This window comes from Homalodisca vitripennis, chromosome 4 (genome assembly GCF_021130785.1).
Source record: "Homalodisca vitripennis isolate AUS2020 chromosome 4, UT_GWSS_2.1, whole genome shotgun sequence".
Taxonomy (NCBI): Eukaryota; Metazoa; Arthropoda; class Insecta; order Hemiptera; family Cicadellidae; genus Homalodisca; species Homalodisca vitripennis.
In genome coordinates, this window is record NC_060210.1 from 77,182,541 (window position 1) to 77,406,149 (window position 223,609).

The 223,609-nt window shown below is 33.5% G+C and overlaps 5 protein-coding genes across 11 annotated transcripts; 2 read left to right on the forward strand and 3 right to left on the reverse strand.

Moving 5' to 3' along the window:
* Positions 1 to 5,818: 5,818 nt before the first annotated feature.
* Positions 5,819 to 6,589, reverse strand: LOC124359563 (yrdC domain-containing protein, mitochondrial-like). Its single transcript, XM_046812418.1, has one exon. It carries the CDS (start codon positions 6,584 to 6,586, stop codon positions 5,825 to 5,827), a length of 762 nt encoding a protein of 253 aa, XP_046668374.1. The 5' UTR covers positions 6,587 to 6,589; the 3' UTR covers positions 5,819 to 5,824.
* On the reverse strand, positions 6,589 to 12,729 carry LOC124359562 (DNA-directed RNA polymerase III subunit RPC10). Its single transcript, XM_046812417.1, has 2 exons — positions 12,495 to 12,729; positions 6,589 to 6,775 (listed from the first exon to the last, which is right to left on the reverse strand). The coding sequence occupies exons 1-2, from the start codon at positions 12,636 to 12,638 to the stop codon at positions 6,590 to 6,592; spliced, it is 330 nt and encodes a 109-aa protein (XP_046668373.1). The 5' UTR covers positions 12,639 to 12,729; the 3' UTR covers position 6,589.
* A 12,810-nt stretch (positions 12,730 to 25,539) lies between these two features.
* On the reverse strand, positions 25,540 to 41,881 carry LOC124359564 (oocyte zinc finger protein XlCOF19-like). Of its 4 annotated transcripts, none has more exons than XM_046812420.1 (6): positions 41,767 to 41,881; positions 37,990 to 38,073; positions 33,527 to 33,620; positions 29,837 to 29,927; positions 28,576 to 28,972; positions 25,540 to 26,625 (listed from the first exon to the last, which is right to left on the reverse strand). In XM_046812420.1, the coding sequence occupies exons 2-6, from the start codon at positions 38,067 to 38,069 to the stop codon at positions 26,277 to 26,279; spliced, it is 1,011 nt and encodes a 336-aa protein (XP_046668376.1). In that variant the 5' UTR covers positions 38,070 to 38,073; positions 41,767 to 41,881; the 3' UTR covers positions 25,540 to 26,276. The 4 variants fall into 4 exon arrangements, with proteins under 4 accessions (XP_046668376.1, XP_046668375.1, XP_046668377.1 ...); XM_046812419.1 differs by lacking the exon at positions 41,767 to 41,881 and adding an exon at positions 41,614 to 41,746; XM_046812421.1 differs by lacking the exon at positions 41,767 to 41,881 and adding an exon at positions 39,802 to 40,550.
* A 4,739-nt stretch (positions 41,882 to 46,620) lies between these two features.
* LOC124359566 (FERM, ARHGEF and pleckstrin domain-containing protein 1-like) lies at positions 46,621 to 218,251 on the forward strand. Of its 4 annotated transcripts, none has more exons than XM_046812425.1 (23): positions 46,621 to 46,765; positions 103,206 to 103,390; positions 123,573 to 123,786; positions 142,557 to 142,884; positions 143,388 to 143,511; positions 144,334 to 144,421; positions 145,619 to 145,774; positions 147,286 to 147,291; positions 152,185 to 152,345; positions 157,304 to 157,378; positions 163,168 to 163,274; positions 177,217 to 177,375; positions 200,853 to 201,027; positions 203,851 to 203,950; positions 204,839 to 204,928; positions 205,176 to 205,557; positions 207,491 to 207,600; positions 209,517 to 209,660; positions 212,664 to 212,803; positions 213,537 to 213,667; positions 215,264 to 215,508; positions 215,732 to 215,883; positions 216,404 to 218,251. In XM_046812425.1, the coding sequence occupies exons 3-23, from the start codon at positions 123,586 to 123,588 to the stop codon at positions 216,486 to 216,488; spliced, it is 3,159 nt and encodes a 1,052-aa protein (XP_046668381.1). In that variant the 5' UTR covers positions 46,621 to 46,765; positions 103,206 to 103,390; positions 123,573 to 123,585; the 3' UTR covers positions 216,489 to 218,251. The 4 variants fall into 4 exon arrangements, with proteins under 4 accessions (XP_046668381.1, XP_046668383.1, XP_046668384.1 ...); XM_046812426.1 differs by lacking the exon at positions 46,621 to 46,765 and adding an exon at positions 79,732 to 79,885; XM_046812427.1 differs by lacking the exon at positions 147,286 to 147,291.
* LOC124359565 lies at positions 177,382 to 195,337 on the forward strand. The gene has a single exon (XM_046812424.1). It carries the CDS (start codon positions 177,627 to 177,629, stop codon positions 182,952 to 182,954), a length of 5,328 nt encoding a protein of 1,775 aa, XP_046668380.1. The 5' UTR covers positions 177,382 to 177,626; the 3' UTR covers positions 182,955 to 195,337.
* Positions 218,252 to 223,609: the final 5,358 nt, after the last annotated feature.

Sequence of the window (223,609 nt, forward strand, 5' to 3'; positions counted from 1 at the left end):
ATACTTTAATATAATACTTGTTTTAAAAGTATAGAATTGGATGTTTAGAAAATGAGGGCCAAAACTGAGGGTTTAATGAATTTGATTCAATAATAAGTGTTTCCTCTAAAGTTATGCCTTCCTCACAATTTACTGTTTTGAATAACACACTTTGTACATTCTAGATGCTGTAAGTCCCTTCTATCTTCTATGTAGTGATTAATAATATTAAATAAACATTTACTTACCTTATCTTATGTGCCTTATGGTGTCCCCAAGGGATCAATACTTGGACCAGTCCTTTTCCTGATATACGTTAACAGGTTGAATTCATCAATCCAATATGGAAAAGTGATTCAAGATGTTGACGACACAACTCTCTGCATCAGATCAAAATCAAAACACGATATTGAACTTTCTATATCATCGATATTCTATCATCGAACTTAATTCATGTATCGAGTATTTTTCCAGAACCATTTTGAAAACAAACAGTTTAAAATCAAATGTCATGAACTTCTGTGTTAGGCAGCATGACGACCAAGAGCTCCGCCCTGCAGTGATGGTGGACAATGTTCTTCTGGATGAAGCTGAATCCACCAAGTTCCTTGGAATGTACCTTGACCGAGGGCTGACATGGAACACCCATGTTGAGAGCGTTGGCTCTAAGGTTGCCTCGGGCATTTATGTCCTGCGCAACCTTGCAAATTGTTGTTCTTTGGGTGTTTTAAAACTGGCCTACTTTGGTCTTATACATCCATATATGTCTTACGGCTTGATATTGTGGGGCAGTTGTTCCAAAAACATGTAGATCTCAAAAGAAAGCCGTTAGAATTTTGTTAAAGTTGAACCCCAGAGAGTCGTGCAGAGATGCCTTCAGGAGTCTTGGATTACTGACTTTACCCTGTCTCTTTATTTTAGAGGTTATCCTGTACTGTCGACTCAAATGTGAGTTGGAATGGGGCAGTGATGTCCACCAGTACGGGACTAGAGGCATGGACAACTTCCGGCTCGATCAGCACAGAACGACGGCTTATGGACGCTTACCGTCCCAATTTGGTGTCAGGCTAATCAACAGGCTCCCTGAGGGTATTAAAAATTTAAACAATCCCAATGAATTTAAAGATCGACTAAAACACTTCCTGGAGTCAAAGGCATTTTACTCTGTTGATGAATTCATAATGGGCCGCTGGGATGAAAACATTAGAAATTAATGAAGTTATTCAAGAGTATAAACACATAACCCGGTTCTGATATAGATAAATAAAGACCGAATTACATCTTTATGACATACTGTGTTTATAAAAAATAGGCCTAATAATAATTTATTATGGTTTTATTTTAAAGTTACAACTTAAATTCCATTTTATGACGCATACAATGCAATTGTAACTATTGTTAATGCAATAAAGAGTATTATTATTATTATGTATCATAATCCTCTTAGAAATATCTCCAAATAGATTTCCATCAGTAATAAAATTCCCTAAATGAAAGCGCAAAAGATATAGTGCCCAGTTAGGCAATGTATAAGGTAACATTTTTTTAACGTCTATTTTTATATCTGTGGTATATGTGCAAACATTTTTCTGATAAAAGTTAATTCTTTGAGTAACAAGTAGTTATCTTACATCTCTTGATGATGACTCTTATAGACTGCACACTTTCCCAATAGGGTTAAAGAATTTCTGAATAAATAATTAAATGTATGAGTATAAATTATAACTCGGCTTCGGCTTTATTGAATTTTCATGTTTTATTCAAAGTTTTGACTTTAAGGGCATTTTTGGCCAAACCGTTAGAGATACAAGAAAAAGTGACTGGACCTTTCTTGTCGAAAATTTAATTTTCTCATTTAGGCAGTACAGAGCTTAGGACAAAAGACTGCACTGGGCAGTTTAAAAATATCACGTAAAACTTAAAAAATCAATACTTTAAAACGTGTTATGCGGCCAAACCGTTGAGGATACGGCAAAATGTTACTGAACATTTTTTGTAGATCACGCAATTTCATAAATCCTTTTAAAAATTTGTTTTGAGCTACGACCAAACAGTTTAGCCGCTATCGAGCCCGAAAGGTAAATTTTTAGGCGAAAATTTCCAAATATTTTCACTTAATCGTGTTTTGCGGCCAAACCAATAGAGATAGAGTAAAAAGTCACTAAACCTTTTATGTAGAGCACTTCATTTCCTAAATCCAACTTTTGTTTTATGTTGACTTCCGACCAATGGTTTCCCTGCTAATTACTCCAAAATCTAAATTTCCACGTAAAAATTACAAAAAAATTGCACATAATCACGTTTTTCGGCCAAACCATTGGAGATAGGGCAAAAAGTCACTGAACCTTTTCTGTAGATCACGTAATTTGCTAATTTGATGGGTCAATCATATTTGAAGGGGTCAGAAGCCAAGGGGTACAAGTGACTTTATGGTTTTTTCTGAGTTAACTGCAGAAGCCATATCCTGAGTGTATTAAAAATGTTTGTGGCCAACAGGTATAAGTAAAACTCTGTTAAATGCTGAGATCTAGCGGCAAAATGAAAAACTACTTTCAGCATCAGCTGTTTTAGTTAGAGGCCAAGGGGTACAAGCACTTGTATCCCTTGGCCTCTAACAGCTACAGACATTTTGTTCTGGAATGTGTTCTGTTTACTGCATTGTTCAACAAGCGAATTACTAATGTTGCTTCTAAGAAACACATATCTGAAACAGGTATTCCACCTCGAGACAAAAGAGGGCGTAAAGTTCCTACCAACAAAATTGTGCAGGAAAAAACTGACTTGGTCAAGGAGCATATTGCAATGTTTCCAAGATACTCCAGTCACTATTCTCGACATCAAAATCCAAACAGGAAATATCTTGACAGTAACCTTAACATAAAAAAGATGTATGAATGTTACAAGCTTTTCTGTGAAGATCGGGGCGTGGAACCTACTACTGTATCTTATTACAGACACATTTTTAACACCTGTTTCAACCTTACTTTCCATCGACCACACACAGACACTTCCAATACGTGTGATAAGTTGCAAAACACCATCGAACACGGAGATGAAGAAGCAAAGGTAGCTGCTACTACAGGTAAATAATTTCACCTCCGTCAAGCTGAGAGTGCTAAAACTGAAATGGAACATGCGAAAAAGGAGATAAAAGATGACCCAACCCATGTTGCGATATGTTTTGACCTCCAAAAAATGTTGCCAACCCCAATACTAACTTGTACTAGAATTTACTAATCTCGTCAACTTTGGACCTATAATTTCAACGTCCATGATATCTGTACAGGTAATGCGTTCATGTTCATGTGGCATGAAGCACAAGCTTCTAGAGGGTGCGAAGAAATTGTCTCTTGTTTGTTGCAGTATATAAAATCATTTCCTCCAACTGTAACCCACTTGACAGCTTTTAGCGACAATTGTGGGGGCCAGAACAAGAGTCACATCACAGTAAAGTTCTGGTTTCACGTTGTTAATACAACTAACATTGAGACCATTGATTTGAAGTTTCTGCTTACTGGGCACTCTTACAACCACTGTGACAGGGACTTTGAGAAGATTGAAAATATGAAGAGGAACACGAAGAGGGGGGTTTATGTTCCTGACGATTGGATGGAGATTATTGCCGGAGCAAATAAAAATTTCATGGTAAAAAAGATGTCAGATGAAGATTGTGTTTCCCTGGAAGCCATTCACAAGGTTCTATGTTAAATCTGTTAAGGGTATCAGTAAGATGCAGTGGTTACAATTTAGAAAAAACATCCTTGGACTTTGTTCTACAAAACTACTTTCAATAAAGACTTACCGTTTTCAGAATATAGCATGATCGCTAAGAACCCAGGAAGGATTCCGACCCAACTGCCACCTTTGCCTCCAAAAACAAACAAAAAGAAAATAAAGGCATATAAGTAAAAGAATCTTCTTAATCTGCTGCAATTTGTACCTCCGGTTCACCACAGATTTTACAGATCTCTAGACTATCAAGGGAATACTTTAACAAGACAGGGCCAATCAAGAGAAGATCAACCTTGTGAGGAACACCCTCATCATGAAGAAGTCAACATTGAATTGGAAAACTTTTTTGACAGTGATTCTGACTAAATATTTAAGATAGGAGCTTACTCTTTGTAATAAAATGTGGTTTTTATTTGACATAAAAGCCTGTGTTCTTAATTTTTTCCTAACTCCACTTGGAAGCCAAGGGATACAGTTCTTAATTTTTTCCTAACTCCACTTGGAAGCCAAGGGATACAAGTGGCACCTCTTATCAGATAGTAGCCCATATCATAAAGAGGAAAATTCAAACCAATATAAAAAAAGGTATTTTAGCATTTTGAAATACCAGTAAAAAATAATGTGCTAAATTTACTAAACATATTTGTACCTGGATTTGATTATATAACTTAAACTTTAAACCTTGTTTTCTCAAAACTCAAAAAGAGTCACTTGTACCCCTTGGCTTCTGACCCCTTCATTTGAGCTACGACCAACGGTTCGGCCGCTATCGGGCTCGAAACATTATTTTTAGCGAAAAAAATCTCTGGAATGTCAAATATTAGAGCGTTTTGTCACTTAACCATGGAAGATAGAGCAAAAAGTCACTGGACCTTTTTTGTAGTTCCCTTCATTCCTCACCATGAAATTTTCGTCAGATCCGAGCTAGCTCGAATGGTTCGCCCGCTAACGGGCTTACAAAAAATGCCTGCACGGGTGGAAAAATGCGCAATTATTTGGAAATTTTTTTGAGGGGTTTAAAAGTAAAAAAGTCCGGTTTTCAAACTTTTCCTCCGGGTCATATTGTGAAAGGTACCTGCGTGCCAAATTTCACGTTTCCAGCACTTCTAGAAGTATGTTAGAATTTGTATCTATATATCAGTGAGTCAGTCAGTCAGTTTCACATGCGGCTGTATAAATAGTATATTAGATACTCTGATATTGCTTCTATGTATACACATCACATAATTTGAAACACAGTCCTGTGTTTCACTGAACCTATTGCAGCTGCGTCATGGGATTTTGTCATTGCTTTAGGATTGGTTACAAATGTAAATCCATAACCATTTACATATATTTCAGTTTGATAAGTAATACTACTAGTACAGTTATGACCATACAAAAGAATGTTGTATTTCCACAGGATTTGAAATGAAACCTGATCCCTGGGTTATCCACTAAAACACCACTGAAATCAATAATATCTGTTAGGTGTAGCAGTTCCTATATCTCCTAACTACAGTTAAATCATGTATTGCAATAATTCTCTTTGCCCGTCACAAACCAAAATTTACGTCATAATTCATTCAATAATACAAAATATTATTATTATTAAGATAATGGAATAGACAAAATGCAATCTACTAGTAACACATTTATAACCACATTCTTACAAAACAAAAACATATCATGTATTTAAGTATTCAAAAGATTTTGTAAAAAACTACTTGTAGCATATAAAAGTATGCTTTTCTGTGTAAAAACTCATGTACATGTATGTATGTATGTATGTATCAACTGATGATGACCTTGTCAGATTGAACAGCTCTTATAATAAATCACAGATTACTATCAAATGTATTACTTAGTGTAAGACTAAAATAAAAATTAAACTACAGCACCAAATAAGTTTCCATTACTGAGTACATATAGTAGATTACTAACTGATTCTTCCATTCCTTTAGTTATAAACCAATGGAAGTTATATTAATCACAAGTATTGTGGAAATTAAAACTCCTTTCAATTTACAAAATGTAATCATACTTTATTAAAACATAACTTGACTGAACTATAAGTTTTTAACTTATAAATTAACAAATTTTTAATTATTCTCATTTAATCTTTTGAAAATATTTACACATTCTCCACGAGTCCATATTTTTTTAATATTTCTAGGGTTTGAATATAAGCAATGCCCCGTCTTGTTATAGTAAAGTTACCCACAACACTTAAATCCACAATGGTGGAACCTTCTCTAGATTTGTTGGTCTCCTCTAACTGTTTTACACTGGTAACAAACACTGCTCCTAACTTAGGCCAGAGAACTCTAAACTCTTCTGGATAGATGCAATTGGGTTCATTACTCAAGTTAGCACTGGTGAGTGCTAGAGGACGTCCCAAAGCTGCTGTCACTAAGTGGATGAATGGATACGTCATTCCGGGTACACGGATTCCAACTTTCTTCACTCCTGGATTCAAATCAGGATTCAGTCTCTCCTTTCTATTCAGTAAAACGGTTACAGGTCCTGGAAGAAGACTCTTTAACAGTCCTGATGGCAGATCTTTTGTAACTCCCCACTTTTCAATCTCACTCACATTTTTAACGCAAATAGCCAAAGGCTTACTGATGTCCCTCTCCTTCACACTGTATAGTGAAGCTACAGCAGATGAGTTGGAAGCATCAACAGCTAGTCCATAAACAGTGTCGGTTGGAATGGCGATGATATTACCATTCTTCAGACAATCTATTGCTAGAGACACAGCCTTACTGTCATTCCCATTCAGCTGGACAACGTTTCCCGCAAACATTTTGTCAGGTAAATTGAACAACAGAGACATCCAGTTACATGATACTAACTTCTTTGATAATTCATTTTTCACGAGTCTTGACCACATTTTCTAATCTCGCCAACGATGTCCACAAGTGGAGCTACAGCATTTGTAGAAGGTTGTCATGGGTTCATCAGCTGAACGAGTCTGAATTTGCAGAAAATATGCTCGAGGATGCCAACATACAGGACATCGCTCATCCGTCGAATCTACGTTTTCCCACGCAGCAGATCCACCTAATACGTCATCAATTTCCTGAAAATAGCATGTTTTGTTAAACTCATTTTTTATATAAGTAATCAAAGAGCATGTTACTAAATATAAACTAATCGAAAATAAGAAACACGAAAATTAAGTGTTGGAAAGCATCGTTGACATTGCTGAGTGACAAGAAGGTTCAGGAGTTGACACATTATCACCCACATACAAAACACTATCAAATCAGTCTTGCGTGATGACATGTCTGTTTTGACACATTATTGACAGGTAAAGTGTAAATTTATCCTTAGCTCATTAAATTAATAGGTATATTGAAATTGAAGCACTAATATGGTCTGAGCTCAAGTTTCAGTAGTCTTTCAAGGGATGCTTTTCTTCTTCTAACAGCAGTGCGGGCATAATATAAAAAACATTTCTATAGATAATATCTTAAAATAAAGCTTAGCTTAGCCTACATAAGTTCCTCAACCACTCATTAGGTTGGACAAGATAAATGGCTTTCCAAAATTTAATTTTCATGTTTCTTGCTTTCATCCATTACCTGATCACTATCACTAAAATATGAAAGAAATTGAAATTGACCCAAGAACTGCTTAGAATTACCCATTAACTTGCTTAAATCACAATCACAATTTTACAACTAAAGTTTCTTTATAAGAGCTATAAATCCAGCATATTTTTATGGTTATTCGTTTTGAAGCAGACTCTATTTCTCTCCAATCACATTAATTTGTAGTAAAGTTATAAATCATTTATTAGTCCTAACTCAAATTAGGGAGTACTCTAGTAATTCTTTGCTAAATTATTATACTGCAGCATAGACAATACTTTTTCACATCACAGTTAATACAAACTTGCACCTTTAAAAAATTGTGTCCAATGTGCTTTTGGAGAGAAATAACGTAAAGTTTTAGGATGTGGAAATCATAAACAACGATAAATTTTTAATATTGGAAATAAAAATGTTATTTTGTTATTCTATTAATTTGTGTACTGTGTTTCTCAGTGTAATCTGTGGTTGATAGGTTTATCTGAGTGTTCCATTGAATGTTCAGTACTGCTACTGCATCAACCAGTGTCTTGTGCACGTCAGTGCTTTCTCAACACAGCATACTTTTTTTCTAGAAGCCCTCAAAGATGGGAATACTTAGAAAAACATATAGGATGTTCCCTGCTTAGTATTTCACAAACGAGATGGTCGGCCCGAGTAGATAGTATTCGACCTTTTGAGAAACATTTGCCACTCATTATGCATGCCCTGAATGACTGTAAGAAGCTTAATTTAACAGCAGAGAGACAGATTTAAAAGGGCTAATGAAATACCTAAGATCGTTTGAGTGCATCATGATGTCAACAATTGCTTGTTGCAATTGATAAAAAAAGTGTTAGTTTCCAGCCTGATCAGCAACACTTGACATAGACCCAAAGAACATCAGTGACCTAATGGAGGAACAAAAAGTTCTGCGAGACTAATGGAGTAATCTCTAGACTGAGGCTAAGCTAGTGGCAACAAACATGGCTGAAAGTGTAGAATGTGAAACGGATTTCAAGGAGGAAAGACTGAAGAAAACATTTCCATGACAAAACCAGAGATGCTTCATCAACAAGATGTGTAACGGAACATTCTGTAAAACATGAAGAGGACAATTTCAGAAACAAAGTTTTCTATAAGCTTCTTGACTCAGTCTTAGTGGGTCTTAATCAAAGATTTGAATTTTCTGGAAAAATCAGTAACCTCTTTCAATGTCTTTGGACATATATTGAGGAAGAAGACGTAATTGAAAAGCAATGTTCGAGTTTGCCAGACGTATAAAGAAGACATAGACATTGAAATTTTCAACAAAATAAAACACTTGAAAACAATCTATAAGACCAACTTAGGAGACAAATCTCTTCAACCCTCACAACTTCTGAATGCTGTAAGTAAGACTAAACTGGATAGTTTGTTCCCGAAAATCACTATAGCAATCAGGTTATTCTGCTGCATCCCTGTATCTTTAAGTCAAGGAGAGAGAAGTTACAGTTTGATGAAAATGATAAAAAGTGCTAATCGATCAACAGTGAACAAAGCAAGGATGAATGATCTCAGCATTCTGGCAATAGAATCTGATTTGGCAAAGAGTTTGAAATATGATGATATCATTGATGACTTTGCAAGGAGGAGGGGTAGGCGAGTTGTATTTTCATTATGTGTGATGTTAAAATGAGTAACATGAGCCTAATGTTTCACTACTGACTTTAATACGAGGTTCAATTGAGTTTTTTTGTTTGATAAAACCTATACTGTTTATATAATAAAAATGTCATCGTTAAACCTTATTTTTTTTGTATTTTCCGTTTATGTACTAATATTTATTGACATACAAATAAATACATAAAAAAAGTAAAGATCATGGCTTTGGCATATTTATTCTGGAGGAAAGTAAATCAGTTAAGTAACAACAAGGTAAGTTAGACAACAGTTTAGTAAGCTTGGGTTTAAAATATTACTTGCAATGTTAACATAAAGCCAATATGTGGTTTTTTTGTGTTGAAGGGAAGTGAATTGTCAAGGTAAGTACGTTGGTTGCCTGAATCTAGGGGCCCGGATTTCTTAATTGCACAGGAGCCCAAGAATCCCTGTTGTCAGGCCTAGCCAAGAGCATAAAATTTTGACGATCTATCAGTTGACATTAATTTATTGCAGAAAAATGTAATATTATACATAATTTTTTGTATAATTCAAGGGCTTTCACGTAGTATAAATGAATAATAAATATAAAATTAATGCATATGTATAAGTTGGAATAAAACTCAAAATGTAGGAATTTTTTTTAAATTTTGTATTAACACAAGATATTAAAAAATATATTGTATTTTATTTTTACTGAAAAATAATATGTTCTAGCTTATATTCTTCATTTGATTGCCAAACACAAAATAATAATTATGAAAATTTTTTAAGTGGTTACTGAACCATTTTTTTCTGAGAACCTTGCAAATACACATGACTCTAATTGTATTAAAACTAATCATTATTATATTTTTTAAGGTATTTTATAATAATTATATAACATATTGCAATTAAGATGACGTAACAGTTTATAATATTACCCTATATTTTCTAAAAATTTGCAGTTGTAATTTTTAGATAATTTGCAGTGTTCAATTATGATATTCTTTGAATTACAAGTTAATTTTATACTAATGTTCACACAAAAAACATAAACAAAGAAAAATGTTTGGTTAACATAAGATTTGTTCATTATTTTCCCAACAGTAATTTCCACAAGCACAGCCAAAAAGATAAGACGCAACCATTGGCGTTCAAATTCATGCACACTAGTGGGTTAAACCTTACATTATTTTGTTCACAAGGATAAGGACAAATATCCTACGAGGTATAATACATATAAAATAATTATTATGCTGCTCCGGGGCTACAGTATAGTAAGCGGCCACCAACCCAATTGGATGATTATCAATTTTAAATATGAATACTATCAAATACGACATTTGACCTATATATATTCAAAATTAATCAATGCCAACTTTTTTTATTTAGACTAGTGACATCATTACCAGCTGTTGTTATTTTGTTTATGTAGGAGAAGGTTAGTGACTATGACAAGAACATTAGTGATGAATATGCAAATATTGGCTCAAAATGTCGGCTGCAAGAAAAGGAACTGGTTCATTTAAATAGGAGGTGTCTGATTAAAATGTAATGGTAATGGAGATTCCGAAATATAATGAGGAGATAAAAATCAGGATTAAAGGTGTGAATCAGATAGTGTTTTGCCATAAGAAAAGCCAACACTAACATGATGTGTTAGTTTTGGATAAAACTTTTTGAAGTTACAAAGTTTGGTATTGTTAGCATAATTAAAATCGTACACTATTTTAGTTGAAAACAAACTTATTTATGACTGTTTAGTAAATTAATGTAGTCTAAACGGTATCAGTACATTCAGAAATACGATTTCAGATTGGCCCTCTTATTGTAGAGAAGTTTGTTTTGTTTGGTTGGATGACAGATTTGAAAAAGAAGAATTATTACGTGGCGAGAGAGTGGTAGTTACAATTGGCGAAGCAAAGATTGGTAAAAGAAAATATAATTGTGGAAGCTGGTCTCAGAAGTGAAATCATTGCCGATCTCTTGCAAATATACTTATTGACGAGAAATTATAATTACTGGTGGTAAACCATACAAGCATTTTTTAAATGCTATCAAACATGTCTACCCTGTCAAATAATAATACTACGAAGAGTACTTTAAATACATTTTAGTTATTTTATACAATTAAAAAAACAAATTAATTTCTTGTACCGTACATATAAAAGTATAGCTTCTCTACATTAGCATTTTAAAAGCCTACAACTTAACCTTTTTAGCACCAAGAGCCTATATATAGGCTCAACCTGTTAAGCCATAAAACGCCAAGAGCCTTTATTTAGGCTCCAAAAATTTCATGCAGTACACAACCATTTGTTGACTAATATCAATAAAATTAGTACTGATTTATGCATTTTATGTAAAATGTACTATAGCAATAGCACTGCATAGACATTCATATAATATTGAAACAAAATAACAATATACACTAAAATGTTTTATGTGATGACACATGCGTTTCCATGACAAAAGTTAGTTTTGTACTTTGTTTACTAATAAATCTGTAAATTGATAGTATTATTTTAACAAATTTTCACAGGTCTTTCTCAATTAAATATATTACACTGTAATACAAAGTTTTGTTGAGTAAATATTTTTTCAGGCATTTATTGATCTCTTAATTTACTTACAAAAAGTGAACAAAGTATCTAACTTCTACAGTTATACAATTTTAACAGATCAACATTTTATAAATTCCATTACATGGCATTGTTCTCCTATTAATAACAAAAAGTGATACCACAATCATTAAGTTTAATTTATCATAAAATTTAGCGAAATGACAACGATTTATTCCTTTGTGTCATAATTCGTAAAATTGCCCTGGTGCCACTGCGATATACCCGGCGGCTATGCCGCGGAGCCCAATGGGACAATCCACACCAGTAACTCTGGCGTTCTGTGACACGACCTGCCCAATATACTTGTCGCTAAAAGGGTTAATTAATTCGACAGCATCTGTCAAAATCTATTCAAAGTAAAAACATGTTTGGAAATATATTCTCAATTAAATTCATTTATTTTGTTATTGACTATTGGCGGCAAGAACAGTGACGTACGTGTCTTCTTTGTTTTACAAGCAATCACGTTTATCCTTGAAAATAAAAAAGGCAACTAAATTTTATTGTTTTGTTGTAATAATATATTATATTTTAATTTGTTAATTATAGTAATATTTACACATTGATTTCTAAGATTGAAAACTAGCCAAACCATAGGCCTATTGTTCTTTAAAATATCTATTACGTTATTTGGTCCGACATTTCGCTTTCAGTCCTTCAGATGGTCATGAATATCGATAATTCCATATCATTCAATAATCACCATCTGATTGTGTTTGTGATGGTTCATTATACTCCATCCTCTCCAGGAAATAATTTCAAAATAACCGTGTGTAAAATATCAGTGAAATAAAAAAATATGTACCATTAGTACTTATTTTTAACTAATTTACAACATTCACATGGCAATTATAACATCCATCCTAACATAGTGCAATCAGTAAGGCAGAAGAAAGTTAGATATTAAAGAACAATAAGCAACTTAATAGTCTAGATAGGCCTAGGTCCACATTTACACTGACTGAAAACATAACCTTACCTTAAGCTTCGGGTAAGTGCGATTGCTAATACGTTGAGTTATGTTAAAACTATAAGGACAGGTGCGGCACTTAAATCTTAAATGACCGAGATGTTCTTCTACAGCAAGGACATTAGCACAAGAAGGGCAAAATATCGATGACATTTTAAGTTAATTCAAAACGCCCCAACACGTGAACAAGCCTTCCAACAGTGCCATCTTGATATTGTCATTAGTCATTGGCAAATGAGATGATGAGAGCATGCTAGTGAATAGTGATTGCCGAATCCGATGGGATAATCGAAAGTAAAATAAACGATTACTTCAAATTTGTTTCGATTATTTGCTTCAACTAGTCGAAACATTTTAAATTGTCCTTTTACTTCTTTGGCCTAATATAATATTATTTCAGAGAACTTTGAATTATAACCTTACCAGTGATTAAATATTGCAGTAGGGTAAATTATACAGTAATTGGCACTATACGAGTGTTTTCTTTATAACAAGTCTTAGGTTGGCAACACTGAAGCTGAACATCATCATTAGCTATTCCCTAGAGTTCTTGCCGGTTTGTTTTTGGATGTTTGCAGACAAGTTGTTGGCTACTTGGTCTCTGGGAGAAATATTTTAATTAACGGTAAGAATTTTCTACGGCTCTCGTAAAACTTTTAAAGTTTTTCCTTTGGAGTGTGTTACTTTCCCTTAAGAAAGATGGAAACTTGCAAGAAAGACAACAATATTCTTAATGTAGCTTGTGGCATGTGACCGCCACTGTGATCGGGTCGGTCAGTGGATAGGATGTACTTGGCCGACCTTTGACCGAGGATAGAGACGGGGCACAATCACACCGTTTGATCGGTGGACGGGTTTAGGTCAGAACTCCCTATACGTGCACTCTAACCGACGCGACGCCGGTGACTAGACGGGTATCCGTGAGTTAAGTTATCATTTTAATTTGATATACAGGTATATCATTTTGTTCTACTTTTGAGCCCAATAAATTATATCAAGCTAAGCAGGTTAAACAGGGGATTACAGGGTTGTGGGGAACGGGGAATACGGGCGTCAGGAAAGTCTCGGCGTGCAACAACGTTTTAGTACGATTTGTTTATTTCAACCTAGTTTGTAATTATGTATTAGGTTAGTTATTTACCTGAAGAAGAGATCAGATTCCAGATCTCGAAAGATAGTGTTACTGATTTTTTTTCACTGAACGATGGCAAATGTCCGGAAAAATCCTGTTCCCTTTACAATCCTTCCATCGTCAAAAATAAACTTCAAACAAAGAATTTTTAAAATACTAAAAATAAAAATCCTAGCCAAAAAGAGTGCATTTATTTTTAACAAACAGTATTTTCCTTCGTTCTACCTGTATATGTACCGGGCTACATATTGTCAATAGTAACATCTTGGGAAAAAAGGCAAATAATTGTGACGGGCCATGTAACAGATGGTTTTAGATTGATTGTGTCAAGATGCCATCTGCGGATTATGCAAGACTTGCAGGAAATAAAAATTGTTTTGGTACTGTAATAGCACTGAATGTTAGAAGAACAGTGGTGCCCTTAATTGATAAGCTGAATTCTCAGGTTGCAGAAATTGCTGGGGAAATTGATCATTTGATCTCGAAGGTAAGTTGCTTTAAGATGGATGATATTGCTTCTCTGAAAGAGATATTAAATCTTTAAATTCGCCATTATTCTTTAGAATCTATCCTCGAGAACACATAAATGAAATCGATGCTGTAGAACAAAATATGAAGGAAAGCTTCAAGGAAGCCCGCTGTTGGACCGGGTCCAGAAACAATTATTGGTGAACTGAATGATCGATCTCAACGTGCTTCAAACGTTATAGTTTATAATATACAGGAGTCTACGTATACTAGCCTTAACGTAAAAGGTAGACAGTATCACGACTTGCAAACCATGTATCTAACATAGTCATGGCCTTGAACCTCAATTTTTACTTCTTGAAAAAGGGAAAACATACAGAATGAGCAAATCAGGTCGTGACAAAAGCCGCCCTCTCGAGGCGCAGCCGTCAACTGATACAAGGACATTTATCAACAATTTCTTCTGGAGTTTGCCTCCGAAGTAAATGTCGACCATACTGATCTTTTATGAAGCAGAAATCGTACTCTTAATGAACGTCAGTATTTAGTGAAGACTAGAAAGAAATTGGAACGAAAAGAGACAGATGAGACATCTTTATCGATCAAATACTTACATGGAGTCTTTACTATTGTTAAAGTCCCAGAAACAAACGATTAAATATTAAAGACCAGACCAAATTACATATTAGTTCCAAAATTCAATGGTTTTAGAAACAAATTGAATGCATTTAAGCTTCCCATAGCTATTAGCAATTTTGATATAATAGTTTTAGTAGACTAACCTAATTCCTGAAATATATGATGCAAAACTTGGCTTTGCCAATTTTCAGACATTACGTTGTGATTATTCGGATGAAATCAAGTGAAAAAAGTGGTGGAAGCGTTTTTGTAGCAATCAGTAATAAATCTTTTTCAAGAAATTCTACCTACTGCCCTGTGAAATGTGTTTTGGAACTGGCCAAATTCACTAGTTTCCCTACTCTTCAGTACTGTCTATACGTTCCACTCAATAAACCACCCAGAAAATAATATATGGACTTCAGCTCTATCTGTGAAGATACGTTGCTATTTAATCATTTAACTGGGCCCTGTCCTCATAGTTGTAGACTCCAACTTACCCAACAGACTCTTGAAATCATATACCACTTCCATGGAAACTACTGCACAGAATCCATCCTTTCAATCTGTCATAAATCTTCTTGACGTTTTCCAGTTGCGACAATTTAATTCAGTTATGAATGACAGAGGAGTTTTATTAGGCCTTGTTTTCTCGTCAGTAAACAAGGTGACTGTTGTTATGGCTCTGGATCCTTTAGTGTCTGCTGAATCTCAACATCCTGCCTTAGATATTGAATTAATATGCTGTAGTCGACTTAAAACAAGAAATTCAGTCTAAAATATCACTTCAACAAGATTAATAAGGTTGCAATATTTTGTAATTTACAGCTCTGGCAGTATTCGATTTTGGTTGGACACAATGACATTGAAGTGTCATTTACGGAAAATCTTACTTTCCATGCTGGTTCTCTTGAGACATGAAGAGGCTGGTACTGTTTGCTTTAATTGGCAAAAACTTGTCAGTATAAGGCTTATTCAAATATGTGTTTCAATTTTGAATTTTGTCATGTAAGGGTGCAGTACAGAGAACTTGCTACACAGTGCTACCAACAGTACATTGACCAGCTATAAAATGCTATGAAGTGTAATACTCATATGTTCTGGGGCCACATAAACCATACCAAACATTTCACCAAGACTAATCCTTTAATGAGTATTAATGGGAAGACTGCAAATAATCCCCAAGACACCTGTGGGCATTTTGCAAATTATTTTTCTTTAGTTTTTAGGCCTTCTAAATAGCCCCTCCTATGAGACCAGTTGGCAAGCAGTTATTTCATAGAATTTTCGGTTTTATGCAAGAAAGTAGAAAACATTCTTTCCACTCTGGATGTTAATAAAGGTCCAGGACTGATGATATACTACCTATATTAACGTACTAAAGCTGCATTCTCACTCCACTCTTGACTGGGTACCTAAACTGGGATTTGTATTTGGATATCTTTCCCCATTGTCTGGACAAGTTATGTAACACAAATTGTCAAGAAGGAAATAGCTCTTATGTAATAAATTATATACCAATATTAGTTCAACCAACCTTGGTCAAGTGTTTATATTGTTGATTCTCATTAGATTATCTGTTTTCATAAGGAACCAAATATCAACGGTCCAGCATGGTTTCTATAAGTTACATCAAACCTTGTCATTTATTGGGACAATATTATCTCAGCCTTCAGTAGAAGCCATCTGGTTGATAGTACATATTTAGATCTATAGAAGACTTTTGACAGACAGAGCCATGAGCATCTGCTAGCCAAACTTTACATTTTGGGTGTCGATGGGCCTATGGTGCGGGGTTCCGAAGTTATGGGAATGGTCACCACCAAGTGGTCAGATACAATGGATCAGTTTGCCTGGCATTTCTGTACTTTTTAGAGTTGCCCAGGGTTCCTTCTTGGGCACTGTGCTCTTCTCAGCATTTATAAATGATTCAGTTTCGGTTGTTGAGCTCTCAAAGATATTACTTTTTACTGATTGTGTTTAAAATATACAATGAGATCATTTGGAGCTAAACTTCAGGGAGCTCCAAGCTGATTTGAATAGCCTTATTGTGGTGTTCTAAAGTGAAATGGAGTAAACACATCCAAATGTAGAGTAATATCCTTTTCTCATCTGGCAAACACGTTAATGTAAAAAAGGGAGAAAAGCCACTTACCAGATCCTCTATGGCACATAACCTGGGCGTGACTATAACATCATCATTAAGTCCTGATGCACACTTGAATGTCATTAATAAAAATTCATTATCAATGAGTGATGATTTGAACAGGAAACAGGATTACGGTCATTTGTATTTTAAGTGTTATAATAAGATAAATACAATGTTTCTAAGATTGTAATATGTCATTTTCATCAGGTGTCTAATACTAAAACATGAGCTTAAGCATTCCAAAAAAGTACACTAATCAACACGATGAATAGACCAAATTAAAAGGTAAGAACAATAAAATATGAAGATTCTTGGAGAAATTCGAAAAATTTGGGTCTGCTCAAGTATTAGTTAATACTTGAAGTAAATACTTACTAAATAGTTAATACTATAAAGTAAATGGACAGTTGTCCATTTACTTTATAGTTATATATAAAATACACCAGATAACTATCAACTTAACTGGTTGTGGTTAAAGATTTGTTGGTCGGTACACAAGTTCTTCTTCAGTTGGCTTAGAAATAAACAACTAGTGGATACTTTTTAAGTGAGGACCAGAGTCAAGCTATACAGGGGTTGTTCCTATCATAAAAAAACAATAACACTCTAAAATTAGATCAGATGAATGGCCAAAAACCGCTATAAACTACACAAGACATGAACATGTGCTATAATTGGCATCTACTATCACTTCAGCGGATAGAAAAATGTCATTTCTGTTTTTCAATCTGTCCACCTGATACTTCGAAAATGAACTGACCTACAGACTTGAAATTTTGAATTTCAGTTTAATTTCTATATAGACAACACTGAGTTCGATGATGGTACATGTCTCTCCATGGGATTTGGCTAAGCATTAGCAAATATTTTTACATTGGTCGTATAGGCAACTTAATGGCAACAAGGAAATAGCAGAATAAATAAATCTGTAAACAAACAAACTGAGTAGAACCATAACAGTTTTTGTCATGTGACAATTTTATTCACAGAGTAGACAAAAATAACAGAGTGAGTGAAATGTCAATGTTAAAAGTCAGTGACAAGATTTAATTTCAGCAATACCTTCCCTTAGTTCACTGGAACTTTTATTTGAACACAGCTGTGAAATCTAACAATAAACAATAATGTGAATGCAACATGTCTGGCAAGATAAATTTTACATGACAATTCATTTTTACATAGACAAGAATGTGTTTTATGATGGTTCTGTCCATCCATAGAATTTGCCAGTGTCATTGAAGCCATCACTCAGTTGGGAAGATGTAAAGATTTCTTAAGTATACAATTGTCTGTGTGTCTATTTGTCCACAAGATATCTTGAGAATGAAATAAGATTTGAAGTTTTTTATTCAACCCCAGCAAAGCCAGTTAAGCCTCACGTGGTGTGACATACTCCTATCTTGTCTTATATACTATCCAAAAGTTTATAAATTATTTTTGTCTTATGTGAATTCTAACAACACATTCATTACCATGAAAAATAAAAACAAACATCTCTCTTTCTTAAATTGTACTACTGATCAATTAATTAGAATTTATTTAATAAGGTGTAATAAGATGACAACTGGTATATATGGGATGAAGAGCTTTTAACATTTTACCAACACATAGTACCAAAATAAAAAGTTAGAAAGGAAAAAATAACTGTCTGCACAATTAATTATAAAACACTTTATTGTATTTTTATGTAATAAAGTCATACACGTTACTTTTAGCACTAAACAGTATCTTTGTACATCAAACAGTCAGTTTAGTTTACCTAACTAAATATTATCTGTATTTACTAATGATGTAGAGTACACTAATGATGGACAACACAAAATATTATTAGTATTGTGAGTTGAATAGATGCATGTATTGATTAATATCGCATTAAACTAATTTTCTTATTTCTACTTCTATGTTATTATGACTATAGCCCTTACAAACTTATACTACTGCACTATTAAATTAAATTGGAAAAAGTAAAAAGTTTGTAGTATTTATTCAATGTGTTTTAAACCATTACAATATTCATACAAATTAAATTTCAATACTTTTGTTAATAGGTCTTGAAAATTTCTAGAAAAATATATTGGACCATTTAGCATGTTTTGACAATCAAACCAATGAAACCAATATAACTGGAATGGAGATGAATAAACCAGGAAACTTCCCTATCTAAAGATCTAATTTCCTGATTACATCCTGATGCAGTTACAGTTCTTAATTTGTACTTTAAACTCAGTCATAAGCAAAGGAAATATGATTTCTAGCTCTCTTTGAAGCTAGAAATCATTGCATGAACTGTACTTCCTGCATTTCCATGCATGCAAGACCTCAACATCTATTAAATTGATTTAAAAACATTATTATTGTAGCTTATTGCAGTTTTTGACAATATATTTATCTGGTAAAGGGCTAAGAATTTAAGTTATTTGATGAATATTGGAAAAACATAATTATTTATTAAGTACTATGCAAAGTATACAAGAATATATATTTTATTTGTTGTCATGGTTTGTTTAAAGTTTTAACAAATTATTAGTTATTGCTAATTATGTATGTAGAAGGGCATTAAAAGTTAAGGTTATGTTTGGATCTAATTTTAAACAATATATATGCAATGACCTTTTTTATAATATTATTTAGCAGATTTTAGTACAGGAATTGCCTAATGTTAAACTAAAAAACCTTTGAGTTTAAAAACTGATTGGAATGTTTAGTATATTTTCAACAAGTTCTCTCACATTCATAAATGAAGTGTGTTACCTTATATAATCAAACATGGAAAAATAATCTGTCCTGTAACAAATATGTTCAAAGAATTGAAAACATTAATGGCAAATTAAGTATGTGACTGACATTTCTTAACAAAAATTAAAAATATATAATAAACAATTTACCACAGCAAATGACTAGTCTGTGAAAATAACAACCTCTAATGACTGTATTGAAGTTGTTTTAATACCTACAATATTTATATATCTATATCACAACAGAAACTAATATTTAAATCCTCAATTAAAATACATAAGCTACAAGGATATAATAATGGTAACAGAATAAGAAATCAAATTTTATACAATAGAGTGATACAAAAAAGACATTCCTTGTCTTATCTGAAAACCATTTCCGGTGACATTACTGATTTTTATTTCCACTTGAATGTCGCCTCCATGTGCATCATCATCAATTTGACAAAAGTACAGGTAATTCACAGTTATTACTCAACTTGTCAATCTAGTTATCTAGCTTTGCCAAAGGTCTTTCCAACTTGATATTCATAAAAATTGCAAATAATATATTTTTCCAATTGTGAAATTGTATGAAAGTTTTGAGGCCTCTGTGAGCACCCGATGACACTGACGCAGTTTGTTATTCTGAATCATGAACGTAATTTTCTATTGGTGATTTTTGTTTCTTTTATAACTGTTAGATAATTTGATTTCATTTACAATTACTACTAATAGTTACTATTAGTCCTACTTCATTTCTATTTTTAAGTAGAGTATGGTAGGCTAAGTTTGTTGTAGTTAAAAAAAATTCAAATCTCCGGATAATTAATATATTACTCCTTGAGTTGTTTTTTTTTTTTTTTTTTACTTTTATTACATTTTGGCAACTCTTAATAGGCTTATGGACTCTAAGAAGTTATTAATACAAGGGCTATCCATTTTCATATCAGGGTGTTATCTGTTCAGTAGCTACCCAGCTGTGCTAATGATAGGTTACTGCCGTTCCTTGTTGTTTTACAATAGCAGTTTAAAATGGTGACACAATAGAAAATCCTGTGAGTTGTGAACTGCAGTCGGTAATACGGCTTTTGTTGTCCAAGCACAATAAACCAATTGAGATTTATCGCCAACTCTGTGAAGTTTATGGGAATTATGTGATTACTGAAGGTGGAGTGCGTCAGTGGTGCATTAGTTTTAAAAATGGACGAACTAATGTGTATGATGACGAACAAATTGGATGACCAAGCATTGTGACGAATGAAAATGTCTCAAAAGTTGATGAGAAGATTAAACAAGATTTCCGATTCAATATAACAGAACTTTTACTTAGTTTTCCTTAAATTTCAAGAAATTTGTTACACAAAATTGTTACACAGAAGTTACGTTACCATACACGGAAAATCAGATTAGAGAACTCTTGGATGCTCTTAAGTGGCAGGTGTTTCCACATCCGCCTTACAGTCTGGACCTTGCACCCAGCGACTACCACCTGTTTCCAGCAATGAAGGAAGACCTGGCTTGCGACATAGTGCTTTGATGATTACGTGGAACTGTGGGAGGGTATGACTACCTAGTTGAAGTCTCAGGCGGCAGAATTTTATAACACTGGAATTTCAAAACTAATTCATTGCTACGATATGTGCCTAAATTTGTATGGTGACTGTATTTAAAAATAGATTTTTACTGTCACATTAAAATGTATATAATATAATATTTTTCTTGTACTTTGTTTTATGTTTATATCAAAACGTAATCTACTCTCTGGATAGCCCTCGTACATTAAGACCAACAAATCACCTAAAATAACAAATTGTGTAATTTTAAAATATTTCTTTTGCATGTTATAATATGTTACTTACGCTATGTCAGTCAAGAATAAAAAACCTTATCTAATAACAACATAAGATTCCAAAATATTCAATTACGAGGCATATTTAGAAAGTAAGTGAACTGAGGCTCTCACAGCCAGAGGGATTTTTTCTGCATGTTGGCTACACTACCATGTAGCCTGATTCCTCCCCTATGCAATTAAATTGGTTAGAGGTCAGTACGTTGAGAACTGTCCATGCGACAATGACTTTGTGAAAAAGTTATCTCATTTAGAAGGGAAAAATTCCGGTTGAGGCTTACAAAAAGCTAAAAACTGCAAATTGTGATAAAGCTATGAAGTTGTACATCTGTGCATGATGATCAGAGAAACTGAAGACCTTCAATTGTGACTGACAAAATTCTAGACAAAATTGAAAATTCGCTCTGTAACGAAACTACAGAAATCCTCAGATATCGGAAGCTGTAAGGTAGGTTCCATCTGAGGCCATCGTTTTTGAGACGCTACAAACACCACGGAGATTTTCTTCGCTCCATCATGGAGGGCAAATGTTTTAAGAGCCCATTATTTCACAGTTATGGAAGTTCACATGTTATTGCCAAGAGTGGACACTGCCAGATCTGGATATACTCATTCGTTTGTTCACATTCGATTCAACTGCCTCCAACAAAATATATGCACAAGAGGAAGTGACAATTGTATGTCCAATGAAGAGCCGGTTGTCATGTACCACTGACCACTGACTCAGACTGACACTCACTGAACTCATACAGTCACACCACATGATTACCTGGGCCTCAGATAGTTCAAAATAAAGATTAAATTAACTATCTAATAATTATGTAAATATGCATAAATCAAATTTATAGCATGGTACATTAGATTCTCTATTATTTTCAGCAGTTATTGATTTATTTTTCCATGGAATCAGATTACATATTTGATTTAGTAAAAAAGATTATACTGCCTCTTCTTGAGAACATTAAATTATGGGAATTACAGTTTAGATTCTAAAGTACAAAGAAAATTGTTCTACAACACAATTTGAAACAGGTTTTGTGATTTTTGAACAAAGCGGTTTAGTGATTTTCTTTTTTACATAAGCAACATACTACTAGTTCCTTATTATGTGTGAATAACCTTTAATAAAAATATTAATATTATATACACCCTGAGAATGCAAGTTATTAATCTACAATATCTTATAAAGTATTTGTATAACCCCTAGTGTGGACTACAGAACCTAAACAGACTTTCTCTTATCTACAGTTAGTCAATGAAGACTGTTTGAATTATTAATCTTTGAGAAAATATACAGGGTGGGTCTCAGAAATAGGCATAATTTATTAGAATTAGATAGCACTGTTTCAGGCTGGCACAGAACTAGACACAGAACAATGTGATGGGTAAGTACATTCTCCTAGGATACCATTTCCATAGTTAGTTGCCAACATACTTCTGTAACGAAGAAACAACACAATATTTACTTACTAACACCTACAGTATCCTCATAATTTTTTTAAATACAAAATTGTACTTGTAATTCTTCTTCTTCTATGGGGCGGCCTACTGCCATGCACTTAATCCTCAAGGGCCTTTTGCACACCCCGAAAGCTCACCATGAGGCCACCAGTCTATGATTTCAGCAGTTCCACAAACCGCGAAAACAACCTATCAGGTCCTCCTGGGGAAATTCACCACCCTTGTCCAAACTACTAAAGATGGCATACCGCTCCCTTGCTATTGTAGGACAATCAAAGAGCAAATTACAGAGAGAAGACATCGATATACTTAGTGAGAGAAGGTCAGATACCACTCTGGAGGAAGGCGACTGTAGTACCATCCTGCTCATTCTCATACCCGGATGCAACCTCCACCTTCTCTCATGTTCACCGCGAACCCATTTCAAGACAGCCCCAAAGGATTCACACCTTAGAATACCACAAAACGGTTAAGGGCCTGTCATAATTGACGCTGAGCCCCGGTTGGCCAGGGCATCAGCTCTTTCATTCCCAGGGATCCCCTTATGACCAGGAACCCAACAAACAGTCACATTGTTGATTATCGCAAGGGAAGAAACAACTTGGTAGCAATCCCAGACAAGTTTGGATTTGAACACACAAGAGTCCAGCACCATCAGTGCTGCCTGACTATCCGTGAAAATATTGATCGTCTTACTCCTATAACACAGACGAAGATTCTCACGAGCACATTCCATGGCACATTTCCATTTTTCATGGCTGCGACCTCCGCCTGAAAAACTGTAGGATAAGGACCTATAGGGACCACCAGCTCCCTGCATGGTCTCACTAACACAGTTCCAGCGCCTGTGCCATCTGTATTTGTTTTAGAGCCGTCTGTAAACCATTCAAGCTCCGCTGGTGGAAGAGGTTTCCTTCCCTCCAACCAATCGTCCCTAGGAGGTATCGCAATCCTAAACGGTTTGCCAAAGGAAAACTTTTGTGGCATCTGATCAACGATCATGTGTAGAGCATCCCCCTGAATCAGGATGCTAATTCTACAGTGCCCACCACTGCAGCCTGACCAGAGTCCCGCTTGCTGAAGACTACTTGTAATTAATATTTAAAGTTTCTTTGCAGTAAAACATTTAGCTAAACATATCCACACGTAATTAAAATATATCCTCTCCAAATTCAGAATAACAAAATTGTTAGAAATTGGATCATAAACATACACACACACATTGTGTAAATAATTACACTAACATATGATCGGAAAACCTAATACTTGGCAAATAACTTTTTACATTAATTAAATTTCTATAAACAGCAATAACATCATATAATTTTCAATAAAGATTTTACATATGTGTGCGTGTGTGTGTGTGTGTAGTGTTATTAAATTCTGTAATTAAATGTACAACATGTTTTGTTAATATAGAAAAGGGATATAATTGGAAACTTTAAACTGATTGCAATTACTAAGCATTACATTATACCTACAAATAGAAGCTACACTGGATACAGCAAAGAAAACCGATGTTACTTGGCAATCCAATAGTTGTCCAGGAGTGGGGATCCCATGAATCTTAAAGATTTTAGTAAGCCTAAACATAAGTGAAAATCCACACCTGCCCATTTGGACTTGATAGAAACTGGAACAGGGAAAGCCTTTTCTTCCATTGATATAATACAGAGTGAAAAAAGAATGCATGTATTTTAAAAACATATAAGTAAGTATATTTTAATCACACAACAATTTTATTAAGACCAAAACAATCAGCAAATACCCCAATTTGAGAATTAGGCATTAAGAATTCCAAAGCTCTTAATTATTCTTTTTTCAAATTACATTGAAAAGGTGGGGTTTTTCTGCGTTAATACATATTAAGTCTCTCTTCAAAGTTCACTATAACTTTCGTCAAAGTGTCCTGTGATACAACAGCAATTTCTTCATGTATTGCTGTCTTCAAATCTTTGAGGGAAGAAAATTTACTTCAACTTTTCAAGCAATTTTAAGCAACCCCATAAGGACTCGCACCGTGATAGATTTGGCGAGCATGCAGGCCAATGGAGATCACCGAAATGTGAAATCACATGATCAGGAAACGTTTCTCTACCGGTTTCCATACATGCTCTTGTGTGGGCTGTGACTCCATCCTGTTGAAACCATATTTCTGTTGTATCAATTCCCAAACCTTCACGTTGTGGCTACAACAATGTGCGTAGAATGTGGGGGACCGCATAACGTTGAGAATTAACTGTGACAGTTACATTGCCCTCTTCAAAAACATAAGGTCCAATCCTTTCTCCACGGTCGGAGTACGCCACCTAGTCGAGCAATAAGGCCTTTCAAGAACTAGGCTCTGACTCAACTTTTTGTGAAGTTAGCACCATAAGAGGACGACCAGTCAATTTATTCCTTGTAACTGATCCTGTTGCCACAGAATGAATTTATCCAATACAGTATCATGCTGCGATCAGATATTGAATCAATAAGCTCGACATTAAACCCTCTACGAAAGTTGTATTAAACAGTGATAACAGACTCGTTTGATTTTAAATACTGTTCAACAGCAAACACACGATGATCCACGATTCACTGTGCCATTGTTACTAATCTACAAAATGGCGTTCCTCAGTGGTCATTAACAGGTCCCATCCACTGATACTACGCTACTCAAATCCATGTGTTCTTTATGCGCCACCCTGTACCTTTATAGTAGTTCTCATGGTGGCTATACCATAGATCTCGGCAGGAGGTGGCCCCAATCCCTTAGTTTTATCCGTTCTGAATTTCCTGTCTCTTAGGAGGCTGTGCATGTACTACAGATTTAACACATTCACTCTTGGAGCTCAGACAAGCTAACAACACTATTCAGACCAATACTAGAAATTGTGCCACTTGGTAGCAAGTTGTGTGTTAGAGATTCCTCTGATTTCACGATCCGCTAGTGAACAAAAATTAAAAAGAAGTACACTAAGAAAATGACATTAACACCTCAGTGATACTATTTGCTCCTCCCCCACTCCCACCAAAAGATGTTATAATTTCAAAAAGTTTTAGCTAAACCCTATTCTTTATTTATAGAAACAAAAGTTTTTGTTTAATCCACAAAATCAACTTTACTGTGACCCACTCTGTACATATATTTGTCATTTTAATGATCATGAAATAAAATACTTCACATGCTTTCGGAAATAAAAGCAATCCTGTTCATATTTCTACTGTTTGCACAGTAATATAACATTAGAAAAGTAACTAACGTGTAGAACTAAAAACTATTGTTGTTCTACTAGACCAATGAGAAAGTCAGTTTAACTCTCTTGTCAACGCTCTATGTTAACAATGGAAAACTTGTGGCATTGAACTGTACGGTACAACCTGAGTGGAGTGGTACTTATACTACGTGAAGATATTAGTCATCAGGATCAACATCGGAGGATTCTTGCTTGTCCGATTTGGCTTGTTCGTGCTTAGCGACATGGTTAACCAACAATTTCTTGCGATTAGTGCCGTAGCTGCAGTGCTCACAGTTAAACTGCTTGGCCTTGGTGTGACTGAAGAGGTGAGACTTGAGGTTACCTGACTGTGAGAACGTGTCACCACAGATGATACACTTGAATGGCTTCTCCTTGGTGTGGGTGCGCATATGGTTGACCAGTGCACTACTCACCGTGAACCTCTGATTACACAATGTGCACGGGTACGGCTTGTGTCCTGAATGCTTACGCATATGGATCCCCAAGTCACCCTTCTGGGAACACCTGTGGATGCAGTAAACACATTAAACTTCAACCCATTGAGGAAGTGTTTACTGAGCACAAATATGTAAGACATTGGTTAAAGGTTTCTAAAACAAAATCCATAAAAGATAAAGCAATAATTTTTTAACCGCTCTTTTTACATTAAAATCTTTATTTAATATTCTAAATACTATATCTGTAATAAAATTATTCATTAAAAAATGTTAATTTTGTAAATATTCTTATGTATTTAAATATATACATTTTTGAAAATATTTTTTAGTTACTTTCTAACTAATTTAACATATTTTACCTAAAATATGACAGTTTTACATAAATAAAAATTTTCATCAATTTCATAAATCTAAAATAATAAGCTAAAAAAATCAAATAAAGAAAAATATTATAAGTAATGTTTGTATTATTTTGCTGAATATTTACTTAAACTTATTGTTTTATATAAAATATAGATAATTTTACTGTACACAAAATTGCTTTACAAATAATAAAACATAATGTACAATTGTAAAATAAACCAAATAACCTTAATCTTGACGTTCAAGTTCTTGGTCCTTGCACAGACCGTGAATCAGCAAATGGTTTTGAGCACGGGAAACATTTATTTATTCTGCACTTCATCACTATTACTGATATCAGAATTGCAATCATAATCGCTGTCTAGTAATAAAAGCTTTTTACAACCATTACAATCAAGCTCACATCTAAACAAAGGCAAACAACACACCTAACCTTGTATGTAATAGCTGACAATCGAAAACAATGACAAAGGACTCAAACAACAAAAAGGTGTTCAATTCAGTGCTGCCAGTAACAAAACAAAATTAAATGCATTTTTTCTCTTAGTTAAAGAAGGCCATAGCAACGATACCTAGCGGGTATTTTCAAAACTAGAACAGCCCATAACAATAAAGAATAACAAACGTAGACGACGAGACCAGCTAACTGCTTGGTATTCATCCCAGACTGCTCGGTACAAAAACAGCTCGTCTGTCTTCCCCAATGGGTTTAAACTCAGATATATGGTCTAAAACAATATAAATAGTTCTTCCGGATCAGCCGGAAGAAGTACGTACATTTTGTAACAGCTTAAGTATTATTTTTATGGAATTTAATGTACCTTTAAAACTATTAATACAATTGTTAATTACGAAATAATTAACAATAAATGTTATAAGCTTTCCAAAACATTACGAATTTTTATTCATATTCATAAATAATGGAGTTATGAATATTACAAAAATCTTGAATTGCTGCTAAATGGAATGAAATGGTGTACCAAGCTGGCCAATGAACTTAGCCAAAATATTTACAAGATAAATTTTTTAGCAAGTCTCAACTTGTTTGGCCTTTATTGGAACAGTTATAATTTCTAAAGGCTACAGCACCCACACACACGCACGCACGCGCACACACACACACACACACACATTATGGTTTTGAGCTTTGGGGTTTTTATAAAGTTGTGTAGAAATGTTCTTAAGTTCTACTATGAGGACAATTGCAATTTTACAAAAACATAAAACACAAAAATAGAAATGAGTTAAATTGTTCCTGTTTTGGATATTTAATTCAATAGCTAGGAATCAAACAGTTTAACTAATCTCCTTTTGCAAGAATAAATAAATCATTAAATTTAATAACTCTCACATTCTTTAAAAATAAAAATAAAATACATTTACCAAAAGTTCTTTAAAAAACAAGTTTATTTTTCTAAGGTGTAGGCATAAGAAAATTCTAATTATAGTGGAAAGGTGCCATACACTCTAGGCATAAATACAAATTATATGTTTTTATTAAAATCGTAAACATACAAAAATAACATATTGATAAACACTGTCTAAACAATTGAATGCATGCAGTTATCCATTTTAAAATTTTTAATTATACAGATAAATACAATAAGTAAATAATACAAAAAGTTTAATACAATATCAGGACAATACTACAAACCTGTAGTCACATTTGGTGCAGAAATAGGGTTTCTCTCCAGTATGTTTCCTCATATGAGCCCGAAGAGTGCTGGTGTAGGGACTGCGGTAGTCGCAGTAGGTACACTTGTAGGGTCGCTCACCTGTGTGCCGCCGCACATGACTCTTTATGCTGCCCCGATCCGCCGCTTTATAGTCACAGTAAGGACAAAGGTACGGTTTCTCTCCTGTATGCCTGCGAACATGCTTCGCCAAGTTGCCAGGACTCCGACATTTGTACTCGCAGTATTCACAAAGGTAGAATTTCACACCGTTTTCATCCTTGATATATCGGACAGCTCGAGGACCTCTTGTCCTTCTGACGATAGACTTCACGTCTACAGGAAAGTTCCCAATCAGCTGAGAGGGATTTAGCAAATCTGAAATATCACTCATTAAAGTTTAAATCCCAAAGTCATTACTAACAAAAAAAAAAAAACATAACACACACATATAACACAACACACACAAACATATAACACATATAAACATATTTTTCACTGATTGGGTGAAAAATATCTTTGACGTAACAATGAAATTTTTTTATATTTTTAATATATTTACTGTATGATAAAAAAAATAATATGAACATTTTTAACGTTCTTCTAAAAAACTAATGCTACTTTGGAAAACTTTGTTTTCAAGACACTTAGTAACATTTCTGGTTATATAAAAGTTATTAATTCACATTTTTCAAAACAGCTTATTATAACTAATCATTTCATAATCAGATTATATTTAATGTTTTATAATACCTACCTGTTCCTATCATACAATAACCTACACCTTCGATATGTAGTTTAACCAAATACCAAAATCTACTACAGTGGCATCTTTGTAAAAAGCAACATTTTATTCTTTTATACATTTTTCAAATGTAAATGAACCAATATTAAATGTTATTGTTGTATGTATTGAATATATGTTTATTCAAACATCTCAAAGGTACATATATGTGCAAACTTTTTACATTATTGTTAATTTTCTACTTTCTCCCCCATATTTACACACAAATCTAAGTTTGTTTGGCTTTATGAATAGGAGTTGTTACTGTCAACCACATTATATATTTACTTTTGATGCAAAAAATACACACAAAATGGAAATTATTACCCGGAAACAATGAATTTTGAACCATCTTTCAAACCTTTGGAGTATTCACACATTCTCATCTTTATCACACGTTCTCAATATAGACCTGCAGAAGAAACAAATGGCTAAAGAGCACTCAGCTGATAGCTTACCTATGGCAGTGGTAGGCAGTCCTAGGATCTCTCTACTGGCCATGTACTCGGCGAGGACATCATCTTGAGGGCTGACCGCCGGACACCAGTCCTTCACAATATATCACAACATTATCATGAAAACCATACCACATACTAAGAATTTAGTAAAAACATATACCATATCTCGTTCAACAAGCTGAATATAAATATTCTGTGATTTACTATCATATATATAAATATCTTTATTCAACTACACAACCAGAGTGTGGAAAACTCCGTTTAGCGCCCGATGTAGGGTTAAACACATATGTGAAAGAAACGGCCAAATACAAAATAATTGAATCGTAAAAAGTGAGAGCTCTGTGGTGTAATGGTAGCATATTCACCCGACAAGTAAGTGATCCGGGTTCGAGTCCCGGCGGAGCAAGTACTTTTTGCGATTCAATGTTTATTGAAATTATATATATATATATACATATATACACATGTCTATTGTGGATTTTTTTAATATTTAAGGAACTTTCAGGCAAAAGATTGGATCATAAAAGTGTAATCTAGCTTAGGAAATTTAACCCTAAAAAGCTAAGGTTCGTAAAAAACACGTTAAGCTAAACATTCGTCAGGGAGACTAGCGTTAATAAAAACATTTTTATTTTACATAAAAAGGGTTTTAATGAGAAAAAAGTAATATAAAAGCTTACTTACATCAAATATAATAGTTTTTTTCAATTGAAAACTTAACAAGTGCAGTCCACACACCACTTCCCTTGGTGTTCACCACACATTGCCTTTGAGCAGCGCCGGCAGAAATGGGAGGTCATTCGTCGTTTTTTTGAAGGACAAAATGCACAAATTTTTCTTCCCTGGACAAGTTGAGGATTTATTTGGGCAGCAGGAATATCAACTTCCAGGATGCTGGCGATAGATTCGCGTAGACGCTTTGGCAAAGTTGTGATGCGATTTCGATGTTGAAGCCAAGGCTTGACAAGTTCACAGTGCAATTTTTTTGCAAAATCACGTCTCGAAACTGGCTTTGAGCCCTGAGCAACCATGTTATGTGCGTAAATTGTGTAGCAATTGACTAACATTATGTTAATCATACCATAAAAAACGCACAATGGCCATCTTCTAGTTTTTCGGCTGCACGACATGTTATTGCACATCTGGTCAAGACTGTTAACGGCGCCTTCGGTTGCATTGTAACATTCGATAATCTCTGGCTTCTTGCTCCTTGGGTTGATGGATGGTTACTCATGATTAGTTGAGAGCAACAACACAACTTTATGTCCGTCAAAACAAAACATTGAAGACCCAACCGGTTGATCTCCAGCTTCTTTCATCTCTGGAGGTATTTCAGGTTTGTTCTGACGTAGAGTCCAAACTAAAGTCATATTTATTGGTGGATTTAGAAGTTGTGTTGCTAATGAGATCGAAGTGAACCAGTTGTCCATGGTGAGGTTCCTATTTGAACCGTAGACGCATTGTGTCAGCTCCTTTACGAAGAACTCGGCTTGTGGTATATTTCTGGGAGTGGTTCCTTTACCCAAATATGGCATCGCATTTATCATGTATTTAGAACCTGTATCACAAACCATCACAATCTTGATTCCATACTTTGCTGGTTTGTTAGGGATATACATACGAAATTTACAACGACCTCTGAATGCCAACAGCTGTTCATCAATTGTCAAGTATGATCCTGGTTTGTAATTGTCTCTACAAGACGCCACAAACATCTCCCAGACTTCCCTTATTGGAGCGAAGCGATCTTGCCTACGTCTCTCATTCCTTGTTTCATATCCATCAAATCGAAGGGCCTCCACTAAAAAATCAAATCGCGCACAGCTCATTGTAGCCAGATAACAGTTACCGCAAAATTCTACATTGAATAGTTCATTAGAGGGCATGTGATTATCTTTTTGACTTGCCATCAAAATCAGGACACCTAAAAATGCATCAAACTCCTCTCTAGTAATTTCTGAAATTGTACTTGTAAAGTTGGTGTAATTTACTTGTTTTCTTCTTATTGCAGATTTAGTGTGACTTATAATACTGTCTTTCAAATTATCTGTACAAAATAATGAAAACACATCCAAATGGTTTGTTTTGTCTCTTGCATTAACAGTTGGACCTGGCTGAATATGTACTATATTTCTTGCAGATGCTCTGGTATTTGTTGGTCGTGATGGAATGTTACTCCACAAGTGTCCGTTCCTCCCCCGCATACGCTGATTAGGACATATAAAGTGATGTAGATCACGAGGAACTGGTGGTGGTCCATGAGCTACAGTTGGTGGTGAAGCAGGACGAGCTACGGCTGCTTGAGGTACAGGCACTAGTGATGAAGCAGGACAAGCCACAGCTGCTTGAGGTCTAGGCACTGGTGGTGAAGCGGGACGAGCTAAAGCTTCCTGAAGTCTAGACATTGGTGGTGAAGCAGGACGAGCTAAAGCTGCCTGAGGTCTAGCCACTTGTGATGAAGCAGGACGAGCTAAAGGTGCATTTCCTACCTGAGAAATGTCTGTCGGTGGAGGATGACCATGGCAATAAGCTGTAATAACAGCATTGATAGTTTCATCTATAGTATCCATAACTATCTCTCGTGTAGAAATTTTAGCTGTAGGTATTTCCAGTAAGTCTTCATTATCACTAGCAGAACTAGTACCTGATGGTGAATAGTCCGGGTCAGCGTCTGTATCATCACTGTCGTCTATACCGGAGTAATGTCTTTGCTCAGTGGTTTCTTCTTCTTCAGACATAAAGTCATCAGATAAACTTTCATTCAAACATTGTAGAATACGTTGTTCCTGATCCGTATCCACTTTGAGAGTTCACCAATAACTATATTACATAAATATTTACAAATTTATCACATACAAAAACACATAGAAACACTAAACTTTCGTACATATGACGAGCACGTAAAACACTAAACTATCGTCGGCAAGACGACACAATGCTGTTGTAAAAACAACGTACAAGCTAACGTTTCGTCTCCACGACTACGCATTCGATATATTGCATAAACTATAAGAGAGAGATAGCTGCCAAACTACTCATGGACCCGGCGGAGGGTTGACTGACCTTACGTGGAGGGGGGGCGCGTTCAAACAATAACTTAGCGCGGCACACTCGAAAAACTGTATCACGTCTTCACAGTGACGACGCCTTATCTTTCTAGGGTTAAACAAACTTTTATGAATATATGAAAAATGTGACACTAAAAAACAAAGTACTTGAACACATTATAACTTCAACTGGTTTACCATTGACAAATAAAAATAAATATTTCCTTTAAAAATCTAGACTAAACTTAGACTAAACATTTAATATTTTGTGTAATAAATATTACTTAAGATAATGAATGAATATTTAACAATGTACCCGTATGAGCCTTGTATTATTAATGGTTATATAGTCCATATATTATTCCATATAGTCACTCTGAAAACAGAGTGACTATATGGAACATTTTTAACATTGTACAGATCTAGGGTTAGTTATCCTTGTCTGACACTTTACGTCAACAACAACGGCTAGGCATCTTGATAGTGCTTGGACACTCGACTGTTATTGCATCAACAAAGAGTAGAGCTTGTTTATAGTTTGAAATCAAAACAAAATTAGGTTTACTTCTTATTATGAAACAAACTGAAAAGTAAAACCTTAATTGTTGTATCACAAATATATTAACAAAACCAAATCTACCTCTTTCACTGTGATTTCGACCTCTGGTTCAAACAAATTTTGTGAAATCATGCTTGTTTCATCACAGTACTGCTTCTTTAGAACCACATCAAGCCTGTAACAAATAAAACTATATAATCACATCTGAAAGCTAAACCATATCCAGAAGACCAATACTAGGATGTACTACCCACTGGAATTGTCAATTTACAGATTTGTCTTGTTATTGAGTTACTAAATAAGAAACACACTGTTTTTTAATCCTAAAATTGCAAGCGTAGAACACCAAATACTCTAGGCTAGGAAGGTAAGGTGTATTGACTCTCTGGTACGTACTAGACAGTACACCAACTCAGCTAATTCTTTTCTTTTTTTTTAAATATTCATTTAAGTATGCAGAAGGTTTATATGGAGTATGGAGAGAAGGATCAGAAAAGTTTTTCCAAATAATTTAGAATTGGCAAAAATAATAATATTTATGTTTCATAATCCAAATTTAACTGACATTAAACAGCTGTTGGTATTTTCAGCTGTAGATCATATAAGAGACTGAAATATTTGTTAACTATACAAGAACTAGACAAGAAGTTCTGGATATAACCTTATCTAAAGGACTCAAAAATATAAACATAGTAAGGTGGCATGTTTTACAGGAGTCCTCACTTTCGGACCACTGCCCCATTAGAGGTGGGAATTGATGTGAACGTGACCCACAGGGTTCATAAATCCACCAACTGGAGGGGATACCGAGTGTCCCTGGCTGAAGAGTTAGAGGAAATAGAACACTACAAGAAAGATGAATTTGATTTAGAAAGGTCTGCTCAACTAGTTGAACAAGCTATCATTAAGGCCTACAGTATAAGAAAAACTGTCCTCTCAGACAAAACAGGCTAAAGAAAGATGTGCCTTGGTGGACTGGGAGGTTAGAAATACTTGAAAACAAAACTATTAAATTATTAAAATGAGCAAAAAGGACAGATGACTGGATCCCTTATTTTCATTCCCTAAATAAATATAAAACAGAAATTAGGGAAAATAAAAGAAGAACCCGAAGGAAGTTTTGCAAAAACATTAATAGCCTACCAGAGGCTGTCAGGCTTCAAAACACTCTCCAATCTGATCACTCTAATCCAATGGGGTTCCTAGCTAAGGCCAATGGTGACCTTACAGTGAACAGGAAGGAGACTTTAGAGCTGCTTAGAAACGCAGTCCGGGTGGTTACTTGACTCGGAATGAGGATTCTTATTCTCTAGTTCGGGAGAGATCTGGTCGGGAATAAGAATATTCACATCTGAAAGAATTAAATGGGCAATAAGATCCTTATTGCTTTCAACCGAGTAGCACATCAATCCATGGAGGAAGCTACGGAATGGTTTGGAGTTCCCTCGGATGCTGTTAAGTGAATTGTAACCTTCCTAAAAAGCAGACAAGTTAAAGCAAAGATCGAGGACAAATCGGTCACCATCATGGCCCGAAAAGGCTGCCCCCAGGGAGGGGTTCTATCTCCCCTCCTGTGGGCAATGGTGGTTGATGACCTTCTAACTACAGCAGAGATGAGGGGAATAAGTCTACTATGCTATACTGACCTGACGACCTAGTGCTTATGGTCAAAGGGAAAAACAAAGGCATGCTGCAACACCTAATTCAAGAAGAATTAAATTTTATAAGCAACTGGTGTCATGGGGAAGGTCTTCGGATTAACCCATCACAAACAACCTTTACCTTACAAACAACATTTCATGCCTATTTGATTATTATTTATACCTTGAATCACACTAGAAGACCTAGATTTAACATACTATTGTGAATATGGTACATTTAGCCTAGTAAATAGTATATTGTATTATTTGGTACTTTTAATTTCTGTACTGATTCTTTTAAATAACGTTATTGTAAACATTTTATTAATGTTTTATTTGTATGCTCTTGTGTTTCATTTCAATTTTTTTACTTTCACACAAAATATGGACCATCCTTACATGTCAAATATCTTTTCTATCTCTCAGAATGACCTTGCCATCTATATTCTTAAAAACACACATCTTTTGGTGCCTTAGAATTCACTTCACTGTTACAATACTAAGCACAAGAACAATAGAATTTCACAAACTAAGTAAAGCTCAAAACTGTCACACTTTACTATATTATATCATTAAAAGATGACAACCATTTAAGCCACTTGATCAAACTGTATGAAATTAAAAACTAAACTATATAATTAATTGGCTTCTTTGTACCCCCTTTTACACAATTGAAGAATTTTTAGAATTGAAAATATTACCTTTTTAGTATTTTTATTCCTTGCCAGTCCATATCTGTGTGGGATCTCATATTGCTGCATTTACTACTGCAATTCTTTAGTGTATCATTATAAATATTGTTACTATTTCTGAATATTGTTGTTATTTAGTTTTTAGTCTATAGCCTCTTCTACTATTGTTCTGTTTTTCAATGTCTTCAAATTTAATTAATTAATTGATTAGTATTATTTACTAATTTGCTATCATGTTAGAACCTTTTATAGTGTGGATAAACCATACAAGACATTAACCCTTTTAGGACCGCGCGTTTTCAGATTTTCTATGCCTAAAAGACCGCCTTGTATTTTTAAAAAGTGTAAGGGTTTGGGGAAAAAATTGTATATTCTGAAGTAGTGGAGATAGGTATTTCAATAATTTTTTCAACAATTTTTTCTGCATGAAGTGACTAACAATAAGAAAATAGGTTTTACTTTGTGCAAATCAAAAAAAGGTTTGTTAACACCTATAAATAAAAAAAGTTGTTTGAAAAAAAATTTTTTTTTTGTTTACAGGAATTTTGTGTAATCTAAAAAAAAATAGAACAGTCCACACATATAGATACATGTATTTACAAGTTATTGCTTAGGAGATTGCAACTTATTTCAATACTTATCTTCAATAAATGGCTGAGATACGAGGAAAAATAATAATAATGGTAAAAATTAGAAAATAGATAGAAGCAGAAAAAGATAACTTAACAACAGAGAACAGGCCAATTAAGCAGTAATGAAAAAATATTTTGTCTCTAACTCAGTTATTTCATGGTCTTATTAAGTTTAAAGTTCATAAGAACTATTTTAAAACTTACTCATACTAAAAAACTAAAAATAAATTATTTTGCACACAGAAGAAATGTTACAGAACTGCTGACAAGTCTAACAAACATGTTTGGTGAGGCACACTCCATGTAAGCCTTTATTGCATTTGACACAGGCAGTTCTGGATCTCTTCATTTTACCACCACTTTGAAGACTAATTTTACTGCATACAGCACAACATTTTTCTTGTTTCCCTGGTAACTTGAATATTCCATAAGTTTGAGTAGAAGAGCTGGCAGCCGGCTGGTTGTCTGGAGCATCACCGCCACCACCAGTACCACTGGGAGTCTTCAGTTAGCCGTTCCGTAGCCATTCCTCAGTTATGTCTCTAATAATTGACACAACAAACTGATATCTAGTCATAGGCTTACCTAAACAATTTAGTTTATACAGAATATACGAATTTAGAACCATTCGTCCAAAAACGTTGAATACTTTTTTCCAGAATTTGACTGTACTCCTCTCATCCAGATAAGCATACAGAATCATGTCGTTTGTATCAATTCCACCCATATATCTGCATGATACAAGCACGATAATCGTCTAAACACAATGAACAAAACGTAAACAAACTCGGCAGGCCACGTCAGTCAGCTGGCGCTGGCGATCGCGTGTTGGTCGCGGCTGAGAGCTAGCGCTACCAACTGCGCAATTTATCACTTCCCACTCCTCCGTGGATTACAATTTTACTAAATTCAAAGACGATTGTGAATGTAGAAACTATCAATAGATGTGGAGTCAAAATTTGGTTGAATCAGTTATTAATTATTTTCTTATACCCATAAAACCAAACTACTGATAAACCGTTAGTTGGTATTTTTAGCCTAAAAGACAAACTAACGATATATCGTTAGTTGGTCCTAAAAGGATTAAGTAAAATGGTGTGCTATTTTCAGACATTGATATAATCATGCAGCCACTTTTCATTCATAATGTTTAAATTTGCCATTATTTCTTGTTAGAGCTCTGGGCTTGTTTTAATTCCATTTTGTGATATTTAGTTATTTGTAATATTGATTTATTTATTTAGTAATTTTATCTAAGTTTGGAATCTAATTTAATTATTTAGTTATAAGTATTTTGATTTGGATATTGAGCTGCATTGTGACTTTGTCAATGTTTATGTAAATTATACAACAATACAATTTTGTATTTGTAATAATATGTAACAATGAATTTGAAAACACGCTACATACAAACAATACAATTACATTTCATAATACATTTTATATGTAAAATTAAATATTTTGTTTTATTCCAAACTTACCACTTTAACATTTTTTTAATAGTTTGTGATAAGATTTCAATTAGTATAAAAATTTAAAGCTGCTCTTATTTACTAAATTAACATGCAGTGATAACTGACCCGTGGAAGTCAACAGCATTTCCATCTGGAGGACTAATCTTGTGAACTGTGATTTCACTGCCAAACGCATTGTACATCATAACTCTGTAAAATAAGTTTAATTACTATAAAAAATTGCACTGACTTGGTCACAAACATGATAGTTATTACAATAAGTATTACAGATAGGTTCCATTACTTATTACCAACACTTAACATTTATCCCAATCTGCTCTCAAATCTGTCTGTTACATATAAGTACTATCTCAAGGGATGTTTTTCATGTGTTGCCACCAGTACTTTTTAATCACATCCGAACAAACAAAAGACATTTTGTTCTTGGTTCGCATTTACATTTCTATAATTAAAGTAAAAATGTAAAAGGGAAAGTAAGTTTTGGAATCGGATAAACGAATTTAATCTTATTTATGATCAACTGAATGGTCAATATTAATCAAAACACCTCAGATTAGTATTATTATTACAGTATTATTACAATGGAATTTTCTGAGGTTTTCATAGAGAAAATATTTGCTCACTAGAGTTAACGTAGGCAAATAAGAGTTTTAAAATTTTTAATCATGACCAACAAAATTATAACAATATGATAAGAAGTGTTACCATATTTCTATATAATTTTGCTTTCTATCATGTGTTGACAATAAGTTGCGATCGAGAATAACTAAACATTATGTTTATTTAACTCCCTCCATTTATTACTAAAATAGCAAACTGGGTTTGTGGGAAAATTTATTGGTCACTGGTGGAATCAAAACCAAAGTATTTACAAAATTAGAGACACCTCTTAGACTTTCTTTACATAAAATCAAAATTTCCATATTTTGTCATATTTCTAATAAAGGACATACAAATATAGTATCGTAAAAAGCAAATTGTTAAAATATGCCATGGCATTTTGTTGCAGTGTTTAAAACTGTTTTTAGTTTTCTGAAGAAAATGTGTTACATCCTTGTCAGAGATTACATCCGACTAAAATTATATAACTTTGTTTAACTTAAATAAGCTCGTTCTACCTTGATTACTACAGTCTAGTTTACCAATTATTCTTCTACAAAAAGTATTCGGATCTAAAGGGTCCATAAGATTAAATCTGGAAATACACGAGCTAAAACCCATATTTTCAGGAAGACCCAACACTACAGCTGTTACAAACTATATTAGGCATATAACTAATAGTTTAGAAGATGGAAGGGCATATCAGCTATTCTACTTGATTATAATAAAGCCTTTGACTGCTTAGATTGACCTTAACCTAAGGTAACTCAGCACTAGCACAGTAACTCTTTACAAAAATCTTTTGATTATTGAGGTTCTAAATATTTTAATAACAGTGCCATTTTTTAATGTAAAAACCAATATTCCAATATTCCAGAACCAATTTTGGAGGCTATAGTAATGAAGAACTTCAGACTTATTTATTAGTATTATTGGAATCTTCTTGAAACACCAATGCTATAAATAAATGCTACAGGACAAATATTTTTGCTCAAAGTCTGAAGAGCTTGTAGCATTTTTGCTAAGAAAATTTTCATCTCAGCTTAAACCCTGATTGTCCCTACAATAGCATAAATTACATATATGCATCAAATTGTGTTAAATTTATAAAGAATTAAATATTTGTTACTTTGAATTTACATTTAATTTGTTATTTTTCTAACCAAAGAATTCAGGAAATTGTAACCAATACTCAGTACACTAAGAGATAGCCCTTAAAATCAGTAATGTCTGGATAAAGTTTTGACTTATATATAATTTTTACTCTGAACATGTTCTAACTTAAGAGCTTTAAGTACTCATTTTTATCTATCTTACCTTACTAAATAAAGGTATTTATTCAATTTTGAGACACCTATTTTTGTGCCAAAAACTGTTGATGACTCTTTCTATAGTAGATAGGATAATAATGTAATAAAAGCATCATTCAACGTGAGGAAAGCTGAAATGGAAGTTATGGCAGTAGGTGGTCTGCCCTCAGGTATGTCCTATAGTTAGAAGGTTAGGTGAGTCTTCAGTAGTTTACCTCAAAAATGACACTTAAATTATAAACAATGCTCTCGGTTAGAATGGTTGGCCTTGGGTAGATTCAATAGTCAGCAACTACGTTAATTAAGTTTTCATTCGTTCACCTCAATTGAAAAGTGTTAAATTATAAACAATTTATCTTTCGTGTAGGGCCAATGTTGTACCTATGATTTTGTCAAACTGGCAGCCCTCTCAAGTCGGTTACTCCTATTATCCCCTCCATCTCCTACCATATTTGTTTGGTAGTTTTAACCTGGATATTTAAATTATTAGAGTTAAGCAATTTGTTTGTTACGTGGGATACCATTAATTTACCTCAAATAACAACAGTCAAATTACAAACAATACTCTTGGATAGACCAGTTTGCCTCAGACAGGTAACTGATCCTCGGATAGAGCATTAAAGTATACATAATTGTATATTTATTCACTACATTTTAGTATAAATATGTGTACTTGAATGTGTCTTTGTACTTGAAATCAGTACCTTTCTCATTACAAACCATAAAAGAAACGTGAAAAATGAAAATTTTATAAGAGAACCTTTGAAAATCTGTAAAGTATTTTATGAGAAAATAAAAAATATTTAAAGCATGCCATAAATGGTTTTTATGCAAAAGAATTAAAGTAATTTCCACTATACAAAAAACTAATTTTGAAAAATAATTATACTTGTATTGGCTCAATCACCTGCATGATGAAAATTATGTAAAAGCAGAGTTGTAAATAGTAATGAAAACACACTTAGTTCTAGACAAAACTTCCTAGCAAATTTTGTAATTAAAGTTTTGGTATATCACAAAAACACTAAAAATGTTGAATTCCTTTACAGGAAAGAAAAAGTAGCGACAAGTCACTAGTCATTTACCATGGGTGAAACAGCACAATGTTTACACAGAAATTCATATATTGGCCATGCAGAATACTAGTTGAATATTTGAAATAAGAGTATTAGAAAAAATATCCTATAGCCTATAAATGTAATTTCCGACAAAAGTAAAACTTCTTTATTCTTATGTTCTTTTGATGTGGACAAGTAGTATTAGCGATCCAACATTTGAATCGTAATTTTATATATTTGTGACATAGATAGGCCTATTAGGACAGTCTACTAATTATTATTCAATAAAAACATGAAGTTAAACATCCTGATTTATCTGATAAAATATTTTACCCATTTACATGAAGTTTTTTATAGAAAATTTCGATTGAAAAGATAATGGAAAAACCAACTTGAAACTAGTCACTTGCCATAGGGGCACTGTCTTAAAATTACTAAATATTAATCCTCTTTAAATATTTAGTAATAATGTTACATTGTCAGAAATATGTTAAAGATATTGTTTTAATAGGTGTCCTAAAACTCTTTTATTTTAATATAAAAATAATATATGATAAAATAATGATTGATATGAACAAATTTTATTATTGTAGCTTCATTTGTTAAAAATTTAATTTACAACAATTTGCAACGACACCTATGCCAGCAAGTACTGAAGTTTACTAGTTAAATTCATAACCTCAAAAATTAATAATCTAAAACTTTTTAATTACTTATAAATATAACAATGAACTGATGGAAATATTGATCAACAAAATAACCTGTAAACTGTGGTCATAATTTTCGATAATTAACATTCAACTATTATATGCTTTTGTACAAACATTCAACTTTCTTATATGGCTACTATGTTAAATTTAAAAAATGTATTGGTGAATACTAAAGATTACAATAAATTAACAAATACACCTTACTTTTAATATTAGGAAACGAACTAATCTATAAAATTAATTAGTGACTAGATTATTTTTGTGAAAAAAAAGAAAAGGAAAGTGAAAAGCAATTAAACAAAAATAAAATGAAAAGAAAAGAAGCTCATTATTGACAAATGTCAGCTGTCAGATTGAGAGGGTTTCTTGATTTCAAGTTTGTTCAAACTCAGAAGATATGTAACAGATGCTAGACCGTACCAGAGTCCTTTGCATTAAAATTCAAAATACTATATAGCAATGTTTTGTGTAACTATACGCAGTCACCGTATAGTAATCACACAAAGATTCCACTCGTAAATTCTACGCAACGCATCAAGCTCCTTGTTATATTAACATCCGAAATATCAAAAACAAAATTACATATTTCAACAGCAAATATATGTAAGAACTAAACAATTACCTTAACTACCTTGCTTTTTAAACTTACTTGACAGAATTGACTGTGATTAAATAGATATAATGCACTTAATTTACTACTAATACTTATTTGAGTATTTGCTAAGCAAGATTCATGTTAGTTGCGCCATTGAACTACAACAGAACCATGCTTTTTTATTAACCCACATATTTATTTATTGTTCACTTGCTTTGAATAGAGTTTAAATAATAAATAGTTTGAAAAATTAATATTTGAACATCGGAAGCCATGTAGTTTTAAGTTTTTAAAATCCACAAATGGCACATCTATAGTGTGGTATTATATTCGACGTTAATGAAAAATCTTCACTTATTCTAAAGAATTTTAGAAGGTAATTAATACTTAAAGGACTAACACCAGCCCTTATATTTACAAATTTATCTTGCTTGTTCAGTTAATTTTTTGTCAACAAGTATATCAAGAAATACACGATAATTCTTGAGGCTTATTTTGTTATTATTGTAAAATACATTAACATCAAGTAAAAAGAACTTGAAAACAGACAAAGCTGATTTTTCTGATATTATTAATTTTTACTAGCCCACAATAAGAAAATAGTTAAAGTTTCATTAGGACCGCTTTCACAAATTTCCAATGACTCATAATTATTATATACCACTAAATCATTTGTAAACTGAAGTAATGTAATTTTACGGTCAAAAACCATTGAAAGTTCAGCGCTATATAAAGTATAGAGAACTGGACTCAGCACAGGAACCTAGAAAATTCTTTACTACCAAACTATTGGTTTGGTTTTATTGGATTTAACAATGAATCGTTATATTGTACCTGAATTATTCTTTCATTAAACATCAAAGTAATAAAATTGATCATTTTAGGAGGGGTTCCAATATAAAAAACATTGTCGTCAGAACATTTATTTGGTAAAATAGTTTTGTAAATTAATTGTTAAATGTCAAAGGATTAAGAATAAATGCCTGAGCACCATATGTATTGTAGTAATGAGTGTGTTGAACTAAACAAAAATATTTTCATAATATTAACATTGGAACTTTGGAATTTCATAGTGCAGTGCCCTATTGTCAGATGTATTTCAAATGCACAAAACCACATCTATAGTATATGAGCTTTCGAATAATACCAAATATATACCGTATAATAGTTGTATATAACTAAGATTGCTGTACAATTAATATCGAGAATTCTTTTCATTATTATATTGCGAAACACTACATACCGAAGGCTTTGACTTTCCAGAGCTAGTTCTATTATTTAAATGACAAAGGTGCTACCCTTGACTACGATTCCTTCTGAGAAGATATATCATCCATATGGGACGGTTGTAAACAGCCAGTGTACGCGGTTTTATGAGATTCGCGTACCTGCCACTAGAGTCGCAACCAACTCTTCACCCATCAGCCCCTCCCAACCTTACCCCTCGGCTACCCCCAAATGTTCTGGGCTTGTCGGTGGTAGTCGGAACTGCTTGGCTCTGTCTACCTGCTCTTTCGCTACGAGCTGTTGCGCGTTTCAAGCCTCTCAATATTCTAAGGCCCCTTGCAAATTACTCGATTCTGTCCGTACGGGGTAAAAGCGTACGGTTCCTAATCGTGGACTGTTGATTTTCACACTGCGCAGTTCCGCCGGGAAAAAGACAATAGGACAAATCGAAAACAACATTTCAGTTTTGTTGAAGGAGCGGCCTTGTTAATATGGATCGTGAGCAAGTTATTGCATTATGACTATTGTATCGTCGGCGGAAAAGAAAAAGGTGTAATCGATTCTGGTTTCGTCTAATTAATTAGAGCACGAGGATGTCGTGACATTCTAGGTATTATTTAAAGACCTGAGAAATGATGACCGATAGGTATTTTTTACTTCATACGTATTTTAGTGGCCTCTTTTGATGAATTGCATTGGAAACTGAAGAATGTTTTTGAACGACAAAACACGCAATTGAGAAATTTTATACAACCTATTGAAATGCTTGCCATGGCTTTGAGGTAAGTAGTTTTAGTAGCATTTTTTATTACAGTTCTTTGTTTAACTGTTGTCACTACTTAAGTTTTGTATAGCTTTAGCCGTTAGCCTTGTTTTATTCTAACGAAGCCTTATTGTGTAGCGTGCGGTTGAAATAACAAAAATTAAATGAAGTGTGAATGCATAACCTTTTACTAGTAAGTAAATTTAATCGTAATATAGGAATTGCAAACAATTTTATAATGCACAGAATGTTTATATATTTTACTGCAAACAAAGCGAAAAGCTCTTGCATTTTTATTTTTACTCAGTAGTTTATTATTTTTTATCAAAACCTTTACTTTTAGCAACCTAGTGTTTAATACTGTACGCGAAAGTGAAACATAAGAACTTTACGACACGTTTTAGATAAACTTATTGCTATATATTACAAAATTGCACAATGTTGTGTGTTTTCCACGAAACAAATAACTACGAAGGAAGTAGGTCTTAACACTAAAAAGAGTTTATTGGAAATCGTGTACTTGGAGTATACTGGGTTATATCAACTTCAAAGACGAAGACATTTTCTGATATTTGCTTCTGGTGCAATTCAAAAAAGCACGCTGTGCCGATTATTTTCTCTGCCATCGCCTCCGGGAGCAAAGCGTTCTACCAACAGATGCAAAAGGCATCTGGATGAAGAAATTCTAAAATCACCTTGGAACCAGAAACTAATAAAAAAAAAAAACTTAAAGTAGCCGAGGAGAAAGTAATGATATGCAAAAAAGGCAAGCAAAGCACAAATTAAAAGTCGATTATCGAAATAAGTAACTGTTTTGGAAGTTACTTTGAATGCTCTAAAGACAAGCTCCAAATTCCAAAAGAGACAGACTATCAGTTGTGTGGTATATCTACGACCACGGAATGTTTGGTTAACAGAGCTCATACGAAAGCCAATAACCCAAACCTAAGTAAATCCTATGATGGAAGTCTAAAGACATTTATAATTACCTTGCATTTTTTACCAAAGGTGGGTTGTTTCAAACGGAATATTTTCGACACGGCGTTGCTACACCCGCGAACGCTAAGGAAGTGATACATTCGAGGGAGCCGGGCTTTTCTCAAGAAGTTTTAAAGGCTCTCAGCTAAAATTGAACTTCCATCAGCGTGTTCGCTTTGATGGACTGTATGCCTATAAAAATGCTTATCTTGAAATGGTAAACAGTTACAAGGAACTGTAAATTTAGTATCAACATTAAACGATTATTTTACTTTTCTAGCTTCCGAAGTGTTGTCGTTTCACTTAGTATTCATCAATTCTGCATAGAAAATCCCAGTCGGCTGATTGTTTGTTACTAAAATAAAGTGGTAAACTGGAAAATCAAATAGTAAAGCAGCGCCTGTGTGTTTATGTACTAATGTAACGTATGTAGTCTTTTAGCTGCATATGTTGAAATCAATAGCTATAACAGTTGTCAATTGTTCTGAATTAAGTGCCATTTCATCTTTTTTTAAATTGTTTAGTTACACCATTATTAATTTAAATCGTCATAACTATTATTGTTTAATTATAAATTATTGTTATTATTATTATTCTGGAAAGTGGAAAATCTTATAATTTATCTACGAGATTACATTTCGTGGAAATTTATAGACAGAGGTTTAATTTAATGGCACAATACAGGGCTCACAACCTAGCCCTGTATTGTGCCAACGCGCCTTAGATTGCGGTGTTCTTCACCGCGACTCCGAAAAAACCATCTCAAAAAATATAAATATTATTTTAATAAAATACGTTTTGTCATCTTAATGTTTCTTCCTGATAAAACTCACATGACCAATAACCAAGACAAGTAGTATCCAGCTAACTTGTTCACATAAATAATGTAAATGTAAATTTTCTGATTGGTTTTATATTTTTCTATCAAGACATTAAAAACTATACGTTTTTGTTTAATATCATCGTCGTGGTAATAATATGATGTTTAATAGTACAATGAATCCGAATTTAATTGCGTGTTGTAACGGTGTTAAAATCACGCGGTGAATTAACAATTGTGTCGACAGCGGACATAGTTGTCGCGCACGTGACCTATGAGTGGGTGTGAAACGGCATCTATTCTAATAACGTCTTATTTATAGGGATTGACAGTCTACAGTATTCCTAGATTGCTGGTCCACATATGTATATAACTGGTACATAATCAAGGGGGAAGGGTAAAATACAAATCTAGATGGTTAAAATTTCTTGCCAAATGAAAAGAAATATTTAACTCTTTGGTTGCATTCAAATAAAATGAGATAACTCTTTGCTGAGGTGGCTGTTACTTTTAAGTGTTGATACCCCCAAATTCTAAATAATAATTAAGTATTTTAATGAATACAAATCATTATTACTTTACAATTATAATTATTATTGTTTATTTTAAAAGCTTTGGGACTTATTAATATTATGTTTGTAAAAAATGAAATCTATGTAGGGGAGTGTGTGCGTATACTGGAACAGCCACACTGGTTCTGCTTCTGCAGTAAATTTCAATCTCAATAGCCAATGGGTTGGGTGTGTAATGTCTGTGAGTTTGTGTTTGTTTACGTTTGTGAAAGAGTGTCAGATACTTCAGATGCAATAGTGAATTTTAGGTAAGTGTGTCATTTATTTTCTTTAGTTCAATTGTTAAATATTACGATATTTATGAACAAGATTTTACTGATAGAGTACTAGAAGAATTCTGCTTTCTTAGTGGTTTCGCCTTCATTTTCTTTGTAGAGTAGAGTAGTAAACTTAGAACTACTGAAAAATTATTTCAAATATTGTAAAAGAAAACAAACAATAATTAATGGGAGCTTGTTATTCAAATTTTTGTATTGGATGTTTTGAAATTAAAAAACATCTTATCGTTATAGCCTACTCCACCCTATTTCAATACCTAAGTAGAAATGGTCTGTTCAAATCAGTTTAAAGATATATCTTTGCTAGTTTTGATATACAAAAATATGGGATCATATAATGAGGCATCGGTACCAACCAATATGACTAGTTAAGAGAAACATATCAGAAACAATGTTCTTGAATTATCAGTAGGAATTGGGAGTTCATTCAACAATGAGTTTGCCCAAATGATTTATAAATTGATTATGAAGTGTATATTTAATCAATTATAAATATAAAATCTAACAATTTTATGTTTTAAGCAAGATGATTCTGTATTAGTGGCATCACCTAGTTTTTTTCAGTTGATGTTACACATACCCAATATAAAACCTATTATAGTAGGCATTTCAACACAATCACAATGATCATTTACCAGTCAATTCACAACTAGGCTAGTTGCTGATTCAACTGATAGTATAGTAAATGGTCACTACTACATTGGAATCAGGGTACCAGATTATCGATTAGAACCATCTGAACTAGGGTAGACTTTAATAAGCGGCCTACGCTTGTTATTCAGTTGTTTTATTGAATGGTTCAATGTTTTTATCCAAAGGAATAATTCAATCTAACAATTTATTTAACTTAGCATATGATTCCAACTTATTAGTTATAGTAATTTTAATGTAAATAATAAGCAGGAAGAAGTAACTAGTATTTTGAGACTTTGAAAATGATTAAAATATGTGAGATATTTCTCTCAAGTGACGAGATTTGTTTAAGTGGCTTCAACATGTGGGATTGGCTTCTGTTAACCTATGGGGAGAATTCTTACCTCCATTTCACTAAAGCGGTTACCCATTGATATTAAGCTGGGCATGTTATAAATATTGTAAGGTGTCTTTGATATCTAAGTCTAGGCCGTAGTTGGTTTTGTTATGTCAGTGTAAAATCTATTTTTTTAAAATTGTAATGTACAAGATTCTTCTTGTTAGGGTTATTTATTAAAACTCTTATTGTGTACGATTTTTACATATAGAAGTTGGATAAAATATAAAATTGTTCAATAAAAGCAACCGAATAACGAGTGTAGACCACTTATTAAAGTCTCCTCCTAAACTATCATATACAAAAACATTCTAACTGTAGTTATTTATATTGATTATTGCCGTTTTTTATGTATTGAAATAATAATATAGTTCTGAATTAATTCAAAGAAAGTACAATCATTTAGCCTATACAGAATTTGAGTAATGACTGCTAGTACAATGGCATTGGATATGTGTTAATTGTGTCTCAAACTGTCAGATAAGTTCATCCTTCAAAATAGGAAAAAGTAACTAAATTTTACACTGTTTTAGATGTTACATTTGATAAATACTATCATATTTTTTTAGATATAAAATCTTAAAAATCCTGTAATTTAAACCTAGAATTGGCAATCAATATCATGTCGATCTGAAACGATTCTCAAGTGGCAATCGATATTATAATGTCGATCTGACTCGCATTTGTTTTGACAGTTCATATAGTACTTCAACACTACCATCACTAATTATATACTATTTCAGATGGAAAAATTGCTAAATTCAATTGTGAAATTGGTTTTGCTGTTTTGGTAACAGTGATGTCACAGTGACGTCAAACTTGCCAAAACAAGCAGGTGTCTGTCTGTTTTGGTCTTTAGATTTAGTCATAACGCGAGATAGAGTTGATCACTTACAAACGAGTTTATATGGATAAAAAAAAATTTGTATGTAGTGTTTTTTTTTTGTTTTGGTAATTTTATGGTTGTGTATGTGATATGTTGTAATTTGTAAGTCTACGTCAATCAACAAACTCTCTATAATTTTGATATTTTACTGATAAGAACTTTCTCTCATTCATTGCTCTCAGGAATGGTTTAATGATGGCTAGGATCGTTACCATCAACTTACAGTTCCTTTTAAAAACGTAATTAAAAAAATGTGGTCTTCATAACTTTTATATTTATAAAAATAATATATTTATATTATAATTATTTTCACTTTCTATCTTGGGTTGTTATACAGTAGTTTTATAATTAGTTACACAATTAGTTGATGAAAGATATAACTGTTTTTAACCTATTCACATGATAACCTTTTTTTTCTAAAAGCAATTAGGAATGTTGCAACTTCGTTGAATGGGCTGATGGTAATCATTGTGAGCTACAGTGACGATTAACCCTCCAAGTGGCAAGCGACGTCTGAGACGTTCTATTTACGCCGCCGTGTTACGTGACGTCTTAGAAGTCGCTTCACATTGCCACTTATTGCTAGGCAACCGATAATTATTTTTACGCCTAGTTTGCACAGTTGCGTTCTTCACTAAATTTCAAATACATTTCATATAGTATCATCAACATCACGATGAAATAATCAATGGTACTAACTGAAATAATCCTAAGTTTTCCCTCGTGGTCTGTGGCAAAACTAGCTGAGTAGGCCTATGTGACTGTTTCGTTTCTCTTGGCTTGTACATATAGCTATATATTTTCTTTATTATTATAACATTGTCTATCTTTTTGGTTTGTAATAAATTTGGCATTGTTTTTACGATCCTTTGTTAGTTTGTTTATTCACTGTTTCCTGGTACCAAATTTCATTTTCAAGTTTGATCACAAACAAAAAACTAAAAATAATAATTTACTGTAGTAAACTGATCTGGTAGATCTGTAGAAAAACTCTTTCTCTTCAAAATAAAATATAGTATGCAAAGATTCTACAGCATTTAGGTTGTTTTTTACCAGTTTCAACAAAACAACTTTTTTTGCTATTTTGCAAAAAAATTTATTTTTTATTTTTTCATTTATTTTATTTACTTTTTTATAATTTTCAAACTTTTTCCTTTGGTATTTGTAGGTAATTATTGTTTCTACCTTTTGTATATAATGGATTTTCTGTAACTATGTTTTTATTATTTTTTACAAAGTGTCAAAGTTACAATTTTAGTTCGGTCAATCAACATTTTTTGGTTTTTCACATGATAAGTCCAATTCAGGTTTCAAGAAATCATTTTATTTTGTCATAATATGAACATTCAACTCTTTCTGAAGAATTCAGTATGCAACATGACTAGGTTAGAGTAAAAAATATATTTTTGGTGAATTTCTAAAAAATACTCTGCAAAGTGGCCAAAAAGAGCTTGCCACTGTGGAAGTGTGGAAGCATTGCCACTTCTAGGGTTAAAAACATTCCTTGAGAAAGTACCCATCAGTATAGTATCAAAATTCCAGAGGACTAGATCACTATTGTTAGAGAACTAAAAAAATAATAAAACCTAAGCCAAGATCTAGACAAACCTGATTGTAGAGATTAGCTCGACAGCAGACTTTGACATTGCGATAAATATTGATAATGTTGATTATCTAGAAATAACTTGACTTTCCGACAGTCTTTCAGGTTTCTTTACCTTTAGAAATCCATTGTGGTGACAAGTGAATTGTATATAATTACTGAGAAAATAAAATGAATTACAGTAGAGTCCCGTTAATCCGACCTAATTGGGACCGAGCCCTATTCGGATTATGTGATTGTTCGGATTAGCCAGAATTACAGAAAAATACGGTTTTAAACTTGAGAATGGGTATATTTTGTCATAGAATTATCAACATTGTTTATTAAAACATGTTTTCTGACTGTTGCATTGTATTTCTTGACAAATAAACGTGTTTGCGAATGCTAAGCACATTTATCGTATTTAGTGTGAGAGTTCTATTGTTAAGCAATGTGAGCGTACTGGATATTGTACGGGTCCATGCGTTCAATAGTTGTACGAAACTACGCGTCATCCAATAGACTCTCTTTAATTCGACAGAAGACAATAACTGAATTTATGTCTTTTAACAATATTAATATTGTACTCAATAATAATATCAGTACTGTACGTCCAATTTTTGTTTGATTTCATTTCTTAATACAGTAATTTAACTCATACTTAACCTATAAGTTTCAATTTGGTACTGTATTTAACTTCATTATTTATGTACTGTACCGTACACAATTTGTCTTAATAAAATACTGTATGTCTATTTAATTAAAGTTTTCTTTGTTTATGTACGAAATGATGCACCCATTTTCATTTTTTATGTAATTAGTTCCTATAACTGTTCATTATCGTTATAAATAATTCCTCCTGGACCTGTTCGGATTACACGTGTTCGGATTAGCGGGACTCCACTGTACCAGTGTTTTAAAAGATAATTATGATAAACTGTGTTTTTATGACATCAGTATGTTGGACTTTGGCATACAGAACAGAAGTTTTTACTTAGAGAGAACTATTTCCACTTTTTGAAACCTCAGAGCCCCACCCTACTATGAAAATCATGATTAAGGTTTCATTTACTATGAGAAAACCTTTTAGAAGCTGTGAATTTCATTCTTACTACCTTTGAATAAATTGATCAATATTCATTGCAAGTGCCACTATATCATCAGACAGTCTTAGTGAACAGCAAACAATCGACAATCAAAGTATGGTATAAAGTAATATGCAATCAGATTGACTAGTTTGATTGGTGCAGTGCTAGACATTAAGCGACCAATAAAGTTTAAAACAATTGAAGGAAATAATGGGCTGTTTGGAGATGGTTTTCTGGCATAAATCATGTATTGTTTGCCTGTTGCCAGGTCCCAGGTCTTTTAATGCGCAGTTGTAAACAAGGCTGTGCTTGAGCCAGGCGTAAAGCGTAGCTTTCTTCTCTGTGATTTTACGAGAGATTAGAGCACATTTTAATTACTTGTTTAAAATCAAAGCTTGTCTTATTGGAGTTTTATTATTAATATTAGGTATAGAGCCTTTTTTTAATTTTCTTAAAATTTAAAAAGTGTACAAATAGCTTATCTGGTGGTAGGATATTCCTTATTTTATTTCAATTTTAATGTAAAAAATGCTATTGTGTCTTGTTTATTGCGTGACTATTAATACAACAAAATGATTACACAAAATATTAACTTGTGACAGAAAATAAATTGAGTTAATTTAAGGATTTAATAATGGAATGGAGTTGTATCTACATGACACATCAATTATGTAACGAGAACTTTTTAGGCCTACATTATTAATTCTGTACTAAAATTCCTTCTACCTAAGAGAAAGTTTTATTTAACTATTTTAATGTATCTTTTTATTTAAACTGTCCTGATATATATCTTCTTTATTAATAATGACTGTATTATGATTCCTAAGCTACATGCATATTACAAGTGTTTTCTATACACTTTTAATGTTTAAATGGTGAATGTGTTCTTAAATGATATTGTGTATTAATAATTGAAATATCAGAAGACAGATGTAGTAAAACTTTTTCACCCCTCCAAGTGGTAGCTTTGCTGTCACTCAGTAAAAGCAATACACATATTCAACTTAAACCCAATAGTGTTATACAGTGTGTTCTAAATGTTATGCACCCTGAAGGAATCCATGAAACTATAAGAGATACAGAAAAGATTAAATGCAAGAAGTTGTGCATAATAACAAGACTAACAAATCAATGTGGTGGACCTAATTATTAGTTGCGTCGTTTATTCGCTGTGCTTGAAACATCGTTTTTTATCAAAATTTTCAAACCGATTTCAAACAAATTTCTTACTGATTTCAAAATGGTTGTATACATTACACTTCCCTTGGGGTTTTTGTGAAATCACTACATAGTAGTATAAAACAAAGTCGCTTTCTCTGTCCCTATGTCCCTTTGTATGCCCTTAAATCTTTAAAACTACGCAATGGATTTTGAAGCGGTTTTTTTTAACAGATAGAGTGGTTCAAGAGGAAGGTTTATATGAAGTAAAGTATAAGTAAAGTTACCTGAAATATTTTGAAATTCAGAAAAAATGTACTTTAAACGTTTCATAATCCAAATTAAACTGGCACTAAACAGCTGTTCACACCTTCAGTTTTATGTCGACTGGCTGAAACATCTGTTTACATTTAAATTCAATCAAATATTAAGTAAACAGTGCTTGATCAGTTGTGTAATGCAGATAGTAAATAAAAGGTTAATATCAAAATTTTACTCCAGATTGCGCCAGTGATGAATTAAATCATCTAATGCATTTTATATATTATTTAAACACTGTTATAAAATCAACCTTAATGAACAAAGTTATGAATGTTTTCACATACCTTGCTTTAAACTGGTAGGCTTCCTTGACATTGTGATATGGCATTTTAACAGTGGCTTATGGGAAAACAGAGAAATTAATACTAACATGCCTCAACGTAACAAAAAAATTATTTTTGAATGTTGCGTAACCCTAATAAGGATTTCTCCCTTATACCAAAAGTACATAGGAAATGGGTAGGACTTCTCCCTAGGCCGTAATAGGTCCTACGTATATGTGTATATTTTCTTCATCAGGACAACAACACAAAAAACTATGTCCCTGGAAATATTTTAAACTGAAAATAGACTACAGAAGCCGATAGTAGATGATTTTGAAAAAAAGTAGATTTCGGAGAACTGAATAATCAAACTATCTAGAATTTGATCGAGGAAATATTGAAAGCTGAAATGTGACATAGTAAGTGAATCAAAACGATCTGAAGTAGGCGCTTTTTAACCGAAGTAGGCTTCTCGGTCCTACGTAAGTATATATTTTTTCTTCGTCAGGACAAGGCAAACTCTACTATGATACTGGAAATATCTTAGACCTGAAATATGTGATAAAGGCTAGAAATTAGACGCTTTTTGACCAAAGTAGGTTTCCGCGACCTGTGTATTTGTATTTTATTGATCAAAATAATAATGCATGCTCAGCTGTGACATATCAAATATAATTAATTAATTTGAACCAGAAATGCTCTTCCATGTGCAAAACATGATACATTAATTAAATTAAACTCTGATAATATTCACCATGAACTTAAATAATATCTACTTGATGTATCCCTATTACCATCATTTTACATCATAAGTGCTTTTACTAAGTAATATAAGGACTTCGGTTCTAAAGATTGCGTGCGAAGCTGCGGGTAACAGCTAGTAATAAAAACAAGTTTTTTAATGGTTTTTTAAAGGTTTTTTTTTACTATACTATTCTGATGGTTGGTAAATCTGACTAATATTTTAATGCACATAGTGTTGGGAATTAGCTGTTTAAGTGAAACACATAAATTGTGTGACAAGGTCAGTCTAAAAATGAGTTCTACTGACAATGTTTTTATTATTAGCACAATGGTTTGATAGTTTCAAATTGTATTATATTTTATAATTGTATAAAACATGAAAATAAAAATCATCATATACAAATAATTAAACAACGTAATAAAATGTTAAATACAACTTATTTTACTGTAATTGTAACTGTGCTTACAAACCTTACTAATTTTGAGAAAAATAAGATTCTGATAAAATTACGATTCTGAGAAATCCAATTGCTTGGTGACTTATATAGAGTTATAAAAAAGTATTATGTTTGATGCAATTAAACCGATATTACTAATAATATATAATTTAACTAAGGGACAGCGGGAAAACGGATGATTAATATTTTTTATTACTGTTGTCAAAAATATAAATAAAATGGAAACATCAAGTTGGTTTTAAAATTAAATATAACCTATTATAAATAAAAAGAGAAATCCAAGCTTTGAGGAGTTATATTTGTGATAGAATAAAAACTAACAAACACAAACTATTAGGCCTACTTGTCATATTTATTGTAGCTTTTAATAATTAATTATAAAGTGTCTTGTAATATGACAAATGCCCAATGATTTGTAATTGAAATTACAACCAAAAGTCTAAGAGTGTGTACATATATAAAAAGTATAGACTACAAATTTATTTACAAATAATAAATTTTTAAATTTAATTTCATTAATATTATTGTGTTATTTAATTATTAATACTAATGGTTTGTCAACACAATTATTGATTTTTAGCATATTTTAAAATTAAAACTTGACAGACAGCTATTTAATACGGGATTGAGATAAAAACCTCTGTTTGAGACATTGTCCTTCTTTTACAAGGGTCTTCAAAATCACTAGATAGAGGTTTACATTTTAAAATTCTAACTCGACCCACCAATCCTCCATTTTGGGTTGGGAACTGGTCTCATATATAAAACAAAAAATATTTATAGTAAATCCATTATATATATAATAATCCAAACATCAATATTGTTTGATATGCTAATGTTAAAAAGTTAATAGGGGTTGTTTAGGACACTTGATATAATTAGCTATCACAATAAAGTCGGATATTTTTCCAAAATTACAAGTACAGCCTACCATATTAGAGTTTACTACCAAACATTTTTCATCTAACATTTTAATAAGAAGCTATTTCTTTCTACTAAAATCTATTCACAGACAGCATTATCAAAACTTTAAAAACTTAAGTGAAATCACATTAAAAACAACATGACACTGAATAAGTGTAAAATTTATCAAAATGTGACTCTTATTTTCATATAACCAAATGCATAAACATTTTGCTGTGATGTCTCAACAAAACCTGATTTTCTACAGCTGATTATATCACAGCATTCTTATCAACAAAGACGTAAAATATACTTAAAGTTGGCTTACAATCTAACATTTCTAATGATTCTACAAATATGTCCATATGTTTATATTTCACACTATAATGAATACAAGTGTGTATAGATGTTAATTTTGTCAATTCTGTTTAATATGAAAGCCGTCTTCAGTAATAGGATATGTGGCAATTACTTATTAGAATATTATAACCTAGGTTGATTATAACTTATGGAAATTGAGTTAGACTAGTTTAGACTGTACAATGATTTTAATATTGCAAGTATTAAATTCTTGCTTGTTTCTTTGTGACAATAATGGCTTGAAATATGAAATGTACCGTTTTGAGGATTTATTTATTTTTTCATCGAGACTTTTAAAACTTTTTTTATAGTATATGTTTATTTAAATAGTGTATTTGGTTAGAATTATTAAAAAAACGTCACACCCTCTAAAACAACTTATATGTTTTTATACATTACTTAGCTTATTGTGTTTTATTCTAAGTCAAATTAAATCAGATCATATTTGCATAAATTGAGTGAGTGGCCGCGTAACGCAGAGCTTCTATTTTGGTTGCAGTTGACCAAAGATGAGGACCAGTGGCGGCCGAACCACTTCTACAGGTAGGCACAGTCCAAACAAGACAGCAATCTGAAGAAAACAGCGGACTATTTTATTTTCTAAATATATCTATACATATATACATAGTTAATATATACCGAGTTGCCTCTGTCTTTGACTTGTGAGAATGGCAAATAAGAAAGAAGGCGATTTTGACTCGAGGTCAGATGATGATGATGAGGACACTGATGTGAAAATGCGTTTGCAAAGACCTTCAGGTGAAGGTTCATCTCGATCTCTCAGACTACGATTGTCCAGACCTCAAAGTGAAGAAGAAGATGATGACTATGGTTATGGGGGTGAGGAAGAAGAATTGAAAAAGACAATCATGATTGGTAGTGCTTACCAAGCTGCTATTCCTGAAGGGCTGTGTAAATATGATGATGCCTTACCATATGAAAATGATGATAAACTTCTATGGAATCCTGACAAAATGACTGATAATGAAATTGAGACCTATTTGATAAAAGCACAAGAACCAATCTTCAGCAATGCGCAAGGAGTTCATGCAATACCATTAGGAGCTCACACAAGAGATGATGAACAAGCTCTTTATCTACTGCTACAATGCGGTTATAATAAAGAAGAAGCCTTACGTAGGAGAAGACTGAATGCTGTACCTCCATCAGACACTGCCAGTTTGTGGTCTGAAGAAGAGTGCCGTAACTTTGAAAACGGCCTTCGAACTTATGGCAAGGACTTTCACCAAATTCAGCAAGACAAAGTACGAACTAGATCAGTTGGTGAGCTGGTTCAATTCTACTATTTGTGGAAGAAAACTGAAAGACATGATATATTCGCAAATAAAGCAAGGCTGGAAAAAAAGAAATACACATTGCATCCAGGTATAACGGATTATATGGATAGATTTCTCGAAGAGCAAGAAAGTGGAATAACATCAGAGCAAAGAGATAGAAGTGCTTCACCTAATCATTCTCTACTTGCAGGCGATTCAAAGCGCAAACAGCAAGCAATTGAAGAGAAGAAAGAAAGTATAGTAAGTGTTAAAGATAGCACATCCAGCAGTGTGGAGATAACTGTAACCAAAACATCAACACTAAGTGAAAGCACAAGTAAGGTCACTTTTCCATGTGCAGTTACCTCACTTGCTCAGTGATATATTATGATGTATTTATGCAAATATGATTATTTAATTCTAATCATGGTACAAAATAATTATTGTTACTTATTGAATAATATAGTTAACTGTATTTGTTACTAGTTACATATAGTTAGAATATTCACTGTATAGTTAAATTTTCAACATAGGAAATTAGAATATTTTTCTTTACATACCAGTTTAGTTTTCTTATTATTTTTATTGTAATTAATATTATATGCACTTTAATGTTAAGTTATATGTAATTTAAATCAAAGTAAAATTGTTGTCATTTTATATAAATTTAAATTGAGTTAAAAATATCTCTTAGTTGGTTTATTATTAGAAAATCTGCTGGCTATAAATATTTTTAGTTAAAAAATTCTTTTAATGAGGTTAGGAATTTTTAAAAGTTTATTTATAGTTCCTCTCACAAAAATAAGATTTAACAACACAATTTTACTAATTACTAGTCATTAAATTTTGTTATTTTTGAAACTATCAATCATTAAAGATTTTAAAGAGAATTTATTTTTGTCCATCTTAAGTTACAGTTAGCCTTTAATTTATGTATGAAATTAAACATAGTTATCCAAATATATATATATATGCATGTATTAGGTTTTATATTAGAAGGCCTTATCATAAGTGTCTAATAATCCCTAGTCAAAGTAAAATCTTATTTTTTAACACAATACATATGAGCTGGGTATATAATACTAACACCACTCACTGTAACATAGGGTTTATATCATTGTGCTTAAGTTTATTTTAAATATTAATTAAAAAGATTAAAATTCTTAAGAATTAAAAACATACACCAATTGATAATGCTAAAATGAACAGTCAAGTCTGAATTCAAAAGAAATCTCGAAATAGCTCTGTAAGATACAATAATATTTTTTTAAAGACAGGCACTGTTATCCCAAACCGATAAGTACATAATGAAAATCTTTCAAAGTTATTGTACAACACAACTTAATGTATGAAAATCTAATTTAATTCATTAGATTAATCTAACTCAAAGAATAAATATTTGTATTTTTCTCTTTTTGTTCGTTTCAATTCCTGTTTTATGTTGGAGTAATCTCTGTATAGATTGAATGACTAATATTTTAATATACAGAAATGTATACTTAGGCTATTGGGGAAAATCATAAAGAAAGAAATAAATTGTATTTTAAGTTATAATTCTAAATGAGATTCATTTATAGAACCCAAGTAACTAAATCATATTTGATAGATTAGAAACCGTTTTAGTTGTAATAACATTTGAACAATTCATTTATAACACTTATAAATAAAGCTAGAAACTATTACATGAAGAGGTTTGTGTAGTTCTTAACAAACTATGGTAAAATTTAAAATTAAATATGAAATTTAATTTGTGTTCATTTAAAAGTAAATTTTAGCCATAGATAAATTTAAAAAGTAGCCTTCACTGCAGTTCTATACTAGGTGAGGCCAACTACTATCACTCTGATACTGTGCCATAAAGGCATCTGTTGCAATCAGTGTGTTAAATGATCACAGGGGAACAAGTACAAAATGTAATGAAAATAGAAAAAAATGAAAAAGGAATGGTGGTTAAAGGAAAATAAAACTACCTTTACAAATTATTAAATATCCACATTTGTATAGGAATGGTTGGAGGTTGTTTGATTAAAATGTATTTTTAGTAATTTTTAAGCCTATACGAGTATATTAACATTTTTACCAAACTCTATTTTTACGTCAGGAACAGAAATAGCTTCAATACTTGGTGAATGCTATTTATAGTCTAGTGATATTGGAGGACAGGGTGAATGCTATAGTCTAGTGATATTGGAGGACAGGGTGAGTGCTATAGTCTAGTGATATTGGAGGACAGACTATAATTGGATGATTATACAATTATTGGATTATTTAATGATCATATATTACTGTGCAATCAATGATGAATGATTAAGTTCTTTTCTCAACACGTAATGTAAGTCGGTTAATATAAAACTTAATAATTATTTGTAATTATAAAAAGTCACATAAATAAAACATGCAAAACTTAAAACTTGAAAAATACTTCTTTTTTGTATTTTATGTACACGCCCTTACCAAAAGTAACAATTTCTTTATGAGCTTAAAAATAATAAAATATTATGTAATACATTTGTTTATTTAAAATACCAATAACCACCACTTTCAAAATACAAAAAATATTGGATAAAGTTAATATTCATTTACTCATTCTTGGTTTTTTTTCTGTAATAACCAATAATAGCCATTATTAACAATTAGTCTTACTATTCATACAAACTAATTAAAACCCACCATTCATTTTGTGTAAGCTGGAGAGGTATTTCACATATTACAAGCACTTTAAGGATCATTGCAAGTCAAATCAACATACTTTAGCCAACAATTTTAAACTCACCATTCTATGTTTTGCTAAAATTTTGTTCATTCATAGTGAGTGCTAAGACTAAAAAAAATACAAAATTGTAAATTTTTATCTCAAACATTTCCCTAAATACGACTATGTGAAGTTTCCAAAATTAAACTAAAAAGAAATATGAACAGATGTTTGTGAATTGTTCTAGAAGTTCTCCTAATCCATCTAGAGGACTGGAAAAGGTATCATTAGAAGGTTTTTTTGTTCTTTCCAGTGATATGTAATATATAATGCGTTATAGTAGAAAGAATTCATAATTCATATAAAGATTTTGATTGAATTTTTAATCAAAAAGTACATGATTAAAAATTTTCCATATATACTTATAGTTGTTGAAAATAATGTAGTAAAATATTAATGGGTGAGAATGGATTCATGGTTAAAAATATATTTCTGACACTCGTTTTTCACAAGTACCCTGTTTTGACTGAATAGTAATACTTATCCAAAAAACTTGTTGAATTCAGGTTGATGTATGATGGGGAATTCTCAATTTAATCAATCCAGTGCAGGTTTTCCTTGTGCCTTTTCAAAAGGTCTAAATTCAGATTCGGAAAAAAGTCATGCTTCAATCATAACACATCTCACATAATTTAACTGAAACATAAGTTGTCAACAGTGAGGTATGTTCTTCTTGCCATAACTGTACATAAAACAAAAATAATTTTTAACTCTATACTGTTTCTCAAGGAGGTACTGTTTCATTGTTTCTCCTAATGTGCAGCCTGTTGACAAATTATCGATTTCAAGTTCCTCACACTATTGTAATATAGTAAACCATCTCATTTACATCATATGTACATACTTGGAAGTCTATAGTATCCAAAAGCTTAAACTGCCCAGTTATAATGGATTTATATTTGACATATTTATCGATGTTAAATTTTAGTTTTGTTTTTTGTCAAATGTAGTGTTTGTTGAATGCCGAAGTTTACATATTTAATTAATTTATATCACTAACTAGCTTTTTTCTTTGGTTTCACATGCAATTTTAAAAATCAAAGTCCGTAGCCTACTTAGACAAGTATAATAATGATGGCCCACTATGATATTTTCAAACATAAGTAGACATACGATCAGGTACATATTATTTCAGTGTTCATGGATAGATAATCAGAGGTTACGGTACTGTCTCTTATATCAAGTTTTTCGCGTATAGGAGCATTTCTGATTCAAATGAGTTATATTTCCGATGCCACAGCTGAGTGTGCTTTGTTGCCTCGATCAAAAAAATATATACATAGGTCTCAAAAAACTGCTTTGGTTAAAAAACTGCTTATCACCAGTTCTTGTGGTCTATTTCCGGTCTAATATCCAGTGCCATAGTTGAGTTTGCCTCCTTGTCCCGACAAAATATATTTACCTATTTTGGTTATAAAGTGTCTACTTCTGGGCGTTTAAAATCCCTTCTAGTCTAATGTATTTACGATGGCTCAGTTGAGTTCGCGTTATCACTCTATTAAGCATGTGTGTGTGTGTGTGTGTGTGTGTGTGTGTGTGTGTGTGTGTGTGTGTGTGTGTGTGTGTGTGTGTGTGTGTGTGTGTGTGTGTGTGTGTGTGTGTGTGTGTGTGTGTGTGTGTGTGTGCGCGTGTGTGCGTGCCTAGGAAACCTACTCCTGTCTAAAGCGTTGATTTCTGGGGTCTAAGATATTTCCAGTGCCATAGTAGTATTTTGTCATTGTCCTGATAAATAGAATATATGTAAACACAAAGGACTGAAAAAGCCTACTTCGACCAAAAAGCATTTTCCTCAGTCCGATTAAATTAATTTCAGATCCAAAATATTTATGGTGTCCAATTTAAATTGGATTTATTGTCTTGACTAAGAAAATATAAACCTACATATGTAGGTCTCGGAAATCTACATCTGTCAAAATAGGTCTATTGCAATCTTCTTTTGGTCTAAGACATTTCCAGTGCCATAGTTGAGTTTGCCTTGTTGTCATGATGAAGAAAGGGTAGATACCGTACTTCAGACTGAGAAGTCTATTACAGTAAAAAAATATATACTCTTGGTATAAGGGAGACATCCTTAGAAAGTTAATGTAATATTTCAATAACCATTTATGATAGGTTTTGAGATGTAGAAGTCTTGTTTTGCGAACATTAGACAGGGAAATAATGGCACATTGAAGCAAGTTAATGTACAGATGCCACATCACAACGTCATGGACGCTAACCACTCTTGAGAATCTAGACATTCTTGGAAATACACATTCACAATTATCCTCATTAAGGTGAGTCTCAACAGTTTTTTAAATTGTATTTTATTAACAAATTTTAAATCAAGCATTTCAAATTCAATGTTTTAGTTTGTCACTGGCTGAATCTGGAATTAAATTTACGGGATGTGCATTACACTACTAATCAAGGACTTATACTCTTGTATTATAACATTAAAATGTAAACAAATGTTTCAGTCTCTGTGAAGTACTCCAGCTGAAACATTAAAGAAAGTTTAAAAGTGTCAACAACTATTTAGTGTCAGTTAAATTTGGATTATAAAAAATAAATATTATCATATATATAGTGGTTAAATTGATTCAACATATACATGTGCTCTCAGAAAATAGTGTTTACACAAAATTATCATTTAAAGAATTTTATGATTTTTTTAAATGAAAAATTTTATGTTTGAAGTTTATTATTGACGATAGAAGTTTTGAAAGGATAAAAGGATTTAGGATATATCCAACCGTTATGTTATAAAAAAATTTGAATTAATACATCATTGATTTTTATTTATTACATAGTTTGTTGAACAAATTTGCGGAAATATTTTGGGATATGGTTAATAAGGAAAACAGTTCCTATAATATGGTCTATTCACGTTGTTTAGTGTCTGGCTGTGTTTTTAATAGAAAAACCTATGATTCAGAAATGGTTTAAGTCTTATAAATATGTCACAAGAAAAATGTATCGTAAATAATTCATATTGGTAGTCTTTAAAAGTTACAAATTAATGTCAAAACAAAACTTCATAAAAACCAACCAGAAAATAAAAATAGTAACAACACATAAAAGATGAGATAGCTAAAAAGATAAAATTTTTATACCTTGTTTGTTACAAATGGATGATAAATAATATTAAAATGTGTGTTTTTAGTCCGGAGCAAAATTACAACAGTGTACTTAAGTCATCAATTATTTGAACATTTATAATAGCTAGACAGACAGAATCAATACAGTGCGAAATTGATCATAGTGCAAGAGGAAGGGACAAAAGCAAGAGGGGGATTATAGACAAAAGCCTACTGAAAAATATCCAAAAATATGCCTCAACAGTTTTTGGACACTTTAAATAACAGTAATATCGAGAAGTTTAAAAGGCATGCGTGTCTACACAAGTCTCATCTTTAAATGACATATCTTCCAAAATTGCAGGGGAAAATAAATACAGCGTATGAATGGTTTATGATTATTATGGAACCAAAATCTACATGTATAACCAACAAATTCACTTGCCTGGTCATGCGTAGAATCACGAAACAGGGTTGGCCTTTCTATTAACCATAGCTTACCAGCTTTATGTGTGAAATGAGTAAACATGGTCAGCTTTTCGCGTAACCGCAGCTCATCAACCCTCAGCTCATCAACTTCATGGTTGGGGCCTAAAATATATTGGCCTTGATAGCTATTGTAACTTACTTCAGCTGCATGTGTGGAATGAGGAAACATGGCCAGCTTTTCGCGCTACCCCAGCTTATCAACCCTCAGCTCATCAACTTCATGGTTGGGGCCTAAAATATATTGGCCTTGATAGCTATTGTAACTTACTTCAGCTGGATGTGTGGAATGAGGAAACATGGTCAGCTTTATGGGCAACATAGTTTATTAGCTTTGAGTTAAAATTAGGAATACAAAAGATTTACTAGACCAGCCAGATTTAGGTTTGGTTTGTGTTGTGACACAAAACCCCTCCAAAGCTGGCCAAGCTTTTCTCGCTACCCTTGCTCATCAACTTCATGGCTGAGGGCTAAAATATATTGGCCATGATACCTATTGTAACTTCAGCTTCATGTGGGAAATGAGGAAACATGGCCAATTTTTCGCTTAACCCTACCTCATCAACTTCATGGCTGGGAGCTAAAGTATATTGGCCCTGATAGCTATTGTAACTTTCTTCAGCTTCATGTGAAGAATAAGGAAACATGGTCAGCTTTATGGGCAACATAGTTTATTAGCTTTGAGTTAAAATTAGGAATACAAAAGATTTACTAGACCAGCCAGATTTAGGTTTGGTTTGTGTTGTGACTATTCTGTCCCTTGATGAGGTTTAGAGAATTACTTTGTCTAGACACAACGCTATCTCACCAATTTCATGGGAACCTTGGTAATAAAACTTTTTGAAACCAATTTTACTTTAGGTAGAACCATAGTTTTCAAATAAAATAGAAACATAAATTGGGAACTATTTTGAGGGTTCTTAAAAAAACAGATTGAATAAATTATTTATGTCTTAATAAACTTTCTGTAATAAGTAAAAATTACTCATGGTAAAGAAAAAGTTTCAATCGTATCAGTTTGACATTAAAATACAGATTATTAAATGAATAAAATTAGGAAATAAATTATTTGCTATAGTTAGCAGAAAGAGAAATATTCCCTTTTCACTGTTTTAGAGACTTAAATCCCATATTAGTACTATTATGCTTTGGAACTAAGTATACTAAAAGAAGGAAAGATGAACAGAACTTGTGCAATAGTATCTCTTATGTGTTGTTAACGTTGTGCAACAAGTGTTACTGAAACAGCATTGTTGCTATTCTATCACAGATTCGTCCTACTTTCTCTCATCTCACTCCAGCCATGATAAACCTTGTGTAGTTTAATCTGAGTTATCTGTTAAGGATGGAGTGCTAGGCACTAGAGTGCTATATTATAGTGTATTCTTTCAAACATAAGAAGTTTCTTCTCTTCGAAACCGACGACTCATCAGGAAATATCGAAAAAATTAAATCTTACGATAAATAAGATTCGTATTACTATTTTTAAAGATGAATACGAGTGTCTTCATATGATGTCACCATAAGAATATGTCACCATATGAATGTCACCATATGACATATGTCCATATGATGGGACACCATCATATTGTGTCCCCGGATATGCAATTTTTTTCTTAGTTCGTATGATTGGTTTTTATATATTTTTGGTTATATAAAAAAACAGCTAAATGAAACAAATTTGCTCGGAAAGATCTGAATTAGTTAGTGTTTAAGCATCAGCTAAACATTATAAAGTTATTTATTAGCATTGCTCTTTTTACTCCAATGTACCATTAAATTGTTATTGAGTTGGTTAAGGACGGGAGGAGAGTTGTATTTAAACAATAACAACATGGCATTTACTCCTTGGTGGACAGCCTTCACCTGCATATTGAGCTGAAAGTGGTGTTCAAGGCTCGGCCCTGTTTAGGTGTAGAGGTCAACTGTAATAAGACAGGCGCATGGCACCATCCATCTCCAACGACACGGTCACAAGTAACGTGTGACGATCTGCATTACATAACCGGTAGGTACTCCCCACGCTTAACAGTTTGGCCTTGGTTGGGGCAGGACTACAACTGTAGCCTACTCATTACTGTTGTACAATCAATCATGAAAGTGCTTATAGCTCGTCACGGATACTTATGGAGACGACTGGGTTGTACGATCACCGCAGCACGCTGCTTAAGGAACATATCGGCGCGTACCTATTAAAAATCAGCTAAATTAAAAAAAAATTACAAAGTTAGCACCATTCAAAATGTTTTCACATCCAGCGCTCTCGAAGGTCGAGATTTTTATCTTCGTGAAGTCGCCTAATATCGGCTTCCTCTTGCAGTGTAGAAGATCGTGGCACCACCCTCGGCAGTTTGGCGGTTTGCACGTTCGAACAAGGAGGCGCCGGCCGCGGTAAGTGAACAAAACCTGTTCAATTAAATCTGTGTTTAAAACTAAACGTTTTAAATAGCGGTTTACTAAATTACATGTCAGAGATAATGGCTGAGCTTCTTAATTAAAATATTTGTTCCATTTATGTTAGTATGTTACATTTATGTTTATACTATAAAATCACTAGTACCTGCAATTCACGATCCAGTTGATGACTCAAGGGCAGGCATATAATTTAACGGTTACGGCTGCCAGTCGTGGTGGTATATCAGAGTATACAATCTTTCTTCCATTAAAGTATGTTACATTCGGAGTTTGGAAATCATGCAGACGACGGAACTTAACAAAACTGTAAAATCAGGTGTCCCTGAAAAAGTTGACGTTAAACTAACATTTCCTAACGTGGCTTTCACTTTTAGCTGCAGAAATGGTGCACAAGTTTTCCTGTTTAAATCTCTAATAGCAGTGTTATAATTTCTATTTGACACAAATGGAGCAATAAAAATGTACGCTGAAGTATACACATAAGCATTACCACGTAGCAAGACAGTTCTCAAAAACGTTAACTATACTAAATCGCGATATTGTCTACACCAGTGTTACTTTCTATAAAGTGGTTGTTCATGAAGTTCTTTTGGATTTTTCGCTCAACAATACAACAATACCAAACGTTATTTGTCAAAGTATCTGATTCATAAAAATAAGCTAATCTAACCCGACCAATTTTAGGAGATACACCAAGCTGCAATTGTGTACGAAACAAGGTTAAATATGATCCGAAGACTGTCTATCGTGTTCTGGACAATTCGTATTTTATAGGAATTGTACACTACAAATCTTTAATTTTATATAGTTTTAATTTATTAATACCAAAATAACATTTTGCTTTTGTACACTAAATATTAAAAAGTGTATGTTACATTTTAGTTCTAATTAAAAACACACACACACACACACACACACACACACACAACACACACACACACACACACACACACACACAACACACACACACACACACATATATATATATATATATATATTACTAGGCCTAACTCTAATTTTGAGGATGGCAATACAATTTTAGTATTGTTCCAAGCAACGAAGATTTATTTTAATTGAAATTGAAATTTATAAGTACATTTGTCGTACAGAAGTATTTAAATTAGAAAAGCAACAAGATTTTTTTTACAGACTAAACCCGTAAGATTGCCTACACAACACTTCCAAACCATTTCAGTGCTTTCTGGCGTTGAAATTATGCAACTTGACGTAGTATAGAAGCCATCTTCTTAAAACTTTCCTCGCCACAATCGTATTCGACAAAGAATCATTAACACCAAGGTGTCGTTCCAGGTTTACTAATGTGATCAAAGCATTGTTTACCACCACAATGAATCCTTCAACCTATACTGAGCCATTGCAGCATAAAAGTAATTTTAATGGACCACCCGTTTCAATATTTCTCTAGTTAGTTTGAATGCGGCTTGCAAGTTACGTGTAGAAATTAGCTGATTGCGCCAGCGTCAGTTTAATGCGAGTAGTTATCAACTTGGTTTAAACGAAGAGAATGCTTGTGCTTAAAAACGTTATTGTAAATATACGTATTACTACAGTAGGCTATTGTAAGTAGAATTTCTAATGTGTTCTAATTATATTTTGAAGTATAAATAACAGTTCTATTCTCAATTTAATTGAAGAAACGTACCAAAGTTCATAGGTGTTATTTCGTTAAATATTTTTATTCACATAGGTAATGCTTTTAAAATGCTGAAAATATCATTAAATAAATATACTTTTGAATTGTACCCTCAAATATCTGCAATTAAATACACGCTATTCACTTATTGTGTGCAAGTATAGAATACATACGTGCTGTAGTAATATCTCATACAAAACTATTCAAAGAATGTTAGACCCATCACTCGGTTTTACTTAGGCGTATCAAAGACCCCCTGAAGACTATAAAAAGCCTTTTTTTACTAAGTGGTTTCTTAAATAGTTTTTATTTATTCTTATTGTTAGTACATTTTATACTTTGTGGGAGTCTATTGCACAATTTTATTGTTATCCAAAGTAAAATACTTGAGTTTAAAAAGTTCGTTTAAATCTGTCCACAACAGTCTTTTTTATCTCGTGTAGTAATCATGAACAAGAACAGAAACACTTTCTTAATTTCTTAAAACGACTATCCCCATATAATCAAATGAAGGCTAACCAATTTGAGGATTCTAACTAATCGAAAATATCCTATACATCCGTCCTACTACCCGACCCCAGGTTATTGTCAGACAATTCTATTAAATGATAAGGTACTATAATTGCTACAGAATTCTAAACCATACCGGAGCCTCGATTCAAATGAGCCAATGTCCCAGTTTGAGAATATATTTAAATAAAAAAAATGGAGGAGAGGCACCTGAGGACAAAAGCAGCGGATGTTAGCTACTTAACAAGTTTGTTCACGTGAAAGTCTCGTTTCAGCAAATTTTACTAATTGGAATCAAAATGAACTTCGTGAAGTTTAGTTTGAGATAAGCAAGCCAGTGGTCATTTAGATATAATAGTGGAAATATATTTAAAATTCTTTAAGTATGGATTTCAATAATGTGGATGTGGATTTAATGAAGATTAGTGGATACAATTAGAAATGTTGTATGACGCTGTAATATAATTCTGGAAGAGAGTATCATGGCAATTGTTTAGACAAAGTAGGCATGTGTCGTCAACAAATAGTGGTACCATAATTGAATATTTATGAGATAATTCAGAAGATCATTAATATATAAAAGTTATAACAAATTTGTCAGCACAAAGCCATAAGATAATAAAAAATCTTTACAGCTTTAAAGTACGAAATTATGTGTTTTCATAATGTTTTATTTGAATGCATTTAGGCTAACTCTACCAGTAAGAAGACTAGAACCCGTTCAGCCCACGGACGCCATATTTTTCAAATTGTTCTAGGAAGAAATGATAGTCAACTAAATCAAAGGTTATCGTAAGCCAGATGAGGTTTTACAATTTGGCCTTTCTAATTATGGCTTTCCCATATTTAAAGGGGATCAGAACATTGGTTCTCTTTTACATATTGTCATAAGTATCAACCCAACTGTGACTTTGTTTTCAAATACTTTAGAGAAAATCATAGAACTGGATATTGGTCTGTATGCTAATATTGTGTGGTATTAGGTTTATGCTACTTCTACACAAAGGAGTGATTTTATTTATTTTTAAATCTGTTGGCAATATTATACTTAGGGGAACTGTCATCTTTGAAAGAATTTTAGGGTATACTACACCTCCAAGAAAAAAAGAAAAACTAATACCATATTTTAGCTTACGGTACAGGCTAATATAGTTAGTTCTCAATTAGTTATTCTCAATCGGTGCAGAAGAGGTGATTTCAATTATATGCAATTAACGACTAATCGATTACAATTCACCGGAGTCTCCTACAACAAACTCCAGCCCCTGCAAATTAAATTGTCGTCTTTGTAAAGAAAAGTCCCTTATTTTGTACTTGGTGACCTTGCCGTAGTGCTTGCGTAAGTACGACATTTCTAGACGAACATAAACTCGGTTTCGTTCAACTGGCCTATAATGTGGACGCAATAATACGAGTATACACAAACATAATAGAGTATAAAGATGACATAGAAATTTACGGATAATTGTAAAATTGCGGTCTACGCTGATGATTAAAAATTAACTGGAATGTCTCCTCTTTATTTTTTGTATTTGCTATAAGTGAATGTAATTTTCAGTATCGGCTGTGCAGGCTTGAGCAGTAAGTGATTAACAAGGTGAATGGCAGGGTAGGAACAGTGTTGATGGCATAATGAGGCCATAAACAATAATGGCGCGAGTATTGTACTCCACGGTACTCCATTCACACTATTGATCCACTCCGCCCCGCCCATTCAATCTAACCCACTCTCCTCTCCTCTCGACACGATCATGCCCCGACCTGCTTTCAAACGTTCATAAAAGATTTGCTACAAATATCCTCCCCCAATCTTTTAGAAATAGTTTGTATTAACTTTTTATTGTAAAGTATCAATTCATTTTGTGATCAAATACTTTTGTAATTCATAGCGACCACACATTAGATCAGTTATAAATTAATATTTTGTCACCTATTTGCACACGAATATTAAATTAAAATTACGTTTAAACTGAAGTAGTAATAAAATGTTATGTATTAGGTGTCCCGTATGCGCTGCTCTGTGGTCTTTATTTTATGGATGAAAATGATGAGACATTTATTACTTGAAATTTACGATGGGCTTTCTTATTACAGTAACAGTACAAAGTAGCAAGATAGTGGGATTTCCCAACAAACCGTAACTTAGGTTATTATCAAATCACCGTTCAACAGCTGTTTCTCTTTGGATAGATTGTCGCGACAAGGTGGAATTCGTAGTTTTAGTTTAAGTAATGAGAGCCTGTGGTTTACATATTACTTGATATAGGAGTTACCAAATCTGAAATTGAATCCTATCTGTCTAGTTATAACATCACCAACGTCGTCTGTGAAGAGGTTAAACCGAAGTATGACACATACAAGTCCTTCAAGATTGGTGTCTGCGAAGAGGTTTTTGAGACTGTTTTGGATCCTGAGTTTTGGGACGAAGGTGTTCTTGTGAAAAAGTATATTCCACCACGAAGATACAATAGGCCTGATCATTTTTTAGGCCAGAGGAGAGGATAGTTAATTTCTCTACAACTACCCTCACCGATGAATGCACTGTTTCATTTGGTTTTGAATGTTTGTTTCTCAATATCCAGGGACTGAGGAACAAAACACTTGTGTTCGAGGACTTTCTAAAAGACTTGTCTGGTAAGTCATCTTTTGTCTTAATTTGTATTTCCGAGCACTGGCTCAACTTGGATGAACTGGCATTGCACGTGCCTAGTGGTTACCAGATGGCAAGTGCTTTTTGTAGGAAGAACCATATCCGTGGAGGGTCAGCAATTTTTATACGTGTAAATATTGAATTTAGAATTATAGACGTAAGTGATTTATGTAGAGAGCTTATCTTTGAAGTGGCCGTTATTGCACTTGATGTTTGCAAATTAATTGTGGTTAGCCTATATCATCCACCTGGAACAGACCCCGGTGAGTTTTTAGACTTATTAGATAGGCTGTTATTGTTACTTTCTAAATGGGATGATTATACAATTGTGGTTGGAGGTGATTTAAACGCTGACTTTGATGTAAATCAATCCAACCGTAAAAGTGTCATGACCTTTTTTAATCTATTAAGACAATATAATTGCTACTGTTTAAATAATACACCAACTAGAGGAAGTGCCTGTTTGGACAATATTTTTTCCAACAATACAGATAGGATTACTGATTGTCATATTTTAAAAAACTTTGTTTTCTCAGATCACGATGGGTTAGTTGTTAAAATAAAAAATAACAGAAGCCTTGATAATACAAATGATATCCCTCATGAGGCTTGTAAAAATCCTAGGTTTGTGTTTCCTAAAAGAAATGTGCCGTTACTGGTAGATAAGCTTAATAGTGTAGATTGGAATATTATGTTGCAGCATATTTCAGATGGTTCTTTAATGTTTACTACTTTCTTTACATCTGTAACTAAGGTTATCTTGGATTTAGTTTTGTTAAAGTCAGCAGGTGGTAAAAATGTCAAGCCTAGTAAAAGTAGAAAGTGGTACACACCTGAGTTGCAGGCTATAAAAAACAAATTAATTGATATCCATTACTTGTATCGTTTGACCAATAGTCCTAGTCTTAAAAGTAAATTAGATGAGATGAAAAAGCTTTACAAACATAAAATTTCTGAGGCTAAACTTAGGTATAATAATTTGTATATTGATCAGAGTTCTAATAAATGTAAAGCGGCCTGGAGTCTAATAAAGAATGAATGTTCTTTTCATAATAGGCCTAATGTTGTGGCCAAGGTGTCCCCTACAGTTTTCAATGAATTCTGCATTGAATCTGTGAGGAATATAAAAAAAGAAATATCACCTACTAGTAAGACTGTTTTAGATTTAGTAAGAAGTGACAATGTTTGTAATACTGAATTTGAATGGAGAGTGGTGACTTCTCAGGATGTATTAAGAGCAGTTAAATCACTAAACAACTCTGATAGTCAAGATTTGTATTTTATGTCAAATAATATCATGAAACAAATAATAAGTAGCATTGTTAGTCCTTTGACTATCTGTATAAACAAATGTCTGCTAGAGGGAAATTTTCCCAAGGAACTTAAAGTCTCTCGTGTCTGTCCGGTGTTTAAGAAGGGTCCTAAAGATAAACCGGAAAGTTTTCGTCCTGTTTCAATTGTTCCCATTTTCTCTAAAGTGTTTGAAATTATTATTCATGATCAGTTAAGTAGTTTCTTTGAAGGTCATACTATTTTGTCTAAATTTCAATTTGGTTTCCGTAAAGGGAGAGCGACCATGGATGCCATAGAGGAATTGGTTTGTCAAGTGTTGCATGTGTTCGAGAACAGGCTCTTTGCTCAGGCAACTTTATGCGACCTCAGTAAGGCCTTCGACACAGTATGTCATAATGATCTATTACTGAAGCTTGAATACTATGGTATACATGGATCTGCTCTGAGCCTTCTCAAATCCTATCTTGATAGCCGCAGACAGAGAGTGTGTATCAATGGGGAGTGGTCACAGGATATTGAACTCGAGTTTGGAGTACCCCAAGGTTCAGTTCTTGGCCCTCTTCTTTTCTTAATTAGTATTAATGATCTACCTTGTAATGTCAAGACCAAAACATTTTTGTACGCTGATGACACGTCTTTTATTAGCATAAGTAATAGTATTAACGACCTTAAAAATACTGTCCATTCTGTGATGGCTGATGCATCTGTATGGTTTGAAACAAATGGCTTTTATCTTAACCAAAATAAAACTCAAAATATTGTGTTTACCTTAAGGCATTTTGATCCAACTGACAGTAATCTAATAACTGTAAATGATGTAAAATTTTTGGGTGTTGTCATAGATAATCAGCTTACCTGGGGTAGTCATATAGACCACATTGTACCCAAGTTATCTCGAGTGATCTATTTTTTAAGGCGTTTAAAGTCACTTGTTACCTTAGACTATCTTAGAGTGGTTTACTTTGCTTATTTCCAGTCTGTTATTAAGTATGGTCTGTTATTCTGGGGAAATTCAGGTCGGTTAAGTGAAATTTTAATTCTTCAAAAGAAAGCTATAAGAATCATTGCTAATGCTGAACGGCTTGACCACTGTAAACCTATTTTTAAAGAACTTAAAATTACTACTATTGTAAATCTTTATATTTTCGATCTTGTTGTATATGCTATTAACAAATCTTTTGACTGGTTGTTTAACGAGGATGTTCATGCTCATAACACGAGAAATAAAAATAATTTATCCTTTGTACACTGCAGGCTAAGTAAAACCTTGAAAAGTCATACTGTTTTGTCAAAGAAAGTTTATAATAAGTTAAGTCACCTCATTAAAATGTACAATACTCAAATCTTTAAAAATAAGTTAGTAGTGTGGTTGTTGAAGAACCCATTTTATTCTTTGAGCGAATTCTTTACATGTCAAAGTATATATTTTTAATTTTGTACAGTAGGGTATTTTTATTAACCTATACAATAAATTTTAATGTCAAATATTTTTAACTAGGCCTATTTGTTTATTTAAAAATTTTATTTGTTATCTTGTTATCTATATAAAACTTTTATAAAACTTGTTAATTTCTCTAAATTTTTTAATGAAACTTGTTATTTTTTATTGTTATTTAATTTTAATATGTTGTCTGTTACATATATTGTTTTTAACGTAAACCTAAAAAAATGTTAAATTTTTTGTTAGGCTATTTTATAATTATAGCTAAAATGTTTGAATTTTCAATTAGTTTGTAACCCAAACTAGGACTTATGCCAAGTTTGACTGCTACCAGTTTGTGATTGACAAAACCTGTTGGTAGATAATTTTGACGTTGTCAATGCATGTAACTGCCTTACGACAATAAAGAGATTTGATTTGATTTGATTTGATTTGACATATTCCATAGTAAAAGTTGTTTAATTTACATTGCCAGTTAATTGATAAGTATTTAAATTGAGCACAACCAGAGCTCGTGCCCAACCGAGTGTGCTCGTGGTTTGTTTAAATTGAAATAATCACATGTTTTCGTGCCCCTTAATCGCCACTTTGACTTCAATTTCTGAAATATAAATCGTTTCAGTTCGTTATAGCGTTGCACATTTGGCTCCATGATTTTGTATTATATTTAACAATTTATTTTTGAACTTTTTAGCGTTGTAGCTACTAGCGTTAAGGTATAATTTTCGCTATTAATTACCAATTTAAAGCATAGTCTTTAAGAAAATATAAGAAATATTGTTATAAATCAATTAGGTTATAACTATATCATTATTAATTCATCATCTAAACACAGTACAATTAGAGTTAACAGTTTAACCGTGAATTTTCATTTATAATTTAACGTATGGTGTTCATTTTAAGTTTAGGCTACTGTTAAAAGACAAAAGCTAAAAATCCAAAAATGTTTGCAGTTCCAGGACTGTTGCGTTTAATTCTCTACAACTGTTTTACTTAAGAAACAACGCATCCGAAAATATCGTTCATGGAATAAATGCGGATGTAGGTACAATAATGTACTACTTGGGTTTGTAAGTAATAACAACGACAATCACCTAAGCCAAAGTTCCTACTCGATGAAGTATTATAAGTCTGCATTTGGGCCAGCATTTTAGACGAAATATTCCCCAGTTGCCATGCCGGTATGTTTAGTAGAAGCTTGAAATCCATTTCTATTGTAACAATAACATTTTGACTTGGTAGAGAAATAATAGGAACACTGTGGTTTGTGGATTATTATTTACATTGTTAGAAATAACACGTTATTTGACGTATTGTGAAAAATTACATGCAATCATAAGAATTTTGTTTTCTGCCTCCCAAAAATAAGAGATGTCGGCGAGAAGGCCACTCTGTCCCTATCTACTAGTGATCTGAGCGAAGTTCACACTGATGGCCAGGACCTTTCTGGTTGGACAATCTGGCACGTGTTCCGAGGTCGGAAAAGTACTGATCGGAAATGCCACTGGTTATTGACCGGTTATATGCCACTGGCCACGTATAATTATATGGCGCCATCCCTCAGTTGTGGTGAAAGATATAAAAAAATCCTTCGAGATTGTGTCCAAATTGAAGCTCAGATCACGTGAGCGCTCGTAAAGATTATCTTTAACTTTGCCACGACTGGGAACATACATTTACGATAACGTAATCTAAACCTACTTATATCGCGTAATAAAAAGTAGTAGATAGGAACAGAGTGGCCTCCGCTATACAAAGTACACAGAAAAGAAATGTTTACATTCTCTCCGTAGACAAATTTCTGAAATTGTATCAGACTACTAAGTGATACGCTTCAATGACAGTCAGCTAAATTTCATGGTTAGACATGTACTATCATAAAACCCCTTGTTTATATAGACATTCATGAAAGGTTTATGCAAAATTTAAAGCGTATAAGGAATCTTTCTCGAGATATCTTGCCACATTATACATTCACATTTCTATTATGAATTAGGTTTTATAGGAGTGTTCAAATAATATAAGATCCGTTGAGCTAGGGAGGGTAATACAACGCGAGATAACACTGAAATCATATCTTGTCACCGACTTTTAACATTGACTTTCCACATATATTAGTTACTTTTGTATTCTGTGAATAAAAGTCCACACACCAATTCAACGAAAGGTGTTGAGGTAGGTAGAAACATCTGTTAATATGTCATGTATTAAATTCTCATATGTTTGTATCATACATTTACAAACAAACTCAGGTTTGTTCAGTCCTCCTCAGTAGACTAGTGGTTATAGTCTCGGCTCTCTAACCGAAAGATCACGGGTTCGAATCCCGGGGAGGTCCAAAAAAAAATGTAATAATAACAAAAAACAGTGCACTTTGAAACCGGCATAGCTGACCCTGATTCTTAAATGGGGTTAAAAAAGGTTTGTTTATAGATGTATTTTTTCTCATATTTTGTAGTTGCCGTTATGGTTACTCATGAGACTAATGTAAAAATATTCACTAAGACTCAACCAAATCCCATAGAGTGACATGCAGTAGCATCGAACTTACGTTGTAGTGTTGCCTATATAAGAGCAAAGAAAGCTTTATGACAAATTCATGGGTAAGTTATTTTTCAAGATGTCATGCGGACAGACAGACAGAAATGACATTGTTCCTGCCCTACGAGTGATAGTCTTCGCTAATGGTCAGCCAATAATTTGTCATTTCTAAGTTTTGTTTGATATCTTATACGCTGAGATGAAAATCTTGACCTTAGGAGGATGATGGACCCTCTCTGACTGAAGCACTTTTACCACATGCACTTACAGCTGTAGTGGGGCTACCAATTCCGCAATCAATGACTGTGTTCACAGAGTGCAAACTGCTGTTATATAGCGGTTTTTATTATTTATTTTGAACGGTGAATCCTAGAACTGGCTAAAGACTGGTGGCGAGTTCTTTGTGTTCCTCCGTTAGCAAATGACCTATAGCGAGTCTTGAACAAGTGATCTTAATTCATACGCGTATTTATGCCATTCAAATACAACCTATGATATAACTTATATATGATTCAATTTAGAACGATATGCTGAATATATATATTTGATATAAGATACTTGAGGCACACACAATAAACAACAACAATAAATAATGTAAACTCTTTGGTAAAAAATCGCAATCAATCAACGCTTCAGGATACATGACGAACATTTCATATAGTGCGTCATTTTCTGGTTTCGTTATTGAATTTGAATATTTTTTCTGAAGTTTTTTGTTGGTACCACTGTTTTCTACGTCCCTCGACTACAATCTAATCATCTGCTCACTACTGCAGCTGCTTTGTTGTTTGAGATACGGATTTTAGTGTACAACGTAGTTTGGCGAGTTTTTATTTTGTCAAAAGACTCGTTTATGAATCTTTGGGTTTTTGCCGTTTGTAGGAAACTTATAGCACTCTTCGAGGCATTATGGTACCTAAACTGCTCGAAATTCTACACTAAACAATGTTTCTTTTTTGTAGTTTATACTTTGTCATATATATCGTATCAAAGTAAAAATATTGTATTTTCGCTGGTGACTACACTGGCAACTGATCCTACATTTGTAGCTGTGTTGTGTTGGAGCTTTTTAGACTCTTATTGTTTACTCTTATAAATATGAGTAAGTACTATTGAGGAATCCTTATTAGTGTAGCTAACATGTTATAATTTGGAGTTTGTTTTCAAAACTTAAATTTTTCTAAAATCAAAATAATTCCTGTAGACCAACTTATTTTCTTAAAGTGTAAATCGATAAATAACGATTATAATAATAATTGATATTTTGAATTTTGCAAAAAGTTTACCATTTTTTGTGGACTAAACTTGTCATTTTAGTCCAACAATATACTTTTTTTAATTTTCATTCTACACATACAATTATAAAAGAACTTTTCTTTGAGAATAAAACGGTATGTAACATTATGGAGGAACTACGCAAAGTCTATTTTATATGCAGTTTTGTAATATATCTTGCAGACTCCAAAAATAACTTGCCAGTATAGAAGTTCACAATTGCCGCCAGTTCCACGGTTAATGATACCGATGTGAATCGTTCTACAAGTATAGTTGATTTCCCCTGTATTAGTATTATCTTTTACAGACACAGTTTACCGAAAGTGTTCTTTGTTTTTGAAAAATGGTTTGCATATAAGTAATTTTCTAGATTTTGTATAGGCGGCTACACGTACACTTGTTTGTGTGGAGCCTCTATAAAACACATTCCTGTATTTGTGTGTGTCCATTCATATACAAGATAATCTACGAATAAGTTAACTTAGAAATTCGAAATTGGGTGTGAAACTCCGCTTCCACTCCCTGTACATAAAAATAAAAAAAATGGTAAACGTCGGTAGATTGAGAGTCGCTCCCCGCACTAAGGAGCAAGTGCGGAGCCTCCCACGATGGCCCGACTGTGGCGCGCTTTTATCCTTTTTATATTGTCTTACTCACCTACAAGTCTAGAAATGGAAATATTTTACCTGTATGTAAAACTGTGACTATTCTGTAGAGCCAATAAACTACAATTTCTTCTACTTCTATTGCCTCGTACACTTTATTTTAGGTAATATATGTGAATTCCGTATAGCTCCAAATTCATGAATTTTATTAGTCAGGAGGCATTTTGCTGAGGATTAAACATGTTGTCAAATGTAGTCCTTAAATTATTTAAATATATGGCAGATCCTTAGTCGTTAGTGTTAAACTTATTTCTCTATATATGGTGGCTGAATCAGCAGGGGACCACAGACAAAGTGACTATCTAGCTAACTAGACATTTGGATCCTAAATTTTTGCTTCTATGCGTGAATAATATGCCCCCTCCTCCCACTACTATACAGATGAATGCAGTTGTAGATTTAGATGTATAAACAGAAGTAGATATAGAAATAAATTTATAATATATATAATAAGAAAGAAACTGAGGTGCAAATATGATCTCATTGATTTATATTACAATAATTGTAATACGTACTAAAACCAACTATCCATATCTATAAACCCAAAAATATAACATCAAATTAGTTCTAAACGACCTTGAACTGTTAGTTTTAATTAAACTTGAGAACAAGCCAATAAATTAAGTAAGACCATTGTTCTGATAATAATACAAACTAAAAATAGCAAAACTAATATTTCATCTACGAGTTTTTAAGAAAGAGGTTATCTTAACTATTTCGTTATTAACGTAGTTTTTTTACATTTCTTGGAGGAAATTGTGTTGAGTTTGTTTAATGGATTGATAATGAAGTATAAATGTATGCATACATGTTTCAATTCCGCATGGATAAAATAGTACTTAGTAGTTTTGTACTTTATAATGTTAGGAAGAGGAGGGTGAAAATAAATAAAAAACTACTTTAAGCTTATTTAAATTATGTTACTCATTTTATAAAAAAAAAGAAACAATGAAATGAGTTTCGAGGCAGTGCTCGTATTTTTATGAAATTACGCACCACGCTTTATATTTAGTAAAATCGATTTAATTTTTTTTTGTTTCTCAAGGGATAGAAGATAATTCGTTCCAAAAATAATACGCCAGTTCCATTGTAGGTTATCGGATTATTGTCTGAAGATGACTAGTTGCATATGTACATTTATAAATATATTTATTATTTTGACCATTGCTGTCTTAATGGCCGTTGCTAATGGGCGATCCTTGTCTTGTGGTCGTTTATCAAACCGTTAATGAGCAATTAAAGTCACCACACATGTCGCTGATTCAGTAATAGCTAATCATCTAATGAGACTCACTTGTTGAATAGGAAACGGCAATTCAATGACCTTAGTCATCGTTAATAAAACGTTGAGTCGTTGATGAAATTTAATGTTTTATTTAGTTTAGTTAATGATTTATAGGCCGAGTTGCACCAGAAGTTACGCATTTGCTAAATTAGATGTTCGAAATAATGAGAACGCCTTACAAGAACGTTGGTGTTATAACGGACCCAGACTGTATAGTTGTTACAGGGAGAGATTTAAGAACCTGAGACTTACGGGAAGAGATTAGACGTAACTTAGACTACTAATACAATTACTTATGTGCTCTCATTGAATAGGATCTTACTGGCTTTTTCGCATCCCCGTCTATTGGTTGGTTGCGTCATTAGACCAACATGACCTCTATCAGTGTATGTGCTCTCATTGAATAAGATCCCATTGACTTTTTCGCACCACGGGTTTAGACTTTATAGTTAGTTGCATAAAGCAATGGAGAGATCCCCGTCTATTGGCAGGTTGCGTCATTAGACCAACTTAGACTCCTCTATCAGTGTATGTGGTCTCATTGAATAAGGTCCCAATGACTTGTTCGCACCACGGAGCAAGGAGAGGTACCGACTACTGGTAGGCTGCCGTTATGAGACTCAGCTACCCCTACCAGTACCTACTGTAAAACGCAACACGTTGACCGCTGTCAGGTTCTGTGTTGGATGGATGTGCTCTCGTGTTTTTTTAAATGAGAAGAAAGTATAATGCCAGGTAGTGCCAGTGAGTTGGATGTGCTCTACCGGTGCGTGCCCCCACCTCGCCTAGGGGGAGAGTAGTTGCGTGGTCCGCCGGTGGTGCGCGACGGTCGCAGTGTCGGGTTATGTGTTGTAGTAGTGTGACTCGTGCCGTGCTACGGTAGTGTGTTGTTCGTTAGGTGGTACGGAATCTTCTCGTTGTGTGCAATTTTGTTCTGTGCAGTGGATCAACAGGCTGAATAATTGTTAATCAGGTTGCTTACAATCTAGCTAAAGTAAGTTCCGATTAAACAAAAGTTTATTTCTTAACATAAAATATTATATTTAATTTTAAATTAATTTTAAAATCGGAGTTTTTGTCACTGTTGTAATAAATTGTCTATAACAATGTAATATAAAGTTCCTTGAAAGATCGTGACGCTTTGGATAAGAAATTTTAAACTATTACAGTTGCCACTATTAAAAAAAGTTAATTAGAAGACAGCTACACATTTAAAGTAAACATTCAATGTTCAAATAATAACACGTATCTTTATTGTTTTTTCTTTCTTTTTTGTACTGCGTATTCAAATTTTAAAGTTGATTAGAGTATTGCCGGGTAAAACACCGACCGCATGTAACGATCAGCCATACAGGCCCTATTATGTATTATATGAATTACTCGTATACATTAACTACCAGGTCAGACGTTTGATGCTGGACATTGTTAATTGTTACTATTAATATTGAGCTCTTCATTAATTCAACCTTCAGCCTCAACTCATGGAGTCAATCAGTTGACAAATGTAATGTATATCATAGCGTTCACAAAAAGTAACGATGACGCGTAATAAAAGTATACAGTTACAGAAACTGATTGGGCTGTTTGTGATATTTGGAGTCAGGAACAAAATCCAATTTGACTGTGTGAGCAGTTACGAGACAATTTGTACAACATAATTATTGTTTTAGATAAATAAACGATAGGGCACTGTTCATGTTTGTGTTTAGCGCGGAGCTACCCTTTTTAAACGACTGAATTTTTAAATTAGCAGAAATATTTCGAGGTCCTACTAAGATTTGTTTCCAAATAAAACTTAATTTTAGTCACCGAATTGCCACACTAATTTCTTGTTACTATGAGTGTTCTTATGCATTTTAAGAGTTTTAAAATAATAGTTATAGTTTTCTTCATAGTACTATTTTAAAACATAAAATTACTGATACACACATATAAAAGTTCAAAGTATATTATTAAGTTTGTAAGGACACGAGAGAGATTGAAGAATATTTTCAATTAAAAAATAACTAATTTTAACTGACGTTACCGGTATATTATCTATTAAATTCTGTTATCAAGAAGATTTAGTGAGTTAATTTAAATGTGAGAGAGAGGAGTACAGTTACTGTTCTGGGATAATTTTCACATTCCTTGACACAGAAAAGTAGGCCTACATTGCCGTCTATCCGTATTTATCTACTTTCGCTTCATCTGTGCAGTGAGTAGCCGTTATTTCAATGTACGAAGTCCCTGATCATGACTACACCATTCACTATCTATATTTTGTCCTTTACGCCTATCTACTGATTAGTTTATCTTGAAATTGGGCAGCCGTTAAGCTAAGTTGTCAATATACTCTTTAATTGTAGCTACATAAGTGGCAACCTATATTATCATTTGTGCATATAGCAATCTATAATAAACTGATCACTTTCTCAAGGCAGAGATTAGATGCTACGCCAAGTTTAATCTTACAGTTCCGAAGTATAGGTAGTCAGGGTAAACTACGTACATTAGAACTGTCACCTATCCGAAAATATCAGCTGACCTCTCACATCTAGAATTTGGGTTCTTGTGGCCGAGTTTATTCCACTAACGAGCTACATATTTCGATTGCCGCCTACTAAACTTAGGGTATGTACTGACACTTGTTACGGGCAATTAGCGGGCTGCGTGGCTTTTTGAGAAAAACCAGTCCGCACCAAAATAGCTCGATTATATTTGAAGTGGTGGTGCCACATTCCTGCTGACCACAGGTTGTTCCCGGTATGACGTGGCTATGGTCACTAGAGAAATTCGCACAAAAATGGTCCGATGGTGGCTGGAGCGTCTACCCCCCCCCCCTACATACCACATCTACACCGTTTTAGAAGTTTTAGGAGTATGAGAATTTACTGATCCGTCTTATCATCTGTCGCGATAAACAAACACGGCCAGCTGTTATCGTAAACCAATATACGTACGTTTTATTTTATGTCTCAGTATTGTCATAGCTAGCCTTACCAAAACCGCTGGTGGGTCAGCAGCAATGTGCCTACACCGCCTCAAATGACACGGGAACAATATTAAATGTCTGTAGCTTTGCGATTACGTGTTTGCGTTAAATTTTACGAAAACTCAGCCTTCGTTGGTTATGATTTATTGTCATCTTCAAATAAAATTTGCAATTAAATTGAAATGGAAAGTTTGATTTTATGTAGGAAAATTTGTATACTTGTATACTCATTTGTATACTTGTGTTGTTTGACTGCCACAATAAAAATTAGCCGTAATGGTTATGTAAAAACAGTGAGAAGTAAGTTTTTAAATAATGTAATTTTTCACTGTGTAGAAAAGTTCACCGTCAATTATATTGTACAGTGAATGAACGATTCCCAGCAAAATCACAATTTCATTATAAAATTCCAATTTCATGTTTTATACACTCAAACTCAAGTTGCCTGGTACAGTAATTGAATCCAAGAAGTAGAATCCGATCTGTATCCTTGATAAGATGAAGGCATTATTCACAGATCGCAGGTACTATAAATCTAACTAGCACAACAGTGTCGCATGATATACTACGTAACAATACATTTGAGGAGGGTTGGGGCAGAGAAGAAGTATGGAATTTATAACACGTTTTGATTTGTAATCAAATACACAATAAATGAGTGTGTAGGGTGAATGAATCCACAGGCTAGGCGAGAACGGACGACAATTGTCCAGTTAGCCGGAGCCGGGCTTGCAACAGAAGGATGTCGGTCATTAGCTCAATCACTACGCCGAGCCGCGCCGCGCCGGCTCCTCCGCTATCACAGCTTCCTTTCTCCTAGTATTTCTGCGAATGGTGGGCGTAAACTGGCTCGTGTCATTGTTATATACCTTCAACTACTAGTTCACCATTAGTAATCGATAAACAATTATACTAAAATATAAAAAAATACGTAGAGTATGTATCACATGGCAGGTGTTGAATCGTTATGAGGCTTAATAAGTCGCGTGTTAAGGGTTTTAGTATGGTTACTTTTGGAGTGAAGCTTTGTTTCCATTAAATAGTTTTAATTATAATTTTAATGAAGAAAATAGCCAAGTAGCTTGCAAAATGAGTAACTGGTATTTATAATTCCTCAATAATAAGCATGCAATAGAGTATAATGCTTTGCATTTATTTAACAACATTTGTTACATGAACAGTTGTCACTACATAGCTTATATTGTCTATATGGCTTTAAAAAAATAACAACAAGAATTATGCTTTAAAGAAATATAATAATGCGGGTGACTATACCTCATCAGAAACTCATCTATAGAATAATAACACCTCTCAACCATAAAAACTTTGCTGTTCTCAATCGTTGCATTCACGTCCCAAGGCACCGCGTTGTTCAGAGTAGAGCGGAGTAGTGGACGTCCTTCTCTTGAAGAGTCAGTCTGTGAACAGGAAACCCCTCTTGTGACGGGTGTTGTAGGAATGTCGAGCAATGCAGTCCTGGAGCTACAGAGGATTAGTTGCAAGAAATGACCACACCTCATGGGTTTAATACTTGGAAGTGTTAAGATAATGTTTGCACCTTACTTTAGTCACGTCTCAAACCACCTTTATACATTTCTTAAAGTACTATGTTTTCATTCCCAGAAAGAATTTTTTGGTGGTCACGATCCATATTGTACAATAATTGATGATATGTTAAAAATTTTAGGCTCAAAGGACATTTGGTCTTCCGATCATATGTTAGTTTGGTTATTTAAACGCATATGTGACAGATATGGTCAAATACAATATAATTGAATCGTAAAAGGTAAGGGCTCTGTGGTGTAATGGTAGCACATTCACCCGGCAAGTGAGAGATCCGGGTTCGAGTTCCGGCGGAGCAAGTACTTTTTGTGATTCATTGTTTATTGAAATTATATATATATATACCAAATATATCAACAATTACTCATTAGTTCGCGAGGAGTAAAATATTATAACGTTATATTTTAGCATAAATCATTCATCTACATAATTCTTTCTGAGTTAAACTGAATTTTATTGTATTGCTGAGTTTTTATTACAAACCAACAACTAGCACAGTATAATGTCCTCATATAATACGTAGACTACTAAATTGTAGTTATTAATTACAAGAATAAAATGTTATAATGTTATGGCAATACGATGTAAACAGCTGTACAGTTATCGTTATAGTTGATAGTGTATGTTATGAACTTAGTTGATCACCAATCTTAAGAGATTAGTTATCATCGATTAGCATGTCAAGCATGATTGCGTTTCTCATTGTTGCGCATGACCGATTTGTATAAAATACGGTTGAAAAGTGATGTTAAAACATAGTAACTGCCTGTGGTGCGTGTGAGTAATAAAGGAAAAGAATAGAAAGGGAGGGTGCAGTGCCATTTGTGTTACTCGCCATTCCGCACTTCTTCTGTCGTGGACATGAAAGTTACAGTACTACGGGAGATAAACCTTATTCTATACCACAATATCCAACTTTATAGCTCTTATATAAAACATGACGTACATGATGTGATTGTAGTTTGTGCTGACATTGTACTCAGTCTTATCGAACTCAAACCGGGTGCGCCGAGTAGGTCACCGCCAGAACCAATCTGAATTACATCCGATCAAGAGAGTTGATACTATTTCAATTTCCTTTCCTTGTCATTAGATGTTTTTTTATCTATTTCAATGTGGAAATTTCTAAAGGATAACATTTTGTCAAATGTACACGCACTTGTACGCATTTACATTGTAATTACCACAGTAAATATGGAATAAATTTTAATTATAGGTTCTATTACCGGTGTCTGATAAGAAACAAATTGACATGTCTCTACTTTTTACGTTTTCTGTACTTAATATTTACTGCCAACGGATTGGTTTAAACTCCGACTTAATTGAAAGCTGGTTGTCAGAAACTAATTGTAAGGTTGTTAAGGCACGAGTGCATAAGTTGAAACTGGAGCAGTAGTGATAGTTGCACTGCCGAATAAGAGGGCATATATTGTAAAACAGTACTTATTATCTAAAAGTTCAAGGTTTTTGTGGATCTTCTGCTCAAAAATTACAAAAGTCGCCCACGATTGTACGAAGGAGGATCAACAAATTTTGTAAATAAGGTATAAAGAATGGCGTTAAAATATTAAACTAATTTAATTTTCTATATGATCATCCTTAGTTGAATACAATTGGTCAACCTGTTCGGAAGGCTGCGTGTGCCTTCGTAAAATTGGTTTCTTCTTGGTCTGCAAACCACTGTTCTGTAGTAGCTTTCACAGACACTGACAATGGCAGTAATTCAAATCTCCTCATATTAAGCTGTTGTTTCAAGTTAAGAAACAGGAAGTAATCACTAGGTGCCAGATCTGGACTTTAGGTGGGTGGTTGTTTATCTAATCGAAAATCTGAAAAATCCACAAGGCATCCTGTGCAACACGAGACTGATGAACTGAAGTGTTTTCGTGCAGCAGGAGAACACCTTTACTGATCATCCCTCGTCTCTTTTCCAATATGGCTTGTCTTGAATTCCGGAGTAGTTCGGCATAATGTTCCCCTGGTATTGCTCTTCTGTCGACGAGGTAATCAATCAATCTTCAGAAAATATACCCTTAGAATCCTAGACAACTGTGGCCATCACTTTTCTGACTGATTTCTTGAGTTCTGAACTTCATTTGTGGTGGAGATCCCTTACGCCAACATTACATGGACCTTTGCTTGGTTTCAGGGTCCCATCGGTAAAGCCATGTTTCGTCTCCAGTCACTTAGTCGGGCCATCAAGTCTTCTGGGTCATTTTCGTAGTGGTGCAAAAGTTCCCAAGAGGAAGTCACGCAATATTAGAGAGATTTAGAGGCACCAATATGGCTGATACCTTGCAAATGCCCAGAACATCATGAATTATCATGAGTGCACTGTCATATGATACGTTTAGTTCAATAACAACTTCAGACCTTTGTCCGCCGATTTTCCATAATGAGGGTTTCAGCACGGGTAACATGGTCTGTCAGTCGAGGTGGATGATCTCCCTGACATTGGATCGTCTTTCATGGTTTCGCATTCACGCTCAACTTCATTAAACCACCGAGTTATTGTAGAAAAAGGACGCATCGCACCATTTTTTCGTAAATTTTCTTAACGGAACCCCATCTTTACATACAAGTTTGATTGCAAATCCAGAATTTAAACAAAATTAAACTCACTAAAATCTGCCATGTTTATTTTCTGTTAATTCTGTAAACTATCTTTGTTAATTTCCGAATAAGGATGATATGTGTAGCAAAACGCTTTGTAGATGCCTGAGAACCCCTCAAAATCCATTCGGAGTTCTGGTATACTTATGTAGAGAATATTGGAGATGTTATAGCCAAAAAATTAACAATCGTAGGGTTGCCTCATACAATCGATATTTACTTATTATCAAACTCACGTCCACATTAAGGTGTGTAATCTATTATTCAGTGTCCCGTAACTCTCTGGGCAAAGGTATACCACGTTATTGCTCAGGTCAAGCCAAACATATTTCACCATATGAACATGGGTCTCCGATGCTTAGTTTCCCATCTGTCTGTCCGTATCTGTTGTTTATAAAAAAATTAATATATTGAAAACTAGAAAATTAAACTATACCAAATTCGGCTTAAATGTTTATAACAACAAGGCCAGTTACTGGAAAAATATTACGAAATTATATTTGGTATTTTCAAAATGGCGGCCATTAAAACTTAAATTTTAAATATCTTAAAACCCAGAATGTTTTCTAAAGAATTACCAGAATAACAGTTTTTAGAAAATGTTATCACATGTCTAACGACAGCAACATCATTTTAATCGATTAATAATTAACTGATTTAGAACAGATTTACTGTGACAAGACGTGGCCCACATTGAGATTCTCAGTTAATAACCAACAGTACAAAAACTGAATAAACGGCAGCTCTCAATGTGAGTTACGCTATGAGTTAATGGGAAATTGCCTCCTTGTTTCTTATCAGATTTTAATGTTTCATTTGTAACTAAAAAAAGTTATTGCGAAGGGATGCCTTTTGTTATTTTTAGCAATTTTTAATATTAGCGTTTCGCTTCACTAGATTTTGGATCTTAAATGTTATTCAAATGGTGATTGATAAAGGTTTAGATTCCCAGATGGTTTAAATGTAATATATGGTAAAATAAACGGTAACCCTTTGATAACGTAGCAATAGCTGAGACTAAATACAAACATCTGTAAAGCTAGCTGAACAGCAAAGAAGTTAATATTTATGAAACACTAGCTGTTTCCCGCGGCTTCGCACGCTTTTCGTAAGCTTCGTCCGTGTATGTGCACTTCCGGTTCAAGTGAATATATTTCCAATGCCGATGTTGAGTTTGCCTTGTTGCAACGATCAAGAAAATCTGTCAAAAGTATATGTTTATAGTACATTGTACATGTACTTTATTATAAAGCGGCCTAACACTCAAGCTTTAAGTTCAACCAGAAATGTATCTTAAAGACAAATATATATCATAACTTATCACCTTCAAATAGTGTTTGACTATTTAATATACGTAATTGTTTCGTAATTGCAGTTTAAATTGTGCAGGCGCTTTGAAAACTTTGATCTTTTGCAGTGCTACATGGTGGCTAGTTACAATAATGGGTATAGCGCATAAACCTTCTCCGTAGAAATATATATATATATATATATATATATATATATATATACACATTTTCATAATCATCGGTCAAATGGTTTACGATTCCATAAAGGACAAACACACAAACATTCATTTATATATATATATATATATATATATATATATATATATATATATATAGATTACGTAACAAACATTAGAATGTGTAATGGCGTGTAGATCAAAAGTAAAAAAGGAATGCAAGTCTTTACAAAATCTTTTGTTGTAACATATCATGATAAGCTATGTGCGTACAAGTTCATATTTTTAATCAACACAACAAGGAATCGTTTTATGTGCTAAAAAATTACCTTTTTAACAAAAAAATTCCATCTCTTCCTTTGTTTAGAGCAGTATTTTGAGCGGGGAGTACGGCTAATATCAGTACCTTGTAGACGGAGAGTGATGTATTATGTACGCATGTATTATGGCAGTACTATCAACACACGCTGACATACAACTCGTCATGGCACATTCACATTACTAGCACTTTATTGGCTGTTATAACTGTACTGAACGCCTTGGACAACTTCCTGCTTCTTATCTATCCAGACATGAAGTCATCTCCTCGCCTACCGTCTCTCTTCTCCAAGTTTATTTCAAATTATTGTCAAGTATGGCCAATAACACAGCCTGTAATAGTACTGATTATAATATAAAATTAACAGAACTTTCTCTGTAATGAAAGTCAATGTAGATTTACGTAAATTCGCTGATTCATATGAGCAGTTTAAAGATACATTACTATGAACCAGATCCTTGATTTAAAGGAAATATTATAAAACTTGAAAGAAAAAGAGACGGTAACCGGTAAAACCAAACAGTTTAGAAACATAGGACAAATTTTTTAAGAGGATTAGGAACAGATTAAATCGCGTTTGCCTGTAATTTACTTTTGGAACAAAATCTAAAGGCGTAGAAATCTGTGAGACAATAAGGAATATCTACATTCAAACATGATGATAATTCTATTCACGATCATGAATCTAAATATAACCAGTAACTCTTTAGCCATGTTTCAGATGGTTCATCAACAGCTCAAGCCAAGCAGCATAATGAAGCCCACATTTCTGCCTCTAGAATAGGTTATATTTACTAAAAAAATATTTTTTCTTGAAACTCGCGTGATAGATTTTCTAAGGAATAATGTTTAATTATTTTACTATAAAGTACGGATATCAATTTACCCATTACTACATTCTTATCAGTGGATAAATACATATACCAGTGCGTATGTAGTATGTAGCATACTGGCCGTGTCAGTTGGTGAGCACACGTATCAGTGCGTATATGGTATACTTGACGTGTCAAGGATTAAACATACATACCAGTGCGTATGTAGTGGCATACTGATCGTGTTAGGAATAAACATACATACAAGTACATATGTTGGCATACTGATCTTGTTTGGAATGAACATAAATACAAGTACGTGTGTTGGCATACTGATCTTGTTATGAATAAACATAAATACAAGTACTTATGTAGTGGTATACTGATCTTGTTAGGAATAAACATACATACAAGTACGTGTGTTGGCATACTGATCTTGTTATGAATAAACATAAATACAAGTACTTATGTAGTGGTATTCTCATCTTGTTAGGAATAAACATACATACAAGTACGTGTGTTGGCATACTGATCTTGTTATGAATAAACATAAATACAAGTACTTATGTAGTGGTATACTGATCTTGTTAGGAATAAACATACATACAAGTACGTGTGTTGGCATACTGATCTTGTTATGAATAAACATAAATACAAGTACTTATGTAGTGGTATACTGACCTTGTTAGGAGTAAACATACATACAAGTACTTATGTAGTGGTATTCTGATCTTGTTTGGAATAAACATACATACAAGTACGTGTGTTGGCATACTGATCTTGTATGGAATAAACATACATACAAGTACGTATGTAGTGGCATACTGATCTTGTTAGGAGTAAACAAAATACAAGTACTTATGTTGTGGCATACTGATCTTGTTAGGAATAAATGTATATACCAGTGCGTATGTAATGGCATACTGATCTTGTTAGGAATAAACATACATACAAGTACTTATGTAGTGGCATACTGATCTTGTTTGGAATAAACATACATACAAGTACTTATGTAGTGGCATACTGATCTTGTTTGGAATAAACATACATGCAAGTACTTATGTAGTGGCATACCGATCTTGTTAGGAATAAACATACATACAAGTACTTATGTAGTGGCATACTGATCTTGTTAGGAATCACATACATACAAGTACGTATGTAGTGACATACTGATCTTGTTATGAATAAACATACATGCAAGTACTTATGTAGTGGTATACTGACCTTGTTAGGAGTAAACATACATACAAGTACTTATGTAGTGGCATACTGATCTTGTTAGGAATAAACATACATACAAGTACGTGTGTTGGCATACTGATCTTGTTATGAATAAACATAAATACAAGTACTTATGTAGTGGTATACTGACCTTGTTAGGAGTAAACATACATACAAGTACTTATGTAGTGGCATACTGATCTTGTTTGGAATAAACATACATACAAGTACGTGTGTTGGCATACTGATCTTGTTTGGAATAAACATACATACAAGTACGTATGTAGTGGCATACTGATCTTGTTAGGAGTAAACAAAATACAAGTACTTATGTTGTGGCATACTGATCTTGTTAGGAATAAACATACATACAAGTACTTATGTAGTGGCATACTGATCTTGTTTGGAATAAACATACATACAAGTACTTATGTAGTGGCATACTGATCTTGTTAGGAATCACATACATACAAGTACGTATGTAGTGGCATACTGATCTTGTTATGAATAAACATACATGCAAGTACTTATGTAGTGGCATACCGATCTTGTTAGGAATAAACATACATACAAGTACTTATGTAGTGGCATACCGATCTTGTTAGGAATAAATGTATATACCAGTGCGTATGTAGTGGCATACTGATCTTGTTAGGAATCACATACATACAAGTACGTATGTAGTGGCATACTGATCTTGTTAGGAATAAACATACATGCAAGTACTTATGTAGTGGCATACCGATCTTGTTAGGAATAAACGTACATACCAGTGCGTATGTAGTGGCATACTGATCTTGTCAGGAATAAACATACATACAAGTACTTATGTAGTGGCATACTGATCGTGTCTGTTAGTGAGCACACATATACCAGTGTGTATATAGTGGTAGTGTTAGTTGGTGAACATACGAGTACATGCATGGCAGTGATAATGTAATCAGTTCAGTCACAATGGGTGGGTGGCATACATATAGTATTAGTCGGTAAAAACACATCAGTGAGCTTGTAATCAGGTCTATTTCAATGGGCAACAATAGTGGCGGTGTCGACTGATATTTGTTAATCTCTCTAATTGATAAACTCCAACCAAGCTATTTACCCCGTCACTCGATTAGATAGCGGGTGACGACGGTTTATTCACATTTTCGTACGTACTCTAAACAAGCACCGGTAAAGTTATATTTGTAGTATTTTCGAGAGGCCGGATAAGTTTGTTGATGCAGGATCTCCCATAAACCCGACACAATATTGACACATTGTCTACTGCGATGATAAGCATGTCATGTGGCAGCCGCTATCTTTCGATGCGCACGAGTTTTACTGCCAGACACGAAGATTGATTATCTAAGTCTCGTGTGTACACTACTGTGGGGCAACTGAATGAGACATTTGGCGTATACGATTGCTAAGCGGAAGACTTTTAGCCAGTACTAAGAAATGTAAGTCTTATACTGCTACAATGTTTGGCCAAACTATAACGGTTAACAAGAATGAATGTGGGTAAATCGCTGACGGGTTAGCCGTGAGAAACATTAAATATGAATTTGTATTTCCTCTCACTTTGAAACTATTAACACACATGATTGACAAAAGATTCAAACCCAAAACCGTACATAATTTTGTTGCAGTCTGAACTATTTATATGGTATAGTACTAGATAAAGATATACTGTACCGTAGTTTGTTTTTAAGTATAGTTACTAAAAACATTGTGAATGCTCAGTTAGATATAATCAACTTTTATATAAATCCTCTGTTATTATGTCATATTGCAAATAAATGAATAAATATAGCAAAGCTCTCATTTTCATGCTGAGGTAATTCCCATATTGTAATTAGAGGTAGTAATGAAAAATTCATTGATTTGTTAGAAGAATTTGTATTATTTTGCCCTTTTTGAAACATTTAAATGAGTTTCAGTAAAGGATAGTTTTATTTGGATTTATTTATAACCTTATAATGAATAGTACAACACAATTTTTCATGCACAAATGAAGCGGTAAAAATAAATATTTTTTTTAGCACTGAATTTTGGCTAGGAGGTAGCCAACTACTGTATTTTGTTCTTGTATTCATTATAGCTAGACATACCAAACCTGAATCATGAACAAGAGTAATAATATTATCATAAAACATGACAAGAAACCCCGCTCTTATCCTTTTACTAAGCATCTGGAACAGACTACTACACAATTTAGTAAAATATTAAGGTAAATAATAACGTACAATACAGTTATTGTACATACTGCGAGTAAATCCAAAACGCAAGTTATAAGACGAGTTTGTGAAACTAGCAGCTTGAGAGGATCGGCATTGATGGTAGGAGGAGAGGCAAGGTCTAACAGAATTGTGAACTTGTGTATTTGAAGAAATAGAGATGACAAAGTTGGTTGTCTTGTCAAGTCAAATCTCTTGTTCATCTCAAGAGGTTCTTCAACTGATCTCCATTGAGCGCTTGTTATATATAGTTGGGTGTGGCGAACAGTTGTTTTATGTGAGTATTGAACAGTTTAATGCGTTTATACGTACTTGTATATTGGTATATATAAGACAAGTTGGTAGTCTTGTCTTGTCAAATCTCTTGTTCCTCTCAAGAGGTTCTTCAACTGATCTCCATTGAGCGCTTGTTATATATAGTTGGGTGTGGCAAACAGTTGTTTTATGTGATTATTGAACAGTTTAATGCGTTTATACGTACTTGTATATTGGTATATATAAGACAAGTTGGTAGTCTTGTCTTGTCAAATCTCTTGTTCCTCTCAAGAGGTTCTTCAACTGATCTCCATTGAGCGCTTGTTATATATAGTTGGGTGTGGCGAACAGTTGTTTTATGCGATTATTGAACAGTTTAATGCGTTTATACGTACTTGTATATTGGTAGATATAAGACAAAGTTGGTAGTCTTGTCTTGTCAAATTTCTTGTTCCTCTCAAGAGGTTCTTCAACTGATCTCCATTGAGCGCTTGTTATATATAGTTGGGTGAGGCAAACAGTTGTTTTATGTGATTATTGAACAGTTTCATGCGTTTATACGTACTTGTAATTGGTAGATAGAAGACAAAGTTGGTTGTCTTGTCAAGTAAAGTCGTTGACAAGAGAGTTCATTTCAAGAGGTTGTACAATTGATCTCCGTTGAGACAATTGTTGTAGTTGGCCATTGCGAACTGTTATATTTTTTGTAAATTTTAATAAGTGTGTTTTTCAAGCGATTTGTTTATGAATTTCTACTCAAAATTCCATTAATGGCACTTATTATTATTTTGTTGTGTACGCTTCAACGATTTACCTACGACATGATGTCCAGTAATGACTGAGTTGCTCGGTACAAGAACTCGCAGCTTGAACTGGCCAGGGTCAACGGCTGTGTTATCTACATTTTTATTATGCGGGACTGCGGGTCAACCGACTTATTTACATCGGTCAACGGTCAGTTATCATGTGAATGCCGCTACAATCCTCTTCTCACCCGTCTTACAAAGGGTTTAGTTTATCACGAGATGAATTAAGAATGTCTAATTCAGTCAACATTAACTTCATACTAAATAACACAAAATAATTATTTGATACAATAATGCAATGTACGTTTTTTGAGATAGTATTGAATTAAATCACAAAAAATAGATAGAAACTGTAATATTGTTTATATGTGTTCGTGAAAAAAACGTGTGCTCGTGGAGGGTTGCAGAACCCTTCTCTCGTAGAAGAACTCTTAATTGGAAAACTTAAGGTATGTGTACGTTTTCTCTTCTCTGCAATGCAATTAAAACATATCTCCACGGAATTCCTAGAGTAAAACCATACAAATACAAGTTTGTCAATTCAAATAAAAATGCTCGGTATTTCATTGTTTTAGTCGAGTTTTGAAAAGTTGGGATACAGTCATTTGGAGGTTATACCAAGTTTAACCTATTTATATGCTAAAGATTAATACTAATGTTATTATTTCTCTAATAGCAATTGCAACAAAATTAACACGACGTTTCATCTATCGGATAGCGAGTTTCTTCATCACGTGAACGTTAAAAATAGTAACTTTATAACTAAAAATACTATATTTAAGTGGATTGGATATTAACGTTCCGAACAACATATTGAGTGTGCAACATACATGAAATACAACTACCGCGCATTATTTGCTTCTTTTACATTCACACAGCTCTATGTACGGGAGATTGGTGATGGGTGTAATATCTCACCTCATGTGTAATAACTCAAGATCTATTTATTTTTTTAATTTGTTTATTTTGATAAAAGATACTACTTGCCCAGTCTCCCAAGGTATATCATCAGTTGTATTGTTAGAACATAACATATTATTCCCCTGGCAAATCGATCTCTTCTGTATGTCAACCACGAGAGGCACTCGTATTCCCTGCTTCCTAAAGGCAGTTTTACACCGGAGGCGTAGGTTAGCATGAACAACGTCTATTGAACCGACTACGCAGCAGCGCGGTCTGAACTGTGCCATTAGATGACATTAGAAGATACGTCAGCGACGTCTTACAAATGACGTTGCTTAGACTACGCTATGCCAATGGCATTCAGTCCTATTATTGAAGCTTTAGTGTAAACTGAAGTAAGTTTTAAAATGTGTTAGCCGTTCTTGAATTGCATTAATCTATAAAAAAATCTATTAAACGTCGTCAAGCAATTATTAGCAGAACTACATGTAAATTAATGAATTGTCAGAATATGTTGCCACTGATTACCGCGAACTGTCGTCAAAGCGACTACCATATCGTGTCATCAATTATTAACAGAACTACATATGAATTAATGAATTGTCAGACTCTGTTGATACTGACTGCATCGAACTGTCGACAAGGTGACTACCATATCGTGTTACCAATTATTAGCAGAACTACATATGAATTAATGAATTGTTCGACTCTGTTGACTCTGACTGCAGCGAACTGTCGTCAAGGCGACTACCATATCGTGTTACAAATTATTAGCAGAACTACATATGAATTAATGAATTGTTCGACTCTGTTGACTCTGACTGCAGCGAACTGTCGTCAAGGCGACTACCATATCGTGTTACCAATTATTAGCAGAACTACATATGAATTAATGAATTGTCAGACTCTGTTGACACTGACTGCAGCGAACTGTCGACAAGGTGACTACCATATCGTGTTACAAATTATTAGCAGAACTACATATGAATTAATGAATTGTTCGACTCTGTTGACTCTGACTGCAGCGAACTGTCGTCAAGGCGACTACCATATCGTGTTACAAATTATTAGCAGAACTACATATGAATTAATGAATTGTCAGACTCTGTTGACACTGACTGCAGCGAACTGTCGACAAGGTGACTACCATATCGTGTCACCAATTATTAGCAGAACTACATATGAATTAATGAATTGTCAGACTCTGTTGATACTGACTGCATCGAACTGTCGACAAGGCGACTACCATATCGTGTTACCAATTATTAGCAGAACTACATATGAATTAATGAATTGTTCGACTCTGTTGACTCTGACTGCAGCGAACTGTCGTCAAGGCGACTACCATATCGTGTTACAAATTATTAGCAGAACTACATATGAATTAATGAATTGTCAGACTCTGTTGACACTGACTGCAGCGAACTGTCGACAAGGTGACTACCATATCGTGTCACCAATTATTAGCAGAACTACATATGAATTAATGAATTGTCAGACTCTGTTGATACTGACTGCAGCGAACTGTCGTCAAGGCGACTACCATATCGTGTTACCAATTATTATCAGAACTACATATGAATTAATGAATTGTCAGACTTTGTTGACACTGACTGCAGCGAACTGTCGACAAGGTGACTACCATATCGTGTCACCAATTATTATTAGCAGAACTACATATGAATTAATGAATTGTCAGACTCTGTTGATACTGACTGCAGCGAACTGTCGTCAAGGCGACTACCACATCGTGTCACCAATTATTAGCAGAACTACATATGAATTAATGAATTGTCAGACTCTGTTGACTCTGACTGCAGCGAACTGTCGTCAAGGCGACTACCATATCGTGTCACCAATTATTAGCAGAACTACATATGAATTAATGAATTGTCAGACTCTGTTGACTCTGACTGCAGCGAACTGTCGTCAAGGCGACTACCATATCGTGTCACCAATTATTAGCAGAACTACATATGAATTAATGAATTGTCAGACTCTGTTGACTCTGACTGCAGTGAACTGTCGTCAAGGCGACTATCATATCGTGTTACCAATTATTAGCAGAACTACATATGAATTAATGAATTGTCAGACTATGTTGACACTGACTGCAGTGAAGTATGTATTATACATGAAGTGATGTCACACGAACATGTGGGGCGATCCACTAACCCGGACATAAGTGTAGTGTATGGCGATAATCACGTGTAATAGCCAGCTTATCACGGAAACAAGGAGGACATAAGCACCACAATGAGTGATATGTGTCATATAGGTGAAGTGATATCACACGTACAGGTGGAGTCAGACAGGCAGAGCAGGCGGGTGTGTCGAGGTCGCTGACCTGAAGCTGAAGCGGCATGTCTCGGCATTGTCTCGATCTAGCTCCAGCAAAGACTCCAGCTCTAGTCATTCAACACGTAATGATCTCTACACGCTGATTTGTGACCCACTAAGTCTCGATATTGATACTGTCACAGCTATCACGTTACTGACATTCACACCTCTAGTCAGGTATAGGCTAATGTATTACAATACTACATGCCTACTTGCATGTGTTATCAAAGTATCGTCACCTTGCAAAACGTCTTTTACTCGCTAATTTCTGCTCTACTGAGCGTGGATATTATTACTGTTACAGCTGTCAACTCACCGTCGGTCGCCTGTAACTTAGCTACTGCCTTCATCGAATTAACAGCATGTAATTAACATTTACACACCGATCTTGTAAACCAGTCGAGACGTCATATTGATAGTGTCACAGATGTCACAGTGAATGTTACACTAGTAACATAGAACATTTAAACCCCTATTTGTTTGTATTATACAGGGTGTCCAAAAAGTCCCGGGTCGGTTAAATATGTTTCAAAATATTTAAAATAGAGCTACAAAACCTTACACAAAGTTACTGGACATAAAAATCTATTTTATCACATATTCAGTGATCCGCTACTTCCTCAGGGGGTCGGCCCGCTAGGAGTCAGAAGAAAATCTTAAATGTAAGCATAGGTTGATCAGTACATACACAGCCTATGCTGTCACGTAAATTTTGGATTTGTATGTTATCCAATCATCATTTACATAGTTGCAAATATGAGGGATAAAACTTTTATTTGCTACGTTCTCTTTTACTTTTACTGTCCTTTGTTGATCTCTTGTGTCAACTGGCTAATTCCTACTCAGTTGAGTAGAGTTACGGGTACTCACCTCTTACAGACACCCATACCACCAGTCGTCACTTACTTTCTCGCTAATTACTGCCAGCACATTCTATCTGATTATCAACACGCATTGAGCCTTTACATATGGTCCTCTATCCCATGGTGTAAAGTTACTCCTACCGGCACTGCTATCACATTACTGACACAATCTGTCATCCTCTCTTAACTTCCCTGCAACTGGCTGCTGGTCATTTTCATATTCAACTTTGTTGCTTTCTAGAATGTTTGACTGTTGGATGCGTTTGCAGGAAAAAACCGCCGTTTTGAAATTGTGTATATTAATTTTTGTTGTTGTAAATAACCATTTAATACAAGTAATCTGTATTAACCGGTTTCATAAACTCGGTATATATTTCTAAAATAAATTACATTATGGATTTGATCTACTCGTATTTACAGGTATATCGTATCTTATCGAATGAAAATGTACAACGAATAAAACATTTTATCGTGTGTTTTACTAAATTAACTTTTGATTCATTACGTACATTATATAACAAGGAGCGTAAGGACCTGATATTAAATGCATATTACCTATCAAACCTAAACTAGTTTATCGATCACTCTGCAACCACGAGGAGCTTCCGCTTGGGGAAGAGCCAATTTATGTGGGGGAGGCTAAATTGGTTTCATATTGTTCCTGAGTAATTTCGGATTAAGCCGAGTGTTATGAAAACTTATCTGTTGTTAGTGTACTTTACAATGTTTGGGTTAGGCGTTTCAACAAGGACGAAACTCCAGCGAGAACTTGTATTGACGGCGTTTGAATTTAAGTAAATCCAAACTGGTACTTGAATTTTAGATGGTGTCAGGGGTTTTTCATATTTTTGTAACGACGGTTTCAAACTGTAACCTTAAACACGCACTGTACCGTCCATGTCTGTAGTTACACTCAAGCACCTGTATTCGCACTGTACCGTCCATGTCTGTAGTTACACTCAAGCACCTGTATTCGCACTGTACCGTCCATGTCTGTAGTTACACTCAAGCACCTGTATTCGCACTGTACCGTCCATGTCTGTAGTTACACTCAAGCACCTGTATTCGCACTGTACCGTCCATGTCTGTAGTTACACTCAAGAACCTGTATTCGTACTTTACTTCCCAGGCCCGGAGCTACACTAAAGCACAAAGTAATGTATTCGACTGTACCTTCCTGGTCATGATATACAATGCATAGTACCTGTACGCGTTCTTAGTTTTGTGCTTTGACTCAATTTCTTTTAATTTGTTTTCTGTCATGTGCGTAAGTTTTCAGAATGGCAAAAATGCGTTGTGATATGGTAAATCTTGTTTGCTGGGACAAAAATGTTCTAAACAAATCTTCCTGTTGAACCCTGTTCTACTTCTGTGTCAGCGCATTTGACAAGAATTCCATGTACCCCGAAGAACATAAATTTACTGCTTTGTTAACTTAGTTATATTGGTGAGCATTGAATTTCTGGGGTGAAACATTCGGTGTAGTCGTTAAGAGTTATTAAGTATTACGATTTCTTTCAAGAAACGCCATGTTTATTTTTATTGGAACTTAGCTACAGTTCTGGAGTATTATAATAATTTTTTATTGTATTTTAAATACCAATCACAAAAAAGGAACTGAAATACATTACGCATAAATACTGCTTTAAATAGAAATAAAAACAATAATTTTCTTACTTTCTAACATGTTTCGAATGAAAATATAAAACATTACACTTTAAATGAAAATGTTAGATTTACACTATAAATACATGCCGTTTCACGTAAAAGTAATTCATAGTCCAAGAATTGTTTCCTTACTAATTGGACTTTTAGTTAGACACCACTAAATAACTGAACATAGCGCTGAACAGAATACATTAGTTTCGCTCTTATCACTCTTACACATTTTGATTACACGGTAGTGTTGTCCTCATTACTGAACTTTATGTGAACAGGTTTTACCTTTTAGTGAATGAAGGAAGTTAATCTGTTTTGAAAGAATGACAATCACGTCGGAATTTAAAACGCTAACAGATGGAGTGGTGTGAATCAATACGGGGAGGTCTTCTTGGTTTTGGGTGAGACTGTACGACTCTGGGCGGTAACAGATAGGGAACTCGGAGAATGTTTAACCCCCGTCCCGCCCCCGCTCTCGACCTCCCCTTCGCCCACAGCTAACCTTAGGCCGTGCTTTGTGAACATGTAAACCTCTTTGGGCTGAAGAGTCGAGTAATTAGAACGAAACGGAGTTGCTTAAAACAGTTGAGACAGCAGTCTGTGTCCTGTGTACGAGGCTTAATACAGTCGAGACAGCAGTCTGTGTCCTGTGTACGAGGCTTAAAACAGTTGAGACAGCAGTCTGTGTCTGTGTACGAGGCTTAAAACAGTTGAGACAGCAGTCTGTGTCCTGTGTACGAGGCTTAAAATAGTTGAAATAACAGTCTGTGTCTGTGTACGAGGCTTAAAACAGTTGAGACAGCAGTCTGTGTCGTGTGTACGAGGCTTAAAACAGTTGAGACAGCAGTCTGTGTCTGTGTACGAGGCTTAAAACAGTTGAGACAGCAGTCTGTGTCCTGTGTACGAGGCTTAAAACAGTTGAAATAACAGTCTGTGTCTGTGTAAGAGGCTTAAAACAGTTGAGACAGCAGTCTGTGTCCTGTGTACGAGGCTTAAAACAGTTGAGACAGCAGTCTGTGTCTGTGTACGAGGCTTAAAACAGTTGAGACAGCAGTCTGTGTCCTGTGTACGAGGCTTAAAATAGTTGAAATAACAGTCTGTGTCTGTGTAAGAGGCTTAAAACAGTTGAGACAGCAGTCTGTGTCCTGTGTACGAGGCTTAAAACAGTTGAGACAGCAGTCTGTGTCTGTGTACGAAGCTTAAAACAGTTGAGACAGCAGTCTGTGTAAGAGGCTTAAAACAGTTGAGACAGCAGTCTGTGTCCTGTGTAAGAGGCTTAAAACAGTTGAGACAGCAGTCTGTGTCTGTGTACGAAGCTTAAAACAGTTGAGACAGCAGTCTGTGTCTGTGTAAGAGGCTTAAAACAGTTGAGACATCAGTCTGTGTAAGAGGCTTAAAACAGTTGAGACAGCAGTCTGTGTCTGTGTACGAAGCTTAAAACAGTTGAGACAGCAGTCTGTGTCTGTGTAAGAGGCTTAAAACAGTTGAGACATCAGTCTGTGTCTGTGTAAGAGGCTTAAAACAGTTGAGACAGCAGTCTGTGTCTGTGTACGAAGCTTAAAACAGTTGAGACAGCAGTCTGTGTCTGTGTACGAAGCTTAAAACAGTTGAGACAGCAGTCTGTGTATGTGTACGAAGCTTAAAACAGTTGAGACAGCAGTCCTGCAAGTGTCCGATACTCAGTTCAGCAAGTGTTGCTGCATTAGTAATACATAAGTTTTGTCATCAGTTGGAAAATGAGAATACGAAATGCATACAATATATCTGTGATACACACCTTTCCAGTGGGCAAAGTGTCCCGGTAGTTGCAATTCTGCTTCCGGTGGAGGTTTTAATGATTGTAAGACATCCTTGGTCTACGGGTTTATCGAATTTGGTAGAACAAGAACCTGTAATATATTTACTAGTTATTGTCTTGAACATTTTGCTCTGCTGCAAAATGCTGTTATACAAAAATCTTATACGTGTAGTCAATAACGTAATGCACAGCTCTGTACAGTTTGCTATGAAGTTACATTCAGAGAAAATAAAAAGTAATTTTTCTGTATATCGCGTTGACATATTGTCGCGACGTCCGTGTGTCTGCTCTGACACAAGATGTTGGAATAAAAGTAGGTGTCCTAATCAGTTCCGATCTGTCGATCGTGTGGAATCAGCACATCAAACAGAAGTGCGAATGTAAACCGCAACCGATGTGTCGTCGACTTGACGAAAATCGTCAGACAGAGAACTGGGTCAGTGTGGCGAGGCTGTCCTGCTTTCCCCGGGCCAGACCTTCCTCCTCTCCACCGTACTGTTCGCGGTCCTCTACACATTTCTAGCTCTTGAGTCTTACCGCTTAATATTAGAGATGCGTAACATTATTAAGTTTAGCCAGTCTCGGGTTGACCAGATTGAAATTAACATGTTCATCCATCCCAACTGGCTTAGGCTTTTACATTTATTAAATTGTGTTTTCTTATTTAAATGCTAATTGTTAAGATTTACTCTTGGTGGGTGCACGTTCTGTCGTTTTCAAATGACAGAATCCGGCAAATTGACACAACTGTTAACTTGATTAAACAGTAATGCGGGTTACAGAATACATTTACATTGGGATGCAGTGAAGTATAGCTTTGTCACTACCCTTGTTTACATATTGCACTTGAAACGATTTCTGTCACAAGTGAAACCAAACTTTGCTGCAATCTCAACTAACTGAACTCATATGATTATTAAACCTCTTACCATGAAATCGTAGTCGGATCACACAGGCCAGTTGTCTCTTGCCTTCGTGTTTCTTTGCCGACTCACACCAGCGTGTTATTTACTCTTTTAACTTGAAAAGGCTGTGGAAATACGACCGGTAAGTTTCCAGCAGTTATTTGCATCGATGATGTACACTTGATGATGTGAATTGCTCGGCCTTGGCCGTGAGTAAGCAAGCCGCTTTGGCAGTATCATTACTTCTACTGCGGCTCATTATGTAATTGCATTAGTAAGGTAATGATAACGTTGTTTGTCCTCGCTATCACTTCACAAGGTACGCGGGACCTTGGTGGGCTGTAGTTGAAGTAGTCAACACACTAACATAATATTGTTCGAAATCTGTCGCACGGCCTAAGTGGAACATTTCATTGGTTAAATAAATCAGCCGTAAACGATCAGAGAGCGACAGAGACGATGTTCGGGAGTCCACTGTCCGCCGTGACGCCGGTGACGGGTTGTGAGTGGATTAATTCATTTGTTACATCCTTGGTAGGTGATGACGTCTGAGATAGTGGATTACGACGGTGAAACCAACAAACTCTTTTTATTTACACTCTGTATGCTTATAAACGTTGTGTAGTCATTCGCTGTCGTTCATGTAGTGTGCGGTGTATCGTGTTAATCCGTTACACCCCTCTGGACTTCCAATTCATGAATCCTGGCTAAAAATTACAGATGCGGATGAAATCATCTGTTGTCATAATTACTTGTTCATTCGATCGATGAAATTTAACTAGATTTATGGTAATTAATATAGTATACATTTATGTAGAATCTGTTGGCGGAATGTACTGGAGGGGATAAGTTCCGTGAGCTCGTAAAGGCAGTCTCCGGTAATACTTATTGAGAAGAGTGTCTGAAGACCAGCTTTGACTTGTGAATTTTCTTCTCAATGTTCTTCTCAATCTTAACAGTTTTCCTCTACAGCCCAGTGTAACACTCAGGCTTCAATCTTAACAGTTTTCCTCTACAGCCCAGTGTAACACTCAGGCCTCAATCTTAACAGTTTTCCTCTACAGCACAATGTAACACTCAGGCCTCAATCTTAACAGTTTTCCTCTACAGCCCAGTGTAACACTCAGGCCTCAATCTTAACAGTTTCCTCTACAGCCCAGTGTAACACTCAGGCCTCAATCTTAACAGTTTTCCTCTACAGCACAGTGTAACACTCAGGCCTCAATCTTAACAGTTTTCCTCTACAGCCCAGTGTAACACTCAGGCCTCAATCTTAACAGTTTTCCTCTACAGCACAGTGTAACACTCAGGCCTCAATCTTAACAGTTTCCCTCTACAACCCGGTGTAACACTCAGGTTATTATAACCACAAGACGTGATAATACGTGGTACCAAATGTGATTACCGATATATTTAATCGCTACTTATGTTCCCTTACAGCAGATTCTAGCCAGCAGCCACGGTTGAAAGCACAGAGACGCTACAGCGGCTCCCAAACATCTACGGAGACGGATATGAGACAACAAAAATGTTTTATTTGTTTGAACATGTTACGCCTGTGACCAATGTTTTCTGACTAGTCTGTTTTGTCCGCAGAAGGGATGGCTAGCAACAGCACACTCGACCCGAACTTCGACTCGACCCAGTCCCTGCGACTCTAGCGACCAGTGTAGTGTCACGACCCGCGAGTGTCCAGTGTAGTGCCGTCATGTGTGTTCGGACCTGACTCCACTATTATGATATTTATACGCGCTGTTTTTTGATAACTACTGATTATAAAGGTAAGTAGTAATGTTGTATTATTGTAAAAGTTCTTTAACCAAGTTTATGTTCAATATAATATAGGACGGTGAAACTGAATATTGACGATCGAATACGAGTCCGCGCCTCTGTTGTGTCATTCGGCTTGCTGCAGACATGGGAGACCATTGCTTTAAGTTCAACCATATATTTATCATAAAGACAAACATATTACTCTAACTTAGTGCCTTCAATAGTCTTTGGCAAATTAATATACGTAACTGTCTCGTAATTGCAGTTTATAATGTGCAGGCGCTTTGAAAACTTTTATATTTTGCAGCGCCACCTCGTGGTGAGTTTTATAAATAAGTATAGCATATAAACCTTCTCCGTCGAAAAGTACATATACGAGATTCAAATTTTCATAATGATCGGTCAAATAGTGTATGGTTCTATATATATTTTAGAATATAGATATATTCTATATATATATATATATATATATATATATATATATATATATATATATAATTCTATATCTCACACCCGGCAAGTGAGAGATCCGGGTTCGACTCCCGGCGGAGCAAGTACTTTTTGCGATTCAATGTTTATTGAAATTAAATAAGGCTATTGCCATTTATAAAGTTTAACGTATATATATATATATATATATATATATATATATATATATATGACAGATACGGCCAAATACAAAATAATTGAATCGGAAAAAGTAAGCGCTCTGTGGTGTAATGGTAGCACATTCACCCGGCAAGTGAGAGATCCGGGTTCGACTCCCGGCGGAGCAAGTACTTTTTGCGATTCAATGTTTATTGAAATTAAATTATATATATATATATATATATATATATATATATATATATATATATAGGAAAAATTAAAACACAACCCTGTGAGGGTGAGTCACAACCCTATATATAGATCAATGACTCACAGGGTTGTGTTTTAATTTTTCCTATATATATATATATATATATATATATATATATATATATATATATATATATAATTTAATTTCAATAAACATATATATAGGAAAAATTAAAACACAACCCTGTGAGGGTGAGTCACAACCCTATATATAGATCAATGACTCACAGGGTTGTGTTTTAATTTTTCCTCGCGCCTCATCTAGCCCTCGGTATACGTTACGTACTGTCTGTATGTCTTGTAATGTTCTTAACTCTGTAGTTGTGATATTCCATATGTTGGCCTACACACAATTCCCAGAGAAGCAGCAAATCATTGAATAACCATGGAAATATGATACTTAGACATATTTTTAATGTACGTACTTGAATGTAATTACACTAAATCTAGGTTGACTTATTTTGATCTGTTAGGTAACGTGATTCCAGTTACCTAAAATGGTCATAAAATGGTTGATTGGTCATGGACATATGATGGTTCTCACAGTGGTTGATGTAATCACGATGTTATTTACTGAAATTGATTTTCTTGAATTCTGTTTCTTGGTAGAGATTAGTTACAAAGGAGTTGTGAATCGTTAGCTCACTAAGGGTGTTATTTCAGCAGTTCAGCTACTAGGCACTACTAACCATACAAGATATCATTACATAACTAATGTATTGGATCTAACAATCAACATCCAGCATGTAACTCTACAAGAATGGTACAGGGTGATTCTGAAGTAAGGTGCAGAGCTGTGAGAAATAGCTAAGAACATAAAAAAGAAATGAATGATAAAAAATGCGTAATTTGTGTGTCTGTCTCAGTATTTTATGCACTAGACACTATTTTATGATTTAATATAGTTTCTTTTGGCAGTTACTTTGATGATGTTTAATTTCAATTTACTACTAGCTACTGTTTGGGCATAACATCTAATCGTATTCAACAAAGATTACATGTTTTTCAACAATGATTATCAGCAGTTGAGAAAGAACTGCTGATAATGATACTGGAATGCATTTTTACCTCTATTTTAATGTGTTCATTATTTCCCTTAGTTGGGCATTCTATTTTAGAATTACACTATAAATATTTAAGTATGATTGTTCATGCGGGGTGGGAACTGTCCGATAATAATGCAATTTGTATAAGTGTAAAGAATGCTACGTCGCATTTTTAGATATCAGTTTTTGGCCTAGACAATGTTTAAGTTCTTGAAAAATTTCAGTACGTAAAAAATCAGATATTTTTGGAATCATACTGAATGTATGTCTCAAATTTCATGTAAAGTCCGTTTTCTTCATAAATCACAACTTTTGAATGTTAGAGTATATTTTTCTTCACATCGAAATGTTTAGTTTCAGTGTTTCTATACAATATCCTGGAACACAAATGTAGGTAATGATGATATTTTACTTTGAATAATTATTGAATAAACTGTGGCAAGAAATTTGTTGCCAGTTCCATTCAATCCGTAAGAAGAAAATTTTCCCAATTTTAAAATTTCTGCAAAGACAAACTAATTAATTAGTAACGCCAAAACCCTGCATTATCAATAGAGTTATAAAAGGCGAGGCGGTGATAATTGGATCCTTTATGTTCACCTCTTAGCGAGCCAAACAATAACACTCAATTAACTGATACAGATCTTCTTCATTCAACAACTCAAAATAATTTTGAAGCTCTTCCAATTATGATACCGGTAGAAAGTAATTTAACGGCGCGCCGCGCCGCCACGTTTATGAAGGAGAGATTAGCCTGTCCACTGTAAGTTGTTCTGTGATTGGCAGATAACGGTTCGTGTAATTTCTGAAGCGTTTAACGGTGATACAGTGAGACAATGGTAGCAGTGGTATCGCGCCGCCACGTTTGTGAAGGAGAGATTACCCTGTCCACTGTAAGATGTACAGTGATTGGCAGATAACGGTCCGTGTAATTTCTGAAGCGTTTAATGGCGATACAGTGAGACAATGGTGGCAGTGGTATCGCGCCGCCACGTTTGTGAAGGAGAGATTACCCTTTCCACTGTAAGTTGTACTGTGATTGGCAGATAACGGTCCGTGTAATTTCTGAAGCGTTTAATGGTGATACAGTGAGACAATGGTGGGGATGTTATCGCACCGCCATATTGGTCGTCACTGTTGTGAGATACATGTCCCATCCAGGACCCACATCCCGGGACTGTAATCAGTCAATGCCAGTCCCGGTCGACATTCGTGGTGCAGAAGTGGCACGAGCATCCTTTATACGCGAATCGCTCTCAAAATGACGCGGTGAATAAACGCGCGCGGACGTGAACACGTTGAGTGCATCAAAAGTGACGCGCCATGCATCACAACTCGCATATGGATGGTATTTGTCACGATTGCGGTCGTAAAGAAACAAATCTAGTGAAAAGTCTAAAGGGTAAGAAATGGTTTTAGTAGTTAATATAGTAGTACAGGCAGTACACAACAGCCCTATTGTATACTTCTGATATTTGAAAAGCGTATCTAGTCCCACGTTCTTACTAAACTGTATATCCTCTCCGGCCAGTTAACCCAGATCTAGATTAGCTGTAGTCAAGGTCAGACTACCGTTCATGTGAAAGCTAGTCTAGTAGGAGTAATAGAGCAGGTATACTAATCTAGGACTCACCTTATCGTCTTCATCTATGACCTCATCAAAATTTTACGTTATTACAAACTACTGTGTGAGTGTCAAATTAGTACTTTGGATTGTTGTATTACTAAGAAGAACTTTGTTTGTTCTGTAACTATTATTATTATATTGTTATTTAATGTAATATAAACTGCGATTTTTAAATGTTATGGTAATAGTTTTTAATTTACAGCGATCTTAATTTTTTTTAATCTAATAACATGTTTCAACCTTCTCATTCTTGACATCGTTTAGTCCTTTGGTAATAAATAATTATAACTAATTAATAACTAATTCTATAAATAATTGCACTGAAGTGAGCTTTGTGTGTGATCTCAATTGCCCTATTTGATGTCAACGAAGACACCTTGAAATGTGAAGGTTTCACTAAAGTGCATGAATGTGACGAAACAAAGTTACAAAAAAGTAGTGATCAAGTTTTTAAACAATGTAATGTGCGCATTTGTAAAGTCGTAAGTCTTGTACGAGCGCGCACATCGGTTAACAACGATTCATTTCTATCTCGATGTAGCTAATACGCTGTTCTTATAATGGCAACTCTCACAAAAAATGCCTCAAACTTTGAATTTATAAGTTCCTTGACAACACACTTTATTCGGACCTGGATTGGGACTCACTCTTAGATCTTCTTTGTATTAGGCTGGGCAAGTCTAGCTGTTTGAGTTGACGTAAGTATATCCAGGAAATACGGCCCCATTGGTGCAGTAAAGTCCAGTTTATTAATATAAGCTGTCCTGCCGGAGCTACACTAGGCTTCAGTTTCACTCATCTAACATTCACAGTATTGACATGGATACACAAGTGGATGGGACAGTGTGAATGTATGTATAGCCGGTACAATATTTTGGCCCTACGGGTCGTAAAGATATCTTGTACCATGCAGTGCGGCTATTTGTCAATGTAACTTAACTTACAGCAACCCACACTATATTACAGTTTGACATAGCTTACTGTCAACATCTTAACTCGGAGACATAACTGGATGGGACAGCGTGGATGTATGTGTGTGACCGCTACAGTATTCAGGCTAGAGAGACCATTAGGCCAGCCTGTGAAGTGAAGTGTAGTCGTTTGTCAATATTTACTAACCTACCGCAGCTACACTATATTACATCTTGGCTAACTTACTCTCATCTTAACACGGAGACATAACTGGATGGGACAGCGTGGATGTATGTGTGTGACCGCTACAATATTCAGGCTAGAAGGACCATAAACCCAGCCTGTGAAGTGAAGTGTAGTCGTTTGTCAATATTTACTAACCTACCGCAGCTACACTATATTACATCTTGGCTAACTTACTCTCATCTTAACACGGAGACATAACTGGATGGGACAGCGTGGATGTATGTGTGTGACCGCTACAATATTCAGGCTAGAAGGACCATAAACCCAGCCTGTGAAGTGCAGTGTAGTCGTTTGTCAATATTTACTAACCTACCGCAGCTACACTGTATTACATCTTGGCTAACTTACTCTCATCTTAACACGGAGACATAACTGGATGGGACAGCGTGGATGTATGTGTGTGACCGCTACAATATTCAGGCTAGAGAGACCATTAGGCCAGCCTGTGAAGTGAAGTGTAGTCGTTTGTCAATATTTACTAACCTACCGCAGCTACACTATATTACATCTTGGCTAACTTACTGACATCTTAACTCGGAGACATAACTGGATGGGACAGCGTGGATGTATGTGTGTGACCGCTACAGTATTCAGGCTAGAGAGACCATTAGGCCAGCGTGTGAAGTGCAGTGTAGTCGTTTGTCAATATTTACTAACCTACCGCAGCTACACTATATTACATCTTGGCTAACTTACTGACATCTTAACACGGAGACATAACTGGATGGGACAGCGTGGATGTATGTGTGTGACCGCCACAATATTCAGGCTAGAAGGACCATAAAGCTAGCCTGTGAAGTGCAGTGTAGTCGTTTGTCAATATTTACTAACCTACCGCAGCTACACTATATTACACCTTGGCTAACTTACTGACATCTTAACACGGAGACATAACTGGATGGGACAGCGTGGATGTATGTGTGTGACCGCTACAGTATTCAGGCTAGAGAGACCATTAGGCCAGCGTGTGAAGTGCAGTGTAGTCATTTGTCAATATTTACTAACCTACCGCAGCTACACTATATTACATCTTGGCTAACTTACTGACATCTTAACACGGAGACATAACTGGATGGGACAGCGTGGATGTATGTGTGTGACCGCTACAGTATTCAGTCTAGAGAGACCATTAGGCCAGCCTGTGAAGTGCAGTGTAGTCGTTTGTCAATATTTACTAACCTACCGCAGCTACACTATATTACATCTTGGCTAACTTACTGACATCTTAACACGGAGACATAACTGGATGGGACAGCGTGGATGTATGTGTGTGACCGCTACAATATTCAGGCTAGAGGGGCCATAAAGTCAGATGTGCTGTGCAGTCCAGTCGTTTGTCAATATTTACTAACTTACCGCAGCTACACTCTATTAAAGTTTGACATAGCTTATTGTCAACATCTTAACACGGAGACATAACTGAGTGGGGCAGTGTGGTTATGTGTGTGACCGCTACAATATTCAGGCCAGAGGGGCCATAAAACCAGCCTGTGCTGTGCAGCGCAGCCGTTTGTCAATATACTATGCTAGCTAGCCTGTCGCAGATACACTGTACCTCATCTCCATGATGTTTATTATTAATACAGTTCATGGCAAATACCTGTGCGATGACTAGCTCATTCCTCGATGGATCATTTACAAATGTAAAATACTAAAACTATATTTAAACAGTAATTAATATAATTTAGTAGATTGTATTTGTGTAAAATACTTTTCCTAATTTAATTAGTGAATTTAGCTTTCCAGACAGGAGTTGTTCCCTCATTCCTGAAATGGCAAAATCAACTCATATTAAAAAAATATGATTCATGTTCCATCAATAACTATCGCGGCTTGTCTCCATTTAACAAGTAAGGATGCTTGGATTTCTTAATAGTCACTACTAGCTCTCGGATGACCAGTGGCGCTTCAGTAAGGGTAAATCGACGGTAGACGCAGTCGTGAATCTAGTCAAAAAAGATGTTGAGGGATTAGAAATTAGAAACCCCCACCTTAAGTGTGTTTCTCGACTTATCCAAAGAATTTGACTGTTTTAACCATAATACACTGCTTGACAAACTAGAATCGTATGGCATTTAAGGAATGCCCCTTTCGTGGCTCAGTTCATAAGCCACAGAACCCGTGGTTAAAATATCAAAATTAACTTTTAAAACCAATAGAAATGAAGTATGGTGTTCCTCAGGGCTCTATCGTCAGTCCAATTTTTTTCTAGTCTATGTCAATGATATAGGGTCATCACTATTGCACGGGTGACTTTTGCAGTATGCTGATGACACGACTCTCTGTTTCAATGGAAAATCTATGGAAAGGCTTTTGTTGACCTGAACAACTGTGTCCACAACTTTCAAAGACTCAATCTCACAACCAACTCCTCAAAATCCAGTTTTTTGAACTTCTCTTTGCGAAGTGGAGAATCCGAGTGTGGGCTTGCCATAATGTTGGCAGACTCTGTTCTAGAAGAAAAACAATCCACTAAATTCTTGGAATACATCTTGATCGAAGGTTGACATGGAATGCTCACATCGACTCAGTTTTCACCAAATTAGCCTCAGTTATTTATGTTATGAGGTCTTTAGCCAAATACTGCTCGAGTCAGGTACTGATGACGGCATATTATGGTCTCATTTACCCTCATGTTACCTACGAATTGGTGTTGTGGGGCTCTTGTACAATTTTTGAGAGCCTTCATACTTATTCGAATCATTGCTAACGTGAATTTCAGAGTGTCGTGCCGACTAGCCTTCTAAAACTTACAACTGTTATCTCTGCCCTGTCTATACATCCTTGGAACAGTTTCAATCTGTATGTCCAAATGTGCCCTGTTACAGGGCCGTGACGTGCACAGATATAAGACAAGAGACAGAGACAACTACCGATCTTGAAGATACATAATGGTAGTTTATGAATACTTGCCTTCGGAAGCAGGTGACTAATTTTATCATCAGATTGCCAGCTTCTATTAAAAATGCATCAACGCTGAAGGCGTTAAAACCCGTCTTCAACGCTTTTAGCGTCAATATCGTTTTATAATATCGACGAGTTTTTGGCATGTAACTGGGAGGCCACCCATTTTGAAAACAGACCCTGACGTCGAAGATGGTGTAAATTGGCAAGTGCCTGGAGTGAATGAGTACAACATTTGTATGTGTGAATGTGACAACGTGGTATGATTGCAAAATTGTATATTAAATGACTGAATTTTACCATATAATTTATATTGTATACGGTAATAAACAATTTGAATTGAATTGAGCGGTATAGTGCGCGTTTAAATATAAAATAAATCAAAGGCTCTTCATTGGTTTAAGGTTTCTATAATCTAGTTTGTAATATGCATTATGATTCATAGCCTACAACTAGCCTGTAACTAAAAACTAGCTTCGCTCGCAATTTACTGCTGAATAACTGAGACATACCATAAACATATGATTTATGAATAGCTCACCATATACTACTCAATCGATCATTGGGAAGATATTCCAATCTACAGATCTGTTGAATTCTAAACAATTATTTAATTATTATTATTAATTTGGAATACTGAAATAGGTAAATTAGGAGAGTGAAACAATTTTAAAAGTACCAGTTAATTCACTCATATCTCTAAACAACATTACATTGAATAGTTTCAAACAGTTTAAGTAAGTAATAAGACAACTATTTTGGGACTCTTAAAGTAAAATAAATGTAGCTTGTTTGGTAAAAGAACTTATTATGTAACATGGCGGGGTCCTATTTAGTTTTTAAACGGAAGTAGACAAATTTTTCTGTACATAAAATATATTTTAGTGTCTATGGACAAGAAATTCGAAGGTTAAGCGAATTTGCGAGTGACTCCTATTTAAGGTTTGCGCTAGTAGGAGTACTTCTAGGTTCGGTTTGACTTTACTTCTAACGTCATACGAGTAGTTGAGTTTGCCTTGTCAACAAAAGATATACATAAGCAGATCTGAGAATCATACTTTCCAATGCATTAAATGGTTTAAATTAGTCACTAGCGCAATCTGTAGGGAAGGTTTGTCAGTAAATTCGTCTTTATTATTTGCATTACATTACTAATCAAGCACTGCGTGATTAGTATTTAAAAAAAGTTGAAATAAGAAGTGGCTATATGTAACAGACATATACATAAACATATCTTTTCCAGTCGCTCAAAAAGGTAAGGGCTGGAAAAATGTTATATGTAAACAAATGTATCAATGTCTTTCGAACTCCAGCTGAATGTGACTAAAGCTGAGTAAAACACAATTTTTGGGAATACGTTTCAATTTTTCTCTATATATGAACAATACTCAAACATCAACGAATATTTAAAAAAGCAGAATTTCCCAAACTGTTCTCGAGTTTATCTCTTAGCAACAGATCTAGCGATCATTTGGTGAGGGTAAGGAAGCCTGGAGTGGCTGGAAAAATGTCTGTTTTACCTATCTATCCGCATAACTTGAAAACGTACTGTCCTATAGGCTTGAAATCTTGTGTGTAGCTTCATTGCTATGGACGACCTGTAGAAATGAAGCTACAGGTACCATCGAGTTCGATGATAATCATACCACTACGTGGGATTTGGCTGAGCGTTACCAAACACTTTTACTTTGTCTCATGGGTAATCGTGATGGCAACGAGAAAATCGCACAATAAATAATTTTGTATACACAATGTTATGTCGACACATCGAAAGACACAGGGATAAAAACTAAGAAGCTTAAAATAGGTGATAGCGATAAATCGTCACTGAATTTCTAGCATATCGCTAGCGACGAAATGCTAGAGCATTGTTAAATTTCTTGCAAATACTGCTAGTGACGATAAAACGTCATCGTTGCACTTGGCGTAAGGGTTAAATACAATACTACAGTGTAGTCTATTTGGTTTGAAAATAGATTAGATAATCGGATATTTCGATCGGGAAAACCGAGAATTTGAAAAGAGGTTCTGAGTGGCCACCCTGAGTGTTAATAATAATGTTAATCTTATTAAAGTTTTTTTGTTTAATTTAGACAGCAAAGTCGTCGCCTGTACTGATACATGCCGACTACGGGGCTCTGCCCCACGGGGTTCCGAAGTTACAATATTAATCTTTATGTGAGTATTTTTCATCTAACCGATTTAATATCACCTTATATCTGTATGATGGTTTACACTCGCGTGTAAAAAAGAAAGAATATGTAGGGCGTTTGGTCTCTTTGAAATTCACCGCACGTCCACAAGCGATACGTGGACAGTGGGTGTACGATCCAACTCGCAAAACTCCATCAACTCTAGTGGGCGTCTTTGTACAGAAAACAGTTATGAACATTGCACATACATACGTTAATATTTTACAAGGTTCAGCTTGCTAATATGAAATTATAATAATTTATTTGGTTTGTAAACGGTAGACATAAATTTTATTTATTAATAAATGCAATATTTGGAATTTTCACCACTACAAGGGAAAGCGCAGTTTGTATTCAGTCTTGAGTTCACGCGTTTTCTATTTTACAATCTCTTTCGTAGGAGCCGCTGAAAAAGCCAAGGTTTAAAAGAGCTCTTCGGATGTTTTACTGATCTCTTGTATTATTAATATTATTATTATACGAAGTTGTGTTTGATTGGTAGTCTGTTCAGTTGTAACGAAATGTAGAACTGTTCAGATAGGGCCATTACATTTAAAAGGATTTTCTGATGCAGGCTGCATTGTGGTCTTATCTAGAAAGTGTTCTGTTGTTTGTCTTCATCTTAATAATACTATTATTAAATTTGTTGTTGACCATTTCACAACTGATCCATGTCTAAGGTGGGACTCAATAAATACTGTGAATGTAGCGGTTCTAGCCACATCTCTTTTACCAATTTGTTTAGTTAGTCGTCGTCCATAGCTGAGATAAGGACTTTACTGGTTGTCAAAATTTGTGCTTGTGAGATTTCCAGTAATTCTCAGACAAGTATATTGCTATTGCTGAAGTTGTAATTACTATCTCTGTAAGTCCACTATATCGTTTAGAAATGTAAGCAGCTCTAAATTTAGTTTTTCGAGGAAGTGAAGATTAACCGTTGTGTCTTCCTAAAGTTTAATATCAGATCATTTTTATTCCGATTGCAGAGTTGCTTTGCAAATTTCAAAAACAATGTCAAGTTGTTCATTATTTTTATCAATAAGAATATGATCAGTTTCATCTGCATTTAATACAACTTTGCTGTGTTCCTGTCCCTCCAGGTATTGGCGTAAAGCTCTAGTTCAAGGATATATTCCTAGACACATTTTACTTTGTGAAGATTTCAGTAGTTCGCGGATGTGACCTATCATCTGCTAATGATTAGGGTGTCCGTTTTCCTAAGCTAGTCCTAAGCAATTCAAGGCTATATGAAAGTCGAGAAGAATTTTCTTGTAGTTCACAAATCTTCTTCCATTTTATTAATGATAGATTCAAATAGATGCAGAATTTTCGATCCTAATACTCTTGTGGACTTCCAATGAATTGCTATGTCATTGGGGTTAACGATCCATGTTTTCCTCCTAAGAATTCTTTTCAATATGTCTTGTTCAATATAAAGATCTTAGAGGAAGTGGAAACGATTGAAATGGGACCGTAGTTGTGTGGTGCATATGAACGGCCGTTTTTATATTTCTGATGTAGGTTTTAAACAGTTTCGAATATTACTTGGGAAAGAGATTCTAAATTTAGTTGAGCTTGTAAGTGGAATGGTCATCTAGTTTTGCAGTATTATATTTACTGTAGTTGGGATAATAATAATGTTTACTCTAAAGATTTATGTTTTAATGCATAATATTTGATTTACTGGATTAGAGATTGGAATTGATTGTTTGTTATTTTATGGGGGTTGTGAATGTCAAACAATCTAATATTTGTACATTTGATTATTACAATATTCTTATTAAAATGTCAACTATACCTTGTCCAAGACATTGTAGGCCCTGCAGGATTACACGTTCTCGCGCATGCGTACCCAGTCCACGGCTCTATTCCCGATGTGCATTGACCGATTTTGTTAATTTTAATCTTATTCAGTTAATTTCATTACATGTGTAATTATTATACCAAAATAAAGAATATTAGATGTACCTATAGAATAATAAAGTTAATATTTGAATTAAGTCTGGATAAAAATCATCAACCAATATTTTAACGTACCTATCACATTTATAACTCAGTGTTTATTTATTTTTGTGGGGGTCACATGTTTCATCAAACTATTCCAAAACATTAAACAATATATAACAAATTAATTTTCTAGACTCAGACCAGGCAGACAAGTAGAATTGCGGTCAGTTGTAGTGTGTGTGTGCGTGCGTGTGAGTGTAGTAATGTGTAGATTATAATCCATCACGGGCCAAGTTCCTCCAGAATGAGTATAGTTTAATGTCCATATACGAAGTGCGACACTAAAGTAACGAGACTGATGTGAAAAAATTGTGCTTATCGTTATAGTCAAGTTTAGTGTTGTGTCCTTCAAAGTAGTTACCTTCTGATTGCACACACTTTTTCCAGCGCTTCTGCCATTGATGGTAACATTTCTGGAACTCATATTCTGTAATATCCTCCAAGACCCTCGTCACAGCTTTTTGGACATCTTGTGTTGAAAATGGTTTCCCTTCACCGCCGTATTGACTTTTGAAATAGAAAAAAGTCGCACGGAGCGATATCTGGTGAATAAGGTGGCTGTGGTAGTACTGGCATTTGTTTTGAGGTTAAAAATTGCACACTATGGGATGGGGCAGTATCGTGATGCAGAGTCCAATTATCAACAATGTTAGCACTGCCACCCCTCCTCGCGGGTTAGCAATATTGTCGGCCTCGCTCAGTGGAGAAGGGCGTGAGTATTGGTAGAGCGCCAGGACAACCAAGTTCTTGCGCAGTGACAGAGGACTACTAAGATTGACGGATACCCAGATGGTTACGGTTTGCTCGGTAATAAGGGCGCCACCTTGTTGATGGGGTGTGATAGTCGCAGGTCTCCAACAAGGAACAGTTTCCTGCCCTCAGGTATGCTCAATCGAGACCACTACCATGCACGCAAGAACTATTAGGTTTACGACACTAAGCCTTAGGTACTTAAATTAGCCATAGATTTCGGTTGATTATTTTCTAATAGTAAGTTGCAAGGTCTCTAATTAAATATCAGGCAATTAGAAATTAAAACCAATATTTCACATATTTCATTCTGTATTGCCTATTTCTCTCACAGTGCTAAGGTCTTAAACTAAATAAACAAATATTTATTTAACTTAACTTAAACTTAACTCGTTGGCCAATTGAAATAAAAATACGAAAAATTATTACGGTAGGAGCGCTCCGATTACTAATACAAAATTACAGTGGCCAAAATCATGATGACCATATTCCTGAACTACAAAATTACAAAACAATAATTCACATGAATACATAATGGCTAGACATTAAATTAAAGTTGAGTCCCATTTGTCAAAGTTCGGAACTGGATCCACCCTGATGCAGTTATTCAGGCCTAGTCCGATAGGTAGAGGCTCCACAATGACATTGACGGAGTTAGTCCGACCTCCCAGGGGAGCACGATGGAATAAGTAGTGTAAAGTCTACTCACCAACTGGGCGGACCCAAAACACACACACGAGCCGTCGATTGTATCGTCCGTGCAATCCAATATTGAAACTTTAATTTCATAAAGTCAGTTTTATTCATTTTCTGCGGCTCATTGAAATCAGTAAACACTACTTATAATCAATCATGAAAACAATGTCAAACTTAACTTAAAAGAAACCAGCTGACTAAAACAGCAACATCTGTCACTATTGTTGGTGTGTCTAACATACTCGTATTTAGCTTACAGCGGCCAGTAAAATGTAAAGAAACGTTTAATGTATAAACATAAGTACATTAAAAAAGCGCAGAATCTGCCAATTACAATGATATACAATATTGGTCTTAAACACAAAGCATAATTATTCTGACACAGAAAAATTAATTACGTTTGTTCTTACTTAAACTAATTAATTACAATAATTATAGTAAAGTGTATTGAAGTATTAACATAATGCATTAATGTATGCACTTTCACGGCAATGGTAGGTATAAATTTCATGACAACTGCCTTTACATTATTCTGAGTAAAACTAAATAATATACAAACATTAGGACATAAAGTTACCGATTCAATTATTTATAGAACAGTTAACAAGTTTAGTAAGGAAATTTATGAGAGACGATGCAATTGTTACGAGATAATATCTCGGCCTAATTATGTACAATTTACAGAAACAATTTGTGGTTACAGTATTTGACACTATGAACACGTATTTACAACTATTTATCTCCGTGAACTATTAAAAGACTAGATTAGTATTAATTTATTACAGATAACGCATTAATTTCCTACGTTTATCGACAGGACTTGACAATCTTACTACGAGGCCCAAGGCTTAGTTTACCGTAGATATTTAATTCTGTAAAGACAAAATTATTATACTGAAATTTTACTAACTGACATACGCAAGCGACAAAATATCAATGGCATGGTAATGGCTCACCTTAGCCTAACTCCTTTATTTGAACAGCTGATTGGCGTCTAATCAGTGACCGTTCTGTTATTGCAGCAACAATGAATGCGCGCTTCTTCATTTGGATGTAAAATTTCGTTATGTAGAGTGATCAGTTCTACATAACAATTGCTCAGGTAAAACAGAAAAGTACACGTCGCAGCAAGGACACGGAAGAACTCTCTTACAAAGTTATTACTAGACGAACCGTTTATCGATTGATGTTCAGTTCTTCTGCGATCATTTTCACGGACAATCTTCGATCAGATCGTACGAGTTCACGTACCCTGGTCAAGTTGACATCCGCCCGTGAGGTTGATGATGGTCGTCCACTGCGGTGTTCATCTTCATAATTCGTTCTGCCTTACTAAACCTTTTATGCCAACGAAAAAACTTGACATAAACTCCTCTCCAAAAGCCTGTCTGAAGCTTGCCATAAGTTTTCATTGCGTTTTTACCCAATGTAACGCAAAAGGAAATGGCATTCCATTGCGCAATAATGTGCGGTTCTATTGTCGGGACGAGAGACACAAACATGTGTTAACTTATTACAGCGAAACTTAAAACTGAGCAGTTGTATCGATGTGCCGCTTGGACTAGAAACAGCTTATAGATCAAGGTCAAAGATATTGTACCTATGCAAGCCTGCAGGGTTGCCACGTCTTGCAAAGAAAATCGGTCTCTTTACTTTATTGTCGGACCTCGTAGGTTGGTCTATATTTTTCAATGATTTCAAATGTTTTTATTAAAACAGCTTCCGAAGAATGTAGAGATCGTAGTAAGTCTCTTTGTATAGTATGTAATGATTTTCAATTTATTCAGAATACAGCATTTTACTTGTTGGTAGACCGACAGATTGATGGGGAGGAAGTGCTGTTTGTGTGTGACTGTAAAATTGACAATGTGGTGTTGGCTGGCGTACGGTAGTGGGAGTGGTTTGATGTGATGATGGTGTGGTGGGAGGGGGGTAGGGCTGGAGTGGGTGAGGCCAGATGTTGTCTCTGATTCTGATTCACTTCGTGGTTATTGCACTGTACCACACAAACACACGCACACACACACACACACACACACACACACACACACACACACACACACACACACACACACACACACACACACACACACACACACACACACACACACACACACACACACACACACACCATGGCAGGCTTGCTGTATAACTCCTGACTTTTATAATCAACCGTAGCTACAATCTGCTGATGAGCTGGGAGTGTTAGTCTGGAAACACCATTGCAGCCTGTCCTGTTCGTTTTAATTCCTGTTATTTGCTTTCACCGTTCTCTTAAATAACTTACTTAATCACGTACAGAGTTGTGAACATTTATAAAACTCATACATAGGCAAATTATAGATTATGATACAGTGAAGTCGAATGAGGAAATCAACGCACTAATATAAAAAACAGTGATAAAACGTCCATAACATTAGTTTTGTTCAGCAATTACAAGTTGATTTATAAAATTACACTTCGTTATAACATTTTGAACTTATATCATTTACTGATGATAAAGTATTAGTAGTTACTTCTAGTTGTTACTTGTTAGGGATTTAATATGGGACATTCCATGATAAATGGTATATCATGGTTACACAACTACACAAGGCTTTATTAGTTTCCGATGTTCATGAATAATCTTCAAAGGTATGTTCTCGAATAGTTGTGAACCATCAGATTGGGATGTAATAAGGCATAATTTAATACATAAATAATTAGAAGTCATTTTCCCTATGATAATTTTGAAATTGAAGTAGGTATATTTTGAAGTATCATGTATTATTTTAGTGTTCATGCAAATGCCAAAACAATCGTACCTAGTAACTTTTGCATGATAAAAGCTTAAAAATCAAAACTGTTATATACAATTTACAATTAGGTGGAATTCCTAAAAGGTCTGCCTGCTTTGAATGTCACCCTCAATTGTGAAACCAGAATGCTACTTGGTTGTACCCTAAGTAAACCTGATATAATAGAGTGTAAGTCTTTGCTTTCCACTCTCGGTTTATTATATTAAGATACTATTTTCTTGGTGCAAAGTAGGTATTAAATCAATTATATCTCTTAATCAGTAGTGTATCCCTCATCAGTGCAAAACACTCTCACTGTCCCCTTGATGGTTATCTCAATGCACAAAACTTTCCTTTTGTGTCTGGTGCATTTTGCTATGTAATTCCATTTGGAATGGTCACTAGCTCATTGTGCTCAGGAGTTTTCTCAATTCGTAATCATAAAGTGAATTGCGGCTTGTTTGATTTATGTTACCCGTCTATTTTTTATTCCTTCAGTTACTGTAAAAACTCTGTCGCAATATCAAAGGAACCCAATTTCAAATACCTTACACACACATACTGAATGTTGTTCATTCCTATTCATAGAGAACTTATTTAGATTATTATGAATATTTAAAAACAAACAAAAAAAAACAGCCAAATTAGTCCTGCCCTTACCAAGTGCTGCGCTAACACAGTGAAGGAGCAGAAATTCATTTGTATTTGTATAAATCATGCTGATTTATGTTTTTAACATTGTAACATTTTTTATTTATGAGAAAAGAGTGTAGGGCTTTGTCCTAAAAAGTCCTTTGTGCCTCCTTGAACCCTCAAGTCTGAGGCTTCTGTGAAAGCTATTTAGATTTGTGGGCTACTGTTCTCTAATGTTCTTTGGGCTCAACAGATAGCTGGTAGTAATCTTTTCCTGATTTTTCAAATAACAGGCCAGTTCAGCCATATATGCTCTGTTAATTCTTCTATCACAGAATCATCAGTCTGGCTTAAATCCACCTTCATCAGATGTTTTCGAAGAGGACCATGTTCTTTTAGCATCCCACGTACTAGTCAAATGCCCTCTTTGCCTAAATCTGGGAATCTGGTGCAACCTTTAGTATATGGTGAGTTAAAAATGTTTGATTACCTGAGTCATGGGTTTGATCCTCTTTTCACAGGCTTTTACAAGGGTCTTAATGTAGGAGAAGATTACTCCACAGCCCGGCTCTGTCCCTACCATAAGGCTTTCATAGTCTAAACTTTCGAGTTTAAGACTAAAGTTTCAACTCTGTCAACTGGAAAATGAAGATGTTGACATTGACCGTGTAAAACTAAGAACTAAAATTGTCACATAATTTTAATGTATGGTAATGACAATGACAACTAATTTTATATTGGTAGAAACTGAGTGAAGACTTGTTCGTCCATAACTTAGTGCCTTTAATACATTTTCCCTGCATTACATTGGTAGGATAATAAAGTTTTCATTTTTCAAGTAAAATCGTACAACCAAAATTGCTGGAGTCATATAAAGAAATGATCTGTTGGGGTACAGTGCACAAAGTCAGAGATAACCTTGATGACACTGAAATGGAAATTCAGCTTTGTGATGTGAACTCGAATATTGCTTTGCCTCAGTTGTTTGATATTTATGGCACCAAAGGCCACAATACAGATGAGGGTCAGTTGACTGAGACCACTGTATAAGTGAAATTCAGACTGCCATTGTATAAAATCCTTCACTTTATAAAATATCATCACTGTAAGAAATGTTAATTCATGAATTAAGATTTGAGTGCAGGGAAATAAATATACATTAGTCACTGTAATATAATAATTTCTTCTTATTAAAGTATTTATGTAAAGCAATTTTTATATTAACCTATACAAAATGCTATTCATTGGTAATGGCATCACTTGGCAACTGCTTAACCTTGAAGTTGGAGATATATACAAATATTCTGCAGTTCCTACTGAAACAAGACAAGAGAATCAATTCTTTGTTTGAAGGTTATTTTTGACGATGGAAGGATTGTGAAGGGAACAGGACTTTTCCGGAAATTTGCCATCGTTCAGTGAAACAAGAAATCAGTAACACTACGTTTCGAGATCTGCAATCTGATCTCTTCTTCAGATATAGAACTAACCTAATACATAATTACAAACTAGGTTAACAACGCTTTGGTACGATTTGTTTATTTTAACCTAGTTTGTAATTATGTATTAGGTTAGTTCTTTACCTGAAGAAGAGATCAGATTGCAGATCTCGAAACGTAGTGTTACTGATTTCTTGTTTCACTGAACAATGGCAAATGTCCGGAAAAATCCTGTTCCCTTCACAAGACAAGAGGTTATAATTTATTGAAAATAGAAATGACAATAGTATTTATAACTTTTACTAATTATATGGTGTCTGTGATGAATTCTATTTGAACATTATTTGAAAACTATTTCTGAATATTATTTAACCTTTGTTACTAAATTAAGTTTGTGAAATGTGCATATAACATAGTTGAAATTGAGTTTCTATTTGGTATTTTGGCTTGGGATATTTCCAGTAACTGAAAGAATAGAACCAGGTGGCCAGACACTAACCAGGCTTAATGAGTCTTCATTTCTACAACTTGAGGAAATTTCCGCCCAGGGCAAGCCTGTCACAATTACAAATAAACTGAAAAAGTAATGCACAGATACAAAGTGGAATTCTATTTTTGCACTCAGAAAACCATCGATGGGGCAGCAAGTTCATTTTGCTTTCATTAGAGATATAATGCTGATTAGGTATATAAGATTGATTCAATTCCTAGACTGAACTAAGGAAGTAGAATATAGTAAATAGAGATTGAAAAGCATGGATGTACAGAGTGTTGTAACGGGTACAAGGTACTCATACTTTCCAAGAACTAAAGCCAACAGTACAAACAAGGACAGTGAGCTCGGTGGAATACAAAGCAGGTAGATGTGTCTTTTTAGGTATTTAACCTGACTAAATATTATGGAAGTGATGGTTTTGATGATTTTACTTCTATAATGTAAAACCTATTTTGTACAATTGTGTTGAAATTGTGCATGAACCTGAAGTAATATGTACTTCAAATATACCTACTTCCATTTCAGCTCTATTTATAACATAGTGCTCTCACTAAAAATGCTATGGACTTCAACTTTAGGAATTTTTCTAAGTCCCCTCTGGCCTAAAATAATTTAATTGCTATTAAAATTGATTGATCTTTTCAATAATGTTGCATAGAAATTCAAGGTATTGAATTTAAACTATTTTACTTTAAATTTCAGGGCTCTGAAACACTATCCTACACACTGTTGTTCCAATTATTATAAAGTGGATCTGGGGGAGGGAATATTTTCGAATGATTTTTGTGTCAGGAGTGCTTGGTCTACTATTTAAAAAGGCTAGCCTATGATGTCTCTGTTATTCATAGGATATTGCATGGGAAGCTGTGGGTAAGAGCTAGTAATAGTTATTAAAAGTAGAAAATATGTATTATTTATTTCTATTTCTATTGAGTTTCAAACGTACAATTTTGAATAAAAATCAATGCAAATGCTTAACTTTTATATGGTTTAAAACAACATTAAAACTTGTTGCAATAATGTGTTATATCGGGTAATATCAGTTTTAGTCACAAAGCAAACTGCAATACATTGTTTAATACAACTAGTTTGGTTAATGCATATGTTTATTAATCACTGAAAGATATTCAGAGTTTTTCTAATGGTTATTCAGGTTCTATTAGCTCCATGATTCACCTGTTAGGTTTTCCAGCCTCAGGTCTCCACTAGTGATTCCTACCAGCCTCAGTGTAACCCTTTCTTCTGCTTATCTCTTAGTATCCACAGCGACTGTCTCAGATCTCTTTGGTCTTAGGGTTCTTTTTTCTTGAAGATTGCCTCGCTTTTAGGCCTCTGTCCTCAATAAATTTCTGGTTACTGTGATAAAAAGTCATACATCTTTTTACAAAATAAAACAAGTCATAGGTTCTCATAGCCTCCAGTTTCCACCAGTCTGTGAAATTATATTGACCTGTTTCAGACTCCTCTACCGGAGAATCTCACTGACTTCTAAGCTCTTAGCTCAATTATCTCATATAGGTGCATAATATTGGACATGTGGTATTAATTTGTTCTTCATTAGGAATACCTGGGTTGTATAAAATGTAGACAACTATGTATTGTTACAGAGAGGAGGCTGTGATGATGAACGACTCCAGCCTAAGCCATTCGCGGGCGTCATCATGCTCCAAGCTACCACACTCTCACTCCACCCCAGTGGGGGTCGATGGAGGAGTGGTCGGTTGCTCCCGCACTCCCCCAACAACACCCAAGAAAGGGGGCAAGATGCTGGCTATCAGGGTGCAGATGCTGGATGATTCCATTACAATGTTCCAAGTCCAGGTCAGTACTAATTTTATGATTCAATGAAGAAAATATTATAGCAAAATGAGAAGATCAGTTAAAAATATCAAATTTCTAGACGATAATATAAAACTTGAGGATATTTATGAGCAAGAGAAAAAAAGTTCTCTTGCTTTACAAAGACTATTTTGTAGGGCAGAAATATATACATTTGGTAAGTAAAAACAACGTATTTCATTTTTTTTTTTTTTAATTTTCCAGGTTTTATAACAGATAGCAAAATGAAATTATATTGTTTTATTACACCTACAGCAGTTTCAGTCAGTGAAAGCAAAACACTGAAACCACTGACACCAAGTAAGGCTAATGAGAACATTATAATAACATTATGTAATGTCTGATTAGTAAAACTAATAGTGTTGATGAGAAATCCAGTTTTCACCCTTTCAAATGAGGCTGTGAAAAAGTAACTTTTTATCCAAAGACAGATCCAGAACTTTTGTGTAATTTAAATATTTAATTCAAGATCTTCTAAAAACCGTAATTGATTGTGTTTTCTTTGCCTAGTATGAAGTATAAAAAAAATTTATCAAATTTATATTCAGCATGTAATTATTACAATTAGGGCATTGAGATTAATATTTGCATCTTTTCAGTTGATAATAATAAAATCATGATAGAAAAAATTTGCTTCCATAGTAACATTAAATAGAAAACATAATTATTAACTATTTCCGTGGAAACCGGGTGTCTTACCTTAAAAAGACTTGAGCTGGTCAGTTGTTTTTAAGTGTCTTCTGCTTCTACAAAAAAAAGCGCCAACTTAAAGGCAACTGCAAAGAAAGGGCTTCAAATAAGTTCAGAAGACAACGTAAAGAGGGTTTCGTCTTCTCATAGTAGCACAGTCTGTCTCCAACTACCAAGAAGTTCCTTAGTGCAAGAGGAGTTTGCAACAAACCCAAGGCAACCAAGGTTTTTACAAAGTTACCTTATTTTCAGAAGTCAGTTCCTCTTCTATTCGAAGGAGGTTAATAACCCAGAGAGGAAGGCTTCGAGGACAAAACCCCTCAGACAGTTTTCTTTGGTCCAATTCCAAAAAAAAGTCCAAAAAGACCTTTCTGCCTGGAAGAAGTTACCTCTTTGGGAGGAAAGAAACTCCTAGGCTTGTTAGATTCAGATTCTTCTTCTTTGCCTCAACTCAAAAAGAAAGGCACCCTGTAAAGTTATATACAGGGTGGATTGCAGGAGGATTGTTGAAACTTTTTGAATCCTGATGATCCTGTTTAGAATCATCTGCAACCAATCAGCCACTGAATATACTTCTTCAATGTGTGGTGTTGTGTTCGATTAATAATCCAGGGAGCGGTGCTGAATCTACAAAACAGATAGGATGCTACACTACGTCGCGTTGGTCGGAGCGGCCGTATACGGGGGGGAAACACTTCGATACTCCCCCCTACCACCTACCTTTTTCTGCACCAACACTAGTGGAGACTACAGAAAATTGTGAATATTTAAGAGCACATTATATTTAAATATATTTAATTAATTAATTAAAGAATATTTAAAGCACAAATTATAAACTATAAATTGTTTATATTTTGTAGCTTCTTTACTGTAAACGGAAAGAAACATATACATGTTGACATTACAACACTTAGTTTAAAAAATGTGAACAACACTCTTGCAGCTCATTGTCCAATATAAAAATAATTTTGAATATTAACATTCTAACATAACATTTAGTCTATTTAGGAATATACATTTGGATTTTTTTTAGTTTGTCACGATTAAAATCATTTAAAATAAACTTTAGACAGTACCACTGTATCGCTTTTTTGAATCTAAAATGAGTTTAAATTATATCATATCCTCCAGGAATCCTCAGCTCATATGAAAAACAATTTCTACTTACAAAGCTAACTAATATTAGTTATTTAACAACATCAATAAATTTATACATAGTTTAATATTTTCACAACTCATCAACCACGTCTTGCTGTCAATGTTTGTTGTCTTAAATATATAAAATAGGATTAAATTTTTAACATAATAATTAAAATAAATAATTATGTAAATATTAAGATACAGTAAAAACTTTAGTATAATCATTAAGTTTTATTGTTTATTTGGGGAATAATTATGTACAATATAAAACAATGTGCAATATCTTATTTATTTTATACTTCCAATATGAACAGTTTGAGGAGCTTTGTTCGTGACTTTTAAAATTAAATATATTCCACAGGCTTTGTGTTGTGGGAGAGAGTGAGTAATTGGGTTTTACTAAGTCAGTTGCTTGAACCTCTAGGGCTCCAGTGTGCTTGAGGCCCTACAACCTGACTTTAATTCTTACTTACCTATTCTGATCCAAGCTTAATTAACTATCCCAACACCCACAGAGCTTTGGCATGTTTTGTTAAACATGTATAGTTCTGTGCAGTTAGGTATATACAGGATATTCATAAAAGGATGTCACAAAATTCTGTGGCTGATAGTACTTATATCAAACAAAAGATGTTATATAGACATAGGTCGAGAGATGTCTCGTTTAGTTGCTAGTTGCCATTAAAAAAAATTTTTTCACAAAAACTAAAATCCCTCAAACCAATAAAGCCAAAGAAAACATTTGAGATAGGTTTGAATACATAAGAGGAATATTAAAAACATTTTGTGTAATTTTCTTTAATATTAACAAAATGGCTCCTGTTGAACGTTTTTAAAATCAAATAACAAAAAAACCAGTATAGCTATAAAAGATACACAAGATACTAACTATTTAGTACCCTTTATACCAATTCCAACGGTACTTTTGCCAAAGGAACCTGTCAAAGGATAAGTGAGGACGATCATTTTATAGGTACGTCTGCACAAGCTGGGTGCAGTAAACTAGTCTTTTGATATGTTTCAGCTGTTTAAGTAAGTTATAACAAGTTTACATTAAACAAGTTACTATTAAAGAAAATGACACAATGTTTTTAATATTCCTCTTATCTATTCAATCCTACATGCCAAATTTGGTTTCTTTAGCTTAACTAGTACAAGAGATAGTAATTTTTTTTGGAATAAATAAAAGATGGCGGCTAGCGGCTAAACAAGACATTTCTTGACCTATGTTAGTATAAAACTTTTATTTGATATGATAAGTACTGTGTCACAGAAGTTTGTAACACCCTGTATATTATCAAATTATAATCTACCATAACTCTTTAAGTGAATGCACTGTTAGGACGTTCGATTTTTCCCTGAAAAATTCCTGTGTCCTTCATGTCTTAGTACCTTTAATTAGTAAATGCTGATTTTGCTTCTATAAACCATGTTTGTTGTTAAAATAGAATCTATTTGTAATAATTCATTAAAAGCATACAAAAATAGATTACCTGTGACTAGAAAAACTTAGATTAACCAGTTATATGATATTGGATTTACTAGATGTGATCATGTTTGGGATTTACACAATAAGTTGTATTCTATGTATTCTCCCAATAGAATACAGGTATTGATTTAATAAATATCAAAAATAAAATGCTTGCATACAATGTGCTAACTGAGCCCAGTGTCCTTAGTTAAAAAAGAGGCTTTAACAATGTTTTGTATGTAATGGGTTTTCATTTTGATTCATTAGTAAGTAATCTATACAGGCAATAAGTAAAATAGTAAAAAATAAAAAAAATTGTAAATGTTACAAAAAGATACCCGATACACATATTTTAAACAAAGTTAAGTCATTTAATTAATTTTTATGTTATTCCCCTCAACTTCCTGAATGGTGTAAAATAGTAAGGTCCTAGTTTAAAAACGAGTTGTGTAGAAAAACAAATCTGCAGTAATAATCATCATATTGAGGTAGCAAAAATGGCTCAGCACTGTGAAAAATTTAATCGGCACTTGGAGTGAACACTCCCAGAGTCCATTACTGATTTTTGCTAATATTTATATTTATCTACGAGTATTTACTGGCAGATGATGAAAGTGTAAGATTAGGTTTACTTTATTATATACTAGATAAGTTAAAATTGCAAACAGTTACGTTTTTCAATAATATCTAATTTTTATTTCCTTCTATACATATCTCCAATTCAGATACTCTTAATTTCACTACCTCAATATTTCTGCTGTAACTATATAGAATATTTGTATAACTTACTTGTTGAAATGTTCATTTTTCTATAGATTTTATGCATCTCTTTAAGTTTTTAAATATTTTGTTTGTTTACATTTCAAACTATAACAATATAATTAGAAAAATCAAAGCTTAATATGTAACACAAAACACATATAATTATCAAATTCAGGTATATATTACTAAGAAAGATTTAAAAAAGTATAAAGCAATGACAGATAACAAACAGGTTAGTTTAAATCATGCTTAAAAAATTATATATATATATATATATATATATATATATAAATAGAAGTATACTATATATAAAATTATATAGTATAGTGTACACACACACACACACACACACACACACACACACACACACACACACACACACACACACACACACACACACACACACACACACACACACACACACACACACGCACGCACACACACACACACACACACACACACACACACACACACACACATATATATATATATATATATATATATATATATAAAATACACATATATTCTCTACTATGTATTAGAAGTATATGTATATACATCTAAGTATTAATGTTCCAAAATAATCAGAAAGTTTCAAAAGGATATTAATAGAATGAAATAGAAAATTGATTTTCCATCCATACTGTTTTTGTCTTGTATATTGTAATGCAAGTACACGCACAGAAAAACACAATTATACATATAGGCTACACTCACTGTTTAAGGACATAATTCTCAGCATTAGTTTTTTTGTATTAAACTAAACAAAAGAATTGAAGTAGTGTACAAGTGATACAAAAGTGAAGCTGCAGAATGGTGGTGCAAGCAAAGCTCCCTCCCTCTCTCATAATCACATTAACTGTGTTTTCTCATTAGCTATAATGAACGTTATTATATACTCTTTGCACCAATTGCTCAGAATTGAAGTAAACTAAGGACAGCTACAATTTTCTTTACTTGTCTAAACTACTCATTGAATTCTTAACTAAGTACACTAATTATAATTATTCTACTTTAATTTTGGTTTCATCTTGAGAGCAATAAAATTATATCTTAATAATTGCTAAATATTGTAAACCATTTAAAATGTATTATTAAATGTATTATTTAAATATTACTACTTTCAATGTAAATTTGTTATTCTTGTTATAATAAAAAAATTGTAAATCTGTACCAGTATTAAGTACCAATCAGGATAAACATAGTTGTTCATCCATCTGTCTGTCTGTCTGTCTGTGCGATACTCTTTGTAGAAAGACCGTAGAAGATCCTACAGTCTTGAAATTTGGAACATAAATTCTTGTTGGTCTAAGGAAGAACACTATTGATTTTAAGGTCAAAAGGTCAAAGGTCAGTCTATCAGTTTGTCTGCCTGACAGTCTTGGGATAACTCGTGATAGAAAGATCCTAGAGACTTGAAACTTGGGACATTGGTTCCTCTTGGTCCAGGAAAGAGCTCTATTAATTTTAGAGTAAAAAGTAATTTGTCTCGTTTTCTGTCCATCTGTGTGCTACTTCTTTTGTTACATTCTGTCGAGAGTCTTCTTCGAGAGTCTGTTGTTTCTGTTTATTTCCTTTGAAGAAATAGGACCTAAAGATTAAATCAAATATAACTTTAAAATATAAGCCTATCTATCCTGTAGTAAAAAATTTAGATACTGAAAGAGTGATTTGGTATAGAATATATGCAAACAACTATCTGTTTTTACCACTTACTTGTAACATGAACTTTATAAATGTTGCAAACAATTTTTATTTCTCTTTTAAGTGTTTTAAAGATATGGAAAAACTATGTATTAGCTATCAAAGTAACTTTTGCTTACAAGGCAAGCATTATAAGAGATTCTTATAATGCTAGTTTAAAATATAAATCAAACTTTGAAGCACTAAGATTTTTATAAAAAAATTTCACAAAAAATAATTCAACACACTAATATGAGTAAAATATTATTCAGACAGAATTAATTAATTTTTCCAGTTAAAATTAGTATTTATATTCTTGTTTAGTAATTGTCAGTGTCATAAATAACTTAATATTTTATTTTATAACCTTCTTGCTCATTTTGCTTGTGTCACCAACTGAATTAAGTTAAATGTACTATCTCATTGTGGAGGAGAACCATTGCGTGTACAATAATGTAGTTTTTATGCTTAGGGTAAGGAAAGATTTTGTCTCTGCAGATAATGAAAATCCTTAAGTGATGAATCTAGTTCTCGTGATGAGGTGTGATAGAATTCAGCTATTAGTTTAAAATTGAAAAAAATATTGTAGTATACTTTGTGTAACAGTTTATCAAAGAATTAAAGGATTTATTAATTCAAAACATAAATTGAATACAGTAGAGTCCCGTTAATCCGACCTAATTGGGACCGAGCCCTATTCGGATTATATGATTGTTCGGATTAGCCAGAATTACAGAAAAATACGGTTGAGAATAGGTCTATTTTGTTATAGAATTATCAACATTTTTTTTAATATGTTTTCTGACTGTTGCATTGTATTTCTTGACAAATAAACGTGTTTGCGAATACTAAGCACATTTACCGTATTTAGTGTGGGAGTTATATTGTTAAGCAATGTGAGCGTACTGGATATTGTACGGGTCCACGCGTTACGGGACGACGAGAACCTGGGTGATAAAGGAGAGTTGGTGCCACACGCAGACGGTGCAGCAGCGCTTAACCTTGCACTACGATACTTAGAGCAACAGGCTACTGCTACACCTGCCGATATCATGTTTATGACACGATGGTGAAACTACGCGTCATCCAATAGACTCTCTTCAATGCGACAGAAGACAATAACTGAATTTATGTCTTTTAACAATTAATATTGTACTCAATAATAGTATCAGTACTGTACGTCCAATTTTTGTTTGATTTCACTTCTTAATACAGTAATTTAACTCATACTTAACCTATAAGTTTCAATTTGGTACTGTATTTAACTTCATTATTTATGTACTGTACCGTACACAATTTGTCTTAATAAAATATTGTATGTCTATTTAATTACAGTTTTCTTTATTTATGTACGAAATGATGCACCCATTTTCATTTTTTAAGTAATTAGTTCCTATAACTGTTCATTGTCGTTATAAATAATTCCTCCTGGACCTGTTCGGATTAACCGACGTTCGGATTACACGTGTTCGGATTAGCGGGACTCCACTGTAATTATAAAGACGTCACATGTACAATAGTCTGTAACTAAAGTAAATCTTACAGTGTAAACAACAATACTAGAAGTAAAGCGTATTGGCATTCTTTCCAGAAAAATCGTTTTTATTTTACATAGACAAGGTCTGAATTTGCATCTTTAATGTCAGTAAGTAAGACATTATAAAGTTTCACACATAAGTAATAAGGTTCTGGGGTGAATAAGGGTATGGTTCTTCTCTATAAATATGCAGCATTCATAACCCATCAAGCGCAAAAGGGTCAGAATTTTAAGCGAGTTAAAATGGGGTATCCAGGACTCATAGTGGTTGAGCTTTAAAACACCTTTATGTGCACCATTTTTGCATTATAAAAATTCTAATAAAATTCTTGCCAATGAAGTCCATTTTTTTAAATGAGTCGATGTAGAGGGTTGCATTTCGTGTGAGGCTTTACTCTTGCTATCTTTGAAGCTGGTATTGAAAATGATAAACATTGTTCCATTGGGAGTCCCAATTTCTATCTGTCAAGGAAATGACTAGATGGTTACATTGGTCCTATAGGTTATGTTGGCAATGAGGAAAACACAGAATAAACAAAGTGTATTGTGAAAGTTATTCAGATTTTTTGGTATTTTTTATCAACATACGCAATAAAGTTAGCCTAATTAATTGGGTTGGGTGGTTTCATACAAACTGCAATGCCATATTCAAAGCACATTTAAAGGGTTTTTACTGAGTTTAGTAGACCGTTATTACTAATCTAATATAGAATCAACAGTGCATGGATTTCATGTATGCTAGTTTCTATAACTGATTTTCTTATGTCTGTTAAATGTTTTAGAGATCTAACTTTGTGAAGACCTAGAGTCTTGAAGATTGAATCATAGTTTATAACTGAATAACAGTGATATAATTTGCAATTAGTTTTATTAATTGTAAAACAGGATTGTGCCAATAAAATTCATTATTACATTTAAAATTAGCCACTACAAAGTGGCTGAGAGTTTAGTGTTTCTTATGAAATGTTTGCAACAACTGCTTCAGTTTTGTTTCTTAAGTTGATAGTACATCTGATGTGATATCAGCTGATGGAGGGCATGTGGAGGCTTAACATCATGTCATAAACCAATGTATTCTCTTATGTATTTCTTTAACGCCTGACTTCTCATTCAAAGTCAATACATTTTTGTCAATATATTTTTGAAAGTATAGTAAAGCACCTTCATATTCATGGAGCATTTAAATAATTTTTTTCTAACAATCATGTTGAATTCCACTGAAGAGTTTCTTGGAGAATTTTGATAATCAACCTGTAACAACTCAATTATTTCAAAAAAAGTTGGTGGCATTGAAATAGGCCTACATTTGTTAAAACCAAATTCTATTTATATTTTAAGTAAACGATTTTTAACTGCTGCATTAAAATTATCTGGAATATCTGACTTATAACTTACAATAACTTTTGATAAAATAAAATACAATTAATTATGTGTTTGCGTAAATAATATTGTAAAACTTTACAGAATTAAACATTTTCTTCATTAACTCTCTTGTCTGTCTGTTAAGTATACATTTTGTAATCTATTTTAAGACACCTTGTGAAGACATACAAAGTTTAATTTATAAAACTTAGCTTAAAATTGAATACTATAAACTATAGAAATATAACAAATACACATATAAAAATACACTAGTATCACTAGTTATCATTAGTAGATGCAGTTTTTTCAGTTGCATAGTATTAAAACAGACACAAGTGACCTTGATTTAGTAGCTTGTATGCAAAACACAAAAATGTACAGTGGACTGTGAGGTTGTATACAACAGATATACTTGTATACAATGGATCTGATCTATTTGGTAAAGGGTAGGCATATGTTGTATTGAGTCAAACTAGATTGTTGAATAGATTAAACATAAACGTGCTTCATTATACAATACTTTCTGGGTAAGACATTGTACAATGAAGTAAAAGAGTGGAAAGAATGATCACTAAAGATGATGAATATATTTAAAATTTGCCAAATATCTGCATCTGTTAATGATTTATTGTAACAATATTTTCAAATATTTAATAATGCATTAAGTTGTAAAATTGAAGTAAATAGAAATCTTTAAAATTTAATGTTTAAGATTAAAAAGCAGAATATGAAAAGTTATTACATTGTTTTAATATATTTTTAAAACGGATTAATATGAATAATATATATCCTATATTCACAGAGTTATAATCCTATTTAGAATTGAATTTTAATGGAGATGAAAGTACTTTTTTTCTGAAATTCAAAGCTAAAAACATATAGTTGTTCATTGTTTTATTAATCAAAGTTTTTTGTATTGAATTCCAAATATACATGAACATATATATTTCAGGTCCTTCCTAGATAATTTTGTTTGGGGTGGAATTTTTGGCTTATGAGGAGTGAGGGAACAGTTCTGATTAGTGTTCAATCTCAGCATTGTCATCAGTACAGCCATGAACAAGCAAGAAGTCCCTTCGTCTGTTGTACAACGGATTACCATAAAGTTTTTAACCAATGAAGGTTAAACCTTCAGAAATTTTAACTCGTTTGCAGGCAGAGTTAGTGGACAATCTCAGCATTGTCATCAGTACAGCCATGAACAAGCAATAAGTCCCTTCGTCTGTTGTACAACGGATTACCATAAAGTTTTTAACCAATGAAGGTTAAACCTTCAGAAATTTTAACTCGTTTGCAGGCAGAGTTAGTGGACAACACACTGTCCCAGAATCGTTTGTTTACGTGAGCGAGAGAATTCTAGTGTGGACGAGAACGGGTTAGTGACTAAAGTCATGATTGATGCCCAAGGACAAGTCTTACAGATGACGATATTCGTGCCAGCCGCTCGAGAACTTATTGATCGTGATCGCCGGTTAATCACGGATGAGATTTCATCAGAAGTGTGCATCAGCTATAGAAGTGTTCAATCCATAATCAATGATCAACTCGGTTTTAGAAAAATTAGTAGTCAATGGGTTCCAAGGTTGTTGACTGAAAACCAAAAACAGGTCAGGTTGGTGATCACTGGAATGCTTCTGGAGAAAGGATGAAAGTTGTCCTGTGAAAGCCCAAACTTGTCTCTCTGCCGGAAATATCATTGCAATGATTTTTTTGGACTCTTGGACAATTTTATTAGTTAATTTTCTTCATGGTCAATGTACAGTGAATTAAACTTACTACTGACAGTTGTTATGGTTGGCGAAGAACACCTATCGAAATAAAAGATGAGAAGTGCCCATCAGAGATGTCATTCTCCTTCATGACATTGCCAGTCCTCACACCACGGCTTTGGCAGGGAATTCACTATCCCATTGGCTGGAAAGCCCTAGAAAATCCTCCTTATAGCCCTGACTTGGCTACCTGTGACTATTTTTTGTTCGTGCCTATGAAAGAATCATTGTGAGGAAAACGATTTGAGAGCATTGAAGAAGTCAAGGAGTACATGCTCAATTAGGTTACAACTCGACCTCAGACTTTTTATGACCAGGGAATACTGATATTTCCAAATTGGTGGCAAGAATGTCACGGCGGTGATCATGCAGCAGATTATATTAAAAATGTTAAAATAATAATAAGTGTATGAGGTTATCAAATAAAAATTAAAAAGAAATTACCGTTTATATTTGATTTACCTCTCGTAGAACATTTTTCACTCTTTCTATTTTATTTTAATAATTAGTTTACAAACTTTATAATTATTTTCATATATTTTAAACTGTAATGATGCTGATCATTCAAATGTTTAGTTAAAACATGATAAAATATAAAAAACTGTGTGTGGTGTCATAGCTACATCTTAAATAATCAAAATAATTTTCAAATTTAAGAAGCTTTAGCTTTACAGCTCTGATGTTGATCTTATCTCATTATGTGATCGTAAAAATTTAGTTGGAAAAGTAGTGTGTCAGGCAGAAAAGTTTAATGGCCAATAACTTTTTTTTAGCTAGTGTACACGCTTTATAACTCTGTCAGTTCCAGTATCAATGTTATATAAAGATAATTTGTCTCTACACAAAATCTTCACATTAAATAATTTTCTCAAAAATTGTACGGGTTTTTTATTTAATTTCAAATTAATCTTTCCTATTTAATTATAAATTTTCAGTTACATTAAACGGCATAAGATATTGAAATTCTATGTTTAAGAAATGCAAAATTGACACAAGTGCCTGAATGTTTTGTATATCACAAATATTTTAGCTAACGACATGAATACATGGAAACAAGAAATTATGTGAGCAGATGATTGTTGTCTGCTGGCTGCTTGTTGGGTAGCACAGGTCGTTAACTTGCTTGAATGCTACTGCTACCAACGTTTCTCTCGTACCAGTACAACTTTTATACTGTCAAGAGGCTTAGTGTTGGCACTGTTTTGATCTATGAACTTAATGAACCCATCATTAGAAGTCAAATAGATTTATTCCCAATTCCTGATTTTAGTTTAATCTGAATAAATATAATATAATATATTATAATTTATTAATATAAATTAATCTGAAGATTAATTCGTAACAATCATGTAGACTGCAACAGTTAAACATGTACTATTAGAATTTTTGCATTTAAATTCATTCCAAAGATTGTTTTCAGAATTGTTGTTCTATTTTAGGGTAATAGGTTACATTTGTTGGGTAGGGTAAAAGTTTTGGAAAGCAGATTTAAAACCTGATTTAATTGAATATTTAAAGACTATTTTTCACATTATGAAATTGAAATTCTCATGTTTGTGAAGAGGAATATATTTTAAATCCATGCTTTTCTGTACAAATACAAAATTAAACAGGATTCATTAAATAAGTTTCCACATTTCGAAATGGATTGATCTCCATCATTGTAACTGTAAAGTCAGTTAGAAGTAGTTTTGTGAAATCAGTTTTAAAAGGCTTATTGCTCACAACATGTCTGGAGAGTCACTGATGGGCTTGAAAACTACTTATGACTCACCACAACGGTCAGCTGTGTAGAGTCATGCGTCAACCACCATGCCTGGGTCGTTCCACAGTCGTGAGTTTATGATCAGGTTACTTCTGTACTGCTCGGTCTGATGCTGAAATGCAGTCTTCATGTTTTCCATCTTACTCACCTCTACAACAGTGACACTCAAAGAGTTTATACAAAAACCATTTCTCAATTCCTACTTAGTATCAAAATTAGCACAAAATGTTGTTTAAATAAGTTGTTGTACTTCTTAATATTGGAAAATATAACTGTGTACTCTGTAAATCTAACAAATAATTTAATGTAAACTGTAAATTAAATTGTGCCAACATATCTATGAAGTTTATCTCTACAGTTTTCTAGTTATATAGAGTCACTGTATTACTACTCTAGAATCGTATAAGTTATACTAAATGATAAAGTAGGAATTATCATGTAACTAAGTGGATGAATCTGGAACCATTTTGCAGTTTATAATAGAATAGAAATGCAAGAGAAACCTAGATGTTCCAAGTTTTAAGCCTCTAGGACTTTTTTTATCAAGAGTTATGGCATGGGCGGACAGACAATGATTTGTTTTTAAGAACAACCTATTGGGTTCTTAATAACAGACATTATATATACATAACATGTTCTAATGTAATTTGACAGCTAAGCATTACTAGTATTTTTTTATACTTTGTATAATCCTGTAAGCAGTTCTAAGATAATAAATTGAAATGAAATCTATCAATTTCACAGTATAAAGTATACTTTAAAAACTTTTTCACTTACATTATTGATATGATCTTTCCAACTTAATTTTGTATCAATAAAACACCCAAACAGCTTGACACATTCATTGTTGAAGTCATAATCTGAAATAAGTAATATATTTTTTGTTCCTTCCACATTGTTCAGAAGTTTATTTGAAGAAATCAATTGAGTGTATCAAATTGAGCTATTTCCATAATGGTATGTAATACAGCTACACTTTTATTGCTATTCTATAAAGTTTGAGTCATCGTCCTATATTACAGATTGTACCCCAATACATCTAGGTAAATCGTTCATCATCACAATGAAGAGAAATGACCAAGAACTGAGCCTTGAGGGACTCCCAGTGACACTTCGAGTAATGCTGGTTGCTCTATTGTTTGCGATTTACCAAATATGATTCTAAGATTTTTATTGAGTGTTTAGATATGCCATAAATTTATGTACCAAATATACTATACAGATTATTTTAAAAGTTTATTTTTTGGGTAGAATTTTTTAAACCTTTTCTATTTAAAACCAGATATACAATGTTTACGACACTTGCTGTAGATAAATAACAGCAGCTGCTTGCAATACTTATGTGTGGTGTGTAAGCTAATTTGATTGTTTTCATATTTATTTATAAAGTATTTTTAAGAAGTTTTCTTTTGTATGCTTACAATTTATTTAGAAGAATGATAAATAAAATTACAATATAAATGTGTTATGGCAGTGCCGGAGCTTATATTATAAAACAAATTATCTTTATGCTGTCAATTAATTTCTGAATATACATATAAACCTTAGAGGATCATTGGTCGCTATAGATATATTTGTTACGAATCAGCTCATTATTATTTAACAAATATTGGCTTATTGAACAAATTTGGCAATGAATTCTTAAAACTGTTTTGAGTAAATGCTCTAATTAGTCTCACCAAGCTTCCAACAATTATTGATAATTTAGCAAGTTCTTTAATTAGTAACTTCTCTTAGTGCAAATAATGAAACTCATTTCAGAAAAAATATTGTCTTTATTATAATTGGTTTTAATAAAGCTGAAACTACTACATAAATATTCTTGAAAAAAATGTAACTAAATTATTTTGGTGTAATTTGCGTTAGTTGATAAAATGTATTATATTTTACATAGATTAAGGTAGATTGATTTGTTTTATTAACTGACAAAATTTGTTTATTCCTTCAATACTCAATTTCTAATCGTTTAAACGTTATTAGATGTGACAGAAGCAAAATTAGTTTTCAAACAGTTTACCAAGAAGATATTTAAGAATTTTATTGATTTAAGCCTAACATTATGCTGTATTAGAAAGTTTGAACAACTAATTATTATTATACAGATATTGGGATGTTGTGCTAATAAAAAGAGCATTACATAAAAATTATAGTTTTTCAGTAACATGAAAATAACCAATGCTTATTTGAATTGTAAGTATTAAATTTTAGAAATTTTTTGGAAAAACAAATTTTTATTAACAATAGTGGCTTGTTTAGTTAAACATTTATATGTGAATACACATGTTGTTGTGTATTAATAGAAAATAAAACTAAAATTTGGTTAAGAAGTGAGAAGGAGAAACATTATTGTGCATCTTAAGATATAAAACAGTTTTGAAAGAATACTCTCAGTTCCCTAGCTCTGAAGATATTTATTAAGGATCTGACCTGCCTGTGTTGTCTGCCTGTGCAATAACTCCTGAGAGAAAGGTTCTAGAGATATAAAACTTGGTACATAGGTTCCTCTTAGTCCAAGGACAAAATTTATTGATTTTTGAGGAAAAAAAAGGTAAACATGAAAAGAAAAAATCAAATTCTAACAATTTTACTTATTTATGAGTAATTGTAATAACAGTGAGACAGTTAAAGAAGTAACAAATTTAAGCTGAGAATAATTATCTAACATTTTATCGTGTGACACAATAACACGTGTGAGGAAGTTACTTTGTTGGATTGGTGGGTAAAACTTTTGTTATTTTCTGTTGGGTCCTCTAATAGTTTATTGTGTCGATTTATTGACCTTCCCTGTTCAATAAGATTGTTCTCTCCCATCATAAGCACTAAAGGTACCTTAATGGGGGTTTTAATATATTAAATGTAGTCTTGTCTTGTTCTGCAAATCAAAACAGGTCTTTGCTACAGTTGAAAATGGGCGCCTTCAAATGGAAGGTGTTTAAAAAAATTACATTAAATTATTGTGGTTGTCAGTTATATATTGGTAATATAATATGACACTGTATAATATTGAAGTGATACAACAACACACCCAGGTAACTGTGTCTGTACACAAGTAACTCCAAGGTATCACTGATGACTGTCAGCTCGTAACTGTCAGTGACATCTAGAGCTGAGTTATAGCAGTCTGGATGGCTGTAATGGCTTCCTTCCACATTATTATTTGGTAGACTCCTCCTTCACGTGCAATATCATTAGGCAGTGAAAAACAAAGGTAACTCAGTACAAACATGTTCAGTAGGAAATTAGCATTTGATGAGATGAAAGTGAACAAATATTTCCTTCACAAGTATGGCTCGTGGAATCATCACTATGTCCATATTTAAACTAGTATTTTTCTATCGCTTTGAAAACCATTAGTTGATGTGAACAGTATAATGACAGTGCCATAAAGTGTTTCATGTTGAAAAATAATATTGTAATAGAGAAGAGAAGTGAGAAAGGTCAACAGAGTAGCCGAACCGAGCCCAAGCCAGTGTCAGCAATTATTCAGCTCCATCCAGCAGACAATAGGTCTCACTCACCTGCATTCTATATTCTGTTGTTGTGCCCTTTATCAACATGTTGAGTCTTCTCTGAGGCGTTTGTTCTTGTAGATGTACTCATTCCATTACATCGTTAGTTTTTAACCATAACTGTTTACTGTATATTTTTCAATTATTACATATAGATACTACTACATTTTTAGAAAGTATCTTAAGTTAAAATATAACTTAAACAAATTTTTAGACACAACAAGTCCATTTACTGTATCATGGAAAGTGTATATATATATATATATATATATATATATATATATATATACATTTTCTTATTATTTATTATTAATTATTTTTAAATGACTTTTTTTGGTATAATCACACATTAAACTTGTAAATGTGTAAAACTTTACAATCCAGTACTATTGGGATATAAACTCACAATTTTCAAAAATTTTTGTACAAAGTAACAGTGTAAAATGCATGGTATAAAACTTTATGCTAAAAAAATCGGATTAGAGTTATTAATTTTTAATAACACAGCCATTAAAATCAAACTTAACTTATCAATTTAGAGTCTCATAACAAACATTTGGACACTATTAAAAACTCTTCTTTTGCCATGTCAGGTATATTTTTTTAAACAAAAAGGCAGTCATATAAATTTTGAACATGGAATGGAATAGTAAATAAGCTGTTTAATTTTATTCATATAATTTATCAAATAACTAAACCGAATATCTATTTAGAACAAAGAGAAGTATGTGTCACAAGAAGGGGTTTTCTTACATACTTTTTTATTTCTTCTTTTGTTCTTTTCATATCCTTGTTGTTGGATTACCACGTTTTGAATTTATGGTTAGTTTTCATATTCAGATCTTGGGAAATGTTATCGTTTCATCATTTGATTTAGTAAAATTTAAAAAGTTACATATACTGAAAAACATTGAACACAAACACTATAAACAAACACAAATATTTGTCGATGAGCAAAGCCCATGAGTCAACGCCAACAACTCATATAGATTTAATGGATGTACTGAGTTATTTATCTTACCTTATCAAGCTCCCCCCCCCCCCAAAAAAAAACTGCAAAAACCTTTTTGGGACTCTCACATTTTAGACAGTATTCCTTTTTCTCTGTATCTTAATTGTTTTGTATACATTTTTTGTCATGAACCTAATTTATAATATTAAATGGCAAACTCAGTTTCAAATGTTTAAAATTTTTTTACGTCATCCAAATTTCTCAAGATTGTTTTACACTTACAAAGATGTTCAAATCAATGTAAACTGCTTATTTATGTTTTACACTTATAAAGATGTTCAAATCAATGTAAACTGCTTATTTATGTTTTACACTTATAAAGATGTTCAAATCAGATGTAAACTGCTCATTTATGTTTTACACTTATAAAGATGTTCAAATCAATGTAAACTGCTTATTTATGATCCTTCCTCCTGAGAAAGTGAATAACTTCTAGTAACACTAACAATTGATTCTTAGGTTTTAAATTATTTATAAGATGTTCAAATCAATGTAAACTGCTTATTTATGTTTTACACTTATAAAGATGTTCAAATCAATGTAAACTGCTTATTTATGTTTTACACTTATAAAGATGTTCAAATCAGATGTAAACTGCTCATTTATGTTTTACACTTATAAAGATGTTCAAATCAATGTAAACTGCTTATTTATGATCCTTCCTCCTGAGAAAGTGAATAACTTCTAATAACACTAACAATTGATTCTTAGGTTTTAAATTATTGTACTTAGTTTCATTTGTGTAAGCTGAAACATTTAAAAGTTATTAAATGTTGGTATTTTTCAGTACCTATAATCATGATGCAAGTATTTCTGTAATTCAGGAGCATCACACATAGCCTACTCTAATCAGGATTGATGGATCTAGCCTTTATAGTGAAGCTACAGGAACTGCAGTGATAATAATAAAATACATGATTGTGCATGTAACGATTAATTTTTTCAACTTAAGGTAATGGATACCTCTAGACGAAAACTGTGGTATTGCATATACAAATAGTAAGACATTAAGATAAATACTAGACAAATGTAAACAGAGACATGAGCATAGTGTAGTCTCACAAATAAATGTCCTTGTTTTATTTTTAATTTCCTACGTATTTCTTCACCAGTCATTTTGGAAAACCACTCACTCCTTCATACAATTGCTGAAAATGATCTGTGAAACAGCTTTCTGATGCTTAGAGAAACAAAATTGTGGCTGAAAGAAAAATAGTGAAAGTAAAGTATAATATTCTTCTTAGATTTTTGAAAATTTATAATGGCACAAATATAATTTAATAGAAACTAAATTTAAAAATTAATAAATATCAAGTAAATTGGACTGCAAAACAAACTTCAAACTGAACCACTTTCAAAGTGACACACTTATGATAACACCAAACAATGATTTATATGTTCTTGAAAATAAATGCTAATGTATTCGAAGAAGTGCTTTGATAACACATTTCAAATTCTCATTATTGTTAAAACCATGAGTGTATACTTGTTCATTTAAGTATCCCCATAAGTAAATATCACATAAGTTAAATAGATCACAGTGGCTAATGCAATAAATTACTTCTTTTTCCTCTGCGCTTCAAACATTATTTGCCTGTTGTAGTACTCTCCATCTCTTCCTCGGGCAATCTGTGCTATATATCCCTCTTATTATTTAGTTTTTAGAATTCTGCTGATTGTTCTACACTAAATTTATTCAATGTCTCTGCTGTATTCACATGTTATGTTTTATTCTATAAATCTAAAAGTGTTTTGTTTGTTCCACTATTGTGCTGTTTATTATTATTTTATTTCTTGATTCTTTTCTTTTGAAAGCCATTACTTTTGTTTTCTGTGTTGATATCTTTATGTTGAATGTTTTTACAGATTTGTTCCAGGTTATGCATACCAAGTGTAAGAGGTTAAATGTAAGAAAGGACCATATGGTCCTAATTTCACCTCATTAAAGTGTTTCTATTCTATACTGGTATGGTTCTATCCATTTTCCCTTATGAGTGTAAAGTTGTCAGCATACAATATTGAATTGAATTCTAAGTATTTTTGGTGTTTCAGGCAAAAGCAGTTGGTAGAGTGCTGTTTGACCAAGTCTGCAAGCAGCTTCATCTACTGGAAGCTGACTACTTTGGACTGGAATACCAGGACTCAAGCGGTACGCGCTACTGGTTGGACCTGGAGAAACCGTTGGCACGGCAAGTGGGTCTGACCTTAGTAGATCCGCTGCTGTACTTCTGTGTCAAGTTCTACACCCCGGATCCGGCCCAGCTGGAGGAGGAGTTCACCCGTTACCTGTTTTGTCTGCAAATTAAACGGGATCTATCACAGGGCCACATACAGTGTAACGAGAACACTGCAGCTCTAATGGCCTCCTACATCGTGCAAGGTGGGCAGGATAAATATGGATTTGTGTCTAAATTTTTGTTTAAGATAGATTTTAACTTTAGATACCTTCTAAAAATTATAGATTTACGTTTGGGTTAAGCAACAAAAGAACTCTAAAGACATTTTAAATTGTTTTAGTTTGTGAAAAGGAAATAAGAATATTTTACAGCAGTCAAGTTTTCAATTGGAAAACCCTTTTCGGAAGGATAAAAAATATATTTTTCCATAATGAATCCAAGTTTGTAAATATTGAGAGTTAAATTTTAGAGAAGAGTTGCTGAAGAAATCAATATGCTTACTAAATGTTAGCATGAATGACAATGCAATTGCATAATTACAATAAATTGACAATCACATGTAACAAGATATTTTTTATATGCTAAGAAATTTACGTTCACCTGTTATATACTTGCAAAATAAAAAAAAAATAATATTTTAAAGTTACACTTATAAGTGTAATAATATAAAAATAATGAAGTAAAGTTAAATTGTCATATTGTACAGCGGAGTGTGGGGACTTTGTAGCCGAAGACTATCCTGATGCATCCTACCTCTCTACATACAAGTTTGTGCCTCATCAAGATCGCGACCTGGAGAGGAGGATCATGGAGAATCACAAAAAACATGCGTAAGTTGTTTACTGGACAGATTATAATATTGATATGGGATATAATATGATAAAAATTTAATATTTTCAAAAGATAGTATTTAAAGGATTTGTATGAATAAAAGTGAAATACCATATACCGACAGTCCACCAACTCATCACTTTTATTTCAGAAACAACAATGTTCGTTAATCTGAAAAGTTGTGTGGTGTTTTCAGTCATGCTGTAGGTGTGCAATAATGCAGTTAATGCAGAGTTTTACCCTCTTCCATACAAGAGACCTGAATCTTGCTGCGAAATGCCATTTCCTGTACAAGTTGTCCGAATCTGCATCATGAAAAACTCAAAATTGTTCTTAAAAATTCCAAATGCAAACTAAAATAAGGCACTAAGTACATAATTTTGAATGTATTTGCAAACAAAATTTGAATATGTTAACCTTGTGCTTTTATGTGTTTTGACACCTGGGGGAGAGGATAGATTCCAATCCTTGAAAGACAGTGTTCTATTTTTAACTTTGACAAGGTAAATTTCTGCAAAACTAGTATCCTTTCAATTCATCCATCATCAATAATAAACTTTAAACAAAAACTCAAGTTACATGGTCTATAAATAGTACAGAAACTGTTTCTAAATCAAATTGATGTGGTTTCGTTTTACTAAATAAAGATCTTGCAATAAAAAAATAAAGCTATTTGCTGTTCAGTATTAGTAAACGGTTTGTAATCAACATATAAATTGCCATCTTAGATTAATTCCTTCTTTTAACATGAATTATGATATATTTCAATACCAGTGGTCTCCTCCTCAAAAGAGTTTGCTCATATATGTTATTAATAACAGGGGTCAGTCACCAGCAGAAGCGGATTTAAACCTGTTGGAGACTGCCCGTAGATGTGAACTATACGGGATGAAGATGCACCCTGCTAAGGTATTTTGTCTTGAAAACATTCAAAATATATTCTATAATAGTATTATTATAGTTTAAATTTCAACTTGGTAATATACCGTAGTGCTCAGTGTAATATTTAGAAAGAAACCAAGTTTGGGCAAAGAAGGTGATTTTATCATTTTCAATTAAAATAATGGTGCTGACATCTGAAATAATCCCATTGTGATTTTACTATTTGTCTATGTGATTTTGGAGATAAAGTTCTTTTTGATCCCAGCGATGTAGAATGCTTTTATGAGGCTTTAGTGTATTAAGTTACTAATAAAAAACCATTAATTAGGACTTAATTATCATACAATCATATTTGAATTGATATCACAAATGAGTGTTTATCTTAGTGGTAGAATCTACAACCTTTCCTTCACACACAGAATATATAATCTAGTATACTCCTCAACATGCCTGCACTCAGTTGAGCAGTTATACTTCTCATATATATAATCTAGTATTACAAGCAGCACCACAGAGATCTGAATGTAATTAGGCCAACACATACACTGGGGGCTTGCCTTGGCAGTCTCAATAATTAACACACAAATTCTACCTCTCCACTGTCGTACTCCTCAACATGCCTGCAACCAGTGGAGCAGTTATACTTCTCATATATAATCTAGTATACTCCTCAACATGCCTGCACTCAGTTGAGCAGTTATACTTCTCATATATAATCTAGTATTACAAGCAGCACCACAGAGATCTGAATGTAATTAGGCCAACACATACACTGGGGGCTTGCCTTGGCAGTCTCAATAATTAACACACAAATTCTACCTCTCCACTGTCGTACTCCTCAACATGCCTGCAACCAGTGGAGCAGTTATACTTCTCATATATAATCTAGTATTACAAGCAGCACCACAGAGATCTGAATGTAATTAGGCCAACACATACACTGGGGGCTTGCCTTGGCAGTCTCAATAATTAGCACACAAATTCTACCTCTCCACTGTCGTACTCCTCAACATGTCTGCACTCAGTGGAGCAGTTATACTTCTCTATCTATGGATGCTCTAATGTAAGATTTTTTGTTTGTTTAAATATAGCAATTACTTCATTATCTTGTTAATATTGTCAGGTATACATTACTAATCTTGTTTACTATCAGCCTGTTTGACTTAAATTATTCTTATGTTTATAAGGTTTATTATAATATATTTAGTTGGACTGTCTGTGTAGGATCATGAAGGGGTACCACTGAATTTGTCTGTCGCTCACATGGGTATCGTCGTCTTCCAGAATTACACTAAAATCAACACTTTCTCCTGGGCTAAGATTAGGAAAATAAGTTTTAAACGGAAACGTTTCCTTATCAAACTTCACCCAGAAGGCTATGTAAGTATTTAACTTTCAGCACTGTCTTAGCTCTTAAAAATGTATATTAAATATGTTTTAAGTATGATTTTATTCATGGTTTTTTATAAACCCTGTGCCTCTCTAATTGTAATACTCGTACTAATACTCTTATTTAGGTAAGTTGTATTTGATAAAAAATATATTGCATCTTTATTTATAAAATGAACGTAACGTTTGATGACAAGTAAATTGATTTGTCACAATAAATTATTGTGCACTTATTTTTATCATAGATATTCATCTGACATTTAAAAACAAATGGTATGTCATATAGTAATATTCTCTCTGTATAATGCGAGAAGTCCATTATGAATGTCTACAGTTTTTATATTTTTCTTTTACAAAAAACTGCAGCAAAATAGGTTTGCATTACAAACAGCAGTTGCTAAGATTTTCAGTGGCAGCGGCCATTTAGGTTTACAGTTTTGGCTCAGAAAAACAGTTTAATAACCTTCTTACAACATTTGATGACACATATAGGCGTGTTAGATCCACTTCTCCATTCTCAGGGTGGAATCAAAATTTTCTTGATTCAGGCAGCATTTATGATAGTAATAAAATTGGATTTACACTTAGGGGTCATTCATTCATCCTAAAACTTGAGTACGCCAGCCAAAAACTAGTTTTTTGCACTCCCCACCGGGTAAAAAGAGATGTTCAGTACATTCTAAATCGTTCAAGAAGTTTAGTGAAGTGCTGTAATTTACCAATGAGCTCCCTGTGAGATATCACCCGTCCTTTAACCAATGTTTCAAAGGCCTAGTGCCTTCTCCCTCGCCAGATCATTTACGATGTGCTCAGCTGTCTCCTCGTGCTGCTTGCACATCGTACACATTGGGTCTCTGGCAAAGACACCCATCCTGTGAAACCCTCAAGGCTCATTCAGATGACAGTGCCTTGTAACAAGCGCTGTTATTTATCGCAAAATACTTGGGGGTGATTTACATTTCTGATTTAACTAATACCCGTATTAAGATTAATTTGATGTCCTATTGTTTTGAATTAAATTGATGAAAAATTCTAAATACTAGTAATAAAACTGTTTATAAACATCACAAAAGAGCTGCATAGTATATATAAATTGACAAATGATGTCTGCAAAAAGCAGAATTCACAGCAACAAAAGATGAGATATAACAGTGACCAAGAATTACTTAAATTTATTTTTTTAAATAAGATCAAATAGAGCTCACACTTATACACTTCCTCAGTCCAAATGACCCTTTTTTCTGTTGAACCTTGTTATGTATATCTAGATCTAAAATTCTATAATCCTTCGTCCTTTTATACATATCCCAATTTGTTTTGTACTGATAGTAAAAATCATTAAAAATGTAATGGTCTTAACAACAGGCAGTATACAAAACACACAAGTTATGATCTGTTATTAGAGGCATTTTAGTTCTAGAATTATTATTAATTTTCTTAGATTGTCTGATACAATTTTTGAGACATTTGTTGTTGTGTTCCATGGTGTTGGTGCCCCTTAGACTGAGGTAAACGTATGTCATTGATACAAACTGTACTGTGTGTCATCTAACATTTGCTTGCATTCATTAACATTAGTTCTTCCTTTGACAAACATTGACTTATTTTCTTAGGTACTTTGTAAGATATTTTTGTGTTCCGTGTTGTTGGTAGCCTTAGATTAAGGTCAATATGTCATTGCTACATACAGTAATGTTTTTTACCTACATCGTTTAAAGCAATGATACCAAAACAACCTAAAAAAGTGAGAAAATATGTAATAACGTGAGAGGAAAGAATTGATGAAAAGAGCCTGGTATCGAAAGTACTTATCACTTTTAAAGTACTTACCTCCCAAATATGTAATTGGTGGAAGGACTATGCGACTAGGCAAAACCCCACAGCTCTGGTACTCATCCTTTTCAGTGTAGAATAATTCGATACTGCCTCGAAGAAGCAAAGAGTGAGATCCAAACTTGTGAATGAGAATCTGCACTGTACAACAACTATATATCATAAATCCGGTCCAAGTGAATATGTATGATAAAACCATGATGTTATTGGCCTGGCCATTGTATTTATGATACAATATCAATTACTGGTTATCTCTATTGCCAATGGCACACAGGATCTCCTCACCTCTTTTAAAGACAACATATGGCTTATAGCATTCTTCTCTAGTATGAAACAAAGACCCTTGTACAACTAACATCAGATAAAGCCATATCCAATAAATTGTATTTACGAGTAGTATCTTGATATTCCTACACTTGTACTCTGATCCACCACTTCTACACCCAGGTATTTATAAAATACTTAATTCTCCACCATCCCAGTTAAGGGCATTCCTAGCCCAAAAGAGGTACCCACGAATGTCATAGGTTTTTGCAGAAGTCTCAGATTTCAGGGGTAGCCAGAAATAAAGGAGGTTCAAATGTTGTTTTATGATAAAGAGCAGATCTCTCAGAAAGAGTGAGAGAAAACAAGAGCATTCTGAACTCACGTTTTCAACTCGTTTGAAATAGGAGACTTGTGTGACGATAAGGAATGTTGTTATGTAAGTTTTACAACAAGCATCTAACAAGAAATGGTAAAAACTAGAGAATGAACTGTCATACACTATTCCAGTTTGACTAAAGTACACGCCAAGCTATACCATTTCAAAAAACATACATCTGTGGAGAATAAATGCACATTCTCATAAAGTAAAAGTACCAGTAGTTGGTATTTCAGCATATAATCCTCAAAAAAATGTTCACAACAAGGCAAAGAGTATCAACAATACCATCACTCATATAATAAACTTGTGATCTTATCTCACTTGTTACTTCAAACCGTGCCATACTCCGTTCATAGAGGTTTGGTGATATTTATTCTCTAATATATTTGGCACTCCTAACTTTGTTGAATGCAAAATATTAGCAGTAGCAAAATGACTTACAGTGTGAAATGACTAGTATTTATAAAATAGATAAATAAAAATACCTTTTATTTCCAATCATTTCTTATTTTACAGGCTGTTTTTCAGAAGAACTTAGCTCAATAAATATGAATAAATAAAATTTAAAATAAGATTTAAAACTACACAAAACTAACTGAAAATTACAACTAAATTAGGGTTCCAACAAATCTTGTTATCATCAATTGAATTTGTTACTGACTAAAATCTGATTATGCATAAAATCCTTAATTCTAATTTTAAAACATTCATGATGGATTTGTTTAAAGTGGTTGGGGAGACTGTTAAACAATTAGTTGTCAAAGTAAGAGAAGCTTCTCCTCCTCAACTCCAAGTTAACCTTTGCAAAGTCAATTGAATGCACAACATGGTGGGTCCATTTTGAGAGACTTTCTCCTGGTGTGATAGTTTCCCGTTTAGATATTGTGGCTCCCCATGGGATAAAATCTTTGGATCATGGTGCAGGTCTGTATCCTGCGTGTTGTTTTCAAAAGGCTAGCATGAGATATTTGGTTGAAATGCTCCAATTTAAAAACAAAATAAATTGCAGAGCTTTGCATTTTCTGGATTTGTTCCATGTCTCTCTTTGAGATTCTATTACCGTAGGCAGGATAACAATAATAATAAAACAGAAAATACAAAAGCCTGCATTAGCTGCAACTTTGCAGACTCAGACAGCATATCTCTAAACCTTGGTAGTGTATATGACATATGACATGATTGGAGAATGTAGCATAACACAAGAGTCTTCACGCTGTCACACAGCCAAACTCTCACTTTGCCACTAGGAGCCTCCACCAAGTTTCGTGGAGAATATTAAGTAGAGTGCACTTGCCCACATTGGGTTTGAGGCGATTGTTGTCAGACCCTTGAATGACACTCGGAGAAATTGCCTCATTAATATCTTCGGTTCTAAGCTTGTCACCTAGCATGTATCTTCCAGATATGATTACACCCATCCGATTACACTTTTGCCAAATTCATAAAAATTCATCTTCACCATCAATAGCTCATGATTTATCGAATCAAATGCCTGCGAGTAATCCATCACGTCTGACAGCCAACACCTTCTGTGAATGTTTTCATTGACATGGTTCCTTCCTTAGACAGAGACTGACTAGTTTTCTTATTATAATTGCTTGTGAATAGTTGAAGATTGTTTAGAATGACTAAAATTAGGTTTCTATCCTACTACTGTCAATCAAATAAATTGTCTTGTGTTTCTACGGTGACATGTTTCATACGCTTTCCTTCATTGTCAGACCTTTGTAGTGTGATCATAAATTTAAAATACATAATAATACACATACAAATAAATAATATCACTTGAACTAACTAACATAAAACATTATTAGGTGCGATACTACATGCAGTAGATCTCAGCGCGTCAACTACAGTTTTTATTTAGACAGAGACAAACATGTTGATTCTGCTAAATACTATCGTGTGCTTTACATTGTTTTCGTTGACATGTTTTCATGTTGGTGCCCCTTAGACTGAGTTAAACTTTTGTCAATGCTACAAACTGAACTATGTCTCACCTAACATTTGCTTGCTTATATTGACATTAATTCATCTCCAGATAAAAATTTACAAGTTGGTAATGTTGTTGGTGCCCCTTAGACTGAGTTAAACTTTTGTCAATGCTACAAACTGTAATGTGTCTCATCTAACATTTGCTTGCTTATATTGACATTAATTCATCTCCAGATAAAAATTTACAAGTTAGTAATGTTGTTGGTGCCCCTTAGACTGAGTTAAACTTTTGTCAACGCTACAAACTGTAATGTGTCTCATCTAACATTTGCTTGCTTATATTGACATTAATTCATCTCCAGATAAAAATTTACAAGTTGGTAATGTTGTTGGCGCCCCTTAGACTGAGTTAAACTTTTGTCAATGCTACAAATTGTCCTGTGTGTCATCTAACATTTGCTTGCTTATATTGACATTAATTCATCTCCAGATAAAAATTTACAAGTTGGTAATGTTGTTGGTGCCCCTTAGACTGAGTTAAACTTTTGTCAATGCTACAAACTGTACTGTGTCTCATCTAACATTTGCTTGCTTATATTGACATTAATTCATCCCTAGACAAAAATGTACTAGTTTGTAATGATGTTTGTGTCCCACAGATTGAGTTAAGCTGTTGTCATTGTTAAAAACTGTATTGTATCTCACCTAACATTTTGCTTGCTTATATTGACATTAATCCACCCCTTTATAAAAATTTACTAGTTTGTGCCCCTCAGACTGAGTTAAACTTTTGTCATTGCTACAGACTGTACTGTGTCTCACCTAAAATCTGCTTGCTTCCATTGAGAGTGATTGATTGATGTTAGTTCTTTTCTTGAAAAGAACTGACTTGTTTTCTTAATATTTATGTAATTTAAGTAGATTAGATATGTAGATTTTTGTTTGATATGAGCTTTTTTTTAATAATTAAGTAAGTGTTGAAAGTTGTAGACAAATTTAGCATTTAAATAATTTCAATCTAACCTTGTCTCAACAAATTAAAAGCATTTGGAAATATGGGAAAAGTGTATGGTTTTTTTAAAGGTGAACAGCAGTATAAAAACCTTATTATCTGTGTGATGTAGCTTTTACACCATTCTAAATCAATCCCAAAACATTATTTTCACATGTTAACCGTTAATAAGTGAAATTTGGGTCCTTGGGAAGTGTCAATGAGTGTGCAAGTGTCATACCATTAGCTTATCAACTAGTCCTTAATATTCAGTACAATTTGTCAGCATGCGTATGCCATCATCTTTAAAACTGATGTAGAAGTAATACACTAACTACAGTTTTTATAAAGCTTGAGGTTTGAGTTATTCCTTGATTATATTAAGCTTGTATCTCCATATTGATTTTCCTGTAGTTACATAACTTGCTTTGACCCTACCTTTAGAATTTTTTTAATTTCACAACTAAACCTATGTAAATTAGTTAACTTAAACCTGTGTAAACTAGTTAACACTCTTAAGTATTTTTTCCAAGTTAATGTATTTTACTGAATGTTAATGACAACATATTATAAACATGTACTATAAATTTGATTAATGCGTACCATGTATTAGAATTAATTTATTTAAAGAATAAGATTTCATTAAACCCAAAACATTCTGAGAAATATAATACTCATCATGATTAGAAAATTATGAAATTTTCAGAACTCCAATAAAATGTTTATAACAGGTATTTAAAGTATGTTCATAGACAAATAATAATCAAGAAAGTACAAGTTTGTAATTAATTCTATTTTCTCATTGTTGTAAGGATAATTAGATATAAGCTATGTAATGGATTGCTATAAAAGTTCTTTAATATTAGATTATTAAATTTTTAATATTTAATTTAATAAAAAAAGTATTAATTTTTTGCTACTTTATTCTCAGCTAGGTTACATTTAACATCTTCTTATTGCTTATTTTTGTATCTTCTGATCCTAATTGTTGTCCAGGGTTACTACAAGGACACAGTAGAATTCTTCTTTGAGGGGCGCAATGAGTGTAAAAACTTTTGGAAGAAATGTGTTGAGAACCACGGTTTCTTCCGTTGTTCAACTGTCAAGAAAGTGCCAAGGCAACGAACTAGAGTGCTCAGTAGAGGATCTTCCTTCAGGTAACTGCCTTGGGTATATAATAAATATTTTTAATTTATTACGTTTAAAATATTATTTACAAAAATAAATTTTTTAATAATTTTAACAGTTTTATACTATGCTTTTTTGTAATTTTCTTAATTTTTCTTAAACAGATTTGTAGTCATAAAGGAAGTAAACTTTTGACACAAAATATGTTATCATTAATATAACTTGATTTATACATTTTTTAATAAAGTAACCAGTTTTACCTCTTGCACTATAGGGCTTGAGCATACAAATACTTGAAGTAAATAAAATGACGGTTTTTTTATGGCAGTAAAAGGTTTAATAAAACTTAATTCATTTGTTGAAAATGTACCAGCCTTTTTGTGCTTTCAATCTAGCTCTTTACATTCAATGTTGGAAAATCCCCAGTAATAACATGGCAAGCCAATAGGCTAGCCAGAATAGCTAACGCCGTCTTGGCCTTCGTTTTTGGCCACCAAACAACAGCCCCAAACATTAGTGCAGGTCTAACCATAGAGACATAAAGCCAATACAAAAGTCTCAGCTTAAGTCCACAGTACCCACCTATCACATCTGCATAGCATTAAAGGCCATTTTCCTCTGGCAAAAACCCTTTCCAAATAGGGTCCCCAGTTCAGGACCCTATCAAGGATTACACCTTGGTACTTAACCTCGGATTACTTAACTCAATGGAAGACCCTCTCAGTAACAATGGACCAATACCCTCCAACTGAAACCTCCTATTAATATATTTGACCATCAATACCACGTCTCAAGAGACCGCATTGACAATTGCTCAAGTGCCTGTATTGTCAAAAGCTCCTTCGATGTACAGAAAGACACCTATGGCTACTGCTTTTGCTGCCAGTGTTTTCTAAATCCTGCATACCAGTTGATACAGGGCTGAGTTGCATGATCTCCCTTGAGTATAAGCATGCTGATTTGGATGTAGAGGGCACTCTAGGAGAATCCAAAAAAAATCTAGAGAAATTTCAACAAAAAATCAATAGAAAACTTCAAATCAACTCTAGCCAAACAAAAATGGGATGCTGTGTACCACTCCAACAACACTGACGCAGCTTACAACATATTCCACAATATCATCCAAGCAACCCTTGACAACACCTGCCCACTGAAGACCTTCAAAAATAAACATAACAAAACCCAGACCTGGGACATTGAATGCACAAGACTTAAGGAACAGTACATCCGAGCCCTAGAAAAAGAGCAGTGCACAGGCCGAATAGAAGACAAAACAGAGACAATAGCCAGGAAAAAAGGACTACGACTTAAAGCTCAAAAAGCTCAAAAAAGAGTCGGTAGCAGCACATATAAGTAACTCCGAAAATAAGCCCAGAGCCCTATGGCAAATAATAAACAAAGAGAAGACAGCCAGACACAAAACGAACAACCAAATACACCTTCAAATCAATGGAAAAATACTTCACAACCCTGCAGAAGTAGCAGACTGTTTTAACAAATTTTTCTCCTCAATAGCACAAAGAACTCTCCAAAACAGCCACTTAAATGCCACAAATACTACAAGCCAAAATCCCCCGCCACTCACTAACAACACTTTTCAGTTCGAACCAACAACAAAAGAAGAAGTGAAGAAAACAATAGACTCCATGAAAACAAAAACCTCATCTGGCCTAGATAACATCTCATCAAAACTAGCAAAAATCTGTAAAGAAGAAATTTCTGATCCCCTAACACACATCATAAACATATCCTTACAACAAGGGATTTACCCTGAAAAACTAAAAACAGCAAAAGTATACCCGAAATACAAAAAAGGACCAACCACCGACATGACTAGCTACCGACCAATATCACTCATATCCACCTTCTCCAAAATTATTGAAAATATAGTACTGGAAAGACTTTTACAATATCTTGAGCACAATAGCCTACTAACTAAACATCAGCATGGTTTCATGAAAGGACGATCCACAACCACGGCCTTGATTCAACTTATAGAGCATGTCATAGACAAACTGGAAGAGGGCCACACTGCTACTAGTTTATTCTTAGACTTTACAAAAGCATTTGACTGCTTAAATCATAAACGCCTTCTTCAAAAACTAAAAAGCATGGGTGTAAAAGATAAAACTGCAGATTGGTTCTGGAACTACCTAAACAACAGGAAACAACTGGTGGAAATCCAATACACTAAAAACAATTTATTAGAAAAAGTTCAGTCAAAAACTGCCGACATGCAGATGGGAGTGCCACAAGGATCAGTGCTGGGCCCGGTCCTGTTCCTACTGCTTACGAACGACCTACCTGACTACCTAGAGCGCATCTGCCACACAACCATGTACGCAGATGACACTGTCATAACAATATCTAACAAAACCACGCAACACCTTGCCAGAAGTCTAAGCAGCGCCCTAATCACAACAAAACAATACTGCATCTCGAACAACTTAGTGCTAAATGACAATAAAACTGTTCAAATAAACTTCTCCACCAGGCAAAAAAATACACATCTTCCAATCACTGACCTAGAAACAAAAAACCAAACAAATCACCTTGGTATATTAATTGACAAACATATAACCTGGAAAGCACATACTGAACAGCTTTGCAAAAAATTAAGCACCAGCATATTTGTAATACGCAGAATTAAACAGATTAGCAATAAAGACGCAGCTAAAACAGCCTACTTTTCACTATTTGAGACACATCTCAGATATGGTATAGCACTATGGGGAGGAACAGCTAACTGCAACATGGAGAAGATCCTCAGGCAGCAAAAACTAGCAATAAGAGCTCTAGAAGGACTCCAATACCAAGAAAGCTGCCGGGAAGCATTTAGAAAATTGAAGATCCTCACAGTAGTAAACTTGTACATCCTAGAAGTAATTCTGCATGCGGTACACTCAAGAAAAACTAGAAACAGAGACCTTCACCAGTATCACACACGCCATGTCCTTGACTTCACACTGCCTGTACACCACCTGAGCCTCACAGCCAGGAAACCATCATATAAGGGAGCAGCCTACTTCAATAAACTTCCAGAATCCCTAAAGAATGAACCACCCAAACGTTTAAAAAAAGCATTAACTGCCTGGCTACAAGAGAGACCGTTTTACTCAGAAAGTGAATTTTTAAACTTGTAACTTAGATTAAGCTATGTAATTTTTATACAACCATGAAATCTGTACCAATGACGCATGTACTGTTCTCAACGAACATGTCAATAAAGTGTATTGCCTATTGCCTATTGCCTATTGCCTATCCCTTTCAAACAAATCTAACAATCATCTTCTCCATGGATTTGAGAAGAAAAGAGGGCAGATATATCAGCTTAAAGGACTTAGGTTGATCCATGCAGGAATGTTGCCAAATAATGGACAATGCAAATAATGTATATTGCCTCTTGGTTACCACATCTTCGAGGGCTGTTCAAAAAGTATCGGACTTTCTGTCTTCCCACTTTAACGAATAAAGTGCTAGCGGCAGGAAAAAATTCACAAGATTCAACAGGCTTTTGGGGAGTCTGCCATGAGCAGTAATGAAATAAAATATTGGTACAATTGATTAAAAAATGGTCAAACGTTAGTGGAAAGTGCGACGGGGTTAGGCAGGCCATCAAAATTTGTTCCAAAGTTGCTGACAATGGAAGCAAAAACAACCTCACCTTGAAATTGCACAAGACATGCTGGACAGTGCAAACAGTAACCCTGACTTCCTGAACACAGTGATGACTGGTGACGAATTCTGGATTTATGGATACAACTCGGAAATCAAGATGCAATCATTGCAGTGGAAACACACGCCAACTCCAAGACCCAAAAAACCACGGCAAGTTCGCAGCTAAGTCAAGATCATGTTGACAGTCTTCTTTGACTCCAGTGGAGTGGTGCATCATGAGTATGCACCACACGGCCAAACCGTCACAAAAGAATACTATCTTGAAGTTCTTCTTCGCCTATGTGATGCTGTGTGGCGCTAACGACCGAATCTGTGGGCAACAAAAACTTGGCAGCTCCATCACGACAATGCATCTGCTCACTCTGCACATCTAATTCAGAGTTTTCTCGCCAAAAATAACACACCTCTGGTTCACCAAGCTCCGTAATCCCCCCGGCATGGCTCCCTGCAACTTCTGGCTGTTTCCTAAGCTGAAAATGGCCCCGAAAGGAACTCGATTTCAAGAAAGAGAAGACATTAAACAGAGTACTATGACTGAGCTTAACAGCATTCCAAAAGATGCCTTCTAGAAATGTTTTGAACAGTGGCAGAAACGCTGGGAGAAGTGTGTGCGTCACTAAGGAGACTATTTTGGAGGGGATTAGAAATTTATAGATCTAGTTGAATAAATGCTCTTTTAATAACAAAAATCCAATACTTTTTGAACAGATCTCGTATTAAATTGAGATCTTGTTTAGTTCAAGTAATATTAGTATAGGAATTGGCGTGATACTGGAATTTAAAATTTTACGGTTTTCCATAACAATTCTGATATAAATCAAGGTGCTGGTGTTAGTACTCTAACAATATATGATAAGAAATACCATAAATATAATATGTTACGTATTTATGGTATTTCTTATCATATATTGTTTTATTCAGAAACTTGTTATTGTAAAATAATTATTAATCATAGTTTATATTAAGTTTGAATGCGTTTTTAGTTTTCTTATAATTCTTGGGAAGGAATAATAAGTTTTTCATGATACAGCATTGTATTCAATGGTCTAACTCCAAACAGGGAACTCTCATTAAATAATGAACTTCTTTTCATAATAATTGTAGAAACAAAATAATTAGTTATTAAATTTGGTAGATCTTACTACTTCTGTGTTTTAAATAAGATAAATAAGATTTATGTTTTTTGTGCTGATTTAAATTTGCATAAACAAAGATTTATCAATTACTCAGGTAATTTTTAATGGCAATTTAAATGATTTCTAATTGCAAGTGGAATTCTAAAGATAAGGCAATGATGTTTTGTTATCAGGTATAGTGGCAAGACGCAGAAGCAAATGGTGGAGTTTGTGCGAGAGAACTATGTAAAACGACAGACATTTCAGAGGTAAGAACTCAAATGACTCTATGCATGAATGATCAGATTCCCGCACAGCCGCCACACTTGACAGTGCTGCCACTACGACTATCATGTGTGGTGGCTGACTGTAGCTATCTCCTCTGTAGTGTTGGTTGGTCACCCCTCCTTACCTGTAATATTGTTGCTCTTTTATGCAGTTTTCTAACTATTATTGTGTTGTGTGTGTTGTTTTCAAAGTTATGTGATTCCTCAACTGCTCTTTTTTTTCTTCTTCTCAATGTTTAATATTTATATGGATAAATAAAACATAACATTTTTAAAACATAAATATTAACAGTTTATAAGATTTTTAACTTGAGATTATTATGTTTCATAGTTATACAAATAGGCTATAACTCAAGCTACAATATTTTAATTTCCCATTCAATATATTAAATTCAAGCGTATTTAACTATATTTGAACACAATTTTTGGTTTACTAATTTGTTGCGTTAAACATTAATTTCTTAGCAATGAAGTTAGCCATTCAAGTATTTGAAACATTTAATGATTTTAGTAACATAGACTATTCGAGTTGTAACAAACCTGAAACTGCAAAGTTTTTAATGATTTGTTAATATATTTTAAAATATGATTTTTATTTCTCATATATTCTCTTGTTGATTAATAATTTGCTACAAATCAAACAAGAATATATGCCCAAAAATGTCTCTTGTAATGAGATAGTTTTATTATTACAAACAACTTTAAATAATAACTGTGTTTTGGAGTAGCCATTACCAAATGCTGAATTTATAGATTTTGTATTTCTTGACTAAATTAAATCCTAATTGGATAAAATATTTTAGACTTTAAAAGTTTTCAAAATCTCATCTGATGATATGTATAAAAACGAGAGCGTGTTTAATATTACATATACTTAGTATACCTTATCATCTTTATTATAATAAATTTACATTCAATATATTTATCATTGACAATTAATATGTTAGTGAGGAGAGAATAGGTCAGCAACTCCACTTTTCAGTTTGAGAATATGAATCATGGAGAGATTTATTACTCATTATGATGTACTAATGTTGAAATAATAAGCTTAGTATATAATTTTGATAATTAAAAAAAGAGGTAAATCAAGGTAAATTTGTTGTATCAGGCCTTCAAAAGATTTGAGCAGCATATTTCTTTGGTTTGAACCAACATCATGCTTTATCTGTTTACTATCTGAATGCTGTCAGTCAGATAATAATTCTAAAAAAGGTAACTAACTGATAATAAGATAAACCAAGGATAAAGAGGAGCAAAATTAGATAGCAAAAGGGAAATGGACAGTTAACAATGTTGGAGTTTAATAAATAGGCATAGTATGGTCCATGGTTTTCTGTTGATTTGAGAAAATTATAATCTCACGAAGGACATAATAGAAAGAAACATAAAAATGATCTGTCTAGTAAGTGGTTTTTGCAGCTCGTAATTGGCAATATATTGAACAATATAAGTACTCAGTCAGAAATGTCGGCTCAGTTACTATATGCATCTAAATCTGATCTTGAGGAAACAACAAATTACTATAGTAACTTTGATGGGCTGGAAAGTAATTTTTTAAGTTTTTTTAGTGCACCTTAACCAATGCCAAGCATTACAGTTACTTCGCTAACGTTCATTTGTGTATTGGTAGTAACAGTGTTTTGATTGTAACATGATGCACTCAATGTTCGTCTTGAGTAACATAAATCTCTCTAAATAATTGGTGTTACAATTGCTGCATTTATACAACTCCATTAACCCTTTAGTGCCATGCCATTTTATCAATTCCTGTGCGAAAAGTACCGCACCCTTTTATTATGAAACGTGAGTTTTAGGGAAATGTCCCTGTACTGTGTTGAATATTTTGTAATTTTTAAACTGGAACACAATCTAAAAAGATAAAAACCCCAATATTTTTACTTTAATTATAATGATGTACCTTAATAGAATTTGTTGCAGTATTATTTATTGAAGATTCCATGTTGTTGTTTCTAAGCTACAATTATTTTAACACTGTGTTCTAAAATATACAAAATAAGTATGAATAATTGATTACAATATAGTAAACATTGCAATTAACTATTATTCAATGTAGTAAAAACCTACTGTTGAATACACAATTCAAAGCCTAACTTTATTGTGCATATTGTAGTAAAACAAAATGTTTTATTTGTGGAATAGCAATAAAATATTTAACACACTCGTACAAATTTGTGGTACATTGGGCACCGGTGAAAAAAATCATCGCAATAATGTAATTGGCAAAACTCAGCTATACTACCAGGCAAAGAGTAAAAATGCGAGACTGAAACATTTGTGTTCCTACTGTATTAGCCAGAACATTGAAAAATAAAGAGCAAAGACGTACTGTGACAAATTTATAGTGCATTACAATGTTTCAGTCACGATCCAAAATCACCGTCAAGCAACAGAGTTTTCTACTCGTAATGTATCAATGGTGTGAAGGATTTATTCAGTACGAATGTTGAGATCACCTCCATTTCACCTTCTGCTTAGTGCAGCGTCTGAAATCTGACTCAGTTGTGTACTTGATGAGAACATCTCTTCAACGATATTACATTTTTCTTTAGTCTACGTATCTCTGATGTCTAAATAACAATGCAAAGAGTATGTTTTGAGCTTCATCGCCACCGACTATGTGAACCTCTTCAGATGGACGTTGACTCCAGGTTGCAACAGCGTCAGATTTCTGGCCCTGTTCTAAGTGGAAGGTGAACTCAACATTTATATCGAATCAACCTTCCTATTTCAGCAATGTTATGTGCAAAAAACTCAATTAAGTATTGTCAAAGTTTTCTTGTTTTCAGCGTGTCGAAAAATTGCTTACACTATTAAATTTTTGAAATATTTTTTGGCCTTGCGGTGTAGAGCCATTATGTGATTAACAAATTTTAAACCACAGACTTAAAAAAGAGGAAAAGAGGAATTCTTGGTTGCCAATCAAACTCAAATAATGTTTGAATCTCATGATCAATGGTCAATTATTGAAACTGACTGTGTAAAATGCTTTTGGAAGTATATACCTGTTGATAAGTTTCTTTTGGATTATTCTTCTAAATGTTCTTTCCAAGTATCTTTTAGTATTTTGACTTCAATAATTTGACTCAAACCCAAATGTTACGCATTAACTCTGTGTCTTTCCCTCATGTGAGACACAGTTGTATAAACATAACATTTCAAATGTTACTTTTTACTGAGAGAATTGTGTCATAAAACACAACCTGTGGTTTCACTTGTTTCGTACATACATCAAACCACATTTTTTATTGGTTTACATGTATAGAAATACCAAACATAAATCTTTACCCTTGGCAATAAAGGATAAAAGCTCAGCCATATCTGTGACTGAGCCGAGCATTGTCATGGAGAAACACAATTCCGTTACTGAACATTCCTCTCCATTTGTTTTGAATTGACTGCCTTAGTTTTCTTAAGGTTTCACAATACATTGCCACATTAATGGTTTGGGAGAAAATCAATCAGCAAAACACCTTTCCGATCCCAAAAGGCAGTGCACATGATTTTTTTGTGCAGACATTGTCGTCTTGAATTTTTGTTCTTCGGGGATTGCGTGTGTCGCCATTGACTGCTATTTGCATTCTGGTGTGACATGACGGACCCAAGTTTCATCACCTGTCACAATTTGGTTTAAAAACTCTTCACCATCATCACTGTACCGTGTGAGAAAAGTCAAAGCACTTCTGAGTTTCTTGGTTTTGTGCAAAGTGAGCATTTTCGGAACCCACTGGAAACACCGCTTGCGATAACCTAAGTGGTCCATAAAAATTTCGTACAATAGAATGCGTGAAATTGTTCTCTTGGATTTTTTTTTTGTCAAATGCTCTTATCAGATCATCTGTGACGAGAGAAGGCCGACTGCTCCGATTCTCATCATGCACATTAGTTCGACCGCCATTAAACATCCTAACCCATATTCTCACCATTCCTTCACTCATAACGTCTTTCCCGTAAACATCCCGAAGTTGACGATACATTTCAGACGGTTTTACATTCCTTGTCTTATTACAGAACGAATCTCACAATCGGCGAGATCACTTATTGTCTGAAACATTTTAAACGTTTAGAAAAAACTGAAAACACAACATAGATCAACTAAAATGGCATGAGTCGATAGGTAGAACAAGAACGATTAATGCGCATGCGCAAAACTCCGATTGCAGCACTACAGTGGCAGTAGAATGAAACGGTACTTACTTTCTGAACACACCTCGTAATTTATTTGAATATTCTTCTATTGACATAACTTTAATGAATTACATTTAAATATTAATATTTTATTTGTATATTGGTTGTTTATTGGGTCAATTTACTCAATAAAGTGTTTAATAATTTTCTGTAATATATTCATAATTACTGTTTTTTTTATTTTAACCTTTAACATTTTTAGCATTGATGGTATGTCTTTCATAGGCTGTTATGTGAACAAACTACAGAAAATATCTCTATATTTTCTGGAAATTTATCTTTGGATTAGAATTTTTGTGAACACTCAGTTTGTTAAATTTCTAACATTACCAAAAGTTGAATTAAAATGAAATTTTATATTACAATTTTACTGAGTAGCCAATTCCTTACTGGTTTGTCTCTAGCTTTGTGTGACTCAATCAAGGGGATTCACTTGTATTATATATAATTTAATTACTTGTATTGTAAATATGAATTGGTGAGGTATTGTTAAGAGAATTTGTAATCTTCCTATCATCCAAAGTTTGTACTAACAATTACTCGTAATGTGTACATAGACGTATGTTTCACAATTAATTGGAACATTGCTAATGATATCATTATAATTATTTTAGTTTATGAAGCAAGAGAGTGAGCTAATATTTAGATTTCGTTGTATGTACATAAATAGCTTAAGTATTCATACATTCATATTAAGCACATACACTGAGGTTCAACAGGAAAACGCATTTAACCTATAAAAATGAAGTGTACTAAATTATTTAAATGTTTCACACACATTTACATTCAATCTAGTTTTGAATTTGTATTGAAAAAAAAAAAATATTCATAGTATAATTACCATTTATATATGTAATGTTGTGTTAAGGCCAATCAACAAACTGTAATGTTAAGTTTTGTTTTTTGATTTCAGAATGATATTTCATGTGTTGCTTGATGTTTTGTTGATGTCTGTATTGCACTAATAATTAAAATAGTTCTTAAAATAAAAAATAACACTAAAAATAACTCCTGTGTCCCTGGATAACTTCATGTTTACTTGAAAATTACCATTAAATCTGAACCATACTTACAGTAATACTGTAAATAACATTGAAATATATCTCGAGGATATAGTCTCAAGCTTTTTCCATTTTAATCTGTATGATAAATATATTAATAATGAAGACAAAAAATAAGTATAATAACAATAAAGTAAAGTTTATCCTATATTTATTTATTTGAATTTGTCTGTGAAATTTTAATTTAGTTTTTTATTATAAGTATGTACAAAAATGAAAATTGTTTAGTACTATTAAAAAACTCTGATATGTTATACTTGTGAATGTTAACATTTCAAGTTAGCCACAATTGGCCTACAAAATATTGGACATTTAGTTACTATTGGTACTTTTTTTTATTAATTTCTTTTATAATACAAATGTTTAATCAGTCGGAATAAAGACAATATTTCACTTCAATTCTCAGCTTGAGAAATTGACCAAATGAATCCCTTAAAAGACTATAAAACAACATAATATTAAAATAAAAGAAGAACTAAATGGGTGGTTGTGGTGATTTTGCAGGTCACAATCATTCCGCCATTCTTCATCAGTGCATTCGTCAGTAGCCACCAATGTGGGGGGTAGTATCTCTGCCCACCCCCTCCTGCCACTTGGGGACAGCTCTATCGGTATGTTGCATGCCTCTCCCACCCCTCTCGCCTCTCTCTCTATCTCTCTTTCTTTCTCTCTCTCTCTCCCCGTCTTGTGTTGCACTTTTGTGGGAATCTGATGTATACTAGCTTTCATACTGTATGTTCCAGATCCGAATGTGCCCTCTAAATTTTCCTTTTGGAGACGTTTTGTTTGTTAGGCTAAATGATTTTGTTGTAAAGGGCAGCAACAGGTAAAATGGTGGGATTTGTGTTGATTTGGTGAATGTGGACTATAACACTGTTCATTCCTTTATCTAAAATTAGTAATATGTATAGGTTGGACAAAATAATCAATTATATGTTAATCAAAGAGGTTTATTAATTTTTCTGTGTTTTTGTTATTGAAAAATTATTATTTATATGGTTTATTGCAAAACTTTAGATATATTTTATGTAAACTGTTTCAGTATTTCCAATAATATTTTCAAATTTTGATATATTATAATTATGTAATAAATGTCAAAATTTGTTAAATACAGTAATATGAATAAAAAGCAGTACAATCTTTAATTTGGTTTTATGTATGCTGTTATTAAAAAATAATGATGTTAAACATACAACTTGTGACATTTTAACAAAGTGTATAATTAACTGATAAAGTTTAGTTGTGTTTTGTAATTTCTTTTTGTCTAGATATTCAACATAGCATTATTGAAAGTGATGGTGAAAATAGGAAATAAATAAAAGAGAAATAATTTGTCTTGAATTAAAAGAAATTTGTTATTACTGTATAAAATGATATGTCGCTTATCAATTTTGTTATAGAAACAAACATTTTTTGAGTAGTTTGAGTACAATTAAGTACATTACTTAATCAGTTACTAGAATAATTTTTTTAAATATTGAGTGGAATAAGTGATCTAATTGTATATATCTATTTGAGAGGGCAAAATTTGCATGTAGCTGTGGCACCCCTGATTTTCTCTTTAGACTCACTCAGTTGACAAATGTTTTATTTGTTTTTTAATATTACTGTACTAACTAATCTAACTGTGATAATCTTGCTTTTCTAATTTTATCATAAGTCTGTATTGAACTGTACAGTTACAAACTTTTTAACATGGGAATTTCCTCGAACCTAAACTTGCTGCAGATGTTAATCAGCCTACTCGTACTGGTCACAGACTGTCATTGCCTTTCTTCACTTCTATTAGCTTACTTTGTATAGTATTATGAAGCTGTCAAAACTAACAGAAACTCATAGTCTATATTGTACACAGTATATGCAATAACAACAAACTTCTCACCATTATGCATAGGCTTTGGATACACACCCAACTATTAACCCATTCATCTACTAATATTTTAGCACACAGTTGGGCCAAGGAATTCCATTATTTTTGCCTATTATTTAGGTGTGCAGATATTTAGCTGTAACTTTCTAGTAAATCCTAGTAAATCATTGTTTTCCAAAAAATATTTTGTAGCAGTGTTTTTCTTGAGCTTACCTACCATTTAAAACTCCCTGTAACAAAAAAAAAAAAAAAAAAAAAAAAAAAAATGGAGGTATTACGAGATATAACCTATAACATACTGGTAATAACATAAATTTATTTATAAATAATTTTTTTTTAATTTTATGTTGCCCACCACCAATATTTTGTTCCCAAAATGAAAACCTTAAATGGAATTATTATTGTGTAGCCTACCTTATTTGTCCTTAGAAGTCACACACCAAAAGAGTGTTGTATATTTCATAGTATATTTACACACAATTATATCGTTTTTATATTATATACCCTACCATATTTATATTTATATTCAGAAGAATTGATCTGCATTGACAAGGCCTACGAAGTCAGTTGCCGGTCCGATGTCAGGAGTTGGTCATTCCTCTTCTGAATCGAAAATATCGGAGTTTTGAAACTGTTCCCGTGTCACACGATCCCATTCCACATCTGATTGATCACTACCGGAACTGAATTCTTCACTACAATTATTAGAATCGTTCATAAAACGATCTATTTCACTGTCACGTAACCTATTACAAGCGATGTTTACGGACACTAACAACAACAGGTGTCATATGGAGTAAATTCATCTGTTATTCTTTGCTTACGTCAGTTTAGCCAACTAATGACAAAAATATTGTTCTAAACAAACAAGTAACCATGGAAACGAAACATAGTTTGATTAGTGCAGCTATCTGTCGAGTTTAAAGTGAACTATTACTGCCGCGGAAGCGCTCCGTCGAAGTATGGCAGGACCCGCGGCGGAAGCGGCGGAACGGCTCCGTCGAAGTAGGTGAATGGGTTAAGTCATTATGGTGCACCATGTTGTGCTTGTTCAGTAAAATAACACTTATACTAGTACTGTACTGTAACAAATGGTTTTAAAACTATTTAAAACTGTGTAGTTTTAAATTATAAAATGTAACTAAATATTGGAAACATAATGTACACCGGGACGGTAAGTAATAAGGAACAGATAAATTGTTCTACAATATCGGACAATTAGCTGATTTAAGTTATCGATCTGGATTCAATTAAGAGCTAAATAAAACAAAAAACATGTGAACTACAGGAGTAAACATAAAATAATGAAATATTCCTTGTCTAATGAAACCATAAATTATTTGAAATATGAGGGCTATCCAGAATGTAACAGACATTTTTGAATGGTACAGCAGTGGGCGGGGCTACAGCCGCCATCTTGGTATCAAAACACTCTGGTGTTAAGTATAAATTGAGTTGTTGTTGCGCGCAGTCTGTATATCTTTTACTTTTCTCATGGTGATTAATAAAAATGTGTGCTGCAATTGAAAATCTCGCCACTTGTAAAGTGCATTCAGTGATAAGGTTTTTGTTGGCAAAAAACCATAAACCAATTGAAATCTATTGCCAACTGTGTGAAGTTTATGGAAATGAAATAATGAATAAAAGCAGAGTTAGGTAGTGGTGTACTGACTTTAAAAATGGCCGCACCAATGTTCATGACGACAGTCGGAGCGGTCGGCCTAGCCTAGTAACTGAAGATTTGATGTTGAAAATCAATGATAAAAGTTCGTGAAAATCGGTGTTTCACAATGACTGAACTCTCGGAACATTTTCCTCAAATTTCACTAAGTTGATTTCATGAATTTATTGTAGAGAAGCATGAATGTCACAAATTGTGAGCCAGGCGGGTTCCAAAAATCCTTCTGAAGATTACAAAAAACAAAGACTTGCTGCATCGTTAACTTTCCTTGATGAATATGACAAACATGGTAAGGAAATTCTTGATTGTATCATTACTGGTGATTAAACATGGGTGAAACATGTCAATTGTGTAAAAATGCAGTCTATGGAATGGGGGCACACACATTCTCCTAAAATACAAAGAAAATGTCTCCAAACTCTGTCAGAGAGAAAGATTATGACAACTGTTTTTTGGAATGATAATTTCCTCTTCCAACATAATGTTTTTTAACTTATTTTTAAAGTTCTTTTGCGGTAGACATTTTATTCTTTCTGGTAGCAGGTTGAATAGTCGTAATCCAATTTGGAAGGGGTCAGTTGTCTGTGACTTGGTGAGTCTGCAATGGGTCACGTCTAAATTATTATTTTGTCTAGTGTTGTAGCTATGTATTTCACTCCTGCTTGTCAAAAATGATGGTTTTTTTATGGTTGACCATTAGGGTCAAGGTGTATAAGGAGGGAAGAGAAAGTGTTCCCACTTTTTTAAAATAGCCCTGGCATGACTCTCTATGACTTAAACCATACAAAATGCTTTTTGCAGTTTTTTGGATCTTAAATATGGTGTCTGTATGAGGTGAAGATCCCCAGGCCAGTATGCAGTATGACAAACTGATAAAGAAGCAGGCAAAGTAAACTGTTCGTAACACCTTATAGGAGGTTGATCAGGCCAGTTTACGAAGCATAAAATTGCATTTTGATAGCTTCTTGTCTATGTTGTCTATATGACCGCACCAGGAAAGACGATTATCCAAGAGTCACTCCCAAGAATTTCACACTGCTATAACTATTGTATGCCTCAGATAAATTAATACAAAGATTTTGGGTTTATCAGAATTTAGCTTGAGGCCGTTTACGGAGCACCAGTTTATTATAATTTTTTCAATTTGCTTAATATGATTTTTGAGATTTTCGTCCTGTCTTGCATCAGTTCGGATAGTTATGTCATCAGTAAATAGGTATGCAGATATTGATAACGAGCTGAGGCCCCAAGATCGGTCCTCGTTTTACACCTTGTGTAATATATTGTGGATTTGATAGGTTACCTTCATACTCCACCACCTGTTGCCACCCTTGGAGATAGTCTTTAACCCTCTAAGTGGCAAGCGACGTCTGAGACGTTCTATTTACGCCGCCGTGACGTGGCAAGCGACGTCTTAGAAGTCGCTTCACATTGCTGCTTACTGCTAGGCAACCGTCCATTATTTTTAAGCCTAGTTTGAACTATCGTATTCTCCATGAAATTTCCTATACATATCATATAGTATAGTGTGTATTCATGTATTCATGTTACTAATGTTTGCTGGCTCAAATGATTCCGACGGTTTTCGTTTGACCTGGCGGCAGACGAGAGAACAGCTGTCTACTCGTCTCGTCACTGTTTTGTTTGGCGACTTTGGTTATCAGTATATTATTGTTTATCGCGTTGTTTGTGTTACCGGTAAATGTTTAGGTTATTCGTTCGTCATGGAAAATGTTGGGGTACTTTGGGATTATACCGACTACACCAGTATGAGGAACACAAACAAATAAATTTATAGAAAAAAAACATTATAGAACGAAAAAACAACTCTTCAATTACAAACTTACAATGATTATTAATTGTTAATGGGTTCCTGTGACGCCCAGAAAGCAGCAATATCAAGGATGAGTGAGTGTAGTGGATTTCCGCCTTCAGCCGCAACTGCCGACCGCCACGAATATTTTAGATTTAGGCACCTAGTCACGATCTTGTAAAAAGCTAATGGTCCCCTCTTCCTCCTGGGTAAATCCAAAATTCTCATAGTGTCATCCATCACTAATCTATTACACACACAGTAAAACACGAAAGTACAAGAATGCGGCGCACCAGCTGAACGGGCGGCGAGATTCTGTAATCACGTTATCTACTAGACCGCTCGACTTTGACCTCTGTCTGAGGATGGGGAGGGGTTTGCGATAAGACAATTCCTGTTTTATATTTACGAAATATACTGTGCTATGACAAACTAAGCCACTATTATAGGCCCTACACTACTGGGAGTAAAGGACAAGCCCTAGTTACTAGTGACTCGGAGTAAAAAAACAACAAACAAAAAAACAAACAAAAACAGTTTTACATTGATTTAGTTTTTCCCTTCTAATTTTTTTGTTCTTGTAAATAGAAAAAAATGCACAGGTAGTAATTTGTTTAGAATAAAATTGTGTATATTCTGTGAATTTGACATTATATTGTAGCTCCAGTAGTTTCAAAGTGACGGACAGTAGAACTTAAAAATTATTTTTTGTGAAAAAATTTTTTTACACATCTACAATGATATTAATCTGAAAATAATGGTCAGGCACCAAATATTATATTTATTCATATTCTATAGTTCATAAGGAAAACAAAAATATATAATGTTGCTAGGTTATCACTTAGATAATATTTTCTAAAAATAAGTTTAACGATCACGGCAATGTACCCAAAAACGGCCTGCCACTGAGACCACAAATGACCGCCACTTATAGGGTTAATGAAAGCAGTAGTCTTTACACTGAAACCATAGCATACCAACTTTGCAAGTAATATATTGTGGAGGACTAAATCAAAGGCTTTTAATTGGTTGAACAAGCTCTTCAATGATACCACTGATTTTCTAGACCTGTGAGCATATCTGTTAGTAAGTCTACTGTTGCCGAGCATGTGCTTTTGCCTTTTATAAATCCGTACTGTTGGTCATTTAGTAGATTATGTCATTCAAGAAATGACAGTATTGGGCATAGCAAGATTGATTCCATGACTTTGGCCAATATTGGTATGATACAGACAGCACGATAGTCATCATACGTGGCCATTTTACCTTTTTTAGAAATGGATGTGATTTTCCCTGTTTGTAAGATGGAGGGAAACACCCCTTCATTACAAAGGTTTTTTATACACATCAAAGGTTCGTCAATCAGGTTTACTATGTCCTTTACTACTCGTGGTGTCAAAATTCAAAATGATCATTGGCCTTTGAGTTATTCAAACCAGTCAGAGTCGCAAATGTCTCTGCTACTGTTGTTTCTTTAAGGTTAAAACTTGTTGATGGTGTTGGTGAATGCTGAAAGTAGATCAGATAATTACATCCAAGGATTGTTCCCACAACATTTTGTGATGTAAAAATGGAGACAAATGCAATATTGAAGCCATCCGGACTGGGCCTAAAGTCACTATTTGGTGTAGACTTAGAGACCGAACGCAAACCAAGCTCATCTTTTACCACGTCCCATGAAGTTATGGCTATGTTGTTAGAGGCAGATATATTCTGTTGTTGAATGCCTTTTTTGCTTCATCCACTGCTCTTCTGTATGTTGCTCTTGCTTCAATACTGCACGTTTTGACTTCTAGAATTCCTGTGTCCCTGGCCCAGTCTCTCAAAAATAATAATGGTCTCGAAGTTGATAAAAATCTTCATGAAACCATATATTTTTCTTTGTATCTCTTTGTTTGCTTATTTTCCAAGAACAGTGTGTATCTAAGTTAAGGTAAGAATAAGTTACAGTTCCTTCTCCAAAAGAGGCCTATAAACTGTCCACCTAGATATGGCACACAAAACATTCAATTTAGAGGAGTCTCGCTGCAATTGTACCATCTTGTGACTGTTTTCTGAGCCTCAGATACGCACATCGGGAGTGTTCACATGTCCACTGAGGTGAAATGTAGATTCATCACTGACAACGACATGATCCAGACATGATCCAGAAAATCTTTATTGTCGTTCAACAACATTTTGTTTTCAAAATTGGCATGTAAACAATAATCTGCAATCTTTAGAGTCTGTAACAACTGCAATCGATAAGGACGTAGTTGAGAGCGTTTCTGTGAAACTTTCCACACAGTCATCACTGGAATTGCTAATTCACAGCTAGATTTCTGAACTGATTTCTGTGGGTTACAGGTGAAAGTCTCTCTCACTCGTTCAACACTCTCTTCACTCACCCAGGTTGTTTGGTACTTTTCTCTTTTCTAAGATAGGCCATCTTCAAACTGATAATACCATCTACGGATGTGATTATCACTTGGAGGATAACAACTGAATTTTATACGGAACACATGTTGCACAGTTAATAAAGATTCGGTCTTTGCATACTGCATAACACAAAAATGTTCTGTTCACGAATCTCCATTTTTGCTACTAGCGCTTTCTAACGGATGGAAGAGAAAGCATTGCGCCCATATGCGCAAGGTGGCAACAAACAAAACTGTTTTTGTTGCCATTTAATTTGATGTATGAATTATAATTATAAGTTACATTTAAAAATACTACAAAGTGTTAAAACACTGATATTCATTCTTAAACACCTGGTACATTCTTTTTGTTCCTTTATAGAGATTGGAAAAATCAACTGTGTACAGTGTGAAGTCTTTTGGCACATATTCACATTTCCCAACCCGGCTGTGCAACATGATGAAAGATGGTTGCACACTGAAAACAACTATGTTTGAAGTTTGTTTTTGATAATAGTAGGTCTGTGAAGAAAACATGATTTTTCAAGACATTTGTCATCGTTCAGTAATACAAAAATCAAGTAACACTACGTTTTGAGATCTGCAACCTGATCTGTTCCTCAAGTGAATAACTAACCTAACACATAACCACAATCTAGGTTAAAATTTAAAAAATCATACCTCAGCGTTGTGACATGTATAAGTCAGGAATCATAACAACCATGTTGTGTGTAAACTCCATGTGGACTAACTCTGAAACGTGTACTTAATACACACAACGTAGAGAATTGGTGGGAAGTGTTGATTCAATAAGAACGTTAAGTTCACCTTCCACTTAGTGCAGCGTTTGAAGTTGTGACAGATTTGACTCCCGGAATCAAAGAATACCAATGAAGAAGCTCAAAACGAACTCTTTACATCTTTTCCACATCAGAGACACCTGGACTGCAAACAAATGTAATCAAGGTGAAGTAGTGTTCTCATTGTCTCATCAGGTACACAATTGAGTGCACTACAATGTTTCTGAGATGATCTCAAATCACGGTGGAGCAACCGAGTTTCCTACACATAATGTAGAGAGGTTTATTTAATAGCTTAACATTCTTATTGATATTGGAAGTAATAAAAATATCTTTTGTATCAAAACTCGCCAGTTATCAACCCCAAACCTTAACCCTCCGAGCGTCCATCGTCGATATTTTCGATGACTCGGACTTTCACTAAACGTCATCGTCGAAAATTTCGACTATGAACATTCATCTCTTTAACCCTTTGGATGCCAAGCAAATTTCAAGATTCGTTTTGAGTAATGCCATGCATGTGAGCTGTGGGTGTTTCCTGAGTGCCAGTGGTAAATGGCCTATAACAGCCAAGTGTGCCAAGCACAAAACAGCTATTTTGTTATGTTAGACTAAAAATTGTATAACTCCAATCCTAATACTGATAAATGGACAATTCTTTTTTTGTTTTGTAGGTTATGAAATATACTGTTATGTTATAACAAAGTTTTATGATAATATCCAAAAATATAAATAAATAAACTAAAAAATAAATAAAAATAAAAAAACTTTTTTTATTTTATTTTTTTTTTAATTAGAAAACTTATATTATTTTACTATTTATGTAGACATATGTTACATTTTACATTAGTATGTATAATTATGAACCAATATAGAAAATTTCAGAAAGAAATATTGAGAAATAAAAGTTTTATAAGATTTTTAATAAAACTTTACATTTGGACTAAAATGCTAAAATATTGACAATGTAATGTAAGGGAATGTTATTGTAAGGGCTTTTCTAAACAAAACTATATTTATTAAACTAGCATTGAGATGGTTGAAAAACATTGGTTAGGACCCTAATGCATGTTCACAAAAAATAAAAATCATGACAAATAGCCTATTTTTTTATATTATTTGCTTTTACTTACCCTCAGTTATTGAAAGGCAGAAAAAGTTCAATCTTCAATCACTCACTATTTTTTAGTGCCTATAGTCTATAGCATAGGCCTATTGAAAAATGTTACTAAGTTTATAAAAAACTATGCAAAGAAATGTCTCTATATACAATATATACATTTTTACATAAACGTTCAGTCTATTTACACTCGTGGCGGGGGAGACAGTCAAGGTGGCAACCCCGGGTGCACTTGACACATACTGTCCTGGACCGTTATATATATATATATCCTGTCCGACAAATTATATATTAATTTGTTAAGTAACTCTTCCCCTTTCGTTTGATGTATCTGTTATGAAGATTCGCTTACTATATGATTTAAAAAAATAATATAATCGCAAAGCCGAAAATATCGGCTCGCGGCACACCTCGGTTAAACGTAATGGGCCGAAAACATCGGCTCTCGGCACACTTCGGTTAAACGTAACGGGCCGAAAATATCGGCTCTCGGCATGAAGTTGACTACATGTTGACTACAAGTTGACTGAGGGTACAGAAGCCTTGGTTAAATATAGTGAGCCGATAATATCGGCCCTTGGCACCCAAAGGGTTAAATTCATTTTACGATGCTAATACCGGTCAAATCGCCGTATAACCTATACAGTTCAAAAGCTCGTGAATTTTCCATTGTGTTTAGTGGTCTTTGGATTTCTCGTAGTCTGTATTAAACATTAGTCTACATCGTTTTCATCAGCTGTTATTTCCAGTGAAGTGTATATGCCTTGTTTGTTGTTGCTAAGATACGAAAGTGTTAATTTCACCATTTACAGTGTATTTTGTGCTGTTTTCTTTGCTATATAGTTATCAATTCCTAGTTATATAGTTACTGATTGTTTTGTGTGTGTGTTATTGTGACTTTTTGTGCTATATTTCAATATCTTATAATATTTGTTGTAAAAAATTCCCCATAATTTGGCTATTCTGAATTTTCAATATATTTAATATTTCAAATACATGTCCATACTTTTTTGAAAAGATTTTTATTTTTTTAAATTTTAATTTCTTTACTTCTAAGGTAAGAGAATTATTTTTCTAACTTTATAGTTATACAGTCTGAAAGCTCAGTTCTTTGCAGAAAAAATGGTATATAACACTTTATATTTAAGTTAATATTTAGATTTATTATAGATTTTACAAGGAGAGCCTGCAAAACCTCACAAAATAGGTGTGCACTTCATAAAATATGATGGACGCTCGGAGGGTTAAACCTATCTGCTACACTTCTTTATTCTGTTCTTGGTGGTTGATTGAATTATTTCAGTTCAGTAATTCAAATTGATTGCACAAAATGTTCAACAGTACAGGCCACACCAGCCAGCGTGAAGCACAGTGAAAAATGACACGGTTTCCAACCTCCCACAAATAGCCTATCCTTATCACGGTACAGCACACATGAAAGCCTGTGCCACCGACAATACAAGTCATTCCTAACCACAACATTAAGACTTAAAGCTCTTTCATACGTGTCTCTCTCTAAAAAACTTCTAGTGAGTTACTCATAAATTTGGTATAAAATATACAATAAAGTATATAATAATTGTGAGCTAAAGGAAAAAAAAATTCCTAACTGAAGAACTTTATAGCAACATTTAATAACTATCATAAACGTACCAATTAAAGTGGATCCAGAGCTCTCATAGTTTTTACAATGTGGGCAGCACTTAACGTCTGCTTACTTTACTGATGGTTGCAGTATCGCCAACATTAGATTTGTCGTACCACTCGTGATTGGATACATGGGCAGAGTAAATTTATGATTTGTCACTTTATAAAGAAAATTGGATGATCCATTACACAGTATTGGAGAGCTAGTTTTAAAAGAACAGAAATCTTTGACAGGAAATGCCGTGCAACTCCATATATTTATTTTTTTATTATTCTAGTTTATCTTCATGTATATACTTTTATCCATTTACATCTTCTTTAATTCTTTTAAGAATCTACTGTACACTTGTTTTAGAGCCTGTATAATTCAAGTCATCTTGCATTTTCTATTAAATTCTTTTACTGGTTGTAAGACATCCTTCCACTTAATAAAATTGTTCACAGTTCGATTAACCACACTCAGATCAACATGTTTTATACCAGATCTACTTTTTGAGCTCTTTCTTCTTTTTGGTTGGAGTATCAAATGATACTGGAACCCTATCATGTACTATTTTTCTATTTTGTTCACTTATTCTACTTCTTTGTTTTACTTTTTGACGTGCCAGGTGCACCGTTTCTTTTTTACACACTTTCTTACAATCTCTTACAAACTTATGAGTATCAGATTCAGCTTTCAATATAGTGTACAACTTAGAAAATTATTTCCCTCAACTTGCTTTTATACACTCTGCTACTTAGTTTTAAAACCAGGCCAGGGGAATTGGCCATATTCAATGTTTTACTAAAACACAATAATGAAATGAAATATTTAGGAAAAACAACACCACTAATTTATTAATATATAACAAAATCAAACAAACTTCAATGAAAGAAAACACCAGCAACACACTAACTGAAGTAACTGATAGTGCTATCATTATGTAGACTTGTACCTCGTGCTTTCGTGTGGACTGGAGATAGTGGTTTGTGTGAATGTGTCAGCCGCGTTTGATATTAGATGGATCGGTCCTTACCAAGGTAAGGTGTGTATTATAGTCAGTTACCTCATGCACTGCTACCATTGTTACCAATTTCCTACCCTCTCTGGCCAAGTAAAAGCTCTCAGATCTTGTCACGTGTTTAGCAACATCTTTTTAAGTTTAATTTGTGCTTACAATGTTTTTTGTTAATATACTTTTAAAATGGTTAACCCATTAAGGAAGTAGTTAACTTGATTATGAACTGACCTGTACAAAGCAATTAAAATCAGCTCTTTTGCAGGCAGTTGATAAAAAATTCATAAAATAATTTCTATTAAAGATAAACTTATAATTTTTGTTTTTTTTTTGTAGAAAACATTGTGTTCTTTAAAAATAAAATATACTCACTGTAGATAAAAAAAAAATGTTTTTTGAAAAAAATATAAAATATCATACTTTTTTTAGAAATTTTAAAATTTTAAAAGCAATTTGCTATAAAAACTATTTAAAAAATTTTAAGCCATCTAAACTGTATATTTTCTGAAACTTTATAATGTTTTTTACGTGGAAACAAAAACTTAGATTTATATCTGTAAAAATAAACATGCGACAAAAAGTTTTGTCATCACTTACGGTTCTGCATTTACGATTTCATCATGCGTTGTAGGTTGTCATGGAATTTAGTCTATATTGAAATGATATTTTAAAACACTGGATAACTGTAGTTACTAAGTCTTATTATTTACACTATATACACATGTTTCTTCAGGATTTTAGTAGTTTAGCTTGGTATGAAAATCCTTGAAACATTAAGATGCAGTGGAACTTGACACCGGTCGCACATCCAAGCAGTCTCAGACCTCTTGTTGTGGGAAGTGCAAACTTAACAAGCTCTGGTCGGTTGAACAATTATGTCCTCAACACTACATCACTGCTGTTTTCGGAATCAAACTCAAAATCACTATCTAAATAACAGTCCACTTTAGAAGAACGTAAATTTTCACAATCCATTATGCGCACATAACCAAAAAGTTGCAAACAATATACAAACACGCAGTAAACGGCGTCGACTGCCTCAAAACAAACAGATGACACTTTACAATAATAGAAAAAGGGAATCAACAGGTTGGCCAACTGACCAAAACTATATTTTGTTAGTCAGTATAAACGTTCACAAAGGACACGCCAACGATATCTGTCGAAAAATTATAGAACTATGTCCGTAAGTAACGACGCAGTACAGACATCGAGTCAGGCTTGTGTGTCTGCATTCAGTCCGCTAGGAGCGGCATCGAGTCAGACTCGTCTGTCTTCCTCAATGGGTTAATAACTGCAATGTTTTTTAACATTTATCTGTAATAAACATTTTTTACATCTCGCCTGATGTCGAGCATTTGTAAAATGTATTAATACGTTTTCAATGTACATTAAAACTGGTTAATATAACAAATTTTTTGATGAACTTTTCATGATTTTTTCACTTTTTGCAAATAAAGTAACATTATTTTTGTGCCATTCTTATTGAATAACCAGTTTTATTTAAATAAGAACATTCCTCATTTAAAATCCTGATGTATATGATGAATTTATTCCTAGCCTCCGTACTCTTATCGTGTGCCTTTTCTGCATTCCTGACGTGCTCTGTTTTATTTTGTCATGATAATGTAAATGTTTTTCTGGATTTTGGACTACGAAAATTTGAATATATATAACTTGTTGTTAAGGTCTTTTGTATCTATATTACTCCTCCATGATCGAAACTACACACTGTCAAGTCTTGAGTGTCATAAGTCCACAATACATAGGATTTATATTTTTAGTAAACAGAATTTAGCAGTTTTGAATTTATTACCTACAAATTACATAATTAAATTATTCATTTTGGTTTCAGGGTTTTCTTTACAACATTTCACTAATAATCTCTTACCTGATGTCTGGAAGTAGAGGTTGAATAATATTTTTTCTCTAAGTGATACTTTTTTAATGTTTTATCATCAGAACAGATGCCATACTATAGGACCTTAATAATGACAGTATATGCAAATCATCACATTCACCGAACCTGACACATCTGGATTTTTCCTTTGCTATTAATTTCAGTATCTTCAATAAAATGTCTTTTTAATTCTGACTCAGTTATTCTATTTTTAAATATCTTTGTTGTCACTTATTTTGAACTGTAAATCTTTTACAAGCCTTGATATTTTTTTAAATATACTCAAAAAAAGCATTCACATAAAGATAAAATTATATTAATGTTCTAGTGTCTCTGTCATGCGGCTCGATGAGTCTGGCGGGAGTGGGGGGCCCGGTGGTGGGTTCTCAGAGCCCGACTGTTCGCCGCCAGCTTCAGACCAATCCACAGATGACGACAGCGACTGTGGCGCCTACAGTTATCGACAACCACATTATGTCTACACCAGGTCAGCCTTACACTAGCTCACCTCAATCCAGTCTCACAGAGTCTTACTGCCGACATTGTGGTGAGGGATTTGATTCCTTGCCCTCATCACGTAGATCTTCAACTCGCGCTTACAAAGAGAATCGTTCTAGCCAAACTGATATTGTTGACATTGAGGACTTTGAGGAACCAGTCACAGTGGACAAGAGGTATACTTGGCAAAGATCTGCTAGTTGTAAAGAATTGGTTGGTGTGAAAACAAGATTGCTGGAGATGAAGATTGAACGAACAGATGCTCCAATAACTAGATACGATGAAAGTCAGAGATCGTGTTATAGCATTGCCGGGAGTAAAACACCATCATTGGATCGCAGTGGTGTGGAAACTGTTGAAACTAAAGTTTATTCAAGTAGCTATCCGGGAACCACTAGTAGCCTGTCTACTGAAAGTGGAGGTGGAGAAGAAGGTGGTTTGGAGCCTGGTGGAAGTGTTTTGGTTATAGACACAGGCAGCTCTAGAGAAGAGATCATTTTAAGCCATGATGATTTGAGCCATGACTCATACGAGCTTTTGGAGAGAGAGGGTTTTTATGCTGAGTCCAGATCTTGCAGTTTGGACTCAACAGGTGACCAGTTGCCTGATGATGAGATGTTTATAATGGATGAAGACTTCAGTGGTCATGATGGATCTGAAGTTGAAAAGAGGTTGGGATATGTTGAGCCCCGTTATGGAGATATTGGTTTTAATGAATTTAATGAAAAGTGTAAACAGGGATTTGCCAACAGAAGAGGAGTTGAGTTTGGTGAATTTGATGCCAAGTGTAAGCCAGGGATGGTAATTGGGTTTGATGATGATGCTAACACAGCTGGATTGACACATTATCCTGTTGAGCGCACAAAAAGTGACCCTTATGTTAGCGATTTTTGGCGAGTTGCTAGACAACATCGTGCAAGATTGTTACACCAAAAGTCTATTGATTTAACTCCAACTGATCCTGGATCAGACACTCCTGTTTACCTTGGTGATGATATGAAAAGTAGTTCTTTAGATATTCCTTGTAGTAGTAAGAGTGCTGTAGATATTCCTTACACATTACACAAACGACAACAAATTAATGGCACAAGTGTATCTCCACTTTTACTGTCACCCAGTAAGTTAAGTCCAGTTACAGGAAGAAAATCTCCATCAAAATCACCTGATATAACTAAAAAGGAAAAAGTAAAGTCACCAAAGAAACCAATATCAGAAATTGACCCCTTATCAAAAACTAAAACAAAGCCTGACCTTAACTCTCAAGATTCTGGATTGTCATTATCAGTGGGAACAGAGAGTGTTGATGATATACGTGAAGTACTAATGAAAAATGCTAATAATTTTGATCAGAGTAAAGAAGGTGATGAAGATATACAATTAAAAACTGTTGTTGACGAAATAATTACTGAGTCATTATTGGCCAGAAAAGTTGCAGAAAAACATGAATTACTTGATAAAGAGACTAAGTGTCCTTTGATGGTTAGTAAGGAGGTTTCCACTGATAGAGAAATTAAATCAAATTTATTACAGGTTCCCGATGATTTACAACTAAGACCAAAACCAATAAAAAAAGATCTGGTTAAAGGCAAAAGTGAGGATACAAAAACCAAAAAAGGTACATTAAGCAAGTCACGCCAAGTTCATAGTGCTGATGGAGGTTTACGTAAAGATAGTTCTTTTGAAAAAAGGGATTCAGCAGTTAAGGTTATAAAAATAGACAGTGATGATGGTTTATGTCATTGTGATAAGAAAGATAGACTGAAAAGCTCATCCTTGGACAGCTCTGATCCTGATGTAATCATTGTAGAGTACAGAGGAAATAGAAAAAGAGCATTTCAAAAACGAAGCTCTTCTGGAAGTAAAGGTTCTAAAGAGTCAAAAGATTCCTTAGACAAAGATATTAAGAGGAGCTCTAGCTTGGATGCAGCAAAAAGTGAAAAAGAGAGGAAAGATATAAAGTCTGATAAAGGTAAAGATGGGAAATTAATTCGAAGCAAGTCTGATGGTAAGGAAGAAAAGAAAAAGAACAAGTTTGAGTCTAAGCAAACAGTTGAAATCAAAGAAGGACAAAGACCCAAAAAAGAGATACAGGTTGAAGTGGACATTGAAACTGATAGACGAAGTATACCAATTACTGAGCAACCAATATTAGTGGAAACAAATAAACCCCAAATACCTGCCAAGCCACAGATACCAAGCAAGCCCGCCAAACTACCAACTGCAGAATCAAAAAAACCAAAAACTCCAGAAAAACCTCCCAGATCTTTGGATAAGTTAGTTACAACAGAAAAAGCACCAGATAATCAATCTAAATTGTCAGATAAAACAATTGAAAATCAGATAGTAACAGAAAATAGTTTGCCACCCACAAAAAGTGAAGGGGATGATAAAGTTTTAAAATTAACCAATAAGGATGCTAAAGAATTAAATTTTACACAAACCAAGGAAGATGTTAAAAAATCTGTCACTTCTCCAGAAACTTCTTGGAAGAAGTTTGGTGATCTGCCTGCACCTATATCACACAAAAGAGAGAGATCTCCTATATTGTTTGCAAGGCTGGGACTTTCAGAAGGTTCTGCATATTCACCAACCCATAGACAATCTTCAGTTCAATCCCCTTCATCTTCAAGGAGGTGCAAGTCATTGGATGCTCCTGTTGTATCCCTACATCGTCTTCCTCCAGTTACTTCCTTTTCTAGTAAAGATGATACATTAGATAATGAGGAAGAAATTGAGCTTGAAGAGAAAACTTTGCGTTCTTACAAGTCTGGATTAAAGAGTGGTGAAGTATGCATACAAGATTCTATACTAGAAGAAAAAAGTCCTGAAGGTAAAGAAACGCCTGAAGATGAAACAAAAATACAAGAAGAAGCAATCCCTGCACCTGTTGTTTCTAAGGATTGTAATATACAATCTCCTAGTATTCAGCCAAGTTCAAACATTTGCCAAGAAGAAATTTCTGTTCACATAAAAAATAAAGATGATATTACAGTAACACTAGAAAAGTTGGATGAAGTGGTTGACAGAGTAAAAGTCAACAATATTCTTCAAAGTGAAGATAGACTGAATGTATCTGATCCAATATCAGGTGGCTTAAGTAATACATCATTGCCTCCATTGTCTCCTCTCACAGATAGAGCATTTTCACCTGTAAAAGACCTGCCAATCTCTCCTCTCAAAAGTAACCCTGTTTCACCAATATCCAAAACACCCTTATCACCAACAGCTTTATCACCAGCTCCATTATCCCCATCACCTCTATCGCCAACTCCTTCATCTCCTAAACCTCCTCTTTCCCCAACTATAATAGAACCTCCATTATCACCATCTGCAGAGAGAAGGCCTAGTACACGACAGGAAAGATTAGATTCATTTAAAAATACGAAGAGCTATTCAGTTGATATCTGGACTTCTGATGAAGGAGATAATCCAGTTATGCCAACATTCGAGGTAGAAGATATAGATTTCACTTCAAAAGATTATGAGGATGAAACCTTTATTATAGAAAATGATGATGCTATTGAGAAAAAAATTCAATCAGTTGATGAAATTAAAAAAGACATTGAAATAAATGATGTGTTTGAAGACCATGATGATTCACCTAAACATGAAGTAAGGGAGATTGTTTCCACCACTGAAGATGAGTGTTGGGTATCAGTTGAAGATATTCAACAATTGGGTGAAAATATTGAACAGGAGCCAAAAAATGCAGATGTTTTAGATAATGACGATAAGACTGATAGAAGTGATTCATTAAAGGTTGAACTAGATGAAAATACTGATGTTTCAAAAGTCCTTATAGTTAAAGATTCTGATAAATTAGAAAAGACGATTAAAGATTTTATGGAAGTGATTGAACCTTTGGATGAACCATCAACATCTGGGATGAGAATGATTCCTGAAAAACGAAGCTTTGATGATGAACCATCTAGTTCATCTTCCATCAAACAAGTTGAACTATCATCAACATGGAAACCATTTCCTCTCGAAAGCTCTGGCAGTTCAAGTCTTGAAGAAGCAATTTTTCCTCCAGATGATACGGGTCATTATGCAGATGAGGAAGAAGGTTCTAGCCACTCTAATGGACAGGATGATTTTCCTTCAAGTTTTGGTTACTCCATGACGGGAGCTGAAATGATCATTAGTGGGTACACTGGTGGAATGTTTGGATTGTCCAGAACCCTCTCAAGAATAAGTGAAAGAAGCACAACATCAGAACAAGAGAGGTCAGATTTTGAGGATGACATATCAACAAAACCCTCATCACGATCTCTTTCAGTTGATGATGAGTCTTTGCTGTCAAGTGATCGGCAGCCTAGTCTGTCTTCTGATCCACCTTCAGGTCCTAACCCAGAGGATCAACCTTTGCCAGAACTTCCACCTTTACCTAAAGAACCTACAGAAGAAAAACTTGATTTTAAAATTCCTCCGCCTTTATTACCAACATCAGAAGATGATTGGCCTTCACCTCCTAACTCTTCTCCATTTGATACTCCAGTAGTAAGCCATGTTGAAACTTTTTATATGGAAATTAAACCTGAAGAGGCTACAAAAGTCATTGTTGTAGATCCTGTAGATGTGGAAAATGAAGGTGAAAGCTCAACAGATGAAAACAAAACTCTCCAAGAAGAACTTACTGGAGGATTTGATGAGTCGTCTGTTCAAGAGGAGGCCACAGTAAAGTTAGCTAGAAGGCCAAAAACATCAGCAGGGATGTATGCAAATTCAGCGAGTGAAGATACATCTATTGGGGTTTCAGATTTTTCTAGCAGCACAAGTACTGTCAAACATTGTCAGTATTATTCATGTGCTGTGAAGTCAGATGACAGTTCACTTGCAGGAGACTTTGGCCTGTCTCTGTCAACAGAAATGCTATCTAGTCGAAAAAGTTCTGATGATTCTGTTGATAGATTCCAACCAAAACGAACTGGTCTGTACAAAGTTAACCAGAGGTCATTTGATGATTATGATTCTCCTTATAGTGAATCGGATGATGGACAGGCCAAGCCTCCACCAAAACAACGTATAAGCCATCACAGTTCATATTATTCATCTGTTTCAAGCCCTACAAGTACAACAGCCCCCAAGAAAGGTTTGGAGCGTTCAAAGTTCAACAGATCAGGAATTAAGACTTTGCCTTATTATTCAGCTCCTACACCTGTAAGTCATGAGCACAGAGATGTTTCTGAACTGTTAGAGCGCCGTGATCGTGACCGTGACCGTAGTTCAAAGTCGATTGCACGTTCTAAGTGTTACTCTTATTACTCATTAGCTCGTAGTCCACCAAGTGATGGTTCCTCTTCGTCTCTGGACAATCCCGAACCCCCATCAACACCAAATACAATTCCTCGTGTGTCTAAGCGAAAACGGCACATACCCCCTGCCAAGAGAAGGCATCGTGTGTCTGTGGATATGGAAGTTCGTGATGGCCATATTGTTTCTGTTTCAAGTCCTTCAGTTGTAGCTTGTGGCAGGAATAGGCATCCAAACTCATCACAGAGAGATTTACAAGTGATAGATCCAGCACGACAGCACATGTCTAATCTGTCTAAGCAATCGTCAGTCTAGCTAAGATAATTTAGCGGGTTGGAAAGGTGCTAATACCTCAGTACCTTAATATAATGTTTATTGTATTAATACAACCATTCCTCGTTTCAATGACATCATTGTTTACACTCTTCTTGTTCTTTCCTTTATACTTTTGTACTTATTGTGTATAGGTTAAATTACTCTAGTCATTAATCTCAATCGTTTGGAGAAGTGAACTTGGGGACTCAAGTGAATAAACTATTCTTATTGTATTCCAGTGTATCATTATGAATAAGGCTGTGTAATTTTATTAAGTTCTATGTTTAACTAAAAATTACTGTTAATGTATAGGTAGTATTAGCCAGATTTAGATCCAGATTAATGGATATATGGATCCTTATTTGTTCTTCCACTTTTGTTGTTTTGTAGGGTTACCAAAATACAAAGAGTGATTTCAGGACCCGTTACTCTTTCAATTACATTTTTGCTCAATTAATGTACAGTCACTTGTCAGCTGGAGTCAAGTTTGTCTGAGATAAAATTAATTTTCAAAGTGAAATTAGTAATTTATTATTGTTAAATGATTACATGTGTTTATGCTTTTATATGGAAGTTACTACTATTATTTAATGATACATTTGTTAACTTATTATTATTGTTAAGTTAGAGTATAGTATCGTATAATGAAGCCTTTTTAAATGTTATTATATTTATAACAAGATTTTTTTAAATATAAAGTTAGGGAAAATGGATAATACATGCACTAACATTACTAAACTAAATATAAATTAATAATGAGATAATAAAATTGCATAAATTTAATACAATAATATACAAGAGAAAACTAATATTAGCTGATCTTAATTTTGTTAATTTAAGAACAACATTGTATTTGATCAGTGTTTATTTCATGTTCATCATGTGAATGGTCTTTACAGTGTCAGTTTTAGTAATATTTCTTTATTGCAGTTTTAAATTAATTGTTTGATTTCAGTAATGATTTAAGAATGTACGTATTAGTATTGAAATTCTTTCAGTACAATGTTTTAAAGGTAATTAAACTGGTAATTTGGATCTTACTATGCAACAACGAGTAAAGTATTATATTTCATAACAATGAGATACCACAAAGAAGTTACCATGTATTTTACAATATCAGAGTTTGGGTTAAGTTGGGTCTTGTGTAGACTATATTTCCAGACTTACCAGGTCAGATATGTGGATTAGTGGAGTGTGAGACAAGACAGAAAATGAATGGAATCACCTGTACAAATAACCATTTAAAGTCAGTGCAAAACGGTTGTGGTTTCTCAATAGTTACAATATTTGAAGTGGTAGATGAATATATCCCTCACCTATGCCAGACATCCAGTATCTATCTGCATGTTCATTTGGCTCCTTGAAGATTTTGGTGTTTTAGTTGGACACCTGGAAGGTAGAATTATCTCACTCTGTAAAAAATTGTCTTTAATCAGAGAAAATTAACTTTAAATTCATGAATGATATAATCTGATAAAATTGGTATAACTTTCTAGTTTTATCTCAATATTTTGCATTGTCACAAAGAAATCACAGAGAATTGGTACACCATACTATACTTCTGTAGTATCAGTAACATACAAGTGGCATGTTTCTCTGATAATGCACCACTACTTCAGAATTGGCGAGTCGGGTTTATTTGATACATGGAATGAAGATTAAACTGAAATTTGTATAGTTATAATAAATTATCAGCAAAGTTATTTTATTGAGTGAAAACCTAATAATAATATGAAATCCATAGTTAAGAGTTTACAATATTCTAGTTTAAATTTATTTTCAAAGTACTTGGTATAAACTTGATACTACCTTTTTAATATTTTTAAATTAACAGAGTTAAATTGGATTCACATTAACTATAAGTTTGAATATTTTATTGTTATTTCACGCTGTTGTTAACTTTCAGTGATATTTTATAGATTGTAATATTTAAGATTGAAATTTAAACTATAATTGACACTTATGAAAATTATGGAAATAGTTAATACTTTTAAGGCTGACTGACAAAACAGGCATCTACGGTAAAAAGTGTTTGTGGCTGGTGGCCATTATTAGTCAATTTTTTAATACTTTACTTACATTTGTTTATTATTATTTTTTTAATGCTGTATAATTCAAGCTCTGCTTGTAATTGAAACATACAAGCATCATGAAACACTAATAGTTGCTGCTGAATATGTATAAATTACTAGTATGTATCTTTTAGACACATGAAATATTTCTTGCCTTTTGAACAAATTAGACACAGTGTATACTTTAATGTAAACTGTTTACAGTTACATGTGCTTTACCCAAGTCTCATCTGTCATTACGATACGATCTATGACTTGGTTTCCACCTTTGTCTTCGTCTTACAAAATAGTCAGTGCTGCAGCAAATCTGTTTTTTTTTTGTGGTCTTCCGTTAGAATTTACAGAAAGCACTTGGCACAAAATTTGGGGAAAATGTCTTGAGAGTTCTGTAATCGTAAAATAATAATTTTCACGATTGTTTCACCACCAATTTATCACTCACAAGACTAGGCCTTCCACTGCAATGCTCACCATGACACTGGTTTTTTAATTTTTTAAATCAATATGCCACTGCCTCACTGGGTTTTCAGTCATTATTCCTTGACCGTACACATATTTTGGTAAATACGTAATGATAAATTTCAAGTGGTTTGTGATTTTTTGCCAACAAAAACCTTCTCATAGATCAAACTTTGCAACTGGTAGAACTTCAATTGCAGCGCCCATTTCAACTCACTGTATACGAAGTATGATAGGCACGGCACGATGTACAATCTACCAGGGCTGGTTGTATTGAGTGCAGGAACACTCTGACGCCAAGATGGTGAAACTAGTCCCACCCATTGTCGTGAGAATATTCCTATATAGAAAGACACACATTCCAGCAATGTTGGCTCACTCTGCAGATGGTCTCCCTTGCTCCAGTCATTGAAAGTTCATTTAATTTTAAATAATCGTACCAGAAGAATATGATTTATTAATATTAAACTCAGAATTGTACATTTTAGAATACATTTTTTTACTCTACACTAGAGTTTTGTTTACGCCAAGTTTGATGTGACCAAGTAATTTAATTACCTAAAAGTTGAAATAAAAAAAAATATACTACCATAATTTTTATGACAAAACCGTGATCATTTTAAGCATGAAGTATACCTGCAGATCTATTACATTACTTTAGGAATATATTGAGCAGTGATTTATACAGCATTATATCGTGGTCAATGCGTATTTTTATGTAAGTAGACAGTAATAAACTACTTTTTTGCTTTTAATTGATTCAGTTTCAGTCTATTAAAAATCTTGTCTATTTAAAATCTTAAATTACATTTTGTTAAGTAAAAGCATCTTGTTAATTATATTAGTAAATTTTTGACTCAATTTATGTTAACCCTGAAACTGGGAACTAAAAATGCTGTAATGGCAGGCTGTTTCGGAACATTTTGCAAACATTTATTCTGAGTGATTTTCATGCTCAAGCACTGTAATTTATAATGATAATATATGTTATTTTACTGAGTAAGTTCTGTAGAATATTGAGACATATTAATTCCTTTGATATACAAATATGAATATTTTTCACATCACTGTGAAACTGGAATTGAAAATTAAAATTACAATATTCTGGGGGGACTGTACTTACAAACTGACACATAGTTTGAAATTAATAATTCCAAAATAACCCAAAGACAGAAGAGTTGTCTAATTAAAAAAAACATATAATTTTATGGGATTTGTATAAAAAAAAATGTGACTTGTAACCTATTTTACTAAGATTCGTATGGGTGCAATCTGTTAGTTAGATACCCTATTGGTAAACATCTAAAACTTCATGAAATTGAAGTAAAATTAACAATTGTATATTTATATGTCACTATACACATTCAAATTATATTATTCTAATGTATTTCACCTATTTTGCAATACATCAGCAAAGTTGTAAATCAAAATCGCGATGAACACATATTTAAAGCAAACAAGAACAACTCAAGAGAAACTTCAGCCCAACTAACCAACTGTAAACACAAAAAGATGATCACATGTGAGAATAGAACTGAAACAAAACACTCATGTATAATCTAATTTTAGTTTAAAATATTTACTTCATATCAAATATAGTGTATAGTCAAAATCATAAAACAATCAAATTTCCTAACCTTATTGTAATAAATTAAACAAGTAATAATGCTAAAAAATAATTAATTAATTAAATTATTAATTAAACTTGCTCCCGATTTCTTCCTTTAGTTTAAATTTTATGATTGTGTTGTTATTGATGTCAATAGTTTGTTAATAAACAGTTCTAGTCATTGTTACCACATATAAACTTGTTTTAGATGAGTATTTGTTGATTAATCAAGCAAGCCTAAATAAAAGCAATGAATTATGTAAGAAAAACCAATTAGAATTTGTTAATCGGTTAATGTTTCTTTACTCTAATACAGTAATTGAAACTTTTAAAATTGTGTCTTGTATACATTTTTTTTATAACGTCTCATTTGTTTGTGTTACGTACATTAAAAAAAAGTTGATTTAGTAAGATTTGTACAGAAAAGATCTTAACAAATCTAGTTTGAGCAAACAAACCCATGAATAGAAGTGTTTCAAAAATATGTAAATAATTTCAATAATATTTTCATCATAAGGTGCCAACCAGTCCCAAGACGGTAACTGTGTTAATATCATCAGTTTTCAATAATAGTGTTAATAGTAATTTTTAGGCCTACATAAAGACTTATTTTTAATTGGAGTCGTACAGTCCTTGAAAAAGATTTGTATTATTTCATAGAGTTATAAATGTTATTATTGGTTTTTTATGTAAAGTATTGATTATATTTTAAAGACACTGCGTTGAAAGTGAAACTATGGTTGTTTGGGTACGAGAAAAGTCTTTTATGTAATCTATATCCTTATTTACACACTTTAAATGTAATATAATGAGACCTTTGTTATATTTATGTACTATTTTGGGAAACATTATTATATATTTAAAGTGCATTGAATAGTTTTACTACTTCTACACCATGTTATAAAGAAATAACAGAATCCTATTTATGTTCTCACAAGAGAAGGGCTATCATTACTGAGCACTATTATAACACTTCTTCAACACAAAATATTTACTGTAAAAAACAATGTTTTTGTTTTTATTTTAATGATAATATTAAGGCTCACACCTTCATTTTTTATGACAAAAAATGGGGATTGAAAATTACTTAGTAAGTTACAAGGTATGTAATTTTAATATATTTATAAATTTTCATTAAAATCTGAATACTGTGACACTGTCAACTGTCTATAGATTTACCACAGTGTTTTCTGAAAATGTTCGTATATTGAACATTAGATCAACAAGATGTTGCTTATTTGTAGCCTACAGTTGAGTATAGGTTGATGGCAATATTTGCCTGAACTCTTGTTTGTCAAATAGATTTTTTTTACTTCTTGATTGAATTATTTTATAGTTATAGCAATGAAACATACATGAATTATGCAAAAGGACAGATAAAATAATTAAACATAAAAGAAATAATAAGTGGATTTTATTAAATGAGCTGAAGGTGCCAATCTGTATATGTACATTGAGTTCCTTTAAATATTGGTTAACCACCAGAGGCTTTGTCTATTTTATGAATTAAAATTCCTGTGGCAGTTAAAAAGTTGTCAGTTGTGAAATATGTGTTGTGGTCTGTTTTATAAATGCAACAGACTTGAAGGACATAAACAATAATAGAGGGGCTAGTGAAGTATGTGGAGAAAATACCATGAATGAGGGAATGGTTAGAAAATTTGATAAAACGTGTAAATATGGCCATACAAATATTATGATAAAGAACAAAGTATGCCTTGTCGTCATTACTGAGGTCTTGATGTAAAAATATGTTGATGGAGATAAAAAAAGGAGCTATATGCTTTCATGATTGTAAAATGAGGTTCTAGAAGTTCTGTATGCTCTGAGATATATTGCTCTGTAAATCGTAATCACATCATATCAATCAATCCAAAACAAAAGATATGATATGTTTAGTAACAGAATTGTGGGTTTCTAGGCAATACCCTTCTTCTTGCCTGAATATCATTGATCCTGAAATCTCATCGCATCATTTGGCTGGGAACAAACTGATCAACATCTAGACCCCTTATCTAGCATCTAGTGGATTACCACTAATTGGTGCAATTAAAAGAACACTTGAAGGTGGTTAACATCTTGTATTATGGTTATTCTTATTGTGATTATAACAATATATAGATGGTTTGCCTCTTTAGATCATCTAGTGGCAGACTTATATGACTATGGAACTCAAAACCTGGTAGTGTGATGATAAATGCTTCTTGAGTCTTTTATGAGCCTGAGTCTCTACACATAGACCTGAAGGGACCTATGTGTCTTCCTTGCTTAAGTTGTAGACCTCAGAATTTTAGGTCCTTTAGGCTGAGCTTATCTTTTAGGATTTTTTTCTGGGTTTGCAAATGACTTTTACTGATTCTTCCGCTTCCCCGCAGAGTTTGCATTCATCAGTCCGGCTTAGATCCATCTTCATCAGATGTTTCCTAACCAACCTTTTACATATGGAGATAATAATTTTTTTATTGCCTGAGTCCTGAGACCTCGGATCTAATCCTTTTCCCTATCTGCTAAAAGGCTTTCAGAGTCTATCTTGGCAAGAGCATCAGCTATGTCAATCCCAGGAATGCCTTTGTGGCCCAGCACCCAGCCAAGGGCAATTTTGTTCATCTTTGCCAGTCCCATAATTGATAAATGCCTCAATATTGGTGGATTGTTTACTTAAAGAAGTACTCATTATACTTATGGCAGCAAATAATAAAATCGGCTTAAAAATACATTTTGGTTCACAACTTATTGTCTGTGATGCATTGTTTATTTAGTTTTATGATATGTAAATTAACAGCTTTTTATAATTTGGTAATGCCCTTCTTTAATCAAGTAAAGCTGTAAACACTTTTAAAACTTCATACCTTTTTTATAGATTTCAAGCATAATAAAATCGTGTGAAAAATGATAAGTAAAATTTAAAAAAATTAAAGTTCAGGAGATAAAAAAAGTATAATTTCAATGATATAGTCTAATTTAAAAATAACTAAAAGCACTGATTTTTATATGTGAAATGTAGCAGAATAAACTCCTTAGACAGAAGAACTGAGTATCGATCAATATTTAACATTTGAAACATACTATGGTTTTAAAATATATGTGGATAGTTATTTCTAATGCTTCATAATGTATTTCATCAGAAATAATAATAACTCTTGTTTTATACCTTCATTTCATGTGAAGTTTTTGGGAGAAACTAAACAGTCAATTTCACATATCCAGTGATATCCAAGAGTTGTCCATTAAATAACTTATTTTGGAAATTAGTTTAGTATGAATGGATTTATTGTTTAGTGCCGACTTGCATTGATATTGATGGAACTAAACCTGGAAACAAACAATTTTGATGTTGTAAATGAGGTTCATAATATTTTTATGTTCTACTTGATAAATTATCCGTAGACAATCACGTAATCTTTAAACTAAACACATAAGGTCATAATATCTTATATTTACAGTTGAGATTGCAAATACATTTTTGGACAATGAAATGTTCCTGAGTATCCATATAGTCAATGATGTTAAATTGGAAAAAGTGTAATCTATGCCGACCTTCCACCGTATCTAGCAAATGTTTTCAACATTCAAGTCGTTCTTCATAGCTTAAAATTGAATGATTTCAAATCTTCCTTAGGCATGCAGAAAAACACTGAATTTTCTAGAATAAATTAAATTCTTACTAAGTTATAATCATTTTGGAAATGCTTTAAGTTACATTTACATATTAATACCAAGTGTATCTATCATTCAAGTTAACTTTCAACATTATAAGTAATTATGAAATGGTAGTATGGTGATGGGTTGGTAAAGACTTCACTTTTTATTCATAAAGATAAAATATATTAAGCTATTGAATATATATGAAAACATAAAATGTAATTGGTAACAGTTAATGAATCCTTAATTACTATTAAGTTGCAATTAATGTTTAATGTGACTTTTGGATGTCACTCTCCAAACTTGATTCTCTCAGTACTTTGTAATGATGAATATTGTAGCCTTCATGAAGTATAAGCTGAATGACTGTAATTTGTCTTCCATACAAAATACATATTTGAAGAGACTAGGGCATTAATTCTTTGAAGAAACGGCACATTTCTTTAGAACACAATAAATTGGTTAGTAATTTTGTATTCTACTCATGTAATATTCTGTGTTAGTAGCCTAAGCTATATTTTACTTGAACATTCAGTGATGATTAGTTATGTTGAGGACTGCACGTCTCCATTGTACATAAGTATGGGATAATCAAAGAAATGCCAAGGCTTTAATGCTCAATATAGGCTAGACCATGAGTGTAATAATTATATCCATAATGTGTGGTGGACTTGCACTTTAATCAGAGTGGACATAATTTTGCATTGTGTTTTTATCCTACATTTTACACATTTTCAGTTCTTTGTTAAGAGTGGTAAGATAAATTATTCACAAGAACATCATCTGGGTAAAATGAATGTTTGTATTAAGAATTTCTGTGGCACATAGTCAGCTCAGAAAAACTAAACTTTCAGAGGATACTTTTAGGATTGGAGATGTCCATTTTTCTTCAATATTGGGTTAATTAGCCTAATTTACAATATATTGCATATCAATCTCTATAAAATAAACTTCTGAAAATGTCAATAACAAAATAATACACAGCCTGACATTAAAACAATGTATTGATTTGTGAACGGCAGTAGTTTTTTTGTTGATAAATCCCTCATTTGTTCAGTAACAACAAACTGGGTTAGTGTGCTCAAACTTTGTTTTTCAAGTTATGACACTCTATGCTGCTGTAAATATTTCAGAAAGTATTGGCTCTGCTTCTTGAACGTTATTTCATTCTCATCCTCATCCAGTTCTGTGTCACCTTAAAAAAAAAAATACGCCTAAGTAAACAAACAAACAATGACTTCCTTCATTTCTGCGCCACCCAATACACAATTCGCTCATACCTCGTATCTGTATTGTTCAACAATTCAGTCTAAAATAATACAGTGCTATTTTAACATAATGTGATTGTTTTCATCAAAATCAAATCAGAATTATTGAGGACCCTATAAATAAATATTGTCCGGAATTAATCATATCAGCCAATATTATAACAAAAGTATTGTAGTTTGTTAAATTATTACTACAAAATATACTACAAAACATGAGCTCTTTTATTTTTCAAAAATATTTTGTTTTATCATTCGTATGATTAAAGTAATTGCTTTGATTAAAGTTATTGCTTTTTGTGGCTAAACATGAATAGAGTAGAATAGTTTTTTTATTGAATAAGACATAGGCAGTACCATTTTCAATAGAATTAATAATAAAATGTTGATATTTTGTCTTTAAAAATTGGTTTGAAATTTTAATATTGATCAAAGTTTGATGTTTGGAAGTTTGATACCCAATAAAGTCTGGTAGAAGGTTGAACAGGTGTATTTCAATTTGGAGGGGGTCAGCTGTCTTTGTCGTGAGTCAGCAATGGGTCATGTCTAAATTATTTGTGTAGTGTTGTAGCTATGTATTTCACTCCTGCTTGTCAAAAATGATGTGTTTTCTTTTATATGGATCGTTAGGGTCAAGGTGTATTGGGAGGGAAGATTAACTGTCCCCATTCTTTTAAAATAGCCCTGGCATGACTCTCTATGACTTAAACCATACAAAATGCGTTTTGCAGTTTTTTGGATCTTAAATATGGTGTCTGTATGAGGTGAAGATCCCCAGGCCAGTATGCAGTATGACAAACTGCTAAAGAAGCAGGTAAAGTAAACTGTTCATAACACCTTATAGGAGTGGATCTGGCCAGACTACAAAGCATAAAATTGCATTTTTTAAGCTTCTTGCTCATGTCTTCTACATGTCCATAACAGGAAAAACGATAGTCAAGAGTCACTTCCAAGAAATTTACACTGCTGTTGCTATTGTATGTCTCAGATAAATCAATATGAAGATTTTGGGTTTTATCAGAATTAAGCTTGAAGCTGTTTGCAGAGTATCAGTTTGTTATTTTGTAGTATGTTATTTTATCAACTTGCTTAATGTGATTTCGTCCTGTCTTGCATCAGTTCGGAGAGTTATGTCATCAGTAATGAAGAATGTAGATATTTATAAGAAGATGAAGTGGTATTGTGGGTCGTTTATAAACAATATAAAGAAGATCGGCTCGATCCTTGTTTCACACTTTGTGTAATATATTGTGAATTTGATCGATTATTTTGATATTCCACCACTTGTTGCCACCCTTGGAGATAGTCTTTAATGAAAGCAGTAGTCTTTACACTGAAACCATAGCATACCAACTTTGCAAGTAATATATTGTGGAGGACTAAATCAAAGGCTTTTCATTGGTTGAACAGGCTCTTCAATGATACCACTGATTTTCTAGACCTGTGAGCATATCTGTTAGTAAGTCTACTGTGGCTGAGCATGTGCTTTTGCCTTTTATAAATCCGTACTGGTGGTCATTTAGTAGATTATGTCATTCAAGAAATGACAGTATTGGGCATAGCAAGATTGATTCCATGACCAGCCAATATTGGTATGATACCGACAGAGCGATAGTCATCATACGAGACCATTTTACCTTTTTTAGGAATGGGTATGATTTTCCCCATTTTGGAGATGGAGGGAAACACCCCTTCATTAAAGCAAAGGTTTTTTTATACACATTAGAGGTTTGTCAATCAGGTTTTCTATGTATTTTACTACTATTGCGTCAATTCAAAATGATCATTGGCCTTTGAGTTATTAAAACCAGTCATAGTCGCAAATATCTCTTCTACTGTTGTTTTTTTAAAATTAAAACTTGTTGATGGTGTTGGTGAATGCTGCAAGTAGTTCAGATAATTACATCCAAGGATTGTTCCCACAACATTTTGCGATGTAAAAATGGTCATTAGGCTTAGGAAGTCATAAACATGAACCAAATTTATGAAGAAAGATGCATATGCATAAAAATGGCACTTTCAAACTGTTGCCAAAACACTCATGTAAACACAAAAAACAAACTCAGATCATCATGCCAATTATATTATGTATTTTGCTTATGATTTGAAGCAATCCAAAAATGTTCTGTGATTGCTTTTCACTTTTACATCTTTGTCAAATGTACACTTATATAAATAAAAACTACAATGTAGGCCTTTACATATAAACACATAACACACAATACATCAATTAAAATTTCACTTTGCTGTGTTGTCAAATTTTAAAAAAGTGGTTAAAAGCATAACGGTGCGGCTGAGTTTAAAATCGTACATTTGTGTATGTTTGGGTTCAAGGTAGCAATTACATCTTGGTCCATTTTTCACTCTGTTTGCATTTCTGTTATTAAAATCCTGTTGTAAATGAGATTGTTTCTGACGTCCACTATTTCATTAAAAATATTGTTTTCCTTGTATAATAGTATGTGTATATATTTATTTATTTATTTCAATATCCTTTAATCTATTTAATTTTTATCCTTTGTGGAAATGATGTAATATTTTCATATATTGATGTGTTAAATATTGACTGTAACTTGTCATTGAGAGTTTGATAATAATAGTTTCTGAAATTGGAGACTACTCTTTTATCAATTTATCAGAAAATAAATCATTTAAATTCTCTGCTAAATTTAAAAGCTTTGTATAAAATTAAACTGGGACAATAACTAAACTCAGGGCAGAAAAACACTCTTTGAAAATAGGAATAATAATATTTGAAGATTTTAGGAAATTTATGAATTTTGTGTTCGATTGTTTCTGTCCCTTTGTAAAGTGCGGGTCCACTTTTTGTAAATTACATGTTTTTTCAAACAACACCACTTAGCTATTGACTCCCACTGCAGCGACAACCAGTGTTCACTTTAATATCCCTGTACATGTGGCATATCACTTAACAGCATCCATGAAACTAATTAATTAACATCTCCAGATTTTACCTTATGAAGGATACAGGATGCTTGCCAAACAGGGATCTAATCAGGAGTGAATGTTTTATGTTTAGATATTATTATTTAATATTTGTTAAAATTATCTTTCCGTACATAAAAAGTTAGTTGTAAAAGTTAGAGAAGAGGGTGAAGTGAGCACTGGGGTGTTCTGCCTCGGCAACGACCCCCACACAAACTGGTTATAACGTGTACAGTATTACATTTAAATCGTGTTTACAACTTATGTTGTGTATTACATTGATATGAAATTTTTATGAACTAAGATGTTATATTCTATTGTTTGATTTGTGTTTACTTTTTAATAAATGTTTATATTCGATCCTCGTGATTAAAGCTGAGTTTTATAGTGCCCGTTGTTTCTTTGCTGTCACCTAGTGGAAATACCAGTAACAAATATATACAATCAATCTTTTGTCATAGAACAAAGCAAGTATTCATTGGTATTACTACCTCACACCAAGAACACATACAAACACATTTGTAAGAACTTGTGTAAGAACTGTATTATACAATTTTAAGGAAATTCATTTGAAATAGTGTTGACTTTATATTAAATAACAGTATTGTATTCATTAAATTTGTGCACATGGCAATAGCCTAATTTAGTACTAACAAAACTTAACAGTTTTATTTATATAACATGTTGAAATTTTAACACGTGTATGTTAGGGTTGTGGTTGAATTAATGACATAGGTTGGCAATAAAAAGGGTGGATTCATAAGGTAGTTTCTGTATTTAACATCATATTTTTATTTAGTAGAATGCATTCACATTTGGAGTGAAAGTGCAAACATTCTGAATCTAAAACATTTGTAATATTAGAGCATGTTGAAAAACAAGTTTTTTATAAGTTTCCTGATACAAAGACTTAAAAGTACAAGAAAAGATATTTTTCCCAATCAGTATAAGAAATTGAAACACGTGTTCTGTATTAAAATTTAGGTGTTAAAAACTAATATTACTTTTATGGTTTATACATATGTGCAATTTGTTTTTTGCATATATCCTCCAAATTGGGAGGATTCATGTTTGACAGAACCTTTAAGCTGAAAACATTTTTACTATTTTTAGTGTATATTGTTCATATAACCAAAAGAAATAACAATGTTCTAATTTGTAAGCATTAAATAAGTTTGATTAACTACATAATATACATATTTTTTCAACTATTCAAATAAATCTCTATCTATAAAGTTGAAAGATATGTTGTGAAGCTGCTGAAAGTAAAGTGAGCGAACAGTTAGTGGTGAGTACCAAGACTTGTTGTTGCTACCGGAATGTGGATGTTGGTGTTAGTCGTTCATTTAGTTGTTGTCGCTCGGTCGCTAATGAATGTTCGCTTTAGCCGTTTCAGTAGAGCTAGATGTTTGTAGAAGAAACTTTATTCTTTTCTAAAATTGTTCTTATTTAAGATGAACATATTTTAATTTTTTACGTCATATTTATATTCGTACTTGAATGTTCTCAATAAAACACGCAGTGATAAAGATTGTGTATAGATAATTTGCATTTCGTGCATGTTTAAGAAAACTTAAGTTATTAGTACATATTTAAATTATAATACGAGTAGTTACTTTGAAAATGTTTAAAAATATGCGCCTGCTTTCACTAACCAATTTATGAAGTCTGTTTGCTAATTTAACTCAATAAATATAAATATTTTCTGCTGTAATAATTCCTTCTAAACTATAAATAAGCAATACTTACTTTGTAATTGAGTTAAATGAGTATAGCAACAAAAAATACGAAATGTGGATTTCACAAAATATTAGTTTCAAAAGACAAATATTCTTTATTAATAGTTTTTTTTCATATTGCAGAAGTTTGATTAACTTAGCTAAACAGAAATGGACTACCTTAGATATGAAACTACCGAGATTGCTATATAAGATGTTAATGTAGATAAAAACCCTTTATTAGGTAGTAAAAACGGTTTGTATAACACAGCTGGGTTGTAAGTAACTTAATTTATATATATAATAATAAATTAAATTATATATGACATAAAACCCAGGTGCAAGTAATAGGGCTATTCTAATCTTGTACTGTAATTGCTCTAACAATGACTAGTAGAGCCATGCAAATAGCATGGCACCACAGTGTTCTGTGCCCCCATAAATAAAAAAATGTTCCTGTTTATTTTAGTAAAGTTATCAAACAAGTATCCCTAAAGGGTTTTTTTAAAGGTTTTAAATACAGTAGCTCGGATAATTGGAACACTGTTAATTGGACTTCTATTGTATGTGTTATGAGACATCTGCTTATTTTATTGTTAAATTTACTTTTGAGTCAGGGCAATTTAAAAATATTTATGTCCATTTTCTAAAAAATCTAATAAACTATTTTAATTTTCTGTCTATTATTAATTCATGGTCCACCTTGTACTTTTCCAAAATGACAATAGAACCCGTGAATGAAGGGAGATACTATAGAATATTTGACAATACAATCAGTAAGTTGACGTAAAAATAAAACAAAATATTACAATATAAAGTAGGCTGAATCGAAAGTGTTAGAAAAACTTTGTTTAGTACTTATGTCATAGTGATGTAGGTACTAGGAAGTGAAGAGGTATTTTCAGAGTATGATTGTTTTCTTATGATTGCTGAAATATTTGTGTGCTCACTTCCCCATCAACATGGACATTATTGTAGATGTCCAGAGGAGGTCTCAGCAAGCATGAGAGCTGAAGTTCGGCCGTAAATCAGACCTATACCCGCATGGTTCTGATTCTATATTAAGTTTTAATCCCTCAAGTTCTTTGATCACTGAGCTTGATTCAACAGATAAAACAGATAAAATTGCCTAAGTTTACAACTATGAACACAGGCTGTAATAAAATTACACTAAGCAATGACTCACTATATTAATTGTTGCCCACTTATGTGTTACATGAATGTACACTGAATTGAAATGATAAAAAACATATTATCATTAATATTATATTTCAGTATCATTGTATGTTTTTCTGAGTCTGTTTATGAATATAAATAAATGTATGATCAACAGTTATTAGGTTTAGGTCAAGATATTTATTAAAATTTGTTACATCAGAGTGACTGGTATTGTATAAAAACTGTCCCATTTTAACACAGTTAGTTTTGTTATATTTTTTAAATAATTTATGCCATGCTCAAATCAATGTTAAAGCAGCATTGTATTTTGTTGTTTTTTCTGTTAGCAAACTGTTATTTAAAAAATATTTTGTTCAGTTTTGTTTTATATAAAAGTTGTCCCTTAAGAAATGGTTAAAAGCGTTAAATTCTTGAGTATTTGGATTAATTGCTTGTTCTTTTGTATCTGTTGAACAGTGAACCAGCTCCACAATTTTGTCACAGATGAAGTGTAAATCATTCTATTTGTTTTTATCTGTTGCTGTTATGTTACATTTTACTCTTGTAATATTTTTAAACACATTCAATCCTTTTTTTGGAATTTGTATGAGTTAGATTTAGTCTTCAAAATTTTGATGTGCAGTGTGTAATCAGTATTCTTGTCATGCGATGATATGTGATGAACTAAATTGCACTGTAGTTTAAAAACTAAGCACTGTTTTGAAACAGGACTAGCCTGTATAAATGAGCTGTGTTACTACGCTGGCATGACCTGTGCTCATCCAATAAGTGTAGATAACTGTACAGATACTATGATTATAATATAACATGGAGGCGTGAATGTCCTTTTACTTTTAATTTATCATCGGACTAGAGAGCATTTACTTTTGGATTTTGTTTTCGAATAATTCTGAACGCTATTTACCCCTATTTTGGTTTTAATAAAACCCACTAAAAGGAATATTGAAAGGGATATTCTGTATTTGTAATTATCCTACTCATTTTGGATCTGTTTTTGAAATTGATTTCATATTTGAAACAGTTGAATTATTAATTTTAATACACTTTCATATGGCATTTAACAATTTTCATCAGATTGTGTATTAATCAGATGGACCTTGGATGCACGAGTTTCTAGCGTACAACTGTTTAATACTGTAACTATGTATATTTTATTTAATTATGTATATTATTTTAATACATTTTTAAATCAATGCGATAATTTAAGTTATATTTTGTTTATAATGTAAGCATGCATTATTTTTTAGGTTATGTCTGTCATGCCCTTCTCAGAATAATCTAATAATTAATTTTTGTAAAAATTTAATATTTTAGCAAATTATGGTGTATCATCTTGACTGAAACCTTATGAAAGAAGTGAACAAAAATAATATTTGAGTTTTATGTTGCTCCTTATTTTTATATTTTCTTGTGCCTTTACATCTTCTTAAAAGTTGCATAGAAAATAAGATTTAGAAGGTATAGATAATTAAAACAACTTACAATTGAACTGTAGACAAACATAAGTCTACACAAGACCACTAGTGAATGTTTCACATACTCTTACAACATTCTTTTCCTGGATAAGGACACTTGGAAGTTATAGAAACTGCCCTATGTTATGTTGTTGCATGTTGTTGTCTTATAACTTTTATTTTTAAAATACTTATAATTTTTACTCTCGTTTTTGTATGCTGTTTAATTTGTAGTTAAAATATGAATTATAATACTATATAACTTACCTAATTTAAAATTTTAGCTTGAAGTCTTTTATTATTATGTGTAAATACCTCTGTTATTTAGTCTGTCCTAATGCAATAATTCTTGCTTTTATTGCCATAAAAACATGACAGTTTTATTACATGTCACAGCTTAGCAAATTTTATTAAAAGAAGTTTTTTATTCTGATTATTTGTCCCTATGATATTAGCCAATAATCGGTCTATTTATTTAATGAGAGGAAGTACCTTACCACTGTTCGAACTGTACAACTGAACTTGTGTCACTTTCATTATCAGCCCAACACGCAAACCACTGGAACTACCCAAAATGCAAAGTATATATTAATGTTATATTTTTAAAAATTGTTAAGCATTTTTAATGATTAAGTGTATTTATTTTAACACAAAGTTATGATAGTGATATCTGAAAGGAATATTACATCTCTGTAATATAACTAATAGGGTTTGAATAACTTTTATACTATTATCAAAGCTCTGTGGCCTTTCAATCTAGTAGTATTATCAATGACTGTTTATTTGAATTTAAAACATGGAATTGTGATGAGATGAACATTTATATGTGGCATGTTTGTTTTAGCTCCTAGAATGATATATTATTGTTCATTCATTAAGTGTATCATATCATTGGTTATCTATATAACTGCATATAGCTTATATATGCAGTATCTGAGTTTTTTTTATCATTTCTTTTTGTGCAACTTGGTGAATTTGAATCTGATGTCTGGAAATAGCCTTCATTTGATTGGTATTGTTTGTATGAGTGATGTATCTCCATAACAATCCAAGGCCACTTTATTCTGCACAAATTCAAAGTCTAATTATGTCTTTTGGTTGAAAACATCTTATAGTTCAGCCCTTACATCCAGTCATTTTTACTTTGATATTAAAAGAGTTTATTAGTGGCCAACAATACCAAACTGTAACAAACACTTGTTACGTATTTGAAAATGTTTGAACTAAAATGTAAAGTATGTAGAATACTATAAAAATATGTTTTGACTATATTTAAAATTTTTTTGTTATTACAAATAACTGTCATATTAATCAAATCAAGTATATCTACACTATTGCAGGAAAGTTAAATTACGCTGTGTATTGAAATGATTGTGGATTTTTAACAAGTTAAAAAAGTAAAAACTATTATTTTCTACTAAATAGGAATAACACTATGCAAAAAATTAAAAGATCAAAATAGAATACGTTGTAAAATTTTGTGAAGAGTATCTATAACAAATACTTTAAAATATTTCAATAAGCGTATTGTTGATCTGTTTTGGGTGTTTACAGTTGAAGTTTTGGCAAATGGAGATGAGCAGCCAGAAGAAAAGGCTGTGGTCAATGGCAATTCTCCTGTGAACGTCACAACACATCACAACAACCTCCACGACAACAACAATATGGTAGTGGCACTGGTCTCGTCTACTCCAAACCACAAAGCTAATGGCACTGTTAACCACTACAGGTACGTCTTTATAGTCTAGGAGTCAATAGGCAACCAAAAGAATAGATAGCTGAATTGATTGCATATTGGTTTTAGTGGTGATTTTTATATTTTAAACTCATTTTTTATTTATTTGACAGATAAAAACAAAATAAAGATGTTTTCATGTCACCTCTTCCTTCTCCTTTTAAACATACTCAGTTTAAATGTAGTTTGTGATTGCTTTTACTACTGATAAACTGACTAAACGTGACATATAATACAGGGTTAAAATTATAAACAGGGCTAAACAGTCTCTTAATTATTGAGAAAAGAAAAGTCAATCTTCTTAAAAAAAGTTAATTAAAAAAATACACGTTATTAATTTCATAAAAGAACATGTAGTTTATAGTTCTGAGGAATCCAAATTGTATTTGTTATGAACTAAATGTCTTGTTTAAGGATTTTAAAATGAGTAGTTATAACATATCATAATAGAGCCACGTACAGAGCTGCTCCACTGTCAATATACTTGTTGACTGTTTCTTGTCCACCATATTTATCTACCAAACTGTCAGTAGAATTTCCTGATTTGTCACGTCAGATCATGGTTAAATTATTGAGTCTACATCCTGATCGCCATCATTATCAGAAAAGTTACAAACTGTTGAATGCTTAACTCACAATAACGCATCTTGGATAATCTAAAAATTATAAATGTCCCTATCATTATTAAAAATAATTCCTACCATACCGACTGAACCATACTCAAAATGGAAAAATTACAGTAACAACTTCAAAAATGCAATTGAAATAACTAGAAAACAACAATGTTTTGTTTATAACATCCAGGTAAAACTTCGCCATGTACATTGGTGATAGTTCTTTAGTTGACCATCATAGCAATTAACCCTTTAAGGAGTATGGACGTCATATGACGTCTTCTTTTGATAGGCTAAAATGAGTACAGGATGGAATTCAAAATTTACCAAATTGTAAAATCTCTTAAAAAATGTTTATTTACATTTGAAATCTTAAAAAAAAAGGACTACATGTTCCACAAGTCAATATTTCAGTACTTTTTGAAAATCAAATATCTTATTTCCTCACTACGGCAGACTCAATCAATATTGTCTGCCATTTGGACAACAGTAACAAACTAGATGGTTGCTCAACAAATATAAGTCACTCTCACAGGATAAATATGGCCACAGTAGTATATAAAGAATGGTTAGTATATGTGGCGGCATATTCTGACAGCAAAATGATGCACGCGTAACATGACCTTGAGTCAGTGGTTTCTACCAGGTAACTACTGTGATCTGGTGGTGAAATCAGATTACAAGTGAATACGAGCACAAACATGGAAGTTAAGTTTGTTGCTGATAGTTAGAACCATTTTACAGACAAATATGCTTAAAGGCAATCAGTTATAGCATTGCATTTACGATAATACAAAAATACAGAGGCTAAACGTCATACGATGTCCGTACTCTTTTGGGCCATTATAGGAGTATACATCATATGACGTTCTTACTCATTATGTAGAGTTTACACGCACTCCTTAAAGGGTTAAACAGCACTTCTGTGGATTTGTAGTAGTTCAAATAAACTCCACTAGAGACCAATGTGTATCATCTTACGGCTGCCAAACATTGTGTAGCGAAGCAGCCATTTGGCACATGTTAAGACGGGTGTGGTAGTTAAGTGGTTAAAATTTCAAATGGATGTTACTTTTGAGAAGTTTTTGATCTTGTAATGGACATGCTCAAATATCTATAATAGACAATAGACAATAGACAATTTCTTTATTTACATATTCATAGAGAATAGTACATGCGTCATAAAACAAAAGTTGTGGTTAGTAAAATTTATACAATGGAAATAGTTTTTGTGTCATAGTTATATAATGCAAAGTTGATACAAAGTTTGATGTCCAGAGGGAGCTTTTGTCTTCCGCTGCACTGATTCAGGTGCTCAAGAATTCGGAGTCTGAATAGTAGGGCCTTTCTTGCAGCCATTTTGTTAGTTGGTTCGCGAAACACTGAGGTGGCTGGTTTCTTAGATGATCGGGCAGGTGGTTGAAAAACAGCGCTCCTTGGTATGAGGGTTTCTTCTCAGAGAGGCTTAAGCGGTGTAAGGGCAGGGTGAAGTTTGTGGCATTTCTTGTGTTATATGGATGTAGTTCCTGATGTCTTAACTGCTGTGAAGTGACTGCATGCAGAATGGTTTCCCGGATGTAGAGTGAGATTGTTGTGAGAATTTTTAGTTGTTTAAAAGATTCCCGGCAACTTTCCTGGTGATGTAGTCCTGCTAGGCATCTAATTGCTCTTTTTTGTAGAGTAAGAATCTTTCCCATGTTGGACGCTGTTGTTCCTCCCCATGATACTATTCCGTATCTTAGGTGCGTTTCGAAAAGAGCAAAGTAGGCAACTTTGGCTACCTCCATGCTACATACTTGTTTAATTCTGCGAATTACATAGATACTTGAGGAGAGTTTCTTACTTAGTTGGTCTATGTGGGGGGCTTCCATGACAATTTCGAGTCAATTGTGATGCCTAGATATTTGGTCACATTGCTTACTTCCAGGTCCAGGAGAGGTGCTAGGTTTGTAATTTTGTTTCTTGTGCTGAAAACTATTTGTACGGTTTTATTTTCATTTAATACTAGGTCATTATTTGTGCAGTATTGTTTAGTTTGGTTGAAGCATGCAGTCGTGTTTATTGCGAGCATTTCATTGACTTTATTAGAGATGGTAAGCACAGTGTCATAATGTAATATAATATTTGCCTGACTGTTATGTGGACAATAAGTCAGCTGTTGCAGGTTGAGGTTGCTTATGTGTGGTTTTATGTATTGTTACAGTGAAGTGTCACTTACTCCTGATCTGAGTCCTCTCAAGAGCATTAAGGATGAGCTTAACAAGGGCAGTGGAGACTTAGTTGATGGTGAAGTCAAGAAAAAAGTAAGTCTAAACAAAACACTGTATAATGTACATAAATATTTAAGTAAGACCTATGTGCAATGTTTTAAAATTGTTTGGTGGTCCTATTTAACTTTTAGCTCATTGTTCACATGGTTGTGGGACTCTTTGAGGATGATAACATGCAGAACAGTGGAGTGAGACAATACAGATAGAAGTTAACAGTACTGATAATAGTTTGGTTAATGGAAAGAAAGGAATTCGTTGAATATCATCAAGGTGTTTGCTAATAAAGTTGTCAACCACAATAAAATTCTGAGACTGACCACAGTAGGGTAGTATCACTTGAGTATATCATTGGTGTAAAGAATTGAAAATAAGTCATAGTATATGTGGGTAAATTTACAAGATCTATATTGACAAATAAAAATATCTGGATGATTGTGATGTAGCTTAAGGTTGTTAATGTGTGATAGTAATTAATTATATGAAAATAAGTCAACAGTGTTTGCAGAATTTACTAATTACAAACAATACATGTGCTAAATGCCTCCAAGCCAGGTAGAACAGAAAGAAATAGGATAATTTTTTATAGAGTTGTAATGTAATAATATAGGTCGGTCATTACACTCTCAAACATAAAAAGGTTACTATTGAGATTGATATTCTATCTTCTGTCTCCTTGGCTGAAACAGTATCACAGAGACAAGACTGTCTATCTCTTACAATGATCAGCCATTCTGCTGCAAATTAAAATCCAAGTTATACAAGGACTCTTTAGAAAGTAACTTCCATTCCAATAAAAGTTGGTAAAAACATTTTATTATATACATTCTAAAAATATGACTACTTTTTAACACAGTTTCCATAAACATTTAAGCACTTACCATATATTTATATTCTTTACTCCAACATTATTTTATTTTACAGCGCAACACTTCTGACCGAGCATATTTCATAGCCAAAGAAATTCTCATGACTGAAAGAACGTATCGCAAGGACTTGGAAGTCATTAATCTGGTAAAGTATAAATTTGCTGTATTATAGAAATCATTATAAATTTTAGAAAACGCTCTTTACTGCACTAAATGATATTCATTCATTAGTTGTATCATTTATATATTTATTTATGTATGCTAAGCATGTTCAAGTTTATATAATGAATTAGTAATTTATCTTACTAATTAACTTCAATGAAAGATATTCTTTCCTTAGCCATTATGAAGTATAAAGAGATGTCTGTATTAATTTTCTTGTAACCTGACAGTGGTTCCGAGACGAGGTATGCAAGGAGGAGTGTCCGCCCAGTGTAGATGCTCTATTGAACTTGATAGATCCACTGCACGATGCTCATTGCTTGGTGTTGAGAGATGTGGAGCTCCGACTAGCGGCCTGGGAGACCAAGAACACTCAGCAGCAGAGGATAGCAGACATTCTGCTCCGAGCCTGCGACTACTTGCCGTTGTATGAGAACTACGTGGACAGGCACCTAGAGGTACTGGAGCAGCTGGATACGGAGTACAGAACTAACCCCAAGTTCGAGCAGGTCTACCGGGACTTCGAGACACAGAAGATATGCTATCTACCTCTCACAGCTTTCGTCCTCAAGCCTCTGCATCGCCTTTTCCATTATACGCATTTACTTGACAGTGAGTTATCTTCATTGTTTATCTGATCATTTTAAGCTGATTCAGTATTATTGCTTAATTTCTGTCATCAAAAGTGTCAGTATTTTTAAAATTGTCTGGACAAATGATTCATGTTGGTGATTAGTGTATTTTATTTTTAGAAAAACTTAATATTTATCAAAATCACGCTAAATAAATGAAAATCAATAAAAACAATTATAACAAAACATTATTGCTGTTAAGGAAGCTCTCCACCTTACTATTGAAGTTTAACCTGATGTTGGGGACGATTCATTGCATTATTTGTAATTTGTAAAATATATTGGTGCATTGCTTCATTCAGTGCAAAAATTTATTCCTAGATATTCTTACTTTTTACAAAATTTTGAAAAAATAATAGCTAGGCAAAATATTTTATTTTTCAAACACTATTGCTTTTTCTGTGCGTGTGTAATGGTATGCAACCATTTTAAGCTTTAAAATTGTTATTATTCCTTATATTGGATTAATAGGCAAGATACAAACTTAATTTATCTTCCATTTTAAATACATGAACATTTTTTTAATTAACACTATTGTCTGAAATAATCAAAAGGTGGTGATATTTGGTGACCCAAAATGACTGATCAAAATTGTTTTTCCAAGATAACTTGTTTTAACAATTCATTGCATTTTATAGTTGTTAATTATTTGTGAACTGATTTAAAATGTTATTACAACTTGTCATAATTAAAATATCTATTAATTACAATGTGCAACCTTGAATATAAAATGCAAAAATGCCCGATTCTGAGCACATGGTCAATATGTGCTTTAGATTGAGTTTTCCTCTAATAAATACATTTTCAGTTTAAGTTACAGTTGATTGGTACAAATGGATTTTGCATAATTTAGACTTGCATGAAAAGAAAGTAAATTGTGAAAGAAAATGTTAGTTGTCAATTCTGTAAACCTTTGATAACAAGACTATTACCACATATATATTAGTATTCAAAATTAGATGTAATCTGACATACTATATTTTCATATATATAATATTTGGCTAGTTGTGATTGTTTTACAGATGGTTCTAAATTCTAAATTCCCCTTAACTTTTGATGTTTTCCAATAAAAATATAATTTTGTAGAATTATTCATATCTTGGTTGTCGAAAAACAAATCATGGTACATGTAATTGTGAACACTAATTCTATGTTAAATTGCAAAATATATTTACAATTTGTTTGTCACTGAAATAATACATCTATGGAATCCATTAATTAAAGTTATGTGAACTTTAAATAATATAAATTTTGAAGGTAACATAACTATTAAAAAAGGAATTTCATAGGGCTAACAAAATGCTCAAAAAGCATGCATGCCTAACAGTACTAAATTTTAACAGAAATTTTATATTTTGAACAAATTCAATAGCTTATAAATGTATAATTTAACTTATGAACAGAATACAAATGTAGTATTTGAAACAGGGTGAATGGAGAGGGGTTTGGAGGGTGAATGGAAAAGATTGGGGGAATTACAACCTCTAATCTCTTTGACTATGAGGACTGTCTCAGTGCGAGGGAGAGGTTAGGGGAACTACAACCTCATCTCTTTGACTAGCTCAGTCTCTGGTTGTTTCCTTAGTTCTGTAACATTCTATTTGTTTATTCAGGATTGCTGAGACACTACTCCAAAGATCATGTGGACTATGAGGACTGTCTCAGTGGGAGGGAGAGGTTAGGGGAACTACAACCTCATCTCTCTGACTAGCTCAGTCTCTGGTTGTTTCCTTAGTTCTGTAAGATTGTATTTGTTTATTCAGGATTGCTGAGACACTACTCCAAAGATCATGTGGACTATGAGGACTGTCTCTGTGGAAGGGAGAGGTTAGGGGAACTACAACCTCATCTCTCTGACTAGCTCAGTCTCTGGTTGTTTCCTTAGTTCTGTAACATTCTATTTGTTTATTCAGGATTGCTGAGACACTACTCCAAAGATCATGTGGACTATGAGGACTGTCTCAGTGCGAGGGAGAGGTTAGGGGAACTACAACCTCATCTCTCTGACCAGCTGAGGCACTCAGTGAGTATTCTCTGTTCACTTGTTCAGTCACCATTCTTCAACATATTTTGGGGTTTGGCTTTTTTTCAAATCTTTTGATATTTTGTAACAATAAGCTATGTTAGTTGCAAAGGAGCCAAGAACCTGTTTTGTTGCAAGATATGTCATGAATATTGGCATAGTGATAAAATGGGAGGCATAGTCCAATATTTTCCCACATGAAACTCTATATTGAATACAAAAAGTTAACCATCTGTACTATCAAAAGAATTTCTTGATTTTTGTATGGTGATTTAATGTATCTAAAACATATTCACTTTTATTCTAAAGCTCTTACACTCTTACACTCTCAAATCTGCATCTTATGTAGATTTGAAATACCATATGTGTAGGGCTCTGCCCAAGGCCAGAGTACTGACCCCCACCTCCAGTCGATAGATCACTCTAGGCTGTATACTCCTCACACATTCATCACAGTGCATGAATCATCTGTTACTAGTTGTCTGCTACAAACTCTTTTGTTGTATAAAGGTTTACAAAGTATGTATGTCACAATAAAAACCTAATTTTAAAAGAAAATATAACCTATTTTAATAAACAAACTTTATACTTCTAAACACTCCAGCAAGTTTGGCATTTAATGATCTTTAATTGCAAAATAAAAACTATAAAATATGAACAATTATGTGGTTGAGTGCTCGCTTATTCCCACTGAATGTGATTTCACAATGTCAGGACTCCAGTCTCTATTGTAGTCTGGCCTTGCTCTGCCCTACAGACTTTCAAAGTGTGAATTTTAATCTTATAAGAGTATTTTTGTTCGGTTTAAACAGCTGATTACTAAAACACTTATGGATTTCTCGGATTATTTATTCTCAATCCACTAACCAACTTAATACCAGCTTATTGGCAACTATCAACTTAACCCACCTTGTAGCAGTAATTTTAATCCTTATTGACAAGCCTTTTTTAATGTTTAGATATATATGCATCATACAGTATATCATTATTTTCAGAAACAAATGAGAATTTGACTATCTCAAAATAAGATATTTATAAGAAAGTATATACATTTTAAATTTTTTGTTTAGAAATTTATACAAAAAATGCAAGAAAGGGAAGACTATGCTTTGAAATTGCACTTATTGTATTCAAAATCTGAGGCAGCGCTTACCTTGCAAATTTTATTTAAGTTCTAAAATATACATTATTTGTTGCATTATTTATTTGTAATCGTAAGTTTCATATTATTTTAAATAATATGAAAGTTACATTTACAAATTTGATAATGTGCAAAAAATTGAAAATACAGAATTTTATTTGTTTTAGAGACTTATATAAATATAAATCAAATATATCATGTTGTATATAATACTTCTCTAAGGACTGCCAAAAGTTACTAACATTTTCCAATTGGCCAAACTTATATGCTAATAAATCTTAGTTAATAGGCTAGTATAAGTTAAAATTCAGTTTAAATCTAGTGTTACAAAAATTATAACATAAATTTCATAACAATATAATTTTTTCTACTACAAATTATTCACAGGCATTATTACTATAGGAGTAGTCATAAGTACAATCACAAACTAAATTATCATATTACACCATAAATTGCACAATAAACAGTATAAAATTGTTTAAATTTGCTATCCGAGTAAACAAAACTATCTGCCAAAATGGCCGACTGTCAAAACAGTCGTATTCGTCACAGTATAAAACCAACAAAGAAGAAAAAGATAGCTAATGTTAGGATATCTCTCAATGTTTTAAGTGATATGTCAATCAAGTTGATGTATAAGAAGTATACTTCATTATGGATTAAAATGTATTTTAGTTCATTAAAAAAATAATTGTTACCATAAAATATCTAATAATGTATTAGTTATATTATTTTGCAGTAGAAACACTTTGTAATTGTGAGTGATCTGTAACAGGAGAACTTTGTGGCTTTATGTGAACTGCAGCGTGACACTGTGGGCTTTGACCACCTGGCTGCTCCACAGCGCCAGTTCCTGCGGCAGGGCTGTCTCAACAAGTTCTCAACTCGCAAGGGATATCTGCAGCGCATGTTCTTTTTGGTACGATCATGCATTATAACCATTGGATAAATCATATCAATAAAATAAATAAAGCAATCCATCATCACCAACAAAATAAATCACATGGTATAGTTATAGTCCAGTCGTATTACCTGATTGAAAAAATAAATGTTTTCTTACAGCAAACTAATGGCACAATTTAGTCAAATACATCATAAATAAATAAAAAAAAAAACCATTCCGAACCAAAATCGTCTATTAGGGGGTATAGGAGGGGTGGTTTTTAGGGGTGAAAATGGTTTTTTGCAATTTGTGAGTAAACAGTGCATTCTATTGAAAACAGTCAAATGTAAAAGTTGTTGGAAATAAAATAATCTACAAATTATGTAGTAATCATTTTTGCCCTAACCTCAAAAATTTCCCCAAAAAAATTCAATAAACAGTTTTTTTGGTTTTTAATTTTTTTCTTTTAAAAAAATGGTTTGATTGAGCTGAAAGTTTGATCAAATATACATTGTGCTATTCTAAAAATACTGTATTTTTTCATTAAGAAATATTCAGCCGTTATAATAAAATTTCACTTTAAAAAAATATTTTGATAATTTTCAATTACCATTTCGAAACATTTTTTTTATCAAAAAAGGTTCTCTGACGGCTCATTATTTTCGTTTTTTGTCTATTTTGAAGAAATGAAATAAAAAATATGTAGTTTAATTGAAAAAAACTGTAGTAAAATTGAAAATAAACAAAATGTTGACATTTTTCATTATACATTGTATTATTTACGTGGAAAAATTGTTATTATTTATTTAAATTATAATTTTTTTTATACCAGTGCTATTTGTAAGCATTAAGCAAAATAATAATGAATCATGCATATTTAACAATTACGTGGAAATTTTTAAATAAATAAAAAAACAGAATTCGAGTCTTAGTAAATTTTTTATTAATTTGTATTTTTCATCATATATTTTTTATTTCTTTACAATATTTTTTACAATTCTTATTGAAATTGAATCAAGAAACCATTATTTCTTTCCAAAAGTTTTTTTTTTAAATATTTATGTATTTTTTTCAGTGAACTTAAAAATATAAATATCTTTTTTTCATATTGTACGTCATCTGATTGTGATTCATACCATATTCTACTCAATTTTTCCCTGCTTTTTTTAAATGTAATGATTGTATCTCCTTTCATTGAAGGAAACACAAGATCATTATCAAAACTATCACTCAATTATTTTTTAATGTATTTAATGTTGGGATATCACCATCAAAATCTTCTTTAATTTCGTTAAGGGAAAATTGGCACTCGGATGATTTTTTTAAAGTAATACACGCAGTAACTTATGAAATCTTTAGAATCTACACTCGATGTATGTCTACAAGATGTTGAGCTTGTCCCATCATAAAAAGATGACATGCACCTATTATGATAATAAGCTTGAACTTCATCTGATTCTTTGAGAAAATTCAGTCTAACTAACAGACTTTTATTAAATGATTCTGAAACATCTCTTCCCTTTAAAGTTGATAAAATTTTTCTTTAGTCTCAACCTTCTGCATGCCGCGAAATGCTCTATTTTGGTTAAAAGGTTCTTCACAAAAAACACAATGATGCTCAAAATCAAAATCACATACTTCTTTCATATTCTTCTTCCCAATAGATTTTTTTTCTTGTTTGTTCTTTGGAAGCTGTAACAATTGATCGAGGTCTATTGTATGCCGATCGACAACCATCATGAATGTGTGCTTCAGTCAATTTCTGAAATGTTTTGTACCGCTGATCATTGCTTTGTTTACTTGACGAAATAAGAGTATCTATCCCTCGACTTTTTATTTTCACCAAATCTCCATCGCGGCTTTTACAAATGATACAAGAAGGTACCTTTTCCACCATTTACATGAATCTATAAAATGCAGAAAGCACGATAAAATTAGTATACTGAAAATACGTAAAAATTACTAGATAAATAGCATGCGTAAAATTGTATGTACAGAGACAAAGTTTTATGATCTGTATTATTTTTAATAATTTTTTTGAATAATTTGTATAAAATTTTGTTTCGCAAAACTTTAAAGTTTTACTTACGATTTGTATTTTATATGGACAAAAATCTTGTAAATTGCTAATCACGAGGCTTATTTCACGACACTACTCCAATATAACTTGACTGACGACAAAGCAGCTGCTTATTGAATGCTTAGAAACATACTGAAACCCGTATAATAGAAGAATAGGATTGACCCCGCCCTTTTGCTTCAAGGACACTATTATATACCTGTACTATATATACCTGTAATCCAACTTTCACATTCAACAATGTTTCTAAACTTTTCAAAATATTCGAAAATTCTTCAACATTAAAAAAAATTATAATTTAAATAAATAATAACAATTTTTCCACGTAAATAATACAATGTATAATGAAAAATATCAATATTTTGTTTAATTTCAATTTTTCTGCAGTTTTTTTTTCAATTAAACTACTACATATTTTTTATTTCATTTCTTCAAAATAGACAAAAAAAACGAAAATAATGAACCGTCAGAGAATATTTTTTTAAAGTGAAATTTTATTATAACGGCTAAATATTTCTTAATGAAAAAAATACAGTATTTTTAGAATAGCACAAAGTATATTTGATCAAACTTTCAGCTCAATCAAACCATTTTTGTAAACGAAAAAAATTAAAAACAAAAAAATTGGTTTTTTGAATTTTTTTGGGAAATTTTTGAGGTTAGGGCAAAAATGATTACTACATAAGTTGTAGATTTTTTTTAATTTCCAACAACTTTTACATTTGACTGTTTTCAATAGGATGTATTGTTTACTCACAAATTGCAAAAAACCATTTTCACCCCTAAAAACCACCCCTCCTATACCCCCTGATGGACGATTTTGGTTCGGAATGGTTTTTTTTATTTATTTATGATGTATTTGACTAAATTGTGCCATTAGTTTGCTGTAAGAAAACATTTATTTATTTGACCATTTTTAACTGCTGTTTCTCCTGGACTATTAACAGTTTGGTGTTCAGTTCTCAGATGTGCTGTTGTATACAAACCGAGTGGGACACTTGTTCAGTGTCCATGGCCAGCTGCCGTTGCACACCCTGGCTATAGAAGAACGCTGCGATACGCCCACAGCCAACTCCTTCATCATATACGGCGGCAACAGGTTTACTTCAACTCCATTCATGTTAACAGTTAAAATATGGATTTTCTTGTTTAATTTTAAAATGTACAACGTATAATTTGTGTGCCAAACTAAAAATGTGCTAACTTAAATAAAGGTTAAAGTTCTTTGGTAGTGTATAATGTATTATCTAATTAATTGGGGTATAATTGGGGTTTATTGAAACAGAACAGATCTTAATCTCAAAAACATGTCATACTTCTTTGCTCTATTTATAATACATTCACTTTTTGTGTTTTTTGGTTAAACATAAAGTATAAAATTATATAGTTTGTAATGATCAAAAGGCTTAAATTACTACAAGTTTCTTCTTGGTTATTCAAATTTCATTTTCTTATATAATTTTCTCTTATGAAGAACTTTAAATGTTATTTAGTTTATCCTATGTTACATTAAATAATTATCACAGATTCCTCATTGGCTGATCTTCAGAAGGTGGATAGTTGCTAATGGCTTAAAAATAGTTTTTTAGGTTATAATTAATGTTAATTTGTTATTTTAACAAACTTTAAAATATTTCTCAAGCTGTTTTTGAAATATATAAACTAACTGCAGTTTGGTTTAAATTAAAACAATAAATTAGTTGTCATTTATATTTTCGGTTCTAAACCCATCTTTAGCACTTCACCAAGTAAAACCAAAACAAAACATAGATATTAAAAAAAAAATGTATTTGTTTGTTTAACAATTGTAACACTTTGATATTACTATTTAGGGTATTGACGCTAGCAGCAAGTTCGGAGGAAGAGAAAGACAAATGGCTTGAAGACTTGACAGAAGCCATTGATTACAGTAAAAATCTGCCAGTTGATGAGAAGATCTCCTATCTCAGTCTTAAGTCTTGCAGTAAGTACACTTAGAGAGCTTTGTTTTTGTTTATTCATAGCAACAGCTCAGTAAAGCATAATAAAAATTAAGAAAAGCAACTAATTATAAGTTTGGTATACAGATTATTACAAACAAAGTTTTGAGGTCAGTGTGAAACTCCTCTAAATAGCACCAAGACCGATGCTGCGATTAGGCTTGTGCAATTCTTGCTCATGTGAACCGCTCATACGTATCCATTAATAGTAGGAGCTCTAGTATTATACAAATGGCAAATTTGATCCCATTTTATGCCCATTGTTTAGTAAACTATACCATTGGACGCATACTACCCCTTGCTTGTGCACCATCTATCTTTTTTACTGTAAAAACCATGAAAGAGCCATAAATTAGACAATTAAGATTGAGTGGGTACCCTGTAAATATTACCGGAACAGATTATAATATTTTTCTAACCATTATAGATAAAACATTAATATTAATGCTTTTCATACAAATGATTTTTTAAGCATCAGCCAGTTTTTTATCACATTACAGGGAGGTCCCTCTAGAGGTAAGAAAAGATCTTAAATGACAGCATAGTTGTACATCAAATTAAAGGTCTTAATTTGTAGAAAAGAATGCTATAAACAAGACATTAAAAGGTTTACCTAGACTAATATGGCAATGATTTTAAGTTTCTTTTTAATAATGCTAGCAAAAGAAAACAGCTGATGCTGTTGTAACAAGAATAAAACCATACAACAAAATTTTACAACTATGGTTATAACAACCGGATTACTGGGATATCGTATAGGTCTTAATAAGTTGAAAGCTTTTTTTCAGTTATTTACTGATAGTTTTTGTTGACATTCCTACAGCAACTCCAAACATAATTATTGATTCATAATTGACCTTGAATCCCCATCATTGATCTTTCTTATCATTCTGAGTGTCGTTAGTTTTTAACTTACATTACATCAAAAGCGAAGCTGTGTAATTAGTAAGAATGAGACACCTTAAGATAAGGTGTCTTATCATAAGCACCAGAGACTATGCTTATGATGAAGGGGTATAGTAACTGTTTAAAATTGTATAAAAAGTTGTACTTTTATTCAATGGCACATTTTTGGAGAGACCATGCATATAAAAGTGTACAATACTTAGAACAGTAAAATGTTTTAAGATACTGGCAGGGTTATAAACCATAAAACCTCAATCTGCACCAAACGAAGAGAGTAATCTTCAGATGTACTGCAAACTATCATTGACAATCCCAACACATCAGTGCAACAACATCAACATAAGCCATTTTTCAGATTTTAAAGTTTAACATTAAAATGTGTTATTACCCATTTGAAGTAAAATTGGTTCATAAACTTCCAGAATATGGAAAAGTTAAATCTGTAAAATAATGATGAGTAGATCTGAGCAGGCATCAAATTTCTTAACAAGCATATTATCAGATGAAGCAATATTTACGTTTAATTGAACAATTTGTAGTTGGTTGTTATGTTCTCTCAATAATTTACTTCTCCAATTTGCACACTTTATCTGACAGGAAAAAAACTAATGTACCACATTGCAATAATATTTACTATTGGCATTTTCAAAAGATGAATGATCCTGTTAATGTAGGCTCGTCTGACGATGTGATGGATAAGTGCGGTGTGGAGGAACACAAGGTGTCTCCCCAGCGCAGTAACACTACAGTACACGTCTGCTGGCACCGCAATACCAGTCTCAGTATGGAGGACACGTTGCGAGCGGCCCACAACACGCTCTCCGGGTACCTCCTACGCAAGTTCAAGAACAGCAACGGATGGCAGAAACTGTGGGTGGTGTTCACTAACTTCTGTCTCTTCTTCTACAAAACCTTCCAGGTATTGTGTACAACCTTTTCTTATACCTCATCAATAAAATTTAGCTACAGTGTAGTAAATAGAAATTGATCATTCAGATTCTTTACAATATACATTAACTGATAAATTGTTGTTTACAGTCTAACAATTTATGAGCAATAATATATGTTGTAATGGTATGTATATTTCTTTAACGTTTGATTAAAGTCTGAACCACATTACATAACTATGACCCTCTGTACAGGATGATTGTCCCTTGGCCAGCCTGCCTCTGCTGGGATACACTGTCTCCACCCCCAATGAAAAGGATGCAATCCACAAGGACTTTGTGTTTAAGTTGCAGTTCAAGAATCATGTTTACTTCTTTCGAGCTGAGAGCGAGTACACATTTAGTCGGTGAGAATAACAGGTTTTCCTTAAAAATTGTAAAGTAGACATTTATAAAAAACATTCTCTAAATTGAATATTGTGTGACTTTTAAACTTTACGTGAAGTATTTTATTTATTTAATGCTTTTGTATTTTGTTTAATGTATATTTTCTTACATATCTTCTGTTACCGAAGGCATGAAATAAGATTGTTATAGAAGGTTTGTAATAGTTATAAATTAATGTGAAAACAATTTCAAATTTTAATATGAGATAAAATCAACCTAATTTTATGAGGAATTTTGCTACACCGTTAACATGTTAAACATCAACTCCGTTTTCTGTCTCTGTCATGAATTCCCTGTAAGACAAGTAAGCCAGTTTTGCACCTCATTCTTACTAACTGCTCAGTTTGGCTGCACCAATCAGCAACCTAGGGTAATGGAGGTCTTAAAGAGTTCATAGTCAGCCACCATAGAGTTCTAGAGTCAAGTTAGCACAGTGCCCTCAACGATTAGAACATATCTTATGATTGTTTTGTGTGGTAGGTGGATGGAGGTAATCAGTTCTGCCACTCAACATGCTGGACGCACCAGGCTCTTCAGTCGAAAGGACAGTGCCCTGGACGATTAGAAAATGTCTTCCATACGTACCAAATGAATTTTTCTTTGTTATACGGTTATAGTGTATATATTATTGAATGACGTTATATATAGGTTTTACTCAATTATTAAATGTAAGATCTTGCAAATAGCGTAATAGGGTAAAAAATCTGTCCAACATTGTTACAATCTAATTGTTATTCAAAAAGTTTTTGTACAAGATTTGTGTACTGATGTTGTACTTATAGTAAAAAAATATTATATAAATTTTTTAAGGTATTGAAATAAAAGAGTTTTGTAAAAATGTTTCAATTACATAAATCTATTGTTATATTTTATTTTAACTCTGGTGCTGGCTGTCTGATATTTTTACAACCTTTGTAGTTGTCCAAAAATGCTGACTATGGTGTTGTTAAATGATTTAATCATTGTAGTACTGAATATCTTATTTAACAATAATAGTCATCCTTACTTTCAGTTTCATTAACTAAAGATGAATCTCCAAAGTGAGATAGAAGACAATAGACACAGACACTTTCTTTACTTAATTTTCCTCAAAAATAGTATTGGCATCAAAATACTATTGATTTACTTAGATTTGAAATACTTAAGTGGTCTAACAAATTAGTCCTAGGTTAGTCACCTTAGTTTTAAATATCATTTGCTGTGCAGTGCTCTAGAAACTGTGCTTAAATAATACTTTAAAACTGAAACACTGAAAAAATAATGTTCACATAAACAAGAAAACCCAACTATAAAATGTGTTAAGATAATTATGTATTTTTTTTCTTATGGAAACTATAACTTTTTGCTTACCTAAAAATACTGTATAGCAGTTATAATTTAAATTGTCAAAACATAATTTTTAGTTTTTTTTTATAATCTATTACCATTAATTTTAATCAAATTATTAAGCCTTAAGAAAGTATTATAAAAACAAAAATCTTCCTACTGATGGATGATGCATCAAAATACTATTTTCACCCATTATAATGAGGGAAGGGTACAAAAAGTTGCTGACTAAATTATAATGTAACTAAATCCTTAAAAAGATAGGGTAAATATTTCCCAGGACATGAAATCAGAGGCTATGAGTCTAATTAATGCAGGGTTAGTTATACTGGAAAGACAGGGAATTGTATTTTCAGTTCCCCATACCAACTTTTTTCACTTCACTTATAACAACGGTTAATGTTTGTTTCATGATGTTTATTGTTTTCATCTGCTCGTTCTGTCTGATTTAATCAGGACGTTCTCATCACACTAAAAGTGGTTATTTATAGTTAAGTTTTATTCATCTTGTCATAAGATAGACGCTAAATGTTATAGAAGTAATTGATTATTTTTAATGCTCAAAAAGTATAAACCTGTTGTTTGTTTACAATTTTTAAGTTAAACTAGTGGTGGTCAGCCAGTAAGCATATTGTTGTATCTCATTTCTAGAAAAATGGCTATCAGGCAATTTGTCTTACATACACCCCAAACAATCCATAGGTTTTAATGTTTTACATGTTATAAGATTTCGGTATTGTATTTGTCTTGTTGAAACTAAGGCAGTGACCAAGCTGATAAATAGTAATTTCAATTGTTTTTAAATAACTAAAAATTACCTTGCTACCACAGAAGTTTTAAGTGCCAGTTCCAGGGTTAAAATAACTGATGGCCAGTCTAATTACTGTACAATTTGGCAAAATAAGTACTCATAAATTAAAAAAGTATTTGTATAAAATATTTTTTGAACAATATTAATTTATGTATGTAATGAAATTCTTGAGTAAAATTACTTTTATTGTACTACCTGGAAATAATTTTCTTTTAAGTTATAGAACAATTGTATTCTTTAAATATATAAATTAAAATAATGATGTGTTGATGCAGCTTTCATTTTTATTGGATACCTCATGGTAATATTACTAAGTTAAAATTACTACTAGGTAAAAATATGTTCCCAAATAACTGAAAACGTGATACAGTTCATAAGTTTTGTATGATGAAGGTTTTCATAAAACTTAGGTAGGTTTCATATATATAAGCTATCCAATTCTTGAAGACTGCAATAATTATGATTTGACTAATAATTTTCTTTAAAACATCGAAACTTGCTTAAGATATATTTCTTTAATTTTACTTGAAAGGTTAAATATTAGCAGGATTCAAAGTATAGAAAAGACAAGAGTAATAAACATACAAACATTCTGATATGTGAAGCACATGACATTCCGTTACGTTAAGTCACCTTGCACGCTTGGTAGAGGAACTGTTAGTGTTGCGTCTCACCCCCGACATCACCACTTGCCTTATTGATGAAAATGGCTTTAATACTCTAGTGAAATAAGAAAAGTATTTTTATTGTGTTATACTGTACAGTTTATATACAAAATTTGGTAAACTGTTTTAATAAATTATGTCAAAACTTGAAAGTATTAACGCTGTTTTAGCACAAATTTGTAATTATAGATTTTGCTAATTAAGTTTAATATAAATAACAAATGTTATGTTTATTTATGTAAATAAAAATTTTAATTTTTTTGTTGTGTTGTCTCTTATGTTAACATTGAAAAATAAAATTTTTTAGTTGCATAACTGTGTTTTATTAAAACCTTCCTGTGGCTATCATAGTTTTTCACACAGGACATGAAGCTCTAGCTACCTCTTTTGCACTTAGATCCACAAATATCTCTACGTTACTTCAGGATTGACAGGATGGACAAGATTGGGGGTTGGGGCTGCCTCCTGACATGTTATGTTAGGATAAATTGTGACACAACTAGGAACAAATAGGGTAGCTAGTTTCTGGAGCACAGTTATACTGCATCACAGAGTAACCTTAAGTATGCAGCAAAGAATCCCATTTTGAAAGAGTCTTGTCTGTATTGGACTTATACAGAATTTAAAAATTATGAAGTGCCATGTCGAGGAAGTTATTACAAATATTTTTTCAGTATCTTCGGGTCGGTCTTGAACATGTGTCATGGTAGATGCACTTGTGTGTCACATCTACACCTCCTATGCAGGCATTGTACTCCGCAACCAAAAGTGGTTTTTCGGCTTCTGTGCCTCATTTGCTTCTATCTTATTTTTGAAGTGAACTGTAGTAGAGACAATAAACTGGTTTGCTGAACTTTTTTACTAAAGCCTACCAACAATACATTGTTCTTTTTCCAAAATAAACTATTTCTTAGGGCTGTAACTATGTTTATCAAAGATTTAGATGGTTCTTTTGAATTTTTCAGTCATATGAGAACATACTTGATTGGTGAATAATTACACATTCACGAGTCGTGAAAACAAAAAAGTGCAAATGGACCGCATATGCAGCGATGCCAATTTAGGGAGACCAAATGAACCTTATATACCATTGGCAGTTTAAGGGTTAATAAAAAATGAAGTAGCCTATTTATTTGAATAATCAAAAGGATTAAAACAAGACTATTCATAGTTGCACTATCTACACTATGCAGCACAGAACTGTTACTACTGCACAAAATATATGTCACATAATGGTCATATGAATGCAAACTCTATTCTTTTACCAAATCTCACGTTTAGAATTGCAAAAATATTTCAACACTAAGGAAGTCCCTCGCATTCCAATAGTATTTCACAACAGTAAACTAGATATTTCCTTCCACCTCAATTTTTTGACAGATGCGGTAACTGATATACTGCTTTTAGACATTCCGGATTGTCCAGGTTTAAGTGGCACATTGATTTTTGCTGTACCCAATAGGTTCTGCTGACAGGTAGACCAGCTAAAAGTAAACCCTCCAGGGGAAAACTGTCACCACAATGACAACTATTCATATAACAAACTTAAATTTTTAAGAAAAAAGATAAAGTCAGCAGTTGATGAAGTTATGGACAATGAATATGGTACTTCTATAATTATTGATATCAAAAACAAGAAACAGATTAAACAATTTTTTTTAAAGGAGAGGCCGATCCCTTTTAAGCCTTATTCTGTCCGTCCTCATGGGCCACTGGCCTGTGCGAGGATCTTATCAAACAGAATAAAGGGGAGAGTCGATACAGTACGAGGTTCACTGTACTGATAAAAAGTGCAACGGTCACAGACAGGATTTGAACCTGCGCTATCTCTAACTCAGACCCTAAGTCCAATGACTTAGACCACTCAGCCATCGGCACTCCTGAGTTCTTTCTACCCGAATCTTTCTACCTGAGTCTATCTACAGATTTTTCTGAAACTACTTGACTGATTTTGATACAAGAGAGCCACTCCTTTTTTTTATATCCTTTATTACATTTTCATCAAGAACAGAAATGGTGTCAGTTTTACAGTAAAATCATTGATTGAGTACATAAAGAAACTATACAAAATAAGAGTTGTTTGTTGGACAGTCTATTCATGTTGAACAAACTCGTTTATGGAGTAGAACGGATGTTCAACTAGCCAGCTGTGGAGTCCTCTCTTCAGCTTATTTCCATTCCTTGTCCGTAAGTCTCTAGGCAAGTGATTGAGGAATTTAATACCCATGTATGTTGGTTTTTTCTCACATTGAGCTAGCCGGTGTGCTGGAAGACTGTAGAGTTGTGCATTACGTGTGTTGTACGTGTGTAGATCACAGCCTCTCATCATGTTCTGTCCATCAGCATGCATCACAACTTCCTGTATGTAAAGACCGATAATTGTTAAAATTCCTAGTGACTTGAAGGCCTCTCTGCAAGTGTCTAGTCTCTGGAGTCCATCTAGAATCCTGACGGCCCTCTTTTGTATAACTAAGATTCTTTGGATATTTGTTGTGGATGCTGCCCCCAGACAGCAAGGCCATACCTTAGATGCGTTTCGAACAGTGCAAAGTATGCTGTTTTTGTTGTTAGGTCGCTTATGGCTTTGACTTGTTTGAGTACATAGACAGAGGAGTTCAGCTTTTTGCAAAGGTTATCTATGTGTGTGGTCCAGGTTAACATACTATCAAGCGTTATACCTAGGAATTTAACTTTGTTTTCCAACGTGACGTTTGGAATCTGTGGTAACTCTTGATTGCGATATCCAAATCCTACTTGACTGGTTTTGGTGGGGTTGACAACTAGATCGTTGTTATGGCAGTACTGGTAGGCTGAATTGAGAGATATATACGAGCTTACAGCAAGGTTGTCAATCGTTTTGTCACTTAACAGCAGGGTGGTGTCGTCTGCATACATGATGATCCTACAGTAGTCCTGAAGATGTTGAGGCATGTCATTGGTAAACAAAATGAAGAGCACTGGTCCCAATACGGAGCCCTGTGGAACACCTCGGGTTATTGGCAATGTACTGGATTGGATACTTGTTGTAATATTGTTTATCGTGTGCTGTAGTTCTACTAGTTGATGTCTTCCAGTTAAGTAGCTTCTGAACCATTCTTTAGCTGTTCCAGATATGCCTAGGGCCTCAAGTTTTTTGATGATAAGGTTATGACTTAGGCAGTCAAAGGCCTTAGAGAAGTCCAGGAAGAGGCAAGTTGAGAGTTTTCTTTCTTCAAGGTCATCGATTACAGTTTCTATGAGTTTAATCATTGCTGTTGTTGTTGATTTGCTCTTGATAAAACCATGCTGTGTGTTTGTGAGTAGGCCGTGTTCGTTGCACTATGTCAATAATCTTTTAATGACTATTTTCTCACAAAGCTTAGAGAAAGTTGAAACAAGGGAGATTGGTTGGTAGCTGCTAGCTGAGGCAGGGCATCCATTTTTGTATTTTGGGTAGACCTTGGATATTTTCTTACCTGATGGGAATTGACCTTGTTCAAATGAGTTATTAAATATTATTACTAATGGGGCACAGAGTTCATTTACACAGTGTTTAAGAAGTTTAGATGATATTTCATCATTTCCGGAGGAGTTCTTTGATTTCAAGTTTCTTACAACATCTTTTACTTCTGCTTCATTTGTAGGAGATAGAATGCGTAGTGTATGAGTTGTGCACCTTAGTATACAGTTTGTGGTTGCCTTCTTGTTTTGGATATTTTTTAGAGTTTCGTCAGCAATATTAGTGAAGAATTTGTTTAGATGTGCTGCAACTTGCTCTGCATCATGGACCATTTCACCATCTATCTGATTCAGACTTTTGCTTTTTCTTAACTCTTACATTGTTTATTATGTCCCATACAGCCTTTGACTTATTGTCTGCATCATTGATGTAGTTTTTGGATGCTTCCTTCCTTAGAGATCTGAGCCTTAGATTGTATGTTTTCTTTATTCCAGCTGCCTGTTTCCTGTAGTCTTCATTTCCTGTCATGTTATACTGATGCAGTGTCTCAAGATAGTTGTTTTTCATTTGTAATGCTACTGAATCTGCAAAAAGTTTTGGTTTAAGTCTGGTTTTAGATCTTTTCTTTATCTTGGGGCATGCTGTGTCGAATGCAAGTGACAGTTTAGTGTTGAAAATATTGTAAGCATCTTCTGTTGATAGAGCATGGACTACTGGTTCCCAGTCTTCTTGCTGAAGTAGGACTTTCAGTTCATTGAGGTTTCTGTGGTTTAAGCATCTGTGAAACACCTGGGGTCTTTGGGGTTGTTTAGTAGGTGGAATTTTACAAGTTAGGGCTGTGTGGTCCGAGAGTCCAGTGTTTATCACATTTGTGACAATGTCTCTTGGGTCATAATTTGTGCATATGCAATCAATTGAGGTTTTTGAGTGGGAGGTTATTCTGGTGGGAGGTGTCTATCCTTGTCATATTGTGAAGAGCTAGTGTTTCATTCAGTTTTGCTGTATTTCTATCAAATTTCATGATATCAATATTTATGTCTCCCATCAATATAAGTGGTGAGCTCTCGGCTTTTGTTTCCTCTAGTGATTGTGACATTATGCTGAGTGCATTTTCGATGTTCCCTGTCGGTGACCTGTATATTCCCATTACGTAAATAGTGATAGTTCTTAATTTGATCTTCATAAGCGCAAGTTCACATATCAGTTCCTCACAGTATTGATGTATCTCAATTGGTTCCGTTTGTGCTTCCAGGTCCTCTTTGACGTAAATAGCTACACCACCTTGTTTGTGCACTTCTCTGCTAAAATGGGCTCTTAAAGAATAGTACGGAATTAAAGCATTCCCTTCAATTTGCTCTTTTTTGAGGCCATGTTCTGATAGAATTAATATTTCGGGTTTTACCTCTTCTATTACATGAAGTAGTCTGTTTATTTTGTTGGAGATT

What these genes read in the sequence shown, in the direction of transcription:
- LOC124359565 (XM_046812424.1), top strand. Translation starts at nt 177,627, where the DNA reads ATGAAGATTGAACGAACAGATGCTCCAATAACTAGATACGATGAAAGT.
- LOC124359563 (XM_046812418.1), bottom strand. Translation starts at nt 6,586, where the DNA reads ATGTGGTCAAGACTCGTGAAAAATGAATTATCAAAGAAGTTAGTATCA.
- LOC124359566 (XM_046812425.1), top strand. Translation starts at nt 123,586, where the DNA reads ATGATGAACGACTCCAGCCTAAGCCATTCGCGGGCGTCATCATGCTCC. An exon ending in ACTTGGAAGTCATTAATCTG is followed by an intron (nt 204,929 to 205,175) that starts GTAAAGTATAAA and finishes GTAACCTGACAG; the next exon opens with TGGTTCCGAGACGAGGTATG. An exon ending in AGCGAGTACACATTTAGTCG is followed by an intron (nt 215,884 to 216,403) that starts GTGAGAATAACA and finishes TTTGTGTGGTAG; the next exon opens with GTGGATGGAGGTAATCAGTT.
- LOC124359564 (XM_046812419.1), bottom strand. An exon ending in TCGAAATCACAGTGAAAGAG is followed by an intron (nt 29,928 to 33,526) that starts GTAGATTTGGTT and finishes TATATTGTGAAG; the next exon opens with GACTGGTGTCCGGCGGTCAG. An exon ending in ACTGCCTACCACTGCCATAG is followed by an intron (nt 28,973 to 29,836) that starts GTAAGCTATCAG and finishes GTGATATTTCAG; the next exon opens with ATTTGCTAAATCCCTCTCAG.
- LOC124359562 (XM_046812417.1), bottom strand. Translation starts at nt 12,638, where the DNA reads ATGTCATCGATATTTTGCCCTTCTTGTGCTAATGTCCTTGCTGTAGAA. An exon ending in GCACTTACCCGAAGCTTAAG is followed by an intron (nt 6,776 to 12,494) that starts GTAAGGTTATGT and finishes TGCTATTTTCAG; the next exon opens with GAAATTGATGACGTATTAGG.